This window comes from Perissodus microlepis, chromosome 16 (assembly GCF_051167445.1).
Source record: "Perissodus microlepis isolate ML-2025 ecotype Zambia chromosome 16, ASM5116744v1, whole genome shotgun sequence".
Taxonomy (NCBI): Eukaryota; Metazoa; Chordata; class Actinopteri; order Cichliformes; family Cichlidae; genus Perissodus; species Perissodus microlepis.
Window position 1 is genome coordinate 18917863 of NC_140476.1, and position 279738 is coordinate 19197600.

General features: G+C 39.9%; 14 protein-coding genes and 1 long non-coding RNA gene across 19 annotated transcripts; 8 read left to right on the plus strand and 7 right to left on the minus strand.

Annotated features, from left to right (window-relative positions):
- Window positions 1–13273: 13273 nt before the first annotated feature.
- On the plus strand, window positions 13274–16091 carry LOC146370753 (complement C1q-like protein 2). Its single transcript, XM_084909037.1, has 3 exons — window positions 13274–13533; window positions 13620–13754; window positions 13845–16091. The coding sequence occupies exons 1-3, from the start codon at window positions 13305–13307 to the stop codon at window positions 14129–14131; spliced, it is 651 nt and encodes a 216-aa protein (XP_084765163.1). The 5' UTR covers window positions 13274–13304; the 3' UTR covers window positions 14132–16091.
- Window positions 16092–37842: 21751 nt separating this feature from the next.
- LOC146370754 (beta-1,3-galactosyltransferase 1-like) lies at window positions 37843–39015 on the plus strand. The gene has a single exon (XM_084908429.1). It carries the CDS (start codon window positions 37843–37845, stop codon window positions 38962–38964), a length of 1122 nt encoding a protein of 373 aa, XP_084764555.1. The 3' UTR covers window positions 38965–39015.
- Window positions 39016–52402: 13387 nt separating this feature from the next.
- Window positions 52403–90676, minus strand: LOC146370755 (uncharacterized). Its single transcript, XM_084954545.1, has 5 exons — window positions 90607–90676; window positions 90198–90515; window positions 54160–54250; window positions 52856–52925; window positions 52403–52752 (listed from the first exon to the last, which is right to left on the minus strand). The coding sequence occupies exons 1-5, from the start codon at window positions 90674–90676 to the stop codon at window positions 52651–52653; spliced, it is 651 nt and encodes a 216-aa protein (XP_084810671.1). The 3' UTR covers window positions 52403–52650.
- On the plus strand, window positions 65049–72418 carry LOC146370756 (uncharacterized). Of its 2 annotated transcripts, none has more exons than XM_084908764.1 (8): window positions 65049–65168; window positions 66844–66953; window positions 68175–68384; window positions 68502–70834; window positions 70953–71012; window positions 71102–71192; window positions 71359–71516; window positions 72168–72418. In XM_084908764.1, exons 3-4 carry the CDS (start codon window positions 68186–68188, stop codon window positions 69542–69544), a joined length of 1242 nt encoding a protein of 413 aa, XP_084764890.1. In that variant the 5' UTR covers window positions 65049–65168; window positions 66844–66953; window positions 68175–68185; the 3' UTR covers window positions 69545–70834; window positions 70953–71012; window positions 71102–71192; window positions 71359–71516; window positions 72168–72418. The 2 variants fall into 2 exon arrangements, with proteins under 2 accessions (XP_084764890.1, XP_084764891.1); XM_084908765.1 differs by having other exon boundaries at window positions 65049–65163.
- Window positions 90677–96018: 5342 nt separating the features above from the next.
- LOC146370757 (uncharacterized) lies at window positions 96019–98458 on the minus strand. The gene is made up of 5 exons (XM_084954546.1): window positions 98332–98458; window positions 97859–98164; window positions 97683–97773; window positions 96209–96275; window positions 96019–96120 (listed from the first exon to the last, which is right to left on the minus strand). Exons 1-5 carry the CDS (start codon window positions 98405–98407, stop codon window positions 96019–96021), a joined length of 642 nt encoding a protein of 213 aa, XP_084810672.1. The 5' UTR covers window positions 98408–98458.
- Window positions 98459–111276: 12818 nt separating this feature from the next.
- Window positions 111277–111987, minus strand: LOC146370758 (uncharacterized). The gene is made up of 3 exons (XM_084908655.1): window positions 111886–111987; window positions 111476–111793; window positions 111277–111390 (listed from the first exon to the last, which is right to left on the minus strand). The coding sequence occupies exons 1-3, from the start codon at window positions 111959–111961 to the stop codon at window positions 111296–111298; spliced, it is 489 nt and encodes a 162-aa protein (XP_084764781.1). The 5' UTR covers window positions 111962–111987; the 3' UTR covers window positions 111277–111295.
- A 2424-nt stretch (window positions 111988–114411) lies between these two features.
- LOC146370759 (uncharacterized) lies at window positions 114412–122078 on the minus strand. The gene is made up of 5 exons (XM_084908654.1): window positions 122003–122078; window positions 121593–121910; window positions 121417–121507; window positions 115989–116058; window positions 114412–115898 (listed from the first exon to the last, which is right to left on the minus strand). The coding sequence occupies exons 1-5, from the start codon at window positions 122076–122078 to the stop codon at window positions 115791–115793; spliced, it is 663 nt and encodes a 220-aa protein (XP_084764780.1). The 3' UTR covers window positions 114412–115790.
- A 12562-nt stretch (window positions 122079–134640) lies between these two features.
- On the minus strand, window positions 134641–136890 carry LOC146370760 (uncharacterized). The gene is made up of 3 exons (XR_014797204.1): window positions 136588–136890; window positions 136441–136502; window positions 134641–135231 (listed from the first exon to the last, which is right to left on the minus strand). It is a non-coding gene; the product is annotated as an uncharacterized LOC146370760 (long non-coding RNA).
- A 10062-nt stretch (window positions 136891–146952) lies between these two features.
- On the plus strand, window positions 146953–172219 carry fstl1b (follistatin-like 1b). The gene is made up of 11 exons (XM_084907978.1): window positions 146953–147110; window positions 147257–147313; window positions 161424–161525; window positions 161648–161777; window positions 167281–167313; window positions 167667–167797; window positions 168335–168453; window positions 168809–168921; window positions 169542–169652; window positions 169735–169829; window positions 170791–172219. Exons 1-11 carry the CDS (start codon window positions 147108–147110, stop codon window positions 170830–170832), a joined length of 936 nt encoding a protein of 311 aa, XP_084764104.1. The 5' UTR covers window positions 146953–147107; the 3' UTR covers window positions 170833–172219.
- A 3433-nt stretch (window positions 172220–175652) lies between these two features.
- lrrc58b (leucine rich repeat containing 58b) lies at window positions 175653–191908 on the plus strand. The gene is made up of 4 exons (XM_084908332.1): window positions 175653–176346; window positions 187375–187503; window positions 187707–187984; window positions 189443–191908. Exons 1-4 carry the CDS (start codon window positions 175889–175891, stop codon window positions 189634–189636), a joined length of 1059 nt encoding a protein of 352 aa, XP_084764458.1. The 5' UTR covers window positions 175653–175888; the 3' UTR covers window positions 189637–191908.
- Window positions 191909–197814: 5906 nt separating this feature from the next.
- gpr156 (G protein-coupled receptor 156) lies at window positions 197815–214579 on the plus strand. The gene is made up of 10 exons (XM_084908447.1): window positions 197815–197995; window positions 201928–202080; window positions 205438–205565; window positions 205647–205767; window positions 205850–205960; window positions 208149–208274; window positions 208533–208628; window positions 209040–209276; window positions 209994–210152; window positions 211598–214579. Exons 2-10 carry the CDS (start codon window positions 201940–201942, stop codon window positions 212924–212926), a joined length of 2448 nt encoding a protein of 815 aa, XP_084764573.1. The 5' UTR covers window positions 197815–197995; window positions 201928–201939; the 3' UTR covers window positions 212927–214579.
- LOC146370764 (E3 ubiquitin-protein ligase TRIM21-like) lies at window positions 202030–205443 on the plus strand. The gene is made up of 2 exons (XM_084908448.1): window positions 202030–203095; window positions 203521–205443. Exon 2 carries the CDS (start codon window positions 203523–203525, stop codon window positions 205173–205175), a length of 1653 nt encoding a protein of 550 aa, XP_084764574.1. The 5' UTR covers window positions 202030–203095; window positions 203521–203522; the 3' UTR covers window positions 205176–205443.
- Window positions 214580–216935: 2356 nt separating the features above from the next.
- gsk3ba (glycogen synthase kinase 3 beta, genome duplicate a) lies at window positions 216936–252359 on the plus strand. 3 transcript variants are annotated; one of them, XM_084954681.1, is made up of 11 exons: window positions 216936–217853; window positions 226340–226533; window positions 234782–234865; window positions 242184–242294; window positions 243747–243877; window positions 245310–245416; window positions 245628–245725; window positions 245830–245937; window positions 247500–247686; window positions 248091–248189; window positions 248950–252359. In XM_084954681.1, exons 1-11 carry the CDS (start codon window positions 217766–217768, stop codon window positions 248982–248984), a joined length of 1242 nt encoding a protein of 413 aa, XP_084810807.1. In that variant the 5' UTR covers window positions 216936–217765; the 3' UTR covers window positions 248985–252359. The 3 variants fall into 3 exon arrangements, with proteins under 3 accessions (XP_084810807.1, XP_084810805.1, XP_084810806.1); XM_084954679.1 differs by having other exon boundaries at window positions 216937–217853; window positions 248985–252359; XM_084954680.1 differs by having other exon boundaries at window positions 216938–217853; window positions 245830–245925; window positions 248985–252359.
- Window positions 252360–253457: 1098 nt separating this feature from the next.
- Window positions 253458–264804, minus strand: nr1i2 (nuclear receptor subfamily 1, group I, member 2). 2 transcript variants are annotated; one of them, XM_084954677.1, is made up of 9 exons: window positions 264660–264804; window positions 263290–263519; window positions 259719–259849; window positions 259298–259467; window positions 258898–259214; window positions 258675–258820; window positions 255404–255520; window positions 255103–255208; window positions 253458–255013 (listed from the first exon to the last, which is right to left on the minus strand). In XM_084954677.1, the coding sequence occupies exons 2-9, from the start codon at window positions 263469–263471 to the stop codon at window positions 254857–254859; spliced, it is 1326 nt and encodes a 441-aa protein (XP_084810803.1). In that variant the 5' UTR covers window positions 263472–263519; window positions 264660–264804; the 3' UTR covers window positions 253458–254856. The 2 variants fall into 2 exon arrangements, with proteins under 2 accessions (XP_084810803.1, XP_084810804.1); XM_084954678.1 differs by lacking the exon at window positions 264660–264804 and having other exon boundaries at window positions 263290–263894.
- An 882-nt stretch (window positions 264805–265686) lies between these two features.
- Window positions 265687–276750, minus strand: cfap91 (cilia and flagella associated protein 91). The gene is made up of 17 exons (XM_084908665.1): window positions 276584–276750; window positions 276398–276474; window positions 275982–276130; window positions 275726–275806; window positions 275531–275587; window positions 275274–275443; window positions 270660–270837; window positions 270287–270444; window positions 270026–270187; window positions 269779–269912; window positions 267379–267492; window positions 267226–267297; window positions 266988–267134; window positions 266684–266905; window positions 266331–266479; window positions 266156–266247; window positions 265687–265985 (listed from the first exon to the last, which is right to left on the minus strand). The coding sequence occupies exons 1-17, from the start codon at window positions 276669–276671 to the stop codon at window positions 265780–265782; spliced, it is 2256 nt and encodes a 751-aa protein (XP_084764791.1). The 5' UTR covers window positions 276672–276750; the 3' UTR covers window positions 265687–265779.
- Between the last annotated feature and the right edge of the window lie 2988 nt (window positions 276751–279738).

Genomic DNA, 279738 nt, shown 5'->3' on the forward strand with positions numbered 1-279738 from the left:
GCTCAACCTGAGGATGAAGGACTTTATACATGTATCATAAGTGGCCTAGATGGACTACACAGCAATACATAGAATTTGACTGTGTGTGAGAACCTCAAAGGTGGGTAGAAAAAACAAAAAGCAAAAAAACAGTTATAATGACTTCCAGTAAACAATAAGCAATTAAAATTAATTGGCTGCTTGTTTATGCAGAATCCATTTCATCAAAGTATTTTTTATATATACTCCCACCTGCAATTGGATTCCTTCTATGTGGGATCATGCTAGTTTTTTTCCTCTGCAGGGGAGTAAAACCTTTTAACTTTCTAATAAATGCATCAATGTGCTTTTTTTCTATCCTGCTGTTGAACTTTTGTCAGTATTTTTATCAGTGATCATTTTCTATTGTGTCTGCCTGCATATAAAGTGTTGCTTTACTCTAAACTACAATTATTTTATGTACATAAGGAAATATATGTCTAGGTTTTGAAACATCTGAAAATTGCATCAGATAAAAAAGAATAGTTAAATGCAACTTAGTTTGAGGAGCTCATACCATGCTGCTCACAGACCTGGATATTGGATACTGAAAAAAATTGTGTCTATGATGTCTTTAATACACGATTTAAAAAAATAAAATTCAAATTGCAAGATAATGTTAACAAATAAAATGTATGTTTTTTTTTTCCAGGTAACAAAATAAAATAAATCATACAATTTGTTCACTACTTCTGTCAGTACTGCAAACTAATGCTAACCTACAAGGGCTGAACCAGCCCTTTGTGCTTTTGATGAGGTATTTTTCTTCATGCAGTAGAGTGTGTAAACAGGCAGTAAATATTGCAGTAAATATTTATAGAGTACAAATGTAACTGCGTGGATTTTAGGAAGTGAAAGATCAGAAATAAAAGATGAACAGAAATTATGAAAAAAATGGATGATTTCAGACATCATCCTTTTAAATACTCATCTAATAACCAACCCGCAATACTCACTGTATCCTGATTTACAGCTAACAATAAAAAAATAAACTAAACTCTGAGAACAAAAAAAGAACCTAAGATATTAATGTATATTTTAAACTCCCCAAATTCCTTTTAGATTGAGGATTGAGTTGCAAGATAAAGCTTGGTTGTCCTGGTCATAGATGTTTGATTGGCATTAAGGAGAGCTAAACAGTACTGAGCAGGCAGTTTTAATGTTGCAGTTGGGTAAATCCTATTAAACCTGCGCTGTGTTAAATAAGTTGCACTATTTAAATACTACAGCACAATTTTATTTTTTTAATTTAATTTAATTTGCTAAAATACATTTTGTTTAGTGTTTAAGTATGTTCATGTTTTTGATGTCCAATCTGAAAACAGTTATCATGTTTACATAATAGTTTCAAACAGCATTGGCATGTTAACGAGTTACAGCAAACACACCATATGCAAAGATTTTACTGTTGTGCTAAAACACCACAAATTCTCAAAATGTTTTGCATTTCATGTGGTCACTGTATGATTTAAAATCTCTTTATGAACCTACACTGATCTTATAATGTCCCTAAAACACCTCCACAGTACTAAGATGAGGGGTTTCATTACTGGTCACTGCATTTTCTCTGAAGAAAAATTATGATGAAGAAACAGAATCAAGGTCCAGTCTGCAGTGAGATGCCTTCTGAGTCAGAGGAGGGCAGAAGATCTCTGTCATCTCTAAAACTCTCTGTAACACTCTCACATGTCTCTGGCCTAATTTCTCTCATGTTTTGCTTTTGCACTTTCTATCTTTATAGTTGGAGCTCCATTGACCACAGGATCGCACTGCTCATTGGAAAAATAACAAGCGGAGGAGTCAGTATATGGAGAACCTGAATTCAATCTATGATCACTTCTAAGCTGATGAGCCATGCAGTTACACAGAGACATGGACATGCAGGAACTGCATGAGAACACATCAGAGGAAATGAAACAGAGCTACTATAGCCTCTTTAGCTCAAGCATGCAGCTGTCTGTGAGCACAGCAGCTCCAGCATTTTTGACACTAAACTACAGTACGGAGTTTTTTCTCTCTCTCTCACATCTCTGATTTATCTGCAGCAGAAATTTTACTTGCATCCTGAATCATGTGTGTAAAATGTTCATAACTTTGTAGTATTCTAGTTTACTGTTCATATTTAAAATCCTCCACTCAGCTTCTGGTGCACCGATCAATGTGACTGTGAATCAGATGTTGCCATTGCCACCACTTTCATGTGAGTACCTAGTTAAGGTAAACCTGGGTTTACTTACCAAGCTGATATTTGATGTTGATCAGCTGATTTTTTTTCCATGAAAAAATAAATCACGAGTTACCTACAATTATTTTTAGCACTCAGCATAACTGATAAAAGTGGTCTACACAACGGTGTGTGCAATTTAACAGTGTCTGAATACCTCAAAAGTAGGTAGTGGCAATAAGCCGGATCAATCACTTCCAGTGAAGGTCAAGATAGAAATTTAAATTAATTTACTACTAATTTTATACAGAAACCTTTTCATAAAAGTATTTTCTATATATATTGAGCTATGACCATTTCATCTGTTACACCCGTGTTGTCCTTTGAGGTAGAGTTAAGCAACAACATGTTTTGTTGTTGTTGTTTTTCTTGGGTTATAAAAGAAATTTGATCATACCTGTGGCTCTCAGTAGCACACAATAATTAAGCACATGATTGACTAATTCAGATGAAGCGCAAGTTTAATTTAAAGTTCAAAGAGAACAGCATCTTGAGTTGTGTCCAGTATGACATGGGAGGAGATGTTAGAGGAACTTTGTCTTTTCCCATGAAAAGTCGTTAAGTCATATATATTTATAACCTCATATGAGCTTTCTGTACTTTTGATTGGTAGGTAATCATATTTCCCTTTTCAGTTGGGTCTTCCTTCCTGTCTTATTTTGGTAGCTGTTGTTCTCTGTATTGTGCTGAGTTTTTGTATATATTGTCTAAATCTTTCTTTGATGGATTGCCTGAGTAAGCAGTATGATTCTTCACCTTATTCCCAGTGCTTCCTATAGTATTGCTAGAGTTCTGTGATTTTGCATCCTCTGACTCAGTCTTTATTTTCTCGGGATTGTTGCTTTGAGTTTGACTCTTCACTCCTGATTCCTGTGTCCTGCATTTGCATCTGCAAGGTTTTGTTTCCCTGTCCCAACTTTTCTGAAATGTGTTACTGCCAACAAACTCAAAGTGATTTAACATTTTTCATGTAAGAGTAAAATGTCCAATGGTTAAACATTTGATATGCTGTCTATCTTCTGTTGTTTGAGATTACATTTGGGTTTTATTTACATTTCACTCTGTGTCCCAATATTTTCAAGGATAAGTGCAGACAGACCGTACAGATGCGTTTTTATTGATGTCCACTGGTTCTAAACTGCAAAGGATTTTTATCCAAATATTTAAACACAATCCTTTAAAATTTAAAACAATGTTGGTTTGTTCAATTACTTTTGAGCCTCTTTAAATAGGAGACTGTGCTTTATAAGTATTAACTATAATACTTATTTATAATATAATGCTTATTTACAGGGGCGATTTTAGCCCATTTTTGGGGGTGCTTCAGCCCCAAAGATTTCTTACTTTTTTTTTGACAATATTTGCTGTTTGTGTGACACACTACTAAAAATATAAAAAGCATACAGTACTGTACTTGTTTGAGACGTAACATTTTAACAACAAAAGTATAGATAACCCCCCCTCCCAAAATGGTTTGTTCCAGCTCGCGTCTCCCCTACTCTGGCTCTAGCCTCTTCCTGCCAGAGCGATGGTGGCAGAGACGCAGCGGAGCGGAGGTATAAGTGCCTGGCTTAAAACAGGATATATTAGCTGCATTTAACCTTCAGTTACTCTTTATATAGTTAGGTAGGAGTCAGACCATGTTTCTTTTTAGCTGAAAAACCTTAAACCCAGGTAACCTGCAGTGTTGAAAACGTGTTTTCCGACAATGTTTGCTACCCTACAATCCGTCCTGCTCTGTAGTAAAATCAGCGACATTTGACCGTCCTGTTGCTCCCATTGAAATGTATACAGCCTATTTAAAATCTAAAACTTATAATTGTCCGCAGCCTGCTGTTGTTACCACTGTCCTGTTTGAAATGGATACTAACTAGCTAACTGACTGAATGCCCATTAACCTTATAACTCCTGTTGTGCGTGTATGTGTGTGTGTTTGTGTACAGAGAGACAGCCAGGTTCATAATGGATATAAGGAAGTTTTTTCAAAAAAAGGAGCCACATTCAGGTAAAAGTGTAAGATCAAATGATCCATCAATCAAGTATAATGTTGAATCAGTGTTTCAATGTTTATATTTTTTATTAGATGTTCATGTGGTTTGGTTATTTGCCTTTTGGTTGAAAGTACACTGAGAGTGGACTTTTTGTTAGCGATCTTAATAGAATTTTTTTCATATTAATGTAATTTTTCATCGAATTGAATACAATCTATTTGTGTATGATTGTCAGTCCAAAGAGGGAGAGAGGAAAGAGGGAATGTGAGGAGAAAGTACAAGGTCAGGAAGAACCAGGTAAGAAAACAGACAGGGAACAGTGACAGGCAAAACAGAAACTGTTAAACTGACAAAGAGAAAAAAAGCTAATTTTACTCACACAATCTGTAAGTTGTGTTCTCCCTATATTAAAGCTGCTATACAGAATTTGCAAAACAAACTGGGTTGAAACATTTTTACCCTATTTAACAACATTCCAACATAACATTATAATTGATTGGGGAGATTAAAATTAATGATATATTTTTATGTGGTTGCCTCCATTTTTATAGTTTTTATTAATATTTTGTAATAATTTATTTGTAATAATTTATTCTGTTTTGGGAGTGTTCTTTATGTATCTGTATTATATTATACATACACATTAAAAGTGAATCTCTGTCCAAAAAATGCACTCAGTTTACTTTTTACTCACTATGAGCATCATTCATTATTCTCCCCCAGTAATTAAGGTTAGGATATGTATTTTTTCTATTCCAATCCATTCTTCTTTTGCAGCATTTAAATAACCTTGATCAGATTTGATGGTTTTGTTACAGACTTTTCAAAAAAGTGTTTTGCTTTTCTTTCACAAATGTGGGGATTAAATTGTGTTAAAATGCACAAAACAGTGATGTCATGTTTTGTGACGAGGACCCAGGCACAGAGAGACTTGATGAATTTAAGAATCTTATGATTTAATAAAGAAATTTGCAGACTTGCACAGAGATGGTAAAATTATGATGACTGAAAATGGAGACTAAGCCAACAGACGATGAGGACAGGGAGGAACAGGGGTTTAAATGCACCAAAGTGACAGTCAGAGAGAACTCGGGACAACATTTAAGGATGCAGGGACTGACAGAGACAGGTTTATCTTGCCTGGCTGGCAGCTCTCTGGGTGCTCAGCACCCCCAAAGCTCTGATCCTAGAATCGCCCCTGCTGCCTTTCATAGTCATATGTGAAATACGGCTGTATAAATGTGTCGCAGCCCCTGGCGTGCACACTCACAACAATGGCTGAGCGTAAACAGAGTCATGTGTGGACATGTTTTACCTCCACAAACAGCCAAGACGCGGTTTGTGATATATGTGGCAAGACAGTGCGGTGTTGTGGCAACACCACTGACCTCGTCAATACCTCGGAGTAAATCATATCACAGAATATGATGAGCTTATGTTGAGGCGAACTGAAGAGGAGGAGAGGGGCAGGTGCTGCTAGGGCGAGACAGACGTCTCTCGCGGAGTCCTTTAGTGCTGCAGGCAGGCAACATGCTCAAATAGCTCACAACTTCAGTTTTTTTTTTTTATTTCTATATGATTATTTTGCATTATTAAGCAATAAAAACAAGTTGTCTGATGTCCTATAATCATTATGAAGCAATATGGTTATGTTATTATTACAATTACATAATACAATTATATATTGTATTATGAAATACAATGAAACATTAAGTTTTTGTACAGAGTATCAGTATTGGATCAGTATCGCCGATACCACCCTGAATTTTACTTGGTATCGGATCGGAAAGGAAATCAGTGGTATCGCACATCACTATAAAACACAATAGGGTATCTAAAGGGAGGACAGGCAAGTTTTTATTGATGTCCATTGGTTCTAAACTGCAAAGCATTTTTATCCAAATATATAAAAACAATCCTTAAATTTAAAATTATGTTGGTTTGTTCAGTTACTTTTGAGCCTCTTTCAATGGGGGACTGCATTGAAAATGGGTGTAATCCCTCCATAGTACTTTGGGGGAAAATCTGCCTGAGTTTACTTGATATTATATTTCTCTAAAGAACTGTTTCTGAATTGTGGTACTGTGATTATCCTTAGAAAGGGGGGCTTACATTTAGGAATTGAGTTGTAAGATATTCAGTTTACCCACATTGCAGACCTGTTAAGGAATAGTCGTATATGTATGATGGAGTATTTGTGCCACATTAAGAAAAAGAATAGTGTCTATTCTAAGAACGATCAAATCATTTTTTTTCTGCCTGAATACTCCTTTGTATATTTGACTGTACAAAAATACAAAGGATATAGTTTGAATAATTCTTAAATGTGCCACAAGATGGCACTCCACCACAAGGAATAAAAGCATCTATACTGAGTAGTAGTCAGACTACCAATTAGCCTCTAAATACCAGGATTATGACTTCATAAAACATTTGCTTAAGACAGTCATATAATACAATGCTTAAATCCACATTAAAGATTAAAAGAAAAAAAAAATTACAAAACAAATCCTTTGAGTGATAGGACAATTTTAAGAATAATCACTAATAAGTTAGTTAAATAATAAGTAACTCAAATGCGCAATGCCAAATGTACAGCACAGTGGCAATATAGCAGTATTTTCTAACATAATACAAAAATACTCCCCCAGAAAAAAAGGTAAAAATGGTATAAAAGGTAAATGAATCCAACACATGTCTCCATCTTAAATTCAGATTAATCTTTACCACTCTTGATATAACGCAATGAACAACATATGTTGTTCTGTAGCACTTGAAATGAGTTGCTGTAAACTTCACCACAGTACCGCAAAACACACAGTTTAGCCTGCACTAAACTGCCTAATCATGCAAACGTTGAATAACACAAAATAATTATCCTTTGAGTTGTTTTGCAAGACACAGCATGAAAGTACACAGCTTCAGCAACACAATATATTTAATCCGAAATCTAATTATAAAAACTCTAAAATGAATTGTGTGGAAATTACAAGTAAGACTTAAAAGTACAGGTTTGGGGAATGAACACATTCAACTAAGCTTATGCTAAAGCTTAAGCTTCAACTAGGTAAGACAGATTTACAACAGGTTACCTGCCCATCTAAGAAGCAATTCCACAACAAATTGAATAGCGAGATCCAATGTAGTTTTATTAATTAGTCTTTTAGAAAAAAAAAGGGTAACACAGTATTAGTACTTATAATTTCAATTATCTTCTTGATTCCTTTATAAAGCAAACAAACCAACAAGAACTAAGTGCAGAAATGTACATATCAGTGTGCAACTGACAATTGAAACTGTTTTTCAGCCTGAGTAGATACAGTAGCTTGCAAAAGTATTCGGCCCCCTTGAGCTTTTCCACATTTTGTCACATTACAGCCACAAACATGAATCAATTTTATTGGAATTCCACGTGAAAGACCAATACAAAGTGGTGTACACGTGAGAAGTGGAACAAAAATCATACATGATTCCAAACATTTTTTACAAATAAATAACTGAAAAGTGGGGTGTGCATAATTATTGAGTGAGGAATAAGATAATTTCAGCAACCTCAAAGCTACTGGAGGAAGACAGACTTTATGTGTATCAGCGTCCTCATAAAGACAAATGTTTCCAATGAACTTTGTTACAGCAGCTTTTAATTTCTAAAACCAAGATTATTAACAAGTGCCCATCTAAACATGACCACCAGTAACTGTCATGTACCGTGTGAATGTCTGGGGGTTTTTTGCCACTGTGGTCCTACCATCCTGGCTCAGCTCCCAGGGCGGGTTTCCATCCCTCACCTGCCACAGCCCCTTGCAAGCCTTTAAACAAGTACTGTGGAGTACTTCAGACCAGTGCTGACTTCCACTCTCTGCTAGACCGTCCTCTACCCCATGGTTGTAACTTGGCGCTCATGTTTCAATCTTGAAAATGGCTGAACTACCCTCTTTTCACTCTCTGGGATGCTTGCACGGTTACCACTTAAAAACCACTGCGGTTAACCCTCATAATGTCCTCCCGATTTCCATACACCTGTGGTCCTCAGGGGTCAAAAATGTCCCCACTTCATTTGAGTGTTTTTTTAAAGTATAAAGTATAAATTGTCAATCAATTCAGTGTTACACCTTAATTTTACTTAAGACCAACACATTAACACAAAATTTAGCCTACATTATACATTTTAGGGCCACCAGACCCTGTTTACATAAAGTACAGCAGATTTGTCTAACTACAGAGTGCTGTATGCTGAACTTTAGTGAGAAAGGGTTTTTTTTTAAGCGTTTATAAATTTTAAATGGCAGCACATAATCACACCTGTGGTCCTCAGGGGTCAAAAATGTCCCCATCTGGTTTGATTGATACTTAATTAATATGAAGTGGATTTTTCCCCCACTTTTAATTAAAACTTAATTCAAACATTTTGACACAATTTCTTTTATTCCATTTCAAATTTAAGTCTGATAAAAACCTCATAAAAATGAATTTTTTCTTTGTTTTCAGGTAAAAAATAAATTAAATCATCAGTTATCGTGATTATCGTTTCACAACCAGAGTCGGTTGCTTTAACAGATTACCACAGACGGGTTTATGTCAAAGTTAATTTAGAAAGCTGTTTTTAAACTACTTCAAGTTTTTTATTGGCAGCAAATAATCACATCTGTTGTCCTCTGGGCTCAAAAATGACCCTGTTTGCTTTGACTGTTTATAAAGCAATAAGTATAAAATATCATCCATCTCTGTGTTTCAAGGTTTTATTCAACTTTATTCCAACTCATTACCTGACAGTTTTCTATATTTTGGCATGGTAGGAACTAGAGATGGCATGATACCACTTTTTTATGTCCGATACCGATATCATAAATTTGGATATCTGCCGATACCGATATGAATCCGATATAGTGTATTTTTTAATCAATAAAACGTTTTTTTAATATCTTGCTGCATTTTGTATAAGTTTACACTCAAGTTTAAATAAATAACAACACTAAAGCTATTCTGTTATACCTGTATGTAAAAAATACACTGCGCCCAAAATATTTCATAGTTCAGCAAAACCAATCAATCTAATAAACTTAAACCTACTCCATCCTCCCTATTCTGGTATTTTAAAGACTACTTAGCAGAAATATTAAGCAACCTAACTAATAGGGTTGCAAACTCCCAGCAAAAAAAAATAGGGAACCACCCTCCACCTCATGATGCTTAATCGATGTAATCAAATTTAATTTGATGCAGGGGGAAAAATGCACAGAAATAAATTATTTTTCAAGAATAATTAAATAGATTCAACATCTTTCTTCAACAGAATTGCAGACTGCACAGATGGTGCCTTCCCAAAGGAAAAAGTAGTATAGCTTACTAGGGTATATTAGACTTAACAGTTAATATATACAGTAATGGACTACTATATATTTTACATCAGATTAAAACTTTGGGTGTAAGATTCAGATAATTATTTATTAAAAGCTAGACATTTTAAATGAGAATAAGAAAGAAAAGTATGTCTTTGTGCCCCCTTTTCCCTGTTCATGCCCTATCGGCCCCCCTGGCTAAACTTTGCTAGATCCGCCCCTGCACAGTTACCAGCTACGTAGAAAAAGATCCTGGTGTAGAAAGTAATATTAAATAAATTCTAACAACAGCTTATCAAGCTTAATAGTGCTGCTGTTGTTCAACCTCTGGTTTCCTCTTTCTGGTGAGAAGTGGGCCAAAAACTAAGAAGAGAGACGGACTCGCGACAGAAAAGCCGATCAGCTGATCATTAAGCAGTTTCACGATTGAAGTAGCAGCAGGAGAGAGAGAGAGAGAGAGAAGCAGTCGCTCCATATATCGGTTGTTAAGCTTAACGCTAAAATGCTTTACAAACATTCAGAGATGAACTTACACACTTGCTTTACTTCTCTCTGGGATAACTTCCTCGGAGATGAAATGCTGGTTTGGTAGCGAAGCTACAAATACACACAGCCGCTCTATCACGTGATGCATACTGCTCCGACGTGCTACGGTTATGAGCCGAGTTACACCGTGTACCAAGTTTTGTGAGGTGCTTTTTTGATATTTAATGGATCGGATTACATTTTTTATTTTTCTCCGATATCCGATCCAGTAATTTAGGACAGTATCGGACCGATACCGATACGTAATATCGGATCGGTCCATCTCTAGTTCCTACTAGAGATGGACCGATAAAAAATGTAATCCGATCCATTAAATATCACGAAAGCACCTCACAAAACTTGCTACACGCCGTAACTCGCCTCAGAACGTTAGCACGTCGGAGCAGTATGCATCACGTGATAGAGCGGCTGTGCCATGCGGGACCTGTCGGTGGTCTGGATAGCATTTGGAGCTTCGCTAGCAACCCGGCATTTCATCTCCGACAAAGTTATCCCCGAGAGAAGTAAAGCAAGTGTGTAAGTCCATCTCTGAATGTTTGTAAAGCATTCCTGCGTTAAGCTTAACAAACGATATATGGAGCGACTGCCTCTTCTTGCTGCTACTTCAATCATGAAACTGCTTAATGATCAGCTGATCGGCTTTTCTGTCGCGAGTCCGTCTCTCTTGTTTGTTTATGGCCCACTTTGCACCAGAAAGAGGAAACCAGTGGATAAACAACAGCAGCACGTTTAAGCTTGATAAGCTGTTGTTAGAATTTATTTAATATTACTTTCTACACCAGGATCTTTTTCTACATAGCTGATGCTGGTAACTGTGCAGGGGCGGATCTAGCAAAGTTTAGCCAGGGGGGCCGATAGGGCATGAACAGGGAAAAGGGGGCACAAAGACATACTTTTCTTTCTTATTCTCATTTAAAATGTCTATCTTTTAATAAATAATTATCTGACACCCAAAGTTTTAATTTGATGTAAAATGAATAGAAGTCCATTACTGTATATAGTAACTATTAAGTCTAATATATATACCCTAGTAAGCTATAGTACTTTTTCCTTTGGGAAGGTACCATCTGTGCAGTCTGCAATTTTGTTGAAGAAAGATGTTGAATCTATTTAATATTTCTTGAAAAATAATTGATTTCTGTGCATTTTTTTTCACACTGCATCAAATTAAGGTTGATTACGTCGATTAAGCATCATGAGGTGGAGCGTGAGGGGTGGTTCCCTATTTTTTATTTATTTATTTTTGTTGTTGCTGGGAGTTGGAACCCTATTAGTTAGGTTGCTTAATATTTACGCTAAGTACTCTTTAAAATACCAGAATAGGGAGGATGGAGTAGGTTTAAGTTTATTAGATTGATCAGTATTGCTGAACTATGAAATATTTTCTTTTGCATACAGGTATAACAGAATAGCTTTAGTGTAGTTGTTGTTTTAAACTTGAGTATGAACTTATACAAAATGCAGCAAGATATTTAAAAAAACAGTTTTGTTGATTAAAAAACACTATATCGGATTCATATCGGTATCGGCAGATATCCAAATTTATGATATCGGTATCGGACATAAAAAAGTGGTATCGTGCCATCTCTAGTAGGAACACCAGGGCATGGGTCTTAGTGAAGGCAAACTTTCATCAGAACAAAGGTGTGTCCATATTTGACACAAGTGCAGGAGGAAGCTCAGGTTCATTCCTCTGTACTGGTCCCATCACGGACAGCTTTCTTTTCTGCAGTTGCAGGCCAAGAGTCATATACAGTAAACAAGTTGTTACAGGTGATTGTTTTCTTTTGGAAACCTGCAATGTTAGGGACAACTCGCGTGTCCTGACTGCAGGCCAGACGGTTTGCCATCGTACACTAGCATGTTCCATGTACAGCTGGACCTGGCATCACATACTGCCCATGTTTTTATCTCAAAGTTCCCTGGTTGGGATGTTCTGTTGGAGGGGACAGAGTCCTCTGAAGGGGACTTGGTGCTCATACAGTCACATCAGTACCTGGATCTTACATCAACAGCAGGAGAAACACCCACTTGTTCCATACACCTCACAGGAGCACGTTTGTGTCATGAACGATGATCATCTATTGTGTCTTTATCAAGAAATTATATCCTTTTTGTGCTTCTATGATTAATCTTGTGTCACCTTTAAAACTTCTCTACCAGACTCAGGATGTCATAAACTGGTCGTAGCGACTTTACTGGATGCACGGCAGTAAGAATCAACATACCCACATATGCCTACAGCTGCATTCGATCCATTTTTCTTCCTCTCTTGTTGTCCCTCCTTGTTTGTCATTGAGTTGGCTGTAGAGCAGGTCATCTGCTAATTGGATGGTTGTTGGTTCAGTCTCTGTGTGATCTAGTCTGGAGTTCTTACCAAGGTGTCCTTGGGCAAGTTACTGAACCCCAACTTGGTCTCTGATGCATCTATTGGCATGTGAACGTTAAAAAGCATAATACAAGCAGAATACACTGTGTATAATGCTTTCAGTACTCGAGTAGAAAAGCCACTGAAGGAGTATGGGACCTGGCATATGTGCTTGGACTGTGGTAGATTGTCTTTCTCTGTGGCACATGAGAGAGTCATGCATCGTCTGTCACTGGGGAGGATAGAAAACCAGATCAATGTTTCCTCACATTACTGCAAATATTCCTCTGTCTCAGCTGACTCCTCTTTCTTGCTTTTGGCGCTGTATAAATAAAATTTCATTGAATATAGAGTACCTTTCTCCTCATTGTGCTGCCTGTTGTTGTTGTTGTTGTGGTTGTTATGACCAGTGCTTGACCCCACATATCAGTGATCCAAGATCAAAGATGTTTGAAAGCACTATGGTGTGAAAATACGTCTCTTTGCAACACTTTGCAACATTTTTGTCCACAGGTGTTAGAAAATCTAATAAAAACCCCATAAATAAATCAACTTACTTAAAACTTATTCCAATCATGCATAGCATAGTAATGAATAACTTCTGTTATTTTCAGACCATTTGATGAATAAAAAACACATTTTTGATAGCAAAAGATTTCTTTAGAGGACAAAAATGACCCAAGGACAACACAAGGGTTAATGACCTAGCCAGTAAAACTTGTTTTAATGTTTACAGTTGGCCACATCCTGTTTTGCATCTCTGAAGAGATAAAAGTCAAGGACTTCTGAACAGAGAAGCAGAGCACAAAAGTGCAAAGATGAAGTCATTTGCAGTCCTCATTCTGGCAATCGGCAGCTGTCTTTGTGATTCTCAGATTAAAAGCGATTGTGACAAAATCTGTGATGTCTGCTCTTTCACTCGTATAACTCAAGACCTGGGAGTTGTGGGAGAGAAAGTCACAAACATTGCGGATAAAATAACGCTTCTAGAGATCAAGCTTCAAAAAACTGAAAAAGAAGTCATGGATCTGCAGAAACGTATTGGAGGTAACATGAGTCAACCTGGTTTGATTAATTGTAAGATTGAAATGTAATTTTGTTCTGGAAATTCTTATTAAATTTGTTGCTTTCAGGCATTCCTCAGGTAGCCTTTTCTGTAGCCCTCCTTGATTCTGGCTTTGGAAATACTGGCCCTTTTGACAGTCCTACTCCACTGCGGTACAAGAACATTTTCTCCAACACAGGCAGTGGCTACAATCCTTCAACAGGTAGTATCTCTGTAACAGAGAAAGTGTTGCATGGAGAAAGAGAAAGTCATGAAAACCCGTGAAATCTAACCAGCTTTAATTTTTTGACAGGGATTTTCACAGCCATGACCAAAGGAATGTACTTCTTTCGATTCTCAATGTTTAACAATGTCAACTCTGTTCCCAACTCCGTTGTAAGCCTCATGAAGAATGGTAAAAGACTGACATCCGTCTGGGATACCAGTGGAAGTGATGCCAATGACATGGGTAGCAATGCTGTGGTCATCCCTCTCGAAGTGGGAGACAATGTGTATGTGGAGCTCCAGGCGAACAGGATTGTCTATGACGACAGCATGAACTACAATACTTTTAGTGGTTTTCTTCTGTTTACACTGTAATGTAAACAACATGGTTATATGCTTGCATGACTTCTTATGCACGGTAAGATAAATATATGCATTTTCTCGGCTTTTTTCCAAAGGATGTTTTATTATTATTATTATTATTATTATTATTATTATTATTACGATTCCTTATTTTGTTTATTGAGTAGTGGAGAGTTCAGAAACTGGTTGATCTCACAGTGGCCCATCAACATACAGTCTATGGAGGTTACACACAAAAATAAAACCTGGGAGAATAAAAAAAGAAAAAAGTACTTCAGTACGTTACCAACAGCTCTAAAAACTGCCAGTATCTAAACCTTAAACTATACCTTTTTAAAGGTATAGTTATTGGTTATTGGTTATAAAATAAGAAAAAAATTAAAATGGCAGAAGGATATCAAAGAACACAGGCTAATGAGCGATACAGTATACAGGCAGTGATTTTAAGCAATTCGGTGGGATTTATATTGTTAGTTTGTCTTTTTTCTTTTTTTAAAGAAACTCCCCCTTTATTCAGATGTTGGGCATTGGGGAAAACATTCTGAAAGACAAATCACATGAGATGCTGAACACTCCTTATCTAAATGTATGATCAGCTTCAAAGTTAACACGAGGCTGCTGAAGGCACCACTTCCTTATTGCTCTGTAGAGGAAAAGCTGATGGATGAATATCAAATGGAAAGTAACACAGGCAAACAGCTCTAAAATATATAACTTGTATTATGTGTAATAAATGGTGAAAAAAAGTACAAATGTAAACCTTGTTTAGGACACAAATGATCTGGGTGGCTTTGTTAGTTGTGCTAAACTGCAAACCTTTCAATCAGTTCAAATTTTCTCTCATAAGTCCTGACATTATTTTCCTAAAGGTCTTGGGGATTATTAGGATGAATATGACAAATATGAGATGAGACTTTTTGATGAGCAGTATTTTTCTCCTTGGAATTCTCCGATTGGTGCCATTTGTGCAGTCTCTTTCTTATCGTTTATTACTACTGACCCTAACTAAATCAAATGAAGCCTGCAGTTATTTAGATGTTGCTCTAGGATCTTTTATGAGCTCCTGGATAAGTCATCAGAGCCATCAAAGTTCACAGAAACTCATTAATAGATAAATCCTCATCCATACCTGTAGGCTGTAAACTATTCAAACAAAATATCAGAATGCTTCTCTTTTTTTCTGATAAAATTAATATTGCCACTTCTTTGACTAGGTTTAATAGCTTTAATGCCTATAAAAAATAAAGGTGAATTATTTAATTAAAATATCTTGCAACAGGACTGGTTAAACCATTTCTCTTAATTGAACTTCTGTGTTCATTAATTCATTCTTTTAGAGGATGTTTCTCTTATATGTTTCTTTTGCATGGGCACTGTGTCATCTAGATTACATTTTTAGTTTTGCAAGTCATAAAACCCTTTATGTCAATGAGCTTGCCACTAATAGGGTGTTTAAATCATTTTAAATTTTTTGTGTATTGATAGTTTATGCAAGACCCACATTTGAAATTATCTTGTAGGTTATGACTTATCAAGGTTATTTCTGGAGTTTTAGGGTCCTGGAAAGCTTTGTGAAGCATATCTCTAATGTTTTTACCTCTCTAATCATTGGTGGTTCTTTAAAAATCCCTGGTAAGTTTGGATCACTTTGAAGGATATGCCAATGTTTTAAAATTATTTCTTTAATGTTCCTGGTGTTTGGTGTAAAGGTTGTGCAAAAGACAAGATTAAATTTAAGTTTTGGTTCTACCAGTCTGAGAAATAACCTCAACATCTGGTTTGGGATTTATGAGGAAGATTGTGTGCGAGAATATTTTGTTTTTGGTATTTAATTTTCTTTTAGATTGTACCCATTTATTAGATAAGATTGAAATGGATGAATTAAGAACTAGACACAGTTTTGGTGATTTGCATTGTAAAATGTCTGAATGGTTATTATGAAATAAACTGATTTTGTCTGAATGGTTTTGTCTACTATCTGTCTAGCTTAAGTGTTTATATTTTAATGGTTACATTACATTTTATGTGGAGTGAATAAATAAAAGTATATTTACAGTGGCCCCTAGAGACAAAGCACGTACAAACCTCAAAACATGTAAAAACTCCAAAGCACGTACAAACACCAAAGCACGTACAAACTCCAAAACACGTAAAAACTCAGACGCACGTAAAAACTCCAAAACACATACAAAACACAACAGAAGTGAGTGAGATGACCTGATGTGCAAAAATCATTGTTACTGTTAAAATAGGTCAGCTGTTCAAGAGTCTGATAGCAGTGGGGAAGAAGGAGTTGTTGAGTCGAGATGTTCTGGATTTCACACTTCTAAACCTTCGTCCTGAGGGCAGAAGTGTGAACAGTCCGTGTTGGGTGTGTGTGGGGTCTTTGAGGATGGAGGCAGCTCTCCTCTGGACTCGTCACTGGAAGATGCACAATATAATGTGAATGGAACCCGAGTTAGGCAAAAACTGTTATAGCGGCCATGTAGGTGAAACTCCTCCTGATCAGGACAAGGAATCTGATGCGAGTGCAGAAAATATATTGTCATATTATTATCAGTAGTAGTAGTAAACTACAATCATACAAGAACTTTTGGTACATGTCCCAAGTCCTTAGAAAGAGAAACAGAAAGCAATAATAATAATTAATAATAATAATAATAGAAATAATAACATAACTTTTACACATAATGTTATGGTCACACACAATGGTCCAGTTAGGTTTAAGATAAATCAGTAACACTGTTTTTTCAGTGCAAGAATTACAGATAAAACTATGGAAGCTATGAAAAAGGTGAATGCATGACTGAAAACACTGTGAGAAATGAAAATCTGAATAATACAACGTTATTCTAACCTTTCCTCCAAGCTGTTTTTGTAAAGGTCCTTGTTCAGGCACCTGGTCCGGCTTTTTCTGCAAAAGTAAAACTGTGACCATGCAGCACTTTATTCCACGTTTTATGAATGACACTAAACTTTGTTCTACAAACTAAGTTCTGATGGGATGCTATTTAAATTGTAAATAAAAACAGGATGCAAAAATTTCCACATCTCATAAACTCAGATTTTATTGACAGTAGAAAATTAAAAATGCAGCAAGTGTTTAAATGAATATTTTACTTTTTCATTTAAAAAACAGTTTAAAAAAACTCATTTTGAATTTGATGGTAGCAACGTATTTTAGGACAACTGGGATAGGGGCACAAGATGTGGCATGTCTTCACTGTTGTTTATACTGCAGTATACTATATATGGTACTAACAGGGTCTTGTGACTCAATGAATGTCATATGGCCAGATGGGTCAGTGGTTTGTGTTAATGAGTTTAGGTCTCACTTGTAATTACAAGATATTTTAAAACAATTCCAAGCAATCCGTACTTGAATAACATGATGTGAATTAAAGCAGACTAGATAACATGAATACCCTGATGGGATGTAATGAAGCCTCGGAGGACTGTAGCATTAATGAAGGAATTATAACCATCTGATTTTATACACTTTTAAAAGCTAACCTAATTAGAGTTGTCCATTCTGTGATATTCCCTCACAAAACCTCAGTGGACAAAGCTCCAGGTAAACCATTGATTTAAAAATACTTTCTTGCAATGGCAACAACTTTGTTTGATGTCATAGTGCAGCCAAACAAAAAACAAAACAAACAAACAAAAACATTCAGTCAAATTCAAGCAAGTGGTAAAGGCACCTACTATTGCTAATTTCCTGCTCCATACTTCTATACTTTGGCTCCACTCCACTAAGTCTGATTTACAGTTTCAGAGAATCTGTATTTTATCTAATACTGGGCTTTGCATTTCATCCTGACCCTGAAACAACATGTTTGTCCCTCTTCCCATAATGCAAACTTTCTTCTCATTGCCTGCTTCTTCTAAAAACAGGGATGCAAATGATTTAAACTGCTATGTTCAAAGCCAGAGATGTGCCCTTGAGCTGAAGAGGCTACAGTAGCAGTGTTGTCCTCCCTCTGATTGTGTTCCCTTGCAGTTCCTGCTTTGAAACAGAAAAATGTCCAAGTCTCGGTGTAACTGTATATCTGGATGTCTCGTCAGCTTAGAAGTGACCATAGATTGAATTCTGCAACTCTGTATATTGACTCCTCCATGTGTTATTTTTCAAATGAGCAGTGGTACCCTGTGGTTAAGAGAGACCCACATACAAAGACAAAAAAATACAAATAAATATTAGGGGAGATTCTAAGATAGGAATTAAGGCAGAGATGTAAGAATGCTAAAGATAATAAATATCTTATGACCTCTTCTGACTGAGGAGGAAATTGATCCTCGACTGGATCCTGATTCAGTGTCCTCATCATAAATTTTCTGTTGAGAAAAAGCAGTGACCATATTAATGCTGTCCAGCAGGTGCTTCAGTACTTTATTCTATGAGAGCTGGTTAGTAAAGGCACCGTACTTATTACAGTGTATAAGAAACACAAGACACCAGTCTCCTTGAAAAGTTGCTAATAGTGATAATGACAATTATTTATAATTGTATTTTGATATTTAAGTAGAGGAATGAATTATAGATGTAATGTATGAAACCATGGTTTTAATTACACGCACCAGCATGAAAATGTGGAAAAAAAAAAATATGCGTGTCTATAAAGATAGTGGATTTAAATAGTTGCAAATACAGTACGATTACTGTTTGTCAGTTTTTCTACTTTTGTTTTTATTTTGGTTACTGCAGTAATAGGGTTTAATTTTGCGATATTCTGAAAGGTCTTGATGCATGCTCAATTATCCAGGTAAGGAAATCCCAGAAAGTTGATCCTGTTCTTCTGGATCTAGTGTTTTCATTGGGACAAAATTTCATCACTCATCCAAGTGACTTCTTCAGTCTGAGCTGACTGCAGGTTTCCCCTTATAAACAGTACATTTGCACGATGACCAATACTAGCATCACTGGTTAACACTGGTCTGTCAAAAAATAAACAAAATAACTAACGTCTCTCAGTCTGGATCAGTTACAAAGCCATTTCAAAGGCTTTGGACTTCAGTGAACCACTGTGAGAGCCATTACATGTAAATGGAGAAAACTTGGAACATTGGTGAAGTTTCCCAGGAATGACCAACTTACCAAAATTACTCCAAGAGTTTTTTTGTTGCATTTTTTTGTTTTGTTTTTTGGTATTTTAAAATATGATGGCCAAAAGTTGTTAGGTTTAAGTATGAAAGTCTTAAGCCTTAAAATAACACATTGGTGTACTTTTGTGGTTGTAGAGTGAAAACAAGCAGGTTACCACAAAATAAAAATGGCTTCAGAGTCAGTGTATTAAAACTGCATCTAACTATTTTTATGCTAGTGCCATTTCCTCTTTGCACCTTCGACCCTATAGAGAAAAAAGCCATGAACATGCTGGGTACACCTGTCAAACTTAGAACTAGTTTGCAGTACTTACAAAAATACCAACCAAACTATGCAATTACATTTTCTTTCTTTAATTGTCAAAAAAAGCATTTAGGTTTACTCAAACCTTTGATTATTTTGTAAACTAATAACTAATAATTCAACTGGTTATGAAATAAAAGATTAATTTTAGTAATAAAATAACCTTCAGAGCTCAGTGAATTCTTGGTCTGGTGTGAGCATTCGGCCTGTGAAAACTAATGTAATGATTTTGTTATTGAACTGAATCGAAAGATATCAGTTCATTTAGACTTTATGAATCTGGATTAATCTGCAATGCAGCATATATTTTCTTTATTAGCATTACCTTGCAATTTAATATATGCAATTAAATTTAAATCTTCACTGTGATATGAGCCACAGAAATCAATGCCAATTTCCCTCTTTTTTTTTTCTTATTTGATGCACCCTTTTGATATTTGAACACCTGGACATAAACAAAATAAAGCTAAATGGTATGGTAAACATAAGAATAATCATCCAAGGAGACACAATAGAAAATGGCATGTCAGTTTTATGATCAAATCGGTCTCCAAGGCTGACAATAAATGTACAGCAGCACAAAGAAGAGCTACATTCTTCTATCCGTTATGAAGTTAAAAAGGTTTTACTCACCTGCAGAGGAAAACAGCCAACATGATGCCACATAGAAGAAATCCAATTGCAGTTGACAGTAGGGCTGCCACAAACAATTATTTTGATAGTCGACTAGTCACCGATTATTTTTGCGATTAGTCGACTAATCAGATCATCATCTATTGTACGTAAAACGTACAGCTTATTGCACCAGCAGCATCTGCTCTTATATAACTATCATTAGCTTACAGCTGTAAGTGTTTAAGGTTTGTGCTAACTAAAAATAAAGGCAAGATGATAGTTTATTAAATTTTAATGAAATCTGCAGATTGTTTCGGTGAAGTTTAATAAACTCCTTGCTATCTAAAATATAACAGGACACCGGAGTAAATTCTCCAGCATCTCACACTTCTGATAATCAGCTGTCTGTTTGACGTTTATTCAGCTGTGTAAAAACTATAACTTTAATCTCAGCCAAACCGATTTACTCAGGAACAAATAAAATACTAAAAAAAAAGCCAAACAATAACATTTTGAAGTTATCTAAGTGACTCATATATGTTTAACCTGAGTAGCGAAAGACGGCGGTGGGTTTGAAAACGATTTGCCGGGAGTCCGGTGTTCTCACGGCTCTAGTGAGCCTTGCTCCCGGCTAACTATCGAGCTAGTGGGTAACAGACGTCTCCGAAAACGTCGGAGCGCTTTTGAAAATATGTGGTGTCTTGATAAACTGAACAGATATTTGAGGTTTACACAGCTACATTCTCGCCTGAAAATATATTAAACGTTTATTTTGTGACCCAGAAAGAATAATAAGAGCAATATTAAAACTAACTAGTTGCCGCCATTGTTGGAAACTGAGCTGGGCTGCGCTATGAATTCTGGGACAGAGCTACTTCTTCTTCGGGGTTTAACGGCAGCTGGCATCCTTGTACATGCAGTGCTGCCATCTTCTGTTTCAGTCCGTTATTACACTCTTAAATCCTACTACTTATTCCTGCGTCTTTTGGGATCTTACAAAGCTTCAAACGACGTGTCGACTATTAAATCAGTCGTCGACGATTTTGATAGTCGACGTAATCGTGACTAGTCGACTAATCGTGGCAGCCTTAGTTGACAGTATAGATAGAAAATACTTTGAAATGGATTCTGTAAAGCAGCATAGATGTAATTTTCATTGGTTATTGAAGCTTTACTAAAAGTGATTGGGAAATGTTTTTGTTCTACCCACCTTTGGGCTTCTCAGACACAGTTAAATTCCACGTAATGCTGTGTAGGCCATCTGCACCAGTTATGCTACATGTATAAAGTCCTTCATCCTCAGATTGAGCACTAAAAATAATTATCTCACTGGGTAACTCGTGATTTATTTTCAGTTTGTAAAATGAAAAATTTGAAGAGGTGCGATTCAGCACAATGGAATATTGGAAAACAGATCTGCTGTTGGTCCAGGAGATTTGCGTTGCATTTGGCTCAGATATGTTGCAAGTCATTGTCACAGAACCTCCTGTGAACACCATCATATTTCTGTGTCCTTTTTCAACAAACTCCATTGTTTAAAGGGAAAAAAAAAATTGCAAATATATTTGTATTTGATCTGGATAAAAAGACATGAATATACTCTGTACCTGCAAAGCCATGCCACACCACTAATAGCTGAGTGAAGAGCAGTGCTGCTTGGTTTAATTTCAACATCATGATCATCAGACTGAGACAGAAGCAGACTTGAATTTCACTTTGAGCTTTATTTGTATCTGAGGAGGAGCCACCAAAAAAGGAAGTGGTCTGCTGCTGTTTTGCTGACTCAAAAGTCGTGAGTGTGTGTGTTTCATCTTTTGTGGAATAAAACAAGATGTTTTGTGGGAATAATGCATTCATTAGGTTAACAAGAAATTGTCACAATTTAAGTGATTCCCCCACTTGAAATTTAGTCACTCATGTTATAAACGGAAATATCAGATGCACACGATTAAAGGAGAAATTTTCAAGTGCAGTAAAACCACATCTGCATGGTTTATCACACTTTACCCACAAGAGAATTCACAGCTGTACAACATGTTGCATACTTGATCATGTAACTCAGACCTTCCCAAAGTGTGGGGCCCACCCCCTGGAGGAGGGGGGGGGGGGACACTGCTAGCACGGGGCGCCTACACAAACGCAAAGCAGGAGATGAAGCATCGCTGAATATGTTTCCAAACCAACTTCATTCTAAGCCAAAGAAAATATGATGAAGGATATCTTCCCTTTGGTTTCACCTGCACAAGTGCCAAGGTAGGTTCTCCCCTGCAGAATTGGTTTTCCCTTTGTCGGGAGCACGCGCTGGGCTGTTCAAATCACAGACAAACAGTGTAACTGTCCCTGAGACAGTTAAAATAAAGTTGGTTATTTCATGTTTCTGTGATAGATTCATGCTTAATTTAGTTCATTTATTTATAAGATAAGATGATAAAAGTTTAACATTAATTAAAAAACATGTCTAAAATATGTGATTACAAAATATGGGTTTGTTAAATATGTAAAGTGCTGTAATGTTTGTATGAGGTAAAGTTTGTAATTGTCACATGACCAGAGTTTGGTTGAGAGCACAACCATGGCATTGTGGAACTAGCATGGATACATGGCTACAGATGCATCTACAGCCTCAGCGTTAATGTTATTCTGCATGTGGTCCAAGAGGCACACACGGTATGGTTTCATGTATATTGTTTGTATAATGTTGCATACGTGTTCTACACTGGTAATGAGAGGACATTTTTGTGATATCCATTATTGTGCATTTTTTCTGTTCTACTTGCACAAGACTGTTTATGGACACTGATATGAGAGACTGATAAGCTCAAAGCATTTATGTTGTAAACTTTGTGTTTCTTCAGTTTTCACGGTGTCTGAAGACAATAAGAGTGAGAGAGAGAGAGAAATAAATTTCCGAAGACATCAGTATGATGCGTGGCCATTCTTTGTTGGACCCCTGTAGTTACAGTGAAAATGTACCGCCAACGTAGCTGGAAGTTCGACGTTAGAAGCAATGCATGTTCCAGAATAAGGAAAGAAGAAACGTTCTTGACAGCGCAGTGTGTGTGGTTCGAGAACACAGCGGAAAAGAGGCTTGCAAACTTAAAAAGAGGAAACACCATTATTGGCGCTTTGGACGGCAACGACCACGACTTCACCAATAGAGGGCGACATTGACCATCATAAACTACAGCTCTGCAAATCTCTGCCGCTGCACACAGCAAGAACTGTAAAATCCCTGTCGGTCTTCAAGGAAAAGATAACGGCTCTGCAGTCAGCGCCAGGTTGGGCTGTGATATATGCTCAACTTCACGGATGTTAGTAAAGTTTGGAGAGGTCTATTAAAATAATAATTTATTTTGTATAAGAAAGGTACTGAGTTAAAGGTAACCAACCTGTCATTATAGCCAAACTGTTCCCTTTTATTTTACAAGTGGTGTTGTTTAAAGTGTTCTAATAATGTTTAAGAGTTCAACTTAAAAGAAGAATAACAAGGGGTGTAGTTAAGCAAATTGTTGCAAGAATCAGATTGTACTGAGAATTGTATATTTGCCAGGATCGCATGTACATATAGCAACAACTTGTTTATGCAGCAGGTTTGCTGAAACATGTACAATGTCAGTAAACACCGAAAAATCACATATTGAAGAATGCAGAGGACAAATTGATTCCCTTAAGGAAGAGCTAAGTAGATTGAATGAACAATTGAAATTACAGACTGATGATGTTGAAAGGGAGAAATTGGAGTTACTCATAGGTGATATTCATGCTAAAATAGAAATCAAGCAGATAATGTTGAAGAAACCTGCCTCTAATACTTCAAGACTAGAGCCCAGGAAATCCTCAAGGGAGCGAAAGTTAACGCCCAAAATGCTAGAACTTAAGCAACAAGAGTTCTCTCAGAAGGAGAGTAAATTTATCAAACTATATGAAAGCTGGAAAGAACAAGTTAAAGCTACACGTTCCAAACTTAAAGATGAGTGCTCTGACCAAGAATTAGCTGACATGATGGATACTGTCGAAGGGCTGGAGTCACAAGTGAAAAATACATACAAAGATATGAGATCGCAGTCAGCCCCTTCTACTGAGACTAGAAGAAAAATTGATTCCTGCACAGCAGTAACAGCGGACTTGATGAGAATACTTAAAGTACGTATGAGTGAAGTGGGGCAAGAAGAGTTTGATGCTAAGGCAGAAAATGCGAGACTTCACATGGTGCTAGACAGAGAATATGCTCAGTCAATATTTGGGACTACAATCTCCCGACCTTCTGTACGTAGCTGCCGCTCGAGCTGTTTATCGGAGCAGCAAAGCATCAATGTAAAAAAGGCAGAGTGTGCTGCACAGCTTGCTGCGAAGCAGGCCGAGATAGAGATGGAGGAGGCTATTGCTACACAAAGGCAAGAGCTTAAAAGACTAGAAAATCAGCGAGATCTTCAGGTAATAACTGCAAAGCTAAAGGCTTATTCTCAAGCAGATTCAAGTGAAGCCTGTGGAGAAGACAAAAGCGCACACAGTGCGGTAGTCAGTTGTCCTCCATTAGCTCCTGAAGAAATCATACCAGAGCAAACCTACAAGAATAATAACAATGAACAACCAAACAATAATAACAATGAGTCATTGTTAATGCAAGCCTTGCATGACACAATGGTCCTCACCAGACTTCCTGCACCTGAGCCCCCAGTCTTCTCAGGGGAACCACTTAAGTTCTTAGAGTGGAGCACTAGTTTCAAAGCTTTGATAGAACGGCGATGCACAAATCCAGCTGACAGGTTGTTCTACCTACGCAAATACATCAGTGGAGAGGCACGGTCTGTATCGGAGGGAAGCTTTTACAGAAAAGATGACGAAGCATATGACCAAGCTTGGGAAGCTTTGAATGCTCGGTATGGCCACCCCTTTATAATTCAGCGTGCATTTAGGGAAAAACTGAACAACTGGCCAAAGATTGGTTCAAGAGAGTCGCTTAAACTGAGACAATTCAGTGATTTTCTGACAGCCTGCAGCAATGCTATGCCATACATCAAAGAACTGCAGGTGTTAAATGACTGTGAAGAGAATCAAAAATTGCTCCAAAAACTTCCTGACTGGGTGACTTCTCGTTGGAATCGTCATGTCACAGTGCAGTTACGGCAAACAGAAGAATATCCAAGCTTCAAACAATTTGCTGATTTTGTTGCACAAGAAGCGGAAGTTGCATGCAATCCTGTAACATCATTTCATGCCTTGAAACACACTGAAGAAAGGTCAGCTAGAGACATAAAGCGTCCAAAGGCTAATGCATACATCACAAATGTGAAAGCATCAGAGAGAACAACCACAGGATACAGCGGAGTGGAGAACAATTCAAATGAGCCTGATATAGAAAGAAAAGCAAATGCTTTGCCATCAAACTCAGTCACATGTATTTGCTGTGGAGAAAGCCATTCTATTCACAAATGCCAGACCTTTGCTAAAATGTCTGTGGAGAACAAGAGAAAGTTCATACTTGACAATAACCTGTGCTTTGGCTGTCTCAGAAGAGGACACAATTCAAAAGACTGTAAGCGCAAGGCGACTTGTGGGGTTTGTAAAAAACATCATCCAACAGCTCTTCACGAAGACCGTCCAAAGACTGCAGTGAACACATCATCACATAGAACGCAGGCAGAAGAAAACATATCTGCACTTTCTTGTTGCATGGACAGAGGAGATGGTGGGAGCACATCCATGATAGTGCCTGTGTGGGTTTCTTCAACCACCACTCCAGAGAGAGACCTTAGTGTATGCTCTATTAGATACACAGAGTAGCAACACTTTTGTAGATCAAGGGGTATGTGAGGAGATGGGGATGAGTTTAGAGCCAGTGAAGTTAAAGCTAACCACTATGATGGGAAGAGATTCCATTGTTCAGAGCGAAAGAGTTAGTGGGCTCAGAGTTAGAGGGTTTTCCTCCAAAAGCTTTATCAACTTGCCACTTGCCTATACCAGAGACTTCATCCCACTTGAACGTTCACACATTCCCACCTCTGAAACTGCCAAAAGATGGGAACATCTAATCAGAATAGCACAGGAGATGCCTGAGTTAATGGATTGCAAGGTTGGGCTGTTAATAGGCTACGACTGTCCTAGAGCACTGGCACCACGGCAAGTAATCGCGGGAGGTGACGAAGAGCCATATGCAATCAAGACAGACCTGGGCTGGAGCATTGTTGGCAGTTCACAAAAAATGGCAATATCAGCAGAAGTGACAGGCCTGTGCCATCGCTTATCTGTTAAGGAACTTCCACCCTTGACACCAGCCACCATCATCAGAGTACTTGAGTCAGACTTCAAAGACACAGCTCCTGGAGAAACGAGCATATCACAAGATGACATACAGTTCATGCAACTGCTAAATGAGAAAATACACCAGAATGCTGATGGGCACCTAGAGATGCCACTTCCCTTTAAGGCACGCCCTCAGCTGCCAGAAAATAAGCGTCTGGCTCTGGTGCGACTTAAGCACCTGAAAGGGAAGTTTGAGAAAAATCCCAAATTTAAGGACGATTATGTAAGGTTCATGGACAATGTCTTCAAGGAAGGTGATGCTGAAAGAGCTGAAGATGATCCCAGAGAAGGAAATATGTGGTATATTCCACATCAAGGCGTCTATCACCCGAGAAAACCGGAAAAAATCAGGGTTGTGTTTGACTGCTCTGCAAAGTACAGTGGCACAGCTCTGAATGATCACCTCTTGACTGGACCTGATCTCATTAACAGTTTGACTGGAGTACTCTGCCGATTTCGCCAACACCCAATTGCAATCATCTGTGATGTAGAGAAGATGTTTCACAGATTTCATGTAAACAGAGAGGACAGAAATTACTTGCGATTCCTGTGGTGGGAAAATGGTGAAACAAACACAGAGCCAAAAGAATATCGCATGAAAGTCCATCTTTTCGGGGCCGCATCCTCACCAGGCTGCGCAAATTATGCAATGAAGTATCTTGCGAGCCAAAATGAAAGGGAACATCCCACAGCAGCCAACTTCATCAGAAGTAGTTTCTATGTTGATGATGGGCTAATCAGTGTAAAAACTGTGAATGCAGCCATTGAACTAGTGAGAGATGTGCGGAAGGTGTGTGCAGAGGCAAGACTACGGCTCCACAAGTTCATATCCAACAACAGAGAAGTCCTGGAGTCAATTCCACATAGTGAACGAGCTAGTGGAGCCCAGGATGTGGACATCAGTCATCATGAACTCCCAGTTCAGACTGTGTTGGGAGTAAGGTGGAGTGTAAGCAGTGACACCTTCTCCTTTAAAGTTGCCCTGGAGGAGAAACCAGTAACACGACGGGGAATTCTGTCCATTATAGCCTCTGTGTTTGACCCATTAGGCTTCTTGGCTCCTTTCCTTCTAATAGGAAAGAAAATTCTACAGGAAATGTGTCTAAAGAGCATTGGATGGGATGAGCCACTGCCTGGTGAATTGAAGCCACAATGGGAGAGTTGGGTCACTGATCTGAAGAACCTGCAGAGACTCCAAATCCCAAGATGCTTTGTACCTGAAAGCCTTGGGAAAGTCCAGAGAATAGAACTCCACCACTTTTCAGATGCGAGCAATCGTGGGTATGGTCAGTGCTCATATGTTCGGGTGATGAGTGAAGACCAAGTGCATTGCTCCTTAGTCATGGGCAAAGCAAGAGTTGCACCCACAAGAGTTGTAACCATACCAAGGCTGGAATTAACAGCAGCAGTGGTGTCCTCAGCAGTCAGCAGAATGCTAAAAGAGGAACTGGAGCTCAAAATTGACCAAGAGTATTTCTGGACTGATTCACAGGTGGTTTTGGGCTACATTAACAACGAAGCCCGCAGATTTCACGTTTTTGTTGCTAATAGAGTGCAAAGAATCAGAGAAGCAACTGATCCTGCACAGTGGCACTATGTTGACACCAATCAAAATCCAGCGGATCACGCTTCCAGAGGCCTCACAGTAGCGGAACTGATCAGTTCAAATTGGCTCATTGGACCTCATTTCCTGTGGGAAAGAGAGTTTGTCACACCAGACTCAACTCCAGACCTTCTGGTAGGTGATCCAGAGGTCAAAACGACACAAATACTACAAACAAAGGTAGTAGAGGACAGGAACTTCTTGGAGAGACTCAAAAGGTTCTCAAAATGACATACAGCAGTAAATGTAGTTGCCAGGATCCAGCAACTAGCCAAAAGAACCAATGCAACAAAGGGTATAAATGTGGAAGACAGGAGAAAAGCAAGTCATGTGCTTATAAAATTAGCACAAGAAGATGCTTTCAAGGAGGAAATCCAAGCACTGAACCATGGTAAATTACCACAGAGCCATCCTTTGTTCCAACTTGACCCAATATTGCAAGACGGTGTTCTCAGGGTAGGAGGGCGGTTAAGGAAGGCTTCCTTACCGCTTGACATGAGGCATCCAATAATCCTACCCAAACATGGCATAATTACACACCTGATTTTAGATCAGTGCCATGAGAAAACCCAACATCAAGGCAGAGGACAGACACTTAATGAGCTGAGAGCAAATGGTTTCTGGGTTGTTGGTGGGAGCAAAGTTGTGGCTAATCACATTAAGCAATGTGTTACATGCAGGAGAGCTCGCAGGCCAACAGAAACACAAAGAATGGCTGATTTACCGGCCGCTCGTGTTGACCCCTCACCACCATTTTCCTGTTGCGGGATGGATTGCTTTGGACCTTTCCATACAAAGCAAAACCGCAAGGACTATAAGAGGTACGGTCTTATATTCTCTTGTTTGTCCTCTAGATCAGTCCACATAGAAATGTTGGAAGATCTCACGACAGATGCCTTCATAAATGCTTTGCGGTGTTTTATAGCTATTCGTGGAGCCATCAGACAAATCAGATCTGATCAGGGAACAAACTTTGTTGGGGCAAAAAATGAACTGACAGAGGCCTTAAAGGAAGTAGATAAGGACAGACTGTCTGCTTACCTGGCCAGGAAACAGTGTGACTTTGTCATGAATGTGCCTGACGCCAGTCACATGGGAGGTGTTTGGGAACGGCAGATAAGGACAGTCAGGGGTGTCTTAACCAAGGTCCTTTCACAGAGTGCTGGAAGATTAGATGATGCTTCTTTGAGAACATTCTTCTATGAAGCCATGGCAATTGTTAATAGCCGTCCTCTCACCACCGACAGCATCAGTGATCCCAAAGGCTTAGAGCCACTCACCCCAAACCATTTACTCACCATGAAAACCTCTGTACCACTGCCTCCACCTGGAAAATTTGTGCCAGAAGATCTGTATGCCAGGAAAAGGTGGCGCAGAGTTCAATATTTGGCAGAGCAATTCTGGAGTAGATGGAGGAATGAGTACCTCTCAAACATCACACTAAGACAACGCTGGCACTCTCCAAGACGAAATGTTAGAATAGGCGACATTGTCATTGTGAAAGACGAAGGAATCCCTCGCAGTGAATGGAAGCTTGGGAGAGTACTGGATGTTTGCAAAGATGAAGATGGTCTGGTTCGGAAAGCCAGAATACAAGTAGGAAATAGAAAACTATCGAAAGAGGGTGAAAGGCTCAATAAACCATCCACTCTTGAATGCCCTATACATAAATTAGTGGTCCTAATAGAAAGTAACTAGAATGCTCCAGTGGAGCTTCTGTAAATGTGTATGGGATGGTTAAAGTATTAGGATTGACTTGCAAGTTTGTCACAATTAAGTACTGTTTGGTTCTGTAAATTCATAGATTTATTCAAATTATTTACAGATTTCATAAATCATAGTAATTTGGTGGGAGTGTAACTGTCCCTGAGACAGTTAAAATAAAGTTGGCTATTTCATGTTTCTGTGATAGATTCATGCTTAATTTAGTTCATTTATTTATAAGATAAGATGATAAAAGTTTAACATTAATTAAAAAACATGTCTAAAATATGTGATTACAAAATATGGGTTCGTTAAATATGTAAAGTGCTGTAATGTTTGTATGAGGTAAAGTTTGTTATTGTCACATGACCAGAGTTTGGTTGAGAGCACAACCATGGCATTGTGGAGCTAGCATGGATACATGGCTACAGATGCATCTACAGCCTCAGCGTTAATGTTATTCTGCATGTGGTCCAAGAGGCGCACACGGTATGGTTTCATGTATATTGTTTGTATAATGTTGCATACGTGTTCTACACTGGTAATGAGAGGACATTTTTGTGATATCCATTATTGTGCATTTTTTCTGTTCTACTTGCACAAGACTGTTTATGGACACTGATATGAGAGACTGATAAGCTCAAAGCATTTATGTTGTAAACTTTGTGTTTCTTCAGTTTTCACGGTGTCTGAAGACAATAAGAGTGAGAGAGAGAGAAATAAATTTCCGAAGACATCAGTATGATGCGTGGCCATTCTTTGTTGGACCCCTGTAGTTACAAACAGTATCCCACATTCTTGATTTTTAGTTCACAAACACTTGTTGTAATGACTAACTACTCCTCACATTTTGGAGATGTTAGCTCTTTATACAGTAAAGTTACAGTGGGATACGAATAACATCAGGCTGATCCTGCCACAATTTGTCCCTCGGTTCAAATCACGGACAAACAGTATCCCACAGTTGTTTATGTTTTTAAACCAATTTTCCACAGAGAGGCATTTTTTGAAAAATGCCTTGATAGCAATGTTGAATATTATTACACAGGGAAAAAAAAAACAACTACACTTAAAATAATCACACCGTGACGCCTCTGCTTTTTCAAAATGGAGGGACAGTAACTGCGTCTGTATATGTAAACGTGTAAAACCTGAAGATAGAGACAAAATACTGTTAATCTGACTATCTGCGCTTCTGCAATTCATCTCATGTAAACAATAACGTGGTGCACCGCATGACGTGAAAAAAGGCACATACCTTTAACGTTGCGTGACGAACTCTATATTCCTCGTCCACACGTAAACGCAAAAATCTCAGTTTTCGGTGATTTGAAACGCCGTTTACGTGTGGACGAAACAGCTGCGTTTTCAAAAATAACCGTGTAGGTGCGGACCTAGCATACAAGAGTTAGTAGTTTATTTTATAATTTATTGCAGTTTACTTGTATTTGCTTAATTGTTTACTAAATGTTTGAGGTGTGAAATAATGCAAACATCTGGACAAAGAGAGCAACTGTACTGGAGGAGGTAAACCCAAGATCATATAATGTGAAAACTGAAGTTTACTGTACACTCAAAAGACAATGGGATCATCGGAAGGACAGTGTGATGACAACAACACACCACCTGAACCAACAACACCTGTGAAGGACAGTGTGGAGCAAAGAGACCAGTCACCCATTGTCAGAAGATCAGCGCGCTCTATCAAGCCATCTGATAGACTAAACCTTTAAGCATATATACATACATATATATATATATATATATATATATATATAAAAGGAACTTTCTGCATTATTGTGTGTTCAGTAGTTTACACTGTCACAAATGTTTGTGATGTAATTCAAGCTATGCAATGTTAGGTATGTTTCCACAGTGTTGTTCAGCAGTTAACATCTAAAGAAAAGGGGATGTGTTGATAGGAGTTATGTGGGTTAGTTCAGCTTCACCACTAGGGGCCTGTCTAAACCAAATTGTGATATATACTGTGTCGTAGAAGCAGCGGCGGGTTATGTTTACATGCATGGATGTGAGCCATGTTAAAATAAAGAAGCTTGTTCACTACTACTGATGTTTTATTAAAAACACGACAGGGGGGTCAGAGGGGCACGAACATTTTTCTTGTAAAATAAAGGGGGGCCTAGCAATAAAAGTTTGGGAACCACTGATGTAACTGAACTTGTTACACCTGGCCTATCCTAATTTGGAATAAACATGGAATAAACACTTTTCTTTTGATATTTTGCACCATATTTTTGACTGGGAGGGTTAACAAAATAGGTATCGTCTCCTTGTGTAAATGTATGGTCATCTTCAAAGTTTACAAAAGAGAATCTGTTTGTGTGCTCATAGGCAAAATCAGCTTAAAAAAAACTAAATGACACATTTTGAGCAGTCCATATTAAGGTAATAAAATGTGTGCTTCTTTGTTTTGAAGATGATAATTATTTCACCCATTTTGCTGTCTTCACTCTTGCTCATTAAGAAGTATTTTGCAAGAACCCCCTGCTGAACTCCAACTGAACTGCAGCCAGTTTCTGTAAAAAGTAAAAATGAAAAATGGCTTTTTGATTTTAGTTGTTTGGTATTAAGTTCTAGCATAAAAATTTGCATATTTATGCAAATTTGAGAAAAAAAAGTTAGATCACAGCAACAGAAGATAGAAAGGTGAAATAAAGACTTTCTTTACAAAGTTCTGATGTTTCACTGAAAAGTGTGATAACTTGCCCTCACTTAAGTATGAACAATGACTCAACAGTTTTAAAGAGAGGTTTATTCATTTATCATTCAGAATCTCATTGATAGACTATTAAAATAAATAAAATAATAAAAACCACAGTGAAATGCAATATTTCTCATTCTGTTTTTTTTTCTTTTTTTTTTTAATAAACTACCTAATGTACTCATGAATGCTTCATCCTGGATTATGTTTGCTTTTTGATCCTCAGTGTACTGGACTTTGGACGAAATTTTGCACTTTGAGGAGTTGCATGCAGTACTTTTTTATTTCCGTATCAGGGATCAATTACATGGGCAGGTTTTAATGTTTACAGTTGGTGAGTCCCGTTTTGTATCTCTGAGTGCAAAGAGGAAGTCATTTGTGGTCCTCATTCTCACAATAGGCTGCTGCCTTGGCGATTATCAAAGTAAAATTGATTGCGACAAAATCTCATTGCTAAGGATCAGCCTCAGTACTGTGATGTCTCCTCTCTCTGGGAGCGACAAATCTGGGAGCAGTGGGTGAGAAAGTCACAAACATTATGGTTAAAATAAGACTCGGAGAGACCAAGCTGAAAATATATCTTTTATATCAGTGGCATAGCTCAGAAAGGGACTTCTCTGATACACTCATGATCAAGCTTAAATAATTATATATTGTGAATCAATGGAAAATAAGATAATTATAGACACAAACATATACACTATGCTTAAGATGCCATACTAATCACCACCAAAATATCTGAATGAATGAATGAATAAAGTGGCCATTTGTATAATATTGATAAAGAAGATTGTAGGACTGTATTATCCATTCATCCATCCATTCCACTTATTCTTATGAGAGTCGTGGGTGTATACTAAATAAGAATGTAGTACCAGGGCTGGACTGGGACAAAAAATCAGCCCGGGCATTTTGACTAGTGACCGGCCCACCATGGTATTATGGGAAAATCCATAAAGCCTTTATAATAAACTTAAACCTACACCATCCTTCCTATTCTGGTATTCTAAACAGTACTTAGCAAAAATATAAAACAAACTAATTTATAATTACATATACCTAACTAATAGGGTTGCCAACTCCCAGCACAAAAAGAAAAGAAAAAAAATAGGGAACCACTCCCCCACCCTCTGCCTCAAGATGCTTAACTGACAAAACCGATTTTAATTTAATGCATGTATAAAACAAATGCACAGAAATCTATTATTTTTCTCCAGTAATTAAATAGATTCAACATCTTTCTTCAACAGAATTGCAGACTGCACAGATGGTACCTTCCCAAAGGAAAGAATACTATAACTTACTAGGGTATATACTAGACTTAATATTTACTGAATACAATAATGGATTTCTATACATTTTACATCAGATGAAAACTTTGGTTGTAAGATTCAGATAATTATTTATTAAAAGCTAAACATTTTAAATGAGAATAAGAAAGAAAAGTATTTCTTTGGTTAAACCAGTGCCCTACTTTTAAACACCTTTAAACTAATATTTTCTTGGATTTAGTCCAAAAGGGTCCAAAGTTCTGTTGTTTTATTTTATTTCTGTTTTGTTTTCTAAAATAACATAAATTTACTCCAGCAGGATGTACACAGGCATATGAGTGACAGAGCAGTGGTTGTAAGAAAACTTCCCAGTGGAGGTTATTATTTATTCGGGTGTGTAACTTAACCCACTGAAAGACAAACTGTCATTGTATGATATGTTGAAACCTCCCTTTGTCAATGAAAGATAGTCCTCAGAGTTTACACAAGACAATTTGCTGTGTGTGCTCCGCTTTCTTATTGGCAGGATTTCATCAGGAGCCACTAATGATGCAGTTCTCTTTGAATACATGTCAATGAAGCTAAACAGCTAAAATAATGACGTGCTTCTTATGCTTCTGCTTCTGAGATTTAAGAACATATATATATATATATATATATATATATATATAATTTTTTTTTTTTCTGACTGCAGCTATGGGACCCAGTTCACTGTTGATGATCTCATGAGCACACCCTATGAGACCTGAGGTTTCTCTATGTGAGTTTCTAATACACTTTTTATTATGTTTCTAATTTCTAGCTATCAGTTGGAAATTACTTACAGTCATGGAGATTATTGTGTAGAATACCATTAGTATTATGTTTATGTTTTAGGAGGTAAATCAGCTTTAGTGTAAGAAAAACGAAATACTTTTTTAAAGCTCATTTACATTGTTTAGTTTTTTGGTGTTTGTTTTAAACAACAACAACAAAAAGATTTATTCCAAGCAGTTCATGTTAACATCACATTAAAAAGTGTGCTTTTTTGTTTCGAATCAGATAAACATCTGACAAAATAGCTGGTTTAGTTAAACTCTTTGGTATTAAACGCTAGTAAAGTAATCCAATGAATGTGTCTGAATTTGCAATTTTGAAAAAGTTAGATCACCCCTCTTACTTTTCAAATTGACGTCCAGCTTTTGTTCAAAATATTTTTAAAGTGCATGTAGATTCCTAAAGTGACTGATAATAAAACATATTTTAAAATGTCTGTTTTGCCTTTTCTTGTATTAGAAAATGTAACTGCAACTTGCCTTCACCTAAGAACGCATTGAAAATCATTCCCTCAAAAGAATGAAGCACCCTCAAGTAAATAACTTTGTTAATTAATAATTGATTTGTTAATTTTTTTGACTTCATGTTTAAGGAAATAATAACCTGTTAGATTAAATACATAAATAAAAGTTATTTTTTGTGATCTTTCATTATGCAATCAAAGCAATATCATCAACATCATATGACCACCTTAACCTGAATGTAGGAAATAAACCACACAAAATTTGTGGGAAAGTGTCTGAATCCTAAAAAAAAGAATGCATAAATAAACACATTATAAACAGTAGTTTTAATAATATTTGATGAATGAATGAATTTTGTCCTTTAATAATATTATTATAATCACAGATTTATCTCATTTTTAGATTACTGTTGGAATACCGTTTTTTTTTGTTTTGTTTTGTTTTGTTTTGGTTTTTAATTATATCTTATTTGGAATGGACAAGAAAAATCCATCAACCTAGCAATATATGAATAACATGAAAACAGAGTCCCTCCAGGTTTTTAGAGTTAAGTCCAGGACAGCAAATGATAAACACAGTGATCAACAGGTGCATATTATCCTCTAATGGCTATTACTGGGAGAGTTGCCTGATAAAGTTTTACAAAGTTCACATGTTCTCCAGAAGGGGACTCATATAACATAAGGATAGAAGACATTATATGGAGAATACCGATTTTTAAAAGTCTGCAAACTTTGTGTCATCATATTGAATTTATAACATAGTTTAACTTAAAAGTATTCAGAAGTAATTTCAGCTTGGTGGAATGATGTTGTTAGGTCCGCTCAGTCATAGAAACAGGTTTCAGCGCTGCAGAGTTGCATTCATGACTGCGACATCAGAATATCTCTCCTTTTATCTTGGGGTGACTGTGTGAGCATGTACTCGTCTCCTTGAAACAAATTGTCAGTTTCAAAAGAAATAACAAAAACTGAAAATCAAGTAGGAAAACCCTACATTTATAAAATTCACACAGTACTCTAGTGTTCTAATGTCCCGTTTTCTGGAAGGGAGCATGAGGTTGCTTCTGTTTCCTCAGTCCTGTCACATTAACCCCCAAAAAACGCAGCCCAAACAGCAAGTTTACACACTGTTGGGGTTCTTTTTATCTAAGGCAAGAGAGGCTCTCAGTCCCAATCCAAATTTTCACTCGTTTACTGCCTCAAGCAGTTAAAAAAAATAATGTATATGGATTTCTTTCCCATGAAAAAAACACAGTCTGCAGGAGTTTGCTGTAGCCAATTTCCGGAAGACACATAGCCCTAATTTGGCAGTAAAAAATATATATAAACAAGAATGTGCTTCTCTCTGATTGGTCAAAAAACCATTGGGGAGGGCCATAGTTTAGACTTAAGCCCCCTGTATTGGCGCACAGGTTGATCCTAGCCTCTTGGCGCTCTTCTTCTACTCCATTGGGTGCAGCTTCACTGTCTGACTATCTCTTCTTACGCACACACACACACACACTGGCTTGCCTCTCCGTTACATGTTATCTAGTTTCGTACACCTGAGGCATACACCTGAGGCATACACCTGAGGCAGCTATTGAGAGCTATCGAGCTATTGTTTGTTTGACCTCATCCTGGTTCACTCCCATATTCCTGCAGACAAAAAGATTTATGTAGTGAACTGTTGGTGTACATTTACATTAGCACAAGTAGACAATGAAAGTAGGAAATACCCGCAATGTCTATTAACTCTCAACAACGTTCCTGCATATGAGTTGTTTAGAAGTCATCAATACATTTTAGCTACAGATAATAATGTGGATTATACAGTGATACATTCAAATTATGCCATAACATTGTGATACCTAGACTGAAAATAAAAGTCTGTTAAATGGCTGTTTACAAACTGACATAGAGCAGTGTAATACTTAATGTTGCTCTTAACTACTTAATATAATACTTAGATAAAGGATCTTGTTCCTCGAATCAGTAATCATACAGGTGTGTATTGGTGTTATGCAAAAGCCTTCCAAACTGGTCAAAAGTTAAATAATAGACAATTAATGTGAGCACCCTACAGCAACTTTCAGTCAAAAAAGTTGATATTTATATGTATCACAAAATTGGAAATATATTTTTTTTGTACACATGTGTAATTTAGTTACACTCAAGATCAGAAAAGGCAAACAGGTATTCACGAAGCCTGTGGAGGATTAGGAGTCTTTCGCAGGCAAAACAAAGGTGTGGAGAAAAAAAAAGGTGTGGCTGCCTCACAGGTAAGAGACGTCACACAATGCCATGGTTACTCGCTCAGCCTTAGAACAGTCATAGGATGGGCTGTTAACCCCTGGAAAGCTTTAACACTGCTTGGTGTCTGCTCTAGTCTGTCCCTGTGAAACAAAATGCCAGCGTTGACATGAATTTTTCAGCAAAACAACATCTCCTCAGTTTTTTCTTTGTATAACTGGACAAGGGGAAAAGCTTACATTTTTAGAAAACTGAATGTTAACATCCAATGAAGGTATGTAACCTTTTTAAATGCATTTTTGTCTCTCACGTCTCTCAAATAAGGGAGTAGGAAAGCAAACTGTCACTAGTTGAGAGATATTTCTAAATAATATCTCTCAATAAATATTTATAAATAAATAGTTTTATCCATTTAATGATTCTGAGGGATCCTGAGGGATCATTAAACTGATAAAACAGCCCGTGTGAGGTAATAGCACTCTAATAACTTGCATTTAACAATTGGATGAATTGATTTGTTTGAAAGCAAAACCACTGACAGAAAGATATCTCAATACCTTATCTCTCCTCTTAGCCAAGAAATGGTGGAAGGTGTGAAACCAGCAGAGGATGGGAGGTGGTGCAAGTTTTCCCGGAACAAGTATTTCGTCTTTATTCTGGTATTTGCAGGTCTATTCCTGATTTATAACAGAAATACAATGATACCAGATGGAAACGCAAAAAAGTGGATGCAAAATCAATCAGCAAATTTGTTGAATTTCTTCAGTGGTCAGAGACTAAACATATCCTCACTAAACACTACAACTAATGACAACTCCACTTCTCAAAATACAACTGTACCACCAACACCTGTTCCTTACGTGTCTCCTGGACCATATTTAGTTGAATACCCCCATGACTACCAGTACATCATAAATGAGCCACAGAAATGTGAACAGGAGAAGCCATTTGTGGTTCTGATCGTTCCTGTGGCCCCAAACAATAGGCAACACCGTGACATCATCCGCAAAACCTGGGGGAGTGAAAGTCTTGTCCTGGACAAAGTGGTGAGGCTGTTCTTTTTACTGGGGCTGCACACCGGGGAGGAGGTGGAGCAGGTCCAACAGCAAGTACTTCAGGAGAGCAAAGAGCATCACGACCTGATCCAGAGCAACTTTGTGGACTGCTACAAGAATCTCACCATTAAGACCATGGTGATGCTGGAGTGGCTAACTGCACACTGCTCCAGCCCCTCTTATGCTATGAAGATTGATTCAGACATGTTTCTGAATGTACATAATCTTGTCAGTATGCTCCTGAATGCTCAAAAAGCAAACTATATGACTGGGCTTGTGGCAAGAGGCGCTACAGTATTGCGAAATCCAAGCTCTAAGTGGTACCTACCTCATGACATTTATGCTCCGCCACAGTACCCCCACTATGCTCTGGGCCTGGGCTACATTTTGTCTTTAGACCTCCCAAAAAAGCTCATTGAGGCATCCAGACATGTTAAAGCATTTTACATTGAGGATGTGTATTTAGGGGTGTTAATGCAGCACCTGGGCATTCCTCCCACTGACCCCCCAAACTGGGGTTACTTCCATCTATTTCCTTTGCCATATAATCGATGTGCCTTCTCCGGGATAGTAGCCACCACAACTGATCCACACACTAACCGTGAGCAGATTTGGAATGACTTTAAAAACCCAGGCCCATATTGCTAACCATAAACTGAAAAAATAAAATAAAAATGCAACATGAAACAACAGGGCAGACTTTCCATGACTCTTTAAAAAAATATGTATTTTTATATTCACATATAGGCTATTATGATACTCATGTAAAATCCCCTAATCTCAAATTTTATTGAAACTGAACTAGTATTGTTCCACTGTATATTTAAACTACACAGTCAGCCGTTTTATGTAGTTTATTATTTAAGGAGTGACATTTTTTTTTATCTGAGTCTTTGTTAATCAAGTTTAAAAACTGTCAAAGTGAAAACATGCAGTCACACCCGTTCTTAAGACGTTACAAAACATGATCCCTGACTGTGTTCTCAAGTTACAGTCCCCTCTGTGTTCACAGTTTCTGGGAAATGGAAGGTACACATGAAAGAAACAGATATCCTTAAGCATATTGACCTTGCAGTGTATTAAATGGATATTTTGCAACAGGTCAGTGTATGATAGAATTTATTTCTCACTGCGATTAAGAAGTTGAGAATTTTCCAAGGTGCATGAATAACATTATAAACAACCTCTACCTTTGACGTCTGTTGCATATGTCCTATCAAACGGTACCCATGCATCAATTATGGGAATATATATAACATAGGGAGTGAAATAAATTTATCCCTGTGGCCCTAATTTTTAATTACTTTTTAAACTTTAGTGTTGAAAATTATTTCAGACATGAGATTTCTGTTGATGTGTGTAGAAAATAGTTTAAGGCTTGAAGGACGTTCTTCTTGCTTTACTCCTTCTGTTCATGTTCTAGGCCTCATCTTTACTTACCATACTGTACATATAGAGGAAATGATGTCTTCCAAAAATTCCCCTTTTTTAACGCCTGTCTGAATGTTTCTTGCACTAAAAGACCGGCTAATATCAACCAGGTCACCACTGACATATCTAGAGTTTTTGTTTTAAAGGTTTTGTTTTATGTTTAATAAATAAACTGTCAGAAACTCCACTTACATTTTTATGAACTTTTGGATATTTAGTGATACGAATAGGATAAAACGAGTGCTGCCTACACTTACCTTGGATGTTTTGAAATATTTTTTGCACCTGGGCTAAAGACCGCTTGTTGTTCTGTACAGTAAATGCAATTTTTTTTGTCAAAACTATTTTTATTGAATTATAATATATAATTAGAATATAACTTTAACAGGTACATTATGTATACATTCCATGTGTAAATATGGTGTTATTTATTTATTTATTTTTTAAAGGTTACAGGGCAATATTAGTTTAAAGTAACTTCTATGAAAACAGGGTTTTTTCTGTTATTACCAGTTAGACCAGGGGTGGGCAATTCCAGGCCTCGAGGGCCGGTGTCCTGCAGGTTTTAGATCTCACCTTGGGTCAACACACCTGAATCACATGATTAGTTCGTTACCAGGCCTCTGGAGAACTGCAGGACATGTTGAGGAGCTAATTTAGCCATTTAAATCAGCTGTGTTGGTTCAAGGACACATTTAAAACCTGCAGGAACACCGGCCCTCGAGGCCTGGAGTTGCCTAGCCCTGAGTTAGACAAATATTTACAACTGCTGACTATTACATTAGGCTCTTCTGAATATCTGTCTACTTTATGCATTGCAATTAAGTGACCAATAACTGCTTAATGTATTTTAAAGTAAAGCTGTACATGAAGGTACTGAATAGATCTTCTTTTTACATTTACAATTCTGACATGTGATGTGTGTAACAGTGAAAATCATAGAAAGGTTAAATGCAGACACTTTGTGGCTATTTTGTACACCACAGTTAAACAATGGGATGAAATTGAATGAGTTGAACCTGTATGTCGACTGATTTGTGTGTGCAATAAATAACTGATACAGCTAAGTTTTAGGAAATGTGTCTGTTATGTGTATTTTATTTTATTTTTTTACATGTATGTGTGTACTTTCATGGCTCTTTCATGATCCACTTACCTTTCATCTGGAACTCAGTTATGTTTTTGTAAAATTTGCCAACAGCTGTTAAAAATATCTCTTTTCATTTTAAATAGAACAAGACTTAATTGATTAATATGGCAATGTTATCTACAGACACCCACAGTAAGTTAACCTTGTAACTTAGTGGCAGCAAGTCATACAATATTACAGTTGTGGTTACCTTGTTCTCCTTAGACGTTTCCACAGATGAAATCCAGAAACAGCTGTGAGAATTGGCTCAGAAAAATACATGGACGTGTATTTTCTCATATGTAGCACACAGCAGGAAACAGTTAAGTTAATACAAGTTTTCACAACCACTGACAAGGACCTTGTACTTTTGATTATCAGCTTCCAGCAAACTAAATTGGGGGAATGGGAATGGTATTCTGTAATGTACATACATGTTAAATTTGACTTTTAAAATAAAAACAGAAGATTTGCTCCTTCGTAGGGTCTCCCAAGGGAAAATGGTCCTGTGTAAGGGGCCCGACAAAGCGTTTTAGAGATGAGAGAAAGATCAAGGGAACATTTAATCATTGTAGGGGCTCACCATGGAGCCAGGCCTTTTCTCTCAGCTTCATTATGTATCAGTGGTTATTGGGGGACCACGACACTGCTTCGAACTTACAGGTCAACTATGTACAGACAGTTTTCACAGTGTTTCACACACAGATTTTTTCATCCATCTCCTCTCCATCTCCATATCCAAGATGGCGCCGCGTATGGATGCCCTGGTGCTTCAGTGCGTTACTTCTGTTTTGTTTTTGTGCATAACTTCTGTGTCTGGGCACTCCTCTGGATATTCTTACACCAGAGAAGAGCTTCTTAACTACAGGACTACAACACCTGTGGATTTACTTCCAATATTTGTCGCATCTGCGGCAGATTTACTACAGACTCTGATCAGGAAAGTGAGACGCCGAAAGAGAGGTAAGCGAGCCGGCGCACTCGTGCGTCTGAGGAGACGCGGACTGCGAACTGCTCTTCCTGGGATCTTCCTTTCCAATGTACGCTCACTCAGGAATAAGATAGACGAGCTGGCCCTGATGAGAAGCATGAACAGAGACTTTGCCTCCTCCTGTGTCTTATGTTTTACGGAGTCGTGGCTCTGAGAGGACATCCCGGACAGAGCGCTCAAGCTGGAGGGCTTTCATCTGCTGCGCGCGGACCGGCAGGCCTCTCTCTCTGGTAAGACCAAAGGTGGAGGTGTCTGCTTCTACATTAATAGTGGCTGGTGCACAGATGTAACAGTGATTGCTCAGCACTGCTCTTCCTCTCTGGAATACCTTTTTATTCACTGCAAACCGTTTTATTCTCTGCGGGAGTTTGCTTCATTCATCCTGGCCGCTGTTTACATCCCGCCAGATGCGGATGCGCAGGCAGCTCAGTGCGCACTCGTGGAGCAGATACTGCACATGGAGCGGACATTCCCGGACTCTCTCATCATTGCTCTTGGGGACTTTAACAAAGCCAATCTGAGCCATGAGCTTCCCAAATACAAGCAGTATATTAAATGCCCGACCAGAGAGGAGAGGACATTAGACCACTGTTACAGCACGATCAGCGGGGCCTATCGTGCGGTGCCGCGCGCTTCACTCGGACTTTCTGACCACGTCATGATCCACCTAATCCCCGCGTACAGACAGAGGCTGAAGCTTTCCAAACCTGTCGTGAGGACCAAAAAACTGTGGAGCCACGAGGCTGTGGAGGAGCTTCGCACGTGTTTGGAGTCTACAGACTGGGACACAATGAAGGCTGCTTCTAACAGCTTGGACGAGTTTACGGACACTGTCACCTCCTATATCCACTTCTGTGAGGACAGCATTGTGCCATCACGCACCAGGGTGAGTTATAACAATGACAAACCCTGGTTTACTCCTAAACTCAAAAAGCTGTGGCTGGAAAAGAGAAAGGCGTTCAGAAGCGGAGACAGGGACTGCTACAGAGAGGCCAAGTACAGGTTCACTAAAGAAGTGGACATTGCTAAACACCAGCACTCTGAGAAGATGCAGCAGCAGATCTCAGAGAATGACTCGGCCTCTGTGTGGAAAGGTTTTAGGAATATCACCAACTACAAGCCTAAAACCCCCCACTCCACTGATGACTTGCTCTTGGCCAACACCCTTAACGACTTTTACTGCCGTTTTGACGAGCCATCAGGCAGCCTTCACACCTCCAACGGCCCCAACAATAGAGACACTTTGGACACTCATTCCCCCACCTCTCCCCCCTCCATAGAGCCATCACCACCTTCAAACACTTCACCTACAACACCCCCCTCCTCACCCCACACAAAAGAGGATTTCACACCACCTCCTCCCACCACAACTCTTCATATTCATGAAGCAGGTGTGAGGAAGCAGTTTAAGAGTCTGAATGCTCGAAAAGCTCCCGGCCCAGACGGTGTGTCTCCTGCCACCCTCAGACACTGTGCAAATGAGCTGGCCCCAGTGTTTTCTGGCATTTTCAACTCCTCACTGCAGGCATGTCATGTGCCTGCCTGCTTCAAGTCCTCTACCATAATCCCTGTCCCCAAGAAACCTAGGATCACTGGACTAAATGACTACAGACCCTTGGCTCTGACATCTGTGGTCATGAAGTCATTTGAGCGCCTGGTTCTCTCCTATCTCAAGACCCTCACGGCCCCCCTCCTGGACCCCCTGCAGTTTGCATACAGAGCCAACAGGTCTGTAGATGACGCCATCAACATGGCCCTACACTTCATCCTGCAGCATCTGGACTCCCCAGGAACCTACGCCAGGATCCTGTTTGTGGACTTCAGCTCTGCCTTCAACACCATCCTTCCAGACCATCTCCAAGGCAAGCTTTCCCAGATGAATGTGCCTGATCCCATCTGCCGGTGGATCACTGACTTCCTGACGGACAGGAAGCAGCATGTGAGGCTGGGAAAGAATGTCTCGGACTCCCGGACCATCAGCACCGGCTCCCCTCAGGGCTGTGTTCTTTCTCCTCTGCTCTTCTCCCTGTATACCAACTGCTGCACCTCCACCCACCAGTCTGTCAAGCTAATCAAGTTTGCAGATGACACCACCGTTATTGGACTCATCTCGGACGGGGATGAGTCTGCCTACAGGAGGGAGGTTGAACGTCTGGTGTCCTGGTGCAGCCACAACAACCTGGTGCTGAATGCCCAGAAGACAGTGGAGATTATTGTGGACTTCAGGAAGCACACAGCTCCACTCCCCCCCATCATCCTGACTGACACCCCCATCACCTCTGTGGACTCATTCCGCTTCCTGGGTACCACCATCACCCAGGACCTGAAGTGGGAGCCCACCATCACCTCCGTCATTAAGAAAGCCCAGCAGAGGATGTACTTCCTGAGGCAGCTGAAGAAATTCAACCTGCCAACACGGACGATGATGCAATTCTACACTGCAATCATCGAGTCCATCCTCACCTCCTCCATCACCGTGTGGTACGCTGGAGCCACTATCAGGGACAAACAGAGACTGCAGCGTGTTGTGCGCTCTGCTGAGAAGGTGATTGGCCGCAGACTCCCATCTCTGCAGGACCTGTACACCTCCAGGACACTGGGGCATGCAGCTCGGATCTCAGCTGACCCTTCTCACCCTGGACACAGTCTGTTTGACCTGCTCCCCTCAGGCAGGAGGCTCCGGTCCATTCGCACCAGAACCTCTCGCCATAAGAACAGTTTCTTCCCCTCTGCTGTTGGACACATGAACAATAACCGTATGACTGTTCCCACCACTAACACATGACCCTACGCTGTGTTCACTGCATCATTCCATGTTTGGCACTGATCACCACCTGCACTCATGTATATATCATGTATATATCTATCTACTTAGCACTTTTAATTCTTATTCTTATTTTTATTTTCATGTCTATTTAAGTGTAATTTATGACAGTATGTTTGCACTGAAGCACCGCAGCAATTTCCTAATGTTGTAAACCTGCTCAACATTTGGCAACAAAACCCTTTCTGATTCTGATTCTGCTCTCCTTTCTTTTTTTGCTCAATGTCACAGGTCCCACCATTCTATTAAGATCAAATTGGAAGTGATGACTTGCAGCTGTGGCAGCCAGACTCTCCTGACTCCAACCCTGAACCCTCTGCTTCACCTCTCCCCTGCAGTTGAGCTGCAAACCACACCCTGTCACCACACTCTGCTTTGTGGACTTTTCTTTCTTTCCCCTCTTTCTGTAAGGCCATTTCTTTGTCTTTGTCTGCTTGTATTTTGCCAAATGGGTCATTGTAACCCTGGGCCAATGGAAGAAAAGATTCTACTCCCTGTAGTAAAACAGTCGACTCAGTAAACTCTGTTTCACTGAACTCTGCTTTTCTCCTGAGTAGAATACATTTAGAGTATATATAATTTTTTCAGATGCACATTGTAAAGATGCAAGGACATTTTGCAGATTCAATGATTCTTGTGCTGTTCATTAAAAATCTGGGCGTTATAATGATTTTTCTTATGTTGCTCAGTTTGCAACACAGCCAGTAATTCTTGCACTTATTCTGCCTCATGACATTTTTACTACAAACTTCCACTTTAACTTGGCCATTGTTGATTCATAAAAGTATCGAGACTTGTAAAAAAAGAAAAAGAAAAAAAAAGCTGCTGTTAAAAATAGTATCTTGAGGCATCGCCATCCATTTTTTCCCACTTATCCAATGTAGGGGTTTAATTTTTGACCTGTGACATAAGAAAACAAATGTTAATTTATCTATCCACCTCGTGTGCAGAGCAAAGGTCCATGCACCACGAAGAGCCACACACATGGTCTTACCGCCTTAACTAAAAGAAAAAGCATCAACAGGAAATTCACCCATTTCAAAGGTGTCAGAGTCAAATTTCACATAATTGTTACACTTTAACCCTTTAAGACCTACCATAGAACCAAGTCCGCCAGAGCTTATATTATATGTTTACATGCTGTAGAGCCATTTTTGGGAGCATTTCAAGTTGCTATACATCAATACAACCATTATAGCCCAGATTTTAATAATATGTATTCATTAAGTGCATAGTAATTACATAAATTGCAAAAAAGTGCAATAAACTACAAAAAAATTGAAAATCGTTTTTGCTTTTTTAACATATATTTCTAGTTAGAGAAATTTAAGAGGCTTATCCCTCAAAACTGTAAATACAAAAAAGTTGCACAAAATAGTTTCCTACCACAGGAAATTTATTTTGAGTGTCTTCATAGTTTTATTTTTGAAATACACCAATTTTTATACACTGCAGGAAAAACGAAAATAAATATTATACTGCAAATTTGCAAAAAAGCAGCATATGCATCAAAATAAACTATTTCCAGCAGTGCAATATGAGTCCTAAGCATCCCAGAAAAGACACAGAAAGTCATAAAGTCAAAGATAACTTATAAAAACACCAGTATAGGCCCTGAGGCCCTGATGATAAAAAAAACTACATTTCCGCGAAAATGACGTCACTTCCGGTTTCGGGCAGGTAATGGCGGACATGCAAAAGTTCGCGCTGACGTCTATTCCAACATAGGAAGTGTTATGAACAGCTGATCGGATCGGCAAAGCGTGTTTCTGGAATATTATGTTTTTGTTGCTGCAAGTGCTTTTTATGCAGTTTTTGCAAAGCTATATGTGGAAGGAAACTGTGACCTAGGACAAGCTGATGGCATAAGATGTAAGTACAACTCCTCCGGTTTCATATGCAAAAAAAATTATTGCGCTAGCTTACGTGGTTGCAGAGCTACCGGGATTTAAAAATAGTTACGCAAAACAGAGCGTGCCCGCTCCGACCGGCTCTAAAGGGTTAAACATTATAGTCATTTAAACATTATAAACATTATACAGCTATATTGAACATCACATCACAAACATCACTTTTTTCCTCTTTAGAAGGTGCAGTATTGTTTATTAATACTTCTACAACCAAAATCTCTTCGTAGCAAAGCAACTGGACAAGAAGCCTCTTGGATCAGAGGAGAATCGGCTTGGAGACATTTAAAGAAGTCCACTTGATTTCTTTCAATTTGCTTAAACTATTGCAATGTATTTTTTTCCCTTCAAAATCTAAGAAGGGGACATGCATTTAGGCACCGCCTTCCACCCCCCGACGCCCCCACCATGCTTCTGACTTCTTACATGAACTTCCAACAGACCTGGTATGAACAGTGCCTGAGTGGAGAACTTGCAAGTTCCTTGTTCTCACGGTTCCTCTGTAGAGGGTTTCCCAAAGGATGGGGGCTGGCAGGGGCGTCAACGGGTCACAGCCCTCCCCTCTGGGAGAGACCCTGTCGACTGAGATGGTGAGAGGAGGCTGGGAACTTGACAGTGACTTCTGGATGTCCTGGTGAGCCTCCACCTGTTTAACAGGTGTGTGCAGCCTGGATTGTCTAGAGACAGACCTGACCAGCTGCACCACACAGACACCTCATACCTCATCTGAGGAGAAACGTAGACATTGAAATGGGTATAAATTCTGTTTCTTCTTCTTTTTTTTTTTTCAGCTACCTGTGTCCACCAGGGATAGTGGGTGGCCCTCCCTCCACTGGATGGAGCCAGATAGCACTTTACCTCAATCCTACTATTAGTTGGTACCAAATCACGTTTTTTAGTTGTAACACCCTCTTATGCACACAGTGTCGCACTTTGTTGAATAGTGCTGAATTTATTAATTACTACTCCTTGGCTGTATCCCAATTCAGGGTCTGCAGCCTTAAAGTACACAGCCTCAACGGTCTTCAAGGGCCACGTACTCAAAGACCGCTAAGGCCGGAAGTGCGAGGCTTGTGAAATGGGACGGTCTAGCCTCCGTCGCGCTGCCCAGGTTGCCTAGCAACCATAATAGCTGGAAACGTGTGGTTGACAGAAATGAAGGAGAACATTTGTTCGTTTGTTTCTACACGAGCTTTGTGTGATTTAATAAGTATCTGAGGCTGAGACCACGGGACTGTAAAACATGATTGTTGGCCTTCATTTCTGTACTGAACAGTCATTTTAAGATTAGTTAGTAAATAACAATTAGTTAATATTGTTCATGAGACTAAAGTCAGTGTAACTATGATATGGCCAGGTACACTGGTACAGCACATGTGAGTGAAATTCATATGAGTGAACTCTGTGTCAAATACTGAGCTTCAGTAAAGATTCAAATTGCAGTTGTTTATATTTCCCATCACCTTAAATCTTCACTCAAAGACAAGCATCTTTGACATTGTATATATAGATGTATTATATTTAAGAGACAAATATTGTTCTTTTAATATGTTGGCATTACTAAATTTGGCTCAATGCTTATATATGTATGAAAAGAAAATGTACGAGCTGTGAAAACTGATAAAATGAAGAGTAGACTGATATATTAAATATTCCTTTATTGAGTGAGAAAATCATACCATGTCATAACTGCTTTAAGTCATACAGAATAGATATCAGAGCCTTAAACAGGCTGACTTCTGCTAAATGGGTCAAACTGGGCAGAAAGTATACAAACACATAACATCCTTATAGAATATGATGTAACACTATAGATCAACTTACCTCAGAATATATAAAGCATATAAACAATTACAGCAATATGATGCAACAAACACAGCAGTACTACTAATCCAAAATACTCAAAGCTTCATAGAACTGAAACAAACATTTATTTTTAGGTCCATTCTGCTGCTGATACATACTTTAGTTTTCTGAATATTAAACTTGTTGCTGCCTTTCATAGTGTCTAACTTGAAGGTCCTGAGTACTTTCTCCCACACTGAAAACACTGGAATGATAAAATTATTTGAACATTACCTAATAAGACTGATTCAGGACAGACAATTAGTTATGTTAAACTTTTCTAGCAGTCCTTCACAAACAGGGAACAGTCTGTCTATTCTCTCCATCTGTCAGCTGCTGCTGGCTCTTCCTCCTCCTCTTCCTCACACACTGCTGAGTTTGTCCTGGTGGATCATCAGGGGTGCAAAGCCTCACAGATGATGTGCAGCAGTGGGTCCCTCAGTCTGTCCTCACTCTGGACACTTGCAGTTGTCACACATGGAAATCAAATGTGTGATAAGCTGCAGGATTCAAACACAAGTGTAACTTATAAATACATGTTCATACTTTTACTACACAATCAGAGAGAAAGAAACAGAGAGAGAGTGCAGGACAGACAGGTGACAGTCTCAGGTGTATACACTGCTACAAAACAGCACAAGAGAAGGAGGATTTAGTGTTTGTGTTATTACGAAACAAGAAGAGTTCCCAGATGGTACAGTGGACACATGTGTGACTCCTGTGATTAAAGCATCTTTCTTTCAACTTAATGAGTGAACCGTCAGCTCGTTCAAACACACGTTAAAGTCCATTTGGCTCGACACCACCGAACAGAGGCAGCAATATAACATAGCTAACATTAACAGTGCAGTGAATCCTGCTTGTGCCGTGATATTCAGGACTGCAAACCGAGCAGCATCACTGACTTTCAGCTTGGTGTGTTTGTGGATATATGACTGACTTTAATTATCCATAAAATCATCACATTCTCTGTAGGATTAAGGTCAACTATTGAACGTTGTATATTTTAAAGTAAAGGCTTTAAAACCAAGTTAGTACAAACATCGCTAATGTCACATAACTTTGCCGCCATGTGGCCAACAGTAATGTTTGAATGTTCTTCATTATAAAAACATTTGCGCATAAATAAGTGACATAATATTCAGTACTTACTTTAAAAAGTTTACTCTTCCGCCGCTCTGCTTCAGCCGTTTTTTTCGGCAAAATTATCCACACCCACCGTGATGCATTCTGGGATATGTTGGGCCACGAAGTCTACACCGCCGCATCCTTAAAATTCAGGGAAATGAAGGACGCATTTGAGGGCCGCATTTCGAGCAGCCTTTGAATTGGGACAGCCTTCGTCGCGTCGCTGTGACGTAATCGGCCTTAAAATGCAGCCTTTAAGGCTGCAGACCCTGAATTGGGATACAGCCAATATTCCAGCAACGAGTCGCTCAGAGCCCCTGCCTTAAGAAGAGCACGAGAGCAACTGCAAATCACCGGTGATTAGCTGCAGGTGCATATGCCAAAGGCAGGAGCCCCATCTGAGCTCCGCCCAGGCAGACAGGTGAGAGAGAGAGAGAGAGCGCAAAACAACAAATACTTGTAGCAACACTGGGAGGCACAGGGACCATGAAAAATAATGTTTCTTCATATGAAAAGGTGGGGAGTAATAAAGGAGCAGCTTTATTGCTGGTAAAAAACCTCTTACTCAATAAACTTACCAAAAACAAACAAACCTCTGGACAGAGGAACTAAGGACTGAAACATTGGAATAGAAATACTAAACCAGAACAGGCGACAACGCACACAGCCGGTTGAGCGTACAATGCGACAGAGAGCACAGGAAAACACAGGGCTTATATACACAGGGGAGTAATCAGGGAATGGGCAACAGGAGGGAGACACACCTGGGAGAAATTAGACTAACGAGACAGGGGAGAAGCAAAACTGAACACACTGACAACAGACAGGGGCTATCAAAATAAAACAGGAAACCATCACACTAGGATGCAGACACAGAGAGGCAGACAGAATATAACACATGAAACTCAAACTATGGAAAACATGAGACACAAAACCCTAAACCAGAATCACTGAAAATAGATTAATAATAATAATAATAATAATAATAATAATAATAATAATAATAATCAACAAAGCACCAGGGAAACATAACGATCCAACATTCAAAAAAAGGCAATACACAAGAACTAAAAATACTGGGTCGAAACTAATCAGAACCATGACACAAACACTACAAACAAAAGTAGAGGAAGATACAATATGTTCTATTTCACCTGCAACCAGTTAGTAACAATATTTTTTATGTCATGGAAACAACATCACCGTCAGATATTACCTGTAGATGTAGAAATTGTCACCAGAGATCGCTGTTCAGATCTTTATATTCCAAACTGTAGAGCGATTCAACCAGTGTGTCTTTTCTTTTGCACACTTTGTTTCCTGTTCAGTTTTTCTCAGAACTGTTTTCTTGTCAGCTGACAGCTTGAACTGAGCCTCTCAACGTAATGACCACAAAACATCCTCTAAAAAACAGAATGTATTTGGCGCAATGCAGAAAAACACAGAGCTAACTTAAACAGGTATTCCAATTATCACGAACCTCCAATTCTGAACATCCGAAGTATTCATCTTAGATACACAAAGGGTTAAGGCCCTTTTTTAAATCACACTTGTTCCAGTTAGTGCTAATCAAAGTATCAATTTAGTTACATATCGTGTCATAACATATAATCAACTGTCACCATCTGCTGGCTTTTTAAAAGCATTACATGTGGTTCCACTATGTGTTCTACATTTATGCATTTAACTTTGTTAAAAAAACAACTTGCTAATCAAATCTTGTTTGGCATTATGCATGTTAATATGCATGTTGGTCAAACTCATTTTAAACTATACTTTTCTAAAAAAGCACAGGCACCACTGCTATCCCTGCTATCCTCAGATCTTACTTTTATTTTTTTATTAATATGGTGCAAGTCAACATCAACAATTCTCTTCTGGACACAGCTCTGTACTTATATATGCCAATCTCTAGAGATTGTTTTTCCTGCACCAGTCCTCTCAGTGTTCCACATCCTTCCTGTAGCCAGTCTCATCAATGTTTGTGATGCAACCAACAACAGCTGTGTTGTCCGCAAACTTTACAGTATGACAGCCTGGTTAAGCAGTCATATGTAAGCAGCGTGAACAGGAGGGGACTTGGCACACAGCCCTGAGGGGAGCCAGTGCTGAGGACTATGGAAGATGAGGAGACATTGTGGATCCTCACAGACATATACATATTCATATACATATTTCATCAACAACAATTAGGCTTTGTTTCTATTCAGTAAACCAGCTAAGAAACTAAAAACTAATTTTCACTGATATTCTCCACTGAAAAGATTAAAAGGTTTAAAATCATTTTTCTTAATTCTGAAAACAACCACCTGTTGTTCTCTCAAAGCTCCAAGTGGATTCTGTTCGGTTCATCCATTATTGCCATAACATGGATATTTATTCACTTCACCAGATAGGTTGTATTTTGGTAGCATTTGTGTATGTGCATGTCATTCTGTCTGTAATCACGATAATGTGATAATGTGTTGAATTAATTTGATAAAACTTGTATTAGTGTAAAGTTGGGTCATGTTATAAACGCCATTAAATTTTCTCTTACATCCAGCAAGGCCATCAAGTCCACTTAATGTTTTGTTTTTCACAAAGAGACAAAAAGCCCTATAACTTTGATGATTTCTTGTGGTATGCATTGTGAACATATAGAAAGTACCTCTTTCCTGGAAACACTGATCTAAAGGTGAAAGTGATAAAAAATGTTTGAGGTATTTTAAACCATGTTCATTGTTGCCATTGTCTGTACTGAAAAATATACTGACATATCATCAAAGATATGTGGGGATTGTAAATATAGTGTATTATTTTATTATGACTTTGTTATGTACCTTTCAGTAACTGTTATAGCCGTTTAAATACATTAATATACAATGTTCCTGAATACGTTTTCATTGCACTGAAAACTTTTTAAAAATGCTCCTTCTGTCTCTGAAACAGCATGTTCATGTCCTTTCTCTAGTCCTTGAATCCAACATTTCTTTGCAACAGTAGCCCTGCTGTCCTCTTTCTGATGGGGTTCCCCTGCAGTTTCAGCTTTCAAGTTGAAAAACGTCCATGTCTCTGTGTAACTGGAAGACTGATCAGCTCAGTAGTGGCCATAGATTAAATTCAGCCTCTCCATATACTGACCACTCTGTTTGTCGTTTTTACAGTAAGCAGTGCCACCCTGTGGTTGAGAGAACGCTGCCTATGAAGACCAAAAAGGTGCAAATAAGAATTGGTGGTGAAACTAGGAAAGAAAATAAGGCAGAGACATGTGAGAGTGTCAAAGATGACAAAGATCTCCTGACCTGGTCTCCTGAATTAGGTGGAAACTGATCCTGGACTGGATCCTGATTCAGTGTCCTCCTCATCATTTTTCTGCAGAGTAAAAGCAGTGACCAATAATGACCACATCTTAGTTATATCCACCTGTTTCGGGTCCATTATCACATGAGAGTTGGTTAGTAAATTGTAACAAACTCTAAATCTTATAGTGACCACAGGAAATGCAAAATGTCCATCACTGTGAGAAAACCCAGACAATGAAAGCAGTCACTATTTGTAGCTATATTTTTTTAACATGTTAGATAATGAACTGAATTATATATTGAATTGTTTATATATTAAAACATAATTTGGAAACAACACGAACTGAAAATTCATACCAATAGAAAACATGAAAACTGTCCTTGGAAGCCTTCCTTTTTTGTATTGTAACACTTTGTAATACAGCTCACTTTGATATATATAAGTACAATACTGTAACTATATACTGTTACACTCGTGTGCTTGCTAACGCGCTGTAACTTACCACAAGTTAAACATAAAAATACCAGGCCATACCTGGTAAATGTTTGTGTTTAGTTACACCTATGATCCAGTTATCCTCGAGTTATGAATTCAGCATTACAATTTTGTTGTCCTTCTTATTGCTCGATCCTGTGTTGTTTCCTGTGTTGTTGTTGGATTGGTTACCTGTGTACCACACCATGATTACAGTATATATATATATATATACACTGAAACATAAAAACTAATACCCAGACTCATGGATTGTTCTTTTTTCTTTGTTCTCCAAAAGCTTTTAGGTTTAAGTATGATGAGCCTCTGCAGACTGGACTCTGAGAAAATAATTAGCTGGGATACTTTTCTAGTTAAAAAAGGAACATAGAGGTTGTGGTTGGATAGAAAATGGCCCTCGACTCAACTTTGACTCTAACCACAAACACGTCCTCACTACTGACATTTCCTCTTTTCATCCTCTACTGCATAGAAAAATAGGCCAAACTAAAGCACACAGGGCTGATTCACCTCTTTTAATTTAGATTAGATTTGTGGTATTTGCAGAAATAGTGAACACACAAAAATTCACAACACGCTGCATTTAGATGCTTCAAATCCTCAACATGTACGTAAAATTAACTGCTCGGTCAACTAAAAAATAATCATTGGTAATTTGAGATGAACTAACTCTTTCAATGCAGGCATACACAATAAAATTGTTGTTTAATAATGAAATCTGTCTTACAAGCACTTCTGCAACAGTTCTGCATCAGCATAAAAAAGAGCAACATTCGTGCATGCATCATGAAGTTATAAAAGTTGTACTCACCTGTAGAGGAAGACAGCTAGTGTGATACCACACAGAAGGAATCCAATTGCAGGTGGGAGTATGTATAGAAAATATTGTGATGAAATTGATTCTGTATAAAATCAGGAGAGAATTCATTTAAATGGCTTATTTGACCTTTACTTGAAGTGATTCATCTGCCTTTTTTTGCTACGCACCTTTGGGACTATCAGACAAAGTTAAATTCCATGTAATGATGTTTACACCACGTTTGCCTGTTATGCTACATTTATAAATTCCTTCATCTTCGGGCTGAGCACTAAAAATAATTAGCTTTGTAGGGAGCTCATGATTTATTTTCAGTCTATGCAATGAGAAATTTGAATAGGTGCGATTCCGCTCAATGGAATAATGAAAAACAGATCTGTTGTTGGTCCAGGAGATTTGTGTTGTATTTGTCTTGGATATGTTGCAAGTCAGCGTCACTGAGTCTCCTCTGGGCACCATCATAGCTCTGTTTTCGTCTTGAAGCATTACTGAAGTTTAGAGGGAAAAAAAATATCTTAATATAAAATGTGGATAGCTCTAACAGTGGAGGAAGTTTAACGGCAACAATAAGTCAATATAAATATATATCGGTATCTAATCTAGAAAAAAACTAATCTTAAACACAAATGTAGTCTTTACCTGCAGAGACATGCCACATCACTAATAGCTCGATGAAGAGCAGTGCTGCTTGGTTTAGCTTGAACATCATGATTATCAGACAGAGAGAGAAACAGACCTGAACTTCCTGTCAGCTTTATTTGTGTCTGAGGAGGAGCCACAAAAAGGAAGTGGTAAGTTGCTTTATTTCTGAATTCTGAACTAATGTATGTGAATGTGTCACCATTTGTTGAAACCATAATTTACATGGATGTAATGTATGAAATGAATCCGTTTAACAACAAATTGTCAAAATCCAAACACAATTCAAGAAACTAAACACAGTTATATTGCAAATAACTGGTAGCACCACTTGTGGCATTTCAAATCCCTCACAGGAATGAAAAGGAGGTGGTGGAAAGTTGCATCGTGGAGCTGACAAATCTGCAGATACTTTTTGACACTTTCACATCAGTTTGAGCCAAAATCGCTGAGGAATGTCTCCAGAACCTAATTGAATCTTTGCCACCAGAAATTTAATTTAATTTTGTTTCACACATGGAACAACAGTAATTCATTTCCTATACACAAACCTTCCTTTCAATTAAACTAACAAAATTAAGAAAAGGCCGTCAAATCCTGTACTCAGCTCACTGAGAAATTAAATGCTATTATTCCAATGTAAAAGATGAAGAACCAACTCAGAACCAAAAACAAGACTAAATTCACCAAGTAGTACAAAACTAAGAAACATCATGAATATTAAGCAAATCATGAATCTCAAAATATTCAAATAACTACGTTAGAAAGCCCCAAAACTTCAAGAGCTGTCAGATCAGACCCAGGAGGACCATCACAAATTTATTGAAAAGACTGAACAAGATTTTTTATGGTTGGTTGATTTTGATAACAGTTTTCATTGTTGTACTTAAATTTGTAAACCTTGTCCTTAAACTGTATGTTTAGAGATTTTTCTGTTCCTCCCCTACACATCTATGATGTGGGGGAGGCAATTAGTTATAGTGTTTAACTGCAGGCACATTTCATCTAAAGGTTTTGGTTCCTTATCTGGTAAAGGATGTTCACTCCCAGCCATTTAGTGGCTCGCCTATGCTTGTATATTCTGAAACATTAAAGTTAAGCCATATACAGTGAGGAGAGATGACCTTTGGATAACTAGGAAATTGTAAGCATATATTGTGTGGGAGGAAGTCACATATACAGAGGCACATACACACATGCACTCACTCACGTGTCCATACACACACAAACACGTGCTCGCACATGCATTTACATGTGCTTTTTTGGCACGATAAATGGGTTTTACATTGTGTAACCAGTTCAAACCACTGTGTTTGTGTAACCCACGGTGGTCAATAAAAGTGCCTGCAAGGGGAGTCAGTTTGAAGTCGGCTGAACATCGGACTTCCCTTGCTAGCCAGTGAGAACCGTACGGAGTGTCTTGCTTTTGTTCACAATGACAAACCTCCGAGAATGACGCCAACGAGTTCTGACATTAGACCTAACAATCTGTCAGTTAGCTGTTAAATGTCTTCATAGTGGCCGTTGAATTTCACATCGGTATAATGAACACTTATCTATGCTAAACAAACTTCCAAAAATCATGTCTTTCACCTTTATTTTTTGAGTAAAAAACTAAAAAAAACCTAAAAACTCAGCAGCCACATTCACAACCAAAAGTAGTTAAGTTCAATTCAAAGGTCTAAAAAGCACGACACAAACAGTTGGTTAGAAAGGAGAAAAATGAACTTTTATTTTTAGGTTGAACAATAATGATCTTGAAACAAGACAGGAAACAGAGAGAATCCACAGTACAGGCAAATCTTTTTTCTTTTTTTTTCTGTCCTGTTTGGTTATATAATATGGTATATAATATGTATAATAATTATAATATGTTTATTGCATTTTTTAATGTTTTACATTATCATTTGGAAAAAGACAACAAAACAGGAAACTGCCTCAGGCTCCAAACAGTCAAATAGCGTCTGGTGACCTGGCCTTAGTCCATGGGGCCCCACCGGGCACAGCCCAAAAAAGGGGCTTGGGCTCATCTTCCTGCAGACCCACTGCCCGTAGGGGGTGCCGGGCAGTGGCCAGAAGGGGAGGTCCTGGTGGATGGGACCTATCAAGACTGGCAATTGGGAATAAACAGTTTTTGTTTTTAATCACTCAAAATACATCTCAGCAGTGTTTCTTTGACATCCACTTTCACTTCAAGGTGGGAATTGTGACACTGTGGCCATCTCCCAAGACGGTCACATGGACTGAGTCTCTCAGTGTGCTGCCTGTCCTGTACACTGCAAAACTTTGTGGTTGTGGAGGGACCACCTATGGGTTGAAAATGTAAATTAATTATGTTACTTCATTTTCGCTAGAAAAAAGTAAAATGGCAAGCTTAAGGGTAGGTAAGAGAAGATATGAGTTAAATGCTGTGAGAAATAAAAATCTGAGTAATAATACAGTTCCTCTGACCTTTCCTCCCAGCTGAACATGATAATGGACAAAACTCAAGGTCCTGATCTCATGAAGGTCCTGGTTCGGGGTCTCTAATGAAAAATAACACACAACTTTATTTTTGTTCTATATTAATGAGTTTATCAATGATGAGATAGTAAAAGTTGAGTGGTGTCTGCATTATTAAATCAGTTGATTCTTAAATTTGATTATTGTTGAACTTTATTAAAGGAATATATTTATGTCAGTTTATTTCAAAATGTGGCCACCAGGGCACGTCCGTTAGAGTGCAAATGTTCCTTTAATGAAATAAATGTAAGTTATGCTTCTGGTCTTTTTTCTATACTTGTATGGTTTTCTAGCAGCTAATGTCTTAACTATAAAGCAGTCAATTAATTACAATTAATTATTAATAGAACTTATTAGTCCTGGTTTTTAGACTGTCTACCTTTGAGATCGTCATACACAGTTAAATTCCACATAATGCTACTTCTGTCATTTGTGCTACATATAGAAAGTCAGTCACATTCAGGTTGAGAAGTAAAAATAATTTACTTTGTGAATAAGTTCTCTTTTAATTGCAAGGTTATCTGAACCTCAGCTCACCTGGTCCACATGTCAAATCATCTTTGAGAGAAATACTGAACCCAAATTGCCACATTTCAAAACCTGATCATGTAAATAAAATTATACTGCGTGGTCAACATAAAAAGAAGTCACTTGTATGACTGACAAAATCTTTTTCCAACTGAAAACACCACTTCCCGATGAACAGACTCAAACTTTTAGGATTTACTTACCTGGATGATTGAGCATGCATCAAGACATAAAAACAATAATTTGTCATTTTTTTTAAATGCGGGCAGACACAAAAGAAATGGTGTATGAGCTTTATGATTAAACCAGAGTTACCAACAATTCTACAGCTAAACAGAAAAGAAAATAATTCATGCATTCATTAGGAAGATACAAGTTTTGCCTTACCTGTAGAGAAAGACAGCCAGTGTGATGCAACATAAAAAGATTGCAGTTGGGAGCATATATAGAAAAAAATTTGATGAAGTGGATTCTGGATAAAATCAGCAGAGAATTAATTTAAATGGCTTATTTGACCTTTACTTGAAGTGATTCATCTGCCTTTTTTCACTACCCACCTTTGGGACTATCAGACAAAGTTAAATTCCATGTAATGAAGTTTACACCACGTTTGCCTGTTATGCTACATTTATAAATTCCTTCATCTTCGGGCTGAGCACTAAAAATAATTAGCTTTGTAGGGAGCTCATGATTTATTTTCAGTCTATGCAATGAGAAATTTGAATAGGTGCGATTCCGCTCAATGGAATAATGAAAAACAGATCTGTTATTGGTCCAGGAGATTTGTGTTGTATTTGTCTTGGATATGTTGCAAGTCAGCGTCACTGAGTCTCCTCTGGACACCATCATAGCTCTGTTTTCGTCTTGAAGCATTACTGAAGTTTAGAGGGAAAAAAATATCTTAATATAAAATGTGGATAGCTCTAACAGTGGAGGAAGTTTAACGGTGACCATCAGTCAATATAAATATATATCGGTATCTAATCTAGAAAAAAACTAATCTTAAACACAAATGTAGTCTTTACCTGCAGAGACATGGCACATCACTAATAGCTCGATGAAGAGCAGTGCTGCTTGGTTTAGCTTGAACATCATGATTATCAGACAGAGAGAGAAACAGATCTGAACTTCCTGTCAGCTTTATTTGTGTCTGAGGAGGAGCCACAAAAAGGAAGTGGTAAGTTGCTTTATTTCTGAATTCTGAACTAATGTATGTGAATGTGTCACCATTTGTTGAAACGATAATATACATGGATGTAATGTATGAAATGAATCCGTTTAACAACAAATTGTCAAAATCCTAAACACAATTCAAGAAACTAAACTGTTATATTGCAAATAACTGGTAGCACCACCTGTGGCAGTTCAAATCCCTCACAGTCTGTGGTTCCATTTTCTAGTCACAGGAATGAAAAGGATGTGGTGGAAAGTTGCATCGTGGAGCTGACAAATCTGCAGATACTTTTGGATGCTTTCACATCAGTTTGAACCAAAATCTCTGAGGAATGTCCCCAGAACCTAATTGAATCTTTGCCACCAGAAATTTAATTTAATTTTGTTTCACACATGGAACAACAGTAATTCATTTCCTATACACAAACCTTCCTTTCAATTAAACTAACAAAATTAAAGAAAAGGGGGTCAAATCCTGTACTCAGCTAACTGAGGAATTAAACTGGGATGCTATTATTCCAATGTAAAAGATGAAGAACCAACTCAGAACCAAAAATAAGACTATCCTTTGGATAACTAGAAAATGTGATTAAACAGTTGTAAGCATATATTGTGTGGGAGGAAGTCACATATACAGAGACACGTACACACAAGCACTCACTCACGTGCACATATACACACACACATCTGCTCGCACGTACGCTCACACATTGTCTTACCTTTTATAGCACACTACATAGGTTTTACATTGTGTAACCAGCTTAAACCAGTTTGACTGTGTTTGTGTAACCCACGGTGGTCAATAAAAGTGCCTGCAAGGGGAGTCAGTTTGAAGTCGGCTGAACATCAGACTTCCCTTGCTAGCAAGTGAGAACCGTATGGAGTGTCTTGCTTTTGTTCACAATGACGAACCTCCGAGAATGACGCCAACGAGGTCTGACATTAGACCTAACAATCTGTCAGTTAGCTGTTAAAATATCAGTTTGAATGAAATGTCTTCAGAGTGGCCGTTGAATTTCACATCGGTATAATAAACACTTATCTATGCTAAACAAACTTCCAGAATCATGTCTTTCACCTTTATTTTTTGAGTAAAAAACTAAAAAAAACAAACAAACAAACAAACAAAAAAACCTCAGCAGCCACATTCACAACCAAAAGTAGTTAAGTTCAATTCAAAGGTCTAAAAAGCACGACACAAACAGTTGGTTAGAAAGGAGAAAAATGAACTTTTATTTTTAGGTTGAACAATAATGATCTTGAAACAAGACAGGAAACAGAGAGAATCCACAGTACAGGCAAATCTTTTTTCTTTTTTTTTCTGTCCTGTTTGGTTATATAATATGGTATATAATATGTATAATAATTATAATATGTTTATTGCATTTTTTAATGTTTTACATTATCATTTGGAAAAAGACAACAAAACAGGAAACTGCCTCAGGCTCCAAACAGTCAAATAGCGTCTGGTGACCTGGCCTTAGTCCATGGGGCCCCACCGGGCACAGCCCAAAAAAGGGGCTTGGGCTCATCTTCCTGCAGACCCACTGCCCGTAGGGGGTGCCGGACAGTGGCCAGAAGGGGAGGTCCTGGTGGATGGGACCTATCAAGACTGGCAATTGGGAATAAACAGTTTTTGTTTTTAATCACTCAAAATACATCTCAGCAGTGTTTCTTTGACATCCACTTTCACTTCAAGGTGGGAATTGTGACACTGTGGCCATCTCCCAAGACGGTCACATGGACTGAGTCTCTCAGTGTGCTGCCTGTCCTGTACACTGCAAAACTTTGAGGTTGTGTAGAGACCACCTATGGGTTGAAAATATAAATGAATTATGTTACTTCGTTTTTACTAGAAAAAAGAGTAAAATGGCAAGCTTAAGGGTAGGTAAGAGAAGATATGAGTTAAATGCTGTGAGAAATAAAAATCTGAGTAATAATACAGTTCCTCTGACCTTTCCTCCCAGCTGAACATGATAATGGACAAAACTCAAGGTCCTGATCTCATGAAGGTCCTGGTTCGGGGTCTCTAATGAAAAATAACACACAACTTTATTTTTGTTCTATATTAATGAGTTTATCAATGATGAGATAGTAAAAGTTGAGTGGTGTCTGCATGATTAAATCAGTTGATTTTTAAATTATATTATTGTTGAACTTGATTTAAGGAATATATTTCTGTCAGTTTATTTCAAAATGTGGCCACCAGGGCACATCAGTTAGGGTGCAGATGTTCCTTTAATGAAACAAATATATAAATATAAATATCACACAATCACTGCCGATTGATGCATCTATGACAAGGGTCTCCAACTCCAGGCCTCGAGGGCAGATTTTAGATATAACCGTAGGTTAGCACACCTGAGTCACATGATTGGTTCGTTACCAGGCCTCTGGAGAACTTCAGGACATGTTGAGGAGGTCATTTAGCCATTTGAATCAGCTGTGTTGGACCAAGGACACATGTAAAGCCTGCAGGACACCGGAGCTCGAGGCCTGGAGTTGGAGACCCCTGCCATAGATGCATCGATCGGCAGTGATTGTGTTATATTTAAAAAATATATATATATAAAATATAGGTAGGCCATTTAAATGGATACACCGTAATAAAATGGGAATGGTTGGTGATATTAAAGTCCTGTTTGTGGCACATTAGTATATGTGAGGGGGCAAACTCCTCAAGATGGGTGGTGACCATGGTGGCCATTTAGAAGTCGGCCATCTTGGATACAACTTTTGTTTTTTCAATAGGAAGAGGGCCATGTGATACATCAAACTTATTGGTAATGTCACAAGAAAGACAATGGTGTGCTTGGTTTCAACATAACTTTATTCTTTCATGAGTTATTTACAAGTTTCTCTTTGTTCACAGCCATTGACATGTCGAAGAGATTAACACGTGAGGAGTGGATCGAAATAGTGTTGATATCTGGTGAACGCAGTAACCGGGTCACTGCAGCAGATTTCAATGCAAGACACCCTACGAGACCACCCATCTCCCATGCTACAGTTAGCAAACTGCTTGCTAAGTTTCGTGAAACTGGTTCAGTGTTGGATTTGCCAAAATGTGGACGCAAGAAAACTGTCACTAGTGAAGAAACATCAGTGGCTGTCCTAGCTTCATTCAGCAAGAGCCCACAGCGTAGCACTCGCCGCATGTCACTGGAGAGTGGCATTAGTCGAACATTGGAGGATATTAGCTACTCACAAATGGCACCCTTACAAACTCCAGCTACTGCAGCATCTCAACGAGGACGACCCAGATCGGCACACAGAATTTGCAGAATGGGCAAAACAAAAATTGGAACAGGACCCTCAGTTCACGCAGAAGATTTTGTTCAGTGATGAGGCAAACTTTTATGCGACTGGTGAAGTTAACACACAAAACCACTGCTATTGGTCTGACACTAACCCACATTGGATGGATCCCTCCAAGACTGTTGGAACAACAAAAGTGATGGTTTGGTGTGGTATATGGGGTACAATAGTGGGTCCATTCTTCATCAATGGAAACCTCAAGGCCACTGGATATTTGAAATTGCTACATGATGATGTGTTTCCCTCTTTATGCACTGAAGCTGGCACGTTCCCTGAGTTTTTCCAGCAAGATGGTGCACCACCACATTATGGGTGCCAGGTCCGAGCATTCCTAGATGAACAGTTTCCTGGAAAGTGGATTGGTCGTCGTGGGCCAGTTGAATGGCCCCGAAGGTCTCCCAATCTGACCCCATTAGACTTTTATCTTTGGGGTCATCTAAAGGCAATTGTCTATGGTGTGAAGATACGAGATGTGCAGCACCTGAAACTACGGATACTGGATGCCTGTGCTGGAATTTCTCCTGCGGTGTTGCTATCAGTGTGTGAAGAGTGGGAGAAGAGGGTTGCATTGACAATCCAACACAATGGGCAGCACATTGAACACATTTTATAAGTGGTCAGAAACTTGTAAATAACTCATGAAAGAATAAAGTTACATTGAAACCAAGCACACCATTGTTTTTCTTGTGACATTACCAATAAGTTTGATGTGTCACATGGCCCTCTTCCTATTGAAAAAACAAAAGTTGTATCCAAGATGGCCGACTTCTAAATGGCCACCATGGTCACCACCCATCTTGAGGAGTTTGCCCCCTCACATATACTAATGTGCCACAAACAGGACTTTAATATCACCAACCATTCCCATTTTATTACGGTGTATCCATATAAATGGCCCACCCTGTATATGTCTGAATGCAGTTTGTTGAGTAAGAACACATTTCTCATTCAGCCTGAGGCCTTTGCCACTGAAGAATATGTGTCAAAACTCTGCAGAAACCAAAAGTTCTATTTGTTTTACATTATATCTAATATAATTTTGCATTTTTCACTTCCTGTATTCCTATATGACCACATATATCTACCACAGGTATGTGGGTAGAGTTTAAAAAGTCATATGACTAATGGTAAATGAAGGTAACCCACATAACAATATAAAATATATATATAAAAAAATACAATTTACTTACTAAATATTAAAAAGAGGTTTCTTTTAAAATGAAAATGAGATGGTTGGAACGGTTCATCTTCAGTTTTAGCTTTCAAGTTGAAAAACGTCCATGCCTCGGTGTAACTGGAAGGCTCATCAGCTCAGAAGTGAGTGTAGATTAAATTCCGCCTTTCCATATACTGACTGCTGGATATGTTGGTGTTTAGTTTACCTGAGATTCATCCCGATCCATACCTGTGTACACATTATTTGGACTGTTTGTATCTGACACCTTTGAAAACTGTTCATGCTCTTTCTTCGCAGTTAAGGATGTAAGACCCTGTGTCTGTGTGTGTGTTCCTGTTTTATTTTTTAATCACCCTTGCCTCTTTTGACTAGTCCTTCACTTCCTGTATTCCTATTTTACCCCCACCCATTCTACCATAATATGCTGCCACCATCTGCTTAATCACCAGCATTACAATTTGTCGTTCTTCTTGTGTTGTTTCCTGGTTTGTTGCTGGATTGGGTACATGTGTACACTGTAAAAAAAGTCAGTAAAATATACAGCAAAACACTGTCAAATTCCAACGGTAATGGAGCGTAAAACCAAAAACTTCCTTTTACTGTATTAAATAGATTGAATAACCGTTAATTGTGAGACTGGATAAAACTTTGTTTTTTACTGTAATAAAATGTTGAAATTATAAATATTTTCTGTGAAAACAAATAAATATGCATACATTTTACAATTACATATTGTAATGTTGAAAATGTCTGAAAAACTTAGATTTTACGGTATTATTTGAGTAAAACTACATCTTTTGGGGTTGTGCACATTGGAATTCACAGTATAAAGCTGTAGATTTTTAAGCAAACAAAAACATTCATTTTTACAGAAGCAAGATGTTAAAAAATAGGGTCCACCGTAATAATACAACCAGTAAATACCATTAAAAAAAAAAAAAAAAAAGCAAATATCAGCAGTGAAAGACAATAAAACAGATAGTATTTTTTTATTTTAGAATTCAGATACTGATATACAGATTAAAAGTTAGGCCTGCAGTATATCATTGTTAACCTTCTGATAAAAAAATCAACAGCAAAAGAAGATGTTAAAAATAAAGTTCATGGTTGTGAATAAAATTGATTTCAATAATCTTTTTTAATTATTATTTTAAAACAACTTTATGTTGTTGTGTTTCACGCCATATTATCAGACCACCTTAAGTGGGTCCGCCTTAAATTTTGAGTTTGTGTGATCGCTGTTGATTGGTAGCTAAACTGCTGGTAAACTGTGTACAGACGTTTTACGTTCGAATTGCAGAGAAAAAAAAACCTGGTAGCAACATTGTGCAGTATGAGCGAACCATTTCACCAAAAAAAGGGGCAGCAAGGCAAGATGTGGCTGCAGCGGTCTGCAGACGTGACTTCTGATCAAATTCGAACCTCCTCCTAAAGAAACAAAGAGCGACGTTACATTGCGGGATGACGTCACCTGAAAATAACCAATAGCGCCGCGCGCTGCTGAGCTGTGTGCCAGCCGCTCTTTTTTTCATGCAGGAAACTCAAGTTGGCTTCGCTAACGGACACAGTTTTGAACTCGTATATTAGCGCCATTTATTGCTGCTTGGACCACAGCATCTTCGGAATTTGTAGACATCCTGGCAGCTTACAATTAGTTCGAGGTGAGGTGAGTACATGCAACTTCAAGTTATCTCTGTTATAAAAATCCACCAGCCCAGCGTTTATAGATAATTTTAGCAGTTCGTTTTTTTATGAGTGAGGTTGTGAATTTAGTTAGCATTTGTGAGTTGAGTTAGCATTACTGTCGCGAGGGAAGCATTGCTCTGGATTAGTTTCTGTATTTGGCGTGCTTAATTCGCTAGGGAGGAATTACCAAAGTACATGGAGTTATGTTAACCTGTAATTTCTGTGGTAAGGTAGTTCAGTCATCAAGGGGCTACGTGCTTCATTGTAAACTGCATCGGAATGAGCCACGTTGTTTCTTTCGGTGTATTGAAGCAGGCTGCAAGCAGACATACACCAGGTATGGCGCGTTTAAGGCTCATTTTTACCGAAGACACTCTGCCCCCACCCATGTCACTGGTGTGGCGGTGGTTTCTTCGTTTACATGTGCAATGGCGATGTGTGAACGTCAGTGTCAGAACTCTAAAGAGTTAATAGCTCATCTGAAGAGCCATATTGTGGAAGGACACGTGGTCACTTGTCCAGTAAGAGGATGCACAAATACCTTTAGAGTTAAATCATCTTTCACTGCTCACATGTCACGTAAACACAGAGAGTTTTCAGACAGCAGCATTGGTAATTTATATAGAGAGTCTGCATGTCAATCATCATCTGTTCCAACCACATCAGATGACTTTGTACCCTTGATTTCCGAGCCTGCTGCACAGTCTATTACAGATGAAGATAACATGGAAATGCCCCCTGAATTCTGTGATCTTTTTCTGAGAAACGTTTCACTATTCTACTTAAAATTGCAGGGTCAGTTTCTACTGCCTGCTTCAACCATACAGAACCAACCAAATGCAGAACATACATGAGTTGGGACAGACATACAGTTTGGGTAAACTTGCATCACTGTTAAAAGATGACACATCATTATCAGAGGAGGACATCAACAAAGTCTGCGAGTCTGTCAAAAGCTATGATCTTTTTTCTGCATGTCATACCGGGCCATTGAGGACAGTGCACTCCAGAGCTCAGACCTTTAAAAAAGCCTTCAACTATGTGGAACCAAAGAAAATATTTTTAGGGAGAGATGAAAACAGAAAAGATAGGTTTGCCAATTATGTGCCTTTAAGAGAGACTTTGGGTAGATGTCTGCTAGAGTCTGATCTGTGGCAGAAATCAGAAGAGCCCTCTACTGAGCCTCCTGCTGATGTTCTGTGTGACATAAGTGATAGTAAGCTGTTTAAATCAAATCTTTTTTTGGTCAAAACCCATCATGTCTCAAGCTAGTACTCTACCAGGATGCCTTTGAAGTCGCTAACCCTTTAGGCTCTGCAAGGACAAAACACAAGGTATTAGCTGTATATGCATCAGTGGCAAACTTGCCACTTCATGTACGCTCAGACACAGATCGCATGTCTCTTGTCTTACTGTGCAGGGAGAAAGATTTTAAAGAGTTTGGTCATGCTAATGTGTTCTCTGAATTACTGGCAGACTTGAAAGAATTGGAGGACAGTGGGATTGTTGCATCAGATGAAACTAGAGTCAAAGGAACTTTGTTTTGCATTGCTGGTGATAATCTGGGTTCTCACTGTATTGGTGGCTTCACTGAAAACTTTAGTTCTTCAAAGTACTTCTGCAGGTACTGCCTGATAACGAAATGTGAATTTCAGGGTGCTGACCCAAATCTGTGTGGACCAGAACGTACCAAAGAGAACTACAACTCTGCTGTTGATCGCCTCCAGATTGACAATACACCAGACGTCGAAGGAGTGAAGTTCAGGTCAGTGTTCAATTCACTGAAATACTTCAACGTTTGTATGCCAGGCTTGCCACCATGTCTAGGTCATGATATCTTTGAGGGAGTTTTGGCTTATGATGTGGCACTGTATCTGAAATACTTCATAAAGAAAAAAGCATGGTTCACTTACTCCACTCTGAACCGACGCATCAAACAGTTTAGTTACCATGCCTCTGATGCTTCTACAAAGCCATCTGAGGTCAGTCCTCAAGCAGCTAAACTCTCAGGACAGGCTATACAGAACTGGAACTTCCTCCGATTGCTGCCTCTCATAGTTGGTGACATAGTGACAGACCCCACAGATGATGTGTGGAACTTAACTCTGCAGCTGAAAGATATTGTAGACATGGTGTGTGCTCAGAAAATTTCAGTGGCTCAGGTAGCATATCTTGATATTCTTATTCAAGAATATTTAGAGTCAAGAAAAGCTCTGTTCCCAGAATGCAACCTGAGACCAAAACACCATTTTCTACGCCATTACCCAGCACTGATTCTGAAATTTGGCCCACTGATAAGATTATGGACAATGTGCTTTGAAAGTAAGCACAGTTATTTCAAGAGGTGTGCCAGAAATCTGAAAAATTTCAAAAACCTCTGCCATACACTCTCTGAAAGACATCAGATGTTTCAAGCCTATCTTGCAGCAGGGTCATTGTGTCAATCTGTCTTGAAAGTCAAAGATGGTTCTCCATTTTACTCAGTGTTGTACAGTAAAGCCATTCAAGAAGCAGTTCAAATGTTTGACTTTACTGAAACCAATACAAAGGTCACAGTAGAAATGATGTACAAGGGAACACAGTACAAGAAAGGACACTTCCTTGTCACAGGGGGCTCTGACTCTGTTGAGTTTGGTGAAGTAGTTCTCATTTTGATTAAGAATGACAGTGTTTATTTTCTGGTGTCGGTGCACGTGACAGAATACCATTCTCAGTATCATCTGCACTCAGTGAGAAAGGAAAAAGAAAAGATGCAGTGTGTGAACATCATTGACTTAATTGATTTCTATCCATTAACATCTTACATGAAGTATGGGTACCAAATGGTTCCATTGAAACACAGTGTGCTGTCACAATAATGGTGCTGTTAGTTTGGTACTTACGAAACACTGTATAAAAGTGTAGTATCAAGCAAGATCAGCTTCATATTTTAAGACCAAAGGTACCACTTGGTGTAAATTGACCTTTATTCACATTCTTTTATCAGACATCTCGGAAATGGGGGACAGCATAAGGAGTTCCATTACTAAGGTGCTGCCGGACCTGTCTGCCTCAATCCTTGAAATTGTACTGGAGGCACTACAATCATTAGGAGTGGAGACATCTGAGGACTTGCAGTTCATCAGTGAGACTGATCTGAACTCTGTCCTGAGACCAGTTCAGGCAAGAAAACTGCTGGCTGCCTGGAAACAAACCAGTAAGTATTATGATTTCATTGCACAATAGCCATGAAGGGCTTTCTGTTTTTTCTATTATGCTTTGGCCAAGGTCCAAAAAGTACAATTAATCTATTGTTTGTGATATTGTTTTACAGCACCAAATATGGAAATTTCAAGCCAGGCCAGCATATCGTCTCCATCTTCTTGCTCCTCATTTTCTGCCTCCCCCTCACCCAGTCCAATATATTCTCTAGACTGGGTAGATAACTTTAGAATTCCAAGTGAAGATTTTCCAGAAGACTTGATCCAGTGTCTTCAGAGAGAGAAAAGACCAAAGCCTCGATTGCGGAGGGAGATGATCCGCATCATTGTGAAGGAGATGATGAAAGCCTGTGCCTCTCCAAGTAGAAGAGCCTCGACTGAAATTGCAAAAAAACTGGTTGCGATGTATCCCAAGTCACTGCAGGATGTCATAGAGGGGGATGTGGTAGGACAGGGGTACCACTCTTTGGTAAAACAGATTCAGGCACGAATTGAAAATGTGAAGAGGTCTACTTCACCAGTGTTACAGAAGCGCAAACAGGGAGGATCAGATGACACCGATGAAGTGACACCTGAAAAGCGAGCATCTGTTCAAGACACATATGGCTGCATAAAGTGGGACATGAAGTTTTTGCCAGTCAGTGAGACACTGGAAACCCAGCAGGAGAAGAAGGAACGTATGAAGATTCTCAGTGAACAGACAAGCTTCAGTCATGAAGAAGTAAAAACTCTGATGAAATGCACCTACTACTCTCAGCGCAAAGCAATAAACAGCGGAGCAGACATGCAAACCCTCAAAGAAGAGTGGCCTTTTTTGTTTCAGGCGATTGGAATGACAGTCCATTTTGAAGAACTTACTGGGGTACCGCTGAAAGAGACTTTCCTCACCAGTCTGGAAAAGAAGGGAAAACGGCTTCTGGACTTTCTGAAAACCACTTGTGCAGACAAGAGCAAGCGTGTCTTGGAGGCTGTCATAAAGCTTCGAATGCAGAGGGGACAGCTGAAGGGCTGCTCAGAAGACGTGAAAGATATGATGCTCCTCCTCCTCTCCTATTTCGATGAAAAAGAGGAGACCCTCTTCCACTATGTTGATGAAACATGTCTGGCAAAAGAAGTCCAAGTGGAAAGCCTGCCTGTGACACCATGTTTGTGGTGAGTTGAAAATCAGTACAGTGTGCACAGAAGTGCACAGAACCTAAGCTAATGCAAGGATACGCTATATTAAATGTCTGCACTTTCACTATTTTAAGACACATTTGAATGGTAAAGGGGGTTTTACAGTTAATTCTTTTACACTTGTATTTTATTCCAAGGATCCTCCTGCTTTGCATCGAGACTGTTCATGCTCAGCATTGACCACAAAGTTGTAAATGACCAAATAACTGACTTCATCTCTGCAATCTGTCTGATGCTTGGTAGCTACTACTGCCTGAACATCCACTATCCCCTGGAACTTGGCTCCACACTTGAATTTTAATTCTTTAATTCTTTTACTTTTTTCCCTTGCCTTTCCCTTTCTTCTTTTTTTTTTCTTTTTTCTTCATTGTATAGTGTTTTATTATGGATTATTGTGTTTATCAAGGTGTTTCTTCAACATTAACCCAGAGAAGGGAACAAAAGTTGAAAAAACTAAGAAGAAGACACTGCATGTGAACCCAAGAGTACTCACCCTCATCGCCAATCTCTCTGATCACGAGTGGCGAGAGACCGTTTAAAGACATTTTGAACAGATCGGTACAGTCAGCTTAACTGTACCTTGACTGGGAACTACTGTGTTGTTTATGTTTTCAGTTATCCCAGCTAATATTGAGTACTGTGCTCTTACCTGATTTCTGTTATCACAGGCATGCTTTTCAGAGGTTTTGACCATATATCTTTAAACAATCCCTCTAACTAGGGATTGTTACTGAGAACTGTACTTTTGAGGTTTCAGAGATGTTCTATATTCTATACAACAGAGTTTAAACTATTTGAATTTTGTATTGCCCTAATTAGCAAACAAGTTAAGTGTTGCACTGAACTGTTAACATTGAAATTTAAACAGCACTGTCTGTTACACACATTACTTGACTTTAACTGTTATTATAGCATTTTGTAGCTGTACGTTTCTGCAAAAGTGATGTCACAAGCTTATGTGCTTGTTCAAATTCATGTTTTCCTGACAATGGTTAATATACATTTGTTAGTTGACTTTAAGTGTAGAGCTTAAGCAGTTTTGGCTTTCTTCTTTTCATAATGCCAGGAGAAGCTTTAGATGCTTGTTTTGCCTTTATTTGTTTAAAGCAATATATTTGACTAGCAGCAAGTGTGTGGAGGTCAAAATATGTTCAAGACAATAAAAATGTCAGTGAAGGACATCTGAAATTTTGTTGGAGTGGTTTTCTGATGCATGTGTTTTAAGGTTTAAGGGTGGTGGCACAGCTAAGACCCAAGAGTCTCTTTCAAGGTTAGTAAAGTAAACAGATTCAAGAAGATATTTTACACATTTCTTTGTTGTCTGTCTCTAAATCTTATTTTGTCTTTATTATGATTAAAAAGGTTTGTTTTGTTCCTGCCCTTTTCAGACACTGAATTTGAGCAGAAACCATAAGGATACTCAAAGGACCTGTGACTCTCAGGAAATGGTGAGATTTCAGGTCATAATCTTTTTTTTTCCATTAAATTCATTTTCCTTTTTCCCTTTACAATATTGCTGTTTTGTTTTTGTAAACAGCATCAAATGAGAGGGACAGATGGAACAGTTTCAAGACAATGGCAGGAAAAACATGCTGAAGATTGAAACAAACCTTGGCTGGAAATATTTGGTATGTGTTTTACCGTAAATCAAATTGTTGAAAAACATTCAGCTACACTGCAACACAGGGAAACTTGATTTGCACTTATTTTGTTACTTTAATTTCTTGTCTCATTATTTTTGTCAGTTATTATTGTTTATGGTGTATGCCCTTCTTGTTTTCTTTCTGAATGCAGAAGGTATCTAGCCAGTCCACAATGAAAGCTTCGTTGCACCCCATGAGTCTTCTGGCAGAAATGATGGCGCCTGTATTCTTTGGTTTCCCTAAACATCACACCCTGCCTGTTTATACGAGGCTCTTCAATTAAGTCTGCACCCAAAGATTCAATGAGAGGTAAGCAGTGGTATTATTCAAGTTTTGCTAAAGAAAGATGGACAGGAGACACTAATCTTAATCAGCCGAGCTCAGGTTCATGTCCAGGTGAGCAGTTTCATACGCTATAAAATGTAGATTGAATGATAGGTCTCATCACCATGCATTCAGCCATTAACTTCAAGTTCTATGATAAATCAATAGGAAACTTAAATACGTTTTCCAACAAATTATGATTGTGATTAGGGCTGCATTGTCTATGTATCACTTTTACATAAGTAGATTTAAAGGATAACTATTGCCAAAACGCAAACTGGGCTGTTTTTTTTTTTTTTTTTTTACTGTATCAATTTTGATGCGCTCAAATTTATGCCCCGGCCCCCTAGTATTCCCATTCACTGGCTATTGACCACAAAACAAAATCACGGTCAATCTCAAAAACGGCTCGTTTGTCGTAATTATGCTTTTAGATATATGTTTGTCTCGTTTACAGTTAAAAAAAAACAAAAAAACAGCCCAGGTTGCATTTTGACAATAGCTATCCTTTAAGAACTGTATATTTTACACTTAAGAAATCATTTATCATTAGATCTGTTTTTGGCAGCACGTTTTGTTCATTTCTGTGCATTTTGCTCAAGCACTGATCAAACTTTGTCCATTTTTTTGCTGCAGAGGGGATCCTGCCAGTACAAAGTGAACTCCTGATGGACATTGAAGTACTCCTGCAGAGCTTGTATCTTCGACACCATGCGCATTAGAAACTCCACTGAGTCCTTTCCTTCACCAAGGCAGGACCCAGTGACTCATTACTGTTGATAGGTCAGGGGCAGGTAATATTTTGTTTCATGTTTATTCATTCCTCCATGGATTACCAGCCATATATATGGACACATGCTGTATTCTCAAGATCTATGCTGTTTTGTAGGAATAGAGAAAATGATATGTTTAGTATGTTTTCAAATGGTATGTCAAATTTTCTCATTGTTTATCAGTAATATTCTCTACCTTGGTTGTATATGAGCATCTTTAGATTTTTCTATATTTAGCGGTTGCAAATGTAAAATGTACGGTAAACCATTTATGTTCCTCATATTGTACTGTATTTTTAGCGGTAAAATACCGGCAGCTGTGGTTGCCAGGAATTTACCGTAAAATGTATCTGGTCAAAATAAAATGCTGTAATTTGTTATACAATTTCACTGTGTTTTTTACTGTCAAAGGTTTTAATAAGGTTTAACATATTTCTGTTATTTTTACAGTTATTTACAATAATAGGGTCTATCCTATTACTGTTAAATTAACAACAAATTACTGTAAATATTATTATATTATAACTTTTTTTTTTACTGCAAATATCCGTAAAAAGCTATGGAAAGTTGCATTTTTTTTACATTAAATTGCTGTATAATTGACAAATATATTTGTTTTTTTTCTATCATGATTTTGGTAAAACAATACGTTGTCTACCTTAAAAATTAGGGTTACAAAACCAGTATACCGTATTGTCTTTTACAGATTCCACATTTTTTACACGGTATATTCCTGGCAACCACAGCTGCCGGTATTTTACCGTAAATTTGACAGTTTTTTTTTTTTTTTACAGTGTACCACACCTTGATTTACAGCATCTATATCAGGGTTTTATTTTACAGGAAGGGTGGGGTTCAGGTTTTATTTCACTTTTAGGTTTAAGTGTGATGAGCCTCTGCAGACTGAGCTCTGGGAAAATAACCATCTGGGATACTTTTCTAGTTAAAAAGGGGAACATAGAGGTTGTGGTTGGATAGAAAATGGCCCCAGGCTCAACTTTGACTGACCACATTTAAACACTTCTTCACTACTGACATTTCCTCTTTTCATCCTCCACTGCATAGAAAAATAGGCCAAGGAAAAACAGAGGGCTGAGTCACCTCTTTAAATTTAGAATGAATTTGTGGTATTTGAAGAAATAGTGAACACACAAAATTTACAACACACACATGAGAGTTGGTTAGTAAATCGTAACAAACTCTAAATCTTATAGTGACCATGGGAAGTGCAAAACGTCCATCACTGTCAGAATTTGCAGACAGTGCAAATGATCACTATTTGTAGCCGTGTTTTTTAACACGATAGATATTGAATTGAATTATATCTTGATTAAAAACTCCCTGATAACGACTGTGTTGAGTCTGTTCCTTCCCATTCCCTACAAGGCCACATGGGTTGGCTGGAAGACTGTTTACTTAGCTTGGCGGGGCGAAGGACACTGTCTCAGCTGAACTTTGGACACGCACACACATACATATATTGATAAGCACTCACTGACACATCACCCTCCCTATCCAACGCCACCTCCAACACTTACCTCCCCCATGATGTGGACATCGGGTCAGCTGGAGGCGCAGTCGAAGATTGCAGCGGCCCCAGATCAGATGTACACACTAGAACACTTTCCCATGTTGCTTGTCTGTGTTTATTGTGTTATGGTGTGTTGATATCTGTGCATTCCTGTATTATCCTTTTGTGTTACACATTTCAATGTTTTTTTCCTCGCTACCTGGCCTGACCTGTCTCCCCAATGTGATGTTTGTATTGTATGTACGGTCGGCAAGGTCTGTCATCTCGGTTGTGGGCAAAAGACCTGCAACTGACAAATAAAGGCTATCTCATCTCATTATTTAAATATTAACATATTTTGCACACTGAAAATCCATACATGAAAACTGGCCTTGAAAGGGTGGAATACAAAACAGAAACCAAAACACTCGCAGTCATAAACCATGACGAGAACAAAAATAAAAGTACAAAACTTAAAACACTGGGTCAATGACCCAGGTACCCTAACACACCCCTTTAAATTTAGAATAAATTTGTGGTGTTCGCAGAAATAGTGAACACGCAGTGCACAGCATTTAGATGTTTCAAAGCCCAAACATGTAAATAAAACTAAACCGCATGATCAACTTGAAAATAATCATTTGTAACTCGAGACAAAGTGACACTTAGGCTACGTCCACACTAAGCGCTTCGTTTTCTCTCCATTTTGGCCTCCCGTCCACACTGAGATGTTTTCCCTCAAGGAAAGTGCAGCGTTTTCAAAACGCTCTCGAAAAGGCACATCTGTTAGTTGTGCTACATGTATAATGTCATTCACATCCAGTCTGATAACTAAAATCAATCAGCTTTGTGAATAAGTTCTTGATGTTTTCAATCTGTGAAGTGAAAAATTTGCAAAAGTGTTGTTTTGCTCAGCCTCACCATTAAAACTCCCTCCCCTTGTGTCACTAAAACTACTATGACAAGGACAGCTGAGTTTTTTCTGACACCTCAGACCTCAATCTGTAAGAGATCTGAAGGATATTGTGTGGTTTGGTTTGCTGCTACATTAATATCTTAGGTTCTTTCTTGTCTTCTCAATATTTTCTTTATAGTTAGCTGTGAATCAGAAAGTAGACTTGGTGCTCTTTTAATCACAAGGTTATTATCTGAACCTCAGTTCACCCAGGCCAGATGTCAAATCATCTCTGAGCAAAATCCTGGACCCAAATTGCCATAGATGCATCTGTTAGGTCTGCGCTTGCAGGCCTCGCTGATTCAAAGACTAATCCCCATGAATGAAGCAAGACAGTCAGAGCTCGATCCATTTTAACTTGCAAGGGCAGCCCGGTTGGAATCTCAGAGCTCCAAGCTCTGCACCCGAACTCTGATAACTTCAAATTCCAGCCTTCCCTTGCAGCCTTTTATTCAGTGAACACACAAGCACCCTATGGTGTGTCATAAAAGTTAAAGCATTGTGTGTGTGTGTGTGTGTGTGTGTGTGTGTGTGTGTGCATGTGCGAGCATGTGAGTGAATGTGTGTGTCTGTATGTGTGTTTGTGTGCGTGTGTGTATGTGTCTCTGTGACTTCCTGGTTAAAACTGTTTTAAAAACATCTCTAGTCATAAAAGGGTCATGTCCCCTTACCCCCCGTATATGGCTTAACCCCTTTAATGGTCCACCATATACAAGCACAGGTGAGCCCATAAATGGCAGGAAGTAAACATTCCTTACTAAATAAGGAAACCAGAATGTCTACATGCAATGTGCCTGCAGTTAAACACTATAGCTAAAAGCTTCCCCTGAAAAACAGAAAAATATCTAATCTTACATTTCAAGACAATATTTACAATTTTAAACACAACAATGACAACTTTTAACAAAATCACTCTAACAGCATCAATTGGCGGTGAGTGTGTTAGACAAAAAAAAGTATAGAATAAGTATGTCTGAATGCAATTTGTTGATAAGAACACATTTCAGAGGCCTGAGGCCTTTGCCACTGAAGAGTGCTTGTGAAAACTCCCCAGCAACTATAAATGATTTTTTTCTCTCTCTCGCATTATATCTGTTCTTCCTTTACTTCAGACTCTTTGTGATCATCCCTCTGATTCTGATTTCTCTTTCTGATCTTTCACTTCCTGTATTCCTATATAATCACAGTGAGTTCCTGCTATAATGCACCCTAAGGCTGCCTCTTTCTCTCTCCTCCTCTCTGCATATAAGCTGTGAGTTCTCCTGATCTTCTCTCAGAGTATCCTTCTCATGAAAATAAAAATTTGAAAATAACCAAAGATACTTTTCTAGTTGCAGAATGGAAACATTTACTCTGACTCCTTTAACCACTTTTCATGCTCTTGCTTCCTCTTTTTCTCTATTTTCTTTTACCAGGTCAAGCTTTCTATTCCTATGAATGTAACTTTTATTAAAAAATCAGTATCTGATATTAAGCTCAGACAGTCCATTGTAGTGATGGGAATTCCGGCTCTTTTTAGAGAACCAGCTGTTTTGGCTCGGCTCACTAAAAAGAGCCGGCTCTTTTGGCTCCCAACCGGCTCTTCAGGTTGTTTTGTTGCTTTAATTAATTTATTATCAACAACAATATAAAATTATGCACAAAATGAATTACTAATGTAAAAAAAAGGTGTTTTTTTATTTATATGTTTATATATAAATATGCATTTTTATATTATTTATTCTATCCACATAAAATGTACAAAATACATTATAAAACACAAAAAAACAACTATTTACATTTCAGCTTTTAACTATTCAAATTTTCAGCTTTTTCCTTTTAAACAAATTTAAAGTGAGACAACACAAAACACTGCAAACCACAACACAATAAAATATAAATTGAAATATGCAAAACAAAAAGAAGATGCACGTTCTCTGTCATATAGGCCTGGGATGATATTTTGAGAGAGTGTTTTCCTGCTTGGAATTGCATACATAGGATTCACTGCACGAATAAACTTTCTGAATCCTTTATCATCCACAACTGAAAATAGTTGTGGATGATTACTATACCTTTCTAATGTGATGATATTGTCTCTTGTTGTTGTCCCTGGCTCTCTTTCTCTCTCTCTCTCCCTCCTGCTCTGTTCCTGTGCTACTGCAAGTGTAACTACCACCCCTCCCTCCTCTGCTCAGCGCAAGCACAAGGCTCACGTGCAGCTTGAAGTGAAAAAAAGTGAGAGAGGGTGAAAGAAAGAAGAAAAAAAAGCAGGGCTCACAATAAGGAGCCGACTCCCGTCGTTCACTTTACAGTCGGCTCTAAGAGCTGTTTCGTTCGCGACCGACACATCACTAGTCCATTGCACTAGAAAGTACACTAAAAGCAAAGGACGCTATTTCACTTACCTGTTATGTTCAGTGTGTGTGTGTGTGTGTGTGTGTGTGTGTGTGTGTGTGTATACACTGGAATTAACGTGTTACTACTTTTAGGAAGAGAAATCTATTCAATTGTTCTTACACAAATAGCCTACTGATCTATGCCACCTGCAGCCAATTAGTAACAATATTGTTTAAATGACCAAGATAACATTGCTTTCAGATATTACCTGCAAATGTAGAAATTGTCAGCAAAGAGCACTGTTGAGATCTATTTTAGTCCGAACTGTAAAACGATTGATCCAATGTGTCTTTTCTCTGGTACACTTTGTTTTCAGTTCAGCTTTTCACAGAATTGTTTTCTTGTTTTCTTCACAGCTTTAACTGAGCCTCTCAAAGTGATGACCACAAAACCCTTTTTTTTCACTTTGTTTTTAAAACACTTCCTGCCACAATGGGCTCTAAATGGGTTCTATAGAAAAATGGGCCAACACAAAGCATAAATGGCTGATTCATCCTTTGAAAAATAGCATTTATTTAGGGTGCTCACAGTAATGCAGAAAAAATAAACTATTGTTTATCTTTTATTTAAGTGCAAGGTTTTCTGCTTTACCACTACACTGCACTACAGCATACGTTGTATTTGTTAGCACTTTTAAAAAAAATGTATGTATACAATATTCTTTTTCACACTTTATTTCAAAGTCCTGCTAGTTTCCCATATTTACAGTTAATTTACAGTTCAAATTAAATAAGTATACCAAAACATGAGATGGAGGTGTTTGAGAGTTTGCTTTTAACACTGTCAAAAAATATTTTCTGAATATATTATACATAAAATGCTTCTAAGTTTGTTTGAACTCAGTCATCACATTTTCTGTGATGTTATCAGCCAATAATCATGAACCTTTAATTCTCTAAATGTAAATCCCAAGTATTCATCTTATTTTATTCAACCTTTATTTAACCAGGAAGATCCCATTGAGATTAAAAACCTCTTTTTCAAGGGAAACCTGGCCAAGATAGGCAGCAGCAAGTATCTCACGGTTACAGAAATTACACAATTAAACACAGACAACAACAACACACTCACGCAAAAATAAAAAAATAAAAAAATAATAAAATAACATTCAATAAAATTACAATTATTATATAATTTACAGTGACAAGCAATCCAATTGAAACAGTTTCATGTTATGGAATTGCCTCAAGGATTCTTAGTTTAGTTTTAAAAGCACTTAATGAAATTAATTCTTTCATTTTCCAGTCGCTCTGCAGCTCATTCCAAAGCCAAGGATGCTAAATAGACAAAAGCTCTTTTGCTAAGTTCAGTTCGGGCAAATGGAAAAGAATGCAACAAGTAACATTGCAGACGAAGAGAATAACGACCAGCATGTTTCATTACAAGCAGGAAACATGTATAGGAAGCCAAAAATCCAAGTATTGCCTTATATATAAAACTGTGTAGGTGAGAGTTCCTCCAACTGGCCAAAGCAGGCCATCCTACCTGAACAGTATAACTCACATTGGTGAGTCTGAAACTTACGATTAGTGATGAACCTTAGAGAAGCATGAGAGACAGTATCAACCATTCGAAGACATTGAGCAGAAACATTCAAATAGAGAATATCTCCATAATCCAGCACAGGTAAAAAATGTTGCAACAACAAGCCACTTCTTTGTATAAAAAGAAAAAGATAACTTATTTTGAAAATAAAAACTCAGTTTTAACTTCAGACACACAAAAGTTTAAGGCCATCTTTTAAATCATGCTTATCAACATATCAATTTGGTGACATATTGTGTCATAACAGATCCAATTCAGTTTTTTGAGCTAGAACCTGAAAACAGACATTTACACTCCCATTCACACCTATGTGCAATTTAGAATCACCAATTAACCTAATATCACTAACAGCATGCCTTTGAACTGTAGGAGGAAGTCAGAGTATCTGGAGACAACATTCAAACTCCACATAGAAAGAGATCAAACTCAAGACCTTCTTGCTCTGAGACAACAGTGTCAGATAAATAACTGTCGTGGTTCGATTTTTTTTGAGGAAGAGACATACGACTGGAAGTCCATAGTGAGTCAACACAAATTATTTTATTAAAACACACAGTACAGTGTGAGAAGAAACTTGCAACAGCCACCCTACAATCTTCCAATCTTCTTGAGCAGCCCGCTCCCCATCCTTATATTACCCTGATGACATCACAGCTAGATCTTACTGGAAATGATAACAGTTCCAAAGTTCTCCTTATATAGACATCCGATACTACTTTCGAAACAAACAAGTGTGTGATATGTTGTGCAATTTTGTGAGACTGTGTGTCCAACCGAGAGATTGTCCTGAGACGACCTCCCTGTTCTTAGTACGTGCAGGAGTGAACGTGCGTACTTTCCATGACTCTCTATGTGCATGTTGGTGTGGGCCTGAATATGTGTGTAGGTGAATGTAGAAGGCCCTACTGGACCCACAGCTTCGAGAGGTGTGAATACAATGATATGGATACCATTTGCAACAGCTTAAGCAGATAGAAAGAAGGATAGAGAACAACAATAGACTAATTAAAGTGATGATAATATGCATACATTAATATTTTGCTCAGATTACCATAGATATAATTCAGAGATTATTCTGTCAACTGGTTCAACAATGATGAATGATTGACCAATGATAGTTCTGATTATAAATTGTCACCATAAGAATACAAAATAAAATATCTCTTGTCCACACTCCTCCTCTTTGGCCATCGGCCAACCTTTACCCGAATTTTGTTTCACTCCTCCGTCCAGGCGGCTTCTCGCAACGGCATCATATACCCCAGACCAGCTGAACCAGCTGAACCAGAGTCTAGGGCCCTGCTTACCAGTTTTACCAACACTCGCCTTACCAGAGGAATGAGACAACATCCGATCATCAATATACCTAGAAAAACTATAAGAGAAAACATGGCAGACATAAACACACCCTTCCATTGCCCAAAAACAGACGTGATCCAGTCTCCCAGCCCCGTGTTCACGCCTGATTGCTCATGCATGGTTCTAAATAACGTTTTCAGATTCTCAAGCGCCCGAGTGACCGTTCCGTCCGGAGCAGTATTGTTGGGAATAAAGGTGCAGCACATGTCACCAAACATTGCACATACTCCACCTCTCTCAGCCAACAACATGTCCAGAGCCATTCGATTTCGGACTCCCATTAAAGACGTCGGACCTAATTGTTCCCACCTGAGCCAACCTCGCGCTTGAATTTTTCTCGACGACTCGATCGGTTTGGACTCTGGAGCGGATAGACCTCTGCGTCTGGGCAATTCGCCTGTCTGCCAATAAACAAACAAACACATTATATCACTTATTAACCCCAACATCCCCGTTATTTTCCAATTTTCCCACAATTTCATGATCACTGTTCCCAGGCTCGTTTTACTTTCACTTCGTGATAAGAGTATAACGTTATGAGTATAAAAGTAAAAACCGTACAAAACTATTACGATTCCTTTAAACTATCAAATACTTTAGACTAGAGCCCTAGCCTATTAGGAGCCGGGAATGAATTAATGCTTGGTATGTCACGCTCCTCTTCTTTCTTCGTGTCCCCAGGTAGACTGCTGGGGAGAACCGCAGCACAGGGGGAGAGGATTATTCTGCCTCTATGTTCCCCCCGTGTTACTTAGGGTGGAGCTTATCTCGAGTAAGCTCTCTTCCGGGGCCACCTCCTCTTGGGCCTTCCTGGCCTCCTCCCACATGTTGACTCCCTACTGAGGCCTGTACACGAACGTTACACATTTTCTCTAAAACAATCTCCTGCCAACCTGTAAGCTTGTGTAAAAACATCAGTCAGCAGTTACAGGTTAAGCTCATTTGACTCCCAGCTCCACCTGGAACCTGTATCCTGGAAAACAAATCTGCTAAATCAAACATCTTATTTATAACCAACTATAGATCACGAAAGTGATAAAGTATTCAGCACAACAGGCAAGTATCACGTTCAGGATTTCCCAAATCATTACATCACTATTATTGCCGCAATTTATTTTATCCCCAATTTAATCAGTGACTTCCCTTAAGCAATGTCACTCCACTTGCTTTATCCCTACGAACCCCATATTAAACTGTTCCATAGAAACTGCATCCCTTATTTGTTTTCTCATGTCACTTGTCTGTTTTCTACTGAATCCTCCACATGCCAAAACAAACATTAGCAAACCACATTTGACCATCTCGGGTTAGGCGTCAGCCATCCACATTCCAGAGGTCCTGTAAAACATTTCCTGTAAAAAGAATCACCCTGTTTCAAAAGAAGAAAATGCAAATGTTAACGCTGCGCAGGTGTGTACACACTTTCTCACAGTTATCTCTGTGAGCAACACAACACAAACCCCTGAACAACCACCCTGGTAGGTTCACGAACACCGAAAGTAGTATTTAACAGTTAAATCGTCATGCAACCTCAGATGTCGCTGTCATCTATCTGCTCCTGTAAAAAGAAACACACCTAAATTCATCCACCCTTTTTTCCTATCTAGGTGGAGGTTAACCTTGAGTCGTGGTCAAGTCCTGTCAGCTTTTACCAGTCAGTCAGTCAGTTTGTTTTATTTCCAGTCATTCATTCATCCATTCATTCATTGCTGATAGTGGAAACCATCACCGCATTTAGATTTCCGCCCTCAGCAAAATGACGTCATTTCAAAAAGAAAAACAAGAACTTTAGATCGGATTACCTCGCTGAATCCTTTTTAGGCAGGGACCCTTATTTTCTAATTGTCCCAATAAGTGGCTTTCTCCAGAGCCCATTTTAATGTGGAGAAACTCACTTGCAACAATTTTCTCGCCGACGTGTAATGCTCGTAATTTCCGATGTGCAGATCTGCTTAAAGAAAAGACTCTCAAACAAAAATCAGTGCACTGTTCAAAATATAAAACAAAAATCAACAGTAAAACTTTAAAAGAACCCCTACTAAAAGCTTAATAAAAGAATGCAACTTAGTCTTTCTGAAAGACACACACTGTATAAATCTCCGAATGCAATATCTGTGCTGTAAATTATATTATTAATGCAATGGTGATGATGATTATTATTTAGCAATAGCAGTAAAATAATTTCCCTGCTCCACACTCCCTCTCTCGCCCTCTGGAACACCAGAGGTCGCAATACATTGTGTCCTCGCTCTGACCCTCTCTCGTGGTCCAGAGATCTTCTGCAAAGGAAACAAAACCCCATTTCCCCTCTAATCAATTGAGTTTAAGCATATAAGCAATTACTCCTGCATAACTTTGATCATAGCTAAATGCTGGCTAGACACAACTCCTGTGTGTTGACACTAACTTCCCTTTAACCTCACATTTCCTATGTTATATCCTGTTTTGATATAACTCTTTTTATTTCATTTTGCTCCTTTTAATGTAAAAATACCTTCTAATTCTAATTTATCAGCCGTAACCAAAATATATGCTTTCCTTCCTCTTTGGTCCGTCTTTAAGTTCAGTTAAAAGCTAAACGAATTTCAGGCCTTTTGCCTGGAATCAATACTCTCATGTGTGTTTCTGGACTCTGTGTCTGTAAGCGTGTGCAATCCCTCAATAACTCATATCCTCCTCACAGTAGATTGGCCAATCATAGCGCTAGCCAAAAGCTCGTGACCCTCAAGAGACGAATTGAGCCACAACTCCTTTAAAGGCACAGAATGCAATATGTATAAAAAATCATTTCTACTTATAAGCTCTCCCCTTTATCCTAAAAATAAATCTATGTAATATCTGTATGTGTAAGCCTACATTATAACCACTACTTCCTAGAAATCAACGTGTCCCACAATTTCCCTCTAAAATTTGTACACAGCTTTAAAACACTGGCATTGTATCTTCTAAACAGGATTCAGTTCACTTTAATCCTTTAACCTTAACATAAAAATAGCAGTTTCTGTTTACCATATCCAAATGACCAAAAAGTCATAAAATGATCCTAAATTCTTTAACAATTAAATTATTAAACCCTAAATTCCCCCTTTATTTTGACACACATTCACTGACCTGTAATCACACCATATTTTGCTAATAGTGGAGCCTCCCGCGTCAGATTCTCCACCCTCAGCAAAATTAGCTCATTCATTTTTTATTTTCGATAGGAAACTAATTCCTTATGTTTTGGACTGGATTGAATCGCTACAATCCTTTTCGACAGGGACTTACGACCTGATCAGATCCCCACAGGTAGCTTTCCCCTTGGCCAGTTGTAATCTGGAAAGCCCACCTTATATTTGCTCTTCCCGAGAATTTATCAGCGCTGTTATCCACTGTTACAGGCCTGCTTAGAACAAAAATGAGGAATAAAAAGAGAGCTGATTATTAGCTCATGAAAACACAAAACAAAATCACCTGACAGGTTTTCTCTAAGTGCACTGTTACAAAAATAATGGGCCCCTCTCAGACATGTCCATGTTTCCTAAAACTCCCTCTATTAAAAACAAAAACAACAACAACCCGAACCTCACTGACAGAATCACCCCATCACCACAACCTCAACAACCTTACGCACACAAATATTGACCCCGCAGTCCTGACACTCCCGGGTCAACTCACATAATTACACCTCCTCAATACACCGAAAGTCTTGTTAAAACCACACAATTTGCACACAACAATCACCCCCTTACGACAACATGTAATCACTAAACTATAAGTTTCCGATGCAAATCTGCACTCCTCTTCTGTCTGCTATGGTTAAAACTACTTTAATCACTTTTTCTTTGTTCATGACTCACTCCCTTTGTCATATAGCTTCTTTGAATTTCCTCTACTTCAAACTCAAATGTATTCTATTAAACATTCACACCATTCCATCACTCATACAAACAGCAAGCTGTTCTTCATTGCGTATGTTTGTGTTCGTAGCCAGGTTTAATCAATGTCTATGCATTAATCATTATGAGCTTGTCCTTGTAAGGCTAATGCATTTTCTGCTTGTGTATGTGAATTTGCATATGTTGCCTTCGCAGTGTTTCAGACTCCTGCACATTTCTCCACTTAAGCCGTCAGTTTTCCTACCCAAATTTGCTAACCCAAATTTTAAGTTCCCACCTTATTAACAGCATTCCTGGTCCTCAGCCAGAAGTTAGGGCCCACTTGTCAGGTCTATGGAGACATGGCGCTGTGGACAATTCAACCAGAAACTTGCCTTATCATATCCAGTCAAGTTAACCTATAGGTTTCTTCCAACCGCTGCACGTGGAGAATTGATCCAGGTCTGTTTCGCCCCTGAAGAAACACAACTGAGACATTTTATTATTATCGTGAGTACTTAAACTACCCGTTTCCCTCTCTCTGGTCAGAAATACCAGCTTATGTCATGTGTATAAGTGTAAGCAGGTCTTCATTGCTTTTCCTATGTATTTTGTTAATGTTCAGTGAGTGTAAGCTGCTTTCTTCATTGCCTCTGTATGTTATAATCAGGTTTAATTCGCACATCCTTTCACTGATTTCTTAATTCAAAACTATCTCACTTCTGATTCTTTCCAGAAATAATTTCACATGTAACACTTTGTGTATGTGTGTTTTCCATTCATTCACGTAGTTGTCAGTTATTTTCTTTCTTCATTTTCCCTTTTTTCTGGTGGACATCTCTAAACACCATCATGAGTTCAGGGTTTCATTTCAATCCAATTATACCCTGTATTCTTGCAGTCGAACTCGTCCGGCTTCACCTCTCACTGGTCCCCGTCCTCTTTTCTCAGTGTCCTTTTGTTGTCTTGAAGTCTCCAGCAAACACAGTCCGTTTCTTCTCTGTTTCTCTTCAGTATTTTCCTTTTGGATTAAGTCCCAGCCTAAGTTTTTCTTTGAAAGAAGCCTCTAGTGTCCATTCTTATATTTCAGTACATAACTGAAACCAATTTAGTCGAGGAGGGTAAGAACAGCCTGCACTTTCGCCGTCCATGTTTCATCACGTGGTTTCTTCTTCTCTGTTGATCCTTTCAGTCGTCTATTTCAAGATTACTCCAAGCATGGCAAATCTGACAATCAGTGTCCAGTGCTTTCCCACCGTTCAACTGTCCAGCCTGTCATTCACAGTGCACGTTTCCATCTCGTAGTTCCTTCCATGCTGCTGGTCCCATCAGTTTGGTTTCAGTGTTAACGGTTCAGTTGCACTATCTTTTGCCTGCTATTAATTCTTCCCAAATCCACGATGTTCTGTTGGTCTTCATCAGAAGATTAACTGTCCTTTGAGCTTCTTCTCAGGATGGGGACAAGTGGGAGGTCAAGCTGTAAAATTTTAAACCAAACTTTGGCTTGTTTTCTCCCAATTATGTTAATCTATGGTTTTGCTGCTATGCTCACAATTCTAGGTTGAGAAAAGTCCACCTTTATCTATTTGGGGCCTATATATATTGACACACTAAACCATAGCATTAATATCATTTTCATTTCTTTCCTTAAAGCCTCCATTGCTTCATGTGGCCAGAGTCTGCCTCTTCTGTTTTCCTCTCTGGGTGCTCACTCCTTATATGGGCATGCAAACTTCCTGTCACACACACACACACAGCCCCCACCTTTTCTTTCTTTCAGGAACACAGAGCCACGCGGCTCTCATGCACTTCACCAAGCCCCCCTCTCTGCAGCTTCTTGAGACAGAGAGAGAGAGACGCTTTTCCTTTTTTCTCTACCACAAACAAAAGCAAGCCTGTACATGCAAGCTTTTAAACAATATAAGCGCTCTCAATGTAATTTACACTTTATTTACATACACGGGTAATTTACATTCTATTTACATACACGGGTAATTTACATTCTATTTACATACACGGGTAATTTACATTCTATTTACATACACGGGCCCGTATAAACGTATGAAAACACCATATGCCAGAACAACTTATCTTCTTCATTTCTCTACCGGTGTTCCTAAGTTTTACCGACTAATTTAAAAGCATCTTTCAGCCCAGGGCCGCGCCTTGCTAATCAATTAAACCCGCTTCGAGGACGCCCCCGCCGAGAGCGGTCAGATTCCTAAGCCCTACTTAATTTATAACTGCTTCCCGCCAGGCAACAAGGACCTCCACCAGCCACGTGAAATATCACAGTTCACGCTTTTGGCTTTACTTAAAGTTCACAAGTCCCCGACGTTGAATAGTCGCAGCCGGGTCGCACCCTGTCAATCAAACAGCGCAGTAAGGAAAGTGATCCCCTTGATCACTTTAGTTTTTAAGGGGGGCTCGAAATCCCCCGGGTACCACCCGAGCTTTTAACCTGACCGTGCGTCCACGATCAGGGGTCGCCGCCACACGCTGAGCAACTGCACTCTTAGGGGCCGCGCCCCAGTCCTAAGACAATTTATTCAAGTGTATTATAAGCATCACTCCCGGGTCTTAGCCCGCGGTTATTTCGACGCCCGAACCGCGTTCTGCTGATCAATCAGACCGAATACCCTAAACTACTGGTTGGCTGGCTGGCCTCCCCAGTCAACCCTCATCACTTTAAACACACACCGTATTGACTTAAACACATAACCTCTTAACTCAAAATTCACCCCCAAAATAAACAGCAATAAATTTAGTCAGTCCAATATTCCCCAAACTTTTATCACTAATTACCCCAAAATCACCACGGACACAGACCAGAAGCTCTACTGAGTGAACATTTAATTTAGCTTAATTTCCAATTTAGCACCTTTGGATATTTCTTGAATCAACAGGTGGTGCTTACCTCCTATTTCGGGGCCCATCACTCAGTCGACCTCCTGACTGTCCGTCTGTTTGACACCACTATACCTCAGCCAAACTCCATTTTTCCCTCCTCAAACCGGGTTTTCGGCACCAAGACTGTCGTGGTTTCAGTGAGTGTAAATCAAAAATATCAAATGTTCAGATATTATTTGCAGATACAGAAAGTGTTAGTTGTAGCAGCACAAATGTCAGTCCAGATCTCTTTGAAAATCACCAGCAAGTTACCTGGAGATCTTTACACAACAGTCATAATGAATGACTGAATGACTTTAGCTTTATGCTAGTTATATACTTACTTATACTACTTGGAAATTGTATATATATGTATATATATCCATTTTCAGCTTTATGAAAATAATCAGGTAATAATAATAATAATCAAGAGCCAAAGCCTAACTTAATACCTTTATGACAAAAAATAATACATTTGAAACAGAAGAAACTAGCAAAATTTAACAAAACAGTCAAAATTAACAATGAAAATCAAATGTTTTTACATAAAATTATACACACAAAAAGGGGAAAAAAGAAGTCTATATGAGGTTTCAAAGAAATGTGTAATGTTTTCAAACTCAATGTGACCTTTCTCCTGGGGGGGGCATATGGGGGGCATATGGAAAAGAAATAGTAAAAACTTATAAAAGACTTGCACAAGATGTGGCCCTCTCCATATAGTGAATCATATAAGGCTTATATGATTTACTCATGAAAGTAGCCACGTTCTCATTACTTTCATATATTGTTTTAGTAAGTATCCAAAACATGCAAGTTTCATTTATACAATTTTTCAAGGGATCTTATACAAGTTTCACACAAGACAGATACAAACTTTATAAGATTTATATATATCTTTTCCATATTAGGAGGGGGGGGGGGGGGGTCATAAGGCAGAGGTAAACTTGATGAAATGAATGAAAACATTTCATTCATGAGTTCATGAAAAATGATTTAAACATTGACTTTTGTCTTTAATTGCTCGATATTCTTTAGCTCTTCACCTCGTGTCACTAAAACATCTTTGACTGGAACAATTGAGTTTGTTCTGGCACCCCAGACCTCAGTCTGCTAGAGATCTGGAGGATCTTGTGAGGTTTGCTGCAACATGAAAATATAAAGGAGAAAAGAAAGAATCTAAGATATTAATTTTTCCAACACAGCTAATAGTCACAGCTAATACAGTTGGTGCTGTTTGGTTATTTGAACCTCAGCTCACCTGGTCCACATGTCAAATCATCTTTGAGCAAAATACTGAACCCTGAGTGTTAGTGTATATATGTATATGCTTTTCCTTTATGGAGTGCTCATCATGATCATCTCTCATTAATGATTTTTCACTTCCTGTATTCTATATAAATTCTTGCTGTGATGCACTCTATACCTGCCTCTCTTTCTTCCTCTTTGCATATAAACCGAGTTCTTGTCATCTTCTCTCAGATTTGTTTTCTCATGTATTCAGCATTCTGGGTGTCTTTTTGAACTAATTTCCTGTGTACCAAGCCTTGATTTACAACTGTGAATATCATCTATTTGGGGAGTGCATCTCAGTAGTTTCGTATGTTCCAGTAAAATCTTTTCCCCAAACTGAGACACCATATAAGCTCTGGTACCAAGACTCAGTGCTTCTTCTGTGTTTTTAACCTTTCATGCATGAATTATGACAGCCTCGAGGCATGAAAAAAAGAAAAAATGTTCATTTTTTTCAACATGTCCTATTCAAAGAGTTTTTTACATGTCCACTTTGGTGGACAACATACATTTTGACTTGTGAATTTGACAAATGAATAAATAATATACATAAAAATAAAAATATTTTAAAATACATTTTAAATATATTTTATAACAATATATATAAAAAATATAACCCTGCCACCCACTGGAAGAACTAAAGGTACTTTTCTAGTTGCAGAGTGGAAACATGAACGTTGAAGAAGGTGTACCACAAAGAAAATGTCCCCAGAGTCAGTGATTAACTCTGAGCACTTTAACCACTTTTACCACTTCTTCACAACTTTCATTTCCTTTTCTCTCTCTCGCAATGTATACAAAAACGGCCAACAAAAAGCACAGAGGGTGATTCAAATGTTTAAATTTAGAAGTTTACTGTTCTTACAGAAATAAAAAAAAATGTAAACTTAAAAAATAAAAACTATTTCAGCTCAAACTTGATAATTCTGGTGTTCTTCAAGCCTTGAATAAATTTGAAGGAAAAATAATAAAGTATCTCAATATGAAATGATAAGTTGGTGAGTAATAAAAGAAACTATATACATCCAGACACATTTATTCTGTGTTTTATTTTTTATTGAACAAACTCGCTGTCGATGGATGCAGTTTTGGTATTTTGCTCCATCACAGTTTGCCATGTTTACTGGCAGAGCTGGAAGCGATGAGAGATTTTTCAGCTGCGTTCTTCTTCTGGTATGAACATTCAGCCTGTGGCTCCTAATATAGTGATATTATTATTTAGTCTTTTTCTTATTTTGTGCAGCCTCCAAACGTTTCAAAACCTGGTCATAAAAATAAACTAAACTGCATGGTCAACATAAAAACAATAATTTGTCATTTGTTTGTAAAGTGATTTTTTTAATTCGGGCAGACACAATAAAAAATGGTCTTTGAGCTTCATGGTTGAATCAGTCTTACAAATACTGACAACGATTCTACAGCCAAACAGAAAAGAGCTACGTTCATGCATTCATCAGGAAGATTTTTCTTACCTGCAGAGGAAGACAGCTAGTGTGATGCCACATAAAAAGAATCCAGCTGCAGGTGGGAGAAAGTGTAGAAGATACTTTGATGAAGTGGATTCTGTATAAAACAAAAAAACCCAGCAGTGAATTCATTTAAATTGGTTATTGAAGTGATTGGCAGTGTTTTTTGTCCTACCTACCTTTTAGGTTCTGAGACACAGTTAAGTTCCATGTAATGCTGTATAGGCCACTTCTGTCTGTTATCTTACACGTATAAAGTCCTTCATCTTCAGGTTGAGCACTAAAAATAATTAGCTTTGTGGGGAACTCGTGATTTATTTTTTGTCTGTGAAATGAGAAATTTGAATGTGTGCGATTCAGCACAATGGAATATTGAAAAACAGATCTTTTGCTGGTCCAGGTGATTAGTGTTGCATTTTTCTCAGATATGTTGCAAGTCAGCATCACTGAGTCTCCTCTGAACGCCAGCATAGCTCTGTCGTCATCTTTAAGAATCTCTAAAGTTAAAGGAAAATAATACATTTAAAATTATACTTGGATGAAGTGGATTCTGCATAAAATCAGAAGTTAATTAATTTAAATTTCTTGGTTGACCTTTACTAGAAGTGATTCATCTGCCTTTTTTTGTACTACCTACCTTTGGGGTTCTCAGACACAGTTAAATTCCATGTAAAGCTGTTTACGCCACGCCTGTCTGTTATGCTACATGTATAAAGTCCTTCATCTTCAGGTTGAGCACTAAAGATAATTAGCTCTGTAGGGAACTCATGATTTATTTTCAGTCTATAAAATGAGAAATTTGAAAAGTTGCGATTCAGCAAAATGGAATATTGAAAAACAGATCTGTTGTTGATCCAGGAGATTTGTGTTGCATTTTTCTCAGATATGTTGCAAGTTAGCATCACCGAATCTCCTGTGGACACCAGCAAAGCTCTGTGGTCGTCTTTAGCAATTGCTAAAGTTTAAAGGAGACAATCAGTCAATGTAAAATTATATCTGCATTTAATCTACTTAAAAGAAAAAACCCACACAAATGTGCTCTTTACCTGCAAACACATGCCACATCACTAACAGCTGAATGAAGAGTAGTACCACTCGATTTAGCTGGAATATCATGACTGCAAGACAGAGAGGGAAACAGACCTAAACTTTACTGTCAGCTTTACGTGTATCTGAGGAAGAGCTGTAAAAAAAGAGGAAGTGGTTTGTTGCAGTTGAAACTCAACACAAATGTATGTGAATGATGTTTTTTGAGAAAATATTTTGAAGGTAATATATACAATATTTCAGGTTCACAACAAATTGTCATTGTTCAAACATAGAAAGTGAAGTGGGAATATAATTATACGACAAATAATTGTCTCCTATACTTTAATCACTCATGTGACTCACTTGTGTAGAGAGGCAACTTTGAACTGCAACACTATATCACCACCTCTGAAAATGACACCTAAACACTGTGGTGTGCTTTATATTGTAAAGTTGGACTGATTGGTTCACTGCAGTAAAGACTGTGTACTTCACACAGTTGTGAAATTTCAGAAAGTTAGATTTTTGAAAGCAAAACGCAAGGACCCAAGGTTTCCCAAAGTTAGATATCATATCAATCACCTCTACCTTACTACTGACATTTCTTCTTTTCAGTGTCTTCCTTGGCTGATTCATCCTTTTAAAAATACAAATAGTTTGGGGTGCTCACTAAATTAATATATTTATTTTATAATGGGAGAATTTCTCGAGTTTGAATATTTTATAAATAAAACGAAAGTTCAATTTACCCATTTTATCTGCAGTTCATCATACATATTATTTATTAGTATTTTTATTTTATTTTATTTTACTTGTATTTTTTAACACTGTACCTCAAACTCTTGTTAGTTTCTTATATTTACAAGCACCCCCAAAATTTGCAGACTTGCACAGAGATGGTAAAACTCTGATGACTGATAATGGAGACGAAGACAACAGATGACGAGGACAGGGAGGAACAGGGGTTTAAATGCACCAAGGAGACAATCAGAGAGAACTCGGCACAACTGGAGACATTTAAGGATGCATGGACTGACAGAGACAGGGAAGAAGTCTCATCGTGACGAGTAAAGTTTATCTTGCCTGGCTGGGCAGTTCTCTGGGTGCTCAGCACCCTCAAAGCTCTGATCCTAGAATCGCCCCCGCCTGCCACGGGGTTATAGTGAGCCGCCTGGAAAGCCATTTCCCGGCGGCTTTGCAGCACCAACAACTGGGGTGTGTCTCCTCCATGCGAGTGTCAGGCAGGGGTGGATCTAGAAGGGTGGCGTGTGGTGGCAAGTGCCACCCTAAAATGATCTCTTGCCAACCAAGTGCCACCCTTGTTTTGCATATGACAGTGTTGATTTTTAAAATAAAATAGCATGAACATTTTGAGCGTAGTTACAGTTAACAGTGTATAGAAATGCTAAAACTGAATTTATTGCATAGTGTTACCCCCCTCCACAATTAACAAATGGTTCAGCCCATAGGATCAGCTCTTTTCTTGTTTTCAGTAGCAACCAATGCTTATGATTGTGCCAGAGCACATTTTGAACAACACCATGGGGATTTCAGATTTCACACAGGTGGTTGGTTGTTACACTCTGGAAATGGAATGAAGGTGAGTGTTATTAACCCTCTGGGGTCCACAGACATGCTGCACCTCCAAATCACATGACTGATTTAAGCATGGAAACAAGGTGCAGCCACGATGAGTCTTTATTTCAGCCCGTGTTGAAAATTCGGACTGTAAAGTATACACCGGTTTTTACAATTTAATTACACCACATTTACTCAGGGCCTTCTGAAGATAACCACTGGGATAACCACATTTAATCAGGGCCTTCGGAAGGCCCTGATTAAATGTGGTTATCCCAGCTGGACTTTTGTCAAAGCTGGGAAGGCACCTAAAGAAAGCTCCAGCCGATCCAGGAGAGAAGGACAACCGCTGCCCAAGCGAAAACCTGTAGTGATCCCATATGTGTCAGGAGTATCGGAGCATTTGAGACGCATTTTTTCTAAACACCGGGTCTCTGTGGCTTTTAAACCCCAAAACAAGCTGCGCCAAAAATCGGTCCACCCCCAAGGATTGAGTCCCCCGACACAGAGTAACATAGTGTACGCTGTTAAGTGCCAGGAGGATTGCCAGGATTTATACATCGGGGAAACCAAACAACCTCTGGCGAAGCGGATGGCACAACACAGAAGAGCTACCTCGTCAGGCCAGGACTCTGCAGTCTATGTACACCTACAGACCAGTGGACACTCTTTCAATGATGAGGATGTACACATCTTGGACAGGGAGGAACGCTGGTTTGAGCGCGGAGTCAAGGAGGCCATTTACGTGAAAAGGGAAAGACCATCTCTGAATCGAGGAGGGGGCCTAAGGGTACATCTTTCGCCATCTTACAATGCTGTGATTGCAGCCATTCCCCAACTCTCTGTGAATGGTACTCATGGCCATTGGTCAGTGGTCTTTGATCAGTGGGTTTTGGTCAGTGGTTGTTGATCAATGGTCATGAGAATTTGCATAATTAGGCTGGTTTCAGTCATTATGCAAATGTACTGTTTACAAGATTTGGGGAAACCTGCAGTCAGTTGAGACTGAAAAAGTCACTTGGATGAGTGACGAAACGTTTCTCCCACAAGACGCTACGTCCAGATGAACAGAATCAACTTTTGGAGAATATAATATGTCAGTCTTGAAAAGTCACTTTAAAATTGGGAGGTTGATTTAAGGTACAGTGTCTATCTGTAATCTCACCACTAGATGTCAGGAGATTGCAGATTGCAGTCAAATTAATTCTGTGTTCTTACTCCTCTCATTTCAAGTGCAACTGGAGGGGTAGTGTGAATGCTGTAGCACAAATACTCGACCACTGTTCATCTGTAGTGATTCTACCAGAAGGAAATATTTAAAATCCAAAAGATTGTTTTATCTTTTTTTTTTTTTTTTTGGATATGCTGCAAGTCAACATCACCAAGTCTCTTCTTGACAATGACACAACTCTGTACTCGTCTATAAAAATATCTAAGATCTAAAGAAAAAAATAAATATAAAAATACAAAATGTCAAAACAGAATAACTAAACTCCAAAAATATACATTAACATAAAAAAAAACTTTTGTTCATTTGATATTTATTACTGAATATTTAAAGAAACCTTACTAAGCAAACATGTACTACATCCACATTAATGAACTATATAAAATACAAATAATTATACTCAAAATTATTGCAAGTATATCAAAAAGCAAAAGTCTGCACTTTGCACTTTATTTTTTCTGCAGTGAAACTTCTTTAAAAATGCTTAAAAACAACAAAGCAAACAAAATTAATAAATAAAATTACAACACTGTTGTACAACACTCAGAGAGAGACCTGCCTTGGTGGAGTTCTGAATTTCCTGAGGGCTTATTGTAGGAAAATGGTTTAGGGAGCTTGAAGTCCTGTATAAATAAATATACTTGACACCCTAAAGACATCCACTATGCCCATTCCCTGCTCACATTTTAATACTTGGACTACTGAAACCGGATTCACAGTTTCGAATACTGACACTGCACTTTGGTGCAGACCTGCAGTTGATTTAGTTTAGTTCTCTTCATCTTCCTTTGATGCAAACTTTCTCCTAACTGGGTGCTCCTTGTGAACACACAGATTGGATGGGAGTGGTTGGAACTGCTCTATTCGTGGCCAGAGATGTGTTTCTGAGTTGAAGAGGATATTGTAGCCCTGTTGTCCTCCTGCTTCCCTGAAAAACATCCATGTCTCTGTCAGGGTCCTGGGTCTGAGCGACCCAGGGACCCTGAGCAGTTATGGAGTAATATTATAATGTATGTATTTTGTATTGCTGTCCCTCGTTCCCTCGTGTGTGTGTGTGTGTGTGTGTGTGGCCCTGGCAGGTGATTGGCCACACCTGAAGACCTTGACACACCTGCAGCTGATCAGGCCTGTCGGAGGAGCTACTTGAGAGTGTGGTGGAGCTCTCTCCGACGCTGGATCATTGCGTGGCTTCACGTTAGTCTCTCGACCAGTTCCTAGTTTGAGTCTGCTGCATTATTGTGTGTCTGACGGCTTCCTCTCTCTTATGTCCCCAGGAGTTGCGGGGAGACGAGAGGACAGCAAGCACGGGGTGCTCATCACGGAGAAGTGGAGACAGGAGCACTAGCACTGGGAAGAGGACACGTCACGGGAGTCGGGAGAGCACGGGATTTATTGTCATGTCTGTCCATCGCTGTTAATAAACGCACTGCTTGTACATAGAGCACCGCGATGGGTCCTCCTTCCCTACACCCCCACGGTCTGCCAGCCAGACCGTGACAGTCTCTGTGTAAGTTGAAGGCTTTTCAGTTCAGAAGTGACCACAGATTAAATCCAGCCTCTCAATATACTGACTGCTCTGCTTGGTATTTTTACAGTGAGCACCTCCTCGTGGTTGAGAGGTCGCTGCCTATAAAGACAAAAGGCTAAAATAAAATTTGGTGCTGACTGAGATAGAAAATAAGGTAGAAACGTTTGAGAGTATTAAAGATGATGACGATCTTCTGATCTCTTCTCTTGACTGAGGGAGAAACTGATCCTGATTCAGTGTCCTTATCATAATTTTTCTGCAGAGTAAAGCAATAATGACACTGACACTCACTAGTCTCCTTCATTCTGCTTAGTGTACAATCCCAGGATAAGGTGAAACCCTCCATGCATGGTATGGATGGACTTGTAGCTGTCCTTGATGTCTGCATTGTTGCCTTCTGCTAGTGCAGTTCGCTCAGTTCTGCTTTTCCTCTCTTTGTTACCATCTCACTACACTTATACAGTCCGTATGACATCACAGTGTCATTGCTGTATATCCTAGTGGTATGGATCAGTGAGTCTATGTCTCGTTCACTCTTGGCATACAGTTTGATGTCATCCATGTAGGTGTGGTGGCTAATGATTGCTTGATTGTGTAGTTGATATCCCTAGCCAGTCTTGTTGATGATCTGGCTAAGGGGATTCAGACCTTCCACACTTGACCACGCACTTGGCTTCAAGTTGACCTCTAGCATTGTTCACCACATCCCCATTGAATTCCCGATGAAGGCTCTTAGGGTCCTGTTGGTCTTGTATAGTTCTAGGCATTCCAGGATCCGTGTGAGTCATAGGCTTTCTTATAGTGAATCAATAGGTTGACAGTACATAGGTTGGTGAACCTGGTCTCATAGTCTTAGATGAAGAAAAACACTTCTGTCAAACTAAGTGCTCTCAAAGTTGTTAAAGCAAAGATCATTGAGATATAAAAGCTCCTTGGATGGTGATGGATGGTTGGAACTGCTGTGCTCACAGGCAGAGTCATTTGTCTGAGCCAAAGAGGCTGTTGTAGCTTGGATGTCCTCCCTCGGATGGAGTTCCCTTGCAGTTTCTGCTCTGACACTGTTCATGTCTGTCAGTAACTGGAAGGTTTTTCAGTTCAGAAGTGATCATAGATTGAATTCAGTCTCTCCATATACTGAATCCTCTGCCTGTTGTTTTTACAATCAGTGCTGCCGCCCTGTGGCTGAGGGAGAGATGTCTATAAAGACAAAGTAAAAATAAAAATCAGTGTAGAGTGTACTAAGGCAGAGACATGTGAGTGTTAAAGATGGCAACAATCTTCTGACCTCTTCTCCTGACTGAGGAGGAATCTGATCCTGGACTGCATCCTGATTTAGTTTCACCACATTTTTTCTGCAAATTAAAAGAAGTGACTGATAATGAAATCTTAGTACTCTCCAGGTGATTCAGACATAAGACAGGATAGTCTTGATGCATGCTCAATCATCCAGGTAAGTAAATCCCAAAAGTTGATTCTGCTCATCTGGATGTAGCATTTTCAGTGGGAGAAACATTTTTTCACTCATCCAAGTGACTTCTTCAGTCTTAGCTGACTGCAGGTTTGCCCAGCCTTATTAACAGTACATTTGTGCAGTTTATGGCATTCGGCATTTGTGCATTCTCAACATATTTTGAGAAAAAAATCGATTTATTTTCCTTCAGTTATGTGAGTGATACTTTTTGCTTTTTAAAAAAATGTATTTTCATATTTCATGAAATGAAAATGCACTACACTACTATACTATACTATTGTGTAAAGTGCTAATTAGAGTAGCACTAAATATCAAAGCTTAATACTTTAACACTAAACAAAATATATATTAGCACAGACGGGAAAGTAAATGTTGTTTTAGATTTTAAAGTACCTGAGGCTTTTTTCTGATTCAACTGAAAAATGTTTGTAACATTCAGTTTTCTGTTACAGTATTTAAATACTGCAAAGTATTTAACACACTGAAGTCTGATAGACATTACTTGGACACAACACTGAAACAGCCTGATCAGTAGTGTTCACCGAAACACCTGTGACCAGAGCACTTGAGCTTGTTCTGGCACCTCAGTTCTCGATCTGATAAAGATCTGGGCAATTTTGAAGCTAGATGAATATCTGAACATATTTTTTGAGTTTTTTTCTTCAAATTGAGTTATTTGAAGATTTTCTTCAGAGCTACCGGTGACTTATTACCGAGTTTATTGTTTGACCTTTAGCTCCCTGAGTCCACATGTCAAATTGTATTGCTGTGGTCCCACCTATGTGATTTTCTACCATAATGCGCTTTATACCTGCCTCTGTCTCTCCCCTCCTCTGTATATATAAAATACTATAGTATTATAATTATCCTTGTCCTCTCTCAGATGGACTTTAGTGGTGAGTTGTGTACCAAACCTTGATTTAAAAAGAAAGATAAAGATTCCATTGTTGTCGCTATACATGGGTATTATACAGTGAAATCAGACCAGAGCTTACATTTCAGCAAACTAGCACACATAGATTAATTTGTGCTTTCACTCATCCATTAATCTACAAAAATTCCAAATTCATCCATTCATTGTGAAGTTATGTGAAGCTTTTACTCACCTATAGAGGAAGACAGCTAGTGTGAGTCACAGTGACTCTTTAAATGCCATCAAACATAATAAAAAATGGTGTTTGAGATTTATGGACAAATCAGTCTTAAAAGTGCTGACAACGATTCTACAGCCAAACAGAAAGAAGCAACATTCATGATTTCATCATGAAGATAAAAAGGTTTTACTCACCTATAGAGGAAGACAGCTAGTGTGATGCAACAAAGAAGGAATCCAATTGCAGGTGGGAGTATGTATAGAAAATATTGTGATGCAATGGATTCTGTATAAAATCAGCAGAGAATTAATTTAAATGGCTTGTTTGACCTTTACTAGAAGTGATTATTCCTGTTTGTTGTTCTACCTACCTTTGGGGTTCTCAGACACAGTTAAATTCCATGTAATGCTGTTTACGCCACTTCTGTCTGTTATGCTACATGTATAAAGTCCTTCATCTTCAGGCTGAGCACTAAAAATAATTAGCTTTGTAGGAAACTCATGGTTTATTTTCAGTCTATGAAAATTTGAATGTGTGCGATTCAGCACAATGGAATAGTGAAAAACAGATCTGTTGTTAGTCCAGGTGATAAGTGTTGCATTTTTCTCAGATATGCTGCAAGTCAGTGTCACTGAGTCTCCTGTGGACGCCAACATAGGTCTGTGGTCGTCTTTAAGCAACATGTAAGATTGAAAGAAATAATAAATATATTTCAGTAGAAAATCTGGATAGTTCTGTGGTTTCCTCCAAAAATGTCTAAAGCTTAACGGAGATATTCATTCAATATAAAATTATATCTGCATTTAATCTAGAAAAAAAAAGAATCTTAAACACAAATGTGCTCTTTACCTGCAAAGACATGCCACATCACTAACAGCTGAATGAAGAGCAGTGCTGCTTGGTTTAGCCTGAACATCATGATCAACAGAGAGAGGAAGAAACAGACCTGAACTTTACTGTCAGCTTTATGTGTATCTGAGGAGGAGCCACAAAAAGGAAGTGGTTAGCCGCTGTACTGCTGAGCTACGAAACTAATGTATGTAAATCTGTCACCATTTGTTCAAACAATAAGTTGGATGGATGTCATGAATGCAATGATTGAATTTAACTACAAATGTCGCAGTTCAAACAATTATACAATTATATTGCCAATAATTTCTTCTTCTAATTTAGTCACTCGTTTCATAAATATAAGATGCACTGGAATGAAGGAAAATTTATCAGCTGAATCTTTGCCCCCAAGAGTTAAAGTAGCTCTCTCAGAAAAGGGGCTCCAATCCTATTCTCAGCTCTTTGGGGAATTAAACTAAACTAGATGTAATAATGCCAGTATAATGGATAAAGAACCAACTGAGAACCAAGAACAAGACTAAATTCACTAAGTAGTACAAAACATCTTGGTCAGTGAGCAGCTAACTGTTAAAATAGCAATTTGTATAAAATGTCTTCAGAGTGGCCGTCGAATTTCACATTCAGTATCATGAACATGTTGGACACAACTTCCAGAATTATGTTTTTCACTTTTATTGTTGGCTAAAATCTCAGCAGCCACATTCAAAACAAAACTAGTTAAGTTCAAATGGAGGGTGTAAAAAGCATGACACATGTCTGGAGCCTGGAGACAAACTGATTGGCAATTTAGAATTACCAATTAACGTAACGTGACAGCATGTCTTTGAACTGTGGGAGGAAGTCAGAGTACTCGGAGAGAACATGCAAACTCCACATAGAGAAGTCCCAGCCAGATGGTGGATTCAAACCCAGGACACAAATGTTAGTCCAAATCTGTTTGAAAATCACCAGCAAGTTACCTGGAGATATTTACACAACAGACATAATCTGAATGAGTTTAATTTTATGCTTATTAAAAAAATTACATATATCCAGTTTCAGCTTTATGAAAATAATCAGGTGCAAAAAGCCTAATTTAATACATTTATGACAAAACTAATATATCTGAAACAGAAGAAACAAGTCAAAGATAAAAAAAAACAAAACAGTCAAAATTAAGATTGAAAATCAAATGTTTTTACACAAAATTTTACTCGTGCAGATAGAAAATTAGGTCTACATGAGGTTTCCAAGAAATGTGTAACATTTTCTTTTCCAGTACAAGAATTAAACAGAAAACAATGTGACCTTTCTCTTGAGCTCTCCTTCCGGTCTATACCTTCTTTCCTATTCATCTTTTATCTGGACTTTCTTCTTGTCAGCACACTAGAAGCCTCAGATAAAAATGATTTTCTGAATGTGCTGTCTGTCCTTTATACTGCAAAATTTTGAGGTTGTGGAGGGACCACCTATGGATCAAAAGTGTAAATAAACTTAATTTCTACAAGAAAAAAGTTAAATGGCAAACATGAGAATAGGATATAAGAAGAAGAAGATATGAGTTGAAACACTTTGTGAGGAATAAAAATCTTTGTGTGGAAAAAATAAAATTCTTCTAACCTTTCCTCTCAGCTGAACATGATACTGGACAAAACTCAAAGTCCTGATATCATGCAGGTCCTTGTTCAGGGTCCGGGTGCAGTATCTAATGAAAAATAACACAGAACTTTATTTTTGTTTTATACAGTAACCTTCCCATATGTTCTCAAAAACCAGACGTTTTGATCTCAATTTGTCTGTTTATTCGGTAACACTGGTAAATGGGCTGTTAACTCCGGGGAGAGTGCTCCGGTACCAACACTGTCTTCAGCCCCCGGACAGTCACAACAACAACAAGGACCCCCCCTCCCTTCCTGCACACATTAACTCCAGGAGGAAGCTCAGAGGGGACAGGGCCTTCTCTATCGTGGCTCCAAAATTATGGAATAATTTGCCCTTGCACGTTAGAGAGGCCCCTTCAGTGTCCACTTTTAAATCACGTCTTAAAACCCACTTTTATTCCTTGGCTTTTAACCTCAGTGAGACTTAGTTTCTCTTTTAATTGAAGTAGTTATTTAATTAATGATTTCACTCTTCTTTTATTTTGTTTTTATTTATATCTCATGTAATTTTATTTTACAGTTCCAATGTACAGCACTTTGTGTCAGCTGTGGTTGTTTTAAAGTGCTTTATAAATAAAGGTGATGATGATGATGTTATTACGGTGTATCCATATAAATGGCCCACCCTGTATAAGAGATGTTGGTGCACTATAACTGAAGTAATGTTGTTAAGTCCTTAAAGTCATATTCTTTTATTGTCATGACTGTGTTTGAAGCTATTTTTATTTTTGTATGATACCTGATTTATATGGAATATGGCTGAAGTAAACTAAAGTCTAAAATACTTACTCAGTCATTTGTTTAATAGTAATTTAACATTATATAATTCACATATAAAACTATGAATTGTAATTTTAAATGGTTTAAAAGCATGTAGAATAGCATATGTAGGCAAGTATATTTCTCCTTTTTTTTTAATCAAGAAGCAAAGACAAGAAGGAAAAAAAAAAAAGAAACGGGGCAGGGTTCGGTGGTTGAATCATCCGTCCCCACCAATGCCAAAACCAAATCTACACCCTTGCCCACAACGTATGATTTTTGAGCATTGATCTGGCTTTTGAAGTTTTAGAATAGTATTGGAGCCACATATGGAAGCCTGTTAATGTGCATATGTCACACAGTGGAAATTTGTTTGTCTTATAGTCAAATTAGACAAATTGGTTAAAAGCTGCCACCATCATATGTGGCCTCCCATCTTGTTAAAGGACCTGTTTAAAACAAAAAAAAAAGCACCAAAAAGGGAGAGAGTGCCCAGACTGTAGGAGGAAGGAGCGTGTAGAAGCCAGGAGAGAGAAGGACATGCTGTCTGATCGCTAGGGAAGATGGCTTGTGTGAAGACGGGCGGACATCCCATTACCGGCAAAGAAACGGCGGCCAGTGGGAAACTGATCGCCGCAAGTTTTCCACTTTAAGGAAAACTTGTGGACTTGTTCTCATTTGGTATCCCATTCACCCACTGGTGGCGTTGTAGGATTTTCCTCACACTTGTAAAAGCTTTTGAGCAATTGCATCGCCGCCATTCTGGTGTGTGCGTGTGACATTATTGATTCCTTGCTCTTTTCCTTATAATTCCCACCACCTCATGCTGCTACATTTCTTTAACAACAGTAAATGCAGGTTACACTTCGGGTCTTGTTTCTATGTGTGTGGTTTTGTAGCAGCTAATGTCTTAAACATAAAGCAGCAAATTCATTTCAAGTGCTTGTTTTGTATTAATAGAACTTGGTCCTGCTTTTTATTCTACCCATCTTTGAGATTCTTATACACAGTTCAATTTCACATAATGCTTTATGTGACAATTCTGTTAGTTGGAGTATAAAGTCAGTCAGGCTGAGCTCTAAAAAACATTCTCTTGGGATTACTTCTTGATCTATTTTTAATCTGTAAAGTGGAAAAAATGGTAAGGTGTAATAATTTTTGAATATTGAAAATCAGATCTCTATCAGTATATATTATTAGAATTATTATTATGTAAATAATGCAACTTATTTAACACAGTGAAATTCTGATAGATACCTCTCAATCTCACCATTAAAACTTCCAGCCAAATATTCTTTAGCTCCTCCTCTTGTTTCACTAAAACATCAGTGACTGGAACAACTCAGACTTCAGTCTGATGGTGATCTGGAGGATATTGTGAGGTTTGCTGCTACATTAATATCTTAGGTTCTTTCTTGTCATCTTAATATTTTCTTTATAAGTAGCTATGACTCAAAGTACAGTTGGTGCTCTTTTAATTACAGGGTCGATTATCTGAACCTCAGCTCACCCGGTCCACATGTCAAATCATCTTTGAGTAAAATGCTGAACCCCAAATGCTCTGGATGCATCAGTTGGCAGTGAGTGTGTGGTTTATTTTTTTTATTTTATTTTATTTTTTAGTATATAATGTCCATCGGAGACCCTACCAGGACTGGACTTCTCTACTTAGGCTGCTTCCACTGCAAACCCAGATAAGCAGAAGAAGATGGATGGATGGTATATAATGTTTGAATGCAATTTTTTCCATATGAATACATTTCTAATTGTGAGTTGTGCACTCACAAGCACAGTGTGCTTGTGAAAACTCTCCAGAAACCATAAGTTATATTTATGGTTTTATATTTTGTCTTGCATTATATCTGTTCTTCATGTTGTGATATAGCACCGCTAGGGGGTGTTGTCCTACTATTGTAGCAGTTGGAGAGACTCCTTGGGTGTGTGTGAGTGCAGCGGCAGCCATTACATGCTGCTCGTGTATCTGTTCCAAGAGACCTCACCAGTAACAGGCTGGCACCAGCGACTACCTAACCCTGCACATGTATATACAGACAGAGTAGAGCCGTGGAGACCTGGCTTGTATGGTCTGCTAATGACAAATAAAGGTCTCTTGTTCTATTTAACTGACTGGCCTGAGTAGTGTGGCTAACCTCCAACCTTTCTCATGTATTCAGCATGCCAGCTTTGTTATCCTTCCTGTCGCCTCACCCTGTTTTGCCTCCGGGTGTCTTGTTGAACTAACCAAACTGTCATGGTTTGAAAGTCTCAGCCGGCTGACCTGCCTGTGGGCATGTTTTTCTTTGTGTACTGTTTTCGGCTCCCATCCTGGTCCCCTGTCTCCTCTGTGTTTGTGTGTGTGTGTGTGTGTTTCGGTGTGCCAGTTTTATTGAATCATTAGGCCGGAAGAGTTTCCTGCACTGAAGTCAGCCGCACCTGTCTCCCATTTAGTCTCACCAGCTGCCACTAAATAGGGCTTTGGCGTTGACGTCACGCCGCAATGCATTGTGGGAGCGCGGCACCATTTTCGGGGTCTACGAATCAAAACAAACACACTGTGTTGGAACGACGATTACAAGATGCTTAAAAGCAGCTCAAAAGAGAATGGACTGTATAGAGACCGATTTCGTTCAGAGGCGAAGCAGCGGTACTTGCAGAAAATAGCGTGCATTGGAAATGTGGACCCGTATGAAATACGGCCGTGGAGTAGAAACCCTGAAGACCAACCGCTATTGACGTAGCCTGACATATTTTCGTACCTTATCTGTGGAGTCAGCGCGTACAAGTCGTCATTCAAACAAAGGTAAGTCAGCTCGAGTACTGCGTGTGAAATGCGTTTGATTTCCCTGCAAACATTCAGATTAGTGCAGCATAAATTCATTCATGAGGGGAAATTACAGTGAGAACATGTGGAGGCTGTTAGAGGAATAACACAGTGAGTTCAGTGCATTGATGTGACATTGTCCTGAAGGATTTAGTTATTCTTTATGGTTAAAGAAATTGCAATGATTTATTCATATTTATTATAAATAATTCTAATTATACATCTTGTTTCCGTATTTGTATCTTGTGTCACTAAAAATAAATTTTATTTTAGTTTTATACATTGATTAATGACCTGCAGAATCTCCTTATCATATTAAGTGATTCATAATTATCACTTTATGCTTTCTCCATCTCTAAAGTGATGACATCCTTGCATTACATACTTTAGGTTCATTTTCTGCAGGCAGGTTTCTGACAGAGAACAGGCAGATTTACACTATAACATGCAGCGTTCTATAGATGGACACAAAGAAATGAAAAATTACATGTATGTGCTAACTTTCTAAACACTTTGTTACATTTATGATAAAGTAGATTAAACACATTTATGTCAGCCTTGGTTCATAGTTCTTGTCTTTAAATTAACTTTGTCTGTGTGTGTTTCAGGTCCTGCACTCTCAAAGACTGAATGAACCAGCATTGCAGCCATGGGTCACTGTGAGCATCACAGGGAAGGCTGAAGCCGCCCACTGCACCTGTAAGGCCGGAGTCGTGGAGACCTGCACCCATGTCCCTGCTCTTCTGTTTAATGTAGAAGCAACAGTGCTGATCTGTGGCACAAGGACTGTTACAGATGAACCTGCATACTGGGTTTTGCTGGGTAATATGACCAGGATACAGTCAGTGGTTGGCCATAAGATAGACTTCTCCTCTTCAGCTGCCCAAAAAGGCTCTTGATCAAAACATAAACAGACCATCCGTATTGAAAGGTAAAAGGAGCCGTCCTCAAAGAAGAAAAATCCCACCTGCTACTGTGGAGGAGTTGTCACTGCTATAATGCCATAATGTTTTATCTAGGGGTCTAGATTTATGCCTGTAGTGCACTGCCGTGTAAATAATTTGCATTTACTGAATATGTACTGACTGAGTCCCACTGTTCAAAAATTGAATAAAGAAACTAATTTTTGCCTCTTTTTTTTATTAAAACCACTTTATAGAACATCACATCTGTAACAGTGTAGAATCCATGTCATTTATAGTTTACAAATGACAAAATGTTTACATAAAATCATGACAGTGTTTACATGATATCACCCACTACTAACATTACTTTATTTACTGTATCTTTTGAAAAAAAAAATACCGCTATTTATACAGCAAAAGACTTAAGAATATTTAACAGGAGCAGGTTTCATTCTTCCCTGGTTTTATTATCACACTGTTCACTAAACGCAGCAAATGCAATAATGCCAAATAATTAGCAACTCTATAAATAGAAGGTAGTTCTGCAAAATCACTCAGTAGGATGTTTGTTCTAATTTGCTATGACCTCAGAGTGCATGTAAAATAAAACTAATAGGCTATAAAGAGTGATATGAACATATTTAGAACTTACCGGAATGAAACTGGAGCACCAACAGATATTTGGAGATGGAAGAGAACTGGATATCAGCTCCTCTCACAGCTGCTATCCAGGCTAGACGCCTTCGTTTGCTAACATCGATACACGAGCTGCCTCATGTCGCTTCCAGGTTGGGAAAGAATGAAAAGACAAACCCTTTTCAAGCTTATTCTCTTGCCGGTCGTGCGATCGAACATTGCAGCCGACCACACAGCAAGAACGAACCGTGGCTGTTGTGTGTGCCTTAGACCCCCAAAATGGCGTATCGGGCCAAAATCCTTTCCACGCCCACCCCCGTGACATCACGCTCCAAAGCCCTATACCTTTGTCAGTGGACACTACTTAGCTGGGTGGGTGGGCTTTAGTCAACTCTGGATCGTTGAGTTATCGAGTTAGTGAAGCTCGGGCTGTGAGCGGAAATATTTTGACCATGCTTTTCGTGAGTTTGCCACTGATCTTCCCATTTTGTCTTACCAGGTCACGGGAGTGGAGCGATTGGTAAATCAAGTGTTGGGGAAGTTTGTCTGTCACAGGCCACGAGCATGGAGCGAAAGTCGGAAGCACGTTCACGGAAACCAAGTTATTGAAACGGCTGCACATTGTTCACTAATTCTCACTGTAAATAAACACAAACCTTGATTAACAACAGTGGATACAGTCTATTTGGGGAGTGCATCTTAGTAGTTTGTAGATTGTCCAAGTAAAATCTATACAAAAGTAATGATCCAAGTTTTCTTTGTTTTTTTGTTTTTTTCCAAAAACACGTACGTTTAAGCATCATAAGCATCAACATAGAGCTAATTCAAGCCTGTAAAGTTAGAAGTTTGCAGTTCTTACATAAGTACTGAACAAAAAAACTGCATTTTCTTTTTCTTTACCAAAAAAGACTATTTCAGCTGAAACACTGCAGGTGTTCTCCTACCTTTGAATATATCTGAAAGAAAAAAAAGTCTTCATATGAAATGAAAAAACGGTGAGTAATTAAATTTTTCTGGGAAATATTTTTACATGTCAATCTACATCCAGACACATTTTATCCATGCTTTTTCTTTTTTTTCTAACACACTCCCTGTTGATGGATGCATTTTGCTTCATCACAGTTTACCATGTAGACTGGCAGAGCTGAATGCAATGAAAGATTTTGCAGCTGCATTCTTGGTCTGGTACGAACATAAAACCTGTGTCTACTAATATAGTGATTTTGTTGTTTAACAGAATTAAATTCAAGAGGTCCAGCTTGGTTTTATGACTCTATATGCATGTTATTTGTTAGCATTGTTGTGTACTTGGAATTTTCATTTTTTATAAAATGCTTTAAAACCATAATAGAAATATGAACATTTTCATTTTTAAGTGTAATGTAAATTTATTTACATTTCCTTTAGTTTTTTTCTTAATTGGTACAACCTAAAGACGTTTCAAAACCTGGTAATAAAAATAAAACTAAACTGCATGGTCAACATAAAAGCAATCATTTGTCATTTTTGTAAATTGATTCTATAAATCCAGGCAGACACATTGAAAAATGGTGTTTGAGCTTTGTGGTTGAATTATTCTTACAAGCACTGACAATGAATTAAACAGTCTATACTTTGTTTCCTTTTCATCTTCTTTATCTGGACTTTCTTCTTGTCAGCACACCATAAGTCACAGGTTGGACTGAGTTTCTCAAAGTGCTGCCTGTCCTGTACACTGCAAAACTTTGAGGTTGTGGAGGGACCACCTATGGATCAAAAGTGTAAATAAACTTAATTCTTATGAGAAAAACATTAAATAGCAAACATGAGGGTAGGTAAGAGAAGATATGAGTTGAAACACTTTGTGTGAAAAAAAAAAATAAAGTTCCTCTAACCTTTCCTTCCACCTGAGCATGATACTGGACAAAACTCAAGGTCCTGATCTCATGCAAGCCATTTTTCAGGGTCCTGGTGCAGCATCTAATGAAAAATAACACAGAACGTTATTTTTGTTTCATTTTTATATATGGGTTTAGAAATGATTAAGAATTTGCTGATAGTAAAAATAATCATTATTTTTCAGTAGATATTTTGTTTTTTGACAAAGTAGAGGTAAAAATTTTGGTGAAATGAATGAAAACATATTTTGAGTTCATGAAAAATGAATGTAACATTCAGTTTTGTGTTACATTATTTAAATACTTCAACTTATTTAACACAGTGAAATTCTGATAGATACTGCTCAGGCTCACCATTAAAACTACCTGCCCAATAGTGTTAAGCTCCTCCCCTTGTGTCACTAAAACATCTTTGACTGGAACAATAGACCCTGTGCATGAGAAAATGCTAACTTCCTGGTTTGAGACCGGATGTGGGGTTGTACATTTCCGGTAGCTTTACTTTGCGGTCAATCGCTACTGCGAAGATATACTCCAAAATCATGTCCAAAACTCGAAAACGGAAAGATTGTGTTAAGTTACAAAGAGCAGAAGGTGGGAACACTCACCACTGTTGTGTCACAAAAAATCTAATGATCAATTTTGACGTTTAAAGAGTTTAGATCGATCAGTTGTTTACATCACTCAACACAAGCAGAACTGCATTACAAAATCAGAAGACACATCGTCCACATTCAGAAGCACATCTCTGTATAGTGACTGGTCTTATGATTTAAACAGGCAAATGTTCAGCATTCAAACTACAGGTGAAGAATAGTCAAACCAGATGTTTCCCCGTTATGTCGATATCAGCTAGTCAAGTACACACCTACACAGCATGTTAACAAACCGTGAAAAAAAGCCACACAAAAAATGAATGATTGCTGGTAACGGTTTCTATACATTAGTATCTACGAAGGGTATGTTGTGACTTACCTTCAAAATTACAGTGGTCCCTCGCTATAACGCGGTTCACCTTTCACCTCGCTGTTTCCCGGATGTTTTAGTGCAAGTTTGCATGCTTTTTTTTTTTTACATCACATTGTGTCCTGCGTCCTGATCGCTGCAGATGATCTCCTCCGTGACGTCTCTCCTGTACAGTACAGAATCGCTGCATCGATCGCTAGCAGTGTGACTCTGAAGTGCAGTACTGTATGTCCACGATGTCCACAAAACGTTTTTCACCATCAAAAAATAAAATTGGCTACTTGATTTCACCTATCACTAGTTGTTTTTAGAACATAACACCCGCGATAAACGAGCGACCGCTGTTTACAGATACTGAGAAATATAACATTTGAATCCCTTTTCTCTTTTGCTCTGAGGCGCAGGGGAAAAAATATCGACAAGTCAATGAACATCATTTACAGATATATTGGGTAAATGCCCAAGACATCTATAGAAATGTAAATCGCCGCTTGATTCATTCATTTGCTTAACTTGTTTTGGACCGTAAACAAGGACACCGGAAACAAAGCTCCCCACAGGAGTTTCCGCACCGGAAGTAGCATATGCTAATGTGCACATAGTTTGTTCTGAAACCTCAGACTTCTCTCTGATGGAGATCTGGAGGATCTTGCGAGGTTTGCTGCTACATTAATATCTTAGGTTCTTTCTTGTATTCTAAATATTTTCTTTATAGGTAGCTGTGACTCAGGATATAGGGTTGGTGCTATTTAATCACAAGGTTGGTTATCTGAACCTCCAGTCCAATCCAATCCAATTTTATTTATAAAGCACTTTAAAATACCCAGCACAGGACCAAAGTGCTGTACAGAAAATATGTTAAAAACAATAGAATAACAGAAAACAGCAAAAATAAATAAACAAAAGACGTAATACATAAAAAAAAACAGCCCTATATTAAAAACAAGATAAAACAGCATAGAATCAACTAAAAATAAAACCAACATCTCACACGGGGTCAAAGGAAAGGGGAAAGAGGTGGGTTTTCAGGAGTGATTTAAAAACATGTAGGGAAGAAGCCTGTCTAATCTCTAAAGGCAGATCGTTCCACATTTCCACAGAGCTGCTACAGCAAAAGCTCAATCTCTTCTAAGTTTACACTCAGTCCTGGGTACATTCAGGAGCAGCTGATCAGCTGACCTGAGAGAGCAGTTGGGTGTATAAGGCTGTAGCAGCTCAGAGAGATAAAGTGGGGCTAGGCCATGGAGGGCTTTAAAAGCAAATAAAAGAATTTAAAAATGAATCCTAAAAGAAATGGACAGCCAGTGAAGTGAAGCTAAAATATGGTAAATGTGCTGAAACTTTCGAGTACCAGTTAAAAGAGGAGCTGCGGCATTTTACACCCTCCGTAGATGAGTAATGTATGATGCACTGACCCCTATATAAAGTGGATTCCAGTAATCCAGCCAAGTGCAAACAAAAGCGTGGATAACTGTCGTGTGCTGCCGTGAAAGAATTGGCTTTATTTTAGCCAGCTGCCTTAATCCGACTGTCAAGCTTCAGTTCAGTCCACTTTGATCCCCAGGTTTGTGACAGTTGGCTTAACATACTGGGCCAAGGTATCTAAATACTCATTTGGGGTCTCAGTGGGGCTACCAAAAACCATCACCTCAGTCTTTTTGTCATTGAATTTTAAAAAGTTAAGAGACATCCAAGCCTTAATTTCATCAAGATACTGAAGGAATGGCTGTGTGAAATATGTGCCTTTTTTCTTTAGAGGGACATAGATCTGACAGTCCTCAGCATAAAAGTGGAATGAAATGCCATGTTTTCTCAGTATAGGACCAAGAGGGAGCAGATATTTAAAAAAAAAAAAAGAGGAGGGGGACCTAGAACTGAGCCCTGTGGGACACCACAAAAGAGAGGAGTGGAGGATGACACATGGTTACAGAGACTGACACAAAAAGTTCGCCCTGCCAAGAAAGAACTGAAACACTCCTAATGCCCACCCAGTGCTCCAAACGAGAGAGTAAAATGGCATGATCCACTGTATTAAACGCAGCTGTCAAATCTAAAAGCACAAGAACAACACAGTCCCCAGAGTCATGTCAAATCATCTTCGAGCAAAATACTGAACCCCAAAATGCCCTGGATGCATCAATCAGCAGTGGTTTTAGTGTTATATGTTATAACTTTATGTAGTACTCATCATGAGTACTACATAAAGTTCTGATTTTTTACCTCCTGTATTCCTATATGACCACACCATTTTAAGTTCCTGCTATATTCCACAATATACCTGCCTCTGTCTCCTCCTCTCTGCATGTGAGCTAAGTTCTTCTCGTCTTCTTTCAGATTATCTTTCTCAAGTATTCAGCATTCCAGCTTTCTTATCCTTCTTGTTGTCTGGCCCTGTTTTGTCTCCAAGTGTCTTGTTGAACCTTAATTAAAAGCAGGGAATATCATTTATTTAGGGAGTGCATCTCAGTTGTTTGTAGCAAAATCTACATGAAGCACGATGACCCTACGCACAGTGAACGCAGACTCTAACAAAGGTATTTTTCTAGTTGCAGAATGGAAACATGCACGCCGGAGAAGGTTTACCACAAAAAAATTTAAAAAAAAAGAAAAAGTCCCCAGTATCAATGTTAGCTTTGACTCTGACCACCTTTAACCACTTCTTCACGACTGTTATTTCCTCTTTTCACTCTCATCTGTATAGAAAAATAGGCCAACATAAAGAACAGAGGCTGATTTAAGCCTTTACAGACGTACTGAACAAAAAACTAAACTTGAAAAATAAAACCTATTTCAGCTCAAACTTGATAATTCTCCTACCTAAAACAATAAAGCATCTTCATATGAAATAAAAAGGTTGGGTGGAGTAATAAAAGAAACTACTGCCAGACACATTTATTCTGTGTTTTATTTTTTATTGAACACACTCGCTGGATGGATGCAGTTTCAGTATTTTGCTCCATCACAGTTTACCATGTTTACTGACAGAGCTGGATGCAATGAGAGATTTTTCACCTGCATTCTTCGTCTGGTATAAACATTCACCCTGCGTCAGTGATTTTGTTATTTAACTGAACTGAACTCAAGAGGTCCAGGTTGGATTTATGAATCTAAATGCATTTTATTTTTTAATGGTATTGTGTACTTGGAATTTTCATTTATCATAATTTGCTTTGAAACCATCATAGAAATATGACAATTTTAATTTTAAACAAATTACTACCCTATAATATTAGCCATATACATTTATTTCCATTTCACTTTGTCTTTTTCTTATTTGGTGCGGCCAAAGAAAGAAGAAGAACACAAAATAATCACATTCATGCATTCATTATGAAGATAAAAAGGTTTTACTCACCTATAGAGGAAGACAGCCAGTGTGATGCAACACAGAAGGAATCCAATTGCAGGTGGGAGTATGTGCAGAAAATACTTTGATGAAGTGGATTCTGTATCAAATCAGCAGTGAATTAATTTAAAATGCTTGGTTGACCTTTGCTAGAATTGACTGGATCTGCTTTTTGTCCCACCTACCTTTGGGGTTCTCAGACACAGTTAAACTCCATGTAATGCTGTATAGGCCACTTCTGTCTGTTATGCTACATGTATAAAGTCCTTCATCTTCAGGTTGAGCACTAAAAATAATGAGCTTTGTAGGAAACTCATGATTTATTTTCAGTCTATGCAATGTGAAATTTGAATAGGTGCGATTCCGCTCAATGGAATAATGAAAAACAGATCTGTTGTTGGTCCAGGAGATTTGTGTTGCATTTGTCTTGGATATGTTGCAAGTCAGCGTCACCGAGTCTCCTCGGGACACCAGCACAGCTCTGTGGTCGTCTTTAACGATCTCTATAGATTAAAGGAGACAATCAGTCAATATAAAATTCTATCTGCACTTCATCTGTAAAAAAGTGAATCTCAAACACAAATGTGCTCTTTACCTGCAAAGACATCCCACATCACTAACAGCTGAACAAAGAGCAGTGCTGCTTGATTTAGTTCGAACATCATGTTCATCAGACAGAGAGGGAAACAGACCTGAACTTCACCGTCAGCTTTATGTGTATCTGAGGAGGAGCCGCAAAAAAAAAAAGAGGAAGTGGTTTGTTGCAACTCAACACAAATATGTGATTCACCTTTTTTGAGAAAATACATGGAAAGATACATGTTACATGGGAGTAATTTATACAATATTTCAGATTCACAACAAACTGTCACAGTTCGAACATGGAACGTGAAGTGGGAATATAATTATATGACAAATAATTGTCTCCTATAATTTAGTCTCTCGTGTGACTCTCGTGCAACTTTGAACAACACTACATCACCACCTCTGAAAATGACACCCAAATACTGTGGTGTGCTTTTACATTGTAAAGTTGGACTGATTGGTTTAATGAAGTAAAAACTGTGTATTTAGGAAATGAATTTCAGAAAGTTGAAGATCTCAAAGCAAAATGAAAGGACCCAAGATTTCCTAAAGTTAGATATCATATCAGTCACCTCTACCTTACTACTGACATTTCTTCTTTTCAGTGTTTTCTTTGGCTCATTCATTCATTTTAAAAATACAAATAGTTTGGGGTGCTCACTAAATTAATACATTTTATTTTCTAATTGAAGAATTTCTCAAGTTTGAATCTTTTATCAATAAAATGAAAGTTCATTTTACCCATTTTGTCTGCACTCAATCATACATTTTATTTATTAGAATTTTTATTTCATTGTACAGCTGGATTTCTTTTAAATCTTTCACAAAATATTAACTCAATATACTTCACATAAAATGCTTCTCAGATTGTTTAAACTCAGTCATCACATTTTTGTGATGTTAAAAACCACTAATAATAAACATCTCGTTCTGTAAATCCCAGGTATTCATCTTAGACACACAAAGGTTAAAGGCCACCTTTTAAATCACATTTATCCAGTTATCACTAACCAACTTATCAACTTAATAATATAAATATAATCAACTGTCACAATCTGCTTGCTATTTAAAAACATTACATATTCCACTTGTTACATATATTCATATATATTCTACATTTATGCATTCAAACGTCGTTCATAAGAAAGAATCTTACAGATCAAGTTTGAAAATATGCCAGTATGTATGTTAATATGCTAATGTGTATGTTTATCAAACTTATTTTAAACTATGGATCGCTTTTCTTAAAAAGCACATTTTACCTGTAGCATAACTTAAGCAGTTAAGTGAGGATCAAGTTCAGTCATATTAATAAAATATAAAGTGCTCAGATTTAGAGAGATTTACTAAAAAAAAAAAAGAATAAAATTGGTACTCAGTGAGCAGAAATTTGATCAAATAAAAAGTTGAAAGGCTGGATTAGTATCTATTAAATGTCACATTGATTACCAGTGTATCTCGGTTGGACACAATTTCAAGAATCATCCTTTTCAATAAGCAATCCAATTGTAGGTGGGAGTCTGTATAGAAAATACTTTGATGAAATGGTTTCTGTATAAAATTAGAAGCGATGAAGGACTGTAGGTCACTGGTAATGTCGCATGTATAAATGTCCATTCCATCCATCCATTCGCTTCCGCTTATCCTTTTCAGGGTGGCGGGGGGCGCTGGAACCTATCCCAGCTGTCATAGGGCGAGAGGCGGGGTACACCCTGGACAGGTCGCCAGTCTGTCGCAGGGCTAACACACAGGGACAGACAACCATTCGCACTCACATTCACACCTAGTGGTAATTTTGGATTATCCAATTAACCTATCCCCACAAGTTGCATGTCTTTGGACGGTGGGAGGAAGCCGGAGTACCCTGAGGGAACCCACGCAAACACGGGGAGAACATGCAAACTCCACACAGAAAGACCCCGGCCTGATGGTGGAATTGAACTCAGGACCTTCTTGCTGTGCGGCAACAGTGCAAACAACCGTGCCACCGTGCTGCACCATGTATAAATGTCTTCAGTGAATAAAATAAATTTAAGGGTTCATGAAGTTTAATCACATAATATTTCAACATACAAACAATATAATATGTCAGTCTTAAACAGTCACTTAAAAATTGGGAGGTTGATTTAAGGTACAGTGTGTAGCTGTAATCTCACCACTAGATGTCAGTAGATAGCAGATTGCAGTCAAATTAATTCTGTGTTTAATTCTCCTCTCATTTCAAGTACATTTAGAGGGGTAGTGTGAATGCTGCAGGCCAAATAACTATAACCAATGTTTATGTGCAGTGATTCTAGCAGAAGGAAATATTGAAAATCCAAGAGATTATTGTTTTATCTTTTTTTTATTGGATATGCTGCAAGTCAACATCACCAAGTGTCTTGTTGACAACAACACAACTCTGTACTCATCTGTACCACTCTCTGATGTAAAGACAAAATAGAAAAATCAATACAAATATACAAAATGTAAAAACAGAATAGCTAAACTCCAAAAATGTACATTAACATAGAAAACTTTTGTTCATTTGCTAATTGTTACTAAATATTTAAGGACATTTTACTAAACAAACATCCACTACATCCACATTAATGAACAATAAAAAATTATTGTTATTATTATTATACTCAAAATTATGGCACACATATTAAAAAGTATTTCTGTTGGGCAAATAGCAAACGTCTGCACTTTACACTTAATTATTTCTGCAGTGAAACTTCTTTAAAAATGCTTAAAAGCAACAAAGAAAACAAAATAATGAATATAAATTACAACACTATTCCCTAAAATACTGCACAGAGAGTGACCTGCCTTGGTGGAGGTCTGAATTTCCTGAGTGTTTTTTGTTGGAAAATGGTTCAGAGAACTTGAAATTGTGTATAAATAAATATACTTACCTATAAAGACAAAAGGCTAAAATAAAATTTGGTAGACAAAATTTGAGAGTATTAAAGATGATGACAATCTTCTGATCTCTTCTCTTGACTGAGGGAGAAACTGATCCTGATTCAGTGTCCTTATCATAATTTTTCTGCAGAGTAAAGCAATAATGACACTGACACTCACTAGTCTCCTTCATTCTGCTTAGTGCACAATCCCAGGATAAGGTGAAACCCTCCATGCATGGTATGGATGGACTTGTAGCTGTCCTTGATGTCTACATTGTTGCCTTCTGCTAGTGCAGTTCGCTCAGTTCTGCTTTCCCTCTCCTTGTTACCATCTCACTACACTTATACAGTCTGCATGACATCACAGTGTCATTGCTGTATATCCTAGTGGTATGGATCAGTGAGTCTATGTCTCGTTCACTCTTGGCATACAGCTTGATGTCATCCATATAGTTGTGGTGGCTAATGATTGCTTGATTGTGTAGTTGGTATCCCTAGCCAGTCTTGTTAATGATCTGGCTAAGGGGGTTCAGGCCTATGCAGAACAGCAGTGGGGACAGTGCATCTCCTTGGTAAATCCCACACTTGACCACGCACTTGGCTTCAAGTTGGCCTCAAGCATTGTTCACCACATCCCCATTGAATTCCTGATGAAGGCTCTTAGGGTCCTGTTGGTCTTGTATTTCTAGGCATTCCAGGATCTGTGTGAGTCATAGGCTTTCTTATAGTCAGTCAATAGGTTGACAGTACATAAGTTGGTGAACCTGGTCTTATACTCACAGATGAAGAAAAACACTTCTGTCAAACTAAGTGCTCTCAAAGTTGTTACAGCAAAGATCATTGAGATATAAAAGCTCCTTGGATGGTGATGGATGGTTGGAACTTCTGTGCTCACAGGCAGAGTCATTTGTCTGAGCTGAAGCTGAGGGTATTATAGCCCGGGTGTCCTGCCTCTGATGGCGTTCCCTTTTAGTTTCTCCTTTGACACTGTTCATGTCTGTCAGGAACTGGAAGGTTTTTCAGTTGATCATAGATTGAAGTGATCATAGATTGAATTCAGTCTCTCCATATACTGACTCCTCTGTCTGTTGTTTTTGCAATTAGTGCTGCCACCCTGTGGTTGAGGGAGAGATGTCTATGAAGACAAAGTAAAAATAAAAATCAGTCTAGACTGTACAAAGGCAGAGACATGTGACAGTGTTAAAGATGGCAACAATCTTCTGACCTCTTCTCCTGACTGAGGAGGAATCTGATCCTGGACGGCATCCTGATTTAGTTTCATCATCATGCTTTTTCTGCAAAAAGAGAAGTGACCAATAATAAAATCTTAGAACTTGCCCGGTGTTTCAGTAAGACAGGATGAGTAAACACTGCCTCATCATGACTAGAATAAACACAAAACATATTCTTTTTTTGTTTCCTTCCTTTGAAAATTTTCTGATAGTGGATTATTTATAGTGAAAATTATAAATATCTGTTGCTGTTTTTTGATATTTAACAAATTAGAGGTATGAATTATGGGTGATATGTATGACACACACTTTTAATCGCACAATACATAATCTGACAGTTCATAGCAAAGAAAAATGTGAAAATTGTCTTTGAAAGTGAATATAAACAGTTGTGTATACAGTTATTGTGTTTTTCAGTCCCATTATTGACACATCCCAGTTCTTTAAGTATTGTTATTATTGTGGTTATTGCAATAATAGGGTTGAATTTTGGAACATCCTGTTATAACAGGATATAATATTCCCAATACAAATGAAAACAGCTAAAGTAATACCACCAGTTCACAAATTACAGGCCTGTTTCTCTACTTTCACAATTTTCAAAAATACTGGAAAAAGATTTCATTAATAGACTTGACAAATTCATTGATAAACATCAAATAATAATGGACAGTCAGTATGGTTTCAGACCAAACAGATCAACATCCACGGAATAACTGAACTAATTGAAAATATCACTAATAATATAGTTCAAAGAAAATGCACAGTTGGAGTTTTCGTTGACCTAAAAGAAAAAAGCTTATTATTTGATAGATAGACAACAATTTGTGAAGATTGGTGAATACCAATAAGAGTGCCTGGACAGTGTTTGTGGCATTCCACAGGCGTCAGTATTGGGACCAAAACTGTTTATCCTGTACATCAATGATATATGTAAAACATCTGATATATTACAGTTTGTTTTATTTGCAGATGATACAAATATTTTTTGTGCTGGAGAGAATTCACAGATTTTGGAAATTGTCACACAAGAAATAATTAAACTGAAAATATGGTTTGATAGAAATAAGTTATTGCTAAACTTGAATAAAACTACATTTATGTTATTTGGAAATTGTAAAAGAGATGCTGGAGCAAATTGTTGATAAATAATGTTGAAGTGGAGCAAGTTTCTCATACAAAATTTCTGGGTGTGATAATAGATAACAAATAGTTAACATTATGTAAAACTCCGAAAAAAGCAATCGGGATGATTACTAAAGCAGGATTTAGAGACTACACTAACATTATGTTCTTAAAATTGAAAATCCTGAGGCTTATGGATCTTATAAAATAAAAAACAGCAAAGATTATGTACAAAGCCAGATATAATATGTTACCTGGAAATGTACAAAGGATGTTTTTTTGACAGAGAAGAGGACTATGATTTGAGGGGAACATTTAATTTGAAGACTCTTAAAGCACAGACAAGAGTTAAAACCTTTTGTATTAGTGGAGTAAAACTGTGGAACAGTTTTCCTGTGGGTCTACAGCATTAGTCCATTCATAAAGATGTTTTGAAACGTGCTTTTGGAAGAATATGAAACTGATAAAGCTGATGAAGATAGTATATATAACTATGCTAAATTGTATCTGAATTATATCTATCACTGTAGCTATGGTTATACATGTCCTTCAGCCTGTCTTTATTGTGTGGGGTTAGTAATGAGGGGAAGTTGGGGTAACACCAAATATGTTGATTCAATAGAGTGTTGAGCGTGGGTAGGGATTAATAAGTGTGTACATACTTCTTCCTACTGCATTTTGGACTTACAGTGGTATGCAAAAGTTTGGGCACCCTTGATAATTTTCATAATTTTCCTTTGTAAATCACTGGCTATTTGGATCAGCAATTTCATTTAAATATATCATATAGCAGATGAACACAATGATATTTTAGAAGTGAAATGAAGTTTATAGGATTTACAGAAATGTTGCAATAGTTATGTAGCCAGGTGCATAAATTTGGCCACCCCAACAGAAAAATCACATCTATATTTAGAATAGAATAGAATAGAATAGAATAGAATAGAATAGAATAGCTTTTTATTGTCACTGTTACAAGAACAATGAAAGTCAGTTTGGCATCTCTCCATGTGTGAGAAGTACACAGTAGCTTAAGTATTAAGTAAGTAGATGTTCCTTTTACAGAAATAACAGCCTCTAAACACTTCCTATAGCTTCCAATGAGAGTCTGGATTCTGGTTGAAGGGATTTTGGACCTTTCGTCTTTACGAAACATCTCCAGTTCACTCAGGTGTGATGGTTTCTGAGCATGGACAGCCCGCTTTAGGTCACACCATAGATTTTCAATAATATTCAGGTCTGGGGACTGAGATGGCCATTCCAGAATGTTGTACTTGATCCTCTGCCTGAACGTCTTAGTAGATTTTCAAGAACCTGCTGATACTGACTGGAATGCAACGCTCAACTTTAGCAAGATTCCCAGTACCTGCACTTCAGCCCCACAGCATGATGGAACCGCCACCACATTTTACTTTGGGTAGCAAGTGTTTCTCTAGGAATGCTGTGTTCTGTTTCCACCATGCATACCGCCTCTTGTTATGTCCAAATAACTCAATTTTAGTTTCATCAGTCCACAGCACCTTATTCCAAAATGAAGCTGGCTTGTCCAAATGTGCTTTAGCATACCTCAAGTGACTCTGTTTGTGGCAAGTGTGCAGAACAGGCTTCCTCTGCATTACTCTCCCATACAGCATCTCCTTCTGCAAAATGCACTGAATAATTAAACAATGCACAGTGACACCATCTGAAGCAAGATGATGTTGTAGGTCTTTGGAGCTGGTCTGTGGGTTGACTCTCACGATCCTTCGCCTCTACTTATCTAAGATTTTTCTTGACCTGTCACTTCCAGCCTTAACTAGAACTGTGCCTGTGGTCTTCCATTTCCTCAATACGTTCCTCATAGTGGAAACTGACAGCTGAAATCTCTGAGATAGCTTTTTGTATACTTCCCCTAAACCATGATGTTGAGCAGTCTTTGTTTTCAGGTCATTTGAGAGTTGTTTTTAGGCTCCCATGTAGCCACTCTTCAGAGAAGACGCAAAGAGGAGAAAAACTTGCAATTGGCCACCTTAAATACGCTTTCTCATGACTGGATTCACCAGTGTATGCAGGTCAAGGGCCAATGAGCTTACCAAACAAATTTTATGTTCCAATAATTAGTACTAAATGTATTCAAATCAATAAAACATCAATGGTGGCCAAATTTATGCACCAGACTAATTTAGTTTAAGTAACTATTGCATACTTTCTCATACATATATATATACACATTATATATATATATACACATTATATATATATATATATATATATATATATATATATATATATATATATATACATATATATACATACATATATATATATACACTTTTCCCCCATTTTTAAATGGAACTACATTGTGTGTATGCAATATTTGAAAAAATAATATAATGCCTGTGCTTTTTGAAACTATTGTGTAAATGTCAATTAGTGAAGGACTGAATATTAAAACTTAAAACTTTAATGCTAAACAAAATGTCTATTAGCACAAACGGTAAATTAAATGCTGTTTTAGATTTTTAAGTGCATTGTTTGTAACGCTGACTTTTGTGTTGCAGTATTTGAACGGTGTAATTTATTTAACACAATGAAAGTACGATAGACATTACTCACACAATATTAAAACAACCTGCTCAGTATTGTTTCGATCCCGTTTGTCCACCAAAACATTCATAAACAGAATAATTCAGCTTGTTCTGCCACCTCAGTCCTCAATCTGATACTGATCTGAGGAGGTTTTAAGGTTGAATATCTGAGGTTCTTGATTGAGTTCTCAAGATGTTCTTCAGAGCAGCCTGTGAATCAGGAGAGTGGGTGGTCTACTAATTCACAGGTTTATTGTTTGATCTAGAGTTCCCTCAGTCCACATCTGAAGTTGTCTTTGAGCAAAATACTGAACTCCAAATTACTCTGCATGCATCAATAATCGCAAATGATATTAGATTTTTAAGCATAGTATACATGAGTGAATGCAAATTGAGGTCACTGCCACTGAAGTATGAAACCATTGTGCATTTTTAGTGTGTTTATTTTCTGTTCCTGTTTTATTTTGTACTCCTCATTGGCTCTCATTTTTGATCTTTCACTTCCTGTATTCCTGTATTACCCCACCCATGTGAAAATCTACATGAATGGAAGGACTCAAAGATTGTATTCCCCAAACAGAGACAACATACACATGAGACCCCATATAACCTCTGGGATCAAGACCTAACCCTAACCCACTATCCAAAGTGATATTGGAGTCACGTCTTTCATATGTCATTTTTGGACGTCAAATTTTGATACACACTGAAGGGGTTGTTTTGTAATGTCTGATGTTGATGTCCGTAGGCCCACCATGTACAGGCTATTTATAGTCCAAATGTGGTCGTTGTGGACAGATGTTATTTTTATACTGCTTCTGTAGTCCCATGTTTCCAGAGGGTGGAGGGCATGTTTCCTACAGGCTAGGAAGCTATTGGAAAATTATCTAGAAAAGTATAACATTTTCTGAAATGGGATTGATCATAACAGTTATGTATGAAGGAATGCAGAGCGATTAGCGGACATCTCCAAGATGACGCAAGCTCTTGAGCTAAAACAAAAGTGCACGTCTATAAAACATCCAGTGTTTAGTGGGACGACGTCTTCTTTGTCATTTTAATGGGTTTTTTTTCCCAAATGTATGATGAATCTGTACAGAATGAGTTCAGCTTGCATTCTTTTGTAGTTGTTGGCGAAGGGTTGCCTCAGAGAAAAGTGAATGACAGCTTTGACTCTAACCACTTTTAGCCAGTTCTTTACTACTGTCATTGTCACTTTTTGCCCTGTTGTATATAACAATAGCCCCCCCGCAAAAAAGCACAGCGGGCTGATTCACAACTTTAAATTCAGAGCAGGTTTGCGGTGCTTACAGAAGTAGTGAAAAAAAGTCTGAGCTCTTTCATCCTTGAAGTTTTCAAAGATAGATAATAATGCATCATCTTATTAAATAAAAACTTGCATTTAGCAATGAAAAAGATCTGAGCTCTGTGCAATGAGGCACTGAGCCTGTGATCACTAATGTAATGATTTGCTTTAAAAACATCATAGAAATATGACAATATTAATCATCACATCTATGAACGCAATGGTATAAGCCACATATCACATTTCCATTTCCCTCTTTACTTATTTAAAACAAACTTTAAACACTTTCAATGTAGGCAGATAAAATAGAAAATAGTGCTTTATAATCCAATCAGTCTTACATGTACTGAGAACACTTCTACAGACAAACAAAAAATAATCACATTCATGCATTCATTATGAAGATAAAAAGGTTTTACTCACCTGTAGAGAAACACAGCTAGTGTGATGCCACAGAGAAGGAATCCAATTGCAGGTGGGAGTATGTATAGAAAATACTTTGATGAAGTGGATTCTGTACCAAAACAGCAGTGAATTAATTTAAAATGCTTGGTTGACCTTTGCTAGAATTGACTGGATCTGCTTTTTGTCCCACCTACCTTTGGGGTTCTCAGACACAGTTAAACTCCATGTAATGCTGTATAGGCCACTTCTGTCTGTTATGCTACATGTATAAAGTCCTTCATCTTCAGGTTGAGCACTAAAAATAATGAGCTTTGTAGGAAACTCATGATTTATTTTCAGTCTATGAAATGAGAAATCTGAATAGGTGCGATTCAGCACAATGGAATAATGAAAAACAGATCTGTTGTTGGTCCAGATGATCAGTGTTGCATTTGTCTTGGATATGTTACAAGTCAGTGTCACTGAGTCTCCTTGGGACACCAGCACAGCTCTGTGGTCGTCTTTAGCGATCTCTATAGTTTAAAGGAGACAATCATTCAATATAAAATTCTATCTACACTTCATCTGTAAAAAAGTGAATCTCAAACACAAATTTGCTCTTTACCTGCAAAGACATCCCACATCACTAACAGCTGAACGAGGAGCAGTGCTGCTCGATTTATAGTGAACATCGTGATCATCAGACAGAGAGAGAAACAGACCTGAACTTTACTGCCAGCTGTATTGATATCTGAGGAGTCGCCGCAAAAAAAAGGAAGTGGTTACTTGCTGTAGAGTTGAGCTCTGAACTAATGTATGTGAATGTATCACCATTTGTTGAAGCGATAATTTACATTTAAGTAATGTATGCAATGATTCAGAATTGTCACAACTGAAGTATATTTCTCCCAGAAACTGAACACAATTATATTGCAATTAATTTCCTCTTGTAATTTAGTCACTCATGTCATAAATGGAAAATATAAGCTGCACCTGAGTAAAGGAGTATTTTTCAGCTACTAAAACCACATCTGCAATTTTAATCAGTCTTTACCCACCAGATAAAAACTGGGACCTGCAATGATTTTCTTGCATTGCTCAGTTTGTGACACAACTATGATTGTTCTGCTTTATGACTGTGAAGTAGAACAATTAACAACAGCAGGTCATTTTTATAGAAGACATTTAGATATGTCATAATCAATAGTCCACTGTCACGTGACTCAACAGAGAATTATTATTAACATTAATATATTTTCTATGGCAGCACGATGGCACGGTGGTTAGCAGTGTTGCCGCACAGCAAGAAGGTCCTGAGTTCAATTCCACCATCAGGCCGGGGTCTTTCTGTGTGGAGTTTGCATGTTCTCCCCGTGTTTGCGTGGGTTCCCTCCGGGTACTCCGGCTTCCTCCCACCGTCCAAAGACATGCAGTTTGTGGGGATAGGTTAATTGGATAATCCAAATTGCCACTAGGTGTGAGTGTGAATGGTTGTCTGTCCTTGTGTGTTAGCCCTGCGACAGACTGGCGACCTGTCCAGGGTGTACCCCACCTCTCGCTCTATGACAGCTGCCAGCACCCCCCGCGACCCTGAAAAGGATAAGCGGTAGCGGATAGATGGATGTTTTCTATTAACAGACATGTATAAATATTCATTAGCAGCTGACTGACAACATTTCATCTCAGGACTGTGTGATTTTGAACAAACTGTTCTTGTGTAGTGACTTCCTGACTTTCTGCTTTTGCTGTGTTGCACGTGTTCTGATAAAAATGTGAATGTTTTGAGAGCTAAATAACTAAACTTTATCAGGACCTTTCAGGCTCTAACTGATAATGTCAGCGATAATGTCTAAAAGGATCTGCTTAAACATCATAGATTGAATTCAGCCTGCCACCTCACTGGTGTGTTTGTTATTTTTACAACAAGCAGTGCCACCCTGTGGTTGAGAGAGTTGCTGCCTATAACATGACAAACATCTTCTCTTCTCTTCTCCTGAGGGAAACTGATCCTGCTTCAGTGTCCTCATCATAATTCTTTCTGCAGAGTAAAAGTAGTGACCAATAATAATATCTTAGCACTTTCCAGGTGTTTCAAATACCTAAATATATGAGATAAGATTAGTAACACTGCCTTATAGTGACTAGTATAAACACAAGAGACTTTTTTTTTCTGTCCTTCACTGTGAGGATTTGCTGATAACGATGATTTTATGGTGCACGGGTTCTGGTGAGAATGTGAATGTTTTCAGAGCACAATAGCTAAACCTTAGCAACACCTTTCAGGTGTTAAATGTAGAGTGTAAAACCACAGTTGCAAGAGTCAAACACACCTCCTCTTGCTGTGTATAATGCTCCCATTAAGCTTTGTTTGATAACTGAATTAAAAACTGTTTCATTAGAAACCCTGGTGATGTCAGTGACATAAGTCTCTTTACACAATCACACATATTGTCCCACTATTGACACTCTGGCTACCACCTCAAACTTCTTTGTTTTTATGGTTTTTGTATGTTGTTTGTTTTGTTTTGTTTTTTGGTAATGCATTTGAAAAACAAAAACAAATTTCATAAACTTAGTGTGTGAAGTTAAGAAAGCTGTGTCCCACAGGTCTGAGGTGAATAGCCACATTGCTATAAGCTGATGGGGGCGGAAACAGTAACTCAAATAACCGTTGATTACAGCTGAGTTATGCAGAAGAGCATCTCTGAGCACATGATATGTCAAACTTTGAAGTAGATGGGCTACAGATCACACCAGTTGTCACTCCTGTTAACTAAGAATAGGAAACTGAGGCAACAGTTAGTACTGGCTCACCACAGCTGGGCATCCAAAGATTGGTGAAATGTTTCCTGATGAGTCTCTATTGCTGTTATATCCAAATGGTGGATATAGCCTGGTATAACATGGTGGATCCATGCTGCCTTTATCAGCAGTTGGCTGAGGAAGGCTGCTGGTGTTGTAATGGTGGGAGGGTCTTTGTAAAAACTAAGCGAAATGTCCACAGTCAAGATGAGTATTTTTTGTCCACCCCTTTATGACCACAGTGTACCCAATTTCTGGTGCCGGCTTCCAGCAGGGTAACGCCCCAAATCCAAATCTCAAATCGTGTCAAACTTTTTTTTTAAAACATGAAAATGTGTTCAAGGTACCAAATGCCCTCCACAGCTTCCTGTGGAGGGCATTTGAGGCTTCCTGCCATTCAGGACATTTATCTTCAGCGATGCCTCCATAAAGCACACAGCATCATCAAGGACCACAGCCACCCAGCACATCAGCTCTTCTCCTCGTTACCATCTGGCAGACGTTACATACACACGTATGTATGTGTATATGCACACACACACACACACACACACACACACACACACACACACACACACACACACACACACACACACACACACACACGACAAGTGGGCTACTGGAACAAGAAGGCATCGGTGGGCAAGAGACGAAAACAGGGCGTTGTTGGAATGCTACTACACAAGTAACCCTGGCGGAAGGGGCTACATGAATAGGATGAGGGACCTATGGATTCTTCGATACCCAACATCCACAATGACGGCGAAACAACTAGTAGCTCAGTGTTCCAACATTGGAAAGAAGGGACTGCTATCACAGCTAGAGATTGACGAGGTACAACATAAATGCTACGGCAAGGAGGAGTCAGGACGCCAGGTCAGGGGGGAGATATCATCACCCCCACCCGAGATTGGGTACATAGCCCCAAGTGCGATAGGAGAAGGATCGTTGAGTGCGAGAGGAACTGACCTGAGAAATAGGATCATGGCCAAGCTTGAAACCTGGATCCCCCGTAGCCGGTTACCAAGATTACGTGAAGTACCCTCAGAAGGTCTGCTAGATGATGTTAATGCAGCACTACGGACGATACCTACAGCCACGATTACCGACACTAACAAACTGATCTACAATACGGCAGCAGTGATCAGTGAGATGCTTGGCTACAAGCTGAACAGCCACAAGAAGGAGGCTAGAGAGCAAGATCAAAGCAGCACGGAGGGAGGTTAGCCAACTAACGGAGTTGCAGAAAGGTGCGGCAAAGAAGGTGCATAAGAAATACAACAAACTGTCCATACCTGAGGCCTTGGAAACTGCCAAGCAAAGACTCACAGCCTTGGCCAGCCGCTTGAGGAGGTACACCAGAGAGATAGAAGGCAGGAATAAACCAGCTGTTCTCCACAGAACCAGCAAAGGTGTACTCTCAGTGGCAAGGGAACAATAAGAGAACAGCACCACCAAGGCTGGAGACGGAGCATATGGGAGAACATATGGAAGAGCATATGGGAGAAGGACGCAACCCATAACGGCAATGCTCAGTGGCTAGTGGATCTGAGGGCAGACCATAGCGACCTCCCTGAACAGGGACCAGTAACCATCACAGTGGCAGATATCCAAGAAAGGGTCTCCAGTATGAAGAGTTGGACAGCACCAGGGCCCGACGTGGTTCACGCCTACTGGCTGAAGAAGCTGACTGCACTCCACGAGCGTCTGGCAGCACAAATGAACCAGCTGCTAGTTAACGAGAGACACCTGGAATGGCTAACCGAAGGTCGAACGGTCCTGATCCCCAAGGACCCCAAGAAGGGACCGGTCCCATCCAACTACCGACCAATAACCTGCCTCAGTACTACATGGAAGCTCCTGTCAGGCATCATATCGGCTAAGATGAACAGGCACATGGGTCAATACATGAGTGGGGCACAGAAAGGGATTGGCAAGAATACCAGAGGTGCAAAACACCAGCTACTGGTAGACAGAACAGTCAGCCGAGACTGCAAGACCAGACTGACCAACCTGTGCACTGCCTGGATTGATTACAAGAAGGCCTATGACTCAATGCCCCACAGCTGGATCCTGGAATGCTTAGAATTGTACAAGATCAACAGGACCCTAAGAGCCTTCATCAGGAACGCAATGGGGATGTGGCGTACAACACTAGAGGCCAACTCCAAGCCCATAGCACAAGAGAGGGAAGGTAGTCAGAACTGAGGGGATTGAACTACCAGAAGGCAACATTGCAGACATAGAGGACAGTTACAAGTACCTGGGGATCCCGCAGGCGAATGGGAACCATGAAGAGGCCGCTAGACAGGCTGCAACCACCAAGTACCTGCAGAGGGTCAGGCAAATCCTGAGGAGTCAGCTGAACGGTAAGAACAAGATCCGGGCCATCAACACCTACGCCCTGCCCGTGATCAGGTACCCTGCTGGGGTAATAGGCTGGCCAAAGGAGGAGATAGAAGCCACTGACATAAAGACAAGAAAGCTCCTTACCATGCATGGAGGGTTTCACCCCAAGTCCAGCACCCTGAGGCTGTACGCTAAGCGGAAGGAAGGGGGCAGGGGACTGGTGAGTGTCAGCACCACAGTCCAGGATGAGACAACGAACATCCAAGAATACATTGGGAAGATGGCCCCAACTGACCGAGTGCTCAGTGAATACCTCAGGCAGCAGAAACCCAAGAAAGAGGAGGGAGACGAGGAACCATCATGGAAGGACAGGGCCCTGCACGGTATGTACCACCGGCAGATAGAGGAGGTGGCTGACATCCAGAAATCCTACCAGTGGCTGGACAAAGCTGGACTGAAAGACAGCACAGAGGCACTAATCATGGCAGCACAAGAACAAGCTCTGAGTACAAGATCCATAGAGGCTGGGGTCTATCACACCAGGCAAGACCCCGGGTGCAGGCTGTGTAAAGATGCTCCAGAGACAATCCAGCACATAACAGCAGGGTGCAAGATGCTAGCAGGCAAGGCATACATGGAACGCCATAACCAAGTGGCCGGCGTAGTGTACAGGAACATCTGTGCCGAGTATAACCTGGAAGTCCCGAGGTCAAAATGGGAGATGCCCCCAAGGGTGGTGGAGAATGACCGAGCTAAGATCCTGTGGGACTTCCAGATACAGACGGACAAAATGGTGGTGGCTAACCAACCGGACATAGTGGTGGTAGACAAACAGAAGAAGACGGCCGTAGTGATCGATGTAGCGGTTCCGAATGACAGCAATATCAGGAAGAAGGAACACGAGAAGCTGGAGAAATACCAAAGGCTCAGAGAAGAGCTCGAGAGGATGTGGAGGGTGAAGGTGACGGTGGTACCCGTGGTAATCGGAGCACTAGGTGCGGTGACTCCCAAGCTAGGCGAGTGGCTCCAGCAGATCCTGGGAACAACATCGGAACAACAACTTCTGTCCAGAAGAGCGCAGTCCTAGGAACAGCTAAGATACTGCGCAGGACCCTCAAGCTCCCAGGCCTCTGGTAGAGGACCCGAGCTTGAAGGATAAACCGCCCGCAGGGGTGAGATGGGTGTTTTTTTTTATTTTTTTTTTTTTATAGTCAGTTAACTTAAAATCTCTTTTTCTTTTACTACATCTTGTTAATATTTTGCTCTTTACTATTTTTCTATATATTTTTTATTTTTATTTTTATTTTTTTTCTACTGTACCATTCTGCTGAGTGACTGTCTTCTGCTCGTCAAATACATTTCATTGCGATGTTGACCCTGTGCTAACTTGCATATGACAAATAAAACTGAAACTGAACTGAACTGAACTGAACAGAACAGTTAGCATGTCTGTTGACCAGAGCACTTTTAGGATGTGGTGGGATGGTAAAGTCACATCAAGGAGCTTACAAATCCGCACAAATATGCTATCATGTTCAACCAAAAGCCCATCACCCCTGTTGCCATGAAGAATTAGATTAGCTCTGAAATAAAAATTACCATCTAATCTGATACTAACAAGGTGTACCTAATAAAGTGGCCAGTTAATAGTGGTCAGTTAAGTTGTATATTCTCAATAAAATTGAGGTTTTCTAGATTTTCAAAATAATCTTAAACACTGTATATGTGTTTGAATGCAAGTAAGTGTGTGTGTGTGTGTGTGTGTGTGTGTGTGTGTGTGTGTGTGTGTGTGTGTGTGTGTGTGTGTGTGTGTGTGTAACACTCTTTAACGTATGATTTCCATCTTTGTGGCCTTGCTGTGGAAAATGACACCATATCGTGCACTCTGCTCTACTGCAGGTTTAAAGTGGTGAAAGAAAATGTTTTTAAAAAATAAAAACCTTATATGTTCAATGAAAATGGTGTTAGATAATGCAAAACCTAAATAACTGAACCCGTTTGAAAAGTCTAATCAGATCCCAAAATGACTCACCAATTAGGAAACTATGTGTTATGAGTAACAGCCTGCCTGACATACAAAAATGACTTTTCTCTATCCACCACACATGCAGAACAAGGGTCTAGCAGTACAGAAGGTGCTTCTCGTTTCCTTTATTTCTGCCCACACACAGGGTCTCACAAGCTTAACTGTAAAGAAAGAGTACAAACAGGAAATTCACACATTTCAAAGGTGTTGGAGAAAAACACTATCAGTATATTTTAGTTATTATAGCCTCATCGTGAATCACAGGTATGCTAAATATAAACGTCATTTTTCTTCTACTAGGTGTTGTAATCGATTCCAATTAATGTTCATTTTATTAGTTCAGTGTTTGTTATTATTCTCAGAAACAAGTCCACTACAGCATCAGGTACACTAAAGACAGAGGAAGTTCTTTAATCGTATTGTGTGGCTGCAGACCGAGCTCTAATCACCTTTCTCCTACCTCACAGGCAAAGCACAGTGTGTACCGTGTGCTTCAATGAAAACAAATTCTGTTACTAAACTCGGAAAATGTGCATCAAAAACTTGTGTTGTACCTGTGAGGACATGGCACACAGCTAAGAATGAATTAAAGAGAATGTCTGATAGATCTGGATCAAACATGAATACACACAGACAAAGTGAAGCTTCACTTCTACGTGTGCTTTTCAAGGTGATGCCAAGAACAGGAAGTGGTTACTTGCAGGGGACAAAAAAGCAGTTCATTTAACAATGCATGAAGTTTAAGCACATGACAAATTAAATCATAATCAATATAATATTTAAACAATAATTCAATATAAACTAGTTCTAAACAAAAAAAATTGTGTAATATATAACTATTACAAGAAGTGTTCCGAGAGCACAAACCTCCGCCAAGGGAGCCGTTTTTACATTTAAGGGGATAGTACTTTTATGAAAGTTTGACCCTATTTCACTCATATCCTTTATATGTTGTCAACACAACCAATGGTAGCAATAAACAAAGTTTTAAACAGCTCCGTATTACACTTGTAAGAATCATCATTAAGTTGACCTTGAAGGCCTCAGTGGACATAATCAAAATGTTAAAGGATCGTTAACATGACCCCACTCTGCAAGGTTTTATCAGAATTTCTTTCAAGTTATTTTGGTTACAGATGGAAACACACACACACACACACACACACACACACACACACACACACACACACACACACACACACACACACACACACACACACACACACACACACACACACGCGCTAAAAAAAATACACTGTCACCCTGTAACAAGCTTATAATGAAGACCTAGATGGAAAAAACATTAACGAGCTTGAGCTGAGAACACATTATTGTCATAACGTGAAAACTTTAAGGAAAATTCTTGAACATTTAAGTTACACTTGGAGTCGACTTGTTCTGATTCACAGTTTCATGTCATCCCTATTTATTTGGTAGACCTGCAGTTCATCCTGTCTCTGAAACAACATGTTTAGTTCCCTTCTCGTGTTCTTTAATACAAACCTTCTTCTAATTGGCTGCTTCGTGTAAGCAGAGGGATTTGTTCTATTGGCTATAGTAGCACCGTTGTCCTCCCTCTGATGGTGCCCCCTTAAAATCCCCTTCTTTAAAACTTTTTGTGTGGATTGTTAATCCGCTATTTTTACAACAAACAGTGCCACCCTGTGGTTGAGGAAGAACTGCCTTCAAAGGCAAAAAGAGAAAAATAAAAATCAGTGGAGGTTCTAAGATAGAAAATAAAGGCAGAGACATGTGAGTGACCATCTTCTGACCTCTTCTCCTGACTGGGGAGGAAACTGATCCTGGACCGGATCCTGATTCAGTGTCTTCATCACAATTTGCACATCCTACTGTAAGAAACACAAAGCATGCAATAAACACAAAACATTTGCCAATGTGAGAAATTAAGTAATATTTTTTTAACGTCATAAATCTGATAAATACTGTTCAATCACAACATCTGCCCAGTATAGCTCACCCCTTGTGCCACCAAAATGTCTATAAGCAGGACAAATGCGCGTGCTCCAGCACCTCTGTTATGACAACAGATTAATGTCTTTCTTGTGTTCTCAAGATTTTCTTTAGCTGTGGCTCCGGTAGGTGCAGGTAGGTCTATTAATTTCCATTTTATTTGTTTAGTCCTGAGTTCCCTGAACGTCCACATCAGGTCATCATGCACAAAATACCAAAAGCTAAACGGGCCTACAAGCCTCCCTTGGATGGAGTATATCAGATTTTTAAAAAGCATAAATGTGTCTGAATGCAGTTTGTTGTATGGAAATGCTTTTCTCAGTAAAACTGACGTCACTGCCACCAAAGAGTACTTGTGAGAACCCTGCAGAAACTTTAGGCTGCATGTTTTGTTCTGTTTTCTTGCATTATTTCTGTTCCTGTTTTATTTTGTACTCATCATTGTCTCTCATTTCTCATCTTTCACTTCCTGCATTCCCTACCTTTGTGGTTTCCTCCCATAATGTGCTCTCTACCTGCCTCTCTCTGTCTCCTGTGGACTTATAAACTGTGAGTTCTCCTTGTCCTCTCTGATAATCCTTGCATGTATTCAGCATTCAACTGTGTGGTCTTTCCTGTTGCATGACTCATATTTTGTTGTATTAGTTACCAAACCTTGATTTACAACAATAGATATCAGATGTCAGATGGAATGTCGTTCGGACTGGAGAAGTGTAGTCGAATGGTAACGAAGAGAGGGAAGGTAGTCAGAACTGAGGGGATTGAACTACCAGAAGGCAACATTGCAGACATAGAGGACAGTTACAAGTACCTGGGGATCCCGCAGGCGAATGGGAACCATGAAGAGGCCGCTAGAAAGGCTGCAACCACCAAGTACCTGCAGAGGGTCAGGCAAATCCTGAGGAGTCAGCTGAACGGTAAGAACAAGATCCGGGCCATCAACACCTACGCCCTGCCCGTGATCAGGTACCCTGCTGGGGTAATAGGCTGGCCAAAGGAGGAGATAGAAGCCACTGACATAAAGACAAGAAAGCTCCTTACCATGCATGGAGGGTTTCACCCCAAGTCCAGCACCCTGAGGCTGTACGCTAAGCGGAAGGAAGGGGGCCGGGGACTGGTGAGTGTCAGCACCACAGTCCAGGATGAGACAACGAACATCCAAGAATACATTGGGAAGATGGCCCCAACTGACCGAGTGCTCAGTGAATACCTCAGGCAGCAGAAACCCAAGAAAGAGGAGGGAGACGAGGAACCATCATGGAAGGACAGGGCCCTGCACGGTATGTACCACCGGCAGATAGAGGAGGTGGCTGACATCCAGAAATCCTACCAGTGGCTGGACAAAGCTGGACTGAAAGACAGCACAGAGGCACTAATCATGGCAGCACAAGAACAAGCTCTGAGTACAAGATCCATAGAGGCTGGGGTCTATCACACCAGGCAAGACCCCGGGTGCAGGCTGTGTAAAGATGCTCCAGAGACAATCCAGCACATAACAGCAGGGTGCAAGATGCTAGCAGGCAAGGCATACATGGAACGCCATAACCAAGTGGCCGGCATAGTGTACAGGAACATCTGTGCCGAGTATAACCTGGAAGTCCCGAGGTCAAAATGGGAGATGCCCCCAAGGGTGGTGGAGAATGACCGAGCTAAGATCCTGTGGGACTTCCAGATACAGACGGACAAAATGGTGGTGGCTAACCAACCGGACATAGTGGTGGTAGACAAACAGAAGAAGACGGCCGTAGTGATCGATGTAGCGGTTCCGAATGACAGCAATATCAGGAAGAAGGAACACGAGAAGCTGGAGAAATACCAAGGGCTCAGAGAAGAGCTCGAGAGGATGTGGAGGGTGAAGGTGACGGTGGTACCCGTGGTAATCGGAGCACTAGGTGCGGTGACTCCCAAGCTAGGCGAGTGGCTCCAGCAGATCCCGGGAACAACATCGGAGATCTCTGTCCAGAAGAGCGCAGTCCTAGGAACAGCTAAGATACTGCGCAGGACCCTCAAGCTCCCAGGCCTCTGGTAGAGGACCCGAGCTTGAAGGATAAACCGCCCGCAGGGGTGAGATGGGTGTTTGTTTGTTTTTTTTATAGTCAGTTAACTTAAAATCTCTTTTTCTTTTACTACATCTTGTTAATATTTTGCTCTTTACTATTTTTCTATATATTTTTTATTTTTATTTTTATTTTTTTTCTACTGTACCATTCTGCTGAGTGACTGTCTTCTGCTCGTCAAATACATTTCATTGCGATGTTGACCCTGTGCTAACTTGCATATGACAAATAAAATTGAAACTGAACTGAACTGAACTGAACAGAACAGTTAGCATGTCTGTTGACCAGAGCACTTTTAGGATGTGGTGGGATGGTAAAGTCATATCAAGGAGCTTACAAATCCGCACAAATATGCTATCATGTTCAACCAAAAGCCCATCACCCCTGTTGCCATGAAGAATTAGATTAGCTCTGAAATAAAAATTACCATCTAATCTGATACTAACAAGGTGTACCTAATAAAGTGGCCAGTTAATAGTGGTCAGTTAAGTTGTATATTCTCAATAAAATTGAGGTTTTCTAGATTTTCAAAATAATCTTAAACACTGTATATGTGTTTGAATGCAAGTAAGTGTGTGTGTGTGTGTGTGTGTGTGTGTGTGTGTGTGTGTGTGTGTGTGTGTGTGTGTGTGTGTGTGTGTGTAAAACACTCTTTAACGTATGATTTCCATCTTTGTGGCCTTGCTGTGGAAAATGACACCATATCGTGCACTCTGCTCTACTGCAGGTTTAAAGTGGTGAAAGAAAATGTTTTTAAAAAATAAAAACCTTATATGTTCAATGAAAATGGTGTTAGATAATGCAAAACCTAATAAATAACTGAACCCGTTTGAAAAGTCTAATCAGATCCCAAAATGACTCACTAATTAGGAAACTATGTGTTATGAGTAACAGCCTGCCTGACATACAAAAATGACTTTTCTCTATCCACCACACATGCAGAACAAGGGTCTAGCAGTACAGAAGGTGCTTCTCGTTTCCTTTATTTCTGCCCACACACAGGGTCTCACAAGCTTAACTGCAAAGAAAGAGTACAAACAGGAAATTCACACATTTCAAAGGTGTTGGAGAAAAACACTATCAGTATATTTTAGTTATTATAGCCTCATCGTGAATCACAGGTATGCTAAATATAAACGTCATTTTTCTTCTACTAGGTGTTGTAATCGATTCCAATTAATGTTCATTTTATTAGTTCAGTGTTTGTTATTATTCTCAGAAACAAGTCCACTACAGCATCAGGTACACTAAAGACAGAGGAAGTTCTTTAATCGTATTGTGTGGCTGCAGACCGAGCTCTAATCACCTTTCTCCTACCTCACAGGCAAAGCACAGTGTGTACCGTGTGCTTCAATGAAAACAAATTCTGTTACTAAACTCGGAAAATGTGCATCAAAAACTTGTGTTGTACCTGTGAGGACATGGCACACAGCTAAGAATGAATTAAAGAGAATGTCTGATAGATCTGGATCAAACATGAATACACACAGACAAAGTGAAGCTTCACTTCTACGTGTGCTTTTCAAGGTGATGCCAAGAACAGGAAGTGGTTACTTGCAGGGGACAAAAAAGCAGTTCATTTAACAATGCATGAAGTTTAAGCACATGACAAATTAAATCATAATCAATATAATATTTAAACAATAATTCAATATAAACTAGTTCTAAACAAAAAAAATTGTGTAATATATAACTATTACAAGAAGTGTTCCGAGAGCACAAACCTCCGCCAAGGGAGCCGTTTTTACATTTAAGGGGATAGTACTTTTATGAAAGTTTGACCCTATTTCACTCATATCCTTTATATGTTGTCAACACAACCAATGGTAGCAATAAACAAAGTTTTAAACAGCTCCGTATTACACTTGTAAGAATCATCATTAAGTTGACCTTGAAGGCCTCAGTGGACATAATCAAAATGTTAAAGGATCGTTAACATGACCCCACTCTGCAAGGTTTTATCAGAATTTCTTTCAAGTTATTTTGGTTACAGATGGAAACACACACACACACACACACACACACACACACACGCGCGCGCTAAAAAAAATACACTGTCACCCTGTAACAAGCTTATAATGAAGACCTAGATGGAAAAAACATTAACGAGCTTGAGCTGAGAACACATTATTGTCATAACGTGAAAACTTTAAGGAAAATTCTTGAACATTTAAGTTACACTTGGAGTCGACTTGTTCTGATTCACAGTTTCATGTCATCCCTATTTATTTGGTAGACCTGCAGTTCATCCTGTCTCTGAAACAACATGTTTAGTTCCCTTCTCGTGTTCTTTAATACAAACCTTCTTCTAATTGGCTGCTTCGTGTAAGCAGAGGGATTTGTTCTATTGGCTATAGTAGCACCGTTGTCCTCCCTCTGATGGTGCCCCCTTAAAATCCCCTTCTTTAAAACTTTTTGTGTGGATTGTTAATCCGCTATTTTTACAACAAACAGTGCCACCCTGTGGTTGAGGAAGAACTGCCTTCAAAGGCAAAAAGAGAAAAATAAAAATCAGTGGAGGTTCTAAGATAGAAAATAAAGGCAGAGACATGTGAGTGACCATCTTCTGACCTCTTCTCCTGACTGGGGAGGAAACTGATCCTGGACCGGATCCTGATTCAGTGTCTTCATCACAATTTGCACATCCTACTGTAAGAAACACAAAGCATGCAATAAACACAAAACATTTGCCAATGTGAGAAATTAAGTAATATTTTTTTAACGTCATAAATCTGATAAATACTGTTCAATCACAACATCTGCCCAGTATAGCTCACCCCTTGTGCCACCAAAATGTCTATAAGCAGGACAAATGCGCGTGCTCCAGCACCTCTGTTATGACAACAGATTAATGTCTTTCTTGTGTTCTCAAGATTTTCTTTAGCTGTGGCTCCGGTAGGTGCAGGTAGGTCTATTAATTTCCATTTTATTTGTTTAGTCCTGAGTTCCCTGAACGTCCACATCAGGTCATCATGCACAAAATACCAAAAGCTAAACGGGCCTACAAGCCTCCCTTGGATGGAGTATATCAGATTTTTAAAAAGCATAAATGTGTCTGAATGCAGTTTGTTGTATGGAAATGCTTTTCTCAGTAAAACTGACGTCACTGCCACCAAAGAGTACTTGTGAGAACCCTGCAGAAACTTTAGGCTGCATGTTTTGTTCTGTTTTCTTGCATTATTTCTGTTCCTGTTTTATTTTGTACTCATCATTGTCTCTCATTTCTCATCTTTCACTTCCTGCATTCCCTACCTTTGTGGTTTCCTCCCATAATGTGCTCTCTACCTGCCTCTCTCTGTCTCCTGTGGACTTATAAACTGTGAGTTCTCCTTGTCCTCTCTGATAATCCTTGCATGTATTCAGCATTCAACTGTGTAGTCTTTCCTGTTGCATGACTCATATTTTGTTGTATTAGTTACCAAACCTTGATTTACAACAATAGATATCAGATATTTGGATATTTGATTCTGAACCTATGGATTCTGAACTCTTTCGGTCTCTGCTCCATAGAAAGATACATCATCAAAAGGCTCTGATGGCTGATTTAGTTAATGAACACCAAACTACTAGCACCACAAACTACACTCCAGTTCTGTCTTTTATCTAATATGGTGCAACCTTCAAATATATTTCAAAAGCTGAACATATAACTGAGACTAAACGGTCTGGTCAACATAAAAAAATGATCATTTCTAATTTGGTGTAAAGTGGGAAAAAAAGACAAAATGTTACAATGCGTGTGAGATTATTGATCGAATCAGTCTAACCAGTCTTAAGCAGTACTGATTATTCAGAACTATCCTAAATTACATTCATGTATTCATGCTTACAATTAAGTAGTTAAAAGGTTTTACTCACCCACAGATAAAGACAGCTAGTGTGATGCCACACAGAAGAATTCCAATTGCGGATGGGAAAATCTGTATAAAATCAGCAGTAAACTAATTTCAAGTGCTTGTTTGACCTTTACTAGAAGTGATTAGCTCTGTGTTTTGTCCTACCTACCTTTGGGGTGCTCAGACACAGTTAAACTCCATGTAATGCTGTATATGCCACTTCTGTCTGTTATGCTACATGTATAAAGTCCTTGATCTTCAGGCTGAGCACTAAAAATAATTAGCTTTGTAGGAAACTCACGATTTATTTTCAGTCTATGAAAAGACAAATTTGAATGGGTGCGATTCAGCACATTGGAATATTGAAAAACACATCTGCTGTTGGTCCAGGAGATTAGGGTCACATTATTCTGTCTTATATTGCAGGTCAGTGTCACTGAGTCTCCTCTGGACACCAGCAAAGCTCTGCAGTCGTCTTTAGTGATTCCTGTAGTTTAAAGGAGTTAATCAATTAATATAGTCATCGGTAATGACAAACTTCGATAACAGGATGAACATAAATATGTCTGTACCTGCAAAGACATGCCACATCACTAATAGCGGAATGAGAAGTGCTGCTTGGTTCAGTCTAAACATCATGACCATCAGACTGAGAGAGAAAGAGAGCTGAACTTCACGATCAGCTATATTTGTATCTGAGAAGGAGCAGCAGGGGGAAAAAAGGAAGCGGTTAGTTACTGTATTGCTAAGAACTGCCTGCATACTTTTTCCACATGAGACCAGGTACGAGGAGGAACCCAGGACCTTACAGTGGGTCCAAGGATTTCATCCTTCATATGTAATGGCAGTCAGGGTGTCACTGTCTAGCCTGTATAGGTCTGTGCTTCCCATCCATGGACATGCCTCCCTAGACCATCACTGACCCACCACCAAACCGGTGATGCTCCACAGCTTCTCCAGACCCTTTCATGTCTGTAACACGTCCTTGGGATCATCCTGCTCTAATCTGTGGAAAGCACAGGGCACCACTGGTGGATCTGCCAACTCTGGTATTCTATGGCAAATGCCAGTCAGGCTCCACAATACCAGGCAGTGAGCACAAGGCCCATTAGAGGATGCCAGCCCCTCAGGCCACACTCATGAAGCTTCTGATTGTTCAGCCAGAGACATTCACACCAATGGTCCGGAGGTCATTTTGTAGGGATCCTGCAGTGCTTGGTGCTTTTTATGTTTAGTTATGTTATTTTATTTTTTTTGAGGAGTCTATATAATGATTCCCTTCAGCAACAAATTGTAACAATTAAATTGAGTACGATTATAATTAAGTGTTCTCACTTAGTTTTCCCTTCACTAAATAAATGTATCTGTGTTGAAGATGCTCCAAATGTTATATTATATAACCTATCAAGCTAATGGAAGTTAAACTAAGTACAAGTTTAATATTGGTCTTGAGGTTCTAAACGCACCCATCATGTGTGGCATAATTCTGATGGAAGAAATTATGACAACCGTGTCAAGCATGTGTAATTTCCTTCTTTGCGGCTTTGATGTGTGAAATGAGATATTATAGTAAACTTCGCTCTACTGCAGACTGAAAGTAAGCAAGGGGAAGTTCAGGGCAATCGGGTTTAGATAGATCACATACTGATCCATTGATTAATGATTAATTTTGAGTACTTTTAACTTTTCCATTCCAGCAAATGCAATGTAGATAAAGAGTTTAGCATCACTACCCAAGAAGCTTTTCAATTCCTTTATGTCTGCCCGGTCTTACAACCTTAACCTTAACTGCAAAGAAAGCACATGAACAGGACACAGTGTGTGTGTGTGTGTGTGTGTGTGTGTGTGTGTGTGTGTGTGTGTGTGTGTGTGTGTGTGTAATTGAAGAAGTATTATTGCTTTGTAGGCAGTACATGACTGATGGCATACTCATTGTTTGGTTGCACGCATGCCCTCCAGTTTGTGCTATACTGCGCATGCACGTTCTTCCCACATTACTTTATTTGTGTACTTGCTGGGCCTGTTTCTCCAAAATGCTGTGTTAATGATTGCAGCCTATGGTTAACAGCTGTCAACCAGAGCACCCAGTCATATGTGCCAAACTGAGAGCAGGTTCAGGTTAAAAACAGGAAAATATATATATGCAAATGATTTATTGTCATCTAATTTTGTCTCATTAGGTTAAGCAAACCATCCCCAAACTATTCATCATTGAACCATGATTAGTAGTGATTACCTGTTTTGCATTGTTTATCCCTCCCCCCTTTCTCTCTCATATTTGCAACTGTGAAAAAAGAACAATATTGTGCATACTTTAGTGAAACACAAGTCCTTAAGAACAATTATCCATTTCTGTAGACCTCTAGAATGCAATCAATCAATCAATCAATCAAGGCTTTATTCACCACGTGCAGGTTGCCCTGCAGTGAAATAGGACCCCCCCCCCCCCCCGACACATAGATATCTACTACAGGAAGCCTTTAACCCTTAACCACATACTAAAACACACACATATAAACATGCACATGCACCAAACACCTTTCTATCACTTCAGAGGACTTCAAAGTGAGGTACATTTATTTTCCGGAAGCATATTTAAATTTTTGTTCCCCACATGTTTCACACACACACACACATAAGAGCTGCCTATGACTCACGCTTACATTTGACTTATACAGGCCTCAGAGAAAGATGTGATAGAAAAACTGTGATTAAACAAAACTCCAGGAGCAAAAAAAAAGGGAAATAATTAAATGTGTGTATGTGTGTCTGTGAGTGTGTGATTCTCAATGACTGTGACTAGTTTCTGACCCTTTCAGGCATTGATGGATGTTTGTGAATATTCGAGATGCCTCTTGGAAAGCCCCTGGCAGAAAACGGGGAGACATCAGAAGAGAAAATACCTCTGTTCTCTGTTCTGAGCGCAGCTTGATCCTCTCACATGTACGTGCACAGTGAATGAATTTAAATCTTCTATGAAGAAGACGGTTTTTATAATAATAGCTTGGAAAGAAAGAGCTGTTGTTGTTGGTTAGCTTCTCTCAGTTGCTTGCAGAACATGCTGTAAAAGTCTTTTATTTTTCCCCACCACACGTATCTGTTTTGGTGTAAATATGTACGTTTGTGCGTGTGTGTAGTACAACTGATAACACCTGTATCAGCTTTTGCAGAATTTATCAATCAAACACTTCTGGGAAACTATATTTTTGCATTTTTTCTACTGATAGCTTTTTATGTTGCTGTTTTCACAGTGTTGCCTTCTAGAAAGAGATTGTGAACCTCCAATGCGGTTAGCGCTCAGGTAGATTATGGTTTCAGGTAAATAACTGTACAAACTGCTGTTGCTGTTCAATACCAGAAAGCCATCTTTTGCTTTGTGTAATAGGCTGTGATAGCCTCAACACAAAAGTGCAGTTTTGCATGGAAAAAAGTTCCCAGTGAGTGATCTATCTAGCATTGCACTTTTAGAACCTCATTTTATTTATGATGCACAGTTCAATAAGAGTTATGGGTTTTCTATTGTGCTTTGTTCTATTTGGCAAACCCATGCATGCTCATGCACTAAAGTAACCACAATGCATGATGACTGATAGCACTGCTGTAGCCACATAACGTCAGAGATAGTGTTCTCATTCCTTACTAACCTCACACACAAAGATTTTTATCTTCACATTTTCAAACTTGCCTTCAGTCCCATCTGACACTGACTCAGCTGATCACCTGAGGCCCTTTTTGTTATGTTCCTTCTTGCTTTCAGTGCTGGACAGCAAATTCTCTCTTTCCCTCCCTCTGTCTGATTTTCTTTCATGCTTTTCTGTTTTCTTCTAGCCAGTGTGCATTTTCTTGCAAGGGGATAAGTTCTGCCAGGATTGCCAGCTCTCTTAACGGGCATTCCCACTGGTTCTCCACCTGACATACCTGCTGTTGAGCATCTTGATCAACAGCAGGTGTTGATAATCTCCACTTACCTGAAATTTTTAAGGTCTGGTTTATTCACCCTCTGTTCACCAGATTGCTGCAGCAGTACATGCAGCATCACATTCAGGCACACACCTGTTTCTAGCTCTGTGTTTATCTGGGTATTTACCTTGGCTTTTACTGTTCCCTAGGGCCCCCTGCTGTATCAGTAAAGTTTGGTTCTGGAAATAAACTTACCTGGAAACCATGCTCATTGTAGGAAAACAAAATGTCCTGCCTTGAAAAATCTATTCCAGGGGTCTCCAACTCCAGGCCTCGAGTGCCGGTGTCCTGCAGGTTTTACATGTGTCCTTGGTCCAACACAGCTGATTCAAATGGCTAAATGACCTCCTCAACATGTCCTGAAGTTCTCCAGAGGCCTGGTAACGAACCAATCATGTAACTCAGGTGTGTTGACTCACAGTTATATCTAAAATCTGCAGGACACCAGCCCTCGAGGCCAGGAGTTGGAGACCCCTGATCTATTCTTTAGAAATGTTAGCGAATAAACAAGGATATTTACCAACAAAATGGAAAAATGTGATGTCTGCATGTCATCTTTTCTCTGGTCTTGATCCAGCCAAATCTCCTCACCAAGAAAAGGGATGGAGCCTAACCGGGCAGAGCATAAAGCATAACTCGGTATGCCTAATCCAGCCTTGGATGCCCCCAAGCCTCCTTGGTAACAATGATATGCAACTCTAAAGAGTCTCGTTTGGATGTGCTCTTTTTCTAAATTCCTTCATGTATTGCAAAATTTTAACACATACTTGCACAAATTGCATCAGAAACAAATGTATTGTTATTATGGCTGGTTCTTTCTCTTTGTGTGTCGGAGCTTCAGCATCTCACGAATAACATCTGACTTCTATATGGTAAAAATGTGTAACAAACAAACTGCTGTGACCCTGATTAAGGTGCCACTGCTTTACTGGCTTTGTATTCACACTTGGGTAGAAGTGCGATCTCTGAGCTTTGAGCTTGAGCTTGCACAGAGATTTGAGAGATTTGCAACTGGCAAAAACTGTCAGAGTTAAGAATGAGGACAAAGGGACAGGAAACATTCAACAAGTCATATAAAAAAAAAAACAGCTTTATCAGTGAACTGTACTGAAATGAATGTTCATAGAGGTCTGCGTGACAACAACTAAATGACATTTTGCTGTTGAGGAATTCAAATTGCATTTTTTTCCAAATGCTATGTTGAAAACAAGGCTGTTAATATTAATGGAGTTTTAATGTGACATTAAGTTGCACACTCACCAACCACTTTATAAGCTACATTTTGCTAACACCAGGTTGGACTCCCTCCTGGCCACAGAGCTGCTTTAATGCTTCATGGCACATGAAGGCCTTATTAGCACCTTTAACAAAATAATGCAAACACCCCTCAGAGATTTTGGTCCATATTTACATGATAGCATCACACAGTTGCTGCAGATTTGTCAGCTGCACATCCATAATGCGATTCTCCTGTTATTTTACATCCCAAATGTGCTCTATTAGATTGGGATCTGGTGGCTGAGGAGGCCATTTGAGTACAGTGAACTCAATGTAACGTTCAAGAAACCTGTTCGAGATGATCTGAGCTTTTCATCAACAATACAGCGGTAGGCTTTGGCATTTAAATGATGCTCAGTTAGTCCCAAAGAGTGGCAGGAAAATATTCCCCACACCATGACACCACCACCACCAGCCTGAACTGTTACAAGGGAGGATGGATCCATGCTTCATGTTGTTTACAGCAAATTCTGACCCTAGTTACTGTTGCTTTCCTATTAGCTTGAAGCTATCCGTCCATTCTCCTCTAAACTTTGACCTCAATAAAGCATTTTGCCAAAAGAACTCACTGGATATTTTTCTCAGACCATTCTCTGTAAACCTTAGAAATGGCTAAGTGGGGAAAATCCCAGTGACTCAGCAGTTTCTGAAATACTTAGACCAGCCCGTCTGTCACCAACAGCCATGCCACAAGTTTCTTATCTTCTTGTTTTTAACATGTTTCCGTGACCAAATGCACTGTGCTTGTGTAGAACAGCTCTACCTAAAAACAGTCGCTGCATGTTATCCGGCTTGTGCTAAATGTTTTGACACAGTAATCCTAATTACTCATCAAGTCTGTAATCACCCACACAATTTATTACTGCACATGTTATGTATATATGTTAAGTATATCAGTGTGTTGTTGGATGACAAAAAAACCTCTTCATGTATGCGTGTGTCTTTTTGATCAACAAAGATTTTAGAACGAGGCAATTTTAACACATACTTGAGACAAAACAGTTTTGCAAAACAGTGCGGTTTGCCTTTCTGCTTTGTGTTTAGCATTTTGACAAAATGAGTCACAACTGGGCCCCTTTTGTTGTTGTTGTTTTTTCTAAACTCAACAACACACCACTTCATGGAAAAAAAAAATGGGGCAGCGTTTCTTGTTTTGGAATCGAAACAACAAAAGTCTGCGATGATAGCTTAAAGCCATTTCCTGTTTCACTCACTGGTGTCTCAGCAAGACTGTTGAGCCTAATTTGAAAAGATGTAAGAGGAGATCGAAATCACAAGGGAATGTTTTATCAAAGGACATTCAAAATGAAGACTTTATAAACTATGAACTGCTTTAAAATTCTTAGCACCGCGGAACCCGAGCAACAATATTTAATTGTTTATAAGCCTCTTAAAGATTATTTCCTCTTCAGTTCTGCATGGTCCTTTGAAAGGGCGTGTGCAGCTCTCAGTGTGCATGCAGAACTCTGCATAATGCAGCCCATCTCCTCAGTCCTAATTCAATCTAACATGCTTTCAGGGTTCAAATGGACATTTCAATGTCATTATATCTTAAAAGCATATCCAGAAATATATTATGTGAATGCCCCTTTGTTAAAATGTCCTCTCTATTCTCTCCTTTTTCCATGCTTTCAAACACAGTTTAAACTTCAGGCAAGGACACTGCTGACTATAGGCAGAGGAAGTGACATCAATCTGCCATGAGGGACTTCAGTTCCATCCATGTTAAATTTAAGTACAAATAGCTGCATTTTTCTGGAAAAGAAGAAAAAAAACCATTGTGGGTTTTTTTTTGTTTGTTTGTTTGTTTTTCTGTCGTTGTGTTTTGAGCCTCGGGGCTACTGTGGGCAAAGATTCAGGAAATCTGTGTACACAACTGTGCTAAACTATATTGAGAATAAAATATTCTCTTAGTCTTTGATTCTCCTCTTTTAGCCTCTCACAGTTGGTAAAATCACCCACAGACACTGAGAGCTGCAGAGCTTTGAGGCAGAAAATGAAGAAAATCTTATCTGCAAAGGGAATGTTGCAATCGGTGTGCACACATACAGCGGGTCCTTTAACATCAGCTATGCGAAACACTTCACAGCATGTTTTTAATTCACTTTTCTGCCCATGAAAAGGAGCTCGGTGCTCTGTATCTGCTCAGTGACACTTTAGCAGGTGAGTCTGGGGACTGAAACACCAAATCTGCATTTAGTGGACGCCCCATTCTCCCACTTAATCCATAGCAGCACATTTTTATTTCCCGAAGTGTGTTTTGTTGTTTTATGTTATGTTTTATTGCATGTTGTGTTCTTTGGTTTTGTTGCTGTGGCTTTGGTTTGACATTGCACAGCCCGTTCTCATTCTAGCGTTTTGCATTGCAATATATTCAATGATGGTGATTCTCTCACTGAAAATGCCATATTAAATTTGTCTGTGCTGCATTGTTGCTTTGTTTAACACATTAAGTTTAGTTAGGCAGCTCCCAATGGGAAGCATGAAGAGAAAAAAAGTCTTTTCCCTCTTCTCTCACAGTATCTTGCATGGCAACAAAACAGGGAGACAGACAAAGGTCAGTGTATAAGCGAGACAATATGGAAAAATACAGAATATCTCCCAGTGTTAGAAACAGGGTCAATTAGGGGCATGAAACTAACTTTGCAAACACAAGGAAAATATTTTTTCATGAATTTTAACGCCAGTGCTAGCCCAAACACAAGGCCCAGTGCATGTGCACAGTTTCACACAGTAATACAAAACGCCTCGGGGTGTCAAATAAACACAGAATCTATTTAAATAGGTAGACTCAAAGGAGATGAAGTTGTATATAATTGATGGGTTGCAGTTGAAAAACATTCTTCATTCGCTTTTTTGTGTTCAAAATTCAGTGCGCCGCTGTGTTCAGAGCTCAGACTGTCCTTCTTAATCACTCTTTAATTACTCCTCAGTGGAGCGTGCACACCATTGATGGTTTGTAATCCTGAAATATTGAAATCCTGAAAGAAATAAGAACATTAATCTTTCAGTACGTGAGATACAACAAAGGTCTTTCTGCAGAGGACTTTTATGAACCTAAGCTCTGATCGAAGGACGCGATGCTAAATGATGTAAAAGCCTATTCAAAACTGAAAAATATATATATATATTTTTAATTAATACCACTAAAAGCACAAAGTCTGATCTCCTTATGCACTTGTTTATACTATTAATATGTGCATAAATGAATGGGTTCTTATCAAATCAAATCTGAATTCTTTTAAAAGAAGGCCATCCTCTCATTAAAAATGACTACACATTTCATTGTGTCAGCGCCCTCCAGTGACCATTTGAATGCATGTGGAAAACTGAGACTATTCAATCACAAACAGTATAAGGAGCTTGGAAAGAAAAGCGTCTGGACTTCTTTAAGTTTCCTTGAAGACGTTTCACCTGTCATCTGAGGAGCTTCTTCAGTTGGAGAAGTTCAGGTGGAGAGTCCCAGATTTTAAGCCCTATGGGAATGTCCCCATTGGGGACACAAACACTACTTAAGGAGGAGGCTGGAGGGGATGGATTGGGTGACAAAACATTGAACTTCAAAGCAGGAGACCTCAGTTGGCTCTATACTCATAACTGTAGAAACAAAGGACAGCTGCTTCTCTCATTTTTTTTCCTCCTAAGATCTTGTGTCCTCATTTGGGAACATAACATCTGATACTTCATTCTGTTCATTAAGGACCTGTTGCATGCCTAAAAAGTGCTCAGTCTCAGCACATTAAAGTATTTTTTAACATGTCAGAGTTTGAGGGTTTTTTGGGTTTTTTTGGCTCTGCTCGTTGTCAAAGGAGCTTGCAAAGAAAAGCATCTGGACTTCTTTAAGTTTCCTTGAAGACGTTTCACCTCTCATCCGAGGAGCTTCTTCAGTTGGAGAAGTTCAGGTGGAGAGTCCCAGATTTTAAGCCCTATGGGAGTGTCCCAATTGGGGACACAAACACTACTTAAGGAGGAGGCTGGAGGGGATGGATTGGATGACAAAACATTGAACTTCAAAGCAGGAGACCTCAGTTGGCTCTATACTCATAACTGTAGAAACAAAGGACAGCTGCTTCTCTCATTTTTTTCCTCCTAAGATCTTGTGTCCTCATTTGGGAACATAACATCTGATACTTCATTCTGTTCATTAAGGACCTGTTGCATGCCTAAAAAGTGCTCAGTCTCAGCACGTTAAAGTATTTTTTAACATGTCAGAGTTTGAGGGTTTTTTGTTTTTTTTTGGCTCTGCTCGTTGTCAAAGGAGCTTGCAAAGAAAAGCGTCTGGACTTCTTTAAGTTTCCTTGAAGACGTTTCACCTCTCATCCGAGAAGCTTCTTCAGTTCTAAGGTCAAATGGTGGGGAGTCCGTTGCTGATGTTACAAACCATCAAGAAATAAATACAGAAGGTTCTGTTGAGTCACTTTTCTTTAATAAACATTATTTACATAGACTCTACAATATAATGTATATGCATACAAACTGAAGGTGCAGATGTCCGCATACACATTGTGCACCCATTCAGTGCAGTACACCTCCACATTTGATTGACTTAGTCAGAAGAGAAACGAGGGAAGTAAATCATCAAAGTGAGACATCAAGAACCAGAAGCATCAAACAGATGAGAGAGAGAGAGGTGAATAATCAAAATATAAGCTTAAAACGACACAAAGAAGCAGCTGAAAACAAAAACCGGTTAGAGTGAGTCATTTCATTTATTGTGATTTAAAATTGCCCTCTTTTGTGTGTTTAACTGCTATGGGGGACGGGGGGGGCGGGGGGGTGCCTTCAGCTTTAACAACCTTTTTTTTTTTACTGTTTTTTCAGGAAATCCAAATGATCCGATAGACAAACGCAGACTTGTCTGGGAATCTAGATGTACTGCGATTACTGCATTTGTCTCGTGAAAACTAACGAAAACTAACAACTAACGTTGTTTTATTCGTTTACAAGCTGTGGTCAACAGTGTGTTTTAAGAGTTCTTCTGCCCCCTGGTGGCAGCAAAGAAAAGCAAGCGAAACCTTGTTAATAATACTGGATGATTTTATGGCTGTTCTTTGAGAGTTTGACTAAAATGGACTGAAACGGCAAAGAGAAATGTTCCCATAAGATCAGTAGGATACAAAAGATTTTATACGAACCGGACACAGAATATGACTGAGCCCCAAACACAGCCATCCACCTTTCTTGAGAGAAAGGCTGCATTTACCGTTTAATTTACACACAATACATAGCCTACACACTTTCCATCGTTCCTCCCCCGCCTCCTCTTCTCCTCTCCAGACGTTTTCATTGGCCAGGGTGAGACGAGAGGAGGAGGAGAGACTGACGGACTGGCAGGAATTCCTCAGCGCTCCTCAAATTTCTTGAAATCTCGGCAATTCTGCTCGACTGCGTCCCGACAGATATCCGGACCAGCACCCCTTTTCCGAGCAGATTTCCCAAGCCGAACATAAAATGGTAATGTAGAGGACTAAAATTGGGCTTTTCCACAAGTTTGTCTTGACAATATGAATGGTATGAAAACGGATGGACACTGTCGTTGGCTCATTCTTTTCCCATAAAACCATACTTTCTCTCTATTTTCCCCTCCTTTTTTTGTCCAGATGTTCCGAAGTGTGGCTGTGCTCCTTCTGCTCTCCGTAGCTCTGTACAACGCGGAGGTAAGTTTGCTCTTTTATTTTTCTTTTCTTCAAACAGTTGTCTTTGCGAGGCTTCATATTGGAATCAGCCGTTTTACGCCTGTACTGAACACTTTATAACCGTTAAAAAACAAAAAGACAAGGCAGCCAAACAACAGCTTTGTTGAGCTTGAACACATCTGGAAAAAGAGAAGAAGAAAAAAAAGTATTTTATTGGTGAAAATGGGCCATTTATCGTTGGGTTTTCAAGGCTGTATTGTGTCTATGTGATGTAGGCTGGATTGTTTATCTTCCTAAGCGGAACCACACAATTACGGCAATCATGAGCGTCATTACAGACACATTCTGACTACTTTGCTTTCTTCCACTTGGGGTATTGTTGTTAATAACGAGGTTGCACCCATGAGGCACTGGAAAAGTGAGCGCACATATTTCTTAAACCTTCACATTTTCCATCTTGTTTGCTGACCGCACAAAGAGAAGTCCTTCACCTATTCTCTGTTTTTGTTTTGCTGAGTTGTGATTTTTGAAGGTAACATCTCAACAAAAGTTGACATGTGCCATGAGAGGACGAGAGGAGTGACAGACAGCTGTGAAGGAGAATGGGTGGGGTTGTGTTTAGCTTTCACAAATCTCTCTGGGGGGGATGACACTCTTCATCAATACTGGAGGGTGTTTTGGTGCCAACTGGCAGCTGCTCTAATGGCATAATGTTTGTTTTGGTGGTTGGTCGGGGAGCATGTGTGTTTGTCTGCAGGGCAGTGAGTGCCTCAAGAGCTGTGAGAATGCTCACCTCATGGGTATCACACTGCAGTGCTAAGTAGTCTCCTCTCTAGGTAAACACCAGGATGTGCTGTTAGTAGGTGGCCCGATTGCACACAAGAATGATTAACTGAAACAGCATGCAATTATTAAAGTTTAAGCATCTCACAGGGGAGACAGATGGGCTCGTATATGTCAGTGGGTTTGAAGAATGAGTGAAGCTTACTGTCTGGGGTGGATGCTCAGTAAGCCTAAATATGATTAAAAGTAAACCTAGCAGTCAGTTAGCTGAGCTGAGCATGAAGACTGGCAAGTTTCCTGTTTTGAGATGTCTGTTGTGATTGTGCAAGAATAACAAATTTACAGTTATGGAAACAGCTATCAAGATATCCAAGAGTAAAAAAAAGAAAAAAAAAGAAAGCAAACTACAAGAATGTCTTTGTGATCCAGCACATAGTCTCTTGTAAAAATGATTCTTTTTCCTTTGTTTCTAGCTTTTGTGGCAATCTATGCCAACCAGCTGCTCATTGTACCTCCCTAGTTATTATGCAGACCTGAAAGCAGGATGGATGTTCTCATATAACTTGGCAAAAAGTCATTTGTTCTATGTCCCAAATTATTCCTCGAAGAACGAGCAAGCACACACATGCCAGGTGGCACTTGATGATGGCCTGGACCCTCAGTGGACACAGCTGTTGAACACCTGGCTTTGTGCTGACTCCTCTGTTGACCGGCACAACAATAACAGGAGGATGATATAAACACGGTAATAACTGTAGCCTAATTAGAGGGATTTTTCAGCAGATTAGAGCAATGCCACATGTGAAAGATAAATCAATTATCTGTGGCCGAGCCTGTCTTTATGGCTTAATGCAGATGGCCATTAGTGTCGGAACTGCAACATTGCTCATAGACTGATGTGCCGGCTACCCCGGCTGACCTTCCCCTGCTCTTCCTATCTTTACCCGCTGGCTGTTAAATGTGGGATTGTGTGCCTCCTAATTGAATCTATGGCCGTGATCTGTGAGGTATGTCCTCGATGGGATAGAACACACGGCAGTTGTTGTTGGGTGGACCCACAAAGTAATGGGCACCCATTAAAAAAAGAGGCATCTGTTCTCCAAAGGTAATTATCTTGATAATATATGGCCTGTTGACAGGCTGTGAGAAGGGCCTGAACTGGCATACCAGCGTGCTGTCTAAAGAAGCTCAACAAGTTGCAGCAAAGAGGTGAATCTGAGCCTATAGGGTATCTATTTAGCTTGTGTATCAACGATGGAATACATGTTAAATTGACTGTCTACACATCACTAAAAAAGCTGGAAAGATCACTGAAAAGAGGATCGATTGTGTTTTTATTTGCTGGCACGAGTTTAGGCTATTAAAATGTGGAAACTAACTCCTGATTTATTAAGAAGGCGAATGCATGTGTGCTTCTTGAGGTGAGAATTTGCTGCGTGTGAAGATAAGCTGCTCAGAAATGCAGTGTGACAGGGTGGCCGGGGTCGAGACTCAAAACTCTGTTTGTGTGTGTGCCCGCGGGCTGGAAAGCAGATATGGATCTTGGGAAAAAAACCTTGATGTCTTACTCAAACACACCAGGAGCTTGATATGCAAATGAGGTCGGATGCAGGCATAGTGAAAGTCGTAAGACTTTGCGGCCTCGGGGGACATGTGTGCGCACAGCCACATATAAACAGAGGAAGGAGAGTGTTTATATTTCCGCTGTTATGGCATGCAGTGTTATTGTGTTATTGTGCATCATCCACGGTGAATGACACATTGGTTAATTTAGTTTATGGCGCTCTGGCATCAACAGGCAGCCAGACTAGTTCGCCAGGACAACATTTCATGTAACAAAGAAAACAAATGAAAAAATGAAGGAGCTGGATCCCTTTTTCTTTCTGGCCCCGGATTTGCAGCACCCTGATTGAGCTAAATGCTCTCGGGCAACCCGCCATGTTGCCATGTTGATGCTTGTTCTTTCCCATACAAGGTGGGCTAAAAATATCTGCCCAGGTGGAGAGAACACAAGCATGAGGGGACGCCGTGTCCTCTGTCCGTACGAGCCTGCTCTAATTACTGTAGCTCGACATTCAGTCATGGATCCCGTGCAGAGATTGTTCAGGGCGGTGAGATAGTGATGTAAAACAGGAAGGAGATGTCATGCAATTACAGCAGGCAGACTGGGAGTGAGGTAAGACTTGGCTGTGTGGTGTGGGGGTAGAGAAAGAAGAGGTGTGTTACGTTTCACGTCCCTGCAGTGTGTTCTCCTCGCTCTTGGCTTGGCTTGAAAGGAGTCCTCATTTAGCTTAGCAGCTGTACTGGTGTCTTATCATTACCGGTACTCTGCACTCAAAGGCCTGACACACATAAATTAACACAGGCACCCACGCAAATGACAAAGACCGGCACCAAAGGGTTCTCTGAGCATTTTGTAAAGAATGAGGTAATGCATCATTTTCAATCATAAAAGTTAAAAAGCAAAAGTAGGTAATTTACTGATGACTGACTGTTTGCTGCTTTTCTGCCCACTTTAAGCTCTTGGAAAATGTAATGAACATCACTGTGAGCTTGACATCTTAAAAAACAAAACTTCTACAAATATTTACTTCCAGCAGAGATTATTCTGTGTCCAGTGACCCGTCAAAGAGAGATCACGCCCTGCATATGAAATGCAGTTTTTTTCTGTTGAACAGGCTTAACTGTAGGAGGAATGATCAACAGGCGAACACTGCTGTTTTCCAACACTGAGCAAAAAACATAGAGGCTAAAGTGGCTGTTTGGAGCTTTTGTAACTCTTCCATTTTCTTGTGATCTATGTGATAAGAGAGCACTCTATAATGTAGCATACCTCTCTTATCACATGCAGAAACCTTGCTCAAGGGCCTGCAAAGGGTGACTGTGCGCACAACCATGATTGATCCACATACAGCCTGTTTGCTACAGAAATCTGTCAATTTTCCTGTTATTCAGTAAATTACACCCTAACATAAAAAAAATGATGGTTAAAAATATATAGTTTTTTTTTCTTCCTTTGGGGCAAAACATCTTTGATGGAGCTTGTTTTTCTCTGGTGGTGGTATTGTACCACCACCGGTGCTGAATAAAAGCATTTCATTGATTTGAGTCACTGTACTATGAGTGTGTTGGTGCTGTTTGCTACACCAGGGTGTGTTGCATGCTTTAGGACAGCGGTCCCCAACCTTTTTTGGACCAGTTTATGTCTGACAATATACTGGCCTTTAAGGTGTCGCGGATAAATACAACAAAATAAAAGCAGTACCGGTACCAAAAAAAATTTATTCATAACAAATGTGAAAAGACCCAAGGAAATCAAGTTAACAATAAAAACCAATAAAAACCCTGAAAACCATACATTTCATTCCCGAGCCTCAACTCTTGGTACCAAACAACTCGGAGATTGGGGACCACTGCTTTAGGACATAACATTTTTCCCTTTACAACACACCCTACTTCTCTAAAGAGTCAGCTGAGAAAGTAATCTGCAGGATGAACAATTGTAATAAAATAATTAGTTTAAGCTGGATTTGATGTAGCTCAGCAGAGGTCAAAAAACGTGTCAACCGCAGCTCTTCGAGCGATCAAAAATGTGGTTAATATGTGTGGAAGGAAGCCACTTCTTCATAAAAAAAGTCCCTTTAATTAGCACCCTTTCAGTCTTCTTCAAGGCATGAACAGGTAGCAAGTGAAAGCTGAAGTACAAAAGGTTAAAAGAACATCCCATGATTAGCCTCACTGCAGTATACTGTGAAGCTCGCTAATTAAAAAGATTTTTGAATAGATTGGAGTGCGCAGATGACTGTTTCATTCAGTTTGATCATTTATAGCTCAAATACCTCAGCCGTGACTGATACATAGTGAGAGGCTCTTTTCTCCGTCTATTTCAGTACGAATGAGACACGATACAAAGCAGGGGGATGACTTTGATTGTCAAACCCAAAGAAAAAGAAGTCCTAAAAATCTGTAATTTAAAATGTCATGAGGAATTTCAAGAACCATGAAAAAGTGTTACTTGCAAGTTCTTAGATTACAACAATGCTAAATTTCATTACTGTTTAATCTGCCAATTAAGTTCTCTGAGCCCAGGTGATTGCTTGGTCTATATAGCACATGATCCAAAATACAACGATGGTCTGCAGAAAAAAGATCTTGTGACTGTGGAGGCCATTAGAGAACAGTGATCTCATTGTTAAGTTCAGGAGATGTGTTTGAGATGATCTGAGGTTTGTGACGTAGTGTTATCCTGCTGGACATTGTCAGCACCAGTACTCAGGTAGGCTGAAGCCAAGAAACTATCCCCCAACACCAGTGCACCACCTCCACCAGCCTGAAACGGTATCAAGACATTTTTACCAAGAGAACTGCTGCTCACTGGAGATTTTCTGTTTTCAGACCATTCTCTGTAAACCCTAGAGATGGTTGTGCTGGAAAATCCCAGAAGTTTGGCAGTTTTTGAAATTCCGAGACCAGTCTGGGTCACTTAAATCACCGTTCTCCTCCATTCTAATAATTAGTTGTAGCTTCCGCAGCTTGTCTTGACCACGTCTACCTGCCTAAATATGTCAGTTTGCTTCCATATGATTGGCTGAATGGATATCTGTGCTAACAAGGAATACGTGAACACTAGGGGTGCAACGATACACAAAATTCACGGTTCGGTTCGATACTTTGGTGTCACGGTTCGATATTTTTTAATTTGATTTTTATTAAAATTCTAAATATATATTTTTATCTCAAACGTACAGTTTTTAAATTTAATGTTGCTGAAACAACAAAGGGATAAAATAATAATTCTATCTGATTGAGAAATCACTCATCTTTGGAAAAGAGAGTTTATTACAGAGAAATGGCTCTTTCCAAAATAAAAGCTATACTATACGCTTCTTCTGGGCTATATTCTCAGCAGCATATTAAACATATCGGGTCCCCATAAGGAGAATCATGTGCTAACGGCTGTCTAAATGACTCGGGTAAAGTTTGTAGCATGCGTGCTTGTTGTTTTTGCCTGCACTAGGATGATGTCGGAGTAAATGTGCAGTCATATTCATTGTGTTCCCACTAGTGCTGTCAGCGTTAATCTGAAATGACGTTAACGCCACAACACGGCAAATCTCCGTTAACGAGCTACCGCGGATCGCCCCGTGCGTGGGGCTGGACGGCGTCAACAAGTTAATGAGCTAACTGCGCTAACGCAGTAGTTCCCACTCATGTAATTGAGCATTGCCTGGCACATCCGACATACTGTTTTACTTTTGTCCATGATGCCTTTACCATCAGGGTCATACTTCACATGAAGACCAAAATAGTTCCAAAGGCCAGATCTGAATGAGGGTGGGGGAGGTTCAATTTGCCATGTTGCAACGAACTTAGCTCTGTCTTGCTAGCTTGCTCTGCGCTCAGTGGATCTGTGCTCGACAGTGCAGCCTAGGCGGAGTAGTCGAACGCAGATCCACTGAGCTCTCAACACAGACAGCATCGTCAGAAGAAAAGTTGATAAAATAAATTAAAAATTTTGTATTGTTCGATACATATGCGTACCGAACCGAAAGCACTGTATCGAACGGTTCAATATCAATACGAGTATCGTTGCACCCCTAGTGAACACATGCGCCTGATACAGTGGCCACAGTGCCTTAATGAAACAGTTGATTTACTTTCTGTGAATCAGATAACATTTTGATTGTTTCTTCTCTCGCTGTATCCTGACATACTTTGAAAGGTTTTGATTAAAAGGAAGGCAAAATACAGTTGTTTAAATATAATAAAGGTCTGATCTCACAACAGGTTTGAAATGTCTACACACACTAAACACATCTTGCAGTCTCTAATTGGACTTTCCCTTGTACAAAAGCGTTCGACATTAGCCCCTACACTGGCCTCAAAGAGGGAGCAGAGAGGAGGGCAGGGAGTCTGTTCATTCCCCTAGCCTTAGTGTGAGCCTGCATTGGCCCACCCTCCCCATCCCCCTCACTTGCCCTTCCTCGTGGTGGAAAAATGCAGAGAACAGAGGGGGGTGGGGGGTGGTTCAGAGGGGAAAGAAAGGTGACAAAGTGAGCAAAGAGAGAAAGTTTAAAAGGATAAGGGGAAATGAGCAAGATTATCTGTAAAGAGTCAAAGAAAGGGATTAAAAAATTAAAGGCAAAATAGATGAGAAATTATTGAAAATGATGATAAGAAAGAAAACTTGACTAGAGGTTAAGATAAAGCAGGTAGTGAGGACAGGGGACGTTTTTGTCTGAGCAGAGTGACAGCGGGGTGAACAGGGGAGGGCGGGCCTGGGGCGGTGCTGCGTTCACAGCATTTTGTGTTCTCTGGTGACGTTTTAACTGCTAGCAGATGTTGCTCTGCCCAGATGGTGACTTATTTCCTGCTTTTCTTTAGTCTTGTACTTCTTGCTTTCTCCATTTTCTCACCCTCTCTGTTTCTCTGCTTTACTTATCTTACCGTGTATTTCTGTTATCTCCCTCTTCTATTTCTTCTTTTTTCCCCCCATGTCTCTTTTCAGTTTAGTTGCTGCATTTCAGCTTTTGAACAATGAGGCTGCTGGGTGTAAAATAACAGGCTGCAGACTGGGGTGACATCATCCTGTCCATTGGTGCATTCCTTTTACACTGAATAAGAAACAGGGACGAGAATAACAGGCAGAACTCTGTAAACTGGTCGTTACCCTGAGCCCTTTTGTTTCTGAAGATTTAATCTCGGACCCGGTCCCTCAGAGAACATTTGAGACCACCCCTAGTGCTCTTATAAACCGCTCAAATTAGTTCTTCTTTGGCCTCATTATTTCAAGGACACATACTGCTCTCAACTGCTGGCGATCACTTGTCATGTAATCCATGAAATACTAAGCAGATATTTGAGCCGAAAGGAAGCATGGCAGTCGATCGTGTCTTTTTGATGGGCTGACTGCCTGTTTCTGAGTGGAGGCTTTACTGTACATCTGATCTCACGAGGCTGTCAAGTACAGAAGAAATGAGACTGAAACTGATTTGATATAAATGAAGGCACAGATTCACAGAGGGGGGAAAGGCAACAGAGTCTGAGAATGGAGCAATGTGAATTATAGAAGGCAAAAGAGACAGCTTTCTGTAATGACTCAAAACCAAAATAAAATAATATTTTTTCCCATCATCTCGTTAAAATTCCTTAAGGGAGTAAACTGGATCGCAGTTAGCTTGCAGTTTATCGGGTAAGTGGTTTTCTTCTTTGGCTGCGCTCCACTTCTCTTCTGATTAGAAGTTAAGGGGAAACAAGTTGCTCAATTTTGAGCCCTCCCTGTTCTGTCTGCCCCTGGCATGGACTCATGTTTGATGGAGCTGAAGAGTGTTAGACAATCTAGAGCTGGAGGGACACCATGGGGAAAACGCTGGAGAGGGGAAGAGCAGGGCCACCTTTCTGACCCAAATACTGAGGAGATTTTGGCTCAAGGCAAACTGGGTCGGGTTCCAGCTGAGGCACTACATGGTTCGGGAATGAACCCCTCTTACCTTCTCATTCTCCTGATTATGTCGCTTGTCTACATTTCCTGCCTTTCAGTCTTGTGTTTCTTTAATTTTTCACCTCATTGTTACATGAAAACTCTTGTAAAACACTCAGTTGCATTTACAGGTAAGGGGGGGGGGCGTCCATGCATTTGCCTGTCCATCTGTCATGCTGACTGTCTCTATCTGTCACTGTTATTGCCTCGCTCGAAGTAAAATCACGTTTTAGTGCACATCTCCTCCACGTCAGCATTTGTTTAAATAGACTTATGCACCTCCTTGGAGGGAGGTATATGAAAGGAGAAACCACTGTCTCTGAAGCACTTCTGAAGCTGCAGTCAACAGCCTAGCTTTTTGTAGCTTAGGCCTCAGACTCTGACCCCCAGCAATCTCCAGTCACTAGGCAAGAATGTGCATTCCTGACTGTCGCTAGGTGAAATAGGTCACAAAGACGGTGCTGCACTGAAAAGATCCCTGTGATTGCTTTGGTCACTAGCAGATTACTTTGAAGGAAAGACAGCTGGAAACGGAGAATGTTCACCCTCAACATTCGCACTGCAGCCAACACATTTCAAACAGCACAATTTTAACTTTGTGTACATTTTGGATTACACTACATTTCACTCCTGCTCGGCAAGCAGTTGGTGAGTGCTGGCAGACAAGTGAGTGTATTCCATGTAGACTAAGGGCGATTGCAATGTTTTGACTGCCAGAAACCTCCAGTTGGTCTGGGAATAGATATTATTATCTAGTGACCAGAGGACGCTAATTGTTCTGTAGGCCTGTGTGACTGGTACTAGCCTCGCTCTTCTCAATACAAACAAAAAAAAAAAATCTACCTTTTCCTCTAAAGTTTAGAACTTTTCCTTCACTCCTATATTCAAATGTAAGACTTTTTATATAACCTTTCTCAACCAACTCTGTGCAAGAATGTGATATGTTTTTGAAAAAGCTAATTTTTTTTAATCAAATGAAAATAATTTAGTTGTTATTTTTCTCATTTCAGTAGTCTTTCTTGTTTTTTTGCTTGTGATAGTTTTCATTTTTCTTCAGATTTGCCAGTTTGTTATGTAAATACAGGGAAATAGATGCTTTTTATAAGCAGTAAATTGAACAGACAACTGTGTGCATACTTAGATTAGATTTCAATATCACTGTAAATATTTCCACTGCTTCCTCACAAACCGAAGCCTTATCGGTGTCTCAGCACGACAGCAGCATGTGTAACAGTGTGCTGTAGTTCCTTCATTGTTATTCAGCATTTCAATATTTCAAGTGGCCCAGCCTGCATCATTTACAGTGAGGTGTCTCTTACACCCGTGCATTAAATCCAAACTTCTTGAAAAGACTTTTCGAGCCTTTCACATTCAGATATTGATGAAACTCTGTGTGTCATACAGATGTTAAAGCAGCTCAAGCTGATCTACCCTGTACCTTTTTATAATGCAATACGAATGAACAGCACCAGAAAGTACAGCCTACACAGTGAAAGTAGCGCTGAATCAACACCTCTCGAACACAGCAGACAGGCAAAAGAAGCTCTATGTGAAAACAGTCGAACTGCAGGCTTGTTGTATTGGATTTTGTTGAATTAGATTTATTGTGTCCAAAACTAATCCAATCAAACAGATGAAACTAATCTTTTAGTATTATTAGAAATGCCACATTCTGTATTTATTGCACTTACTGCTTTTTTGCAGTTTCTTCCATTATTCTCTTCACTGTTGTAGGCATATCTATGGCAGGGACTTCAGTGCAATCTCTAGGTTAATGTTTTCTATGCTAATAAGGGGCAGGGTGCAATATGAGAAGTGCTCACGGTGGCTGTAAATGACATCAACAGGAGAGAGGCATTGATCGGCTTGTTCGATTAGTGGAACATCTACAAGATATTTGAAGGTACACACACTAAGCATGCAAATACAGACAAATATGCTGCTGCTTGTACTGTTTTGAGTCTTTGAGGACACAGAGATAAGAAAGGCGTGCAAAGGCAGAGCAGATGTTCTAATGCTTTTTATGTGTTGCGCAAGGTGCCTTTAGGTGCCTTTAGTTAGTGTGCCTTTTCACTGTTGTCTTCATTGGATAAAAGATAAAAGGGCATTTTGTTCTCTAAAGCAAGGATGTGTTCCACTTTAACTCAAGTCCGCCTCATCAATGAGCCATATAACATGCTCGTATGCCCCCCTCCTCTTCTTCACTACCCACCTCTTTCTTAATATTCAGACTGTCCTCACAACTTTCTCCTTTTATTCAGCCTCTTACTATTCTCTTATTTTCCTCCTCTGATTTCCATCTAGCTCTTCAAGGCTGGCCTTCGTTCACAGACACGTGTCTTGCATCTGTAAAAGGGCATGGTGCTAGAGATGAGATGACAAGAGAAAGAACTAAAGAATAGCAGAAATGAAAGCAAAACTTGAAATGAGAGTTGCCACGCTGATATAAAAAGATGGAAATGATGCAAAGAGTTTTTGGAGGAAAAAAAAAAGTCTTTTAGAAACCTTTAAGTCATTTCAGCCTCGTGACTAAAACACTGAAATAGAAAACGTGAAACGCGGGGGCAAGAGATTAGTGTCGTGAGCTGTGAAATGTGTCCGTATTGACTGTAATGAGCTTAGGGAAGCTCTTTGTATGAAGGACTCTGGTATGATTCACCAGTCTCTTATGAGAACACTGATTGGTTTTAAATGGGAAAGAAGGCAGTTGTTGTCAGTAAATTAAAAATAATAATTTATCTAGGACATGCATACTGGGTGTGTTTTTGTTTGTGCTGACTTTGTGTCATGTCTTATTTTATGTCTGCTCTGCTGGTGACTGTGTTAATGAGTGCCTTTTAGTTATGGTGAGGTTGATGCCAAGTCCCTACAATGTGTAAACAGAAAGTGATACCCACTTGGATAAAAACATTGATATTAATCTCAGCGTATGAATTTGGGACTACATAAAGATTCAAAGAGGGGAAACATGGGAAGCTCTTTACCAAATAAAGTAAAATAGTGATAACAACAATGATTAAAAAAAACTTCTCATATTTTCAGGCTACTAACACTCAAGTAAATAAAATTAAGCTTTTATGCTTTTGTGTTGTAACAGCATATAGAATAGCATGCAGAAATAATACTCCAAATAACTCCCTGTAGGAGTAAAGGTGACACCAATATTTGGGGATTTAAAAGTCTACTAATTTTTCTCCTCTTAGACGCATGAAATGTGACCATATGTCTCTGACATTTGCTATGTGTAGTTTTTATTTATCCCTCTGCATTGTCCATGCATGTTTTATGCACTGTGTTTGTGGCATCCCAAGAACACACGAAGAGACTATTTCATCTGTTATTTTCTGCAGTCTTGTTTTATACAGTGCTGTGTTTGCCCTGTTCATGATTTCTTATTTTATCGCATATTTGGCATACTTCAATGTTTCAGATAATCAAAGAGATTTTAATATTTGACAAAGATAACCTAAGAAGATACAAGATACCATTTTTAAATGATGATTTACTTTATTAAGGGGAGAAAAAAGGTTATCTGGCCCTGTGTGAAAGAAATGTAAATGTTCCATAAACCTAATAACTGGTTGTGCCACCGCTGGCAGCAAAAACTCAAAAAAATGTTTTGTAGTGGCCTAGTCAGCGTTGGGACTGGAATTAGACTTGAATCAGTTTTCGAGCATGAATTATCTGTTTAAAACAGATCTGCAAAGAAGAGTGGACCAAAGTTTTCCACAGTGATGTGAAAGACTCATTGCCAGTTATCACAAACACTTGATTGCAGTTTTTGCTGCGAAGGGTGGCACAACCTGTTATTAGGTTTAAGAGACTATTACTTTTTCACATTGGGCCAGGTAGGTTTGGTTTCCCTTCATAAATGAAATCATCATTTCAAAAACTGCACTTTGTACTGTATATTTGTACTTTGGTTATCTTTGTCTAATGAAAAAAATGGTGTGATGATCTGCAACATGTAAGAGTGACAAACATGAAAAAAGAACTAAGGAAGGGAGAAATACTTATTTCACAGCACTGTATGTCCAAAGAGCCCTGCTGAGATCTCATTTTGAGGCTTTCTTCCATCTGGCTTACTTGACTGACACTTCTGTAATCAAAAGAAGCCGGTATATGTTCTCACTATGGCAACAAAGCACTTGAATCAGCTGCAAAAAAAGGGACCTTCTACCTCTGTATTCATTAGCTAAATGTCAGATATCCTCAGCTGGTTCTGCTAGGAGGGAGATGGACAGACAGAGCTCTGTGTTTGTACCAGATTCATCTTAAGGAGCCCATCTATTATTCATGTTCTCGGTGGAGGTTTCTGCAGGTTTCAACAGGCCTCTTGCCCATCTGTGTCTGAGAAACTGAATTGTCCAACATGTTCAAGGCCGGGGGGGTTGCTTTGAAGATTTTTCCATGACCTCATCTTAGGATAGGAAGTGTGTGTATGTATATGTCTCTGAAGCATGCATAGAACCGAATTCCTCTCACCAGTTTTGAGTCAAAATTGCTACACTGTGATGATTGCATGTGACTGCTCCCCCACTGTCATCCCTTTAGCTCTGAGATCCATCCTGTTACATTTTATCATGAGAGCTCAAGAAGGTTCAGTAACAACATCCCACCTTCATTTTGACCTACATACCAGACCTTGCAGTCATACACAGAGAGACAAAGTTGGAAGCCAGCTCACGTGCAGGCACACAAAGAAGGCCAACTTCTGTCTCGCTGTTACAGGAAACAGCAGCTTAGGGAGCAGGAGTGGAGTCGGGGGGGGGGTAGGAGAAAAGATTTTGCACTGCATGGGAATGGGCCTAAAGGAAAACACAGCTCAGACTCCAGATGTGGAAACACCCTGTACACACACAAGTACGCACACAAACAAATGCAAGCACACACAATGGCACACATATACAAAAACAAACAGATGGGGAAAGGAGGCGGTAATGAGGGTCATAAACCAGCTCTTGGAGCTCCACTTGGCGTCTTCTGATTGGTTGCTAGAGCTCATTTCTTGAGTCTGCTGGCAGTCCCTAAAATGAGCAAACACAAGATGTCAAGACGAGCAAATGAGACGGTGTGTGTGTCCATGAGTGTCAACGAGAGCGAATGAGACACGCTAAATGTGAGAGAAAAGGAGGTTTAACTGAAACAGATTTGCTGGAGACATTTGGATGAAAGAAAAAGAGTATTTTCGAGGAGGCAGCATGGTCCAGCAGGAACTTATCCCACTTACATGTTTTCTGTATTCTGCCTTATTTCATGCCGACTTCTGGATCCAAGTCTAACTGTCACTGACAGGGCAACAATTCAGACAGCTCTGGAGACCTCATTAAAAGTGCAGATACTAACACACACATAAAAAAACAACAAAGATAAGCAATAAACCAGGACACATTTGTTTGAGCACATAAATATTGCTTTTTTTGCTTATCATGTTGATGAGAAAGGAACAAATAAAATTGAAATGCAGTCAGTTGTTTGAGGATTCCTCAGAGTCTCCAATGAAACATTATGAACCACTACGTGCACAAGGCAACTGAGCTTATTTACCAAAATGATTTAAGTAATTCTTGGTATCTTGCTAAAAAAGATAGGAAACAGATACAAAAAGCATCACCTCCTAGACTGAGTGCAGTGCAAGAGCTTTCATCTCGGATGCCATCAGGGGACAGACTCTTGTCAGTTAATTGGGCGAAACGATCTCTTTATCTGTGACATGAGTTTGGTTCCACATGGCTTATTGTGAAAGTTAAATATTTGTGTTTTGGATCCCGTTTGCAGATTCCTGTTTGACTTGATTGGCTATTCTGTTTGAAAAGCACAACAGCGCCACCCTGTGTTCAACCATCACAAACTTATTTTGCCTTACAGGAGGTGCAGACCAAGAGCAAAGTGTGTGCCAATGTGTTCTGCGGGGCCGGCAGGGAGTGCGCTGTCAATGAGAAGGGGGAGCCCAGCTGTCTGTGCATAGAGGTGAGTGTCGGGTCATTGCTTTTACGCAAGGAAGCAATATATGTCCAAATAATAGATTTGGATTACAAACTCCCTTTGGTTTTACTTCACATTCATTCCCTTTGCACTTTGTTTCTTTGCAGAGCTGTAAGCCCCACAAGAGGTCAGTATGTGGCAGCAATGGTAAGACCTACAGGAATCACTGTGAGCTCCACAGAGATGCTTGTCTGACTGGCCTGAAGATCCAAGTGGCACACGACGGACACTGCAAGGGTACGGATAACAAATGTTGATAAAACAGTTCAAACCGGCATAATTATCACACAATCGCCCTTGGAAATGGAAGTTGCATAATTTTCATGTTTGACATTGAAAATGTATTTTTCAAAAATTGTTAAATGATTTTTTGCTAAAAAATGTTTTTTTAACATCATCATCTTTCTTGCCTTGAACGGTTTTCAGGGTTTTTTCTTTCTTTTTTTTAATTTTTACAATTTAAAAAATGTACACACAGAAACAACATTTTGATAGGATAGGACATAGCAAATCAGGTTTCTCATTCAACTGACCTATTAAGCACTGATTCAAGCACTGATTGGTCCAACCATTGATTTTCTTGCACATATCTAATTTAGGGATGCTGGAGCATATCCCCACTGTAATACAGTGAAAGGTGGGTTACATCATGGACAGGCTGGCAGTCTATTGCAGCTAATTGATACTATTCAGCTCTTTTTTGTTCCAAAAATGAAATATTTGACTGTTTAGAGTGCAGTGGAAGCCAAGATAACACAAGAATGCTATAGAGATGAAAAGATGAAAACACAGTTTGAAACCTGTCATGACTGAATTACTAGAGAGGAATTTAACAACACTGACTAAAAATCTTGTGTTCATAACACCGAATGTCAGAGTCATAGGTTACCGTCAGGTCCTTCCTTCTTCCTTCTTGTCCTTTAGCGGGCGACCAGCGGCGGCGGTCGGCTGTGCAACCAGTACGCTGCTGTAGGTGCCGCAGGTTCCTCTTGCTTGACCAACGATTATCTTCCACGCTTTTCGATCTAAGGCGATGGGTCTTACCTGCTCGAGGTCAAGTCGAAAGGCCTTCAAATCATCCTGGATATGTTTCATCCATGTCTTTTTTGGTGCATTTCGATGCACCCTCCAATCGGTGGGGCGGGTCAACCAGGCCATGGGGGCGGCGCTGGATTAGGTCGCCGATCGTCGGTTGGCTGCCGCAGCTGGTGAGGATGGTGTCATTCGAATGACGGTCGCAAAGGGAAACGCCGAGAACGCATCTAAGGCAACGCATTTGGAAAACTTCGAGCTTGCTCAGGTCGTGTTTGAGCATTGTCCACGTCTCCGCGCCGTAAAGTAGAATGGGCAGGATCAGGGTTCGGTAAAGGCGGATCGTTGTCGCCAATGAGATGTTGTTCTTCTTCCAAACGCACCAGCGCAGGGAAGCGAACGCTGCCGCCGCCTGCCCAATTCTGGAGCGTATCTCCACTGATGATGCCACTTTCTTCTCCTCGACGAGGGACCCCAGATATTTAAATTGTTGGACTTGTTTGATCTGCACACTGTCGAGGTGGACGATCGCTGGTGAGCCGTCGGTGGTCAGGACTTTGGTCTTCTCGGCGTTAATCTTGAGGCCGTACGGTTTGGAGTGCCGGGCGATGTCATAGAGGATGTGAGTCGCCTCAGTGTCGTCTTCGGCAAAAATGGCGCTATCGTCAGCGAACATTAGATCGGTGATAAATAGATCGGTCGAAGCTTGGACTCCGCGGCGGCCCTCGAATGTTTTGCGCATTATCGCATCGATGACGATGTTGAACAACAGCGGTGACACCACATCGCCCTGCCGGACTGTCAGGTACAGAGTAGAAGCTTAAGTATAAGTGAATCCCTGAGATCTAGTAGATGTGACAATGGGAGGCCTAAAAAGGCCAATTTGGCCCCTTTTCAGTAATGTCATTTAGCTCACCCGACTAATTGTGAAAGCGCTGATAGTAAGCAATTAAACTGATTAGTATGTGATCTCTGAACTAGCATACATTCACTGAACTGATAATTTGAGGTGACTGGGTTGACAGTCATACAATGTCCCCTTCCATGACACTGCACTATCATTTTTATCACACCTCTGCCCTGTAGCCACCTCTTCATATATCTAATATTAGTATCTTATCTGATCTCGAGTGAACTTTCACTTCCCTGCTGGTCCCTGCTGACATGAAGTTGTTTAGTTAACTGGACCTTAATCTGTGATATATAATCTAAAATGCTTTCGTCAAATTTGTCAACATCAGTAATGCGAATAATACATATAAATAAATAAATAAATAAGCAAAACTAATTCTGAAACTAATTTCAGCTGAGGTTCAGTTCAGTTGAGGTTTATTTATATAGCCCAAAATCACAAAAACAGCTTCCCCAAGAAGAACCTACACAGGGCTCTAGAGTGCGACCAATTTGGTCGCAAATGTGACCAAATTTTTCAGTGGTGCGACTAAAAAAAATATTTGGTTGCACCTGTGCGACCAACTGTTCGGGTAGCGAAAAAAAAAAAAAAAAAATCTGCAACCTTCCCTGTGGTCAACAACAGACAAACATTTTGCCCCTATCGTGGACTAAACCAATCAGAGATAGTAAGGGGCGGGACCTCTCTGATTGGCCGTGGTCCAGTTGAAAGTGCAGGTGGAAGTGGGAGGTGAGTAGCTTGAATAAAGCGATATCAATTCATTTATTTATTTATTTATTTATTTACTTTTTTGTTTCACACATGGTACAGCAGTAATGCATTCCCATACACAACCTTCCTTTCAATTAAAGTAACACTGTTTCCATGCATGAAAAGGAGCAGGAAGAAGAATAAATTCTTATTGATACCTGCCCCCTATCTGTGATAATACAAGTAGGCAACCAAAATTACACTATGACAATTTTCTGCACATAACAAAACAAAACAAAGCGAAGAGAACAATATACTCAACAATGAGCAATACCACTAAATATCAAACTAAAAGGATCATTTTTCTACAATTAAATTCTATTCTTTTCAACTTCTTCATATTGGTTTATCATTTTATTCTTATAGCAGATTTTAAATTGAGAAACATTTATACAACACTTAAGATGATCACTGAGAGAATTCCAGTTTCTTATGCCTATGACTGTTGGACACATTTGCCTTTGTGTGGTTCGAGCAAACCGGTGCTTAAAATAAAACTTCCTTCTGCCGTCCCCATTTTCTGAACACAATACAAATAAACTTTGTAACTTAAGAGGTAGTGTTTTATTTTTCGCCCTAAACATAATAGTTAAAGTCTGTAATTTCACTATGTCTTCTAGTTTTAACAATTTCGATTTTATAAACAAATTATTGGTGTGTTCTCTATATTTAACATTATGCATAATTCGAAGCGCTCTCTTCTGTAATAAATATAATGGTTTCATATTAGTCACGTATGTATTCCCCCATACTTCAACACAATAGCTCAGATAGGGTAGAAACAATGAAAAATATAATATTCTCATTGTCTTGTAATCTAATATATATCTAACATTACCCAGGATATAAATACTTTTAGCCAACTTTTTTTTAACATGTTCAATATGTGATTTCCATGTTAACTTGTCATCCACTATTACACCCAGAAAACGGAATTCTGTCACTCTTTCAATTAATACTCCCTCTATAGATAATACTATCTCTTCCTCCTTTACACGGTTTCCGAATATCATAAACTTTGTTTTTTCCAAATTCAGTGATAACTCATTTACATCAAACCATTTTTTAATTTTTTCCATTTCAGTAACCATAATTTTAGCCAATTCTTTCAAGTTCTCTCCGGAACAATAAAAATTTGTATCGTCTGCAAACAAAACAAAATTCAACATTTTTGACACATCACAAATGTCATTTATATATAAATTAAAAATTTAATCCTGAATCGACTTTTAAATATAACTGTGTTTTGCCAGAAACGCCAGATTCTCAGATTAAAGCTCACAAAACCATTTCAACAACAACCAAACAGTAAATGAGAGCAGGTACACGGATTCCACACAAAGACGTAAACACAGAGCGGAACCGACGCATCAGAATCAGCTTTGTCTTTCTCGGCTTTCTCACCCGACGGCCCGTAGACGGACACACTGTCGGAGCTTAGCGATTCTGATGCGTCCGGTCCGCGCTGTGATTACGTCTTTTTGCGCTGATTCTGAGCTGCAGGTTTTGTCTCTCTCCAACCAAAATTCACCGAGCCAGCAGCAAAAGAAGCAGCAAACTGCGCTTCACATTTGATCAATGTCGTCATGAATTTTGCTGATTTGCTTCCACGACTATTAAAATCACACTCCATGCACAGCTATCTCTCTCTCTATCTCTCTCTGTACTTCAAGAACAGTTTCCCGTCTCCAATCTCTGTTTTCTGTATTATTCATTCGCTTATTACCCACCAGTCTACCGTTGTTTACAGCGCTGTCGGCTGCTGTCTTTTTCTTTTCTTTTTCTTTTTTTCACTTAAATGACCTCGGACAAGAAAGCCAATTTTTTCTGTTGTTCAATACTGAAGAAATTTAAACTTTATATGCAGAACATTGTAGAATATTTTTAAGGTTATCTGCTATAAAAAGCCAGACCAGGAAAATCTCCTTCATGTTTTTCTGTGTTTTATTCTCAGTTACTTTCACACAAAGGCATCTGCTGTGATGTTCACAATTCTGATGAAGTCAGTACTGATAAATGATCAGAATTATAATATTTCTGACTGTCTGAGGCTAAATTGAATCGAATCGGGACTTTGAAAACCGGAATCGAATGGATTATAGAAATCAGTGATGATACCCAGCCCTAGTGAGCAGCCTAGGCACGACAGAAGTGGATGTAGCTGTAATAGGAAAAGAACTATTGCTAACTTTTCTGTTAAGTTAAGGCCTGATCCTTCTGAAATTCATAGCCAGTGCTCTGACACGGTGTCATCAATCTTTGAATGCTGAAAAAGCACAGTGTATCCAGAAAAACACATTATATTATATAAATTATTATAAAATTTGTGTGCGCCTAACTTTTGTGCCGGTACGCCTAACTTTTTAAAGTTAGGCGTACCGGTATGCCCATGGCAAAAAGTTAGTCTAGAGCCCTGCTACAATATTCTGGTGAGAGCCCAACAATAAGGAGATCCCTTAGGAAAAACTCCCTTTTAACAGGAAGAAACCTCCGCCAGAACCGAACTCAGAGAGGGGCAGCCATCGGCTGCAACCAGCTGGGGGATGAGGAGAAAGACAAAGACAAGAAAAGAAAAAGACAGCATAGGGAGGCAGGACAAAAACACAGATTAAAGCAGAGAGAAAACAAAACTTTTGTGGCATACTGCAGTGGTGTATAAACATGTGAGGAGAGAAAAGAAGTACGGGGAGAAGAACTGCTCAGTGTGTGTCATGAAGTCCAGCAGCAGTCTGAAAAGAAAAGAAATTACATTGATTTTCAGAAAGAAAATCAAACATAAAAATTAAATCACAAAGGAATAACAAAAATGAGGAACTAGAAAGAAAGATACAAAGAAAGAAAACAAAATGCAGAACTTGAAGAAGGCTAGCCTGGACATTGATCGGTGACAGAAAGGTCAGCGAGGGAAAATCATTATGTCACAGCATGCTCTTTGCAGACCTTTGGCCAATTGTTCAGTGACAGACATGTTTATCTCCAATAATGTTCTCCAGGTTTTGTATCAAATGTTGTTTCTTTCTCTCTTTTTTTTCAAATCACCTTTAGAAAAGAAAACAGAACATGCCGCTGCCAGTCCAGGTAAGCTTATGTGTATGTGCGTGCATGCTCTTTTTGCTTATATAAACATCCATTCACCCATCCTTTTTCTTCCGCTTATCCTTATCAGGTTTGCGGTTTATATAAACATATAAATTAATTTACAACTGAAGGTATTTGTAATTTTTTCACTGGATTGTACTGGCATATTAAGGTCTAGTCCATGGTTACATGGATGGGTTACAGTTTATTAACACACGTGCTATACAGTAGCAGACATTTATGGTCTAACTGAAAGAACATATTGAGCCTGAATACACCGATGCACAGTATACCAGGTGTACTGGGTTATTTATTCATGCTGCTGACTTCTGGAAATATCCCCTCTCCTGCAGTGGTTTGCTATGCTGCTGACCGCAACGAGTTAAGATCTCGTGTGATCCAGTGGCTGCAAACTGAGATTATCCCAGATGGCTGGTTTGTCAAGGGTTCCAACTTCTCTGACATCCTGCTCAAATACTTCAAGGTAGGCAGAATTAACCCTTTTCTGTTTTTATGCTCACCACTGCTCCAAAACCAGTGTTTTCACAGAATACCCCAGTTTATTTGTCCACGCGGGCCTCTTTCAGTCCGCCTGCTTTTTAAAGCTGCCTGGGACTGTGTCTAATTATTCATGTGACAGACCTTTCAAGCGAGTCAGCTGGTGGTGATAATTCAGTTTAATGAGGAACTTTGTTCTGCAGAGGAAGGCCCCTTCCTCTCCATGGTTTGACATGAATGCCATTATAGCAAAAGATGGGGGTTTTTGTGTTGGACGATTTAAAACTTTAGATTTTTTTATTTCATCATCATATATGAAGCCCATGTACAGTAGTCAAACAGTAGTCAGCTTGGATGCTAAATCAGTTTGAACAACAACTAGTCATTTAAAAAAAATGAATAAATGAATAGAAATGTTAATGTAGCGCTACAGCCTACCCAGCCTGTGGATCAGAACCCCAAATGACTTCTTACAGAGTTCTTTGTGTTCAATCCTCATGCACATGAGTCTGTGTGTTTGCAGTCATATGACAGTGGTGATTCTCAGCTGGACTCCTCAGAGCTGCTCAAATTCATCCAGCACAACGAGTCAGTTGTGGAGTTGCAGTCCTATGCAGACCAGGAGAGCAACAACCTGCTCCGGTTAGTGTGTCTGCAAGTTTGCATGCTTATGAAACAGTGTGGAAGTGGAAGAGGTGAGAGAGCCTTCAAATATTTATTTTTCCAATGGTACTGCTTGTGCGTAGAAAATCTTATCTTTGTGCTGCAGCACTATTTTAAGACAAGTCATTGAACCTGATCTTGGCCAGAGCAAACATCATTGCAGGCCTCTTGTGGGAAACCATATTGGCAAAAACACCTGCACTCTGTGGAGAAAAAAAGAAAAGCAGCTATCAAAATGATTTTTACAGCATTTGCATTGTTTCTGTAATGGTCCACTGTTACTGTATGTAACAGCTAATATTTATTCTGTGTTTGTGTGCTTCTCGTTCCCCAGGAGCCTGTGTGTTGATGCCCTCATTGAGCTTTCCGATGAGAATGCCGACTGGAAGCTGAGCTTTGATGAGTTTCTTAACTGCCTGAAGCCTGGCTTCAATCCACCAGAGAAGAGTGAGCTTGGAGTCATACTTTGACATAATGTAGCACACCATTAGATCTACTATATAAATTGACCGAAGCACAGAAAGCTCAGTAGTGCAGCTGCTGTTTTCTTAGGATTTTGAGACTCAGCCCTTCAATCTGTTCAGTTGACTGGTGCTGATATATCTGGGATAAAGTTCACAGGAAGAGGGGGCATTTCTCCAGCAGCCAGTCGCTGCGGTTGACTTAACTCTGGAGCTACACCAGATTCAAGGACGCACACGTTTATTTGGTGAACTAACTGTTAGCTGTGTAAACTCTGGTTTTAGTCCACATGCAAAATTTCAAATGCAAATCAAGATTTTCATGCCTGGTTAAGGCATTTGATTTTTTTTTCTCTTTTTACATAATAGTTTCTCCAGTTTACACACAAAGGTTTTATGCTTGGCATTGGCTGTTTTGCTGAGTGTTTGTGACTAAGCAAAAGTAACCAAAAGAATGTGACACTGTGGTTATGCTGGTGGATGAATGATGCAGCATTTTAAAATGCTGGCAAGTCATAAAATTGGTAACAATGTAAAACTTTTATTGTTCTACTAGAGTCTTATCTGTGGCCTTATCTAGGTAGCGTGTTCTTTATCTTTGTGCAGAATGTGCCTTGGAGGATGAAACATATGAGGACGGAGCAGAGACCCAGGTGGAGTGCAACCGCTGTGTTTGTGCATGTGGCAACTGGGTCTGCACCGCCATGACGTGCACTGGTAAAAAAAAATACTGAAAATGGCATTTATCCTGTTTGTTTACACGCACACATTCCACTTAACCGTTGTGTAATCCGACCAGATAACCAGCCAGCTGTGGATGACTTAGCAGATGCTGGAGTGGAGATGACTGAGGAGGAGTGGAACCTCCGTGTGGCCGAGCTCAACAAGCACCAGGTGTGTATCTGTAAACTAAATCCCATCAAAAAAAAAAAGAGTACAGTATATCAGTCGAGTTAAAGACAAGATAAATCAAAAATTATAAGTGTTTTCCCAACCTTAGAACCTAATTTTTGCTTTTCTCCCCACTTGGTTCTACTGCACTCCAAAGCTCATTCACTGTCCACTGCTTGTAGAATTGGTTATAAAGTCCACTAAATATAACCTTTATGAGCCAATAGCCTCGTGCCTGCTTTTATATTCCTTGATTACCTGTAGTTCCTTTCAAATCAAATTGCTCAATACAACCGACAGAGGAATAGGTCAGTGTAAATATTTGATGCGTTCCAACCTGGCAGAGCTCGGCGAGCCACAGTATCAGCAGCTTTATTGCTTCTGACAGAACAAGTGAAACAATAAATCCAAAGGAGAGCGATGTTTTCAAATTTAGAGCCATAAAATGATGTTGCTGATATGAAATGTAGGGCAGATGGCCTTAAAAAAAAACATCAATGCTTGAGTTTCTTTTACCTTTAACAGATTTATGTGTTGACATCTTCCTTTAACGTTTCTTGCTTATTTTGATTCACAGGCAGTGCATTAGGTTTAGTAGGAGTAGACTAATTGGCACATGTATTTAGAACAATCTGCAAAAGTAAAAAATCTTTTGCAGATTGCTGTTTTTGTAGCTTGTGCGTCTGCTTGTGTGCGTGAATGTAACCGTGATGTCCGCAAGGTAGCTCTAGGAATCTGGCTTGAGGCCATGACTGAGTCAGCAAAGCCGTGTACTCTGCACCCCAGAGGAATACTTTGTAGTGCCACTGTAAACAAATGTGGTTTATCGTGTGTACAAGTTTCGATAGGTGACACCAAATTCACCTTCAAACAAATGCAGTGCTGATATTAACAGGAAAGGCGTGCGATTTCCAGAAATACTGTTTTAGTCAGCTCACGTTTCTTTTCCCTGTTTTAAACATAGGAGACAGTGGAGAAGATGAAGGCCAGCACAAAGGAGGCCTAAGTTGGAATGCAATGAAAGAAGAGGGTGCACGCCATCATCCTTCTTCCATACTTGATTTAACTCACTTTATTATGTTTCTCTGCTCTGTTAATTATTATCCTTTTTTTTTTTTTTTTTTTTTTACATTTTTAAGTGTTTGTGTTGATGTTTGTTAGTTTCAATCAAAACGTATCAGTGGATTCCCTTGTGTTGAGTACTGTCATGTTTGATTGTATTACTGCACCCCTACTCTAGCCTCGGGGTTGCTTTTTGTTTTATGTTTTTTTTACTACAATCCTTATATTTTTGCAGTTATTACGAAAAGAAAACTGTCAAGTTATCACTGTTTTGGAATATGGAAGTCACTGTTTGAAAAGGTAGTGAGGTTGAGGGTTGTTTAAATATAGGCGCTGAGTACACAGAAAACTGACTGCTTGGCGCCTCGTACAACCTCTTGTCAGAATGTTGCATAACAAGGTAGAGCTACTAGTGCTTTTTAAAATTTTGTTGCCTATAGAACTGCCACAGTAGGCCACTACCTGACCATTGCACTTCTCTTTCATTCTCTTTAGCTTTCTTAGGCTTTAGTTCAACCACAACCATGAATTTATTTGTATCTTACGGCTAAAATAATAACATTGCTGCCAAAAAAAAGTTTGCTTCTATATACATTATGTTATTGGCTTGAGTTGGAGTTCATCTTGTTCCCATGTTATACTTAGTAGAGTCTCTCTGGTGCTTTTTTTCTTTTTGTGAGGGATTAAACATTTCCCTCTATGTGTGTCTTACTTTTCCGAGACGTAGTGGTCCAGCTTTCGTTGAGACCTGATCTGAATATAGCATGGTGAAAACTGAAACCAAAGTCTAGATGAAGTGTTTGAATGATGTACAAAATTATCCAGGTAAGCCATTACTCTGGACCCAGCAACGACACTATACCTGTGCTTTCAATATCACTCTTAACAGAAGGACTAGCCTCACTGTCAGTGGAAGTAGCTTAGGCGCGTCAATAACCTGGTGCATATGAAATGTGTGCGTGTGTGTCTGTGTGCGTGTGTGCGATTTTCAATTATGACGCTGAGAGTAGCTCGGTTTGTTTAATGTGTTCATTTGTTGAAATCCTGCATCTGAATTGGGATGTCTAAACACCAGAAATCAGTGCCTTAGACCTGCAAACTTTACAGGTCGCTACCATTACCTGCACATAGGATTTTTTTTTTTTTTTGCCACGTGGCGTTTCAAGAACGAGTGTGCTTTGATGAAGATGGCATCAAACTAGTGCTTTGTGACTCTATTTCCTATGTGTGTGAAATTTGCATTACTAAGTTGAAGCTGAATCTTTATATTTCACTAAAAGTGCAGAGACTGTAAGGAATATGTATGCCAATAAAGCCCATTCACCACAACACAGCTTTGTCATTTTGTTTGTGTCTATGTGCGCGTACGTTTTTGTGCTTTTATCTGCCAGATTTACTTATGAGATACTGTTAGTGGGGAAAAAGTTTAAATCATTGGCTATTAAGCTATTCCATTGTCTTCCAAAGTGCAGTGAGCCAGTAATCTCACCACTGGACTGGTTGCCAGTACAGATGGGAATCACATTAAAAAATTGCACTTCCTACTTAAAAAGCACCAATCAGTGAGACCAATGAGGGTATTGCTGTGCCTATAGTTACATGAAGGTGCTCATCTCAGCAAATCAGTGACTGCTGGTTGTTCTAGTCTTGCACAGCTTGAAAGGGCAACTCATTTGTTGTCTTTACCTCTAAATGTTAACTGGAGTTTCTCTTGCCTAACGGGCTATTGTAATACATTATTTAAATGAAATAACATTTTCAAGTAAAACTTATCAAGGAACCATCCCATGCTTTATGTTCCATCCATTTACTTGGCTGATTAAGTAATGTAGACTTTTGGGGGTTTGTTTTTTGAGGGTGTGTGTGTTTATTTTACAATGCACCAACTAAATCTACTGCAATCGCTTTGCTAAAGTGACACTGCAGACATTGACCTACTCCCGAAATCTACCTCTGAATAACAGACAAGCGCTTCTGACTTGGTACAGGGGTTGTCAGTGGAGCAAAATGCAAATAGTACAGCGGATATTGCATAATTTGGACATATGTGGACTATTTTCTGTGGCACAAAATTGAAGTCTACTGAAGAACATGAAAAAATAGCTTTAGGCATTCTTTGGTTAAAATGGCGTCAATATGAATGCAGTTCCAACAGTGATGCAAAAAGGTGAAAAGGTCAGAGAAATCCATGAGGCTATAGGAGAGAATAGGTGGCACCATGAATGTATGTGGGTATACCACAATGCTGTTTAACAAGAAGATAGCCAGCCGACCAAGGCTTGTCATTAGAGGAATATCTCAAAGCAAAAGTAAAAACGGATTTCTAAAGAAGAAAACAATCACCATAACATGGTCAAGTATGTTGCTTGAAGTATGTTACAAAGAGAAGGGTAGAGCAATGCAGCTCTTCCATCAAAGAGTGACTAAAAGAAGATGCTCTTGGAGGAATGGCAGAACATCTATGCAGAAATTGGAAAAATGGTATCCTTCATGCTGACAAAAACTGATTTAATAATCAGAAATAGATGTTTGTTTAAAAAAAAAAAAAGAAAGAAATAATGTAAAAATTCAACTTATTGTTCCAGTTAGGCAAAATGGATATACAATATTGTGCAAAAGTTTTGTACCAGCCCTTATTCCTTTATATTTAGTTTATTAAAAAGGATAATAGAGGATTTATTTAAATATGGGCCAACGTAAATGGAAATTCAGTATATTATGCAAAAACAGAGTTTGTACAATTATAACAAAATGGAAACTTGGTATCATCACCTTTATGCTTCAACACAACCTGAACTCTTTCAGTAATGTTGAGGTCTGGGCTCTGGCCCATTGTGTTTTTCTATCCAGATATGCTTTAAGAATGGTTTGCACCTTAGGTAACGGAAACTCTCTTCTTGCCACAATTATTAAATCTTCTAGGAACCTTGGGGTGAGTTTTGACCCACATTTCATTTTGGATGATCATGTTAAAGCTGTGGTTCACTATCACTTGTATCACTTAGGAAATCTTTCCAAGTTGAATTCCACTGTGCCACCCTCTGGCTTGCAAACTGTTATTAATGCCTTTATTTCATCATGTGTGGTTTATTGTAATTCATTGTTCGCTTGTCTTAACAAATCTTCCTTGGAACGTCTGTTCAGAACACTGCTCCAAGGCTTCTGACTAAGTCATGTTAGAACTCACATATCTTACAGTTATTAATTCAGTTGCACTGTCTCTTTAAGATTCTGCTAATGCTTTTAGCAAACTCACAAACTCATACATCCCCTGCAGGTCCCTGAGGTCATGAAATCAGAGCCTGCTGAAAACTACACGAGTTTTTGCCCCAGTTGCCCCAAGACTCTGGAATTCTCTCCCACTGAGCCTGAGATCTATGGACTCTTTTTACTTTGATGTTCTAGCTTTTTTCATAAAGCATTTATTTTTCTTAAAAGGTTCTCACTTAAATGGCTCACTGCACACCATGCTGAGATATGTCAGTAATCTTTGACAATTACTTATTTATTCACCTAAAGAAATGCAAACAACTTATGTGATTTGTGGCATGATGCTAGAAACAAAGTGCCTAAAGATACAATTTTAAACAGTTTCTTTGGAAAAAAAAAAGTAGGTGTTATGTCAGGACACAACACAGGTTCATCCTTTGAGTTAGGTGCCTTCTTAATCCTTAGCCCCCACTTTTTTCCCCACACACTGGCTCATGATCAGTAACAGGTCAACAACCACCTCAGAAGAGGGAAACCTCCACTGGGGTTTAAATACCCATATCTCTCCACTTTTTGTTTTTTGAGCTGCAGAAACCTCTTGGATGACAAAAATGTCTTCACAAACTTAAAGAACTGCATTAACCTTTTAAGACTATGTTTGAATGATTCATAGTGTTAAGTGGTTCATCAAACACAAACATATTCCTCCAAAAATAGTCAAGTACAAGAATTGGACTGGCAATGAGTGAAAAAGCTGCCAGAACCTGGAGGACTATTGCTTGAGACCACCAAATGACAAGTCTGGCTACTTTGAAGCTAAATATGAATAAACGAGGGATGGCTCAAGACGTTTTACACAGGACTTTATTTACAGTGTTATTTTGAATTACTTAACTTTTTGATAAGATGACATAGATGCATTCGTTTCTGCTATACTGTGTGTACATGTTACATATCAGCAGTATTTCAATACCTCACAAACGTTACAGTGTTCGTTTAGTTGTTTTAATGACCATGAAAACATGTAACTACTGCTAACCTACACAATAACTCTTCCGAACCGCTTCCAGATAATTCTGCAGGAACAGTACCCATGGCCAACCGCTGTGCTTCTCCCGAATAAAGCTGTGACATTTTTATGCATAGACCTGAATTCAGTGGGAGGAACCCAATTATCCTGTACCTATTTCTCATTCCAGGCACATCCAAGTCAGCATTGAACTGCATAACGTAACAGAGGACGCGTGTTGCATAAGGGCAGAGAAATGGGTAGCTGATTTTATCGATCATCGGCCACCACTGTCCCGTTTTCGTAAGACTTAAAAAAAACAAAACAAAACACAAAAACAAAGAAAAAAAAAAATGCAGTCAGCGGTTACACATGGCAACGTGTGCCAGGAAACTGTTAATAAACTCCAAAAACCAGTTACAACTCCCTTAATCGAAGCCTATGTAATATGACAGATCGGGAGCGAACCCAATGGGCGCGTGGGTGGGCGGGATTTATATGGAGAATCAGCCAATCTGTACCAGGAAGCCACAGGTCATCCCAACAGCTGCGAGTAGAAGAGCCTCACAGCGTTCGGTGTAGCTATTGTGGCTTATTTCAGCCTGTTGTAAGCAATACATTAGTCATTTAGACGTGATTAGAAATGCTGTTAAATGTTACTGGTAGATGCTCGTGCTTTATGTTAAAAATAGGCAACTTGTGGAGCTAAGTCACGCGTTGACGTTAAACGTTCTCTGCGAAACTTTTGCAGAGTTGCAAAAAAGAAAACAAAATTGCCAAAATGGAGAGTCACGAACGGGCAGCGGCAGTGGGCGACGGCGTGCTCGACTTCTCACGCTTGGGTTTGAACACTCTGAGCATTGACAGTATCACCGACAGGAGGAAAAGAGACACCAAACAACTCTACCTGAACTACAACCGACTGGGCTCGCTGCCGTCGTCGGTCACTCTGTTCTTCAACCTCGAGTTTCTGGACATTAGCAACAACGGACTTTCGTTCATCTGTGAGGACGTTATACGTCTGACCAAGCTGAAAACACTTATAGCCAAGAACAACCGCCTGGACGAGTTCTCGTTGCCCAAGGAGTTCGGCTCTCTGCAGCTGGAGGTGCTGAACTTTAGCGGTAACCGATTCGAGGAGATCCCGCTTCAGTGTACCAAACTGCTGCGCTTGCAGTCGCTTTCACTCGGAGGAAACAGATTGAAAAGTATACCTGCAGAGATAGAAAACTTAACCAGGTAAGGTAACAGCACAAAACTGCCGAAAAGTCAATATATGAGTGACGTTTCAGTCCAGCGATGAGGTACTGGATTACGTATAGTGTCCAATCTGCATATTTTTGCTTGAGGCAATCGACTATATTGCATAAGCTATAATCTGACCAACTGATAATTGAGGGGGTGGAGAGGAATCAATCTTTTATTTCTCTCCAGTAAAGCCCTCTGAATATTACCTGTATTGGTCACTACATTGTTTTTTTTACGACTTCCCTTTTGGTTAAATTTAACAATGTAATTAGCTAGTGGTGTCGTTGCTATGGTTATCTGCTGCAGAGTCGGCCCAGCCTTTGGGCCCCCCAGCCCCAAGCTAAACCCACCACCAACGACACACTTCAACACTGCTAATATTAACTATATATTGTCCACGCTTCGTCTCGACATAATACATCTGGCACAACTGTTATAATGGGTAACTGGTGTGCTTGTAAAAATAAATAAATAAAAGAAACCAGCAGACGAGTTTTTAAAACTAGTTAGCTGTTATTTAGGCATAGACCTGTTTTTTTTTTTTTTTTTTTTTTTTTTTTAAATTATTTGCATAGCAATGCAAATAATTTTTGCATTGCACAAGAAAAAAAAAAAAAAAAAACAGTCAAGAGTAAAAGTTAAAGGCTAACTAAGGCAAGCTGGCAGCACAAAACTAATGAAACTAAGTTCAGCTGGTTTAGCAAACAAAGAGCAACACAGCAAACAGTTTCAACAAACAACGTTCAAGTGAAAGGCAACGAGGAGGACACTGCATGTCACTTCAGAGCAGCAGTTCCCCATAGTGTGAAGGATCTTCAGCCTTTTATACTCCCAGGTGCAGACAATCAGCCAGTCAATTGGTCTTGGAGTGGCCATGGAATCTCCCGGCAGCCAATCGTCCGTGAGGTCTGACACACTGCGATCTGCATAAAATGTCCCATCCCAGTAATCGATCAACCATTTGATCACGTCATAGTAGACTGCGTAGGTCCACTACCAAGAACAAAGTTGGGAAACCAATATTTACTCACCATTATGTGTGCTGCTACACGTTTCCCTGAGGCTATTCCACTGCACAAAATTACGGCAAGGTCGGTGGTGAAAGCCCTTACTAAGTTTTTTTCTACATTCGGCCTGCCTAAAGTCATTCAAACAGATCAAGGTTCTAACTTTCAGTCTAAATTATTCAAGCAAGTAGCTAAAAGCCTACAAATCAAACAGGTTGTGTCCTCTGCCTATCACCCAGAATCCCAAGGAGCTTTAGAGCGGTGGCATCAAACCTTAAAAGCCATGCTCCGCAAGTATTGCTTAGAGGCCAAAGTGGATTGGGATGAAGGGATTCCCTTTGTGTTGTTTGCTGCTCGCGAAGCCGTCCAAGAGTCACTCGGGTTCAGTCCCTCTGAACTAGTGTTTGGCCACACGCCTCGTGGCCCGCTTAAAGCAATAAAAGAGGAACTCTTGATCCAGGAAGGGAGCCCTAGTGTGGGAGTGACCAAGTATGTGCAGGACTTCCATGAGCGTTTGAGTCAGGCTAACGCTCTGGCTAGGCAGCACCTCACTGTTTCACAAGGGAAAATGAAACTCACTTATGATAAGGCTGCTGTCAAACGACAATTCCAGACAGGAGATGAAGTACTTGTTCTCTTGCCTGTCCCCGGATCATCTCTTTCTGCTAAGTATGAGGGGCCTTATGAGGTACGCGAACAAGTAGGAGAAACTGATTACATAATCAGCACGCCAACTCGAAGACGCAAAACCCGTGTTTGCCATATAAACATGTTAAAGTTATACCACTCCCGACCCCAACCTAAACCCACTGGGAGCTGTGCTCCTGTGGCCGTCTTCAGTCACTCAGAGGTAGAAAGCACAGACGAGGCTGATGGTTTAAAACTGAACTACTCTAGTTGTTCTAAGCCCCGCTTGCCTAACTCTGAAGTGTTAAAATCATTCCGGAGTCAGCTTGATCATCTGTCTTCCGAGCAACAAGAAGACGTAGCTAATTTGGTCCATGAGTACCCCTGTTTATTTGGCGATGTGCCAACAAGGACTACCATGCTAAAACATGACATTGATGTCCAAAATGCAAAGCCCATCAAACAACACCCTTATCGCGTAAATCCCACCAAACGTTTGTTGATGAAGCAAGACTCTGAGTACCTGCTACAACATGGTTTGGTAGAGCCCAGTCAGAGCCCCTGGAGCTCACCATGCTTGCTAGAAGCGAAGCCAGATGGTTCCCCTCGTTTTATCACTGACTTCCGCAAAGTAAACGCCGTTACTGTCCCTGACTCTTACCCCCTCCCTAGAATTGACGATTGTGTGGACAGTATTGGAACGGCCCAATATGTGACTAAATTAGACCTTCTCAAAGGCTATTGGCAAGTCCCCTTAACCAAGCGTGCTTCTACCATTTCGGCTTTTGTAACGCCTGACACTTTTTTGCAGTACACTGTCATGGCATTTGGGATGTGTAATGCACCCGCGACCTTCCAGAGATTAGTGAATAAGGTCCTCTATGGCCTTCCCAACTGTAGTGCTTACCTAGATGATCTGGTAATATACACTAAAACATGGTCGGACCATTTGCACACTCTGCGCCAGGTATTCCACTGTTTAGCTCAGGCTTCCTTAACCCTCAATCTAGCTAAATGTGAATTTGCTAAGGCCACAGTGACGTACTTGGGCAGAGAGGTGGGAAGCGGGCAGGTGCGACCTCTTAATGCCAAGGTTGCAGTGATTATGGAGTATCCCACGCCTACCACCCGGCATGAGTTGCGCCGATTCCTGGGAATGGTGGGTTATTACAGGAACTTCTGCAAAAACTTCTCCTCCATAGTCCAGCCGTTGACCAACCTGCTAAGCCCTAAGGTTGATTTCCTATGGTCTGACAAGTGTCAGGATGCCTTTGAAAGTGCAAAAGCCCTCCTATGCCACACTCCCGTGCTAACTGCACCTGACTTGACGCGTCCATTCAAATTAGAGGTTGATGCCAGTGCTGTTGGGGCTGGGGCAGTACTGTTGCAAGAAGACTTGCAGGGATTGGACCACCCCATTTGTTACTTCTCCCGCAAGTTTAACAAGCATCAGCTAAATTACTCCGTCATTGAAAAGGAGACATTGGCCCTGTTGCTAGCTCTTCAGCACTTCCATGTGTACTTGGGGTCTGGCACATTACCCATTGTAGTGTACACTGATCATAATCCACTTGTATTTCTTGCCCGAATGTTCAACCACAATCAAAGACTCATGCGATGGGCCTTGCTGCTATAAGAGTACAATTTGGAGATTCGGCATATCCAAGGATCAGAAAATGTACTAGCTGATGGCCTCTCCCGGTTGTGAGTATGACTTGTTTTGTTGTCTGTCACGAATACGGAAATCTGTATATACAAAACGTGGTCTTGTATTTTAAGGGGAGGGGTGTTACGGCCAGAGGCCTTGGAGGGAGGCCAGATCTCACTAGGCCACCGCAAAGCACCCGCAATGCGCTCAAATGCTGCAAAATAAGAATCCACCTCAGCCTCTTTAAATGCAGGCACTAAAGAAATGCACTTACTAATGTCATAAGGAGTAGTAGACACGGGGGCAGAACCTGGACCATCAGCGGAGACAGATGAGGCTCGTGGCTGAGACTCCAGCTCACGCAGCCTCACTGTTTTATCTGCCTCTATTTCCAGCTTTCTGATCTCAAGCTCTAATTGAGCTCGCCTGGCTTGAGCCTTCTCCTCGGCCTCCAACTGGAGCCGTGCCAAGCGCACCTTTAGCCGGGCCCCGTCCCGTGCTTCTGAACTTCCAGAGGAAAGGGGATTATAGCGAGGGAGCGTGAGCGGCGTCTTCCCCCGCTCATCTCCCACACTGTCATGACCCGTACCATCTTTATGGTCCCCCTCAAATGACGAAGTTTGACTAGGCTCACCAGAGACCACAGGCACTTCAGGCAGATCAGGGACTTGCATTAGACCAGCCTCCACCAACTCGTCTACTACCCGCTTTTTCAGGTCACTTTTACGGAGTGTTTTAGAGACCTGTAGCTTAAGGTGTTCTGCAATTTGCAGCAATTCGCATTTGCGGCAGCTCTCAAGGAGCACAACAGACGGAGCTTTAAAAAAATCCTCTAAACAAAATGGAGCCGACATGGCGCTCAAAACAGGGAAGAGGGCAGAAGAAGAACAAAAAACAAAATTGAGCAAAACACACGTTCTCTCTTTCACAAAAGGGAATTCTCCTTATGGGGAAAAGGAGGATCCCGGACAAGCCCCCACTTATGTTACGACCCCCTCTGCTAGGCGTCAGGGAAGGAGTAACATACACAAGCCCCCAACACAAAACTGAGTAAAGAAAAAGGTTTTAATCTCAAACTTTGAACAGAAAACCGACAGGGCTGTTCAACAGACCACTGGGCAAACAATTATTACATAAAGAAAAAAAAAACAGTCAAGAGTAAAAGTTAAAGGCTAACTAAGGCAAGCTGGCAGCACACAAAATAAAAGCTAGGGGTTAACTAAGGCAAGCCAGCATCACAAAACTCTAATGAAACTAAGTTCAGCTGGTTTAGCAAACAAAGAGCAACACAGCAAACAGTTTCAACAAACAACGTTCAAGTGAGCGGCAACGAGGAGGCCACTGCATGTCACTTCAGAGCAGCAGTTCCCCATAGTGTGACGGATCTTCAGCCTTTTATACTCCCAGGTGCAGACAATCAGCCAGTCAATTGGTCTTGGAGTGGCCATGGAATCTCCCGGCAGCCAATCATCCGTGAGGTCTGACACACTGCGATCTGCATAAAAGGAGGCTGGCACCGGACTCCCGGCAGCCAATCCTCCACGAGTCCTAGCACTCTTGGATTTGCATAAACAAAAAGGCAGTTTCACTCCCTCCAAGGCCTCTGGCCGTAACAAAAACAGACAATATTAACTAACTTAAATAGAAACTTGCTAACTTAGAGAGCTTAGTAGTTGGTTATCAGTGATAATGCCTATGGTTTTAATGCAAAGTCACATCTAGTCAAGTCTAGGCTTGCATCTGTTTGAATCACTGTTAGTGAATCATAATGATAAATAACTAAGATAAAGGAAGCATACCATTATCTTGCTGTTTGTTTGTTTGTTTTGTTTTTTTCCTGTTTTGTTCATACATCGTTTTTTGTTTGTTTGTTTTTTAAATCTCAGATATACTTATTGCAATCTGTTTGCAGTTACTTAGTGTGGATAAACACTGTCCTAACTCTGACAATGAAAATTATTATACCAGTAGCATTAAGTTGTCAAACATTCACTTTCTCTTGTATGATTACACAATAAAAATATACATTCATCAACCTGTCTTATGTGACATTTTCAGGGCTTAAACTGTTTATGACTTGGCCCGGCTCTGCTCAGCCAGTCAGCAACAATATCTGAATATAGCCAACTAAATCTCATCAGATCTGTAATTTGTTTCCTGATGTTTAACTTATTGAATGCTAAACATGTTAAAATGCATAAATCCATAAGTTGGTGATTAATGAAATATCTTAGTAAAAATTACTTTTTCCTGCTGTTCTTTGTTATAGTAATTTTAAAATGTATGTCAAATTCCATATTAATTTCATATATAAATTGTTGAAATAATATATCATTTTTAATTTTTCTGCAAGTATTTTGAACCAATTTAAAGAAAAAAAAAAAAAAAAGTAGATGCTGTTTCTGGGGAATATATTAGGATATGTGAGTATTGGGCCCAGCAGTACTCGCAGTACTCCGTCTGCCATATCGAATGGGATGTTTCGACTGGTTGCTAGGGAAATGTATTTCTCTACTGGTTGGTTGTGGTTCCTGGAGGTTGCTGGCTCTCGCTGGGTGAAATCTGTTGCAAAGAAGGTTCTGCACTAGAAATATCCTACTAATTGCTTTGGTTGCTTGCATATTGCTACAGTTGCTTGTAGATTTTCATGTTTGTCTGCAAACATTTGCTAATTACTAGCCGAGCAACGGAACAACTTGAAAAGGTATGACAAAAACTGGAAATGGAAGAGGTTTGTCTTTACAGTAAAAGGTTTGCTCCAGATGTGCAGCCAAAAATTTCAGAAAAAGTTTTTGGAGAAAAGTCTCTCACTTCCATTCAAACTGTGACTGCAGTAGCAAGTTGCAACCAAAGAAACTACGAGGGTTTTGCCAACAGGGGGAATACACTTTTTCCCAGTGACAGGTGATTGCACGGGGGGCAGGGCAGGCTCGCTTTCCTATTTTCACTGCAACTGCCATCAACCTCCTGCAACCACTTGAAGCTGCTGGTTGCTAAATGGTGTTTAGGGCTGTCTGACTGTGGCTGTATTCGATTTGAGTCTATGGGAAAATGTCCCTCAACCCTGACAACTTTGCTGGTGAATTTATTGACTCAGTCGCTCATTTTGGTTTCATGTTGAATAAGACACTAACTCTATTTTGTAAGTTTTGATTATTCAGTTTCAGAAAGGAGGTTTATCTGGGGAATAATTGGCTCAACGGCTAATTATGTGATTTACAAGTCATTACCCAACGAGAGTAGTTTCAGTGCAACATAATTGCCTCGTCACATCTGGTTTCAAAACACCATCGATGGAAATGCTCATCTCAAGGCTTCGAGAACAGACTTCACAAGCCAATGGTTTCCCTACATCACAATAGCTACGCCCATCTTTATAGTGTGTGTGTGTGTTTCCATATGCCAAAATTAATAATTTAATGGCGGCTTGTCTATTATAAGCTGTTATTTAGTGAAACATTAAACGTGACTTTCTGCACACTGTATGCTTAAATTTGACTGCTAACATTTTTCATTATTCCAGAGTGTGCATGTGTTGCTCTGCTTCTACCAGTTTGTCATTTTACTGTTTGCTTCAGGTTTTTTTTTGTTTTTTTTTTTTTTTTTGTTTTTTTTTTGGGGGGGTTAAAGCATTTTAGACTCACTTATGTCATACCTAAATTGCTGCTTTACATGAGTCAAACGTTGACCCACCTATTAAGCCTGCCTGCAATATTTTTTTTTATAACTGATAACAATCACAGTGATGTGGCAATTTCGACACTTCAAATGAGGTTGTTTGTTCTTCCTCTCTTTGTGGGTTTAGCAGTTTGAAACATTTTGCGCTTCTCACATCAGTCCATACGTCTTGACACATTTATTTCTATACAGTTTATTCTGAAAATGTCATGTTTCAATCTGTGCAGAGTCATGCTGACTTAAGCTGTTCCACAAATTATATTGGAGTGGTTTTGCAGTTATACCTGTTAACACTAGTGGAAGGAAAGTTGCAGCACTGTGGAAGACATTGTTGGTAGAAAATGCAGAAAGTGAGCAGTTAATAAATTCACGAGCAAGAACGTGATTTATAACCAAGCTCAAAAGTTCACTGAGATCAGAGGAGCTCATTTCAAAATAAAAGCGAACAGCTGAAGTCTGTTCAAAACTTTTTCAGCCTGGTTGTTTTGCGGTTTTCTGTTAAATGGGGCAAAGCAGGGTAAGGACTTCTTATCTTGAACTGCTGACAGGTACAAGTGTCACAGTGACCGAATGCTGGGCCAAAGATCAAACCTAATCGTTTTATCAACACGTACAAAATACTGCAGCTCAGAGGCAACGGATAAAAATGTCTACTTTAATTATAAGTCACATGCTGACAGGAAGTATTTAGACTTTTTTTTTTTTAAGTAAGCCTTTTATATGTGGACAATATTGTATTCACCATTTCTGTTGGAAAACTGCTCAACATTGAATTGCATTTTCCAAATTCAACTACACATTCTCACATGGATCGAAGTCTGGACTCTGACTCTGGCTGTTCCTGGAGGTGCTTATTGAGCAGAATGGAAATGGTGGGCTTAATTGTTAATATTCTTGCATACTCACTTAAAATAACTTAATGACACAATAAAAGAAACTCCACACTGCTAAGCTCCCCTCTTCCCTCAGTTTGTTGCACGGTTGTCTTTTGAAACTCATTACTTCGATGATGTGGAAGTCGGATCATTACAATGTTACAAAGCCCTTTTCAGGTGATGTCAGTTAAATGGAAAGTAGTAGATGTCTGTAGATGTGTTCTGACCACATGAGAGTTCCAAATATTTCATCTTCAGATGACAACCAGAATTGGTGGACAAACATACTTAAACTGTTTCTGGGCAGCCTGAGACCTATGATTCAACTTCTCTTTTATGTAGAAAAAGGGGGGGGGGGGGGAGGTCTTGGTGAATATTGAACAAATATAAGTGAATATTTGGGGACTTTGAAAAAACCCAAACAGTTGACTCTGTTTGCACAAAGGGGAAACTTGGCTTCACATTTGATGTGAACATATCAACATATCATAAAAGGGATATTTTATAGACAAGCCACCTAATTGCTGCAAAAAGACAGTATATACTTTTTTCTTTATTATTTTATTATTGGGACTAATAAGCCGTGTGTGTGTGTGTGTGTGTGTGTGTGTGTGTGTGTGTGTGTGTGTGTGTGTGTGTGTGTGTGTGTGTGTGTGTGTGTGTGTGTGTGTGTGTGTGTGTGTGTGTGTGTGTGTGTGTGTGGACATTTATGTTCTTTTCTCAGCTTTAATGCTGCATCAGCTGAAGCACCCTGGCAACAGTTGTGCACGCAAAGACATTCCTTTTGGTTATGTGTCCTATAGCGCCTGATAAGGGTTCATTAAGTCTCTTTGCAATGTAGGAAAGTTACTGTCCAGTTGCTATCATAATCATTGATAAGCACACTTTGATTACACACTGGTGATCTTTGTTTCCAAAAAGCTCAGTGACATGTTACAGCACAGGTTTAAAGGCCATCTCCTGATCTAATTGATTACATCCATACAAACTCATCTGTTCACTATCGCTGTATGTTAAGTTTTTCTTGTTCTTCAAAAATAATCCCTCATGCTGCAAAATGACTTGTAGCTCTACACATTTTTCTGCCTGAGTAATTTTCAGTTTGTCCTTGTTGACCTAGTTGCCTGTAGCCCATCCTCGCTGACCCTGTGAGTTTGTGAGCCTCATTCACACAGAGCTGGTTCACACTGTGTTTTATTGAGCATGAAAGGAAAATCCAGTGCCCAGTATATGAACCAGGAGGTCCTGGATCACAGAGACAACACTGATTGGTCAGGGACGAGAAAGATGGAATGCATCTGAAAAAATCCTGAAGCACACTGGATGGTGCTTGTATGCGAAAACTGTCACTGCAGCCAAATCTGTTATCCTAATAAAGGTTTCAACTACATTAGATTTAAAAGAAAAAAACATTAAACTTATGCTGCATTTCTGTCTTTTAAAGTCAAAGCATCTACTGTGAATTAAGACTGTTTGATTGATCCTCTGGACATTGTTTTTGAATTGAAATGCAAGAAGTGACTTCCATTAAAATGTGTGTACAAGATTAGAGCCTGCCTGATATGGGATTTTTAAGGCAATACTAATGGTTAATATTGGCTAACCAATAAATCAGTCAGGCTTTATATAATATCTCTGATATATATTATAGACTATATAAAGGGGAAAAAAGTCAAGCTAGTATTCTTTGGCTATATTTCCCAAAAATGGCTAATCTAAAGGGGGGGGAACTTGAGTCACTTTTCATTCCAAGCTCCTTAGATTACTACGATGCAGATGACTGAGAACCTACACAGACAATTGACCTGATACAACTCCATAAGATTTGTGACAAACAGACTTGGGGGGGAATTAATTGTAGAGTCTACAAAATAGACATTTAGTCATATTGCCAATAAACTAATACAAAAAAAAAAAAAACTGGTGAATTTTCTAGGCAAGCAGTGAATGAATGTGTCGTGCTGTGGTGTTTCAGGGGTGCAAACAGAAGAAGACAAAGTACATGTAACCACATGAACCAGCTTTATAACCTTTAAGGACGTGCTGAACTTGATTAGCTGATAAACCTTGCATATCAGCCAGATACCTGTAAGACGGGGAGAGGTGCTATACTAACAAGTTTCTTTAGGTTTATCCTTCCCATGACCCAAACATTAGTCTCAGTAAGCGATCTTGAAGGATGGCTGGTCATTGTGCAAGTTATCACTAACACTGCTGTGCTCAAATGACAGTTTATAAAATACAGCAGCGGGCTATAACAAAACTATGCATGGATGATGATGTACCATGAGTCAGTTCATGATATGTGTCTTTGAAATTGTCAGTTAGTAGTTTTGTTTCACGGTGTTGGTGTGGGCAGTGAGCAGACCCTGAATGTCTCCGTTCTTTTCAAAGAGAGGCTCAGCCACCAAGGACAGGATAATGGCTTCATGTCTCGCAGTCGCTGTGTCATCAGTTCCTGCAGGCAGATGGCCTGACAGCTTACTTTCGCTGACCAGCCACCCATAGCTCTCTCATGTCTCTCTTTGATGCCACCCCCTCACCCCCACCCACTCGTGTTCTTGATACCTACAATAACTCAGCATGGTCGTTTTTTAATTAATTTTTTTTGCCTAGCAACAAGCATGTATATGTCCGTTTTCCTCAATGTAAATATCTCAGCATTTATTTCATGTCCTTTTTGTTTTTTTTATTTAAATCAACATATTTTGTAAGCAAAGTTTCATATTTGGTGACAAACCTGAACTCTGACCATGAAAAGGTGAAGCTTTAGCTCCCCCTTGTGGCATACTTTAATGTAACATTTTATTTGTTTATTTAATGAGATGAAATCATCATTGGTGGCTAATACAGAGCTCTTTATGGTATCTGCGGCCCTCAGCCATCAGCAGGGTTGACAGGAGTCTGAAGCTATGGCTATAAACTCCTATTGTCTATAGGGACAATAGACGATAGGAGTTTAATTGAAAAAAAAAATACCTGCACACCAGCGATTGTGATGGAAAGTGTAATTTTATTGCATTTAGACTTATTTATTTAAATTTGTCATGGTAAAAATCACAAAGGAGAGAAATGGATGCTCTACAACAGAACACCATATGAAAGATGGTGCTCTGTGTGATGCACGGAGGCAAAAAATCTTGAGATTGCAAATCAATACCTGTTTTCTTTTGTCGTCTGTCAGTTTGGAGATGTTGTACCTGGGCGGAAACCTTATTTCAGCCATTCCTCCTGAAGTAGCGAATCTGCCCTACCTCACCTACTTGGTCCTGTGTGACAACCGCATCCAAAGTGTCCCACCGCAGCTCACCAGGTAATATCAGCACTCTCCAACTATCCTAGCAATCGCCACACACCAGTCTACCTAAAGCTTGACTATATGGTCTCCTCAGAGATGCTATCTGAGTTAGAACTGTAATTTATCCTGCATTGATCTGGTAGCTGACCTTTCAAGTAGTCATGATTTTTATCAAAGTGCAAACAAAGCTGAGAGAGTGCTTATGCATCCGATTCTAGGCTCCACTCTCTGCGATCTTTAAGCCTCCACAACAACTTGCTCACTTACCTGCCGAGAGAGATCCTGAGCCTGGTGCACCTGCAGGAGCTCAGTCTTAGAGGCAACCCGCTGGTTGTGCGCTTTGTCAAGGAGATGACCTACGATCCACCCTCATTGCTAGAGCTGGCAGGGCGCACCGTTAAGAGTCGAAATCTTCTGTACTCCCCTTTTGACCTGCCTGCAAACCTGGTGCGTTATCTGGACTTGGCCAGCAAGTGTCCCAACCCCAAGTGTGCCGGTGAGTTGTGCCTAATGATTACATGTCATGTCACCAGTTTCAGTGAACAATAGGTGGGTGAGGCTGCTGTGCTCCAAGCCAGAGCTGTGTGCCTCAGATAATCAGATTGAGGATATCCTCTCTCTTTGATATACAGATTTAAATGTAGCAAAAGAAATCTCACATGGATTAATTGTACATATGGTGACCTCCTTATTTGAAACTTGTTTTATGAGCATCTATCCATTGTATCAGTATATATGACAGGATAAGGATAAGCGTCATAGCTCCTTTATTTTTTATCTTGTGACCTTCCTATGGAAATTCCATATCCCAGGTTGGGAACCACAGTTATGTCACCATGCTCACCACACTTGTGAGCTGCTCACTACAACTGTTGTTCCTCATATTGTATATTATCTATCCATTTTCTTCTGCTTATCTGGGGCCGGGTCACGGGGGCAGCAGCCCAAGCAGAGAAGCCCAGACCTCCCTCTCCCCAGCCACCACCTTCAGCTTATCCGGGGGAACACCAAGGCGTTCCCAGGCCAGCCGAGAGATATAATCTCTCCAGCGTGCCCTGGGTCTGCCCCGGGGCCTCTTCCCAGTGGTACATGCCCGGAAAACTGTGCCCAGGGGGCATCCTTGTCAGATGCCCGAACCACCTCAACTGGCTCCTTTCGATGTGGAGGAGCAGCGGCTCTACTCTGAGCCTCTCGAATGGCCGAACTTCTCACCCTATCTCTAAGGGAGAGGACAGCCACCCTTCGGAGGAAACCCATTTCCGCCGCTTGTATTCGCGATCTCGTTCTTTCGGTCACTACCCACAGCTCGTGACCATAGGGTGAGGGTAGGGACGTAGATCGACCGGTAAATTGAGAGTTTCGCTTTTACGCTCAGCTCTCTCTTCACCACGACGGACCGGTGCACCGTCCGCATCACCAATTTGTCTGTCGATCTTTTGCTCCCTTCTCCCATCACTCGTGAACAAGACCCCGAGATACTTAAACTCCTTCACTTGGGGCAGGAACTTGTCCCTGACCCGGAGTAGGCACTCCACCCTTTTCCGGCTGAGGACTATGGCCTCAGATTTGGAGGTGCTGATTCTCATTCCCATCGCTTCACACACACTGCGAACCGTTCCAAGGCGAGCTGGAGGCGATCGCCTGATGAAGCCAACAGGACCACATCTGCAAAAAGCAGAGATGGGATCCTGAGACCACCGAAGTGAAAGCCTTCCGCCACTTGGCTACGCCTAGAAATTCTGTCCATAAAAATTATGAACAGAATTGGTGACAAAGGGCAGCCCTGGCGGAGCCCATCACCCACCATAATATTGTATATTATGTGCAATCCTAATTAGTGTGTGTGTGTGTGTGTGTGTGTGTGTGTGTGTGTGTGTGTGTGTGTGAGAAGAACAGCACAAGTTACTGTTACTTAAGCCTGACTGTGCATTTCCTGTCACTCTTCTTGTTCCAGGTGTGTACTTTGATTCGTGCGTGCGCCAGATCAAATTTGTAGACTTCTGTGGAAAGTACCGGCTACCCCTCATGCACTACCTGTGCTCCCCTGAGTGCACCTCTCCCTGTAGCTCCAACCCGCAGAGCGACGCCGAGTCTGAGGAAGAGAACAGTGTGCCTGCTGACCGCCTTCAGAGAGTGCTTCTGGGATAGTACGACCAAGAGGAACATCTGATCCTCTGTCCAAACAAATCCTTGACAGTTTGCCATTGTTTTTATAACACTAACAAGGACCCTGATTAAGACTTTATCGGACATATTAGTGCTCATACACATTTTTATTTCCCCCCCTTCAGCCACTGAAACGCACAAAAAAAGTGAGACAACTTACCTTTGCTTTGAACTAATGTGAAATCTATTCTATTAATGTTTTGGGTTGTTTTGTTTTTTTCTTTCTTCTTTTTTAATCTTTTTTTTTTCTTTTTTGTTTCATGAAGCGTGTTGTCTCACCATACATCAGTCTATCTAGAGCACATGAAGGAAGGTCCATCCACACCTGCTTGCCTCATGGTTGAGCACAGGAGGGCAGTAAAACTCTTGTTTGACTGAAGGAGTGAAAGGATTCTTTTTTGTTTTCAGGGCAACATGTTTAGTTGTAATTACAACATTTCATTCTGTGCAGATGCTACAGTGTATTAGTCTGCATTTTCACTTTGAGTATGAGCTCTTTGTCAGCCTTCATCTGACTTTATTTGACCATCAAGCCTGATGTGCCAACCAAGAAAAAGTCAGTGTTTTTTATAGTATGTGAGCAGGAACTTTGAACATTGTTTCAAACTGCAGTACTATAAATATTTGTTGTGGTTTGAGATGGCCTTATGCACACTTTGCTGTGGCCAGTCCCCCACAATACTAAAGGACCAGTATGTAGGATTTTGATGGGGAGGGTTCACTTTCAGTCATGTGATCAACCCTGGAGGACCAAAAGAAAATTAAACATTGCTGGCCAAAGCTAGATATGCCACATAAGTGAGGAAAAAGTGCACGCCTGTCAATTTTCCAGCTCTTTCAAACCACATGTTTAGATCACCCAAATATGAAAAGCAAAGATTTGTGAACCATAAGTTAGATATGTGGCTGTCTAGTCAGCATACTCAATGACAAGGGAGAAATAAACTGTGGTCAAGTTTAAACCATTGTGTGTCATTTCAAATAAATCATCACTGACAACCTGGGTATCTGTGAAGGAGATGACTGAGGACCAAACTGAGTCCTCACAGATGGAAAGTAACTGTTAACTATGCCAATAGAATATGTCTTTGCTTTTGAAAGACTGGGGTGTGTCATAGACAATGGTTCACATGGAGTCCTGCACTCTGCACTTTGTTAGCAGTTGTGAAACAGTTGAGTGTCTGATTATGGGTTGTAATGGCTGTGCAGCATTTTGGCTAAACACAAACCAGATGAACAAAACCTGGTTTTGGCTTTCAATACAGGAGCGGGTCCTCGTCCACCAAGCTCCAGTGTTTCTACTTTAGCCCAGAAGAGATGAGCCAAACATTGACTCTACAGAGGACCTTTCATTAGCAGCCACTCCAGGTTCCTCAGAGGTGTTGACTTGGTTGTCATGTTGCTAGATCCCACTTAATCCTGCATACTGCCTTCAGAATAGCAAGGTGGCCATCTTTTATCAGTGCTTTTGTCTAAACTGCATGCCACCTTTGGGGGGGGGAAGGCTGCGATGGCTTAGTAGTTTTAAATTAACTCATAGTGGTTATGTGGAAGAATGCTTATCCAGGCTGACTCACAGGAAGTGGATGTGGGTTGGGCCAGGGAAAACCATTCACTGTGTTCGCACAAAAACAATAGCTATTGAGCGCAACTCAGTACCAGCCTTTGTGTTTATGTTCAGGGCTGTTAGTTTTCTGTGGGCATAAACATATGAAGATGTATCTGAATAAAACCCACAGTCAGTGATATATGTATGGTTACATATCTGCTGCAACTTTCTGCTTGTGTGGAAAGCTGGGTCATTTTATAATGTCCCAGACGGTTTGTGTCCATTAGTCAGGAGAAGAAATCCAATTTGGCTTCACATTAGACCTTAATGTTAAGAAAACAGAAGAACATTCTTCTATGTTACAGAAGCTACAGTAGTTACAATTCCTAAGTGCCTTACTAATGGAGACTTCTAACAGCGAAGCAAGTATGAAGAAACTGATATATGCACCCTGAAATGTGAATAATTTAGCTTTATAAAAGTCACTTTTATCTGATTTCCATACTCATCTGTTTAACAGCAAATATACAAAATAGCCCTTTAAAACAAAATGGATTTATATAAATGTATAAATCCATTTTTAAAAAAATGTTAGTGCTACATTTGTAACAAGCTTTGGAATAGACAATGCCTTAACCTCAGATATTGTAAGTAGATGTACAGTAAATAATGACATTAATAAAGACTGATTGTTATATCTTTAAATTGTGTTTGTATTGTGATCTTTTCTGATTGAATTAAAGCAAATGGGAGCAACAACTTGGAGGAATTCTTCAGTTGCTTTAAGTTGCAATTATGTTGTTATACGATTTAAATACAGAGGCTGCTTTTTAAATATCTGGTATCTGTAATATGCATGTGTGCAAATGATTCACACAACTATTAGCTGCAACTATAACTAACGTCAATTTAAAAAGTTACATGTTCACCGTTTTAGTCCTGAAAAGGACTGAATTGCATTCCTTTTACATATATTTTTTTTGTATGTGTTGGTCTAAGCAGCAGAATCTCCTCAGATCCACACAGCCTGTGACTACAACTACATGGATTGCTGTTTAACCCTAATAGAATCAGAGTACTTTTTAATGCTGGTAAAAAAAAACAAAAAAACCCCAATATATCCTTACTTTATTAGGTACACCTTATCAATATTGGATTGGACTCCCTTTTGTTTTCAGAACTGCCTCATTCTTCGTGGCCTATTCTCAACAAGGCACTGGAAACTGTTTCTGCAGATTTATTGACTGAAATTTCCTCCAAAACCAATCTGATTTGAGCTTTGTGATATGGTGCTCTGTCCTGCTGGGAGTGGCCATCAGAAGATAAGTACACTGCGGTCATAAAGAAATTAATTTGAGATGGATCAATGCTTTCATGTTATTTACACCAAGTTCTGAAAAAGCATCAGAATATTGCAAACGAAATCAAGACTCATTAAATATAATATTTTTCTAATCTTGTCAAGTTTTAGTAAGCCTGTGCAAGTTGTAGCCTCTGTTTGCTGATCTTAGCCAACCTGTTGTGGTCTGTGGCCGTACTCCATCTGCTTTAATGTTTGATATTCAACCACTCATTGCATTAGTTGCAATAATGCAATAAGTGGTTGTTTGAGTTACTGTTGCCTTCCTAAGAGCTTGAAGCAGTCGAGCTCTGTCATAAACAAGGTATTTTTCCCCAGAGAACTGCTGCTTACTGGGTATTTCTCTTTTTTGGATCATTTGGACCATTCTCTGTAGAGATGTCTGTGGAGGAAAATCCCAGGACACCAACAGTTTCTATGCAGTTTCTGGGACCAATAACCATGGCAAAGGCAAAGTCCCTTAAATCTCCTTTCTTCCTTCATGCTGAAGCTCAGTTTGACTGGTCATCTTGAATTGTCTACATGCGTACAGTTGCAATGAGCATGTGTACTTATTAAAGTGATCACAGATGAAAAGTAACACTCAGTTCTTCTGATCAGTTACTTGCAGATATTTCCTAATACTGGCCACATGCCTAAGTTAAATAAGAACAGGGTTGGATTGGCTTTAGTAGAATCACTGGTTGCTGCTATTATCTGACTAGTAGTAGTGAAACCAAGAAGCTGCATTGTTTTTTATGTTGCACCAAATGCTGTACAGGCACCTCACACCACCTGTTCATGCTCATGCTGTTTTTTAGTTGCAAACTGAACTTGTTTGGGTCAGCGTTCACAGAAATACTCTTTTTAAAATGTGTTCATGCACAACACTGACTCCTAAAGACTTTGTGTGTGTTGTTTGCACGAACCGTTCCATTTTGTAGCTTGAATATGTCCAGGTTTCATTTGCATATGAAGGTGAGTTCATTCTTGCATTTGAATACCGAGAGCCCTTTTCTGATACAGCTAGTGAATTCTGCCTCTCACAATCTGCAAATCCTTTAACATCAGCAGCCAAAGGCAGCTAAACTACTAGTTTGTTTTCCTTTCTCTCGCCTCTTTTCACAGTTTCTGTTCGTACCTCGGCATCTAATTCCACTTCTTTTCACCTCACTGTTTCATTAAGCCTGGTTGGCAAAGAGGGTTGCACATATTTTGTTTGTTTTCAATGGTCTTTGAGCAAGTCACAGCTGGGTTCCCGTGTTTTTGCAGCGTGTCTCTTGTCCCTCATTTCTGCTCTCAGCACTTGCACATGAACCCTTCTACCAACAGCAAACACCAAGGAAACACTCTGGCATCACTGTGCCGAGTTACATCTATGGTTTGCATGCACACAGTGGTATACCTTGTCTGTTAAATAAGGGGATGCTGTCAAATGCAACCTGAGACGCAAGCAGTGATGAAGCACAGTTAGCTGTGACTGGTAGCTGTCACCAAAACCAAAGAGTCAAATCAGTCCTGCAGAGTCACAGAAAGTAAAATACTGCTTGAACATAGACTTTGAAACCTTGGATCACTCCTGAAGCAGAATGGGCCTGCAGCAAGGAGGATGTTTTAGACTTCTCGAAAGGTAGCGTCTGCGTAGTCCTTGTCACATCTGTGGATTAATGCAAACATATATAATTTTTGTTTGTTTGCTGAATTTCATGCAGCACAGCTCTCTTTGGTGGTTACAGTACAGCATTGCAGGTGATCCAAAAATCAAAGCACTACTACGTGTTTTTTTTAAATATACTTTAATCCTCTTAATGCCCCACAGTCTGAGGCATACCAGCCCATATCAGCTCATAGTAAAGCCAGTATGTTTTACACATGCGTGCCAGACCTCACACGATCGCTTTCGAATTTACACTTATTACTTATGACAGCCGCACACTGCAGACACCCTGTCAATAAGCAAGCCTTGTCTTCAAAGTCATACCGCTAATCCCGCCGACAGTGAAAATAAGGCTGGAGTTCGGAGAAGCAAGAAGGGCGTAAGAAGAAGTGGCAGGTAAATAACCATCCAGAGCTGAGCAACTGTGTTTTTGTTTTTTTGGTTTATAGCTTCTTCCCTTCCTTTGTTTTCCTTAAGCCATTCAGTCTTCTTTTATCACTTATCTCTTATTCATTCATCTCAGGCAAATGTTTGCAGCACCCAACACTGTCACAGAAATGCTCGGGAACTTTGAAAGAAACCATGTGCAGCAGCTAATCACACACAATAAGGAACATGTGACTGCAGCTTTTGGATATATTTGCCTTTCATTGATGATGTGTAGTAGAAAAGAATGGCTGCAAAAAAAGCATCACTTTTTCAGTCTTTCCAAAGCATTTAACAGCAGTCTGCTTCAGCGTTTGCTAAAACTGTTGCATGTCTTTGCTTGAGTGTCAGAAGTGTATACAACAGATCAAATAGCTTAAAGACTGCATAAAGATGACACGGCAAACTCCTTTTTTGGATCTACAGTTTCACATTCTGTAAAAAGTTGTAAGCTGTAAATGACTTTCAAAACTGAAATCATACAATTTTGACAAATTGTTACATCAATGTAAACAATGTAATCAATCAAATTAAACATAGCTAACGATGAAAATGAGAATGATTAGATGGAGACCATAAATGGAGCTAAAATGAGAATTTGATTAAATAACAGTTATTTGAGTAAACAAACCTCTAATGCGTCAGGAGTCTTTAAAACTGTTTAACTTTAGCTGTCAGTTATTGCATAATCACTTGTTACCTGTTTATTTTTTTTAACAAGCGTGTAGGCTGATGCTTTACAGCTACCACATTAATCATTGTCATAATCCGCTGCTTTAGAAACACCATAATTGGAACCTGCTTGGGAGCTTTGATTCAAAGTTTCTAATCCAGGTCCATAGCAACACTGCGGGAGGATCTGCGGTGTTCCAGAGAGGGCTTTGTCTCCCGGTATGTCAGTGGGCAAACCTGGGCATGTCACGGAGGAGCGTCCGGGCTCAGGCAAGGACAGCTTGGAACTGGAAAAAAAAAAGATTGTGATGCTTCAAACGTAGAACAATGTGCTTCCACCCACACAGTACGCTGTTGGTGCTGCGGTCACATGTTGGACCACAATTGCAGATGCTTCCATGTCAGGAAACAGCGGTGCATTCAGGAGTGGTTCAACAGGAAATGGTGTGTCAGGAGCTTATAAGCTTTGCTTGTTTTTTGTTTGGTTTGGTGGACTTCCAGCTGCTCCATGTGCACAACACGGCAGAGAAAGATAGAGGCTCTCACTGATACCTTAATTTGGTAATTATAACATCTCAATGTTAAGCTCAGCGGAACAACATGTGTCCTGTTTCATCCAGTTCGCCTTCCCATTCAGCCTCGTCTGTTTGACTCCTGCTTTATGGGTGACAGCCCCCTCTCTGTCCTCACATCAATTATTCAAGCTCCTAGTAACCTGAGCATCATTGCAGTCCACCTGCTGCTGCAGTTATTTTGAACCTGATCTTGAAGGAAACCCGAGAGTGATCGACACACTTTGGGTGTAACTGAGCTGGTGACAGCATTTCAGCCTTTCAGTGGAGTACTGACATCATGTTATTTGAGCTTAGCTCACAAGAAAAATTATGAGCTTAAAAACACTCGTCCCATATTCCACTCCAGCTCTTTGTGCATTCTTTTAAAACTTTCTTACACTGATGAGTGATTAGTACTGTAGTCAGTGCATTTTTCAGAAGGTCCAGCCTCCAATGAAGACCTAATTGTCCAAAATGAAAACATGATGTTGAATTACATATTTTAACTTCATAATAATCTGTTCTCCCGGCACTTTATCATATTTAAAACCAACAGTTTGGCCACAGCCACTGACATGAAAACCATCTTCCAAATAATGCATATTGCAATGTAATATAGGTCCAAAAAAGACACAAATAAACAATGGGTCTTTTGCATTGACTCAGGTGGATGTCAAGTGCCTACATCGTGTTTTATGTCTTTTTACTCAACAAATTAGAGAATTTCTTGTATTTTTTAAGTGCAATTTTAAAAATAACAAATAAAAACAACTACTATCTTTTTCTTCTTCTCATGACTACAAGTCTGCACTGAATTTAATTCTGCTTTGAAATATTTACTTGTTGAAAGTATCAAACAATGCTGTTACTGAAGAATACACTCAATGTGCCGGAAGCTGTTTGGGCGCTCATTAACCACAATGCAGTCATTCCATCCTGTTTACGTAAATATGTTTGCGTCTGCGTTTCACCTGGTTCCCACCTGAGAAGTCTGAAAAATGAAACCCAACTTTTGGGATAACTGCTGCAGGGTCCCTGTTGTAAGCTTTCCGGTTTTGGAAAATCTGGTTTGTCATAGTTTCGATGCCAGAATAATTTATATGTTTAATTCCGGGGAAAGGCCACAGGAGCACAAAGCTTTTTCAAACATGAAACAATGGTGCACTGTAAACACGTACTGTGGCCTATTTGAAATAACAGGGAGCTATGGTCTGTTCAGAGTTTTAATATAGATTAAGTGACTTTAAAATTTACAAGCAGTGAACCTATAGATTAATACAGCCATGGGAGAAAATTTTATATCGTGTGAATGGGACTAATGGGGGCAGATGGACGCATGAGTGGATATCCGCATATTCTTCTTTTCTGATAATCTGTGTTTGTCTCTGTTTCCCCACTTACAGCTCTCAGTGGTGGCACTCCCTTATCAGGAATGACCCGCCGTGTAGGCTCACACTGTAAGCCTACAGTGACGTCTTAATAACACCTTTATGTCTCATATAGCTGGCTGAATAAATGCTGACATACCTCTGCAGAGGCTCACTGAGCAATCTGAGAAACTCAATCTGTCTTCATCAGCCTGCACGGCGATCTCATGTCCATCCATCATAAACGTCTGCTTTGGAAGAAAAATAACGATAATATAAACAGTGATGATGTGTGTTTCTCTTTCCATTAAAACGAGCGCTGTTTTCACTCTATTTATTTTTACTGGTGATAGTTAGAGCGCCGCCCTGTCCCATCTGCCACACGCAGGTCCCCGAGGGGCCCCCTGTACCGTACTGGACCCACATTGTCACAATCGTGCACCGCATCACGCTTTGAATTCGCTTTATTGGAGAGAGAAACAGAGAGAGAGAGAGAGAGAGAGAGAGAGAGACAGTATCTCACACACTCGCTCACACTCGCGCCCTCCCCTTCCTCCGTGCGCAAAGGAGGACTCCAGAGTTTTGCTGAACTTCTCCAGAGTGACGGGCGGGAGTCGTTTCAAGTGTGCGGCCACGAAAGCCATGTAGCAATGTTAGATAAGGAACTATATTTTAATTTATTTTCAGTTTTTATTATCATAAGGTTTCTGAGTCTGGCGACATGGAGTCCGAGACGGGACGAAGCAATGGGATCCTGCGTGCGGTTTGAAGACCGAGGTTTGTTCTTTTGAAGTCATTATTTTCTTCTTCTTCTTCTTCTTCTTCTTCTTCTTCTTCTCAGCGGGTTTAGCTGACAAATTGGCTGCTTTACTGTACAGCCTACTAATTACAGCCATGAGCGGTCGCCTCTTTTACCGGATAGGATCGCACTTCACAGCTGATTATGCTACCGAACCCGGAGCAAGGCTTATTTTCTTTAAGCGATCTCGTACAGGTGTTTTATCCAATATTCAAATTTTTATAGCTCATAAATCATTGCTTTCTTCTTCACTTTATTTTAATGTTATCTGTTTCTCTTTTTATTGGTGCTTCATTACAAAGCAGTGATGACACGCACGTTTCATTCAGTTTATGCTCTTTGCAAAGTCTGGACGGTATGGCTAAACTCAAATGAAATTTATCTGGACCCATACTAATGACATAATATTTTAATATGATGCTTGCATGGATCCACATGCAATCCTTGTATGTTATATCTACAGTATCTACTCTCATGATAATGATTAAATAATTAGGCTAATAACATAAGGTTTCTCTATAGTTTTTCCTTGGTAAACTTTAAACTGATACGCTGAGAACTCATCAGATTTTCTGCTTGTATAGTCAAATTGCTTCCGTTCTCAGAGAAAATATAAATTTTGATGAATTGATGTCTCTATAAAATATATAATCCAGAACCTACAAAAAAATGGATGATGTGCCCAGAAATGGCCTGAGGTGGGATTTTAGTGCCAGTAATTGCGTTCTAAATCAGCTTAGGGAATAAACTTATAAACGGATTACTGGCTATGAAGGAATGTTTCAATAATGGCCCCTGAACCAGGCTTTACATCTGATGGTTACAACACTCTAATCTTAAAAGATGAACAGAGTGATTGACAGAACAATGAATGGGCTTTACTCCAATTTTTAATAAGAATTAAGAATTTAAGAAAATGTGTCCCAAAGGGAGGCACAGTGGTACACCCCTGTTACCAGCATTTAAAGACACTCACTTTATTTTATTTGTTTATTTATTTTAAGGCAGCGTGACTGCGATGATTCTTAAATTATTTAACCTACGGCTCTATAGTGTCATTTACAGATTAAGTTTACAAATTAAACATTCGAGAGTCGATCCAGGAAGGAGATATAAATCCCTTTGGGGTTGTATCAGGAAGGGAATCTGGTGTAAAAAGAAATCTGCCAAACTAAACATGTGAAACTACTGGCTGTGGTTTTCTATTTAGTTTAAAATGCAAGAAGAATAAATATAATTTTAATAAATATAATTTTCGAACTTGTTGCTTTTTTTTAAATGGAGATGTCATAAAATACATTTAAAAAGGATTATCCTGTAACAACAAAAGACTTAGAAATAGTCCTCAACATAAAGTGAGGAATAATGTTTGAATTTCATTTTCTGTGGTGCATAAAACTATGAAACAATTCAGAGAATAGAGAGAAATCTTTTCACATAAATGAAAAAGCCAAAAGCGATGATTGCATTAAACAAGAAAAAGAAATATGGTGGAAATCACTTCACGGCTCAGAAACACTGCTAACAACCACTGAGAGTGAGCACAGTTTTTGCTGCATTCAGAAATACAAGTGAAAGTTTTATTATGCAAAGACAATACCATAAACACTATATGCCTCTCTGGGTCTGAGTCATCTAAAACAGGCAGGTGCAGAGACTATCATTGCACAGATATAAGCCACAGTCTGTGAAACTTGCCATGAAGGAACCATTAATACTAAACAGCATATACAGTTTTTAGGTTCTGAGCAATATTCTCCAGCTAAACCCTTTCAACCACAGACCCTGTAAGAATCTGGGTGCTGAACTGGCCTGCCTGGAGTCCAGTGCTGTCAATCTCTGAAAACATTTTTGTCATGAAATTGGCTCTGAAATTTGAATCTGCTGTCATACCAAGCACACCTGGGGGGGAAATGCCATTCACAAGAGCAATTTGTCTCTGTAGTTCCCAAAGGTGAGAATGTTATGAAAAGAAGAGGTGACACAACACAGTGGGAAACGTATCCCTGTTCCAACGTCTTTGAAATGTGTTTTTGGCATCCGTTTCAAACTGTCACGTCCCAAAATGTGCTGTTATTTTCCACAAAGCAATGATTCTCAATATCTGATACGTTGTCTATGAAGTGAGTTAAACGCAGGGTTCAAATGATTTGCAAATCACTGCATACAGTTTTTTATTTTTTATTTATTTTTTTAAGACAAACTTATAAGTACAAAAGTGAAAGCCCCGCTGCAGCCACATTAAGCCCATTAGGCCCATCCCATGTTTAAAGTAAGACAATCAAGGCTACAGGTAGCTCAGGTATTACTTGCGGTTTAGCCTTCAGGACTTCAAAAGACACTCCTCATGATTATTCTGAACTGTCAAAACATGTCCATAAAACCAAGCTCAGCTTGGAGTCTAGCACTGCTCTCCCTGCTTACACTGTGACCCCCCTCACAGTTGGATGTTGACCTCTGCAGGGGGGTGGGTTTTGGCCTAAGCTGAAAGCTACAGAGGCAGGATTCTGAGAAAAAACTTGCGGAAATGCCTCTCTCTGACGGCTTTTCCTGCAGGAAGCAGAAGAACTGTGATCTAAACTTGGAAAGTGACAAAAGGATAGGAACAGGAACTCCAGACATTTCCTAGATATATTGAAAAGATGGCTTCTTTGTTCTGAAAACAGCCTTAATATTTGGAAATGCCTTATACTTTACATTACTGTCAGCCCTGCTTAATCATTTTCACTCAGGAGCTTGCAAATGGGGTGTTTTTATGCCACACTGCTACACTACACTATTTCTGCACAATTCCCCCTTTCATTTTGATTGATCCCATAACTGAACTGCCCCAGAGCCTTTCAGGTTACCTTAGTCATTCTACAAAGGCGAGACGTGTGATGCCTAATAGCACTCTACTCACATAAACACCCACCGGTCTGCCAATTTGTATTGATACAAGTAGTCTTACATCGTCTTAGCAACATGTGGCTGAGTCACAGCAGCGATTACAACGATCAGACTCTCGTCTGTCCTAGTTACAGCTCACAGTATCATGTGAGACCATGCCGCATAATTAAACGTGCAACATGTCAGTGCAGCCCAGAGCAGCCTCATAAAAATTCCTGCGGCAAGAGTGACAAACTGTTGTTTGGCATTAAAGTTTACCTCTTCAGTTGCAGATGCTTTAAATTAAAGGTATAATTGTGGATTGTCTGGCTGTCGGGGAAATCTTAACCCTGAAATGTTAACTTTGATATGTTAAATTGGCTCTGCTGTTCCTTTTTCTTTTGCCTGGTCAATGTGAAAATGTGTGTTGTCACAGGCTGTGGTCCACTGTTTGCTAGTTTACCTCTGGGATCACAAGGTGATGGTAAAAATTGGGGATAAGCAGAAACAGAGTTCCTGTTTTACATGTTTATTGTTTTAAAGTTGGAAATACCACTAATGCCTAATAACTTCTCTTATTTATATTCTAGTAATTCTAATATTCTTGTCTGTTTAAAATGCCTGTTTCTGTTTGGGCTGCTATCTATGCAATGCACAATCACTGTCTCTGTCCCTGTCACTCCTGGTCTCAGAGGTTTCTGTCAGAGCACCACACTGTGGTGGCTTCAGGTCCTACAACTGTCAGGTGAAGCCACCACAGTGTGGTGCTCTGACACTGTGGTGGCTTCAGGTCCTACAACTGTCAGGTGAACCATAAACCTGGAAACAGAAGCAAAATGCCACTAAATGTGTTTTCTTGGTCTCTAGTATCTTGTGGAATTTAGTACATTGGTCCATTAGTAAGATAAATAATTATACAGTAAAAATGTTATTACAAAACAGGAATAAGTGATTTTAGTGTTTTCGGTTTTCTTTCACAAAGAGCAGTGTGTTTCTTCTTTCCATTTCATCATATCTGTGAAATCTATTGATTGCTTAACAGGATGTTTTTGTGATGGTGGACGGACTGGTGCCAATCATGGAGCCTGAGCTGAACTGCAGCTCCCAGTGTGAGTCCCCATTTTGCTTCATCCAATCTGGAGTCAGCAGGCAGGACAGCCTCGACGTTCTGCAGAGGCTATGCAGTCTCAGCACGGTAACCTCTCTCTGTCACTCTCTCATGTTAATATATATACTTATAATGAAAAATATAACAATGCCAAGCACATACTGTATACTCATGGGTGAGAAATTAAAGGAAAAGAAACTCAGAACGCTATACTTCCAAAAGATATCCCTTCATTCTTGGCTTTGATGATAGATGATTGAGAGAGTCTAAAATCTCCCATAGGTGTTCAACTGGTTGAGAGCTCTTGACAGGAAGGCCATAGAATATGATTCATGTTGTTTTAATATACATGCAGCCACTCAGCAAACCCTCAATTTTTCACCAGAGTATTAAGTTGAGGGTGAACAACTTTGTCCAGATTTACAATTACTCTTACAATGCCAGTAAATTACTCTTACAGCATAATAAATCAACAGGATTTTTCTTATGGTCAGCTCAGCTGGCCAAGTTAGTTTTTCCTTTAATTTGTCACACATCTGTGTATCTAGACTATCCAGATGTCACATGCACATGTTCCTGCATTTGCACAGTAAACAGATTCTTTTTACATCACAAAGGGCTGGCACACTGGCATGTCTTGTGCAGTTGACCTTGTGAAAGGGTAAAAAGGGTGAAACTACTTCTGATTAATTCGATTAGCAAATTACTTTTAATCGAGAGACGTTCACTCAAAGCCTAAAAAAACCTGTTTTTTCAAATTACTTTTAAAAGCAGATTTTAAATGTTGGTCTGTTGGTCAATGGAACAAGTGAGCCGTGTAAATAAACACACCAAGCAAACTAGGAGTGTGATACTATCCTACTCGAGAAGCTATTTGAATGGTACATATCCCGAAAGGTAATAGGGGTGGACTACCGAAGCTATGTTTAGTATCGTCTCAGTCACTGGTGCCCTTAAGAGACGAGTCAGCGGAGATCAGCACCGTGAGGCAGGCAAAGAAAGTCTAATAAGACTTTCCAAATAGAAGCTAAAGTAGCCAAGACGCTGTGTCAAAGGAACACAAACAAGCTTTTCTCTTCGTGCCGCGCCACAACGAGTTGAGGTGAGTTATTGCTTTGATTTCTTTCACTTTCTGATGTTAATTTATGCATGGGTGGGTCTCAGAGTGTATAGCATCCTCACCCAAGGGAGGGAAGAACAGCGAGCTGCGCTGTTTTCTTTGTTATGGTAATTTTTCCATGACAAAATAGTATTGAAACATAGTATTATCCTTTAGTTCGGTGTCTTTATGGGCTCTCTTTATTATTTTCTAATGACCTCAACTGACATAAAAACTGCTCAGCTAAAGTGAAATACTCTTTGATGAAATCTAACACCATGCATTTGTTGCTATTTGTGGATGTGGACAGCCCACCAGGCACCAAGTGTTCCTATCCCTAACGCTATAGTGGAAAGACAAAAATACAAGGAGCTGAGCCAACTTATTGCATAAAACACCACCTGTTTTTTCTCTCTCTGTGCTTCTAGATATGGCCACAGCTGGCAGTGTGCTGTCCAAGGAGCAGCTCCTTTGCCCCATTTGTCTGGATTTGTTCAACCAGCCAGTGTCCACTCCTTGTGGGCACAACTTCTGCAGGGAGTGTTTACAAAGATATTGGCAGACCTCTAACATGCCTCAGTGTCCCATGTGCAAGCACAAGCTGTACATGCGGCCTGACCTCAAAGTTAACACCTTCATATCGGAGGTAGCTTCTCATTTCAAGGAGTTGGTGGAAAAGAAAAATGAAAATGAGAGCAGTGCTATGGATCAGTCAGAGGGCTACAAAGGAGAGGTTTCATGTGATGTATGCATTGGAAAAACAGTCGAGGCTTTTAAATCCTGTCTGGACTGTTTGGCCTCATTTTGTGAGACTCATCTGGAGCCCCATCACGTTCTAGGCACCTTCAAGAAACACCGCTTGATTAAGCCCATGATAAACATGCAAGACAGGGTGTGTAAGCAGCACGAAAAGCTGCTCGACCTGTTCTGTAACACTGACCAGGTGTACGTGTGCCAGATCTGCATTACGAAAGACCACACGGCTCATCAGACTGTTCGTATAGAGGATGAGAGCCGGAACAGAAGGGCTCAGATCAGGAGCACAAAAAAAGAGGTGGGAGAAATGATCCATCGCCGACTGCAGAAAATCTGTGACATCAATAAAATCATTCAAATCAGCAGGAGAAACACAGAAAGGGAGACTGAAGAGAGTCTGCGCGTCTTCAGCAAGCTGTTCCAGCTTGTCCAAAGAGGCCAGGCTGAAGTGGCCGAGGTGATTGGCGCAAAGCAGAAGCAAGTAGAAAGCATGGCCAGCAGGCTTATCTTGGAGCTGGAGCAGGAGATTGATCAGCTGAGCTGCAGGAGAGATGAACTGGAGCAGCTCTCGTTCACCGACGATGATCTCTATCTTCTCCAATACTTTCCAGCTTTTGCCACAGTGCCAGCCACCAAAGACTGGTCCGACACCTGCTTAGAGAGTACTGAATATGTGGGCATAGTGAGGAGAGCGGTGAGGAGAGTAATGTGTCAGCTGGAGGAGACGGTAAAAGCTGAGGTGAAGAGGCTCTGCGAATCCGAATTTCAGAAAGCTCAACAATATGCTGTGGATGTGCATTTGGATCCCGATACCGCTCATCCCAAGCTGGTGCTGTCTGAAAACAAGAAGCAGGTCTATCACGGTGACGTATCCCTCGGCCTCCCTGACAACCCAGAGCGATTTTACCCTTGTGTGAGCGTTTTGGGAAAGGAGGGCTTCTCTGCTGGAAGGTTCTACTATGAAGTCGAGGTGAAAGGAAAGACAGAATGGGATACTGGAGTTGCGCTTGAAACGGTGACCAGAAAAGGAGGGAATATGCTAAACCCCGACAGGGGCTACTGGGCGCTGGGGATGAGAAAGGATGAGAGCTACTGGGCTCTCAGCAACAGCCCTGTGTGTGTCCCGCTGATTGAGAAGCCCCAGAGAATTGGGGTGTATGTGGATATGGGCTGGGGACAGGTTTCATTTTACAACGTGGACTCTCATTCTCACATCTACTCCTTCACTGGGTGCACCTTCAGTGGCAGACTTCTCCCCTACTTTAACCCACGGAGGAATCACGGCGGGGTTAACTCAGCACCTCTCATCATCGTGCCTGTTAACTAAAACTTCATAACGTGCGATCTCTACTTGAATGCTTCGTTTAGTTTTCAATTTAACATTTCAACTGTGCCAAAAAAAGTTCCAAGTCTGTAGGGTAATACTTGTTGCTTAATAAAATAGTGTTTGTCCAAATCAATCGTGTTTCTTTTTTTTATTATTATTGTTTTGTGTCCGTGATTTCAAAAAATGAGAGTTTCAGATGCACAAGAGCAGCATCTGAAATAATTTGGATGCATGTTTGCATGTTGCATGTATGCGTTTGCAGATGGCAGCAGAGCTCCCGAGGCGCTCTCTCTCATCGGTGCTAATTGCTGTGGTGTGGACGCTCCTCTCCTGTGGAATCCTGTTGGCATTTTGCTTCCTCCTTTTCACCCTGCGCTTCAAAAACAACAGGTACAGTGAAACATACGCAGTATATAAACACAAAGAGAGGCTTACAGAAGTCATTTAACATAATGTGTGTCATGTCATTAGGATAGTAAAGATGTCCAGCCCCAACCTCAATGCCCTGACTCTCTGTGGAAGTGTCCTCACCTATAGCAGCGGTTTCCTGTTTGCCGTCGAGGAAAGTGGAGCATCTATAGCTGTTCTACAAGTGAGTCCAACTTCCCTTCACCGCTCTGTATTAGCGTTGACATTGTTAGATTGAAGTAATCATACCATGCTCTCTCCCGTAGACTCGCATGTGGATGCTTTGTGTAGGCAGTACCCTGGTGTTTGGCCCAATTTTGGGGAAGACATGGAGACTGTACAGGGTGTTCACGCAGCGTGTGCCGGACAAGAGAGTGGTAGGCATGCTCTTCAGTTTTCCTGGTGGTTTCCTAGGGTTTGTTGTCAGCATCTAAAGATTTGGACTTTACGATACATGAAGTATCTTATACAGTACACAAATATGAGTAGATACTTTGAGATGTGAACGATTGAAAACAAACACACTACATAGTCTACAGTCCATAAAAAATATAGGCGTCCAGCCTCAATGTCACATTAGTGACTCCATCCTTTTTTAAATATATATATATATATACATATTTATATATTTGTATATTTGCCTGTAGTTTTGGTGATAAATTTGATCCTCCTGGACGTGGAGGAAGTGCTTTTCACAGATGATTCTTTTCAGCTGCTCCTTGCTGGAGGAATTTTGTTGCTTGACCTTCTACTTTAAAACAGTCCAGATGTAGTCTCTTTGAATTAGGGGACATAGTTTTCACTCTTTCCTCCTGTGTCCACTTTGTTAAGACTGCAGGGCAACCTTCCTTCAGTTTCTGGGCACAAACTTGCTATCTCCCCAACATTGTTTGCACTCGTGTTTCACAGCCAGCACTGTTGACCTCCTCTTACTTGAAGTATTATTCTTGCTTTTATTTGGTTGTAACTCTAACTAAAAGTGCTTTCACTAATGGTCACAATGCTTCTTTTCATGATCTTTGGCAAATCGTGCAGCACTGTGCTGTTTTTAAGCTGCTGTTTCCTTCTTTTCTTTCTTTCTGCAGAGGCTTAATTCATTCAGGGTTTTTTTTTATTGATGCATTAGTTTCTGCTGATACTCTGTCCACCATCAAACACGCCATCTGCTTTTCAGTCAAATTATATGTAGCAAAAAATAGCAAATTGTGTATTTGTCCTGTATTTAAGGCCGTCCACTGTGCCTGTTTGTGTTAACATGGATCTTCATTTACCTTTTTTACTTTTTAGTCACTCCTGGCTCTTTGTTTTAACTTATGCCAAGTAGCCTACTTACACTCTTGGACCCTCTCTATCTTTATGACATCTCACAATCTGGTTTCTTACATGCTGAGGCAATTGAGCCATGCCAGATTAGACACAGCCAAGGCCAACAATATAACAATATAACCACTGTAATATATTGGTATAGTAGTTTATGTTCAGATAACAGTTTGATTCTGGGATAAGATACAAAATTTGGGGGCTGGTCTGGGATTTGGACTCAGGGCCTCTCATGTTAGGGTCCCTAAATCCATGGCTCAAAGAAACCTAACATATGAGATGCCACAACACTGCTGCAGTTCAACAAATGTTTAATATTGCCAAAATAGTTCTTTTAAAAAAATAAAACAAATAGATATAACAAGGAATAGGAGCCCAACCATAAACAAACAAGAGAGAAAGAAGAACATGAACAACTACACAATGAGCAATCAGATTCCAGCTTAAACTAATAGTTGTAAACTAAACTAATAAAACCAAGACTGAAAACATGATTGTCAATAACTCCCAACTCAACTAGGAATAAATTTAAAAAAAAAAAAAAAAAACAGCAAAAAAGAACAACTGAGCAATAATGCTGGTGCTAGTGAGGAAGAGCAGAGAGAACATCTTTAATAGGTGTGCAGGTGAGCTTCCACTGCCAATCAGCACTAGGGATAAAGAAAAGATCAAGAAAGGGAGGAACAGGTTAATAAAGGATGACAGAAAAAAGAATACCGGCATGGCACATGTGCTGGTGCACAGAGAAGCATGTAACACCCTCAGTGGTCTTTACCACCGGTTTGTGGGATTATCGCCTTTCATCTTTAGTCGCCATGGCCACCTCTTGGTTTCATCTCACTTTCGAACCTTGTTGATAAAAATTTCTTCAATAAAAATTTCATGTCCAATTTGTTGCAGAGAACAGCAATATAAGTGATTTTATTTTTGCGCTTTGCTGCTTTACATAGTCAGTATGTATTATGTATTTTTCTTTCTTCCTTCTACTATTTACCAGATTCATCAAGCATGTTCTGCCCCAGGTATTTATATTGCTTAGGAGATATTCAGAGATGTTTCTGAAGCATTAACTAGCAGGTTAGGCCATGGATGAGAGACAAAGCTTGTTTTGCTTAATATAAATTTCTTTACTGTGCATATCCAATCTGGTATCTGATAACTGTGCCACTTAATCAAGGTGTCGCTACATGAATGAAAATGTTGCACTGGTGAACTAATAACTGGGGACTATGCTCTATGTGTCAGATAATCAGGGACATCCAGTTGATGGGTATGGTGGCTCTGTTGATCCTGGTGGACATGCTGATTCTCACCGCTTGGAACCTCACCGACCCCATCAGGTGCTCACGATCTATGGGAGCTGTTGTCAAGGTAGGATTATTGGTGATTTCCTGAAGCTGAGCAAAAAGTTGTAAAATGACTTGGTTTCAGTAAGAATGATGAAAACTGAAATGCATGGGACTTAAATGTTCACCTGAAAGCTTTTTGCTGTCAAATTATGGAAAGTGAAATTGAATGAGATTGCAGGAAAAATTGAATTTGTGACTGGAAAATGACAAACTCATACATAATGATGACAGCTAAATAAATCAACTCTCTGATGGTGTATTGTTTTCTTTGATGATGTAGGTGATGGAAAGAGATGTTTCCTATTCGTTGTCGCAGCTGGTTTCTTGTTCTTCTTTGTACTCAAATCTGTGGATCATTATTGTTGCTGTCCAAAAGGTAACTAGTCTCTATTCAAACTTTATTATACATTTGTATCAGTGTTTAAATGCACATTTTAAAGTTTTGCATTATTTTGACGGCATCATTTATCTTTCACGTGGTGTTTTCTGTATGCTGTATTCTGTATGCTGTACAGTTTTCTCCAGTTTGCATTATGTAAACACACCATTCCAAGTGCTTTACTTAAGTGAATATATGTGAATAAAACTGCTGAATTTGAGAAATCAAATCAAAATTATAGTTTCAGACGTCAAGTATTAAATAACCTAACATCTGAAAGACTTTGGTTATTCATTTTTGAATAATATGAATAATTTTTAAACAATAATAATGGTTATTTATCCACCATGTTTCTTTTTTCTTTTTTTTTCTTTTAATGCCCTTTGTCTTTACTTTGTTTCTCTTTAGGGTTGTCTTCTCCTCTATGGCACTTATCTAGCTGGACTGACAAGTAATGTCAGCCATCCCCCAGTCAACCAGTCTCCTACAATCATTACATGCGTCACTTTGGTCACCTGCTCCTCCGCCATTGCCACCCCCGTGTCCGTCTTCCTGCAGACTTGGCCCAACCTGGTCTACAGTACTGTGGCTGGAGCCATCTTCATCTGCACGCTGGCTACAAACTGCATGCTGTTTGTGCCTCAGGTCAGATACTGATGTCATTTTCCATTTTTTAGCATCTGCGTAACAGAAAACTACTTGGAAAAAAAAACGTTATCGTGTCTAGAAGTATTATGTTTACTGATTGTCCATTTCATTTTTGCGAACACAATGATGCTTCAGTGTACAGAGGGGTTTTTTTTTTTTCAAATATGGCAAACGTATTTACTTAAAGTGAAGGATAAACTGATTATATAATAATAGAATACTATGTTTAGAAACCAGCAGTAAATAAACAGACTCAATCAGACAGACAGAAACTAAATACAGACAGATGACAAATAGACACGCGAATGGTAGCTTTGGTTATGACTTTTTCTTTTTCATTTGAATAAAGTAGTAAATCTGTGAGTGATTGCGGTGCTCACACATGCAGTTTTATGTGTGCCAGGTTTCCATGTCTGTCAGTGGAGGGTGACTCACACACAAGGTGTTTATGAGTCAAAACTACGTAGGTTGTCGCAAACAGGTTTATGACTCTCTAAGAGTCTGGCAGAGGGCTTTTGTTACGGTAAAGGAATGCATCTCCTCTGGAACGGAAGAAAATAACTGAACAGTGAGCAGTTTGTGCAAATACACCTGGTGAATATTCCAGATCAAATGACCCTGATAATATATCTTCTTTTTTTGTTTAAAAAAAAACTTTTGTAAAAAACTACATTTTTTTCATATCTCTAAAATATCTCACTTGCCCCCATACAGCTGACCCAGTGGCGACAGTTTGAAGAAGATCAGAACAACCCGAGTCAGATGGCCAAGTATTTCAGCAGCCCCAGTAAGAGTCAGCCATCTGTGTACAGTCAGGATGAAATCTTCTACCTGCTGGGGGAAAACAGCTCAATGAAGAAACTCCTTAATGAGGTAACGTTACTGTTTTCTTCTCAGAATTAGCCACTCGGTAAGAAATCATCTTTGTTTCATGTTAGAATTCAAATAAAGCTGGAGTAGAACTTTCTCATTTAATTATAAGACACGTAATCTTTATTTTTTTGCAGATGATTTAGGTTTTCCATTCCTCTCCTGTAGACGAAATGTGCTTTCTTTATAAAGGCCAGCAGGGGGTGACTCCTCTGGTTGCAAGAATATGGGGAACTGACACCACTTCTCTTATTTATGATCTCAGTAGAAACTTCCTTGATTAGTTTATGGTATCAATCACTGTCTTTTTTTAAATAGAGCATAAGGTTTATGTAGTAAAGAATTGTAACATTTAGAGTAAAATCAACACCAAAGTAGAGTATGCTTCGGGGCGTGGCTGCAAATATATCACGTCGCTAAACTCAATTAGGATTTTAAACAATTTGTCATTTTTTGAGTATTGCGGTAGCACATATTGCAATTTAGTGGCCTTTTTTAAAGTGTTGCAAATTGATGCAGACACTTTGCTGTACTCAAATTGTCCTCAACTATATGCTTCACATCTCTCTATAGTGTGGGTATGGTTTGGAAAAAACATGACATATCAGGGTTCCAGGCTGTTTAACACGTAACAAAAATTTCAATTTCGGTCAATTTTATTTATACAGCATCAATAGTCCACTCAGTGTGCTTTATACAGTAAGGTAAAGACTCGGGTATTAGAAAGAAACCCTAACAATCATATGATCCCCTATGAGCAAACGCAGGAGGACAGGGAAAAAGGCAAACTGTGGGAGAGAGAGTCAGATTTTAATAAAGGCTCTTGTTATCTGAGACAAAGGTTTTTGTAAATAAAGTAGGTAATGGATTGTGTTATTTCAAACTAAGTGTGTCTAGTCTTTTTTATTTTATTTTAGTTTCTATTTTATACCTAACAAACTTAGATGGAAATGGAGCAGCAGAGCACAGTTCTGATAGCGTACAAGGCACTTATAATGTCCCACCAGCTTCTGTATTGGACACATCTGTGTTCCTCATCTATAATAATATGTGTGATGCACTGTCCAAGTAATGGTCTCTATATTAAACACAAAAACAAATTTCAAGAGTTTACATCCTGAAGCTGCAGGTAGTCCTCTTAACAGACTAATTTAATGTCAGAATTAGGTGACAAACACATTCAGTACAATATATAAAACTAACACCTTCATATTACTTCATTAGTGGTGTAGATGAAACAGGGCTGAGTCAGTGCTGAATCAAAGTGGCACCAGCTGCTTAACCATATGTTTACGACTTTCTGTCACTGCTTGACTGTTCTGTTTATATTGATTCAAAAGGCAGGAAACTGATGCGTGCCAAGTTTTCATAGTGGCAGATTTTTCTAGCAACATTTTCTCAGTATGTGTCAAAATGTTTTCACTTCTCTGTATCACCACAATTTTCAGAAGAACGCCGTGATCGACAGTCTCCAGGAGCAGGTGAACAACGCCAAGGATAAACTTCTGAGACTCATGTCAGCGAGCCAGCACCCTGAGGACCAAGACATGGACTCCTCTGCCACTAACCTCAACTCGTCCTCCACTCAGACGACCGAGCTCCAGTCGGAAGGCCCCTCTACTTGTTCTCAATCTCAGAAAGACACTAAATCAACACTCTCGCCCTCTGCTCTCTCCCCTCACCTCACTGCTGCTCATGGTTCATTATCTGCTGTTACACCGTCCTCTGCTCCTTCCTCTATTTCAAACTGCTCCACTCCCATTTCTGTTTCCTCCCCTCTCCCCACCAAAATCCCTGCTTGTGAAACTCAAAACAATGCATCTGCTCTCAAACGGGACGCATCCCTCCCGTTTATGGGTTTACTCAGGACACCAGAGGAGACAGTTCAGTTTGTGACCTCTCTACAGTACCGACGAGGGTTGAACCCCTCTATGGCTGAAACCTTTGGTAGTTATAGTGGCCTAAATCTTCAGGTGGGACCAAATACTAAACCAGCTGGTTTTGTTAGTAGCGAACAGTTGCAGGAGATCCTACAGGAACTCAGCGTGGATGCAATCACGGAAACCACGCTTCGATCTCCCAATCAGGTGCCCAGGATACCTTCTCAGCAAAAACTGACCAGAGACTCTACATTCTCCCCTCTCTCCCCACGGACACCCTGCTCCCTTCCCTCTCCTGCACTCTTTCGCTACCCTAGCATCTCGCCTTATACCATGAGAAAAAGGCGGCGGCCCTTTCACTCCTCGAGAGGAGGTTTAGCTCCTCCCTGCTTCTACACAGGCTCTGAGGTTCCTGGCTGTGCAAGAGCAAGAGACACATGTGCGCTCCCAAGTCCAGAAGATATTACTGTGGATGATAACTGTATCCCACATCACAACAGTGACCTTGAAGAGGAAAAGGAGGAGGAGGACACGAAAGTGCATGAAGTAGTGAGAACATGTCAGAGGTGTGTTTCGAGGCTCCCGAGATGTTCGGTCTTGCATTGTGAAGAACAAAACCGTAAAGCTCCAGAGGATGTGGGAGCAGGCGGTGATAACGAGCAGCACCGCAGACACATTCGAGACTCCTGTGGGTACTCGGACTCAGACTCCAGCAGCTCAACCGATTACTGCTACTACCACCGTCCTTACTGTGACTCCTGCCTGCAGCGAGGCTCCCTCCTGTACTCAGACAGCTCCTCAGACTCCTCTGACAGCGAGTATGATGACTACTTGAGCCTCTACCGCTCACCACGCCCTGTGGTATTCAAAGAAGACCTCAAACCCACCTTCGTATGAACACGTTTACTGCACTTTACACATTTATCCAGTTCCACAACTTGAATGAATATTCTCAGAAAGGTTGCTAAAACGGATGTACTTCTCTGATGGGGGACATTTGACAGTAGCTTACAGTATAGGAACTTTACATCCCAGAGATTGGTGTTTTTCTGTGTTGCACCATAGATCACAGTGACTGATTTATGAGACTAAAACTTTTGTAGCTTAAAAACACATAATGCTGTTTACTTTTTATAGTTACTTGTGGCATTATTTGTATTATTTGGATTACTATTTCTACTGTCTGATGAAAACCTTTGACACTTACAGTACTGTGCAAAAGCCTCGAGTTACTCATTTATTTATATTTAGTTTCTTTTAATTCTTTAAGTGGTTCAGAAGGACATTTGTCTTTAGACATTGGCTGCTTTTTCATTCTTTTTCACATGAGACGCGTGTTTTTTTCTGTTTGTTTTTTGTTAATCTTTTTAACACTTACCTTTGAATAATTCAAACATAAAAAGTGTTTGATGACAATGATAACAGACAACTTATCAAAAAAAAATATTTTAAATTGTATGTTTAGGCACTTTGTTACTAGCAGCTGTTCCAAAATGCATAATTTGTTTCCACTTCTTTAATCCATAAAAATAAACGCAGAAGATAACATATTTTCACAGAAATAAAACACAGTTTTTGCACCACGAATTTGATTCTCAAGTTGCTATCAGCCCAAGATATTTCTTATGAATCATAGTTTCAGTTTTCCTCAACATATATGTGGGAGACCAGGAGAGAGGTGCAACAATGAGTGCCTACAGCCATCTGTAAAACACCGTGGAGGCTCTGTCAAGTAGTGGTTTTGGAGATCTTGTCAAAATTGATGGAATTATAAATGCAGAAAATTACCATCGGCCTTTGATCCACTATATAATACCATCTGGAAAGCTTTTGATTGGCAAGGACTTCATTTTCCGATGATCCCAAACACACTGCCAAAGCAGTACAAACATACAATGCAACCCCAGAACCCAGAAAATCAACATTAGTGAAGCAACGAGAGATCATCTAAACAGAGAATGAACAAAAAACATCCAAAGAAGAGTTTTTTTGTCCTTCAAGAAGCCTGGAGAACTATTACTAAAGACTACTTAAAGAAATTACAAGAAAGCTTGCCTAAGAGAGTTCAACATGTGTTAAAGAATAAAGGTGGTCATACTTGTACAAACTATGTTTCTTTCCTTATATACTGTATTTCTATTTATGTTTGCACCTATTTCATATTTTCCTAGCAAAATATTGTGAACTGAGGAAATCAGGACCTTTGCACAGCACTGTAGACAGGTGCTTTGTTAGTTAACTCATGTAAGTTCTTAAAATATACTGACAGAAGAGACACAATAATGAAAAATGACATAAACAGATGCAACATAAAAGGTTTTTTCACAGAACAAATGTGCGCTCTATTATCAGTTGTGCAATTCTGTATTTATTTCTGTATTTATTTGTTGATGTTTTGGTGCCCAGAATTACTTTATGTTTCTTTTATTATAAACATTCCTTAAAATGTTGCTATGTTCCTTTGCTGAATCTGAGTTTGAATTTACAATGTGCATTCTGTGAATGTGAGTGCTGACTTGATGTTAAATACTAAACCTCACCTTTATATGATTTCCATGTTAAATGCAACATTTTCCCTGAGTTAAATTATTTGCCAGGCTCCCCATCACTTAAATCTCCACCATGATTTCACCACATTTTCATGGGTTTTCCTGAAACGCAGACAAAAGCCTTTTCTCCCTCGTATCTTTCATGTCTCTTTCATGGCTTGCCCTTCACTTCCACTCCCTTCTGCTATCTACTCTCTGTCTTTCTCGTATTTTATCCCTCCACTAATGGGAAAATGTATGTTTGCCGGGGGAGGTGTTGCTATGAAGGCAAAACAGTGTCTTGCGTTACTTCTGCTCAGCTGCCTGCTTTTAAGATGCTGCTGCTCTCTGTTCTGCTTATGAACCATTGAAGGCCAGCCTGGGAGAAACTCCCTTTGATAACAAGAATAAAACACACACAGACACACACACGCATACACACACCCCTGCATAAAAGATACACTAGCAACTGTATCACTGTGAACAGGGAAAGACTTTCCTGCCCTTTCTGCATTCTGCATATGATAGACTTTATTGCCATTTCATGAAATGCAGCACACATATAATTAGAGTTCAGTACAGTTAGTGACACTCACATGCATTTGCAGAAAAGAACAAGATACACCTTCAGCGATTTTAGATCACCAGACAAACATAAACTGCACCAATTCCAACCTTTTTGGTGGTTTGTTAACAATAACTGCTTTATAGATCAGTAATAAATTACAGTTCTAGATTATTTTAAATCTTTTTGACTCAGTGATACAACATTCAATTATTAACACCTCATTTAAAATTTATATTAATGGTTTCTTCTTCTTTTGCATGCTCCCTTTAGGGGTCGCCACGATGGATCATCTGCCTCATTCTCACCCTATCCCTAAATCCTCCTCTGTCACCACAGCCATGAACCTTCTCTGTGATCTTCCTCTTTTTCCTCCAGCCTCGCAGCTCCATTTTTAAAAATATATCTATTACCCCTCCTCTGCAAGTCCTCTCATCATTGTCTCTCTGACTTTGTCTCCAAACCTACCATCAGCTATCATCTTGTAAACCTTCCCTTTCACTCATGCTGCTTTTGTCACAAATCACCCCTGACACTCGTCTCCACCCAGTCCACCCTGCCTGCACTCTCTTCTTCACCTCTCTTCTTCACTGTCCGTTGCTTTGAATTTTTGACTCAGTGTAGTTAAACTCATCCACCTTCACTACCTCTGCTCCTTGCAGCTTCACTATTATTAATTAAAATCGTTCATACATTATGTCAGTTGACAACAACAGCCCTCTCAAGGGTAAGAGGAAAGAGAACAGACAAAGAAGATCATGGAGAGACAAGGACAAAACACAATGGCAGAGAGAAAAAAGTTAATGCCATGCTGGAGTGGTATGTAAATGCAGCTGTAGCATAAAGCCATAAGAGGAAAAGAAATGCTCATTGCATCTTAGCAAGTCGCCCAGCAATATTGCATCATAATCAAGACATGGTTCGGGGTCACCTGATCTAGCCCTACCTATAAGCTTAAAAGAAAAAAGGAGAGTTTTAAGCCAAGAGTAAAGAGGGTATCTGTCTCCTCAAACTGGGAGCTGATTCCACAGGGGAGATTGCTAGCTGAAGGTTTTTGCCTGTTATTCTCCTTTTAGAAACTATATACATCAAAATATCACCAAAAATTAAGCAAAAAAAAAAAAAAGGAATCTTCAGAACCAACTGATCCATTAGGTACGACGCCATCTTTAATAAATAAATAATAGCAAAAGCTTTGTTTATCTTGCATCTTTCAAACACACAAAGAGACAGCAGTTTAAATGTGAAACCAGGAGGTACGATGCTAAACGTGTAAGATAAGGTTATAATAGAAGGATGAGACGCGTGCACGCGCACATTATTACATTACTAAGCAAGATGACACTAATTAAAAGGATGTGCCCGAGGGCCGCGTGTGGTAAAAAGTGTTGGGGAGCGATAAAGGAGAGGCTTTTGTAACTAACATAGCAACAGTGCTGCATGACCACCGGTGCTCCGTGTCCGTGACAGCTGGGTCCATTTGAACTGACAGCCCGGTTCGGCTCTCCATTGGTGGAAGAAGTCATCCATCCCGGGAACGGGTCCGCCCCTTGTCCCCGACGCGGCACAGGAAAAAAGCCTTTGAAGTCGCGAGGGCGGTGCTGAGCAAATTATGCCATGTGGTGCTCGAGAGCGGGGTTTTCATTGGACGGCGGGGAAATGGTCGCCGCCCATTTTTGAAGGATACCCTCTCTGATTGGCTCAATCGGCCACCCCAGATCCGCCGTGCGCGCGTTCACAGTTTTCCTATTCTCCCTCGCGAGTTACGTCAGCAGCGTGAACGTCTTTCCGTGACGCCGGAGCGTTTCCTCGAACAATTTGCGGAAACGGCGTACCTACCATGCGCAGCGACAAAGACTGCGAGCCTGAAACCTATGGGGAAGGAATAAAAAAAGAAATTTCGTATCGTCGCACTCTGTGCTTAAAGACCAGTATTTTCTGAGGAGCTCGCCGGCCTGGGGTCTCGGTAAAGACACCGAAATTTAACCGAGGCAAGGCTGGATTTAGAGTCGGCGTACGGCTAGTGAATTCGCTGAAGAAGACTGTAGCAGCTGGCAGATTTTCCGTTGGACCGTCTGTAGGCTAGGGTAGCGAGGGAGCCGCCATGGCAGTCGGATCATTGAGCCTCCACATCGGGATATGAAGTGGAACTGCATGTGTCCCGAATCGTTAAGAAAACGCCGCATTTGTTACCGATCCGCACCGGATCAGCATCTGAACTAACCCTTCTTCATCTCCGTGAAATCGATTCCGCACCCCGAAAGAATTTACCGCTGGTTTTTAACCGTGGGGCCACAGGGAGAGGCCAGATTCATGACTATTTTAGTCGGATACGTGTCTTCAAAGGCCCGCTGAAAGAAAACCTGGAGCACAAGGAGGAAACGATGCTCTGATAGACCGTCGGTGGAAAAGAAAAGGGTCATTTAGTGGCGATACGAAGTAGTGTGAAGGATTCCTGGGATAAGGGGATCTCTTTCTAGCTGACCTCCCCGTGAATTACAGTGATATTAATTTACTGTCATACCCCCCTCCTTTTTGGATTTTTTTTATTATTTTTTATTTTTGATGAGAAGATTCGGCGAATCGATCAGCTCCGCCGTTTAAGCAAGTCACAGTCGAGAGAATCAAGGGGATCGTTGGATCATGTCGGGTCGGCCCAGGACCACATCTTTCGCGGAGAGCTGCAAGCCAGTGCCGCAGCCTTCAGCTTTCGGCAGCATGAAAGTCAGCAGTAAGTACACCCGTGTAATTCTAGAGTGGCAGACTTTTCCTGCACGCATCAGGCCCACCGTGGGCTGCATATGCTCGCTTAAGTTTCCTCTCACTAACTAGACTGGAAATGTGTCAAGTTAGCATACGGTTAGCCCCGGGAAGCTTATCTCTGTCATGTGTGTGTGTCACTGAGTGAGACAGTGGATGGTGCTGAGCGGCACACACTGCTGCTCGCCCCGATGTGGGCACACAGCATTACGCGCTCTGTCGCGCCGCCCCGGGGCCGGTCAGCCGGAGCAGGGTTAGCAGGCCGCGCCGGGAAGGGCCGGGCCGGGCCATAGGAAGGTAGTGTTGGCACAGGCCCAGGTCAAAACCGAGCCTCCTTCCTCCACCGCAGATCCGGCCTGATTATTGTCCATTTGAATGTAGATTAGATCGCGTAGAGATATTGCCACACAGCACCAATCACATGCGTAATAGAGTTAAAGCGATAGGTCCGGTCTATTACGCAACTGTCAGAACGGAAGGTGCGCCCGTAGTTGAGTCGGGCAAAACTGACGCGATCCTAAGGGGGGTGGTTTATTAGCCCTGTTTCCACTACTTCCACGGGCCGTGTCGCGACGACCGGAGGGAGTGTGACATCGAGTATCCTGTTCATGAAGCCACGGTGGCACGGTGCCGGAGACCGCTTATAGACTGGCTGCAGAGAGGAAGCCATGCGACTGACTAGGCCTGTCAGCTGAGCAAGTGGCGGGGTGGGGGGCTGGCAATGTGGGTGCTAGACGCCTCTCTTTCGTCTAGTCTATCCATCACCACGACGATCTCAAGGCAAGGCGCACTCGCTCCCATTCGCTCTGTCTATGCTGAAGATACTACTGCTGTGCTGGTTATATTTAATGGCCCAGTTAGAGCTCAGTCAGTTTAAATAACATCAAATTAACACTTTACATATCTAAAAGTCTTTTCATTGAAATTAATTTATAAGTATAGCATCTTTATTATTAATGAGTATCGACTGTCACATGGATGGACACTTGCACAGTTCCTAGTTACACCCCTGTCTTATCTGACACACAGATGGGTGGGGTGGGGTGGAGTGGGGTATGAGGGCACGTACCTGTTAAGGAATGCTGATGGAGCCTTAAGGCTGTGATGTGAGCATGATGTATGTCAGGCGGGTGAGGCCTGAGCTCAGGCTCATGTCTGGGCCTTGGTGCTGGAAACCGATTAGTGCACTGTGACACACACACACACACACACACACACACACACACACACACACACACACACACACACACACTCTCTCTCCAAACCCAAGTCTGATTCTTGTCTCGCCCCAGGTTCATGTATATGTCAGGTCTGCTAAATGTGAGAATTTATTTTTTCAGACAAAAGTTTTGTATCCTCAACTTGATTTCTTTTTCTCTCATAGAGACTCGTCTGGTGACTCAGTACTTCTTTTTTTTTTTTTTCAACTAAAATAATAAGCTGAACCTCTAGTAGCTCAATTAAATAGGTGTTTGATAATCTGATGTCTAACAGCAGGTGGTGTTCATCTCCATGGAGGAAAGTAGAGTGGCTGATTGCTCAGATGTCCCCTGTTGTAAAATTTCGGTCTGTGAAGCATTTCATGGAACAAACCCTTCCCAAAGTAATTTCCACCAAAGTAAGCAGCTCTGGCAGCTTCAGGACCTTCTGCACATCGCCGATTGCGGGCGTGGACATTAGTAAAACATTGGTGAAAATGGTGGGTTATATTGATTTAGACTTTTACAAACGGGAAGGAAACCAGCAAATGTAAAGGTCTGTGGATATACATGCAGAGGGGTTCTTAGCAGCATATTGTTGGTAGCAGCATCCAAGCACCCAAACAGAACGTTATTAAGTTCCCAATAGGGCTGGGCCATATCATACCGGTCACGGTAATACCGGTATAATGTTGGGCAACGACAAGAAAATGAAATATCGCGATAGAATATGGGTAAAACGTGCATGCGCTGTGCCTTTGTTTTCATACGCACATGGCGAAAAAGGCAGCGACGGAGAATGACAAGGGTGAAAGCAGATCGTTGAATGAAACAGATGAACCAGAATTGGTTTGTAAAAATGCTGCAACTTCAGTGGTGTGGAACTGGTTTAGCTTTCCTCCGTCAGATACACAACAAAGCACTATTTTTGGTAGAGCATGCTAACAGACCGTCGTTATTACCGCGTTTTTTGGGAAATACGGCAAACTTAAAATAAATCCTTTGATTTTTCTGAAAATCGACACTGCCTCTTATAATCCCGTGTGCCTTATGGTTGAATTCTGGTTGTGTTTACTGACTGATGTTTTAGTACGACTTTGCTAAGCTACAAACCCGCACCACTTAATGGCTTGTCGGAGCATTACGTCTATCGTAGGGAGTAGAGCAGGGCGATATGACCAAAAATATTTATCACAATATACATTTGCGATAACGATATAACTGACGATATAATTGACACTAGACAAAATACTTTACAACTCCACAATTTTATTAGTGCAAAAAAAACCATCAATGTATTTTCACTTAAACAAGCAGCTGTTTTTAAAGTTATATAAAGATATAATAATGCAAATGCAAATTCCTTGCTGACAGTTTAACCTAAAGGCATTTCCAGTGGACATTGGCCGACATATCCTCAGCATAACCATGTATAATATCCACAAAACTTAAAAAGAGCTTATACACAGGCAATACGGTAATATTATGTTGAAGCACAGTACATATCACTCCGCGAGGCTCCTCCCTGCGATAGACGTAATGCTTCGGCAACCCATCAAGTGGTGCAATGTCCACTGGAAATGCCTTTTGGTTAAACTGTCAGCAAGGAATTTGCATTTGCACTGTTTTTTTTATATAACTTTAATGCAAAAAACAGCTGCTTGTTTAAGTGAAAATACATTGATGGTTTATTTTGCACTAATAAAATTGTGGAGTTGTAAAGTATTTTGTCTAGTGTCAATTATATCGTCAGTTATATCGTTATCGCAAATTTTCAAATGTATACCGTGATAAATATTTTTGCCCTGCTCTAGTTCCCAATCTTTAACGATCAAGGATGATAGCAAATCTAAATCACTGAGTTTTATTTTTTCTTGTAACAAGCGGCTACATATAATTTACCTTTCTTTTTAGTTATCGTTTTAATCTAAGGTAGGCTCTGTCACACAGAGGTATGTGGTACGCAGTTTCAGTTGTATAAAAACTGTACTTTGGACTGTGTCACTTAGCTGGAATCTACCTAGACTTGTTTTTTCATCCGGTCCAGGATGTCATCCACTATTATCCTTTCCTCCACCATCCTTTAACACACACACACTTGGATAGATATATGCACTCAAATGTGTGTGTAATAACTTGGCTGATGGTCCTAAGCAGCTGTAGCCACTGCGTATGATCCTGGAGAGAATGCTCTTACCCCTCCTACACAGGCAGACGGAAACACACATGCATATACATACATACAGTACATTCACACACCCACTCGAGCACCCTCAGGTTTTGTTTTTTGGGGGGTGAGGCAGCTGGCCAGGAACAATGAGCAGCTTGTTTAGCATCTCAAAGCAGCAGCTCTCTCTTCCTCTTTTCTCCTTTTTCCTGTCTGTCCCCCTCTCACGTTTTACAAGTGATGACGTGAACAAAATGAACTAATTATACTCTTTGATTCCAAACGAAACAGCAGGGCTTACAGACGAGACGAGGACCACCGGAATCGCTCAGGGTTTATAAGAAAGATGAGATCTATTTATTTATTTATTTATTTTTTTGTGAGAGAGAAAGAGAGAGCGAGAAAGCTAAATAAGATGAGTGTAGTAGTGTAGCAATGGCTCTGCAGGCTGCACGCTACCCTGACATCTACAATCCATGCACCAATATTATGTCTCCATCTCAGTGATTCTTGGCCAAGTTTGCTTTGCATTAGCTGTAACACTCGTTCCAGTAATGCAGTGAATTATCGTGTCAGCTTTACAACCAGGGGGATTCTGTAAAATTGTTTGTACCTGTGTCTGCATTACAGGAGCTGAGGACTGCGAAGCAGCAGATGCGCGTCTGTCATGAAAGACACGTGAATGCAGCACCAGTGGGGAAAAAAAGAAAGAGAAATCTATTAATATTAATAAAAAAATGAAGCACAGCAAGGGAAAAAATGACAGTGAAATATATACGGTACATACTGGAACTGAGCCAGAATGTCAAAATTTTGTATCTTAATTGCTTTCAACTTGCTTCTAGGCAGCCACTACACTTTAAAACAATGTAGACTGAAAAAGAGGAGGCTGGAGAGGTGTAGAAGAAAATGCAAGAGCTGTCACTGCCACTTCCTGTTACCTGTGTGAATGCAAACAAAAAAAAAGGTATTGAAAAGTAGTAGCGAGTCCTTAGAACTGTTTGAACCAATGCGTGGATGCTTCTGCTTGCAAGGTTCAGGCATGACGTGGCCTGAATGTTCTCCTGACTCGGCAGCGTAAAATATGGCACACATATCTTGAGCTAGGTTTAAAATCTAAGCTTAGTGATAAGTCCGTCAGGTTTTAGTTACCCTAAAGGTTATAAAAATATCTCTGCGTGCACTCTTCAGGGCTTGCACCTATGTTTAGTTGGGTGTTGATGCTTGGACCTAAGGTTTCCCAGCAGAACACTGCCTTGTAACGAGTCGTCTACAAATCCCCTGTCAGTAGTTCCCTTGCGTAGCTGATTGGTGTATGAGCAAGTTATTGTGTGCAATTCTTTGCCAAAATTCAGAAAGCGATGGACACATGGGCCGTTTGGCAGGCTTTGCATTCTTTGACATTCACTTGTAGTGATGCAACATGAATGGTGTGAAAATTATTATTCGCACTGCAGTAAATACATGACTAATTTTATGACTGCAGCTTGATTACTGCTGCATATTTATACCCCTGTAGTACTTGGAAAGAGTGTGGCTGATCATGCTGTGGGAGTCGAGTGTAAAACTACAACGAAAATGTCTTTGTTTAGACTTCCGTGTCAGACAAAATACTAATGCATTAACTTTAGAAGGGGTAAAACTGCTATTGCATTAATAAAAAGAAGCATCTTGTCCAGAACTTGGACCATGGAATAGTGAGCGTGGAGGATTTGTCTTTAGAGTTATGCCATGTTATTCTGTTCATTATCAGTGCCAAGGCACTGCTGTATATTAATGGCTAATAACTTATTGAATTATCGTGTACATGCCACAATGTGAGTGTGGTCATTTTGTGGCTAATGTTCTGTTTTGAGGAGGGACTAACAGATAATTTCAGTGGCAATATAATCTCCTTTTTTGGGGGTAAAATTCTGTTGGGCTGTGATTAAAAGAGAGTTTAACGAAACAATAAAGATGTGATTAATATTTGCCAGCCACAGGAAGACTTGAGAGTCAGAACTCAAAGTTCCTTTACTGACTGTGACTGTAGGGAGACGCCCACACAGGGAGCAATTTGTTGTCACGAGGCGTTTAGAGGCCGTAGAAAGTCAGTGACACTCAACGTGACTACGGGCAAAAAAGATCCCACTGGTGACGCGTTGAAGCGACTGCCAGTGAGAGGACAGGATACCGGTGGTTGACATGACCTGGTAGGAAATGCCTTAAAGGGTAACCTCGGCAACTGGAACCTAGAATATCTTCTGTCGACCAACTGTCAGCATCAGACCAGTGATCGCTTCCCTGTGCGGATGCAACCTAACCTGAAAGGGCTACCCTGTCACATGTCAATCAACACGTCCTTCCCTCTCATTGGTAGCTGCTTCATTTGCTCACCTCGGGTTGATGAAAGTTTAACTCAGGATCCGCCCACCTTGCATTGCCAGCAGTTATTTTGCTCCACATCACCTGAAGTTGCTGAATATTGTTGACTATTTATGGTCTCTTGCTGCCAAGATGCTGCTGGTTGCTTCCTTTGTGGATGCCCCTTAAAAGTACTTCATTGCCCTCCACCAGAGAAAAATAAATGACAAAAAGCCAGAATAAAAGTGTTGCTTTTAGGCAACACTTTACAAACTTAATCATGTTACTTATCCCATAATAAGCTTCAAATAACTGCAAGTCCTTATTTATTATTCATGTCAGGAAAATTAAGATAATCCATAAGTCTGTAAGTTAAAAAGTTGTTTTTTTCCCCCCTTGACTTGATTTGATTTAGATGAACACAGATGAATTTATGACATTTGCTCATGTAGTTTTTCAGCAGCTTTGATAGAAATACAGGGTTACACGTTTTTATCAGCAGCAGCCGCACACGTGTCCTGTGACTGCTCAGTGGCAGTGTTGTTGTGCGCACGCGTTAGCCATATTCAGCCGTGGCCTGAACTAGTCTGCTGACCTGAATCGAATATTGATGCCGCTGGCTGAACGTCGCATTGCAACAACCGTCTCTGCTCTGTCACTTTGTAGATATGTAATACAGCATACGTACATGGAGTGATGCACTGCGATTTATCTATTAACTAGTGTACTTGTTGCAGGCTGACTGATAAGTTAACAATTCCCGCGCATGCTTGAAGATGTTTGTTGTTGCACTGATTTCTCTGTTATTGGTGCAAAATTCATGTTTGGTTATATTTAAAGAACTCTTTACATGTAATAGAAGTTAATACCAAATACTTTTGTGTTTGTTGGGGATAGTTTATTATAGGGATGGACAGATTATTGGTTAAACGTTGGTATCAGCCAATATTGGCCTTTTTTACTGTAGAAATATTGGTAAAAATGATTGTTTATCAATGCCTGGATCCATATTTTGTCTCCCCAATGTTTTTTAGTTTTCTAAATGTTAAACGACAAAGTGATTAAGAACTAAAATGCAGTTAAAGCTGTTAGGATTTTTTTTTAATTTATTGTAGTAAAGATTTGCTTGTTTTCCTGGTTTATTGTTTACTTATTAGAATAAATAGGTGCCCTTTGCTTTATAGGAAGTTACATTTCTTCTCACATGTGAACTGAAGGTAATTCCTAATTTTGTTCACTTGTAATAGTTTCTCTAGTCTGTGTGAAAAGTCCTGCTTCATGCGGCGTCCAGTTAGTCACTCAAATGACATTTGATCGCTTGGTCATTCCTTCCTTACGGCAGTGTGGGTTCCCAGTATGTGTTTGTGAGCAGGCACAGACTTTTCTCACGGTTTGAGGAAGTGCAGAGGCGTCATAGAAATGGCCCTGTTGGAATATATGTAGGCAGAGTCATATTCCTCTCTCTGTCCACAGTCCTGGAAAGTCTATTTCTGTTGGTACAGAATCCATCTTTAGTTTCCCTTTCTAGACTTGGTCCTGGAGAGAGAAGCTGTCTCTTTTTCCTTTTTCTTTTTTTGGTTTCTCAGACCCCTCCACTGTTTTCTCCCATTCCTTCCCTATTCTTTGATTGTAATTGCATCTTTGGTAATGGAGCCTCTCGCTGGCCACACAGCAGCAGAATAAGGCTTGCAAACGCACATTAGTAATTTTATGTCTGGATTGAGCCTGTGTGTGTGCCGGCGTCCGTGGGGGGACTATTTGCATCGAAATCAATGGTGGTGATGGAAAATAAACTCAGCAAACCAGTGAAAGTAAGAAATAAGACTGGTTAACCTCCACATCCTCGGTTATAGTTTGAGGTCAAATGTTGATTTGTGCATTAGCAGGGGGGGGTTAATCAGCCCGAGGAAATTGTTGATTCAAAACACACATGCAGACAACCCATGACCTGGTACTTTACTAGAAATCAGCATGACGTGCACACCCACTCAATATGGGTGGACGCAGCGGCCTTCCAGAGTCCATCCAACCAGTTGTGTTTGCTGCCTACCACCGTGAGAAATTTAAAGAAGAATGCGTTTGATATTTTTGACTTGTTTAGGCTCCTCCTCTGAAGTCTGGGTTAAGTTCAGACCTGCCCAGTCATCCTTTTTACTGCCAGCTAATGTAGAGTTTCCTCAATTTTACAGCTCTTTCCACTTGTGCTTTTTTTTGTCTGTCTGAGGCTAAAGCTGATAGGCATGACAGTAACACGGTTCAAATGTTCATCAGTAATACACGGTCCTAGCCTGCGTTGTATGACTTGTGAATTGAGGACCAATTTGACGCTTTGATGACCAAAGACAGCCTGAAGCAGAATTCAGAAACGGTGTCAGAGAACGAGTTCTCACAGTGTGACCCACATTTAAAAGCCAGTCTATCACAAATGAATCAATACACCAGTCAACTGTCGTTCTGAATAAAGTTCAGTTTGAAGATTTTTTTTTTTATATTCTTTTAGTTTTTAAATGCTTGGAAGCACTGCTGCAGTGGTCACACAGTGGTCTGGTTTTCTGTGAAATATCTTTGGATTTTCAAACAGGGAGCTCTGAGACTCACCTGAAACTCTCAGGATCATGAGCATTTTTACTCTTCTTTCATGTATTTCAGACAAAATGATTAGGAAAGAATATAATAAATGGGAAAATCAATGTTTTTATCTAATCTACTTGGATCTGAACACTTGTGTGTCTTTGTCTCTATCTGCAGGGGACAAAGATGGCAGCAAGGTAACGACAGTTGTGGCCACCCCAGGCCAAGGCCCCGACCGGCCACAGGAAGTCAGCTACACGGACACCAAGGTCATCGGCAATGGCTCTTTTGGCGTCGTCTACCAAGCTAAACTCTGCGACTCTGGAGAGCTGGTGGCCATCAAGAAGGTCCTGCAAGACAAGAGGTTTAAGGTAAAACTTGTTATGACTGAGAACAGCTGCAGGCATAATTGACGAGTGTGCATATAAACGCAAACTCAATGTTTACCCTCCAAATCACCCTTTTTTTTCCTTTTCTTTCTTTTTTTTTTTAAAACAAAAAATCCATGCTATCAGAGTCGAGATGTGTGGCATTAATGAATGTTACGGGGTAACCGTGAAAGAGACATGAATGGAGTGATCTTTCACACGAACGGGGAGATCAGAGAAGCTGTGAAGCAAAAGAAGAGCGGGAAAGTTTGTCATTCAACACATTCCTACTTTAAAGCGTGTCTTTTCTTCTTCTTGCAGAGAATGTGCGTGTTTGTGTAGTAGTGGAGCGGAGGTCTTTTCTCACACCGACAAACACATAAATACTCAGTCATCCGTCAGCTTGCAAACATCATGTTTCTTTCCAAGTAGAGCTCTGCTGGAAATCTCCTCCTGTGCTTTGAATAGATTTGACTGATGGCTTGTTGTTCCTTCATTTGGGCAACATTGTCTTTGCTCCACTGGTTCATGGCCTCCGCTGAGTGTATATGGGTGGAAATAAGTGTCCCGAGGATCATGTGGATAGGATGTTTACATGAAACACACAAACTTGATAATAAGATGTGTATATAAGCAACATTAGCTGGGATTATTTTTGAGTGCTTAGGATAGCATATTTGGGTCTCTCTGACTGGTTAAGGGTTTGTCCTTGTTTCAGAAATCAGGATATGATGTTTATGTGGCAAAGACAAAATGGAATGCTTCAAAAACTCATGTTCATATAAACAAACTCATTGTCCCTGCCACTAGACCTCAGAAAGCAACGCTTGCAGAAGAGCTGTTTAGAGTTTCATCAAGTTTAAAGACTTTAAAAAATGAGCTTCCACAGTATTTTAAGTGTGTGATCAGGCTGGGGTTAAACTGGGTAACAGCTCAAAGTGTTAATCTTGCAGTTGGTTATTTTATGCATATGTATAATGTTTGTTAAATGGTTTAAATTCAAACCAGCGCTTCTTAACCTATTTCTGGGATGCTTCACTTAAAAAGCAGCCATAAACTCTAACACTGGGATCAAAGTTTTATTTATTAAAATATACATTACCAGGATACCATCAGTCAACTCGTGTTTGTTTCACTTTCACCAGAAAAATGATATCTGTTAACTTAGCTGGACTCCACATTTTTACCCAGGTCACCTACACTGGTTCTCTTCCTCACCACTAAAGCCAGTGCAGTCTAATTAGGGATGTTATTGGATTTAGTGATACCAATACTATTATTGAGTCTGCTTAAAGGGCTTATTCTTTATCGATTCTCTTATTGATTGTTGATCAATTTTCTGAAAAAAGGAGGCCCATTCTTGTTTTCAGCAGCCAGTATAGCAACAAAATATAAAAATAGCTTATGTTAGACTCAGGTACTCAACATGCTAAAGGAAGTTATTAAGCTTGCGGGTGTGTGATTATGGTGTACTGGACAGTTTAGTAGTGGTTCTTAACTGGAACTTGGTTCTTGAAATGTAGATCTATAGTAGTCACATGTTTCAGTTTCTTTAGGCTCCAGTCACACAGGATAGAAATCAGTCGGCAACCAAATGCAAACTTCAATTCAATTCCATTTTATTTATATAGCGCCAAATCACAACAATAGTGGCCTCAAGGCGCTTTATTTTGTAAGGTAGACCCTACAATAATACATGCAGAGAAAAACTCAACAATTATATGACCCCCTATGAGGAAGCACTTTGACAGTGGCAGTGGGAAGGAAAAACTCTCTTTTAACAGGAAGAAACCTCCAGCAGAACCAGGCTCAGGGAGGAGCGGCCATCTGTTGCGACCGGTTGGGGTAAGAGAAGGAAAAAAGGATAAAAGACATGCTGTGGAAGAGAGCCAGAGATTAATAACAAGTATGATTCAGTGCAGAGAGTTGTATTAACACATAGTGAGTGAGAAAGGTGCCTGAAGAAGAACTACTCAATGCATCATGGGAATCCCCCAGCAGTCTACACCTATTGCAGCATAACTAAAGGAAGAATCGAGGTCACCTGGTCCAGCCCTAAATATATGCTTTAGCAAAATGGAAAGTTTTAAGCCTAATCTTAAAAGTAGAGATAGTGTCTGTCTCCCGAATCCAAACTGGAAGCTGGTTCCACAGAAGAGGGGCCTGAAAACTGAAGGCTCTGCCTCCCATTCTACTTTTAAATATAGTGCGAGAGCAACGTGCTCTAATAGGGTGATATGGTACTATAAGGACATTAAAATAAGATGGGGCCTAATTATTTAAGACCTTGTATGTGAGGAGCAGGGTTTTGAATTCAATTCTGGATTTAGCAGGGAGCCAATGAAGGTAAGCCAATATAGGAGAAATGTGCTCTCTATTTCTAGCCTTTTTTTGATTAACTAAACCACTGTAAGCTACGGGAAATGCTGGTGAGTGGTTGCTACCTCCTTGGAATTGTCTTGGTTACAATAAGACAGCTTATAGTTTGCAAGGGAGACGCAAACGTGTCCACAAACAGTGCCACTGCGCACAGACTGGTGGTGAAACTGTGAAAAGTACAATACAAATGGAAGCAAAGACGCTTAGCCTTGAAGGTAGAAGCTACACCTTTATGAAACATGTCAGCAGTAAAGCTTAATTTAGACTTCTGCAGGAAATTTACGTCTTAACTTACATAGTAACTCCTTTTATCTCCACACTGCAACCTTTCACACCACTCGAGTGGTTGTGGTCGTCGACCCAACGTGTAGTTACGTTTCTCGGGAGGTGCCTGTCTGGCGTAGAGTTAAAATAGGATTCCGGTTATTGCGTACGTTACAATGTAGATCTGACGCAGGAGTATAATTTACATGTTAGGCTTAAACTTGAACTTTGTGTTTGTGTCAATGCAAACTAAGGGTGACCATGGCTGCCTGCTAGCCACGCAAGGAGGATTTTTTTTGTTTTGTTTTTTGGTGCAGCGCTGTCTTCGCAATCGACAACCCCTAGCGACAGCCAGCAACCTCCAACAACTTGTCAGCCAGGTAGGGAATACACATTTTTCCCGGCAACTGAAGGTTACCAGGGGCTCACCAGCCGACCTCTAGAGTTGCTGCCATTCCAACCACAACTGAAAGTCACACCTTAAAAAAACGAGTGCACTATTGTCGTGTGAGACGATATATTTGTCATACACGCAGACACTCAATACAGTAACAACTACCAGCTGAGTTGGGGTTGGTTTGAGTGGGCTATTCCAGCCTAAGCACAGCAATTACTTTGCAGCTCTGAATGGACTCAGACACTTAATTTCTAACCTCACAGGCAAAAATAAGAAGTTTTTGCGATGATTAAAGGAGATACATTTCAACTGTAAAATTACTGCAAAAAACAATTTATACCTTACATCTCTGACCTTGTGATGCTGTAAAGTCTGTGTACATTCTACCCATAAGCTTTTATTTCACTGTGTGACAAGAGATGCTTTAATTGTAGACATTTGACTAGGGGAAAGGGGGGAAAAAAGCACAGACATTACTAAAAATAGCAGGGGCTATGTCGTCAGACAATGGTTCCAGTAAACAATGGCTGCAAACCAGGAGAAGCAGTTCACATTTACATGCATTTAAAGTAAAACTGAAAATACAAAATGAAATGCTGGCATGAAGAAAAGAGGAAAAAACGAACTAAAACTGTATTGACAATGATAAATGGGTAGGTTATGTGTCATACTACATACATGCCCCTGTTATAAATAAATAAATGAGTAGTATGTCTAATGGGAATTAAGTCTGTTAATATTTGATTTAAGCTTGGAAGGCAGAGCTATTCCCTTCTCGCTCATCATTTTATGTCCGTTATTCCCAGGAGGAGAACGCTCACTGTTGTCTTGTAGACTCCCATCCCGCTGCTCTTTTTCTTTTTACCCATAACTGTGAGAACTGCTCACAAAGTTCAGTCAAATCCATTTGCCTGTAGCGTTTTTCACCCAACTGGTTCAGCTAAATGCTTGAGCAACTCAAAACCCTGCGTTTAACCTGCTGGAGATTCAGCACAGTTTTTTTTCTCCTCAGGATGTGCTCGTCCTTTGCTCTGTGAAGCCAGACAAGATGAATGATGTCACTTAATGGTGTAGGGGGTCGGACATCTGCCACCAAATTCGCGGCGCTCGTTGCGGACACTCACACTGTCTTTTTGTGGCTCTGCGTGCTGGCCCCGGTGAAGTCATATCCTGCTCTTCCTGTTAGCCTGTGGTTAGCATGACGTGCTAGCAGGCCGCCTCCTCTTTTAAACAGCTCAGTGAAGCTCACGCTGGTTTGATTGTTCAGTTTCCTCTTTAGAGAAGACCCTCTGCCTCAGCTGGCTGTCGCTCTTTCCGCCTCGTCTTTCTCGCTGCTTCATCTGCACGTCCTCCTCATGAACAGCTTGTTAGGAAAAATGAAGCAAATGAGGGCTAAGACTCTTCACATGACTGTCAAGCATGCAGTGCGCGCGTGCGCACACACACACACACACACACACACATAAACACCTGCGTTCTATTTTCTTCTCCCCCACTTCAAAAGCCTTTTGTCCACACTTCTGCTTTTTTCCTGTCTGATTTAGTGCTCATCTGTGAAGTGAGCGTGGGTTGAGTAAACCATGCCAGTCAACATGTGTGAACGTTTTATTTTCTCTCACTGGCACACACACACACACACACACACACACACACACACACACACACACACACACACACACACACACACACACACACACAACCAATTCAAGTCAAGTCAAACAGGGTAATCATGTGAATAGGCTTCTGGTTTAACTGTGAGGCAGCTTTGGTGGGCTCACAGTGTTCTTGTTGTCCATTATGGGATGGGTCCTTCTCCCTTCCCAACTGAGGGATCACATATCAGCCTATCGGAAAATGGATGCTCACATTAGACCTCGCTGTCACACAGACCGAGAGCACGCCTGATGGCAGATACTTGTAAATATTATTAACGAATAAAGAAAAATAACAAATCCTGTAAATACTCTGTAGCTGAAACCTGATCAATTTAACCCCGTAGGTTTTTTTTAAATTCATAAGTGTCTGTTTGACAGTTTTGAGTAATACACTTAGAGAAACCCCTTTGTTCTTTTATTTTGGATGATTTACAGTTTGAGTGGGCTTGAGAGGGACCGCAGGTCTATTTTAATTGCATTTAACTTATACATAAACAATATTTCTTCTCATTATTTATATTTAAACCACATCAGATTGATCATTTTTTCATTTGTTTGATTGTACAAGTACATTACAGTATTTATAATCAACTTATGTTCTCCCACAATGACAGCTCTGTATAATTCCCAAACACAATCCAAAATCTACATTGGTGCTGTAGGAAGCCATTTAAAACGACAAAACCAAGGAGCTGGTTGACTCGTCTGGAAGTATGAGATGGGAATAACTAGAGTAGGACAGGGCTCGTGTTTGCGAAGGTTGTATTGTTCTGTGGCTTTGGCGTTCTTAATCTTTTTGGGATGCGGTTTGGTTTTGGCAGCATCAGCTGCGCGAGGCGCTCAGGTGTAGTCCTTGCAGCCGCCTCAAATCAAGTCATTTTTCTCTCTTTCCTTTCGGTCTCTGCTGTCTGTGCCGCTCACACTCTGGGGGATGATAGGTCAGCAGGATGGACTGCAGTATAACTGGAGCTGGGTTGGGCTTTACTCGACAGCCTTTCCACTCCTCCTCCATATGCTACTGTCTCTCTCTCTGTCTCTCAGACAGAGACACACCCTCGGACACTCCAGCACAAAAAAGACGAGGGCGTTGCCTGCGGCCGGTCTTTGACCCCATGTGCAGTGATGTCACTCGGTGATGTGGGGGGTTGTGTGTGTGTGTTTGTGGTTGTCGTGGCTGCATAAAGGGTAAAAAAGCAGGGGGAAGACTGGGGATGATTTGCATCAGCTTAAGTGAATTAGACTGGGGGGTTGTCTACAGGAGGCTATTGAGCTACCAGATGCTCTGTTGTGCTGCTGTTGTTTAGGTGGAGAGGACCTAACCCTGCTAACATGGGTTTAAAGCCTTATAAAGACAAGGACAGCTGCAAGCATCATCCCGACCCACGTAAGGGACTTTTCATGAGTCACAGCTTCAGACAGACAGTTCAAACCACACAGTGTTTTGTCAACCACGTTTATCCATATTTCTTTTTAAGAAAACCACTGATTTACAGGCAAAACTACGAGCTTAAAATCTTTTGGTTTGAGGAATTGGCATTTTTTTGTGTGTTGTTGCATATGATGAACAAACTTACCCATTCTGCTATCTTACACTGAGCTGCAAAACCAGATGATGCCAGTCTGGAGGCTTTTAAAGGCTTTTGTAATGATCGTCTTGACTTGGACTTAAGGAGTTAAACAGTTATCAAAGCCACTGTTAAATAATACTATAAATTTCAGTTAATCATTAGATTAGTCAAAGAGGAAGATTAAATCTCTAGCTGCTGTGTTATATACTAAATAGTAGCACTGATGTTAAGCCTCTTTATTACAGAAGAGCAAAGAGAAGAACCTACAGTAAGTAGTTGTGTATTCCTACATAATGTGTTTTTACTCACAATGATACTAGACAATTTGTGGATGGATAAGTTGCTTAAAAGCACAACAGAGTCTCTTAACTTCGTAGTTTCAATTGATCACTCTCTGTTTAAAGTCCAAAGCTCACAAAGTAGTTTCTTTTGACATCACATGTGCGTCCAATTTAAACAACACAAAGATGATTTGCGTGCGGTGCTTCTAAGCCAATCCTGAAACCTGTCTTTAGAAAAGTTCAGACAGTGTATGGGGTTATCAGCAGCTCTGTGGTCAGCCACCTAACTGCACATCTTGCAAGTGGCTTTACATCCTTTTTCATCCAGAAACCCACAGCAGAGTCCCTGATGTTGGGTGGTTGACACTTGGTCTGGTAGCTTGTTAGTCAGCTGGACAGTCATGCAATTCTGTGCTTCCGTAACTTTGGTTACAGAGTTAATTCACAGACAGTCTGGTTACAGGGGAATTAGACAGGAAGCTGCTGAGTTTCTTTGAGTGGAAATGTACATCTGATTTTTTTTCATTAAAAGCATGCTGCATACTGATCATTGTGGCTATGAATGTAATCATATTTTTCCCAGAAGCTGCTAGCCTTCATCAAATACAAAAAGAAAGTAAATGTGGGCGGCAGTTCTTTTGTACATCTACAAGTGGACAGCTTCACTGAAAACCCACATCACAGCTATAGAATATGCTGCTCTAATACGTTTCTAATTGAAAATATTAAAATGTACTCAGTGGGGTGCACACGCCATTCAAATTGCAGGACTTCTAACCAAAAGTCAGAATATTACGTAAGGAGTCCGCTTCACTGCTACACACTGATGGTGCGTTTCTTTTCCACTTTGTCCCTGTACTGAGCTTTCTTCTCTGATCTCTGTGTTAGTTCTCCATATGCTTGTTACCCTCCATTTCTTTCTCGACACTGGGGCCACACAATGTTACACAAGCACTTTAGTCAACACCGAGCGCTGTGGAAAAGAGGAGGAAGGAAAATGGAGAATGGGAGCAAATGTGGACTATAATGGAGCTGTTAAAGCTTTTTGTAATGCTTGAATTCCTGCCCAACCTTGAGAAAATCCATAAGCCTAACCTTTTTATGTATGGAAACACTGTATATGAATACAGATGGAGTGGTCTGACATTTTTTCTCGGCCTCTGGATTGTCTGACTACAGGGCCCAGAGCTTTACTCAAACCCTTCTGAACATCTTTTTTTTTTTTTTTTTTGGACAACTCTTTTTCTGGGGCCATTTTCTGTAGGTGCTGGTGCTTTAAATGGGAATGGATGGCATGCAACCTTTTTTTTGTTTGATTTCTTCCCCTCCCTGTGGAAGTGTTTGTCTTGGTAACACACTGACCTGTCACAGTGATGTTATTGTGAAACCAGTTGACTAACGGAATGCGTTTTCTGTCATAAGACAGTCATAAGCAATATAAGGTTGATGGTTTATGTTAAACGTTTGGCTTGTCCAAACTGCACTCGTTGCTGTTGAACCCACTGAGGCTGACACGTAACGCTTCTGACATCTAGTTGGTTAAAAAAAGCTCAAAAGGAACTCTCCACAGTGTGCTAAAGGTTCAGTGGAAAGCTTTCATGATCTCCTGACCCTCTTTAGACCAACTGTGTTATGAAAGCTGTCTGAAGCATAAACATGAAGTATCTCTGACGCTTTTTCTGTTTTTTTTTTTCTTCTTTTGTTCAGAATCGTGAGCTGCAGATCATGAGGAAACTGGACCACTGCAACATAGTCCGCCTGCGCTACTTCTTCTATTCCAGTGGAGACAAGGTGAGTCGGCTCGGTGTGCTTCTTCTAATTCTTCATCTGACCGTGGGAGGATGCATATTTAATTCTGCACAAATATACAGGAAAAAATATTAACAACCATCTGTTTAAATTGACTGTTCAGCATAATCTATTTTTTCCATCCTTGGAAAAGTATCGCTGCTTGTGGCTGAGGAAGCGTATTCAAGGATGAGTGAAGTAATGCATAAAGAAGTCCTTGCTTTGGTTTTCTAAAATAAGGTGGTAATTTATAGATTCCTCTTTTATGGGCCTTTTTAAGGTATCTTGGGGTCTTCTAAACAAAATAAAAGAAGATCTAAAATTCAATTTATTGACTCTGCTTGCAGTAGCATAACACCAGCCTCTTCTACAGAGAATGAATATATATATATATATATATATATATATATATATATATATATATATATATATATATATATATATATATATATATATATATATATATAACTAAATGTGCTCTGTGTACTTTCAGAAGCAGTTGAGCATTTTCTAGCTCAATCAACTTGTTGTGTGTTTAAAGGGACTGGACTTATAACATCATTTATTTCACTGAGTCCCATTCACAGGTCATTTTGTTGTATTTTGGAATCTGTTGTTTTCCTGTTTTGTTTTTTTTTATTTTTTAATGTTTTCTCCTGGCCAGCTTAGTTGTAATAAATACAATAGTACATATCTTGACTGGAAAGTCCCTCTCTGTGCCCTGCTGTCGGTCTTCGCCGAACATCAGAGGTCCCCTGGAGACTACACGGCTGTGCTATGTCATTCAGCTAGCTTACAACGGGCAAAGGTCTGTGTGTCAAATATAGAACCACGTGGACTTGGCTCACATGCTGTCGGGACTATACCCATGACACGGCAGTTAGGAATGCTTTCCTGTTACTCACCTAGCGACACCAAGGAAAGCTGTTAAGGTTTGAAGGGGAGTGGACGGTGAGATGGTCAGAGGGCATCGGCTAATTATAGATCCACTCGAGCTCTCCCTTCCGTGCCGTGCAAGTTCCAAGCCTGTCCCAGGCTCTCGCCACACACCCACTGACCTCTGGGAATCACCTATAATTCTTGGTATACTGACACAACGGCCGAGGCGACATGTTACACAAATCACCTTACACGCTGCCAACTTTTTTTTATATTGCACAAGTTTCATGTGACTGTACCATTGCATCACCTTTACATCACTTTCTTGTATAAGTCCCCCCCACCACCCCTTCTCTTCGCCCTCTCCTCACCATGTCTAATTATGGAGACCGGCACCATGTTTTTGGTATGGGATTTTACCACCCATAGAGCTGCTGAGAGGTAGTGAAGTAGCCAAAAGGCAATGTGAAAGGGATGGAGAGTTTCAGGCATGTTGATGGATTGATGGCAGATGGGTTTAAAATAAGTACGGGAAGAAAAAAGACATAGACAAAGAGATGACATGAGAAGAGGTCAGGTGTGTAGGTGCCACTGGTGTCCTGAAATGAGGGTTCATGGTGGGTGCAGCTGTGAGACAGGCAGGGACTGTTGCTACAGTAGCTGTCAGCATGTGCACAGGTAGTCTTATGTAAGTGCTGGCATGTGGCGTGCCTGATGCACACAGTGTGCTTTTGCTTTTACCCTTTAACCACTTGTATAATGCTGTGTTTAAACAGAAGGCCACCGGTCCAAACAGCGTAGGCAGGGAAGCAAATAGTCGCTTGACTTTTAACTATGAAATTGCTCAGAGGGTGCATGGAACGTACTCTGCTGACATGTAGCTGCCCTCTGCTGCATTTCTTCTTAAAATCACATATATTTACACACTGATTGCTTTCAGTAACATGAAAAAAATTAAGATAACATTCTTGGCAGCAGATTGACACTACAGGTTTTTTCTGTTGTAACAGACTTGAAGACAAAGTTCAGTTCGTTTTCAGGTTACTGACTGAACGGTGATTAGAAATATGAGAGGCAGAGTTCAAAAACCAGCTAATTAATTGTTCATAGGTGACGAATCTGCATTAAAATGAACTTGCACTCTCACTTGCAACTTCCACTGGCACATCTAGCACCTTTGGTCTTCAGAACTACCCTAATTCTCTGTGTCTTAGAATAAATAAGCCACTTGAAACATTCCTCACTGACTTTGATCCATGTTGACATGCTGTGGTGTTTTAACAATGCTCAGCTGGTACTAAGGGGCCCAAAGTGTGCCAAGAAAACACCCCCCTCATCTTTACACCATCATCAAGCCAAAACCACTGATAGCAAGCAGGATGGATCCACAGAAAAATCCACTGAGACCTCTCAACAGAAAGTGAGGAATCTTAGACCATCCTGTATTTTTCCCCAATCTTCTATTGTCCAGTTTTGTTGAGCCTTTGTCAACTGTAGCTTTAGTTTTCTGTTCTCAGCTGACACGAGCAGCTCCCAGCGTGCTCTTTTGCTGCTGTAGCCCATTTCCTTCCAGATTTAATGTGTTGTGCATTCAGAGACGCTCTTCTGCTTGTTTTATTTGAGTTACTGTTGCCTTCCTATGAACTCGAAGAAGTCTGGCCATTCTCCTCTGGCGAGGATCAGGATATTTTCGCCCAGAGAACTGCCGCTCACAGAATATTCTTTTTTTTTTCCAGACCATTTTCTATAAACCCTAGAGATGGCTGTGCGGGAATATCCCAGTAGATCAGCAGTTTCTGAAAAACTCAGCCTGTCTGGCACCAACAACAACGCCACATTCAAAGACACTTTAATCAGTTTTCTCCCCAATCTGATGCTCAGTTTGAGTTGTGCCATATGATTGACTGATTAGATATTTGCATTAATAAGCAGTTGAAAAGGTGTAACTCTAAAAAGTGTAGGAGTTTATTGAGGACTATGAAATGCAGACAATTTGGTCTAGGCGTATGATTCTCGCTTGGGGTGCGAGAGGTCCTGGGTTCAAATCCCGGACGAGCCCCCAATTATGCCCCCAATTAAACATAAGAATAGACTTGTACATTACAATGGTGTAAAGAAATGGTAACTTAATGATAGAGCTGTGACTTTGGTTAATGTCATACATTAGTGTTGGAAATCACTTTGATCATGTCCAGTTAATTTAATGATGTGCAAGAGATGCACTTTTCTAACGTGGGCATTTGTAACTTTCCTGACTTCAACAGTGTCTTAAAACTGACATCATTATGTGATTCAGACAGGATTCAGGAGGGATGTGTAACGATGATGAGTTTTGTTAACATGGAACTCATCTGTACCCACTTTAGACTTTAGTTAACACATCTTTTTTTAAATACTGCAGCTTACAAAGTAAGTAAATCAAAGTACGCTGTGTCACATCCTATTAGATTTTGATTCATGTCGGAAAAACGTTTCCATGTTGGGGAAAATGTATTGTACGTAATTAATAACGCTATTGTTGTGCCACGTGCATAAGTGACGCTGATGGATGAATCCTGCTGCTCTGTGATGTTGCAGATATATAATAAACTCAGAGGAACGACTCCAGCACACACAAAGCCTAAAACTAAATTTCACCCCCTGTTATTGTTTTGTCAAAAACCCAAATCATATTTATTGCTCCCACTGAGTTTTGTTAATCTGTTATACTGAATGATACTGAATTGGAGGCCCTAATCTTTGGTGTCCACTATTTCTTCTCCACATTTATAATCAGTCTGGGTGATTAAGAATGTAACCCTGACTAGTTGTTGGAGGCATACATCCTTCTTCTTCTTGTGATTCTTCTTCTTCTTCTTGTTATTGTGATTCTTGTTGAGGGCATTCTCACATCAGTCTTTCCTTTTTCTTTTTTTGTGGGCTCAGAAACTGGCGACCAGAGAAACCACAGTCTAGTGCGTGCCTCTCCATTAATACTGCAACGAGTTACTTCAGATATGAAGCAGACGCTTTCAGATGCTGTCTGATAAGCAGAAAGACGTGCACATCACAAACAGATTTAAGTGACGTGAATGACTCAACAACCTTGCGTGCTTGGTGAATTAGCTGGAAAGGAAAAGGGGACTGTACTGTTTTTTTGTGGTATTTGTTGCTGGTGCCTTTAAAGGACTTTCAACAACTGATTTTTAGAAAAGACAAAATAAAAAATGTGTATTTTCTGTATGAGAAATAAATCTACATCAAGTTTTCAGTTCTTTATTATGTTAGATTATGTTCCGCTTGGATGGTGCATATTTTTAAATGATGTGCAGTGAACTTATGAACTGATGGGTTGACAATGAGCCTGTGTGGCTATTTATGAGTTCAGCTGAAGGATGGTTGTGTAAACATACAAAACAAATGGGCCCAGGGGCACCTCTTCTGCCTCCGGTCCTCCTGACTGGTTGATCCGGCTGTGGATAACATACCAGTGTAGCTTTCTGCTTCTTTCTGGGGGTTTTTGAGCTATTAAATCAGTGATTCCGGATTTTAATAGAGACACTGTTGTTGAATAGCATTGCATCTAGATAATGAATCTGGTAGAGCTGCCACTGGATTTCCCAGGAGCAAGTGAGAGACAGGTGAGAGTTTATGGCTGTGGCTGACATATCTGGCATTGCTCCTGCACATATTAAAGACTTATTCTTAGATTCGTAGTGCCATGTTGCAGTCTTCATTAGCGTGGGCCAAAATAAGGACTCAGTTAACGTCCCTCACATCTTGTTTGAGCTCCGTCTGTGCCGCTGTCTGCCTTCCTTGATTTCACAGACTCATTTGCACTCACAGTTGTGTAATTTCCTCCCGTAATATGCATTTAAATATGCTTCATAATGTCAACACAGAAGCGCAAACACACATGCTAATAAAAGCTTTGCTTGTGAAGACTGACATGCAAACTGTGCGTTACATACTGAAGACTGCTAAGCTTACTGACAGATAGCGTAGCCAGTTTTTCTCACCAAATTAGAGGCTGGGTTGCTTAGCTGGGAGTGAACAAGGAGCCAATCGGATCCTGCCTGGCTAACCTCCGGTAACAAGCCAAGGAAGTAGCTTTGTAGTGAGGCAGGAAGTGAGTCATCACTGTTGCTAGGCTAAATATAGCTTTAGTGGCACCAGAAGGAGGTGTAATGGGCTCTCCAGACGTCACAATTCTTATCAATGGGAGTTTTGCTGGTGAACGAGGGATGGCTGTGTGCTATGATTGGTAGAAGAGAAAGGCAAAGATCGCATGCTAAGGAGTGAACGCGATGCCGGTGATGGATCACTTTGTAAAATGAAGCTATACTCACCAGTATCGGAAACCCTGTGCGTGCCTGTCCATCTGTCTTCCAGAAGTCAAGGCCCTGTACTTCGCTCGCTGTCTGTGTATGTGTCCAGTCATCTGAGTGTGAACAGGAGAGAGCTGTCAGGACAAAGCAGGACACTGAGCTGACAGAAGTGTACCGCACAGTCTGTCTGGAGGCTCTTCACAGGCCCAGCTCACTCATTTTGCTTTGCAGACCTGCAGGGAGCCAGCGCCTAAGCTGCATGTTGGGCAGCGTTGCTAACAGATGGGGGAGAGGAGGCAAAAGGAATCCAGACACTCAGTCCCAGACTAGATAGGAGGGAGAGAAGAAAGCAAGGAATAATTTAATTAAAGTGTAATTTAAAAGCTCAGATTTATTTATTTATTTTTTTACTCAAAGAGGGATGTCTCATGGGTGTCTGTGCAGATACTGTTCAATACCAGTCAGTGCTACATGATTACATGTAGCAGTATGCGCTCACCGCCCACTGATCCTCTCAAAGATGTCATGATGAGGGAACACATGAGGTATATAGCTTTGCAGATGCAGTTACAGTGTGGGTGATGGGTTGCTGTTATCAAAAATGCAGTTTATCACAGTATTACATGCGCCTACACAGAAGACACACCCATGTGAAGTCCATTTACACTTTATCTTACATTTATGTTTGAAACGAGTGAAGGAGCCTTCTGCCAGTGATAAACAGTGAACGCACACAACTTATATTTTGGAGGCGAGTCGGTTGTGTTGCAAAGATCAAAGACTGCATCAGCAAATCCCTTGAAAGAAAAGCAACACCATCAATAAAGCGATGGCCAGGTTTAGCTTCTCGCTCTGCTTCATATACCTCAGCTGTATTTAAAACACATCAGTGGCCCGCAGTGTTGCATGGCTGCCATGTTTCTTCAGTTTATTTTGGGTTAGTCCCGCCTCACCATTTTGGTGCTATGAATACTTACTAGAGCATCAAATGTGTACCAATACCCTGGTGAGAAAAGTCCCCTCCACTAAAGCTCAGCTTGCTCTAGTTTGAGCAATATTAGATCAAATTTGCTCTGTCCAGTGGTTTGGGCCACAATTTGTGATTAAGTGGCTGTTGAATGATTTATGCAGTTGGGAGGGAAGTCAAAGTATTAAGAGAGACAGCAGGACTGTGGTTGTGCTAATATTTTGTAGAGAATGCATGAAAAATATATAAATTCCAGGTTTGTCCTCTAGAAAAGTGCTCAGTTTGTTACATTGTTACTACTACTGGTATTCTGTTACTGGTTTTATTGTTAGCATTAAATGCTTAGAAGACGACACTTCTTCTGATGATGGACATTTTCCAAAAAACACCACTGATCACTCAGTGCTGATTTATTCACATCACCCTTAACATGGGCATAGTGTTTTATGCAGAGGCCTCTGCTGTTCCTCCTAGCATGCAATCAGAGCCTGAGCAGGCTAGTTGTCAATGCGTCACGTATGCGTTTGTGAGTAACCTTCCTCCTGAATTTTTAAAGTATTTCTTAACTCTTGCATTTTAGCCTTATACGATTTACAGCCTCCCAAGCTTGAGTTCGTCAAGACACTCTAATGGCTTACTTTGGGCTCATTCTGGCCATATTTAAAGGAAATGGGAAGTCTTAGAATAATTGGGTGGAGAACCCCCCAGATACAGCATCCTTTCATGGTCAGTGCGCTCCAGAGTTCAATGTACACAACCCCGCCCTCCAACACTGGCCTCGTCCAACCAGGAAACGAGGAAATGATATCACTGTCTGCGGCCACTGTCGGGGCAACGGCTGTTATGACGCACGGTTGTGTGCTTCCTGCCCGCAGGGAGAGATACAATGGATTCCCAGTTAGGCTGCAAGAAAGCATCAATTACATCAGCATGAATACGGCTTCTTTCTTAGGAAAAGATGCATCACAGCTAAGAGGAGAGAGACAGGGTAATAGGATGGGTGCTTATATTTAGATCACAAGTTTTGAGTTAAATTCATGCATTTTCCAAGATTGTGTTGTTTTTCTTAACATGTTTAGATTACAAGTGTCTTTTCTATACAGTTTACATGATTTCTGTCAGTGTAACCATGTTTTTTTTCTTTTCTATTGTTGCTTCTCACCGACAGAAAGATGAAGTGTATCTGAATTTGGTTCTGGATTACGTGCCTGAGACTGTCTACAGAGTGGCCAGACACTACAGCCGAGCCAAACAGACTCTGCCTATGGTTTATGTGAAGGTAAAAGCTCTGTCTGTTTAACAAGGCTGAAAAAGATACAGTTTAAAGTGAACTTGACGGACATGTTTCCAATCTCATATTTTTTATTCTTGGAGTCTACTATAGTAGCTTTCAAAACAATCCTCATTGGTGGAGCTCCTTGGTTTATCCACTGACTGAAACAGTTCGCTTTAGCAAGCCTTCCTTTAATCCTGCTTACTTCTGATTGGTATCTCTTTGTAAACAGAAGGTTAAAACGGAGCATGGGCAGATGTTCTATGAGATGACCATGTAACAATTCTGAAATACATAATAGTTAATCGAATATCTCTGGTAATTCTTACCAGTAGTTACAGCAACTTAGTTAAATCTGAGTTAGTCTGGTGAAAGCTGCAAGTATAAAGACTGTAAATATATCAGTAAAATGGGGTGTGGGCTTTTTGTGTGTGAATCAGTCGTGATAAATTTGGGCTTGGAGAATTGTTATACTTTTAATATGAGACACACTGCTTGTAGGTCCACTTTAACCACACTACCCCACGTTATGTGTCCTTTATCTTCACATTTCTTAAAGTACATCTTTTTCTTTTTTCTACAGAAAGAATATTATCAAATCAAAACATGTTTATGTTTTTATTAAACAGCTGTGTTGGTATAAAATGTGGCTTAACTCTTCTAGTTGATTATGGGGCTCAGTTTTCATCCAGCATCATAAGATCCAGAAATCACTGAGCTGTGTTATCAGCTTGTTTTTGATAAAAGCTAATTTATCATATTTTGAGAGAGTTTCACTGCTAAACCCCAAATATAAACAGCTCAACAATTGAACATTTTTGTCCTTGCATATCCCATCTATTTTTGCCCGTAGATGACTTTTACTAACTTTTTAACGTTGTGTTTTGTACAGATCTTAGATTAAATAAAAATCACAGAAACACTCCTGTCTGTCTTCAGATTTCTTTTACACAATGTGAAACTTTACTGCTTTGTTGGATTGCATCGTGTGTACACACATGAGATGCTACTTTTTAGGACTTACTTAGATGACAGATGTGCGAAACAAATTGGGAATAATTAGCAGAGGCACAAAAAAAAACTCCATCTGAAGGACTTTTCTAGTTCACTGTGTTAACAAGTAAAACATTGTTTGATCTTATTTGTAAGAATAGATTGACCTGAGGCGGCAAATTTGAAACAGGAAATGAATTTGGATTTAAAAATTTGCTTTAGTTTTAAAAAGTGTGTGTCTATAAAAACACTTCATATACTTAATTTTATCTCTACAAAAGCTGGGTAACAATGTTTAGGAGTTAAAAGAAACAGTGTGTGAAACTGGAGTCTAAACCTTTGCTGTAAAACTCATTCTCTGGAGCTGAAATACAGCCCAGAGTTTCTATATTTTAGTGCTGTAATGGAAGTTTGCTGTTTGTCTAACCTCTATGTGTGTGTGTGTGTGTGTGTTTTCCTGTGTAGTTGTATATGTACCAGCTCTTCAGGAGCCTGGCCTACATTCACTCGTTTGGTATCTGCCATCGGGACATCAAACCCCAGAATCTGCTGCTGGATCCAGAGACGGCTGTTCTCAAGCTCTGTGACTTTGGCAGGTGAGGGACAGTCATGTTTTACACTGATCTGAGTTTTTTCTTTTCTTGGCATTTACAAAAGATGTTCACATTGGTACTGCTGTGATGTCCGATAACATAAAAAGTGAGCACCAGCAACCAGTTAGCTTGGCTTAGCATGGACAGTGGAAATAAAGGAATGGGTCTTCTGAATCTGTGTGAAGGTTTCAGAAGGCTTCTAAGTAACATTGCTGCTCATCCTCAGTCTTTAGCAGTGTCCTGAAGACAGCAAATCACACACTGTAACTATGCACAACCAAGAAAAAGGCCCTGTAAGACTGCTGTACATCATTCTTACAACAGATCATGTTGGAATTAAGCAAACGAGACTGACCCCTGTTTACATCTCTTCTCATATGACTTTATATTTATGAGCATGAGAATGAAATCAGTCTCCAGCTCTAAACATACCTAGTCAGTCTGTTTCCCCAAATGTTACTCTCTTCCTTTTGAAGAGTTTCACCCTTAAGCTGATGCACACTGTGTGGCTGCCTGATTGAACTGAGAAAATAGGTGAGGCCATAGTTAAGGTCACGTGGTGCCACGAGTCTAGGTTTGCTCTGTTCCCGGGAGATGAGCACACTGTACCCTGAAGAGAGGTAAATAAAAGTGATGCAGCCACCATCATTGTCATCATACCTGTACCTACCCTACAAGCCTGTGGAAGCAGCGTTATGATCTGGGGTTGCTTCAGTGACTGAGGTCTAGGTTCAGCAACATTATCTGCCCAAACATGAGGACAGCGGCTACCTGAATGTGCCGAATAATCAGGTTTTTTCCTTGTTTAATGGAACGGGCACATTCCAAGATGACAATGTCAGGATTCACTGGGTTTAAATTGTGAAAAGAGTAGTTGAGAGAGCACGAGACATCATTTTCACACCAGCACAGAGTCCAGACTGTATCTCCACTGAGAAGCTTTGGGATGTGCTGTAGAAGACTTTCAACCAACTGTCCAATTTGTTCAATTTGTTAGCGGAAAAACGTGAACCACCTCTGGAGTGAAAATGTCGTAATAAATGTTGCTTAAATCGTATCAAAACAATGCCATAGAGAATGCAACGCCTTCATTAAAGCTAAATCCAGCAACATAATAATGTGGGAGCTGTTTTCGGCCAGGCGCATTATACAGGCTCTATAACGTGTGCAAAAGTCAAACTGAGATCAGCGTGCGTTGTTGAAAACAGATGATTTATTTACTTTTCATTCGTTAGCATAAATGCTGATTATATTTGTAGCAGAAATGTAGAAATCTTCCTTTTAGCTGTGTGTTTGATTGGATATGAAGTCCACTGAGGTTTTATCACACGTGTAAATCCTCAGTACTGGGTGTTTCTTCGGGTTCATTTTTTCCCTTTTTTTGAAGTATGCAGATGGTGGTGATGATGATTATTTGCTATGATTTTGTGTGCAGCGCTAAGCAGCTGGTCCGTGGAGAGCCTAACGTGTCCTACATCTGCTCTCGCTACTATCGAGCGCCTGAGCTGATCTTTGGTGCCACTGACTACACTTCCAGCATAGGTAGGCTAACTCGAGCAACAACTCTCGCTGCCTGACACATGCACATTCATCAGGAAATTATGAGATCGTGTGTTACTTATGATAAATGGACTGGTTCTTATATAGTGCTTTTCTACTCTGGTTCAGCACTCAAAGGAGTTTATAAGCTTTACAGCAAGTCGTCATTGCTCCTCTTCTGCTTTTACAATCGGACTCCTGCCTTGTCCTTTAGATGTGTGGTCAGCCGGCTGTGTACTGGCAGAGCTGCTCCTGGGACAGCCGATCTTCCCTGGTGACAGCGGAGTGGACCAGTTGGTGGAAATCATCAAGGTAATGACCGTACTAACCGAGAGTATTCCAATATTCCCAAACAAATACAGCTTCAAGTTGGATGTAATATTAGTCGGGCTAATGGTTCCACCCGTGTGTTTCAGGTTCTCGGCACCCCGACCCGAGAGCAGATCCGTGAGATGAACCCCAACTACACTGAATTCAAATTCCCCCAGATCAAGGCACATCCTTGGACTAAGGTGAGTCAACAGGTACAGGAGCCCTTTTACTTCTTTAAGATCCACCGCAAAAGCATTCTGCCATTCCTGTTTTGCCTGCATGCTTCGCAACCATCCAACATCATCATCTTCATCTAACAGACCTGCATGTGAAATAATTAATGCCATAAATGCACAGAGTTCTAAAAAATAAAAGATGCAAAGAATTTGCATTTACTGAAAACTTACTGAACTCAGCTCACACTTATCTCCCTCAGATCGAGATTATGGAATCAGCAGCACTCGTGCTCAGAGCAGATGTGCTGACTGGTAGCTAGCAGCAATGTGCGGATGTGCAAATCAAATATTGAGCACCAGGCAATGAATCTGAGGCGTTGTGTACTTTTTTGCATCAACTGTTTCAAACTCGGGGGGGAATGGGAATGAAGGCCTTGAAATCCTTCTCAGTGTTCCCGAACGTGCCATGCAGTTGTGATTTCTTGGTGTTGATGCTGCCAAAGATGCTTTTGTTTTAATGTTAAGTGAGAGTCTTGACCAAATCACATCAGCCAGACAACTGGCATCCTTAACTGAGAGTAAGGGTTTTTTTATTTCTCCAATTTTGAATAAGTCAGTCCTGAATTTTATATTAAATTTATATATTTTATTGGTTTTTAAGTTTTTTCAGTCCCAATAATTATTTGAACAAAGAAAAAAATATCAGACTTTATAAGAGCAAGAAAGGAGAAGGATGCAACACCATCGCTGGTAGAACTCTACATTTTAAGCACTTGTTACCGGATCTGACTGGTGATTCAGAACATGCCGTTTTAAAGTAGCAGTTAACCCTGAAATGAAAGTTGACTTAGCTGATGCTTCAAAACAATTGAAGCATTTAACCACGACTTCCGAGTTGCAAGACTTGCTTCAGGGAGGAGTTTGATAATGACGCACTGGTTCATCGAGCTGAAAACAACCACTCTCTTTGTTCTTGACCACCTGTAGCACAACGTCTGGGCCTATTATCAGCAGCATCAGAGCTTTGGCACAGGCTCAAAGCAAATATAAGATCTGCCTGATGTTTTAGAGTGGACTGATGTTAAACCTGCGCTATCCTACTTCAGTCAGTTACTTCATCAACTGCCACCCTACCTCCCAACATCACGATGTTGCCTCGTTGCTTGTTTTAACTCATCTTGAGAACTAAACAGGTTTTAAAATCTAAAGGACAGTCTCTCTTCCTTAGCTAAGCACAGCTCTTCTATTTGAAAAGGCAATTAGCCAATCAGGAGGGAGCAGGGCTATCAGGCCCTCCTGTTCACCTCCGACGTGCCTCGCTGTGGTCGCTCTCTGTAGCTGCATTTCATTTGCTACTCACTGCTACAGCAGTCATATGCTTCCACTGATTCATTCATAGCACACCATAAAAAATGCATTGGACAAAGTGCATTAGCTTTCATAGGATATTAGTAAAGATTCATTTTTCATCCGGTCATATGCTCTTTGTGTGTGTGTGTTTGTGTGTGTTGTATATGCGTTTGTGCTAAAAATACTGAAACGTCTCTTTTCTTTGGAAACTCGTGATGTTCTCATTGTTGATTCGAATTGACGTTCAGGTGTTCCGACCACGTACGCCTCCGGAGGCCATCGCCTTGTGCTCCCGCCTGCTGGAGTACACGCCCACGGCCCGCCTAACACCCCTAGAGGCATGCGCACACTCCTTCTTTGACGAGCTGCGCGACCCCAGCATCAAACTGCCCAACGGGCGAGAGAAGCCCTCGCTCTTCAACTTCACTACCCAGGGTAGGCGCACTCACAAAGCGTTCCTCGGAAGAGAAACCATTCATTTAAAAAAATAACACCTCTCCCAAAGTCCCATTTGCATTGTAAATATGGTTTAAAAACGAATATTAAAATAACAAATTCAGGGGGATCCGAAGCCCTGAGGGTTCAAAGTTTTTCTGTTTTGAATAATTCACTTTACTTTATTTAGATACTCCAATCTAACAGATTTTTTAGAAGAATATAAAGTACATTTAAATAATTTTTTTGTCTGGGACATATCGGTTATCTCGTATTCACAGTAGCATTTATCCGTAAGGAAATCTAAGCACATCTTAAAACGCCACTTTTATGTTATCGCTGGTCTGCAGGTAACTTTGTAACAGCATAATGTGGTAATGCATTGTGTGTTCTTCTTCTTTTAGAACTATCTAGTAATCCTTCTTTGGCCTCCATACTCATCCCTGCCCACGCCCGCAGCCAGGCTGCCGCCTCTACCCCAACCAATGCATCTGCCACCACAGGTTAGAGCCACGCTACCTCCGTCAGACCCTTGTTTTATGTGGTTAGCTGCTCTATATTTATTACTTTGAAGTACTGGTTGTGGCTTTGCTTACTGCTAATTTGAAAAACAATTTCAGCCCCTAAAGGTCAGCCTCTTTAGTTCAATTTAAGTTCAATTTAACTTAAGCCAGAAGTTGTTTTGCACTCATGTCTCCGAGCACTAAACACTGCAAACAACAACACATGCTGTTTTCGTCGAAGGGTTGACTTTACTTAACATGCCACCTCAGTTTGGCAGTATGTTAGGTGTTTTCAGCTGTGAGTTTGGCTTTTAATTATTAATAAAACAAGATTATTGAGGTTTTTTTTAAAAAATTGTGACACCCTTGCTTGGTTTTTTGCTATAAATTCTTCGCACTGTGCTCTATTACAGCAGCGGCTTTTGCCCGACACCATAAGCCCAAACTCACTCCCAGTCATGTGACATGCTTAGCTTACTTCACATTTGTTAATTATTACGTTTCCACTTCAAAGAACTGCTAAAAAAAAGTTTAGTGTTTTTTCCCATCAATCCATGGGGTTTCTAATTGTTTTTAAATTGTGTGTTTTTCCAGAATTTAAAATTCCTTTCTTCTCATGTATGCTTATGTTTAACCTGCGTAGTATTATCGATTCACATTTGCTGCTTATATTGTTCAGTGTAGTTTGTATACACAGATTTGTATCCTTCGCTCTCATTGTGTCTCTGTAACTCTTTTTCTACCTTTATCTCTAAACCAGCTGTTCAACTGAGCACTTCCTCTTCCTGTTCATAGATGGCAGCAGCACAGAGCGAGGTCCCACCACCACCACCGCCTCTGCCTCAGCTTCCAACTCCACCTCCTGAGCCCACAGAGCATCTGCCCCGCCCCGGTCTCAGCCCCAGCCCTCAGCCTCTCCATTGCCTTGGCCAGGGGGTGAGCTCTGCTCAGCTCAGCTCTGCCCTGCTCCTCTTCCCCGGCAGCAGCGGAGCGATGCTGAAGCAGGCCGGGTTCGACAGCTAACTGACCACAAACCTAGCATCCCCAGTCTGCCTCTCTTACCCCCAAACCCGGCCTCAACATAAAGCTGTTTGAACTCTTCTCCATCCTCCGTCAAAGATGCCTCTCCGTGCCCTCTCGACAGGGAAGTGAAGCGCAGGGCCGAAGATGTTATCGACTGTACTGTTGATTTAAAAAGTACACTGTACACGTATACACAATGCTAGCCTGCTAAGAGGACAATCTGTAGAAAAGTCCTGAGCTCTCGCCCTTTTTTGCCCTGTTTCTATCTGGCCTCCCTCTCCATTGTTGCATTTTTCTGCATCCTTTGACCTCTGACCCCTCCGTCCCCTGGCCAACCCCTCCTCCTCGAAAAAAACAAAAACAAGCCCCGCCCCCCTTTTGGTTCTTTCTGTAGTGCATGGCCTGAGTATGGTAGGATCACCTGGGGGCCACCAAGCCCTCTCACATCCACTTCCGCAGACAAGGCATGAGGCTCACGCACGCGTATACACACACACACAGACACACACCTACACCCTCAAACACACACATCCTCACACACATGGATGCATGATGATCCTGGTGTATGTGGGAAGAAACAGTCCTCTTTGGGAGGACATGTTTGGACAGTGTTGTTTTTTTGTTTTTTTTTCTTTGCCCGGGGTTATTTTTAAAAATGGTTAGCGATCTGTTTTATTCAACTTTGTTTTTAATTATTTTCTTTTTTGTTGTTTTTTTTTTGTACTCCTGGGCAGACGTCTTTTGGATTGCCATGTGCGATGGATGTGACATGTATCTGGTCCTGTGTGCTTGTATAATATATACATACAATACAAAACAGACATGCATACACACACAGTTTATATATTACTTTTCCTTATGTATAAAAAGTATATATAGATATATGTATATTAACTACAATGGTTCAGAAATCATTTATGGTGAGCTCATATCTGGCAGAGCAGTGGCAATATTTGTCGCTGCCTAAAGACAATAGATTTAGATAAGGTGGTGTTTTGTTATTATTTTATTTCTGTTTTTGTTGTTGTTCTCTTCTTTGCTGGAGTGTGGTTAGATTCCAGCAGCCACTTCCCTGTGTCGTCTGTATTAAGGCTGTAGATGGATTTAGGGCATCGCTCTATTCCCCGTCTTTGTACCGGCTCTGTCTGTAACAGTGTTTCTGTGACAGTGCAGCGTCTAGACAAACGTGTCCCCCACCCTTTTCCCTGTCTCCCTCTCTCTTTCTCTTGCCGTTTTTGTGAAGAATTCGAGATTCGTTTTCACGCTCGACTCTCGGCCCGCGGTCTTCGGCGCACCACCGGCTGCCTCGTGCGCTGCGACCACCGACCGGAGCGCCCCTTTCTTTTTGTCCCCCTCCACCCCCACAGCACATAGAGCCACTCGGTACAGTCTGACGAATCGTCATATTTACGGAGAATACTCACTACATTTAAACAAAAAAATTAAAAGGATAAAACCAACAAAAAAAAATTCAGAAAACAAAAAAAAATCACACACACACACACACACACACACACACACACACACACACACACACACACACACACACACACACACACGAAAGAAAAACTGAATTTGTACATACAGTATAAATGCTCCTCACCAAAATTCTGACTTGTATGACTTGTATGACTTGTATGACTTGTATGTTGTTTTTTTTTATGTTGTTATGTTGATTTTTTTTTTCTTCCATGTTGTGTTCAAGGTATGTATATATGCAGACCCATGTACTGTTTATGAGCAAAAACAAAGATGACAAAGGGTGAGGGAACGGAATGAAAAAGATTCAAAAACAAACAAAAAAATGAAACAAAAAACAAAAAAAAAAACAGAATCAGGGCAAAACTGATGTTGTGTATGGATATTGTAGATGACGACGACGATGATCAGCTTTATCCAGCCATATGTTCAATCTTACCTGTACAGTACAGTAGATTACAGCTGTATTATTGTAACAAGAACTAGTCATGTATAGTGTAACTATAGTTTGGAGTGCCTTTGCTTTCATACACCTTCGCCTTGTTTCCACCCTCACCCAGCCCACGCCATCAACCCCCCACCCCCACTGTCACCGCCCCCCTCTGATATTGTGACTCTCCCTTTTGGTGCTGTTGAATGTCCTGCTGTCCGCGTGCTCACTCACGCGCCCCCTCTTCCACCCGATGCACATCCTCTCCCTCCTGCTCTTTTCATTGCACACTAAATGTAATATACAGACATTGTTAATTGTAAGGATATTTTTTTTCTTTAACTGAAGATATAGTAGACAGGTGTTTATTTTAATAGATGTTTTATCTCGGGGGGCACACACACACACACACACACACACACACACACACACACACACACACACACACACATACACGTGTACTGCAGTCCTGGCACAGATTTGGGGTATGAAGTGGGTGGGTGGTGTGCTGTGGACGGCAGCAGGGTTTTAAACGAAAAAAAGGCCTCATATATTATATACGATACAGTGCAGTTTCTGTATTACTCGCAGTGTTGGTTCTGTTACCAAAGCCAAACCATCATGTTGTGATGAGCCATCCTCAGAGGCAATAACTCTTCTTCTTCTCTTCTCTTTGGATGTTTAGTTGTTTCTCCTCCTGCTCTTGAGTATTCAGGGGGGTGAAATTCAGTAGCACCTAAGGGGTCAAGTCATGTAGCCTTTCTCCTGTCTCTCCCGCTTGCTGTAATTTTGCATTCATGAACGTGTTGCTACCCTCCACCAGAAGGTTGGACCACTTCACCCCTGCCCTCTTACTCCAGTTCAATTAAAGCACCACAATGGCTACCAAAAAAAGAATAAAAGTGTATAAGCTAGTATAATATCTTATACTGACATATACACTAGTGTCATATGCTGACTGGGTTAAACTGGGGTAATAGAAAAGAAGAATCTTAAGAAAATACTACAAAAACATCCTGTATAACAGTACTACTACTTGAATGCCTCTGTTTGTGACTGAAATTTCGATTTCTTTTTTTGTTTGTTTGTTTTTGTTTGTTTTTTTTCCTTTTGTTCTGTGAAGGTATGCTAAATGTGCGCCTCTGTAAATATTCCCTCTGCGTGCTCCGAGGAATAGTTCCCTGGTACTGTAATTTGCATTAAATAAAGAGTAGGATAGCCTGGAAATGATCATGAAATTTGTCTGTTTGAGATTCTTTTACTGTGTTTGTTTCCGTCACTTTGTAGACATCGGATCGATTTTGTTAAAGAAAATTCAAACCAAAGTAGTAGCAGCTTAAATATATCTGACATTTATGTACATTGCTGAAGTGGCAGGGACATACATTATATATTGTAAATGGCAATTTATTAGGTAGACCTGCTCAACTAATCATTAATGCAAATGTGTATTCGGCTGATCACATGGCTCTAACTCAGTGCATTTAGGTGTGTAGACATGGTCGAGAGACCTGATGAACTTCAAACAGAGTATCAGAATGGGGGCAAAAAGGGGACTCTGAATGTGGTGTGGTTGTTGGTGCCAGACTGGATTATCTGAATATTACAGAAACTGATTTCTACCACACAACCATCTCTAGAGTTCACAGAGAATTATCTTAGAATTATTAAGAGAGAGAGAAAACATCCGGTGGATATAACCAGGATACATAAGACCATCACTGAATGCACGCGCATCGAACCTTGCAACAGAAGACCACACTGGATGTCACTCCTTTCAGCTAAGAACAGAAAACTGAGGCTACAGTTTACACAGGCTTATCAAAAGTGGACTGGAAAAACACATCTGCCCTGAGGTCTCAAGTTCTGCTGCTGTGTTCGGACTGTAGGGTTAAAAATTTTTGTGAACAAATTAAAAGCGTGGATCCCTCCTGCGTTGTATCAACAGTTCAGGTTGTTGGTGGTGTAAAGTTTTCAGGGATATTTTCTTTGCGAACTGGTATATTTGAACATGACAATGAAGTCACTGTAGCTAATTGGCCTCCACAGTCACCAGATGTGTAATGCTGTCATGTCAATCAAGTCTCCAGCACTTCAGCCTGTGCCACAAAGAATTAGGTCAACTCTGAAGAACAAACCATGACCAGCCTAATACTTTCACAACTTATCTGTTAAAGTGTTTAGTGAGTGTCTTTTTGTGTATATTACAAAACCAGCATGGCAAAACTCATATGATCATGTAGATTCACACAGATTTATGTTTACATATTAAGAGTGTGAAACCTTGCTAATGGTTCAATGATGCACTGGCTTAAAATAAATGTGTTTGAAAAAAGAATATCTTTATTACAACATGATGCACAGACATAACAGAAGCATCAACAGTGAATCACAAAGTCTATAGTAAATAAAAGTAAACAAATGTGGAGGTATTCTGTGCCAGGCAAATCCAAGGATTTCAGTTAGAGTGCCAGTTTCAAGTTCAACCCAAACCCATTAAAGGTTGCCCTTTAGTGATGATCTGAAGGCAATAGCTGAAAATTGCTTTGGATGTTCTTAGTTCTTGAAAGAAAAATAGTAAAAAACTGTGTCCTTTTGCTTAATCTGAATCAAATGGAACAACTGCCGGGTACTGTACACAGAAACCTTGAAGAACAAAACTCTCAACTCTCAAAGTCACATAATGAAAAAAGTTCTCCTGCAAAGTGCAAAGAGAAGGCTCAAGTCTGCCATCACAAATTAAGGTGGACAAAGAACTGACAAAATAAAAAGTTCCTCCCTTGGGGCGTGTTTATTTAATCCATTAGATCAAAAGTGATCAACAAAACTTCAGGACAATCCAGATGTTTGCAGTGCAGATCAGCCTCACAGAGAATCTGTTTTTCTGTGTGTGGCCAGAGGGGGGCAGTGTTTGTCTTTATATGCCATCAGAAACGCTACATTCATCACGGTTGACAATAAATTAACATTAAGGCACCAAAAGCACAAAACTAGACCAACAACAAAATTCTACATTTAAAAAGCAGCTTTTTCGGAGTCACAACACTGACAACACTCGTTCACTCCCTCTCACCTATATATTTTTGTCCTGTCAATATTTAAGACAATTCAATTCAATTCAATTCCATTCAATTTTATTTATATAATCACAACAAAAATCGCCTCAAGGCACTTTATATTGTACAGTAGATCGCACAATAATAGATGCAGAGAAAAACCCAACAATCATATGACCCCCTATGAGCAAGCACTTTGGCGACAATGGGAAGGAAAAACTCCCTTTTAACAGGAAGAAACCTCCGGCAGAACCAGGCTCAGGGAGGGGCGGCCATCTGCTGCGACCGGTTGGGGTGAGAGAAGGAAAGCAGTATAAAAGACATGCTGTGGAAGACAGACAGAGATTAATAACAGATATGATTCGATGCAGAGAGGTCTGTTAACACATAGTGAGTGAGAAAGGTGACTGGAAAGGAAAAACTCAATGCATCATGGGAATCCCCGGCAGCCTACGTCTATTGCAGCATAATTAAGGGAGGATTCAGGGTCACCTGGTCCAGCCCTAATTATATGCTTTAGCAAAAAGGAAAAGTTTTAAGCCTAATCTTAAAAGTAGAGATAGTGTCTGTCTCCCGAGTCCAGTCTTCACTCTTTTGACACATGTAAAATAACAATAGGATACTTTTATTTAAGCGTCCCCATTAACAGTGCTTGTGTTGCTCATGTACAGCACACTCTTCATAAGTCATTATAGGAGCCTTTACTGACCACCTCCATTATGAGAGGACTGATGGTGTCAGGCTGGATGTCCTGGATCTGTAGAATCTGTTTGCTGTATTCCTCAGTCATTGTTCTCATCTCTGTAAAGCAGGCTATCACTTTGGGATACAGCAGGCTGAAATACAATAGAAAAGTCAATAACTGCAGTATGTAAAAACGTTTCACACTGACTGGAAAGGGGCGAGAATTTGACATTTCACTCACTGTTTCTCTGGACCTGTTCTCTTGCAGTCAATCCAGGTTTTTAGCGTCAGCGCCAAGTTTTCATGAACTTTGTCAATCAAGCTGTGCTGCTGCACGCCTGGACGGTCTGGCAAATCAAGTAAAAAACAAATTTCTTTTAATTTGAAGCCACTTCGCCCTGAGGAAAATCTGAGAATGCATTTTTATTTTGGACTGGGTACAAATGCACACTGTTTGTAGGGTTTAAATATTTACAGGGTTGGTTAATTATTGATTTGGTCCTGGCAAGGACTGGGATGAACTGCTGAAGAACGACCATCACCTGGAGAAAACAGAGACATGGCTTGCATGAGAACGTATTCTTCCTCCTGTAGGCCCAGTGCGCGCAGGGTGTGGTGAAATCTGAACAGAGGCTCCAGCAGACATGGCTGAAATCCCGCTGGAAAACACAGGAAAACGGGTCAGGAGCAGGACAGATACGGAAGGACAGTGACAGTCTGAGGGCCACTGAGGTCTGATCTGTTCCCACTTTTCTCCACACTCCCAGACACGGATTCAAATGGATATGTTTAGTTCCCACTTACGAGTGAGCTACCATCAAGGTGATTCTGGCAGGGATTTATGTGTGAAAATGTGCAACACATGTACAGGCAAACCACAATCTAAAAGCTCATTCATGCAGAATTATCCACAATTAGGAAGGAAAAAAAAATCAAGGAGAACGATGAGCTCAAAACTACCAGCTACACAGTAAATATTCACCAAATACACAAAACACGTATGCCAGTCAGATATGCGCTCCAAGAACATGCTGCAGGATTTTCCAGACATTCTTGCAAAACTATTTTTGCACAAGTTCTAAAAAAAGCAGGGGTGGTGATTTGCCACAACTTCCCTACAGTTTTTCCAACACACAAGGCTTATGAATGTAACTGACATGCTGTTAGCCTAGGAGCACTGAAACGGTGAAAGGAATTTGCACCAATAAAGACAACTAAAAGCCAGCGGAATAGTCGGGATATCCTTGGTGTGTTGACTGGAATGAGTCAGACATCATTTTATACTGATTTCTGTTGTTGTGGATGAAATAAAGGTACAATTATTCCACAAAATACAAAGTATTTATAAAAGCATTTATACCAAAGACCCCTGTAGTTCAAATGTCATTTATGGTTTATGTGTATTTTCATTCCTTTAAAAAAAAACAAACAAAAAAACAAAAAAAACAAGGAAGTGCTATTTTTAGTGTTTGTTCTCTGTGTGACCTACTTATAGGTCAGTCTAAGCCAGGGGTGTCAAACTCAAATACACAGTGGGCCAAAACTCAAAACTGGAACAAAGTCGCGGGCTAACGTTAATATTTATTGAAATATATTTAATCCTCCAGATATAAGAATGAATCTTTTCTTATGGACTCAAACACGCTTTGCTGAAAAACTGAATATGGAACAAGCAAAGCTTAATACTAAACAATATATATATTAGCTGTATAATACCAGTAGGCCAGCTCTAATAGTAATTTGGTTTGGCTTCGCGGGCCAAATGTAATTAGGCTGCGGGCCAAATTTGGCCCGCGGGCCAGAGTTTGACACCTATGGTCTAAGCAGTTAACTCGCAAGTAAAGTAGCATGAAGAGCAAACACCTTTGTGATGGATATTTGTAGCTGCACACCTTATCCAGTGTGAAAACTGCAGGTCAGCACCTTGAAAATTAAACAGAGCTGTATTCCCTGTAATCTCAACTTTCACCTAGTGCTCAGTGTGAATTCCTTATTCCTAAGAGCTGTTTGTCTAATAGTAAAAGGAAACCTTCAGACAGCATGCTTGTGAAGCACTTTGGATCAAAAGAAGTAAATACCAGTTTGACAGCATTGCAGTGAGTGTTTCTTAAGGAGTCATATTACACCACCATGTGAGAACATGTGACAAGAGTGATAACAGACTGGACATGTTACTGACTGACTGTTGTCTGACTGCTTCAAAAATAAAAGTGCAACATGTGCATGCATGTTAGGAGCGTCAAATTTCTCTTTGTTCATTTTACTCCTGTTTAATAACAGTTTGCAACGTTATATATAGTTTAAAAGCAAAAAAACTAGCGAGATCAGAGAATAACGACTCAACGTGTTCATCAAGTGAAAAAATATTTTGCGGGGGCAAAGGTCATTCAGTACACGTTACATGTTATTTAATCAGGTGTGCAGAATTTGTGATCAGGGACGTTACTTTGAGTCCTCAGACAACACACACCTCAGAGTTACTCCAATTCAATCAACAACAGACCATAATTGTCTCCATTACTGAATGCATTTTGTATTTTTGTATATTGACTTGGTTATAAGCACTAAGTCCATCTCTATGAACAGTGAAACACAGTGAGAACTCAAAGAATTTGCACCTACATTTGCAGTTTCTCACACTCTTTGGAGTACGTCAGCATTTTAAACTGCACAGCCACTCATTGTCACACTTTTTTCAGCAAAAGCTTTCATACACCGCTGCAGTCTTTGCCAGCACCAAAGAGCACCTCAAGATTGCTAACACAGCAGATGATTAGGGAGCTAATTAGGCCTAATCCTCCACTATCCTCTGGTAAGCAGCGTCAAATGTAGAGACAAATGAAGAAAACAAGTGTCAAAAACTAAACTGCAGTTCCTCTAATGACCACATGAGGCTTCATTCATTCATCATGCTTATCCAACTCAGGCTCACCCCGGGGCTGCAGCCTATACCAGGTGCCAATGAAATAGTGGACGGTTACACCAAACATCGCAAGGCTAACAGACAGAGAGCAACAACCATTCACACCTATTTAGATTCACCAATAAGCCTAACATTGGATTTTCCTGAGTGTGTAGAGTCAGTTGCTCATTTTAGGCCATATTGTATAAAACATGAAGTTCAACTTTTCTAATTTACATGTCAGAAAGGAGGATTATCCAGGACATGCTCTTCTCTTCTGGGATGGTTTGAAACACACAGCAAGCCATAATAATTGTCAGATAAACTATTAAAAATGCTCCAGATGATACAACATCACAATTAGCTACTGCAAGTAGTATCAAGCCTAGCAGACACCTATCACTGCCAGGACAGGTATCAATCAACTCAACAAACTCAACTATTAAGGTGAGTGAGTGGTTAAAACCTCTCACCTCAGAACACATGAAGCAGGAAACTATCCACAGAAGCCAAAACTTTTTTTTTGTACCAGGTTGTAAACTTGCTAAACTGGTTGGCAGTTTTAACGTGGGAGTCTGGAAACTGACTTGCTTTTTGAGCCAGCCTCAAGTGGCACCTAGAGGAACTGCAGTTTTTGCCACTTGTGCATGGGTCTCATTTTTCAGGTCTGGAGGTCAAGTCCCACTGACTGACTTGTTAAAATATCCATGTTTTAAGAGCTGTTCAGAAAAAAAATTTAAATCTCTCTTTAAATGATGCTTTGTCACAAGTGTTCAGGAAAGTGGCCACTCTAAGTGACAGTCTGACTTCACCTAATCTAATCTAATCTAATCTAATCTAATCTAATCTAATCTAATCTAATCTAATCTAATCTAATCTAATCTAATCCATCCAACTGTAAGAAGTCTTACCTCGTACAGCGTCATCTATGCAGTATGTAATATGGCCACATTCCCATGTGCTCATTTTTGAGTTGAACACCATGTTGAAGCGGATCTGCATTATTTCAAACGTGGCTCCCTTCAGCAGAGATATTTGGTCTCCCATGGTAAGAGACCTGTAAGACACCAGTTTGACATCAAGTGTCGAAAACGTGCCGACTGAATATCGTACATCGTTGATGTACACATTTACCGGAAGTCTTGGAGACTTTTGGAAAAGCTAATGACGTTCTGGATCATGTAAGTCGTGAGGTCGGCCACATGCGGAAGAGCAGTGAAAACACATCTGTTTTCGACGTCATTCCGTATGTGGTGTTCTTGTTTTTTAATGGAACTGTGGAAACAGGAGGAGGATGAAGAGCATGAGGTGGCAGATGGCGATGATGTGGGCTCGGTGGTAGATTTACTCGCAGTGCTGCAGCCGTTTCTAGGGCACTCGGTCAGAGGGTTAAAGAGCTTGCTTGCCGTCTGCTTGTGCGTATTCACAGGAAGGATGTTTCGGTCCATAGGCTGAAAAAAATCAAAGATCAATTACACAAGTTAAAACAAAGATGATGATGAAGAGCTGAAACTGCATGCATTCACTCACACACCCTGAAGCTGCTGAAGCGGGAAAATGCTGAGTCGAATGTGCTGCGGTGACCAAAGAGCAGTTCCTGAATACGTTTTTCTTGTTGGAATGAAAGCTCCACTGGGGAGTTAAGCATCTTATTCTTCTTGATTTGGACCCTCCTCTCCTGCACCTTTTCATCAGACATGACCACTGAACAAGCACAAAAATACAAGCATTTACTATGTCAAGCATGTCAGCATAAAAAAACCTGATCTGATTCATAATTTCTTCTCAAGGCATGAAAATTATGTGTATCAATTTATTGTATGACATGATGTAAACATGCAAAATGATAACAAGCATTCTAGAAACTGATGGGTGCACCTTTTATAATACCACACACTTCCTACAGTGACTTAGTGTAAAAACATTAAGTATAAAAGCCTTTAGATGTTACTTACTGTCTTTGCGCATGCCAATGGCCTGACATTTGCGCATGCGGCAGGCTTGACAAGACCGGCGGCTGTTTTTCGTTATTACACATTTATTCAGGAATGGACAGCGGAGCTGGTTTGACCTCTTTATGTTACGTCTGAAATGAAAAACATCCACTCACAAAATAACAGCTTCATGCCTTAGGTTTAATTGCTTGTTAATGCAAATATCTAATGAGTCACAATTTGCACAAGTTTACTGAAATTGCACAAAAAACGTGCAGTCTCAAGTTCTACCGCAACATTTGTTTGATAGGGTCAGAATTTGGTGTAAACAACATGAATGCATGGATCTCCACTCCGTTTAGGCTGGTAGTGGTGGTGTAATGGGGTGGAAGATATATTCTTGGCACACTTTGGGGCCCTTAGTACCAACTGAGCATCATTTAAACATGACAGCCTACCTGAGTAATGTGCCTGACCATGTCCACAGTGCACCCATCTTCTGATGGCTGCTTCCAACAGGACAATGCACCATATCATAAAACTCAAATCATCTCAACCTGGTTTCCTAAACATGACAACAAGTTCCCTGTAATCAAATGCCCTCAATAAAAAGCTCTCAGTAAAATAGAGCACCTTTGGGATGAGGTGGTCTGGGAGATTATGGATGTGCAGTAACTGTGTGATGCTATCATGTCAAAATGGACCAAAATCTCTGGGGAATGTTTCCAGCACCTTGTTAAATCTATACCACCAAGAAATAAATCAGTTCTGAAGGCAAAAGGAGACCACCCTGGTACTAGCAAGCTGTACCTAATGAACTGTCTGTACTGTGTGCACTGTGTGGATTTAATTTGTGAAGGTGTTGAAATTAGAGAAGGTCAAATTAAGAACCAAAGTAGATGAGAATATCACACTGACACCACCTTTTATGCCAGAAATTGAATGTTATCTGACCACTCAGCTCACCGACAGCAGCACATCTGAATAACAGGGACAGAGAGAGCTTTGGTGGCAGCAAAGTGAGGTTTCAATAAAGAATACTTTGGCCTAAAGAAGTCAAATAATAAACAAAACTGAGCACACTTCTAGATGAGACAGTTCAGAGAGCATATATGGTGAACAGTATAATAATGTTCAATTAAAAATCAAAATAAAAGCCATTAAAATAAATGGTTAACTTCAATACTACAAAACTCTAATATTTGGGCTCCCAGTGATTGATGATGATGATAACACATTGATGACACACAGCTTACTATCTGACAGACATCTTGAGCTTCTCGTTGTATAAACTCTTTAATCAAAAGGTCAGATAATTTTAAACGTTTTACAGCTGAATGTGAGGAAAACTGAAAATGTGATTAGTGTTAAAGTTAATAGTCATATCTTTTACGTAGTTACAACACATTTCAAACATAACAAGCTTCTGACTCAGAGTAAATCATGTTTTCATTTATCACGAGCAGGCTAGACCAGTGTCATTTCCTGTTTGTGAGCCTTCCTACTAAAAGAGTTCAACTTATTCAGAACACAACTACACCAGTCCTAACTAGGTCAACAAGTCACGATCTAATCTTCTGAAACCTGCATGTGCCACAGAAAGAATACAATTCAACATCCTACAACCTCCTACAACTTCATCGTTACTCAGGTCACAGTGAACTGAGGTGGCCTTCAGATTGCAGAGCAGACAGTGTCAAGCATATTTCACATTTTGAGCCTATGAAAGCAAGATAGTCACTGCATCTATGTATATATCTATGTATATACATACTATGCAAGATGTTGTATATGTATAAATGTAGTATAGAGCAGCGGTCCCCAACCTTTTTTGCGCCACGGACCGGTTTATGCCCGACATTATTTTCACGGACCGGCCTTTAAGGTGTCGCGGATAAATACAACAAAATAAAACTAGTACCGGTACTGAAAAACAGAAGATTTATTCATAACACACGTGAAAAGACCCAGGAAAACCGAGTTAACGATAAAAACGATAACAAAATAACGCTGAAAACCGATAAAAACCCTGAAAACTATACATTTCACACCTGAGCCTCAACTCTCGCGGCCCGGTACCAAACGACTCACGGACCGGTACCGGTCCGAGGCCCGGGGGTTGGGGACCGCTGGTATAGAGAATGTGCTTGTGTGTATGTGTGTATATCCGGTCCTCACTATCGCGTGTCTGTTTATTTGGTTGACAGGGTGCTAAAAGTACAGAGGTGCTGAATTCAGGTGAACTGAATTCAAATTAATTTATAAATACTACTTAAAAAGTACTTTTTGGGCATGAAAAAATGATCTGAAATGTGGTTTCACTTTATATGATATTAAAAATTTACAATATAAGCAGCCAACAAAATGACATGAACATTCCCCCCCCCAAAAAAAAGTATTAATGACTGCCTGTACTCTTCAACACACAGCCTGAACCCTCTTAGGCAAGCTTTCTCAGAATTTCTTTAAGGAATAATTTCTTCAGGAATAGTTCAGCAGGCTTTTTGAAGGACATTCAAAGCTCTTCTTTGGATGTTGGCTGCCTATTGTTCTTTTTTCTGTCAAGATGTTCCCACACTGCTTCAATAATGTTGAGGTGCGGGCTCTGGGGAATATTTTTATTACATTACAGTGTGTTTGGCATCACTGTGTTGAAAAATGAAGCGGATGCCAATCAGATGCTTTCCAGATGGTAAAAGCATCTGATGGTATTTTTCTGTCTTCATAATTACATTAATTTTGACAAGATTCCCAACACCACTGGATGTTTTACTAATGACTGTGGTATGAAGGTAAATATGTTGCACTTGCTGTGTACCTCTCTCCTGACCTATTAACAGAGATTTGAGCCACAAATTTCAAGACCAGTTGCCACTGATGTTTAGTCCAGTTCTTGTGTAATTTGGCATACCTCCACCTTTTCTGCATGTTTTCCTCCCTTAAGAGCAGATGGATGAACTGAAGGGCCAGATGCATCTCTCTGTGTCTCTCTGTGTCAGGTCTTTGCTGGATATTTTCCTCTTTCTCAAGGACATGACTTTTAGAAACTGTTCATCTGCTGGAGATGATGGAATTTTTCCTAACCCTGCCACTTCTTCTTTTGTCTTCTACTTTCCTGAAAATTCTTAAGGACACACTGCTGAGATATGCCAAATTTTCATCTAATATTTCTTATTAGATGAACTAAGTTATTAGCTATGTATGGACAAAACACTGGTTTATCCTTGAGTTCAACCGGGAGCCTTTTATGCTCATCAGGTACAAGAACTGAGTGAGTGAAAATGACTGAGAAAGCAGCAAATGTCAAAAGAAATTTTTTGAAAGACCTTCTGGAAGACTGGAGAACTATTGCTCAAGACCACTTTAAAAGATTACAAGAAAGTCTGGCTCCTTGGAAGGAAAATCACTAATTTGTCATTTCACATTCACAAGGGATTCTTTTCATGACAAAAAAATTTCTAAATATAATTAAAAACATGAGAGAAACTCTAGATACCACAAACATAAAAGCTGGACTATTTGTTTTCTAAAAGCCCTTAAACAGCCATTTATTGCTTGATTCATGATGTTATTAAAAGTTGAAGAGCTTTACCTGAAGAAGCCCTTGCAGCCTTCACAGGTCAAGGCATTGAAGTGGTAACCATTAGCCAGATCTCCACAGACACCACACACTCTGGGCTCCTCATCATCTGTCAGCTTCTCCTCCTCATCCTCTTTATTCTGCCTTGCGAGCACTTCACTGTTGATCTGCACTCCAGTGGCCTTCTCGCTCATTCTCACCAGAGAGATAATCAGATTAGTCTGGCGTCACTGCCTTCACATCTGTTCTGGGCAAGATTGATTCAGTAAGAAGTAGAAAGGTTCCCTGTGAGATCAGGCTTAGGTTTAACTACTATCAGCACTACTACGTCACAGTTAATGTACAGGATACACACTGCATATTCTATTGTGCTATGATACTCTTAAATGAAAGGATATGACCACAATACTGTGGCTGAACCATTTTCTTCCAGCAGTGACGCATACCTGGATATGACTAAAGGCTCCTTGTGGAGTCATTTACGTCTATTACAACCCACTATTCATTGTGGCTACATGGTCACAGTAGATCACCTTGATTTTCATCAAAGAGCAATTTTCTGAAGTGCACAGAACAGCTCACAATGTTCAAGTCCAAAGAACAATGTGGACTCTTCAATTTTTTTTTTAATACTTTCCAGTGGAAAAACGGTAAGTTGCACAAAAAACAAGCAGAGGCTACTGTTGATTAATGATTTAGCAACATACATTTCAGGTATTTTCTGCCAGTAAACAATGCTTAATGCAACTTTTTTAATTTTAACACTCAAATCCCTCCGAATTACTGACACACTGAAATCACAACTTTAATGTAAGTGGTTGTGCTTCTTTAAAGCAGCGGTCCCCAACCCCCGGGCCTCGGACCGGTACCGGTCCGTGAGTCGTTTGGTACCGGGCCGCGAGAGTTGAGGCTCAGGTGTGAAATGTATGGTTTTCAGGGTTTTTATCGGTTTTCAGCGTTATTTTGTTATCGTTTTTATCGTTAACTCGGTTTTCCTGGGTCTTTTCACGTGTGTTATGAATAAATCTTCTTTTTTTCGGTACCGGTACTAGTTTTATTTTGTTGTATTTATCCGCGACACCTTAAAGGCCGGTCTGTGAAAATAATGTCGGGCATAAACCGGTCCGTGGCGCAAAAAAGGTTGGAGACCGCTGCTTTAAAGCATACACAACTCCACACACTCCACTGAAGCAGCGTGTAAAACATTAGTGCTTGTTTGGGAGTGCTCCTACTTTACTCCCACCCTGCAGGCAGGCAGGTTTGTAACTGCAGCCTGACCTGTCTAACAGGTGTGCACAGGTCCACACAGGTTGTCATAAAGTACACTCGTTTCCTTCCTTTACCTGGTTAAATGTCTGGCTTAGGTCATTCAAATCACTCACCTGATGATTCCAGATGTCAAAACAGCTGTGCGTGGTCCACAGGTGCCCGCCTCACTTCGCTTAATCAGTGGGAATTTTGAGCATGACCAACAGGGGAGAGAATCGTTAACAGGTCGTCGTGCAAGCTTTCGACCAGCTTGATGTTTAATACTGGCAGTTTGCCACAACTACAACCGGCTGCAGCCGAAGAAACTGCGGAGTAAAATCCAGCACCGCCTACTGATGTCGTACTTCGTAGACGCCGATCACGGACGCAAGGCCGTTTCCAGGATGGAGTGGCACAGGACGAATCCAAATATTTAATCGGAAATGGAATCAGCACAGAAAAAAAGGACACGATTTTCTTGCAAAAGTGATGAAACATATTTTTTCGTTGAATAATTGTGGAAACGTGAAAAAAAATGAACTTTTAATGTAAGTTATAATCCTGTTTCAGTCTTCATGCTGCACGTTGTAAAATCAAAATATATAATAAGTACCAAAAGTCATTATGGAAAATGGCACCATTTAATGTTGAGCTGCGATTATTTTAATTGCTTGTGTGTTGCTGGGTATCTAAATCTGTCATAATCCAGTCAATCAAAAACAAACAAAAAACAAAACCCTGGATTATCATGTTTGAATTCGTTTTTGAGGCTTCATCATCATCAGAGTGATTTTCCCCTCAAAAACTGAAATAAATTGCACAATGCATTTTAAAGAAATACATAGCTAAATATAAATAAATTAAAAAACAGATGCAGCAAATATGACATAAATTAAAACACCTACAATAATAAAGATTTTTTTAAAATTCATCACAAAGTTCAATAATCTCCTTTTTCAAAATAAATAAATAAAATATATAATTTCTGGCAATTAATTCATGCCTATGCTTCAAAGGGTTCAAATACATCATCTACCGCATAAAACACAACATTTGTTCCCAAAACGTGGTGGAGTAAAAGCAGAAAGACTTCTTCAAACATTTCATGTCAAATTAAATTAAATTAATTACTGCTTAGAGTAAAAAAAAAACAACCCAGAATGATTATTAAACCATCACTTTAATAATATCACAACAACTTTTAGACATTATAGATTGCAATGCAGAACACTTTTAATATTCTAGTCCTCTCTTTTACTCAGTTTGAGCATCGTGCTGCTCTGTTTCCTTCCCCTGCAGCGGCTGCCTCATTGTCTCTTCCAGGACTTGACAGGACGCTTTTATACCAGGACAGGTAAATTTTGACGCTTCCAGAGTACTGTTCAGGAGCTCAGGAGCATTTGAAGCCCCTTGAATGATGTTCCGAGCTGCCTGTAAGTGTCTATGCTGCTTCTGGTGCACTGAAAATGCAAGGTCAGAAAAAATTAGGAAAGGATTTACCTTTAACTTAATCACTCCATCAACACTCCAATAAGTCATTTTAATTTCTATTTTAAAAACAAGGGGCATTTATCTTTTACTACTAAGTCATTTAATGCATTTTCGTGTGTTTCTAATTCTTGCTACAAACCTCTTTCTCTGACACCGATCTTCTTTACCTCCGGGATAAGGAAGCCGTACACCAGCTCAGACACAATCTCCTCCGACTGAAGATTATCCCGGCTACTCGCACACAAAAGCGATGTTTGTTAGCGTTACAATTCCTTAACACCAAGCAGCGACAGATATTCGAAGGTGCTTGTTACCTTTCCTCAACGGCATATGCGATGTCGTTGACCTCCTTTGCCCTCTTGTGGATCTCCTCCCGCGCCTGCTGGTCGGCTATGTGCTCAATGGTCCCCAAGATGATGTCTTCTAAATACATGTCCACAGTCTCCTGATGTACCTGTACCACCTGTGACAAGAAGTGAAGGGAACCCACAAACTCACACGTACAATAATTGACAAAAAAATAGGAAAGTATGTTTTAAGAAGCGATTTAGAGCTCAGTGACTCAGCTTGTTCCAAAGAGTTGGTGCTCTGACTGCAAATGCTTTGTTACCTCATTGTTACTGATCTCTGTTACTCTTTTACAACAGAACAATGACTGTGCACATACTTCTCTGAAGATCTCGTCTTCCTCTTTGCGTCTTCGCTCCTCTACCTGCCTCCTTCCACTCTCCTCGGCCTCTCGCATCCGACGGTCTCTCTCAGCCAGCAGTGTAAAGGCGTGGATCCTTCGCTCATCCTGGAGACGAATCAGCTCCTTGGACAATGTGTCAAACACTTGTTCTAGTTCTGCCCCTACTACTCCGGCTTGATGCGCTTCCTGTTGAAAAATCTGAAAAGATGGAGAGAACGGGTATAAAGGTTGTTTGGATTTAGTACATTTTTGTCCACGTGGTCAGGTCCGTGTGTTTCACCTCAAGTCTGCGTTTGTCTCTTTGTTTATTCAGCATCATGACGTGCTCTTTGTCTGCCTTCTGTAGCTCCTGCTCTTCCCTCTTCAGGGCATGGACAGTCCTTAGTTCCTGGATGAGATCCTGATGTTTCTCCTTGCCCTTAAACATCTTTAGAACAGTGGAGATAAAAGTAAAAAGATAAGTGCTCAAAAACTGAGCAAGACTGAAACATTTATGTAGGAATGAAACACAGGTGGACCTCATACTGGATCCTTCGTCCTCGCAATAGTTTCTGCAAGAAGATTACAGCAAGTTCTTTCTCTTCTTCCCCCTAAAAAATAGAGAAATATTAATACAATAAATGTAATATTTACAAAGGAAGTCTCAGTAACAGTCAGAATAATTAACTGACCTCAGGTGGCGTTTCCACTGTGGGAGTGACAGGATGAGGAACAGGCGTCTCCTTTCTGAGAAGAAAACGTAAAGTCCTCAAAGATGCGTGGTCATCCTGCTTCTGCTTCAGATTCTGTGGAGCCAGAAGTGCCAGTATGTATGTATCTAAAACTTCAAAGATATACTTCAAGTGGATCTTGCATCAAACAAAATCGCTAAAATGTCAAGTAATGAGGTTGCTGTATATACATGAGCCAAAAGCTCAGACTTCCGATTCCTGCCTGGTTTCTCACAATTTCTTCTGCTCTTGGCTCTGCCTGATGTTAATGAGAGCAGAGATCTTTACTGTGGTCATCTCAGGTGCACAGAAGCACCATTGACCTGCAGTTCAAACCTTGTGTCTGCATGAGCCAATCAGGAGTGTTGACTTAAGCTTGTTTCAGTGGGTGAATCGCCAGAGCCCAGCTTATGATAAGTAAGAGTTATTTTAAACTGTCAATTATGCAAAACTACTCCAGTAGTAATCAGTGTTGGGTAAGTTACTTTAAATTAGTAACTTAGTTACATTACTAGTTACTTCTATCAAAAGTAACTCAGTTACTTCAAGTTACTCGTTACTTTCAGAGTAACTAGTTACTAGGGAAAGTAACTTTGATTTTACTCAGAATTCTCTTGTTAATGTGTTGCTTCCGTAACTGGATACCCAGCAAGATTGCCAGTCTTCTAGCTTGCTTACTTGCCACAAGTGCACTGTGCCACCTACCAATAGAAAGGAAAAAATAATGTGCACATTTCCACGAGAGAAATCCCACACCTGATTCTATCCTAGCCTGCTTTTTACATCCAACACAAAAACTGCAGTCGTGGTGCTTTCGATTGTACTCAGAACTCGGAAATTCTGCCTTCTGAATAGGAAGATGTAGGTAACACCAGACTGCAGATGAGCTGCATACAGGGCTGGACTGGGACAAAAAAATCGTCCCGGGCATTTTGACTAGAGACCGGCCCACCATTATAGGAAAAATCATAAAGCCTTTGAATGAAAATAAACACTGTTGTGACAGTGATGTACACTGTTCTGATGGTATATATGTATCAATCTATCAATTGTTTGTTGCAAGACTCAGATAATTATTTTTTTAAAAGTGAGACATTTTAAATGAGAATAAGAAAGTATTTCCTTGTGCCCCCCTTTCCCTTTTAATGCCCTACATGGACCCCTGGCAACACTTTGCTAGACCCGCCCCTGCACAGTTACCAGCTGTCAGCTACTTAGAAAAGGATCCTGGTGTTATTTGTCTCTCAGAAACAGTTCATAACTTCCCTTCAACTCATTCATGTCACCTAAAAGGTAAACCTGTTTCTCCATCACAGCTCTGATGATTCAGTAAGGACATCTCCTGGTTTCATCTTCATGTTTCCCTCTCATCACATAACCAAACCGATATCATGACCAGCAGCTTTACAGCTGTGGCTCCAGAAAACATCAGCTGATACTAGAAATTAATATTAAATAAATTCTAACAACAGCTGATCAAGCTTAAACGTGCTGCTGTTGTTTAGCGCGACATCCGCTGGTTTCCTCTTTCTGGCGCAAAGTGGGCGATAAATAAACAAGCGAGAAAAGCCGATCAGCTGATCATCGATCAGTTTCATGATTGAAGTAGAAACAGGAGAGGGAGGGGGAGAGAATGAGAGAAGAAGAGGCAGCTGTGCAGCGTAAACACAGAATAACTCCAGTTTTGTGTCTTTTTCATTGTAGCTGAAGTCCGGGACAAACTGTGTTCCTTTTCACCTCAATACGAAACGTGTAATATTTTCTCTGAATACGAGACGATTCCGTTTTTTACGGGACAGTTGGCAACTCTAATAATTAACCTTATGAACAAAATAAAGTTCAACATCAGTAACATAGCACCCACCCAGCTGCATAGAAACTCCGTCATGCTAGCTAGCACGCAGTACGAAAAAGTCAGCATAACGAAAATAAACTCCAACTAAACTTGGTTCATATCTGACCCAGATGGACTGCAGGTTATAACTTCTTACCTGAAGTTCAGTTCACCTGACACTCTCGGACCAGCGGCCGCTTCGGGTCTCTCCTCTTGCCTCCCTTTTCCTTCATCCACCTGCTGGCTTCCACCACTTGCTAATGTTATTGAATCTGTGGAAACTCCGCGATAGCCACCACACGAAGTAACGAATAACGAGCCTATCTAAATCCCAGTAACGAGTAACGCGTTCCCGGTTTTGGCATAATAACTAGTTACCGTGCTCGTTACCACAATAATAACGTAGTTACTGTAACGCGTTACTTAATAACGCGTTAGTCCCAACACTGGTAGTAATAAATATTGCATTGGACCTGAGCAACGTAGATCCACTTTAATGAACATCTATATTTTCTGTTCTGCCTTACCTTGTATTTCTTCAGCAACTGCACAGCTCTGCTCTCAGGAGGCTTCATCACATCCTCGGAGACTTTGGGTTTTGTTCTTTCTCTCTTTGACTTCAGTACTGAAGCACTGAGTTGCGTCTCTAGTTCTTCTAAACCTAGCAAAGAGTTAAAAATGATCTTAACAATGAATTTATGAAATTATCTGTGTGTGTTATACTGGAAATTACATACAAAATTTTTACTTCTGCAACAGCATTCAGATTCAAACCTTCATATGTGTCTAAGTAGCGTCTTGTTGACAGCATGCTGTTGATGTTCCTGTTGGGAAAAATGCCAATGCGGATCCTGGGGACATACGTCTGAGAGGCTATGACACACCGTTCTAGCTTCCCCTCCACATTTTTCCTCTTAGCTTCTAATTTTCTCAGTGCTGCAGACAAAAATAAGAAAAGAAAAACAGAGGCAGTTGCCAAGGAGTGAGACCAGATACTAAATAATATACTTAACATTAGTGGGGTGGACGTCTTACATCTGTTGTAGTCAGCGTGTATTTTGTTTAGCTTGGTCTCCCTGTCTCCCTGGTGCTTAGAATATATCTGGTTCAGTCTGTCATTTGTGACATCTTTCTGAGCCTCATCTCTCTGCCTCAGAAGGTCCTTTAGCACCTCTAAACGAGCCTCTTGCAACCTAGCAGAGAAAATGGACGATAAAAACACAAAACACATCTGCTCCTTATCAGAGTGACAGGAGTGAACTGAAACAATGAAGGTGTGAAGCAATCAATACATGATGAAGTTTAAATCTGTGCCAAACAGTGCATCACCATCACTTTAAGCAGTAGGTTGCATCCCTATTAGTGTGTTTTCCAGTTAGATTAGCATTTCAGATGCACTATCACTCACTTCTCGATTTCTCCTTCTCTGAAAGCCCACTCTTTGGCCTCCATCTCTTCCATTAAATGCCTCCTCTTGTCGAGCTGGCTCAGGTCACTCAGTGGAGGAAGACTGGCCTCCCAAGCTCGCTTGGCACGGGTTCGCTGTATCATTTCCACTTCTGCAAGGCCTGCAGGCAGACCATGACCTGAGGAATTTTCATTCATAAAAAAAATAATTATGCAACCCTGTCACAAAAAAGCAACACAGCTTAAAATGTAAATATATACAGATTGCAATCATAGCCTATATTTGCCTAAAAATAAACTTGACGCAAAAGTAAGGAAAATTTGCATTTTTTGTAACAAAGAAGAATCTTCTCCAAGCATGACATCCCAGTGAACTGCAAACCCAGACACACCCTCAGACAAAAACTGGTTCATCCCAAGGACAAAACTCGTAAACACAAGCTAAGCAATAAAGTGTATGCTGTGCAATGCAGTGAGGAATAGGTGGACCTCTAGCCTCCTGAGACTCACCCTATTCATTTATGTTCTCTGTCACGACATTTGTTTGTGGTCTGTGTCTTTTGACTAATTTGAGCTACCCTACGAAGTCCTCATGTGCTCAGTAGAGGACATCCTGGTCTTTCCAATGATATCTCATGATATCTCATGTGTTTGGGCGGCTTCTTCTAGTGCCAAAGATGCAGGAAATGACAAAAAAAAAGTTAAAGCTATTCTTAGGAGGCTACTCAATAAATAAAAGCAAGAAACAACATAGAAGAGCCACCTCGAAAGGACAACACTCGGCTGTACATCTGCACCTAAAAGTTAAAGGTCACTCTTTCAAGGATGCCAATGTTCACATTTTGGACTGAGAACATAGATTGTTTGAAAGAGGAGTAAAAGAGGCCATCTACTGTGAACAACCATCATTGAACAGAGGGAGTGGCTTCCCAGACGCCTCAACCCCCACTCATATATTGCGTCAGCTGACCTCAATAGGTCACATGATAGGGTGAGAGAAGTTCTTGCGGTGTTTTCATCAGAAACCTCTGGGGGTAACATCACATGCCTTTTATCACACCTTGGGCTCATGTGATGACACACATTATGCTCTTAAGGGACAATCCCCACTAGGCTTTCAGTACCTGTGACCAGGGGCACCTCAAGAATTTTTTCATAAGGGTGGCCATACGGGGGCCATTAAAAACAGAACAGTGCAGGGGTGCAGCGAAGGGGAGGGGGTAACGATGGGAAATTGTGAGGAACGTACAAAGTGACACAATACGAAACCTTTTAGTTTTAGAACTGAAGAAGCCTCTTGGATGAGAGGTGAAACGTCTTCATGAAAGATGTCTAGTCGCTTTCCTTTCAAGCTCCTTGGAGTACCATGACCTGAGAGCCCACACAGACACATTTTTCCATGTGCTACTGAGTCAGTAGCAGAATAAGCTGCTCGCCATAGGCAGAGTCAATTTGGAAAGTTTTTCAAGCGAGCAACCCACATAGTCAAATCTGCTACTTAACCTAGAAATCCATTTTCCTTACAAACGTGGCAACATTTAAGGGAAATAAACAGGCTTTAACTGTGTAAGACTTATTGCCATGAAGCATTGCCACAACTAAGAAATAATCAACCAAACTACTTGTACTATTTGTGCTAAGTGTAGTAAAAGATAAAATATCAAGCATTGACACTGAGACACTTCATACTTAAAAAAAGTATCTTACTTTATAACTTGATACTAGAAAAAACATTTTAAAATAGCTGGGACAACTAACACACTTAAAAAGGATTTCAATTATTTAAAAAATCCCTTTAGTACCATCACACAACTGAGCTAATCAGTAACGTGACAGGTTAGATAAACAGTGCGAGCAACAATTTAAGAATAAGAGGAGTCAGAGAGTGCAACGTCCCTAACATGGCAAGGGCTATACCAGGGGTCAGCAACCTTTTACACCCAAAGAGCCACTTGGACCCGGTTTCCACGCAAAAGAAAACACTGGGAGCCGCAAATACTTTTTGAAATCTAAAATGAAGATAACACTGTATATATTGTTTTTTTACCTTTATGCTTTGTGTGAACAACTAAAGTAAGTAAGTAAAGTTTATTTATTAAGCGCTTTTCACAGACAGGCAGTCACAAAGCGCTGTACACAAATATTAAAATAAACAATACAATCAATAGACATTATACACAATGTAAAAGATCAAATGTATATAATGTAAAGAATATAAAATACGTAGATCAACAAAAGGCTTGTTTGAACAGAAAAGTTTTTAACTGCTTTTTAAAAGAATCCACAGAGCAACTAAGGTGTGTTGCTTATGAAATCCATGAAGTGCTACAGAGAAAATTACATTTTATTTATATAATTAACACATTTTGAACTCTTAAAGAAATATAACAAAAGGAAAGACACCCAGCTGAACTAAAATGATCCATGTAGCAAACAAAAACTGTTGTGATCCGCCACCCTTATATCGCCTTTGGGCTTTTGAAGCCTTGATCTGACTTTTAAAAAGTAATTGGAAAAAAGCACTATGCTGCTAAAAAAAAAAAAAAAAATAGATATTTGCAAAATTCTGACTAAATATGTATTTTACCTGGTTAATGTGTGTGGCGGGGCGTGGTCTGCAGCGCCGCTGCAGGGGAATCGGACGCACCTGAGCGGCACCCGCAATTACGCCTCGCCGCCTTAAAGTCTGTGCTCTCTCTGCTGTTGTGTTGTCGGGCTGTGAGCTGAAAAGCTACAGCCGGCTGTATGCGTACAGCAACCATGTGTGAAAAGTGGTCAATAAAGAGATGCTGAAAAGCATGTTCATGGAAACATCGTCGGGTCTGCCGTGATATGTTTACAATAAGACTTATGGTCCCGAACCTCTGCGCACAGCGTCTGCAAATCGGGGCATTCATCTTTACGCAGGACTGTAAGCTTTCATCTGTGAGGCGTGAGCGGTGTTTGTTTTTAACATAGTTCACGGTGGAGAACAGCTGCCGACATAATGTGGATCCGAAGATCCATAACTGGCCTACCTGGGTTTGAAAGTCTCGATAAATGCACGGCGTTTCGGCGGGTATACCGGCTTCCGCGAGTGTGACGCTTATTTTGAGCGATGAAAAAATAATAAGATATAATTTTATTTTTATATTTCAAAATCACAATAATCTTCCAATTTAGAACTACAAGTTAAAAAAAGAACTAAACACAAATAAAATACACTTCAGCTAAATACTTCTAATTTATTTTCTCAAACCACCCGGAGCCGCAGTATAAGGACAAAAGAGCCGCATGCAGCTCCGGAGCCACAGGTTGCCGACCCCTGGGCTATACTAACACTGATACTTTATGCTGATGTCAATATTGTTAATATGGAAATCTAGTGTAGGACGTTCATCTTTTTGTGACATTGGGAAGTCATATAATGTAATGAAAAAATAATGTTTTAAAGAGCATGTTTATGACCTAATTTATGTGACCCTGACCTTTGACCTTGAAGCATTATATGCAAAACTTGTGTGTTTTATTATCTTTACCCATATGATTGTAGCAGAAATGTCTTAAGATTTAAGATATATTCATGCAGTGTGAGATCTTGTGAAACTAGTTGTGATGTCGTAGGCCATCGTATTGAAAAATGAAGAAGTGCATTGTACAGTTGTCTCCAAACCCTTTTACATGATATATTACTAGATACGGCTTCTTTAATTTTTTCCCAAGCTCAGCTTTGACCTTGGGCACTAGCAGTGATGAACTGTGGATGCTAGCTTGATAACAAACATTTACAGCAGACAGACAAACAAACTGCACCAATTACATTTGTCGGGGGAATTTGTGGGGATAAGGCACTCTGGACCCAAGGCACAAACTTGAGAACTGAGACAATAAAATTTCTCAGTTTTAAAATATGATATAGTCACTTACAGGCATATTGATCAATTGTGCAGTGACAAATGTTAGCAGTGTTATGGTAAAGCAGACAGACTGCAAAAGGTTCCACGAATATGTTTAAGGCATGGTTCTATCTTGTGAAGCAAAGCTCAACTTTATTTATGCATTTGCCTTATGATAGGGGTGTCAAATATAAGGCCCGGGGGCCGATATTGACCTGGCAAAGATCCAATCCAGCCCGCTTTGGAAAATATGAAGGAGTGCATCAATTTTGGGACTTTTAAGGGTATTTTCATTCATGTTTTAGAGCTTTTCCTGCTGATAAATACCTACTGAAAATAAACTTCTTCATCTTATATTAAGATATCTCAGTGATTAAATGTGCAGTTAAACATCTTTACACTAATAGAAAGTGGAGTTTCAGTTATCCCTCCCACTCAAGATCAGCGTGGGTTGTATGTATTTTACTTGTACTTTCTTCCTGTACTAACTGCGACTTGTGGATGATGAACCTGTTGATGTTAACTATTTGTTTTTGCAACAATTTGTTTTTCAGTGAGTTTCTTATGCACAGGTTAGCCAGCACAGATGCATTATAATTATGTTTAGTAAGTAAAAAAAAAAAAATAGGATGGAGAGAAGAGAGCAAGATAATTATACTGCCAAGATCTAATAAAGTTGCTTATGAGTGTACCATCACGGTTCATATAACAGATAAAGAACACAATAAACATGCCTATACCCCAAGTCAAAGCTGCCATCTGCAGGAGCTCTGAGGGAGTAGTCCCGGGCTGAATCACATACTCGGGGCTGTATGGGTCTGTCTGTGTTTCACTTTCCCTGTAGTCTGTCTGGACCCCAACAGTGAAGTGGGTGGGTTGTTGCTCAGCATCAGACGTTATAAAGTCTTCTCTAAGGTGACACAAAAAACAGACATACTTCCAGAAAAAATAGCACAGCAGAAACAGCTGCACAACAAAGTAATGCAAAGAACCTCACCTCGGCAAAGCATAAATCACACTAGGAGGTATCTGCTGCCCAAAGGGAATGAGAGGGCTAAAGGGAACAAAGTGAAATACTATGTCATAGACTATATTGACATCTACATAAGTGGGGCAGTATGGCAGTTATCTTTAGTTTGTTGTGTTAGGAAAAACAGAACAAACAATCAGATTCTCAACTGGCTAGTCAAACCGTTTAAAGTATTTGCAGAAATCTGCTCCGGTTACACGGCACTCCTTGGTTTTCAGCCATGTTTGAGCGTTTGGAGAAATCCTGTCAAGAAGATAATCAAGATGTAATACATACATATTTTATCATTTATAATATATAATAGAGACATTAAAAAATTACTTTATTTATTTTATTTATTTTGTCTGTAATGAGAGAAAGACTACATCTTAAAATGAAGCAACTTAGTAACTAAGGCTTCATGTGCATGTTGTGTTACCCAGCCAGCTGCTGCAGGGCCTCTTTGTGCTGTTCTGTGTGGCCTCGCCACTGAAGATCAGTAAAGGCCGGCTGCGGGACTGCAGGGTCTACTTTAACAGTATAGCGTGGGTTGTCACTAAACATGGATGCAAACTCTGGTATTCTCCTCTGAGCGAAGAAGACGGAAACAATGTTAAAGAGTGCATTTCACATTTAATTTTTAGTTAAACAAAAGAGACAAAAAAAGCCCCTGTATATTACATTCAAAAGGTGGAAGAAAATATACATTATTACAATACAAGATAAATGCTCTGTATACTACAGGTTTAAATTAAAATTAAAATAAACTATAATATAATAATGACAGCATTTTAAATCAACTTATCTTTTATTTAAAATGTAATAAATTTGAAATAAAGTATAGATACGACTTACTATTCGAGACCTGGACGCAAAGGCCTTGAAATTGGCCTTGGTGTGGTCTGCCTCCGATGACAGTGTGTGAACCGGATCTGTGGAGGAACAGTTCAGGTGATGGCAACCGAGGCAGCTAAGTTCAGCTATTAGCCGTGCTCATTGGTGTGTTCGTTAGCTGTGCTAGTTAGTTCAAAGCTTACTCACCATACAAGTAGTCATAAGCCCGTTCACGCAAAACAGCTGTACCAGCATCAGTCTTCTTGGTAAACGTGTTAGTCACAGATGCGCACATTTTCTGTATTTAGTCAAACATTTGAGTATTTTTACAGCTAATTTTACATGCGGACGGCCGCTTCAACGACGTCGTTTTGACACTGTAGTCATGGAGACAATAAACTGACCGTCCGGAAGTGGGAGGATTAATCTCGAGCTTTCTGTTTACTCTCACCGGGTGGAAGTTGGAAGTAATTCTTGGGCAACATACTTTGGGTTTTTATCAAAATGTGATAATATAATATTAATTTAACGCCACATGTCATCATTTAAGATTTAAAGGACGTTTCTTCCTTCGTGATTTCATCTAGGAGAGGATTCAGGGTCTACCTTTCCACCGGTGATCGTTTTTTTATGTCTCAACTCCCACTTAGTTGAAATTATTTCCTCTTCTTTTTCATCCCTAGTAATAATAAATAATGAAGGGTTATATTATTATTTTTAATTAGCAGGATAGTTGAATAACTTTCAAAATTGCTACAATGAATTTTTGTACTTTTTACCAGCCTACAGTACCACAAACGTCACAACCTACATATAAACTACCTACATACAAAATCTGCTGTATCTGCTAAAATGATTATGCCTTAGGCCGTGGGCACATCACAGAAGTTAAACTCCTTAAGTAGGTCAGGATTTTTTTTCCTAGTATCAGTTCATATAAGACAGCAAAGACTTTAAGACTTTAAGAATCAACTTTATCAACTAATGCCAAGTAAGTGTGCACATTAATAATTGTATTCTATTTTTTTTAAAAGAAAGAAACAAAGTAAAAAAAATGCTACAAAATGCAGTAATATAATCAAAATATACAATAAAGCAAAAATACATATACACAAACAGTACATCAATATACAAACAATGCAGGATATAAAAGGTTACGAATTTGACCTCTTTTTATTAAAAAAAAAAAAAAAAAAAACCTAAGTAAGACAGCAACAACTGTAAAATTTGGGACAGCAGTCTTTAAGAATTAGTAGAAGGAAGGAGGAGTGAAAACGTAGTTCCTAAAAATGTAACTACCACAAAAGCCTAGTAATCTAATCAAAATATATCTACAACATAGAGAAAAATATATATGTATGGCGCCAGAGTTACATCAATGTGAAAGGAATATAGAATATAACTGGTCATGAAATGTAACTGTTTTTATTCCATAACGGCAAAAATGCAAGAATTCAAAAGTAACGTGTCAGCTTGTTACTTAGGACATTTTAGCATCTACATGCACAAACGACCTCTCGTATGAGTCAGAGATGATAAAAGTTTCCATTTAGACTAGGGTGGAGTTGTCTGACAGTGTGAAGACTGAAAAAGGTGACCCTACAAGAAGTGGAAATAATATAGCTAAAATAAACCCAAAGAAAAACACCCTTTATGTTCTGTCAGATAAACAACATAGTTAATACTTAGCTGATTTAATAGCTGTGTTTGTAGCAAGAAGTAGTAGCACACAAGAAAATGAAAAACAAGAGTGATCTGATCCCCATCTACATATACCGGATGACCAGAAAATTATTTCCATGCTGATGAAAATTCTCTGTATGACTACACAGTCACAGCAAATTGAAAAAGCTCTATGATACCACATGTACTGTACATCAGCGATCAAGAGGATTCACTCCATGTAAAAAGAAGAAAAAAACAATTAAAAAATGCTGGAATTTGAAGCATGTTGCCTTTCTTTTTAAATATGAACGAGGCACTGGCACACTGACCTTCACTCAGGATTTTACTGGACCATTCAGTGAACACAGAGGTATCAGCAGCATGCCGTACTCTTCTATTAAATTTAATGTTTCAAATCTCTTTACTTTGTGTCATACTGAACTGAAAAATGTAATAAAAGCAACCAGCAGCTTTTCAGCTGACCAAACTAAAGGCAGGGGGACTTCACAACAAGCAAGTGGTATGTGTTACTGCACTAAGGTTTCGTTATTAGGGTAGATACAAGGCTTCAGGCTCTCAGGGATGACACAGCATGGCATTGTATATAAAATAATTTTTTTCTGAACCCCTAAACTTTCCAGGCAATTTTGCTAATACTGACGTAAACTTCTTAAACTGAAACCTCAGAAAAATAACTGAAGAAGAAGAAAAAAACAAAACAAAAAGAATTATGTGGAGCAGACCAAAATTGTCTGACAACTTCTGTTTTTTTTTCTTACCCTCCGAGTTATATTTTTGGGTAGCCAAAAAGCATGATTTTGACATCAACAGGAAGTCACTTATCAAAGGGAAGCAGTGTGTGCACGCATGCATAGACACATGCACAGTCTGTGCTTCTTATCGTTAAAGCCCAAAACGTAAGCTCTTGTTGTTTTTTTCGCTCCTTTTTTGGGATATGTGTGCAATACTGCTGACCAAAGCAACAATAGTTCACAGATGAAGGAATTGCTATTTTATGGAAGAACTAGTTCCTTGTCCCATGTGTGCCAACTCATAGTCAGCTGAATTTCTGTCTATACATGAAATAAACATGGTCTAATATTAGATCCAAGAAAAAGGAGAACGGCAGTTACTCATTTAAATACCCCTCTTTTTTCAAGGTCCCAGCCCAAGATGAAATTAGGAAAGGATGAATCAAACTCTGGCTGGTTAAGGTATGCGATGTATGAGTTTATACTAGGACATTTTTTCACCGTTTTTGCCTTTTGTTTCAGTTTTCACAGTTTGTCACACTTAGAATACCCCAAGAGACGGATAAGCCGAGCTATCGTTGCTCATCTGCCCTATCTGAACTTATATGGGACAGCTAATATCAAGATTTCTCATTGCAAGATGTATTTGTGAACCACAAACTCCGCATAGGGCTTGGAGACCTTAACCGCATACAAGCAGAATGATTGCACCATTTGTTTTCAGTTAATGTGTGCAATGTGCAAACTGGAGATGGAGTCAGTAATAACACCTGCACCCACATTAATGCTGCATGTAGGCAAGCATGCATAGCACGAGTCTTATACAGCAAAATGTTCTTACACCAGCAAATATGAGACCACAGCAAGACTAACATTTGTCCTACTCAGCAGAAATCATTTCTCTCATCAAATCTTTCGAAATACTGATTAAACTAAGCTGAACTA

Bases quoted from the DNA above. Each gene is read 5' to 3' on its own strand.
- LOC146370753 (XM_084909037.1), top strand. From the start codon at position 13,305: ATGAAGTCATTTGCAGTCCTCATTCTGGCAATCGGCAGCTGTCTTTGT. The intron at 13,534-13,619 runs GTAACATGAGTC...TGTTGCTTTCAG, and splicing joins TCTGCAGAAACGTATTGGAG to GCATTCCTCAGGTAGCCTTT. The intron at 13,755-13,844 runs GTAGTATCTCTG...ATTTTTTGACAG, and splicing joins TGGCTACAATCCTTCAACAG to GGATTTTCACAGCCATGACC.
- LOC146370754 (XM_084908429.1), top strand. From the start codon at position 37,843: ATGGTGGAAGGTGTGAAACCAGCAGAGGATGGGAGGTGGTGCAAGTTT.
- LOC146370756 (XM_084908764.1), top strand. From the start codon at position 68,186: ATGGGGGACAGCATAAGGAGTTCCATTACTAAGGTGCTGCCGGACCTG. The intron at 68,385-68,501 runs GTAAGTATTATG...ATTGTTTTACAG, and splicing joins GGCTGCCTGGAAACAAACCA to CACCAAATATGGAAATTTCA.
- LOC146370755 (XM_084954545.1), bottom strand. From the start codon at position 90,676: ATGATATTCCAGCTAAATCGAGTGGTACTACTCTTCATTCAGCTGTTA. The intron at 90,516-90,606 runs GTAAAGAGCACA...TTTAAACTTTAG, and splicing joins GATGTGGCATGTGTTTGCAG to CAATTGCTAAAGACGACCAC. The intron at 52,753-52,855 runs GTCAGGAGATCT...TGGTCTTCATAG, and splicing joins CACCTAATTCAGGAGACCAG to GCAGCGTTCTCTCAACCACA.
- LOC146370757 (XM_084954546.1), bottom strand. From the start codon at position 98,407: ATGATGTTCAGGCTAAACCAAGCAGCACTGCTCTTCATTCAGCTGTTA. The intron at 96,276-97,682 runs GTGAGTAAAACC...TTTAATTTGCAG, and splicing joins CTAGCTGTCTTCCTCTATAG to AAAAAATGTGGTGAAACTAA. The intron at 96,121-96,208 runs GTCAGAAGATTG...TTGTCTTTATAG, and splicing joins CTCCTCAGTCAGGAGAAGAG to ACATCTCTCCCTCAGCCACA.
- LOC146370758 (XM_084908655.1), bottom strand. From the start codon at position 111,961: ATGAACATGATGTTCGAACTAAATCAAGCAGCACTGCTCTTTGTTCAG. The intron at 111,794-111,885 runs GTAAAGAGCACA...TTTAATCTATAG, and splicing joins GATGTGGGATGTCTTTGCAG to AGATCGTTAAAGACGACCAC. The intron at 111,391-111,475 runs GTAGGTGGGACA...GATTTGATACAG, and splicing joins TGTGTCTGAGAACCCCAAAG to AATCCACTTCATCAAAGTAT.
- LOC146370759 (XM_084908654.1), bottom strand. From the start codon at position 122,078: ATGATCACGATGTTCACTATAAATCGAGCAGCACTGCTCCTCGTTCAG. The intron at 121,508-121,592 runs GTAGGTGGGACA...GTTTTGGTACAG, and splicing joins TGTGTCTGAGAACCCCAAAG to AATCCACTTCATCAAAGTAT. The intron at 116,059-121,416 runs GTGAGTAAAACC...CTCTTTTTGCAG, and splicing joins CTAGCTGTGTTTCTCTACAG to AAAAAGCATGATGATGAAAC.
- fstl1b (XM_084907978.1), top strand. The intron at 161,778-167,280 runs GTACGGATAACA...AATCACCTTTAG, and splicing joins ACACGACGGACACTGCAAGG to AAAAGAAAACAGAACATGCC. The intron at 167,314-167,666 runs GTAAGCTTATGT...CCTCTCCTGCAG, and splicing joins ACATGCCGCTGCCAGTCCAG to TGGTTTGCTATGCTGCTGAC.
- lrrc58b (XM_084908332.1), top strand. From the start codon at position 175,889: ATGGAGAGTCACGAACGGGCAGCGGCAGTGGGCGACGGCGTGCTCGAC. The intron at 176,347-187,374 runs GTAAGGTAACAG...GTCGTCTGTCAG, and splicing joins GAGATAGAAAACTTAACCAG to TTTGGAGATGTTGTACCTGG. The intron at 187,504-187,706 runs GTAATATCAGCA...ATCCGATTCTAG, and splicing joins GTCCCACCGCAGCTCACCAG to GCTCCACTCTCTGCGATCTT.
- gpr156 (XM_084908447.1), top strand. From the start codon at position 201,940: ATGGTGGACGGACTGGTGCCAATCATGGAGCCTGAGCTGAACTGCAGC. The intron at 205,566-205,646 runs GTACAGTGAAAC...TCATGTCATTAG, and splicing joins CTGCGCTTCAAAAACAACAG to GATAGTAAAGATGTCCAGCC. The intron at 205,768-205,849 runs GTGAGTCCAACT...TCTCTCCCGTAG, and splicing joins CATCTATAGCTGTTCTACAA to ACTCGCATGTGGATGCTTTG.
- LOC146370764 (XM_084908448.1), top strand. From the start codon at position 203,523: ATGGCCACAGCTGGCAGTGTGCTGTCCAAGGAGCAGCTCCTTTGCCCC.
- gsk3ba (XM_084954679.1), top strand. From the start codon at position 217,766: ATGTCGGGTCGGCCCAGGACCACATCTTTCGCGGAGAGCTGCAAGCCA. The intron at 243,878-245,309 runs GTGAGGGACAGT...TTTTGTGTGCAG, and splicing joins AAGCTCTGTGACTTTGGCAG to CGCTAAGCAGCTGGTCCGTG. The intron at 245,726-245,829 runs GTAATGACCGTA...CGTGTGTTTCAG, and splicing joins AGTTGGTGGAAATCATCAAG to GTTCTCGGCACCCCGACCCG.
- nr1i2 (XM_084954677.1), bottom strand. From the start codon at position 263,471: ATGAGCGAGAAGGCCACTGGAGTGCAGATCAACAGTGAAGTGCTCGCA. The intron at 259,850-263,289 runs GTAAAGCTCTTC...TTTTCATTTCAG, and splicing joins GGCTGCAAGGGCTTCTTCAG to ACGTAACATAAAGAGGTCAA. The intron at 258,821-258,897 runs GTAAATGTGTAC...GGTGTCTTACAG, and splicing joins AAAAGTCTCCAAGACTTCCG to GTCTCTTACCATGGGAGACC.
- cfap91 (XM_084908665.1), bottom strand. From the start codon at position 276,671: ATGTGCGCATCTGTGACTAACACGTTTACCAAGAAGACTGATGCTGGT. The intron at 275,588-275,725 runs GTTTGACTAGCC...TGTTCCCTTTAG, and splicing joins TTCTGCAAATACTTTAAACG to CCCTCTCATTCCCTTTGGGC. The intron at 267,135-267,225 runs GTCCACCTGTGT...ACTGTTCTAAAG, and splicing joins GACGAAGGATCCAGTATGAG to ATGTTTAAGGGCAAGGAGAA.